The following is a 269,708-nucleotide window of genomic DNA, read 5'->3' as shown; positions in this document are numbered from 1 at the left end:
AAATATGTGGCCTTATTTATCACATAGAGATGTAGGAGGGCGGAGGATAGAAGAAGATTATTTCACATATCGCTTTTTTTCAAAGCTGGTTTTACAAAACTCAACAGAGTTTCTATAACACTTCCAAAATATCTGCTCGTCCACACTTACATTCTGCTCAGGGGTGTAGAGTTGCAGAAATAAATTATTCAGGGAATTTATTAGCGGTCTTATTTTGAACAACCGATCCCGGTTTGCATCGGTACTTGGGGGGGGGGGCCTGTGCGTTGTCATTGAAGTGGAGGAACCTCATTATTGTCTCATAACGAGACCTGGGCATTACTGCAGAATATACTGGGGTGGCTTGGGCGGGTCTTGTTGACCAGTAAGACCTAATGGAGGGCTTTTTGACAATACCCATATTTAGGGTGAGCCACAAATTTTTTTTTAATTCCTGCAAATTGGTGGGCGTCCAATCTCTGGCATGGGTGGATGAAGGTTTCTGCCTTATATATTGCGTGGCATATAAATTTGTTTCGTGGACAATCTGATTTAGGATGTCGTCCGTTATAAATAAATGGAAGTAATCCATTTGGACAAAATTTGTATTGTCCACGGTTATGCCAGGAGTGGCAGTAAATCCGTGGATTCTAGGCCCAAAAGATGGGGCAGGTGCCCATACAAGAGCCTGGACTGGAGGGACCAGGCTGTCCCGTGCTACAGCGCTACTTGGCCCTGCGCTTTCAAGTTCTGCAGTTTCAACTGCATCAGGGACAACGTCCCCTGAAGATGAACCTGAAGTGACGCTGTCATCGTCACTACCTAAAACAGGTTCCATCTCGGACGCCATCTCTGATGCGGTCTCCGACTCAGACCACAGCATGGCGTATGCCTCCTCGGCGCTAAACAACTTCCTCGCCATAACGTAACTAACACTAACACTAACTAAACAAATTTTATTTTTTTTATAAAACACACAAACTAAGGCCCCATGCACACGACCGTGCCCGCAATTGCTGTCCGCGATCGCGGGCACGGCCGGCCGCTGACTGACAGCCGCATTTTCGGGCCGTGCTCCCATACAAAGTATGGGAGCACGGCCCGCAAAATGCGAAAGAACGGACATGTTCCATAATTCCCGGAACATTTCCACGGCACTGACACCCTTCCGTAGTGCTACTGAAAGGTGTCAGCGTTCAATGAAAGTGAATGGCTCAGTTTTTGCGGACCGCAGTTGCGGTCCGCAAAAACGGAGGTTTTTTGCTGTCGTGTGCATGGGGCCTAACTGCTATATATATCTACACTACCGCTAACAAAAAAATAAACCGCTATTGCTATATATATTATATATATGTGGATATATATATAATTATATACTCCCTACCTGCCTATTCTAATAGAATAAAAGAAAGAAAGGTAGATAGATAGAAAAAAAGATAGATGGATAGATAGATTGTATAGATAGATAGAAATCTATCTATACAGAGAATGTTTTATAGTGTAACTGTTTTTTTTTTTTTTCACTGTAATCTTCTGGCAGCAATTCTCCCGAGTCTCTTTTTCTCCTCAAACTGAAACAATGTTTGAGGAGAAGAAAAGAGGCAGGAGATTTACTGCCAGAAAACTCAAAATAAAACAAATGTGGTCGCTGTGATTTTCACAGCGACCACATGTTCAGGGACCATCAGATTGGTCCCTGATACTCTGCCCAGTGCCCAGAGCTGTTGGTAACAGCGAGGGCACAGGGCTGTGTGCACGCGATCGCGGGCACAGGGCTGTGTGCACGCGATCGCGTGCACACTGTTTTATAAGCAGAAATGCATGTGATCGCTGTGATTGGTTGTCACAGCGACCACATGTTCAGGGACCATCAGATTGGTCCCTGATACTCTGCCCAGTGCCCAGAGCTGTTGGTAACAGCGAGGGCACAGGGCTGTGTGCACGCGATCGCGTGCACACTGTTTTCTATGCAGAAATGCATGTGATCGCTGTGATTGGTTGTCACAGCGATCACATGTTCAGGGGCCAAAAGATTGACCCCTGACATTCTGCCCAGTGCCCATGGCTGTTAGCAACAGCCAGGGCATAGAGCTGTGTGCACGCGATCGCGCGTGCACAGTCTCTGAAGTGCGGCCGTATATATACTATACGCCGGACTTTAGAGACCCTGACCGCTGGCCGTATATTTACGGCCAGCGGTCGGGAACCTGTTAAACTGACATATTAACGTTACTGAAGTGTTAAGACAGTGAATAGACATTCCTTCCAGCCAGGACAGGATGTCTATTCACAATCCCTGCACTTCGTTAATGTTTGTTTGGTACTTACAGCCAGCAGAGCAAAGCAAAAACTCTCTGTAACCTGTCATTTACAGCGAGATCTCGTGAGATTACGCTTGTTCTGCTGTAAATACCACAGCTTCGGGGTTAACGCCCATAGATAATCAGTCTGCACCTGCTTCTATGTCTGTGAGACTGACTCCATCTTCCACCACTCAGGGTTGCAGGCTTAGGAGTGGGAGAACCTATCACAGCCTGGCCAGATGGAGCTAGCTCCCGCCCTCTGTCTATTTATACCTGCCTTTCCTGTTCCTCCTTTGCTTGTGATTCTTCTCGTTTGGTTTCCTGGCCCTGCTGCAGCTTCTTGTACTATTGTCCTTGCTACATATTGACCCCGGCTTGCTGACTACTCTCCTGCTCTGCGTTTGGTACCTCGTACACTCCTGGTCTGACTCGGCTTGTTCACTACTCTCCTGCTCTGCGTTTGGCACCTCGTACTCTCCTGGTTTGACTCGGCTAGTTCACTTCTCTTGTTGCTCACGGTGTTGCCGTGGGCAACTGCCCCTTTCTCCCCCTAGCTCTGTGTACCCTTGTCTGTTTGTCTGTCGTGCACTTATTGAGCGTAGGGACCGTCGCCCAGTTGTACCCCATCGCCTAGGGCGGGTCGTTGCAAGTAGGCAGGGACTGAGTGGCAGGTAGATTAGGGCTCACTTGTCTGTCTCCCCACCCCCGTCATTACATAATCACAAGCCCATACCTAATCTACCCTGGTCCCTGACACTACTATGGACCCCCTTGAGACCCTGGCTCAGCAAATGCAGGGTCTCTCCCTACAGGTCCAGGCCCTGGCTCAGAGGGTCAACCAGCCTGATGCTACCATGGTAGTCCCCCTCACCTCACCTCTTGAACCCCACCTCAAGTTGCCCGACCGGTTCTCAGGGGACCGGAAGACTTTTCTCTCCTTTCGTGAGAGTTGTAGGCTCTATTTTTGTTTAAAGCCCCACTCCTCAGGTTCTGAGAGCCAGCGGGTGGGTATAATTATGTCCCGGCTCCAGGAAGGGCCCCAAGAATGGGCCTTCTCCTTGGCTCCTGACGCCCCTGAACTTTCCTCCGTTGATCTTTTCTTTTCTGCTCTCGGACTCATCTATGACGAGACTGACAAGACTGCTTTTGCCGAGAGTCAGCTGGTGACCTTACGTCAGGGTAAGAGACCTGTTGAGGAGTATTGCTCTGACTTTAGGAAGTGGTGCGTAGCTTCTCGGTGGAATGACCCTGCCTCAAGGTGCCAGTTTAGGTTGGGTCTGTCGAACGCCCTGAAAGATCTGCTAGTTAGTTATCCCTCTTCTGACTCCCTAGACCAGGTTATGGCTTTAGCGGTACGACTTGACCGACATCTCAGGAAACGACGACTTGAACGTCTTGATATTTTCTCCTCTGACTCCCCCATGATGCCTCCCGAGGTTCCGTTGCTTCATTCCTCCCCGGAAGACTCGGAGGTACCTATGCAACTCGGGGCCTCCGTGTTCCCTCAACAACGTAGAGATTTCCGCAGGAAGAATGGTCTCTGCTTCTACTGTGGGGATGACAAGCATCAAGTTAACAACTGTCCTAAGCGTAAGAATGCAGCCGGAGAACTTCCGCGCCTAAGTGATCATCGGGGAGGTCACTTGGGCGCACAGGTATTTCCCGTAAATATGAAACGTAATAAAATCTTGCTTCCCTTTCAGGTCTCTTTTGGTGGTAGGTCTGCTACCGGCAGTGCCTTCGTGGATTCAGGGTCTTCTGCTAATATCATGTCTGTGGAATTTGCTATGTCTCTAGCTATGCCTTTGATTGATTTGCCTAAACCTGACCCGGTAGTGGGTATCGACTCCACTCCTCTTGCTAATGGTTATTTTACACAGCATACCTCTGTTTTTGAACTCCTTGTTGGCTCCATGCATTTGGAGCAGTGCTCTGTACTGTTAATGCAGGGATTATCGTCCGATTTGGTTTTAGGCCTTCCCTGGTTGCAGTTGCATAATCCCACGTTTGACTGGAATTCTGGGGACCTTATCAAGTGGGGTAATGAATGCTTGACGTCATTTTTTTCTGTTAATTCTATTTCTCCCCCTGAGGAGGCGAACACGCTACCTGAGTTTTTTCAGGACTTCGCCGATGTTTTCTCTAAGGAGGCCTCCGAAGTGTTACCTCCTCATAGAGAATATGATTGCGCAATCAATTTGGTACCAGGAGCTAAGCTCCCTAAGGGTAGGATATTTAATCTCTCTTGTCCCATACGTGAAGCCATGAGAGAGTATATCCAGGAATGCCTGGCCAAGGGTTACATTCGCCCCTCTACTTCTCCGGTAGGTGCTGGCTTCTTCTTCGTAGGGAAGAAGGATGGTGGTCTTAGGCCATGCATTGACTACCGAAGCTTGAATAATGTCACTGTAAGGAACCAGCATCCCCTTCCTCTGATTCCTGATCTCTTTAATCAGGTTCAGGGGGCCCAATGGTTCTCTAAGTTTGATCTACGGGGGGCGTATAACCTTATCCGCAACAAAGAGGGGGATGAAAGGAAGACTGCGTTTAACACGCCCGAAGGTCATTTCGAATACCTCGTCATGCCCTTTGGGTTGTGTAATGCTCCCGCGGTCTTCCATAATTTCATAAATGAGATTTTAAGAGAATACCTGGGGGTATTTCTTGTAGTGTACCTTGATGACATACTGGTGTTTTCCAAGGACTGGTCCTCCCACATTGAGCATATCAGGAAGGTGCTCCAGGTCCTTCGAGAAATCAAACTGTTTGCGAAGACCGAAAAATGTGTGTTTGGGGTGCAGGAGATACCATTTTTGGGCCAAATCCTCACTCATCATGAATTCCGCATGGACCCTGCCAAGGTCCAGGCTGTGGCGGAATGGGTCCAACCTGCCTGCCTGAAGGCGTTACAGTGCTTCCTGGGGTTCGCTAATTATTACAGGAGGTTTATTGCTAACTTCTCGGTCATCGCTAAGCCTCTTACGGATCTCACTCGCAAAGGTGCTGATCTCCTCCACTGGCCTCCTGAGGCTGTCCAGGCTTTTGAGGTCCTTAAGAAGTGTTTTATCTCGGCCCCGGTGCTGGTTTAGCCCAACCAAATGGAGCCATTTATCGTGGAGGTTGACGCATCCGAGGTGGGAGTGGGGACAGTCTTGTCCCAGGGTACCAGGTCCCTCACCCATCTCCGTCCCTGTGCCTACTTCTCCAGGAAGTTTTCACCCACTGAGAGTAACTATGATATTGGCAACCGCGAACTCTTAGCCATTAAATGGGCATTTGAAGAGTGGCGCCACTTCCTGGAGGGGGCTAGGCACCAGGTAACGGTCCTTACCGACCACAAGAATCTGGTTTTCCTATAATCTGCCCGGAGGCTAAACCCGAGACAAGCTCGTTGGGCGTTATTTTTTACCAGATTCAACTTTGTGGTTACCTATAGGGCTGGGTCTAAAAATGTTAAGGCTGATGCACTGTCACGTAGCTTCATGGCCAGCCCTCCTTCGGAGGAAGATCCTGCTTGTATTTTGCCTCCAGGTATAATTATTTCCGCTATTGATTCTGATTTAGTCTCTGAAATTGCGGCTGATCAAGGTTCAGCTCCCGGGAGCCTTCCTGAGAACAAGCTGTTTGTTCCCCTGCAATTCCGGCTAAGGGTACTTAGGGAAAATCATGACTCTGCACTATCTGGCCAGGCATCCTGGGTACCAAGCACCTCATTGCCAGAAACTATTGGTGGCCTGGGTTGCCTAAAGACGTTAAGGCCTACGTCGCCGCTTGTGAAGTTTGTGCTATGTCCAAGACTCCCAGGTCCCGACCAGCGGGCTTACTATGTTCTTTGCCCATTCCCCAGAGACCTTGGACCCATATCTCCATGGATTTTATCACCGATTTGCCTCCATCTCAAGGCAAGTCGGTGGTGTGGGTTGTAGTAGACCGCTTCAGTAAGATGTGCCATTTTGTGCCCCTCAAGAAACTACCCAATGCTAAGACGTTAGCTACCTTGTTTGTCAAACACATCCTGCGTCTCCATGGGGTCCCTGTCAATATTGTTTCTGATAGAGGGGTAAAATTTGTTTCATTGTTTTGGAGAGCCTTCTGTAAAAAGTTGGAGATTGATCTGTCCTTCTCCTCTGCCTTCCATCCTGAAACTAATGGCCAAACTGAGAGGACTAATCAGTCTCTAGAACAATATTTAAGGTGTTTTATCTCTGACTGTCAATATGATTGGGTCTCATTCATTCCCCTCGCCGAATTTTCCCTTAATAACCGGGTCAGTAACTCGTCAGGGGTCTCCCCCTTTTTCTGTAATTTTGGGTTTAATCCACGGTTCTCTTCTGTTTCACCTGGTAGTTCCAACAATCCCGAGGTAGAGGTCGTTCATCGAGGACTGTGCACAGTCTGGGCTCAGGTTCAGAAGAACCTAGAGGCATCCCAGAGCATACAAAAAACTCAGGCAGATAGAAAACGTTCTGCTAACCCCTTGTTTATGGTCGGGGATCTGGTGTGGCTATCGTCTAAAAATTTGCGCCTTAAGGTCCCGTCCAAGAAGTTTGCTCCCCAGTTTATAGGGCCGTACAAGGTCATTGAAGTCCTCAATCCTGTCTCCTTCCGACTGGAGTTGCCCCCATCTTTTCGAGTACACGACGTGTTCAATGCCTCCCTCCTTAAACGCTGCTCCCCGTCCTTGGCTCCCTCGAGGAAACCTCCGGTCCCTGTTCTCACCCCTGAGGGGGCAGAATTCGAGGTGGCCAAGATTGTGGACAGCAGGATGGTCCAAGGCTCCCTCCAGTACCTGGTCCATTGGAGAGGATACGGGCCTGAGGAGAGGACTTGGGTACCCGCTCGGGATGTTCACGCTGGGATATTTGTCAGGAGGTTTCACCTTCGTTTCCCTAGTAAACCAGGTCCACTTAGAAAGGGTCCGGTGGCCCCTCATAAAAGGGGGGGGGTACTGTAAAGGATCTGCCAGGCACAGCTTCGGGGTTAACGCCCATAGATAATCAGTCTGCACCTGCTTCTATGTCTGTGAGACTGACTCCATCTTCCACCACTCAGGGTGGCAGGCTTAGGAGTGGGAGAACCTATCACAGCCTGGCCAGACGGAGCTAGCTCCCGCCCTCTGTCTATTTATACCTGCCTTTCCTGTTCCTCCTTTGCTTGTGATTCTTCTCGTTTGGTTTCCTGGCCCTGCTGCAGCTTCTTGTACTCTCCTGGTTTGACTCGGCTTGTTCACTTCTCTTGTTGCTCACGGTGTTGCCGTGGGCAACTGCCCCTTTCTCCCCCTAGCTCTGTGTACCCTTGTCTGTTTGTCTGTCGTGCACTTATTGAGCGTAGGGACCGTCGCCCTGTTGTACCCCGTCGCCTAGGGCGGGTCGTTGCAAGTAGGCAGGGACTGAGTGGCGGGTAGATTAGGGCTCACTTGTCTGTCTCCCCACCCCCGTCATTACAGAAGTGCAGGTATTGTGAATAGACATCCCGTCCTGGCTGGAAGGAATGTCTACTCACTGTCTAAACACTTCAGTAACGTAAATATGTCAGTATAAGACAGCACATCGTGAACAACGCAGTGTCACGGTGCGCTGACTAAATGAATGGGGAGAAGTGCATGACACTGATTGGTCACTGATTGGTCAGCGTCATACACTCCTCTGTACAACACCCACTTGGTCTAAAGTAAAAACACGCCCACTTGGGCATTAAGAAACTAATTAGCATAAAGCTAAAATCGCTCCGAACGTGGTAAAAATAGATCGTTTTTCTAAATAAAAAGCACTGCTGTCATCTACATTATAGATCATAGAACTTAAAATACTGTCTCTGTTAGATTGACATTCCATACAAGTAATAAGTATCTCAAAATTATTCATCAAAGACAAAATTTAAATAAAAGTCCAAGAACTCCACCTCCTCACATTACGACCATGAAGACCTAAAATCAGTAACGAAATAAGTTTCATGGTAGCATTAAAGAGTATTAACCCTTCTAATTACCTCCGGTAAGGAGGGGGAAATCAGAGACTTCCAAGCTTGTGCGATGGCCATTCTGGTGGCTATAAGAATATGGTGAATGATTAATCTATCCGACGGATCTATCTCTCCCAAGTCCATATCCAAAATTGCCAGAGCAGGTGATAACAGTACAGGAACCTGCATAAATTCCGATATAAGTGTAAATACTTGAGCCCATAAGCTAGAAACTGTTGGGCATGACCACCACATATGAAGAGGGGATCCTACTTGTCCACAACCTCTCCAACATAGTCTAGAAGAACCAGTAATGATATGGGCTAATCTGAAGGGTGTAAAATACCGACCGGGGATAATAAAGCCATACATATTTGGTATCGCTGCGACCGTAACGACCTGAACTATAAAATTATTATGTTATTTATTCCGCACAGTGAACGCCGTAAAAAAAAAAACTAAAAAATACTGACATAATTGCTATTTTTTGGTCACTTTGTCTTCCAAAAATTTTAATAAAAAGTGATCAAAAAGTCGCATGTACCTAAAAATGGTGCCTATAAAAACTATAACTCGTCTCGCTAAAAATAAGCCCTCATACAGCTCCGTCGACGAAAAATTAAAACCGTTATGGCTCTCACAACATGGCGACAGAAAAAATCCATTCTCTTTACAAAAGTTATTTTATTGTGCAAAAAGTTGTAAAACATAAAAAGTGCTATAAATTAGGTATCACCAGAATCGGACTGACCTGCAGAATAAAAGCTAACATGTAATTTATAATGCGTGGTGAACGCTGTATAAAAAAAAACTAAAAAAATATGCCAGAATTGCTGTTTTTTGGTCACCTTGTCTCCCAAAAAAAAAAGGATAACAGGTGATCAAAATGTCGCATGTACCCCAAAATGGTACCAATAAAAACTACAGCCCGTCCCGCAACAAACCAGCCGTCATACCACTACGTCTATGAAAAAATAAAATTAGTCAAGGCACCAATAAATCAGGAAAGAAAAATATGTAGTTGTGCCGGCTCGAGGGGAACATTTCTTCTGTTTCAAGTGGCGAATTATCAAGGCCCCTAAAATTAGGGAACCAGGAAGGGGAGGGCCCAAACATATCTGCTGGAAGCGACGTTGCCCGTATTATACCAGGACAACACTTTCCCAGCAAAATTCCCCAAACTTCAAAGGTGCCGAGTGTGGACCAAAAGGGGAATAAGTAAAGACCATTTATTAGTGCGACACCGGCCTGTGCAGAAAGGATTGTGTCACAGCATAACACACATCTATGGATTATTTTATTGTTTTTTTTTACCCCACTATACCACCTGACTATGCCCCTTATATACTCCGCCCGGCTTACATGTACCCCGACATTATAAACGGAAACACCAGTAAGACTCAATACAAGACTACTACAAGCAAAATCCACACTCCAAAAGCCAAATGGCGCTACCTCCCTTCTGAACCCTACAGTGTGCCCAAACAGCAGTTTACTTCCACATATATGGCATCGCCATACCCGGGAGAACCCTTTTAACAATTTTTGGGGTGTGTATCTCCAGTGGCACAAGCTGGGCGCCACATATTGGCATATCTATTGAAAAAACATTTTCACTCTGCAATATCGAGTGCACACCAATTTCTGCCAATCACCTGTGGGGTTAATATGCTCACTACAGCCCTAGGTGAATACCTTGAGGGGTGTAGTTTCCAAAATGGGGTCACTTCTGGGGGGTTTCCACTGTTTTGGTCCCACAGGGACTTTGCAAATGCGACATAGCGCCCAGAAACCAATCCAGCAAAATCTGTACTCCAAAAGCCAAATGGCACTCCTTCCCTTCTGAGCCCTACTCTGTGCCCAAACAGCAGTTTATGACCACATATGTGGTATTGCCGTACACATGAGAAGTTGCTTTACAAGTGTTTGGGTGCTTTTTTTCATTTATTTGTTGAGAATATGAAACATTTTCAGCTAAAACTACGTCTTATTGAAGAAAAAGGATTTTTTTTATTTTCACTGCCCAATTCTAATAAAATCTATGAAACACCTGTGGGGTCAAAATGCTCACTACACCCCTAGATGAATTCCTCAAGGGGTGTAGTTTCGTGAATCGAGTCACTTTTGGAGGGTTTCCACTGTACTGGTACCTTAGGAGCTTTGCAAAAGTGACATGGTTTCAAGAAAAGAATCCAGCAAAATCTGTGCTCCAAAAGCCAAATGGCGCTCCTTCTCTTCTGATCCTTGCCGTATGCCCAAACAGCCGTTTATGACCACAAATTGGGTATTGCCGTACTCCAGAGAAGTTGCTTTACAAATGTTGGGGTTCTTTTATTCCTTTATTTGTTGAGAAAATGAAAAATTTTGAGCTAAAGCTACGTCTTATTGGAAAAAAATGTTTTTTTTTTATCTTCACTGCCCAATTCTAATAAAATCTATGAAACCCCTGTGGGTTCAAAATGCTCACTACACCCCTAGATGGATTCTTCAAGGGGTGTAGTTTCCTAAATGGAGTCACTTTTTTGGTGTTTTCACTGTTTTGTCCCCTCAGGGGCTTTGCAAATGCGACGTGGTCTCCGCAAACCATTCCTGCTAAATTTGATCTCCAAAAGACAAATGGCACTCTTTCCCTTCTAAGCTCCGCCGTGTGTCCAAACAGACGTTTATGACCACATGCGGGGTATTGTTTTACTCGGGAGAAATTGCTTTACAAAAGTAGTGGTGCATTTTCTCCTTTTAGTCCTTGTGGAAATTAGAAAAAATTAGCTAAACCTACATTTTCTTTGAAAGAATGTAGATTTTCATTTTCACGGCCTACTTCCAATAATTTCTGCAATAAACCTGCGGTGTCAAAATGCTAACTATACCCCTAGATAATTTCCTCAAGGGGTGTAGTTTCCAAAATGGGGTCACTTTTGGGGGATTTCCACTGTTTTGGCGCCGCAAGAGCCTTTCAGACCCGACATGGAGCCTAAAATATTTTCTAATAAAAAGGAGGCCCCAAAATCCTCTAGGTGCTCCTTTGTTTCTGAGGCCGGTGCTTCAGTCAATAAGTGCACTAGGGCCACATGTGGGGTATTTCTAAAAACTGCAGAATCTGGGCAATAAATATTGAGTTGCATTTCTCTGGTAAAACCTTCTGTGTTACAAAAAAAATAGATGAAAAATGAATTTCTGCAAAAAAAAAAAGAAATTTGAACATTTCACATCTACTTTGCCTTAATTCCTGTGAAACATCTAAAGGGTTAATAAACTTTCTAAATGCTATTTTGAATACTTTGAGGAGTGAAGTTTTTAAAATGGGGTGACTTATCGAGGGTTTCTAATATATAAGGCCCTAAAATCCACTTCACAACTGAACTGGCCCCTGTAAAAATAGCCTTTTGACATTTTCTTGAAAATGTGAGAAATTGCTGCTAAAGTTCTAAGCCTTGTGAGGTCATAGAAAAATAAAAGGATGTTCAAAAAACGATGCCAATCTAAAGTAGACATATGGGTGATGTTAATTAGCAACAATTTTGTGTGGTATTACTATCTGTCTTACAAGCCGATACATATAAATTTAGAAAAATGCTAATTTTTGCAATTTTTCGCTGAATTTTGGTGTTTTTCACAATTAAATACTTAATGTATCGAGCAAATTTTGCCAGTAACATAAAGTCCAATGTGTCACGAGAAAACAATCTCAGAATCGCTTGGATAGGTAAAAGCATTCCGGAGTTATTACCACATAAAGTGACACATGTCAGATTTGAAAAAATAGGCTGTGTCCTTAAGGCCAAAACAGGCTCAGTCCTTAAGGGGTTAAACACAACTGAGTTCTTAAAGGGAATGTGTTGCCAGAAAAACATGTTTTTTTTAAAAAAAATTAAACATTTAGTGTGTGGGTGATTAAACATTGTTCAAATTTTTTTTATTTTTTTGCACGAGTCCAGGAAATATTATAAATTATTTCTAATTTATAATACTACCCATTTTTGGTCACTAGATGGAGCTGTTCCCAAAATTGCAGCATTGCAACATTGGGTTAAAAGCCCTCGCTCTAGTGAGCTCTCAGCATCCCCCCCTCCTTTATCCTGGCTAGTGCCGGGATAAACGAGGGGTTTGAACGATGTAACCTCCTACACTGTGTGTCGCCATTTTTTGAGCTAACCCACAGTGTAGTAGGTTTACATACAGTAGTAAACACACACAAACACGAACATACATTGAAATCTCTTACCTGCTCCTGCCGCCGCGGCTCCCTCCGGGCCCGTCCGCTCCGTTTGCTGCCGCTGGTGCAAGTGCACAAATCCGGAAGCCGCGACCGGAAGTAGTAATATTACTGTCCGGCCGCGACTTCCGGTCCACAGGAAAATGGCGCCGGACGGCGCCAATTTCGAATAGGACTGTGTGGGAGCGGCGCATGCGCAGTTCCCACACAGACGCCGTACACTGCAGTCAATGGGACGGGAGCCGTTCGCAGTCCCTATGGGACTGTGGCTGCCGTATTCCATGTCTGTATGTGTCGTTAATCGACACACACAGAAATGGAACAAAAAATGGCAGCCCCCATAGGGAAGAAAAAGTGTAAAAATAAGAAAAAGTAAAACACAAACACACAAATGAATATAAACGTTTTTAATAAAGCACTAACATCTTTAACATATAAAAAAATAATTTGTGATGACACTGTTCCTTTAATAGCAATTGACACCCCAACCTTCTTTTTATCAGTAGAAGCTGAAAAAACTTGAGGAAATTTAGAATGCCTAAGGAGAGAAGTATCTTTAGTACATAAATTAGATTCTTAGATACACAAAACATCACATCTTAATTTAACTGCTTCTTTCCAAAGTAGCGACCTTTTAAATGGGGAATTCAGCCCATGAACATTAAAGGAAAGACACTTGATTCTCATCAAGATTACCACATAGGAGTCATAAGATAATCAATCTTATTGTCAACACACGCCGATATATAAATAATGGAATGAGTAATGAAAAAAATAAAAAATAAAATAAAATCTTATACTTAGCTAGAAAGCAGTATAACCAATATCCCTCTTTCAGAGAAAAAGAAAAGGAGGCAAAAGTCAGTGAAATTTCGTTACCCTCTGTCAAAAGTGCCACAAAACTGACCAAAGTAGAGAGTCCCATAATTATCCGAAGCTTTGTTATCTAGAAAACAAATCAGAAATAACACAATGTCAATCTCCAACTCTGTGCTTAGAACGGGTTACTTTTAGAAAAACATTTTGGATGGGATTGCCTTTACTTTTAGATATTAGAGTATAAGCAGAACTTTAGGAGAAGAACCTCTCCAAGCCTCTGAATTCTTATCCAGCCAATAGCTATATCTCCATCTCCCTCATAAACATGCCCACTGAAACTGGCCGAGTGTCCATATTTATTTCAATTGGGAGATAAGCCGCTGCCAGACATCTCTGGCATTGAATTATCTGTGAGTTAACAAAGGATCTGGCATGTTGCAATCCAACATGCCCAATCCTTAATATTCCAGATAGCAGAAGTCAGGGGAGAGTCGGACTGCCCCTTTATACATTAGATTGTTGGCCAGCTCTGCCAACCTTTATCTATTATATATTGCCACCTGTACTAGGAGTAATGTGAAATGGAAATAAGAAATACTCCTTCTGGCTCACTCTCTTCTCTATTTTTGTTATTTTTATTCAACGCTGATGTAAAAGTGTTCATCTGATTTTATTATTGAGTAGCCTACCTCTGTTTACTTGTAGTTAATCCTTCCTATGGTTTTTAGCCTTAGTCAAAGAGGACCTGTCACTAGGTCATTAAATCAAAACTGCATACTGGACCCAAAACCTGATTCTAGTGCCTTTTTTTTTTTTTATTTCCTAGACAACCTGTTCCTGAGATATAGCCCCCCCCCCCCCCCCATATTTCGGTGCCCAATAAGCAAATTCACTGTAGTTAGCCAATAGTGTCTGATCTCCGGCGATTCTCCCGAGGGGGAGCCGGCTTCACAGCCTCTGACGCTGTGCAATCAGCGCTGTTTTAAAAAGCTGACACCCGCCTGCGATGGCTCTTTAGCTGCTCAGATGCGATCACGACATCTGAGCGTTTAGACAAATGAAGCTGGGTGCTGATTGGTTGCCGTGGCAGGCAAAGGCCTATTGAAGGTCTCCAGGTCTGCCTTCTGTGATCTATTAATAATCCTTGTCAGAGACAAGTATTAAAGGGGTATTCCGACAATCAGTCATTTTGCCACAAAGTCCAGTACCTTCATGACATGTTTAAACATAACGCCCCATTCTAAAATATTTTTACTCTGTCCTCCCTTCTTATGTATTTGGTTCACCTTTCTTTCGTGTGCGCAGCCTTCTTCATAGAGCAGAACGGGCAGTCCTGCTTCTAATACCACGTCACCGCAAGGAAACTACATTTCCCAGTAGCACGTTGCGTCTCCTCTATGCTTCAAGATCCTCCCTGCAAGCACCTTCTCTGTCCCATACATTTTATCTCCCCTATATTTCATCCTTCACTGCTCTAGTGGCCTCAAATATATATAAACTACTAAATATTCATGCCCTTTATTTATTACAAATGTTTTCATTGGTGGTTGCAGTATATCTTCGGTGTCCAGCTTGCTTGCCTCTAGTAAGACGGGGAAGAGAGACGTTGATCCCTTAAAAGGAATAGGTCAAGTTGCGCATGCTTGACCAGGACCATAGAGATACTGGACAACGTCTCCAGCAGAAACAGGAGGTAGACAAAGAGGTGCCATAGGGTCTTTAGGGCGGGGGATGATCAGTAATTGTGCATTTAAAAAAAAAAAAAGAACATATTTGCAAAGTTAAATATTTTCATGAACAAAACACACTGAGCCACTAATTACATCTTGGGAATACCCCTTTAATAGAAGAGCACAGATAAGACAATACAATGCAATAAGTATAAAGGGGGTTTTACACTGGCAGATTATCGTCCAGACGAGCGTTCATATAACGCTCGTTGCCGATAATTGCCATGTGTAAACAGCGGAACGATCAACAGGGAGACGCGCTGCCGACATGATAATGGATGGGGACGAGCGATTGGAGTTATTACCACTCGTCCCCATCCATAGATCCGTGTGACAGGAGCAAACGAGCGCACCGGCCTAGAGTCGGCTGGTGTAATAGGCCCTTTACACAAAAAAAAAAGGTAGTGGTATTAACTGAAAACCTAAATAACTTCAATGGACGTGGTGTCTATTTCTACACAGCCCGTCTATTGCTGACAGTCAGGTATTTAAGCTATGTAAATGAGCGCCGCATTCACATTATTCGTTTAACCCAAAGTGACCATCAATACAACTTTTTACGTCGGTCACTAAGGGGCCTTAGGCTAGGCTGACGCCTTTTCACGTTCGCCTAGCCTAAGTCCTGCACGGGTCCCCCGTGCAGGCTGGAGCCGGGGCTCTGCTGTCTGATGACAGCTGAGCTCCTGCTCCAACGCCCGCGATCGAAGTTTACTTAGATCGCGGCCGTTTAACCCGTTAAATGCCGCCGTCAATAGCGACCGCGGCATTTAACTTTGTTTACAAAGGGAGTGAGCTCCCTCTATCACCCATCGGCGGCCCGCAAATGCAATCGCGGGTCTCCGATGGGGTGTCATGGCAGCCGGGGGCTTGATAAAAGCCCCCAGGTCTGCCCTGGACATATGCCTGTTAGGACGCGCCGGAGGCACGTCCTAACAGATTGCCTGTCAGATTTACACTGACAGGCAATAATGCTCTGGTATACGAAGTATACCAGAGCATTATAGCAGCGATCGGAAAATCGCACAGTAAAGTCCCCTAGTGGGACTAATAAAATAAGTCATCAATGTGAAATAAAGATTATTAATAAAAAGTACAGTAAAAAAAATAAATAAAACCATTTTTTTCCATAAAAAGTGATTTTATTTAGTAAAAGTGTAAAAAATAAATAAAAGTACACATATATGGTATCGCCGCGACCGTAATGACTCCATTAATAAAGTTAACATGTAATTTAAACCGCAAGGTGAACACCGTAAAAAAAAAAAAAGCAAAAAGCGATGGCGAAATTGCAATTTTTTTCCATTGCCCCCCAGAAAAGTCAGAATAAAAATGAATCAATAAGTCCCATGCACCCCAAAACAGTACCAATCAAAACTACGTTTCGTCCCGCAAAAAACAAGTCGAAAAAATCACTACATTGATGGAAAAATAAAAAAATTACGGCTCTTGGAAAGCAACGATGCAAAAACAAATAATTTTAGTTCAAAAGTGTTTTTATTGTGCAAAAGTCGTAAAACATAAAAAAACCTCTACATATGTGGCATTGCCGTAATCGTACCGACCCAGAGAATAAAGGTAATATGTTATTTACGTCGAACAGTGAACGGCGTCAATTTAAAAATGCATAGAACAATGGTGGAATTTCAGTTTTTTTTTATAATCCCCCCAAAAAAAGTTAATAAAAGTTAATAAAAAAATTATATGTACCCAAAAATTGTGCTATTAAAAAGTACAACTAATCCCGCAAAAAAACAAGTCCTCATACAGCTATGTAGACGAAAAAATAAAAAAGTTATAGCTCTTTGAATGCGACTATAGCAAAACGAATAAAATAGCTTGGTCATTAAGGCCTAAAATGGGCTGGTCACTAAGGGGTTAACAGACAAAAACAGCAATCAGCATTTAAATAAAATTTGCTGCAAGGAAACGATAAACTAAGTTCATGTCCATGGGGCACAATAAAAATTTAGCGGCAGAACTCACATCATCTGCTGGTCGTATCGTTTAAAAAAAGTGAAATATTATCATTGTCGGCAGCACATCTCTGTGCATAAACATGGAGACGCGCTGCCGACATGATTATAACATATGGGGATGAGAGATCGGAGTAACGAATGCTTGTCCCCATCCATAGCTCCGTGTGACAGGAGCAAACGAGCGCCGATCAACGACATCTTGTTGATCAGCGCTCGCTTCACTGGCCTATTGTCGGCCGGTGTAAAAGGCCCCTTAGTCAATCCTAGTTACGCTCCTGGTCAGAGCCATATTTGACAATACAGCTAGGCTGCAATCACTGATCAAAGTCAGGCTCCAATGGAGTAAATCTAAACAGCAGCCAACCAGCAAACACTACGTAAAAAATTGAAATAAAAGGTTTCTTCCCATCACAGAAAGTGATGGAATATCAGTAGGACATGCAATCTCTTTCTGTTTGGTGAATGTCTGACTCCTGGGACCCCCTCCAATCCGCAGAATAAAGGTACCTTTATTGTTTTCCCCTTCCCAGCTGGTTGCTGGGAGCTCTGTTGTGCAGGCAGAATCGGTGGGGGTCCTTAAGTTGGCCAAAGACATGGGATAACTGACAGTTGACTCTAACATAAGAATGTTCATTTGTAAGGCGTATAAGTTCTATGTTGGGAGCAGGGATAAGCAGCCACCAGACAATTCTAGCACCACCTATCTAGAGAGAAACAATAGAATCGGACTGTTGAATTCAGCCTGCCAGTCACTATAGACATGGGACTGTGAGTTGATCCTCAGCAGAAATCTCATGTCTATGGTCAGCTTTACATTTCCCTACATGAACAGTTTTTTTATGCGTAATCGAGTAGCTATATAATTCTTTATGCAGCAATATAAATGGGTGCTGCACTATTTATTTTTTAAGATAAGGGTTCAGCAAAGCTATTGTTTACATGTTAAGAGATATCCTTATAATCTCACTTTTGCTTGCATGACTCCTAGACTTTCAATAGACATAACATCGATATCGCTATTGCCTACACAGCATAATTTATAATACAGGTTATCACGATTCCGATGTAGACATTTTCAGTGTAATCTGTATTCTTTAATATTATAATCATGTAATGAATGCTTTCATTAAAGCAAAAGAGGATTGAACATCTCTATCATTTTAAAATATAGGTTTACCCTAGTTACAGGGCCGCACCTACCATGAGATGAGTTGAGCCTCTGGCTCCAGGCGGCACACTGGAGAGTCTTAGAGGGGGCGGCATTACAGAGCTGCTGGCCCACGTTTCCACTACTTTTCAGCAGCTGCAAGATGTGCTGCCTCTTAAGAGAACATTTCTCCTGTGCCACCTTAAAGGGAATGTGTTGCCAGCAAAACATGTTTTTTTTTTTTAATTAAACATTTAGTGTGTAGGTGATTAAACATTGTTAAAATTTTTTTTATTTTTTTCACGAGTCAGGAAATATTATAAATTAGATTCTAATTTATAATATTTCCCATTGCTGGTCACTAGATGGAGCTATTCCCAAAATTGCAGCATTGCATGTGGTAAAGCAACCACATTGCTTTTTGCTGCAAAATTGGGAAAAAAGCACTCGCTCTAGTGAGCTCTGAGAATCCCCCCCTCCTTTATCCTGGCTAGTGCCGGGATAAACGAGGGGTTTGAACGGTCTAACCTCCTACACTGTGTGTCGCCATTTTTTGAGCTAACACACAGTGTAGTAGGTTTACATACAGTAGTAAACACACACAAACACGAACATACATAGAAATCTCTTACCTGCTCCTGCCGCCGCCGCTCCCTCCGGTCTATCCTCTCCGTCTGCTGCCACTGGTCCAAGTGCACAAGTCCGGAAGCCGCGACCGGAAGTAGTAATCTTACTGTCCGGCCGCGACTTCCGGTCCACAGGAAAATGGCGCCGCATGGCGCGCATTTCAAATTGGACTGTGTGGGAGCGGAGCATGCGCAGTTCCCACACAGACGGCGTACACAGAAGTGGATGGGACGGGACCCGTTCGCAGTCCCTATGGGACTGTGGCTGCCGTATTCCATGTCTGTATGTGTCGTTAATCGACACATACAGAAATGGAAAAAAAATGGCAGCCCCCATAGGGAAGAAAAAGTGTAAAAATAAGAAAAAGTAAAACACAAACACACAAATAAATATAAACGTTTTTAATAAAGCACTAACATCTTTAACATATTAAAAAAAAAATTGTGATGACACTGTTCCTTTAATAGCGCCCCTGACTTCCCCCCATGCTCTCCACTCTTCTGTCCCTATTGTAACATGATCCTGCTCAGTGTCGGGACGGAGAGGGTGGCGCGCAGCGTGTCTGCACTGCACTGCTGCCGGCATGTAGAGGCTGAGGGGAAATCCTGCCATGGACTCACCGATCCATATAGGCAGCAGCCTGCACAAAAGGTAAATGTAATGTGTATGTGTAGTGTGTACTGTATGTGTATATATATATATATATATATATATATATATATATATATGAGGATGTAATGTATGTACTGTATGTTTATATTTGTGTGTATGTATGTACAGTATGGCCTCACGCACACAACCGTTTTTTTCGCGGTCGTAATTTATCCGCATATTTGCGGATAAATTGCGGATCCATTCATTTCTATGGCCCTATGCACACGACCGTAGTTTACACGGATCCGTGTATTTGGTTTTAGCGATCAGGGGGTGCTAAGTGCTGAGACCCCCAATAATCAAAACTTCTGACATTTTACTATGGCATGTCAAAGGTTTTTTTTTAAGTTTAATTACTTTAAAGGAAAGTTATTGTTTCTTTAATTTGTTTTAATTATGAGCCTATTTTTTCTAACTATTTTAATATGTTCCCTAATGTAACTGTATTTATTCATATATTTGTACTAATAAAGATGGGGCAGTCATCTTTATTAGCACCTGTGTTTGTTTCTGCATGACACATACACAGGTGTTATATGGCGCACCCAGGGCATAGGGTTGGCTCCCATCCCTACTTTCCTATCTCCTGCTGGAGCCGTTCTAGCTTTGAACTGTGCATGCTCTGTGGCATGTACAGTTCACAGGGACCCACAGCCACCCTCGTTTCTAGGGGGAAGACGGGCGCCATTTTATCTAAGAGCGACAGCCACTGCAGTCATTGCAGGAGTTGTCTGTCAATTGAAATGAATTGCCAGGCCCTGCCTGCTGTGAATGCAGGACCGCTCGTCAATTCACTTGAATTGCCACCTCCTCCTGCCCCACACCCTTAAGGCCTTATTCACACAACAGTGAAAAATGGCCATGTGACAGCCCCCATAGAAGTCAATTAATCAGTTTTTAACGGCTGTCAATACATGTAACAACCGTTAAAAACTGATCTGTGACATGGGGATTTGCAAGGGAACTACTAGTACCCTTGCTGGCTATAATCTATGACATACTCATCGATGCAGACACTCACCGATGCAGCGATGTCTTCTTCTGGTGTGGTCTCACGGGTTCTGCAAAGGCGACGCGATGACGGGGGCTGTTTGGCATCATATACAGAGAGGCTGTGTGGCATCATATACAGGGAGGTGTGTGGCATCATATACAGGGAGGTGCGTGGCATCATATACAGGGAGGTGTGTGGCATCATATACAGGGAGGTGTGTGCCATCATATACAGGGAGGCTGTAAATAGTGTCTAGGTGAACATGTGACCTTCTTTTGGGTGTTTTCAGGGGGATTGGGACAAAAAAGCTTGACCAATAAAATTCATTCGTTTTTTTAACGGCCATGAAAAACGGATGCAAAACGGCCATTAAAAACGGACAGACGGACTGGAAATGGATGACAATTTGGAGACACTGCAAAACGGCCATGAAAAACTGACAGTTGACCAGTTTTTAATGGACATTTTTTTTCACTGTCGTGTGAATAAGGCCTTACCTAACACTTCAGTGTGACTGCTAGTAACCCCCAGTCACGTAGTTAATACAGGGACTCTTCTGTCACTTTAGGAGTCCATGCATTTTCTGGTGCACAGGACCTCCCATACGCGTCAGAATTATTAATAACGATTAATATTTCTGCCGGATCTCTAGGTCCCGGGTCCACAATACAGTTCATTAACCTCTAGTTTCTGTTGCAGCGCAGGGGAGAAGAAAGAAGACAGAAGACTGCAGTAGGTGAGTATAAGTATTTTTATTTTTCATACTGGTTATGTTTTGTTTTGCAGGTTCCGCTGGACCATTTGGACAATGTCGTAGATTCGTTGGATTACTTCGATGATCTACATTTTTTTAAATAAAATGATCAGAGGGTTAAGTGAGGGAGTTTTTATTTAAATTAAAAATAGTTTTTTATGTCTTTTTTTTTTTATACTTTATTACCGTCTTGGTAATAGCCGCTGTCTGACAGCATCCATTACTAAGGCTGGGGCTTACTGTTAGCCAGTAAAAAGGCTAGCACCAACCTCCCATTTTTACCCCAGCACCCACCGCTATCAGAGGTACCAGGAAGAGCCGGGTACGACCCAGGACCCGACCATCTGAAGGGATGATGGTGCCCGGCCGTCACTTCAGATGTTCAGGTATTGGATTGTACCCGGCTCTTCCCGGTACCCCTGGCGGCATTGGGTACCGGGGTAATAATGGGAGGTTGGTGCTAGCCTTTTTACTGGTTAACAGTAAGCTCCAGCCTTAGTAATGGATGCTGTCAATCAGATAGCGGCCATTACACTGGCGGTAATAATGTATTAAAAAAACAGATGGACATAGGAAACATTTTTTAATTGAAATAAAACCTCCCTCACACAACCCACTTTCACCATTTTATTTAAAAAAAGAAATAAAAAACATAGATCGTGAAAGTAGTCCAATAAATCTACGGCGTAGTCCAAACGGTCCATTGGAACCAACCGGAAAAAAAAAGTGTATGACAAATAAAAAAGTATACACTTTCCTTCTCCCCTGCAACGCACTAGAAACTAGAGGTCAAAGAAAAATAATTCCCCATCATGTAAGTCTGCTACCTGTCAACTGAAAAGTCATTCGCCAGAGAGAAAAATGTTTCCACATGGCGGAGTACCAGGTCCCAGACAAACTCAGAAGCCAATGGATCTAGTAATGCATAAATGATTGAAATTGACCTCAATAGCAAACAACCCAAAAAGTTAGGCCCCGCTTATCTTGCTCCTGGGATTGCACAGTCCTGGATACTGTACACTGCAAAATTTGAGCATACAGAATATGTGGACAGTATGCATTCCCACCAATATCTATGATGCATGGGTGAGTATATTTCCCCCTAAAATAGACTGCCCCAAAATTATTTTTGTTGGAATATTCTGCCCTAAAATGTCCTAATAGTGGTTTCAACAATACTTCTCGTTACATGTGAACCAGATATGCCAAACACTAATATTATTTATAAGAGTAATTATAATAATTAATGTGCTTCATAGGTACACCCTGGTTTACTGTATCTAAGGTCATCAGTCTTTTAATTACAGACATGTGACACAGAACTATCGTGCAAAATGTACAAAAGCACGTCTGCACAGGAAAAAACATGACTTGTACATATACCGGATGCAGGAATTGTGGATTAACCACGCAGTGTGCATCGTTTTTGTGAAGATTGGCATGCCTATAATCTAATCATGTAGAAGTTTTTCTCATCGATAACATCCACTCTTAAGCAATATAAATATGCGGATATTTTGCAAAGATAAGCAGAAAAACGATTGCCCCATACGGGAACATCCCAGCTGAAACTTTCTCATTTACCTCCAGCAGCAATTCCGTTATCAAGTCAAGATCTCAAGGACTGGAGCTATATGACCATGTTAATATGTCTCTTCACTCATTCATATACACTACCGTTCAAAAGTTTGGGGTCACCCAGACAATTTTGTGTTTTCCATGAAAACTCACATTTATATTTATCAAATGAGTTGCAAAATGACTAGAAAATATAGTTAAGACATTGACAAGGTTAGAAATAATGATTTTTATTTTAAATAATAATTCTCTCCTTCAAACTTTGCTTTCGTCAAAGAATGCTCCATTTGCAGCAATTACAGCATTGCAGACCTTTGGCATTCTAGCTATTAATTTGCTGAGGTAATCGGGAGAAATTTCACCCCATGCTTCCAGAAGGCCCTCCCACAAGTTGGATTGGCTTGATGGGCACTTCTTGCGTACCATACGGTAAAGCTGCTCCCACAACAGCACTATGGGGTTGAGATCTGGTGACTGCGCTGGCCACTCCATTACAGATAGAATACCAGCTGCCTGCTTCTTCCCTAAATAGTTCTTGCATAATTTGGAGGTGTGCTTTGGGTCATTGTCCTGTTGTAGGATGAAATTGGCTCCAATCAAGCGCTGTCCACAGGGTATGGCATGGCGTTGCAAAATGGAGTGATAGCCTTCCTTACTCAAAATCCCTTTTAGGCCTCATTTACACGAGCGTAATACACGCGCGTGCGACGCGCGTGCTTTTCACGCGTGTCGTACGCACCTATATTACTCTATGGGGCAGTGCAGACGATGCGTGAATTTTGCGCAGCGCGAGTGCGTTGCGTAAAACTCATGACAAGTTCTAAAATTGTGAGTTTTTCGCGCATCACGCACCCATTGAAGTCAATGGGTGCGTGAAAACCACGAAGGTCGCACGGAAGCACTTCCGTGCGAACTGCGTGATTCGTGCAAGAGCTGTCAAACTGAATGTAAACAGAAAAGCTCCATGTGCTTTTCTGTTTACAAACAACCGAATGGAGTGTCTTACACATGAGCGAACCGACCTTTACCGGGTTCGGCCGAACTCGTTTTGACCGAACCCGGCAGGAGACAGTCACTGTGCAGGGTGCTGAAAGAGTTAAACTGGTTCAGCACCCTGGACAGTGACTTCCGTATCCTATATACGTGAACGTGTAAAAAAAAAAAAAAGTTCTGACTTACCGATAACTCCCGGCTTCTTCCTCCAGTCTGACCTCCCGGGATGACAATTCAGTCCAAGTGACAGCTGCAGCCAATCACAAGCCAAGCACAGGCTGCAGCGGTCACATGGACTGCCGCGTCATCCAGAGAGGTGGGGCCAGATGTCAAGAGAGGCGCGTCACCAAGGACGCGTCACCAAGGACGCGTCACCAAGGCAACGGCCGGGAAGTTCTCGGTAAGTACGAACCTCTTTTTTTTTAAACAGGTTACTCGATATGGTGATCGGAATGCACTGTCGAGGGTGCTGAAAGAGTTACTGACGATCAGTTAACTCTTTCAGCACCATGGACAGTGACTGACGTCGACTAGCCTCATCTCTATGATGGCGGCTGCGCGAAAATCACGCAGCCGCGCATCATACACGGATGACACACGCAGCTGTCAAGTGCCTTTTGCGCACGCAAAACGCTGCGTTTTTTGCGCGCGCAAAACGCACACGCTCGTGTAAATGAGGCCTTACCTTGTACAAATCTCACACTTTACCAGCACCAAAGCAACCCCAGACCATCACATTACCTCCACCATGCTTGACAGATGGCGTCAGGCACTCTTCCAGCATCTTTTCAGTTGTTCTGCGTCTCACAAATGTTCTTCTGTGTGATCCAAACACCTCAAACTTCGATTCGTCTGTCCATAACACTTTTTTCCAATCTTCCTCTGTCCAATGTCTGTGTGCTTTTGCCCATATTAATCTTTTCGTTTTATTAGCCAGTCTCAGATATGGCTTTTTCTTTGCCACTCTGCCCTGAAGGCCAGCATCCCGGAGTCGCCTCTTTACTGTAAACGTTGACACTGGCGTTTTGCAGGTACTATTTAATGAAGCTACCAGTTGAGAACCTGTGAGGTGTCTATTTCTCAAACTAGAGACTCTAATGTACTTGTCTTGTTGCTCAGTTGTGCAGCGGGGCGTCCCACTTCTCTTTCTACTCTGGTTACAGCCTGTGTGTGCTGTCCTCTGAAGGGAGTAGTACACACCGTTGTAGGAAATCTTCAGTTTCTTGGCAATTTCTCACATGGAATAGCCTTCATTTCTAAGAACAAGAATAGACTGTCGAATTTCACATGAAAGCTCTCTTTTTCTAGCCATTTTGAGAGTTTAATCGAACCCACAAATGTAATGCTCCAGATTCTCAACTAGCTCAAAGGAAGGTCAGTTTTATAGCTCCTCTAAACAGCAAAACTGTTTACAGCGGTGCTAACATAATTGCACCAGGGTTTTCAAGTGTTTTCTAATCATCCATTAGCCTTCTAACACAGTTAACAAACACAATGTACCATTAGAACACTCGAGTGATGGTTGCTGGAAATGGGCCTCTATACACCTATGTAGATATTGCATTAAAAACCAGAAGTTTGCCGCTAGAATAGTCATTTAGCACATTAACAATGTCTAGAGTGTATTTCTGATTAATTTAATGTTATCTTCATTGAAAAAAACTGTGCTTTTCTTTCAAAAGTAAGGAAATTTCTAAGTGACCCTAAACTTTTGAACGGTAGTGTACATGCAAACAATCTACGTACCTGCTGAAAAACATTTTATGAAAAAATATACACAAGGAAATTCTAGCAATTTTGAAGTCTCAGTGTATCTCCTTAACCCCTTAAAGAGACCCTTTCACCACCCAAACATGTGCAGCTGAGTGCAGCATGTTATAGGAAAGGCTTCACAAACCCTGTCTCACGTTAAATTATTTTTCTAACTCCCTCCATTATTTACATTATATTTGGCACCCGATATGTAAATAAGCCCCTGAACAGTCAATGGGGCGTTTCTAACTAACTAAAAGGCAGGGGGGCGTGATGTCTCCGCTCTGACACTGTCCAATCAGCTGCGGACAGTGTCAGGGCGGCTAGCGCTGTGTTCTCCCGCGAGAACACACATAGACTTGGTGGTTGTGCTGCAGATGGCGTGGGCGCGCACGTGCACACGCACAGCCGTTCGCACACACATCGGATGTAAGTAGATCTCCTCGTCTCTGCTTCACCTCGTCTCTTCTCGTTCCGTGACGGCGGGAGTGGTGATGTGCGAGCAAACGGCCGTGTGCGCATGCGTGAAGGCGCGCGCACACTATCTGCAGCACAAACACCGAATCTGTGTGTTCTCGCGGGAGGGAACACAGCGCAAACCGCCCTGACACTGTCCGCAGCTGATTGGACAGTGTCAGAGCGAAGACATCATGCCCCCTGTCTTTTAGTTAGTTAGAAACGCCCCATTGACCGTTCAGGGGCTTATTTACATATCGGGCGCCAAATATAACGGCACCGATATGTAAATAATGGAGGGAGTTAGAAAAATATTTTTACGTGAGACAGGGTTTGTGAAGCCTTTCCTATAACATGCTGCACTCAGCTGCACATGTTTGGGGAGGTGAAAGGTTCTCTTTAATGACGCAGCATCGTTTGGGACTTAGGGCATTTATAATCTGGTGACAGAGCCTCTTTAAGTCCCAAACGATGCTGCGTCATTAAAGAAAACCTTTCACCTCCCCAAACATGCGCAGCTGAGTGCAGCATGTTCTAGGAAAGGCTTCACAAACCCTGTCTCATGTAAAAATATTTTTCTAACTCCCTCCATTATTTACATATCGGTGCCGTTATATTTGGCGCCCGATATGTAAATAAACCCCTGAACGGTCAATGGGGCGTTTCTAACTAACTAAAAGACAGGGGGCATGATGTCTTCGCTCTGACACTGTCCAATCAGCTGCGGACAGTGTCAGGGCGGTTTGCGCTGTGTTCCCTCCCGCGAGAACACACAGATTCGGTGTTTGTGCTGCAGATAGTGTGCACGCGCCTTCACGCATGCGCGCACGGCCGTTTGATCGCACATCACCACTCCCGCCGTCACGGAACGAGAAGAGACGAGGTGAAGCAGGGACGAGGAGATCTACTTACATCCGATGTGCGTGCGAACGGCTGTACGCGTGCACGTGCGCGCCCACGCCATCTGCAGCACAACCACCAAGTCTATGTGTGTTCTCGCGGGAGAACACAGCGCTAGCCGCCCTGACACTGTCCGCAGCTGATTGGACAGTGTCAGAGCGGAGACATCACGCCCCCCTGCCTTTTAGTTAGTTAGAAATGCCCCATTGACTGTTCAGGGGCTTATTTACATATCGGGCGCCAAATATAATGTAAATAATGGAGGGAGTTAGAAAAATAATTTTACGTGAGACAGGGTTTGTGAAGCCTTTCCTATAACATGCTGCACTCAGCTGCACATGTTTGGGGAGGTGAAAGGTTCTCTTTAAAGGGAATGTGTTGCCAGCAAAACATGTTTTTTTTTTTTTTAATTAAACATTTAGTGTGTAGGTGATTAAACATTGTTCAAATTTTTTTTATTTTTTTCACGAGTCAGGAAATATTATAAATTAGATTCTAATTTATAATATTTCCCATTGCTGGTCACTAGATGGAGCTATTCCCAAAATTGCAGCATTTCATGTGGTAAAGCAACCACATTGCTTTTTGCTGCAAAATTGGGAAAAAAGCACTCGCTCTAGTGAGCTCTGAGAATCCCCCCCTCCTTTATCCTGGCTAGTGCCGGGATAAACGAGGGGTTTGAACGGTCTAACCTCCTACACTGTGTGTCGCCATTTTTTGAGCTAACACACAGTGTAGTAGGTTTACATACAGTAGTAAACACACACAAACACGAACATACATAGAAATCTCTTAACTGCTCCTGCCGCCGCGGCTCCCTCCGGCCCGTCCGCTCCGTCTGCTGCCGCTGGTCCAAGTGCACAAGTCCGGAAGCCGCGACCGGAAGTAGTAATCTTACTGTCCGGCCGCGACTTCCGGTCCACAGGAAAATGGCGCCGGACGGCGCGCATTTCAAATTTGACTGTGTGGGAGCGGCGCATGCGCATTTCCCACGCAGACGGCGTACACAGAAGTGGATGGGACGAGACCCGTTCGCAGTCCCTATGGAACTGTGGCTGCCGTATTCCATGTCTGTATGTGTCGTTAATCGACACATACAGAAATGGAAAAAAAAATGGCAGCCCCCATAGGGAAGAAAAAGTGTAAAAATAAGAAAAAGTAAAACACAAACACACAAATAAATATAAACGTTTTTAATAAAGCACTAACATCTTTAACATATTAAAAAAAAAATTGTGATGACACTGTTCCTTTAATGACGCAGCATCGTTTGGGACTTAAAGAGGCTCTGTCACCAGATTATAAATGCCCTATCTCCTACATAATCTGATCGGCGCTGGAATGTAGATAATAGCAGTGGTTTTTATTTTTAAAAACGATCATTTTTGAGCAAGTTATGAGCAATTTTAGATTTAGTTTCTTAATGCCCAACTGGGTGTGTTTTTACTTTTGACCAAGTGGGTGTTGTAAAGAAGTGTATGAGGCTGACCAATCAGTGACCAATCAGTGTCCTACACTTCTCATTGTTCCAGCCCAGCATGATCCACAGCACAGTGTGATTGTGCAGTGAAAGAAGCTGGGCTGGAACAATGAGAAGTGTATGTCACTGATTGGTCACTGATTGGTCAGCCTCATACACTTCTTTACAACACCCACTTGGTCAAAAGTAAAAACACGCCCAGTTGGGCATTAAGAAACTAAATCTAAAATTGCTCATAACTTGCTCAAAAATTATTGTTTTTCAAAATAAAAACCACTGCGGTTATCTACATTCCAGCGCCGATCAGATTATGTAGGAGATAGGGCACTTATAATCTGGTGACAGAGCCTCTTTAAGGTTTAGAGCCCATTTTTCAAATCTGACATGTGTCCATTTATGTGGTAATAACTTTGGAATGCCTTTATTAATCCAAGCAATTCTGAGATTGTTTTCTCATGACACATTGGACTTTATGTTAGTAGTCAAATTTGGTCGATAGATTCAGTGTTTATTTGTGAAAAATAGCAAAGTTTAGAGAAAATTTAGAAAAACTTGAATTTTTCGGAATTTAAATGTATCAGCTTATAAGGCAGATGGTTATATCACACAAAATAGTTACTAATTATATTTTCCATACGTCTACGTTATGTTGGCATAGTTTTTATGAACATTCTTTTTTTTTCCCAGGACGTTACAAGGCTTAGAACATAAGCAGCAATTTCTCATATTTTCAAGAAAATTTCACGAAGTACAGTAAAAAATAGTGTAGTACCGTGTTAGCCAGAAACAATATGCAATGTTAAATACTTTTGTGTCAAAAGAGACAAAAGTATAGCATGTATGATATTATTGGCTAACCATAAAAATTATATATGCAAGCTTTCAGAGCACACAGGCTCCTTTGTCAGGCAGGTTTACAATTGAATGACTTAGAAAAAAGCAATACATTTAGAAGTTACACAAAGACAATTAGTACATGAGGTGATACATCATTAAGATAAGCCGGGCCCATGAAATTGATGTTATAGGGGGTGATGATTTAGGATGTAAGGGATCTAGAGTCAGTCTGATGGGGGATGTGATGTGTGTCAATGTAGTGGCTCATAAATCCAGGTGTTAGGACTTATTCACACGAACGTGTGCGTTTTGCACGCGCAAAAAACGCTGCGTTTTTTGCGCGTTGCAGTTCCGCGTGTCATCAGTGTTTGCTGCGTGATTTTCACGCATATGCCATGCTTATGACACGCGGTTTTGTTGTTTAGAAAAATAAATGAAGGAAGTGCTTTTATTTTTTCCTTCATTTCTTTATTTACAGTTGCGCGAATCACGCACAACACACGGAAGTGCTTCCGTGTGCCGTGCGCGATTTTCACGCACCCATAGTACATGTCGTGAGTTTTACACAGCGGACATACGCTACGTGAAAATTACAGACTGTTTGAACGACCCCATTCACTAACATAGGTCAGTGCGACGTGCATGATTTTCACGCGTCTATCACGGACGTTAAACACGTTCGTGTGAATAATGCCTTAGATTTAGGCCTTGTTTCAATGACTAATTTTATCATCAGCTTGAATTCCCAAATTTTTCTCTTTCTCTGTTGTTCTTAAAATGACCCTTCAGTATTAGGTCCTTTAAATCTGCCAAATTGTGGTCTGGTTCAGAGAAGTGTTTTCCCATGGGTGTATCCATCTGCTTTTTTTATTGTATGTCTGTGAAGATTCATCCTGGTTTGTAATTTTTGCTTTCTTTCTCCAATCTAGATACCTTTACTGATGCACCTTGTACACAGTATGGCTGGGTTCACACCTGCATGTTACGTCCGTAATGGACGGAACGTATTTCGGCCGCAAGTCCCGGACTGAACACACTGCAGGGAGCCGGGCTCCTAGCATCATAGTTATGTACGACGCTAGGAGTCCCTGCCTCGCTGCAGGACAACTGTCCCGTACTGTAATCATGTTTTCAGTACGGGACAGTAGTTCCACGGAGAGGCAGGGACTCCTAGCATTGTACATAACTATGATGCTAGACCGGCTCCCTGCAGTGTGTTCGGTCCGGGACTTGCGGCCAAAATACGTTACGTCCATTACGGACGTAACATGCTTGTGTGAACCCAGCCTATCATGTACAACACATTGGAAGATGTACAGGAGAATTTGAAAAGCCTTTTTTTTTTCTAGGTACCAGTTCAGTTCTGAAGAAACTCCCATAAATCACCCCATTTTAAAAACTTGACCCCTCAAAGTATTCAAAACAGCATTTAGAAAGTTTCTTAACCCTTTAGGCGTTTCACAGGAATTAAAGCAAAGTGGAGGTGAAATGTGCAAATTTAATTTTTCTTGCAGAAATTCACTTTAATCCATTTTTTTCTGTAACACCGGAGGATTTACCAGAAAAAAAAACAACTAAATTTGTATTGCCCAGATTCTGCAGTTTTTAGAAATGCCCCACATGTGGCCCTAATGCTAATGGACTGAAACACAGGCCTCAGAAGCAAAGGAGCACCTAGTGGATTTTGGGGCCTCTTTTTTTTTTATTAGAATAGATTTTAGGTACCATGCCAAGTTTGAAGAGGTCTTGTGGTGCCAAAACATAGAAAATAACCTCAAAAATAAAAAAAACATTTTGAAAACTAAACCACTCAAGGAAATCATTTATGGTTTTGTGACTATTTTGACCCCACAGTATTTTCACAGAACTTACTTAAATTGGGCTGTGAAATAAAGAAAATTTATTTTTTCCAATGTCATTTTGCTCAAAATTTCTTATTTTCACAAGGAATAAAATACCCCATTTTGTTGCCCAATTTCTCCTGAGTGCGGCAATACCACATTTGTGGTGATAAACTGCCGTTTGGGTCCAGGGGAGGGCTCAGAAGGGAAGGAGCACTATGTGCTCTGTCACGTTGGCTATGTGGACCTACTGGGCCGTACCGCCTTGGCGGTATGGCAGCTGGCCAACAGGACACAGGTCACAGTCTATAGTTTGTATAGTGCACCTGTGGTAGCTCAGACAGTAGAAAGACAGGCTTGGCTGGGACTAGGCAGCAGGCAGGCGCCATGTATGGACAACAGCAACACGTCACTTGACCAGGATAGCGCGGGACACAGGTTACAGGCAGCAGGAACGGGAAACACTGGGAGCTGGAAAACACTTAGGAGACCATTTGCATAGACAGACTAGGATAACGACAACAAGGCTCAGGCATTGCATGGAGGGGCACAGCCCTTCTTATAGTCCAGGGTGCTCTGGGAGCAATCAGCTCAATCTCCCACCTGTGTGCGACCTGGCTCCTTATCTGGACTGACCTCGCGAGGGCATCCTGGTGGTCACTGTGGAACAGGACAGCCGCATGTGCAGACATCTCTGGAGAGAGGGGTGTCGACCAGATAGAAGGAGTTCATAGTCAGTGACCACAGACGTTACATGTTCTTTGGAGTCCAGATTTTGCTGGATTGATTTTCGGGTGCCATGTCCCATTTGCAGAGTCCTAGAGGTATCAGAGCAATGGAAAACCTCCAGAAGTTACCCCATTTTGAAAACTACACCCCTCAAGGAATTAGTTTTGGGTGTTGTGACCATTTTGATCCCACAGTTTCTTTTACAGAACTTATTTGATTTGGGCTGTGAATTTTAAAAAATGCATTTTTTTCCAATAATATGTAATTTTTGCTTAAAATTTCTTATTTTCACAGAGAATAAAATACCCGATTTTGTTGCCCAATTTCTCCTGAGTACAGCAATACCCCATTTGTGGTGATGAACTGCCGTTTGGGCCAATGGAAGGACTCAGAAGGGAAGGAGCGCTATGTGTTCTTTGGAGTCCAGATTTTGCTGGATAATTGCCATATCACATTTGCTGAGCCCCAGAAGTATCAGTACAGTTGAAACCACCGAGAAGTGACCCCATTTTAAAAACTATACCCCTTAAGGCATTCATCTAAAGCTGTAGTGAGCATTTTGACCCGTTATTGTGTAAAACGTAATGCGCCTCGGATGGTGCAGAGTGAGATTTACAATTTTCAATACATATATGCCATTTCAGTGTCCGATATACTGTGCCCAGCATGTGTCACCGGAGACATACACCTCATAAATTGTAATGTGTGTTTTCCCGGGTACGGCAATATCCAACATGTGGCTGTTATCAGCTGCCTGGGCACACGGTAAGGCTCAGAAGGGAAAGATGAGGGGGATAAGCTGTGCTGAGTGCATCAGGATAAGTAAAACTGGGGTAAATTAAAAATCAAGGGATGTATGATAAATTGTAAAACACTCTGTCAGTCAGAGCCCTGGTTTATCAGGACACATGTCGCATTGGTATATTGTGTCCTTCCTTATCCCCCTCTTATAGCAGACTTTGCACCTCTTTTGATTCTTTACCTTCTTGCCAGTTTGGGGAACTTCTCCTGGAAAGTGTTGCCCTCGTACAATGCGTGGTGTGGCCTCGCTTCCAGAAGTACTGGGTGCCCCCCCCTTCCTGGTCCCTAAAGATTAGGTTCTTGATAACCACCTCTTGAAATTCCAGGAAAATTCCCCCTGGCATGCACATCTGTATGATTGGCACGGCCAGCTTTTTATACCACACCCTTGATTTCCACATGGCACTGTAGGGCTTCAGGACTTGATCTGACAAGTCCACCCCTCCCATGTACCTATTGTGGACCAGGATTTAGTTTGGCTTTGGGGTCTCTGTACTGGTACCTTGTACTGGACATGAGTACTGGTGTGGCCATGTATTGTTGTCAATACAAGGACATCTCTCTTGTCCTTGTACTTGACACAATATATTGCTGCTAGATTGTGCCCTGCTCTCACTCCTTCTGAGTGTTTGCCCAAGCAGTCTCTTAGGGAGGCCCCTCAGATTTTTTTCTAGCAGTGCCGCATGCCACATTACTTCTGGAAGCGAGGCACTTGAAGAGTGGGACGCTGGAATAAAAATTATCCAGGTACAGGTGATAACCCTGGTCCAGCAGTGGGGGCACCAAATCCCACACAATTTTTGCATTAGCTCCCAGTAACGGGGGGCATTCTGGGGGCTGAATACTGGTGTCCTACCCTTCATATACCCTAAATTTGTAAGTATACCCTGATGCACTCTTGCACAGCTTATACATCTTCACGCGATACCTTGCCCTCTAATTCACCAGGTACTGGCGGAATTGAAGCATCACTTTAAAATGTACTAGGGACTCATCAATAGAAACACACTTCTCTGGGGTGTATGCTTGGGCAAACCAGGCACTGAAATAGTCTAATAGGGGTCTGAGTTTATATAAACGGTCAAAACTGGGGTTATCTCGGGGTGGGCACTGCTCATTTTCAGCATAATGTAAGAAGCGAAGTATTGCCTCATAATGCATCCTGGACATAGCCATGCAGTACATTAGGGTGTAATAGAAGATGTCTGTGCTTCAGTAGGTCCCAATGGATGGCTTCTTCAGAAGCCCCATGTTCAAGAGCAGTCCCCAGAACATGCCCAACTCTGCTGCGTCTACAGGAGTCCACCTGTGGGATTGGGCATAAAATTATGTGGGCTTTTTGATCATATACTGTTGGGCATATAAATCTGGGACACAATAAGCTCTATAAACTCATCAGTGAAAAAGAACTTGAAAAAATCCATCTCACTGAGCCCTGCCGTGATTTTTTTTATTTTTTATCCCTGTGCTGCCCATGTACTTGTGGATTTGGGGTTCATAATTGTCTAGTATGGGGGTCAAATGGGGTCACTTCGCTCGGGGGTTTCAACTGCGGCAGGGTCACTTCTTTTGGGGGTTTCAACTGTTGTAGTGGTCCTGGGGCGTCTCCTAGGGGGTCCCTCCTCTTCATCACTGGATGAGGAGGTTGATAAATAAAACACCATCCGATGAGTCTGTGTTGGAGGCAAACCATGAATATGCCTCTTCGCAGTAAATTTCTGTTGGGACATGTTTGTTATTTGTGCTTAGACACTTGTAAATGTATTATTATTTATAAAGCAAAAAAAGTAAATAATGCTTCCCAAACTGGGAGCAATAGGCTGCTAACTAAACTTGATGTTTGTTTTTATGGAACCAGGGACTTCCCTGACACTAAACCTAACTAGGGCGAGGGTTATTAACACTAAACCTAACTAGATTTTATTTGAACTTCCCTGACACTAAACCTAACTATGGCGACGATTCCCTGACACTAAACCTAACTAGATTATTCCGAGCTTCCCTGATGCTAAACCTAACTACGATGATGGATCCCTGACATTAAACCTGACTACGGTGACGGATTCCTGACACTAAATTCCCTGATGCTATACCGAACTACGCTTTTTGACGGTTCCGACACTAACTAACCCTAAGGCTATGTTCACACTGAGTTTTTTGCCAAGTTTTTTTACGCGGAAACCGCGTCGCAAAACTTGTCAAAAACGGCCCGAAAATGCCTCCCATTGACTTCAACGGGAGGCGGAGGCGTCTTTTTCCCACGAGCGGTAAAACCATCTCGCGGGAGAAAGAAGGGACATGCCCTATCTTCGGGTGTTTACGCCTCTGACCTCCCATTGACATCAATGGGAGGCAGAGAAAGCGTATTTCGCGGCGCTTTATGCCCGCGGCGCTCAATGGCCGCGGGCGAAAAACTGCGCTAAAATCGGCGTGCGGGGAGAGGAAAATCTGCCTCAAACTTCCAAACATAATTTTGAGGCAGAATTTCCACCTGCAAAAAAACTCAGTGTGAACATAGCCTAATAGTAAATTAACTAGCTGAGATGCTGTAGATAACTATCTAAACAATTTTTTTTATTATTTTATATATTTTTATGTTTTTTTTTAATAGAACAAGTGGACTTCCCTGACACTAAACCTAACTAGGGCAAGGGTTCCTAATACTAAACCTAACTAGAATTTATGTGAACTTCCCTGATGCTAAACCTAACTACGGCAACGATTCCCTGACACTAAACATAACTAGATTATTCCGAGCTTCCCTGGTGCTAAACCAAACTACGGTGACGGGTGCCTGACACTAAATCTAACTAGATTTTATGTAAACTTCCCTGAAGCTAAACCTAACTACAGTGATGGATCCCTAACGCTAAACCTAACTACGGTGACGGATTCCTGATGCTAAATTCCCTGACACTATACCTAACTACACTTTTTGACGGTTCCCTGTCACTAAATAACCCTAATTAGCTAATAACTGTCTAAACCAACTTTTTTTTTATTTTTATACATTTTTATATATTTTTTTGTGTTTTATATTTTATGAAGAAAAAAAATTTACCTCAAGAAATGTGTCCCTGAAGACTAAGAAGTGGTGAGTGATAGGAGATCACTGACCAAAAATGTGGGGGTGACAAGGAGAACACAGAAAGGAGGAGGACAGGAGTGGGAAGTGGATGGGGGAGGTAGGAAGCAAAATTAGGCTCTAATATTATAATTTTTAGGATTTTTTCACAGCACACTCTCTCCACAACTTTCAAACACCAACAGAGAAGTTCAGGGCGGGTGCAGCAGGATCTCATGGGCAGGAAATTAGGTCAGCGGTCGCAACTATTGGTCAGTAGTCATTGACTAACCAATAGCGGTGTTCGCCGAGGCGGGACCATAGCGATTGGTCCCTGCACATTAAGCTGTGATAGCCTGCTGTCGGAAACAGCAGTTATCACAGCTCATGAACAGGCCGGGTGAAAATGGCGCTGTATTTTCCCCATGACGTACTATTACCTCATTGTGCGCAAACGACAAGCTCAGAATGACAGAATAGTACGTCAAGGAGCGGGAAGGGGTTAAAGGCTATGAAATATGCAAAAATAAGCACAATAACTTTTATAAGCATGTCTGACATATTCCCTGGCAAATGCAACACGTTTCCAACAGCCGGAAATAACTGTGTTACAATCACAAGTGCAGATGTTGATGGAACAAGTCATATCTGCCAAATTATTTCAGTTTTATTGGCCAGGTCAAGGGTTTACATGGGCCATTTGGTAATACAACAATAAAATATATCTAGATGTAGCAATCTTTAACTTTTAATGCATTAAATACACAGTGGCAAGAAACTTTAACTTGACTTTAATATTTTTTGTGGCGTCCCCCCGTTCCCCTCTGTTCACTTACCTCTGATCGGTGTCCTCCTATCCCACGCCGCTCCTTTACTTCTGCCTCAGCATGTGGCGGCCGCTCTAGCCGCCGACACACTGCACTTGGTCCTAGTGCACGCACTGATCCTTGCATTCTTAAAGGGCTAGCGTGCGTCAAAATGCTATTTTCCGCAGACTTCCAGGTATTCAAGCTCTTCCTGCTCTGGAACACATTGCCAGAGCAATTTGGTTCCCTTAAAGAGGCTCTGTCACCAGATTTTGCAACCCCTATCTGCTATTGCAGCAGATAGGCGCTGCAATGTAGATTACAGTAACGTTTTTATTTTAAAAAAACGAGCATTTTTGGCCAAGTTATGACCATTTTTGTAGTTATGCAAATGAGGCTTGCAAAAGTCCAAGTGGGTGTGTTTAAAAGTACAAGTCCAAGTGGGTGTGTATTATGTGCGTACATCGGGGCGTTTTTAATGCTTTTACTAGCTGGGCGCTCTGATGAGAAGTAACATCCTCTTCTCTTCAGAACGCCCAGCTTGTGACAGTGCAGATCTGTGACGTCACTCACAGGTCCTGCATCGTGACGGCCACATCGGCACCAGAGGCTACAGTTGATTCTGCAGCAGCATCAGCGTTTGCAGGTAAGTCGATCTTACCTGCAAACGCTGATGCTGCTGCAGAATCAACTGTAGCCTCTGCTGCCGATGTGGCCGTCACGATGCAGGACCTGTGAGTGACGTCACAGATCTGCACTGTCACAAGCTGGGCGTTCTGAAGAGAAGAGGATGTTACTTCTCTTCACAGCGCCCAGCTAGTAAAAGTATTAAAAACGCCCCGATGTACGCACCTATTACACGCCCACTTGGACTTGTACTTTTAAACACACCCACTTGGACTTTTGCAAGCCTCATTTGCATAATTACAAAAATGGTCATAACTTGGCCAAAAATGCTCGTTTTTTAAAAATAAAAACGTTACTGTAATCTACATTGCAGCGCCTATCTGCTGCAATAGCAGATAGGGGTTGCAAAATCTGGTGACAGAGCCTCTTTAAGTTCCTTTGTGTTCAATCCCTGCTGTTTAGAGCTTGAATTCATGTGTATCGACCTTGCCTGTTTTTGACCATCCATGCCTGCCACCTGCCCTGACCTTCTGCTACGTTTACTGTGGCGAATCTCTGCCGCGAGCCCTGACCTCCTGCTACGTTACTGTTAGAAAAGTTTTATTTTAAATTTATTGTTACTTCATGTAATAGATATTAAATGTGAATGCAGGTTTCTCAGAAAATACTTTAGTTGACAAAAAGTTAAATGACAGTCTCTCTTTTAGTGTATGAGGCGGTTGGACTTCTTAATAAAGAATGCAATCTCCAGGGAAAGTCCAACTGACCTAATCTCATTTTGAAGTCTAACATTTCATGTGACAGGAAAGCCACAAACGGTTTTTCAGTTGGTCTGTACTGCAATATGCATTGATATGTGTATATAAACCTGTGCTTATGGAATGAAGGCAGACAATCGTCTCCACACCGGGGTGAATAAAACTCTTATTGGGATGAAAACTTGAATCATTATTGCTAAGTATGGAAAATTCTTCAAACAGTTACCATGACGAATCTCTGCCGCTTCTAATGACCTATTGCTATGTTAATCGTAACGAACCTCCGCAGCCTGCGCAGACCTTTTACTTTCCTGACCACTCTGCATCTAAGTACGTCATCAAGCGAGAAGTCCACATCCCTGTACAGGGGTTAAAGGGTGAAGACTGGAGTTCCCTTAGACTCTGCTCCCCGGAGTATCCCCAAATCAAATTCGTTGGTGACAAGGAGGGTTCACACCGCCCCCTGCTGGCCCTGTAACAGCCCATTCCTTGGGTTTAGAGACAGTTTTCAATGGCTTAAAGAGGCTCTGTCACCACATTATAAGTGCCCTATCTTCTACATAATGTGATCGGCGCTGTAATGTAGATTACAGCAGTGTTTTTTATTTAGAAAAACGATCAATTTTGACCAAGTTATGACCTATTTTAGATTTATGCTAATGGATTTAATGCCCAACTGGGCGTTTTTTAGCCTTTGAGCAGGTGGGCGTTGTATAGAGGATTGTATGACGCTGACCAATCAGCGTCATACACTTCTCTCCATTCATGTACTCAGCAGATAGTGATCTTGCGAGATCACGATGTGCTGTCACTTACTCACACATTAACGTTACTGAAGTGTCTTGAGAGTGAATAGACATCGCTTCCAGCCAGGACGTGATGTCTATTCACAGTCCCGACACTCCAGTAACGTTTGTGCGGGACTTAATGGCAGCAAGCATGATCACGCTTGCTATCATTAAGTCCCACACAAACGTTACCGGAGTGTCGGATTGTTAATAGACATCGCATCCTGGCTGGAAGCGATGTGTCGGGATTGTGAATAGACATCGCGTCCTGGCGGGAAGCGAAGCCTATTCACTCTTAAGACATTTCAGTAACATTAATGTGTGAGTAAGTAACAGCACATCGTCCGAGTACATGAATGGAGAGAAGTGTATGACGCCGATTGGTCAGCGTCATACACTTCTCTTTACAACTCCCACTTGGTCAAAAGCTAAAAAACACCCAGTTGGGCATTAAGAAAGTCATTAGCATAAATCTAAAATAGGTCATAACTTGGTCAAAATTGATCATTTTTCAAAATAAAAAAACACTGCTGTAATCTACATTACAGTGCCAATCACATTATGTAGGAGATAGGGCACTTATAATGTGGTGACAGAGTCTCTTTAAGTGATCACGCTGAAGCAAGTTATTAGAGTCAAGATAAGGATTGCTGCATTATAGTTTAAAATGTAGGCTTTTGGACAGACTTAGGCTTTGTTCACATCGGCGTCAGGGCTTCATTCAGGCGTTCCGTCTGAGATTTCCGTCAGGGGAACCCATGAACGGAACCCTGACTGAAACAAACGGAAACCATAGGTTTCCGTTTGAATAACCATTGATTTCAATGGTGACAGATCCGGTGCAAATGGTTTCCGTTTGTCTCCGTTTTGCAAGGGTTTCCATCGTTTTGACGCTGGGTCATTTGCACTGGATCCGTCACCATTGAAATCAACGGCTCCTTTATTGACCAGCATTACAATAATGACAAATTTTGGAACGCGGTTCAGATCAGAGCAAGTTGTCTTGTCTAGGGCAGTTTTCTCTCTACTCACCTGCTAAATTTCAGGTAGACATAAGACTCTAGACTAACGGCTCATATACATGGCAAAAGGTGTATGTACTCCATGTGCCATCTCATGGTGCATCCATAAGGCAGTGTATTTCCATAAGGTAGATCATCTCCATAATACGGCACCTAATAGAACATCGCACGATTTTTCCTTATGAATCCGACAAATTGAAATCAGAGGCATATGAAAATATGAAATTAAGGGCCTATGGAAGTACAATATAGCCCCATAGACATGTATAGGTGCCGTAGCTTGTACAGGGCTATAATACGACCGTGTGCAATTGGCCTGTATAGTGTTAAAAATGTTTGTGTTGTATAAAACACCAGACAAATTAAAGATTTGCATCTTATCTATGGCCGGATTAAACATAAAAAAATGAAATTATTTAGCTTTTTAGGGAAAATTTTACTTATGCTTTATATGACGCCATATCTACAGAAGTGATCCCGTTCTGTACACTTCAAATCACTTCATTTGTGAGATTCCCCTTCACATTCCGCACACATAGCTGACATTTTATTATAATGGTTAATGCAGAAATATTTCCGTGAAGGTTCACAAGATGCTCTACTCCTCCTGCCCCTCGGCAGCTGGCACCTGGGGCCATTTCCTCATTATAGCTTCTAAACTCATTTTCCTTTTGTGCGGATCTCTTCGTCTGGGTTGAGTGCCTGTGTTTGTGTAATAGCAGAGTCCTGTTGCTGTGTGACCACCCCCCACCTCCTCCCATTACTCCAGCTAAGGTTCCCTCAGGATTACGTTCCGCTCTCTGTAGCCAGGTGAAACTTTTGTGTCACATGATCGATACTGCAACAGGTGCAGGTGGGAGGGATAGTGGGTAACACGGTGGTTAACCTCTTCCTCGTCTGATGGTCAGCATTGTCTACTAGGAAGTTGCATCTACAAAAAAAAAAATCACAAAATTGTAGCTGAAATTATGACTTCTTTTATCAATCTATTTCTTTTTAAAAAAAAAAAAAAGCACTGTGATGGCGCCGATATTACACAAACACATCTTTTCCCCTGGGAAGTACTTCCCCGCCATCCTTTCTGCCTCACATTTTCTGAACTGCAGTTCCTATACCAGCAGCCATTTAATAATGTAAGGACTAATGTGCTAGTTATTAGCAGGATTACAGTCACTGGTGTGTTATGTGATATTTGCTATTTTACAGGTTTAGCCCAAGCCAGTGCTTTGTTTAAATAGAAAGTGGAAATTCCTGTTTAGATTGACGCTTTTGAACTCTATTCACAATACAGTATAAGCCAAGTCCGACGCAGCAGGTTTCCCATTGTGCCCGGCTCCGTTCCCCTGCTATGCAGAGGTTCCTGTAGTTAGAACAATCTGTCAACAATGGTTATTTTTTCCAAGTCGGCAGTCCTAAGACAGTGGGCCCCACTAACCTTTAAAGCTCAGGAAAAGCAACTTTATCCAAGAATACGTTTAGTAACCGGCATATGCTCGGTTACAATATACAGGTACAGTCACAAAGGTTGTATCTATTGCAAACCTATAAAAAGAAAAGGGAAAATGGGAAAACATTTCAATGTATTCAATACTGTCTATTTCCAGACAACAGTCTCCCGCTTTCTCTGTTTTGCATTACAAGGTAACCGACCAAGGTTATCAATCAGTGAAATCAACCCTCTTTTTAGGAGATGCAAATACAGTTCTATGTGAGTTCTGCCGCTGCATTTTTATTGTGCCCCATGGGCATGAACTTAGTTTATTGTTTCCTTGCAACAAATTGTATTTAAATGCTGGTCGCTGTTTTTGGCTGTTAAACGAATAATGTGAATGCGGCGCTCATTTACATAGCTTAAATACCTGACTGTCAGCAATAGACGGAGCGTGTAGAAATAGACACCACATCCATTGAAGTTATACTGTGCATTTATGTTTTCAGTTAATACCACCACCTTTTTTTTCAGTGTAAAGAGCCTTTTATCCTGGCCGAAAATAGGCCGGTGCAGCGAGCACCGATTAACGAGACATCGTTGATCGGCGCTCGTTTGCTCCTGTCACACGGAACTATGGATGGGGACGAGCGGTCGTTACTCCGATCGCTCGTCTCCATCCATTATTATCATGTCGGCAGCGCGTCTCCCTGTTTACACAGGAGAAGTGCAGCCGACAACAATAATCTTTTAGTGTTTTAAAATGATACGACCAGCAGATGATTGATCGTTCGAGATGCTCATTCATCTGCTGATCGCTGCCCTGTTTACACAGAGCAATTATCGGCAATGAGCGTTATATGACCTTAAATTAAAACGAATCCACACCAGTTAAAAATGACATAATGACAAGTAATGAGTATGTGTAGTAGGTGGGATACACCCTGGAAATATGTCTGCCTAACAAGCATTGTGCAGCCCTTACGTCTCATGCACACGACCGTTGTGCCACTCGGAGGGTTTTTGACGGCATCCGAGTGGCACCCGATAGTCTTCACGGACCCATTCACTTTAGCGGGTGAATCGGGTCCGTGAAAAATGTTCAGAGTCTCCGATCCGAGGAAAGATAGGACATGTTTTATCTTTCCTCGGATCACTGACGGGACTCGGGTCGGCGCACACGTGAGGCATTACTTTCATGTGTAATAACTACAGCTATCTCGCAAGCCAGCAACTTATATGTTAAGGTCCTTTTATGTTAAGGCCATGTAAACGAGCACCGATCAATGTGACAGCTCATTGATCGGCGCTCGTTTGCTTCTTTCACAAGGAGCTATGTATGGGGACGAGCGATCGTTATGACAATCGCTCGTCCTCATACATTTCTATCATGTCGGCAGCACATCTCCTTGTTTACACAGGTAGATGTGCGGACGACAACGATAATATTTTCTGCATTTAAAATGAGCAATCAACCGATGAACAAGCGTTTACTCGTTCATCGGCTGATCGTAGCCCAGTTTACACCAGACACTTATCGGGAACAAGCTTTCTGGGAACGCTCGTTTGCCCGATAATTGTCCGGTGTAAAAGGGCCTTTACCCCTTCCCGCCTCAGTTATTTTTTACTTGTACAAAATAAAACAATATGTTAAAAAAAATTGTTTTGTGTCGCTATATACCTATAACTTTTTTATTTTTTCACAGATGAGGCTGTGTGATGTCTTGTTATTTGCGGGGCCAGCTCTAGTTTATATTGGTACCATTTTGAAACACATACAACTTTTTGATTACTTTTTATTCCATTTTTGGGGAGGTGAGGTTAACAAAAAACAGCAATTGTGGCCTTTTTTTTTATGGTGTTCACCCTGTGTATTAAATAATGTTATATCGCAATAGTTCTGTCTTTTATTGATGTGGTCATACCAATTATGTTTCTTTTTTACATTTAGGTGAAAAATGGGAAAGGGTTTTTTTTTATTTTTAACTTTTAATATTTTTTAACTAAAAACATTATTTTACATTTTTTTTAGTACCACTAGGGAACTTGAACGCTAGGTCGCTGGTGCAATACACTGCAATACCTATGTATTACAGTATAGTGTGCTTTTTTTCTGTCCTCCTATTAACCCTTTAGAGATAATTTTCGTTTTTTTATTTTATTTTTATTTTATTTTTTCCTGCCCACCTTCCGAAAGCCATAACTTTATTACTTTTCCAATGACATAGCTGTATGAGGGCTTATTTTTTTGCAGGACAAGTTGTAGTTTTTAATGGCATAATTTAATGTACCATATAATGTAACGGTAAACTGAAAACAATAATTATATGTTAGGTAAAATCTGAAAAAAATATTCTACTAATTGTTTTGGGTTTCGTTTTACGGTGTTAACCGTGCGGCAAAATATATTGTGGGATCGGTACTATTACAACGATACCAAATTTATAAAGTTTCTTTTATGTTTTACCACTTTTATAAAGTAAAAAATATTTGTTAAAAATTGATTGAGCTGTTTGAGGGCTTGTCTTTTGCAATGCAAGCTTTAGTTTCTATTGGTGCTATTTTGGCATACATGTGACTTATGATCACTTTTTATTCATTTTTTGGGGGGAAAAATAGGAAATGGGGGATTTCAACTTTATTTTATTTTTTTGTACATTGAAAAAAAGATTATTTAACAGTTTTTTTTATTAGTCCCTAGTGGACTTGAACTAGCGATCGTTGGATTGGTTTTACAATATACTGCAATACTTATGACGAACCGCAGGCTGCCATGACAACTATCTCCCCCGATCTTGTTCAGCCTGTGAACCTGCTCCATACTCCCCCTTGGCAGCTGTAATGTACAAATGTTTGCTTGGCTGTTTCCACTTTCACCATAGACATTGAATGGAGCGGCAGCACACATGCGTGACCGCCAGCCCATTCAAAATCCTCCTCACTGCCCCTCTGGCAAGGCTTGATAGATGGACAAACATGGTAGATCTGGAGGCCTGTATTAGGCTCGCAGGCTGCCAAGACAACCATTTCCACCCCACGAATGCATTGCCGGGAGGGGGTGATAGGGTGACAGAGGGGGTCGCCCCAACACCAAAAACTTCCTGAAAATAATGCAATACCAACAGCATGCTGCAAAAAACATCGCTGACTCAAAAACGCAAGTCAAAAGAAAACAAACGCCACAACAAAAGACAAACCTCAAAGTGCTAAGGCACTGCGGCAAGTTGTGTTATGGGGGTATTGTAGCTAATACTATTATGGGGGCACCATTTCTTTAATTGCTTAAATTATAATGGAGTCCAAGAAATCACAAATGTTTATTGATAGAAACAACCTTTATTTTCTTTGCCCTGGTAACCGGTATCACTGTACTGCACTGCATTCCTTGCTGTTTCGGAGAAACTGGAAAGTGAAGGGAGTAGAAAGCCAAATATCACATCATGTACTCATTAAACTGCCCCGTGTCCAGATACAGCGCTTTATCACTTCATGATGTAGGAGAGGCTGCATGAGTCACTCTGAATGAATGATCCCAGCTCCGTACCATGTTTATTATATCAACAAAGTAAAGCTTAAAATATAACTGACCCTACATGTACCAATGTCAGATTCTAGTAGACCAATTCACCTTTATAGGGATGCTATAAATGCAGGCAGCTCTCTAAGCAACTACCATATGGTTATTTCTTTATGGTATTCTGATAAATGTCTAGAGCCAGGAGATCACATGGCCTCCCAGGTAAGGCTAAGCTCACATGTCGTTTTTACTCTACGTCTGACGTGCACGTTTTGACATGAGAAAACCATATCAAAACGTGTACCACAACGTGCACATTGATTTCTATGGTCAGGACGGATCCCTAATGGTGTCGTTTGTGTATCCTTAGGTTTGTATTATTTATTTATTTCAGTTACTTATATAGCGCCAACATATTACGCAGCGCTGTACAGGAGGTCCTCTTTTACTGTCCCCATTGGGGCTCACAATCTAAACTCCCTATTGGTATGTTTTTGGGGTGTAGGAGGAAACCAGAGTACCCGGAGGAAACCCACGCAAACACAGGGAGAACATACAAACTCCATGCAGATGTTAAATCAATGGCGACGTATGGACGACGTATGCAATATTAACCCCTTCCCGACATTTGACGTATCCATCCGCCAAAGTCGGGTAGGGGAAGTATGGAACGGGCTCACGGAGCGAACCCGCTCCATACGATGCCGGTATGTTACAGCCGACACTTCAGAGTAACGAGCGGGATCGTGCTCGAGCGCGATCCTGCTCGTTTATCTCATTAAATGCCGTGGTTAATAGCGACCGCAGCATTTAAATCGTTAGAAAGGGGGGCGACCCCCTCTAACAGCTCATCGCGCCCCCCGCCATGCAATCGCGGGTGGCGTTGGTTGTTATGGCTTCCTGGGGGCCATCTATGGCTTCCCCAGGTCCGCCATGTTTGTGTTTCCATTAATAGAAGCCTGTCAGAATCACGATATACTGCAATACATTAGTATTGCAGTATATAGTTCAAATGATCTAACGATCGCTGGTTGAAGTCCTCTAGGGGGACTAATAAAAAAAAAGTAAAAATTAGTAAAATAAAGGGGGTTTTTTTATGTAATAAAAAAAATATTAAAATTATAAGTTAAAAAAAATACCCCTTTTCCCATTTCCCCCTAGAGCATAGTAAAGAAAACAAATAAACATAATTGGTATCGCCGCATCTGTAAAAGTCTGAACTATTACAATATATCATTAACCCGCACAGTGAACGGCGTACAAAAAAATTGTAAACGCCAGAATCGCTATTTTTTGGTCACCTCATCTCCCACAAAAATTAAATAAAAAGTGATCAAAACCGTTGCATGTACGCCAAAATGGTATTAAAAACTACAGCTTATCCCGCAAAAAATAAGCCCTCATAACACTTAATAGACGGAAAAATAAAAAAGTTATGGCTCTCGGAATTTGGCGACACAAAATAAATTTTATTTTTTACTCTTAGGTTTTTACTTAAAATAGTAAAATATAGAAAAAACTACATATATTTGGTATCGCCGTAATCGTATTGACCCAGAGAATAAAGTTAATATGTTGTTTTAATTGCACAGTGAATTCCGTAAAAACAAAGCGCAAAAAACAATGGAGGAATCAGTTTTTTTCACTTTCTACCCCACAAATAATTTTTTGCCCGTTTCCTAGTACAATATAGGGCACAATAAATGGTGCTATGAAAAACTACAACTCGTCCCGCAAAAATCAAGCCCTCATAGGACTATATCAACGGAAAAATAAAGACGTTATGGCTTTTGGAAGGTGGGGAGGAAAAAACGATAATGAAAATCTGAAAAATGGCTGCGGCGGGAAGGGGTTAAACCCTACGTTTGCATATGTTTTTTGTAACTTTATATGGGAAATCTTGACTTTACAAAGTTTGATTTAGCTAAAGAACAAAAAAAGTATACGTTTTTATTAGTAAGAACGGACACAAATGTATAAAAACGTATACTACAAAAAACGTAAGCATGTTACAAACGCATACGTCATTGTATACCACAAACGTGTGCACAAAACAAGATATGGACTGAGCCTGATATGTCGTTTAGGACAGACGATGTGATGGACTAAATATTATAGGGTATTTTATACACTGTAAGGCTGCATTCACACGACAGGGTCCGAGTGTCGGCTGGGAAAATCGGCTGTTTTTGGCCGATTTTCCCGGCCGGTTTGCATCCGTTCCGATTCTGTTCCAGGCCGTGTTGCCGTTTTTACCGGCCGATTTGGACCCGATTTGCATCCAGTTTTTTCCCTGACCGTTTTTTAATCGGATGGATTTTTTGCACTTTACTTATTTTTTTATTATTATGGTCTGTCCCTCAAAGGTCAAAAAAGACCTTTTTGGAACTTTTAATATTTTTTTTCTTTCTTTTACACCATGTTTTTCCACTGTAACTGGAGCTGCACAGCAGCCCCAGTTACAGGGGAAATCAGCCCTCTCATAGTGACGATTGTCACTAATAGGGCTGTGCTGGGTCTAGTCTAGTTAGACCCAGCAGCAGTCTGTCACTAACGGCACCCGGCCATCATGTGACGAGTCACATGATCACCGGGAGGAATAGAGACAGCGCCGCTGCTGCTGTCTCTATTCCTATACACAGCGTTCATTGAGTGCTGTGTAAAAAGAGATCGGAGAAGACAGAAGCAGCGAAAGCTGCTTCTATCCTCTCCTCAGGGTCCCTGGCAGCCGGAGACCCGACATTCAGCTGCCCGATCGCGTGGGCAGCAAGTTAAAACCCGAGCCATAAAAAGTCTATGGCTCGGGTTTTAAGGACCCTGACCGCTGGCCGTAAAAATACAGCCAGTGGTCGGGAACCGTAACAAGCAGGGGAAGGGAGCCAGCGTAGCGCTCCCTTCCACCTGCTGTACACCCCGGCCCTGCCACACAGTATCTCCAGCGTAGCCATTCGTCCGAATGGCATCAACTCCTCCTCCTCACATGCAGTCTGCGCTGTGAGGAGGAGAGAGTGCGGCGAGCGACGGTAGACCCGGCCATCACTCGGGACACATTCCGGTGATGGCCGTGTATGACCCGGCCCCATAGACTTCTATGGGAGCCGGGCGGCCGGGTACCCAGCCGAAAATAGGGCATGTCCCATTTTTTGACGGCCGGTTTTCCCGGCCCGTTAAAAAAATCGGTTGTGTGAATAGCCCCATTAGGGGTCTATTATTCCTAATGCAGCCGGGTGCCGGCCGATTTATTAACGGCCGGCACCCGGCCGGGAAACCCTGTCGTGTGAATCCCGCCTAATAGAATATACTCTGTATACTAACACACTAGATCAGGGGTCTGCAACGTTCAGCACTCCAGCTGTTGTGAAACTACAATTCCCAGCATGCCCTGAATTATAAAGTCTTTGGCTGGAATTATAAAGCCTTTGGCTGTCAGTGTACGCTGGGAGTTGTAGTTTCACAACAGCTGGAGTGCTGAATACAATAGATGTAGTCAGATTTGGGATATATGTATATTGCATACTTGTTGATAGAATTATCTTAGCTGTAATTCTATAAATATACAGCAGATCAACTTTTCCACAGGCATTTTACACGGTCAGTATTTTTGTCACAATTATTTGTGTCCCAAAATGGGGCGTGTCCCTGAACACATTTGTCCAATCAGTGAAGGGACACACCCTATTGACAAGAGGAATGGTGAATGGTGAATCCCAGTTGTTAATTTATTCATAGATTTCCAAGAGGAATAAGAAAGGGACGGCATAATGTAGAGCTCCAGAATTGGTATTTTATGGGAAACACAAGTATTTACTAAAACAGACACTTCTATTTTAATGGACATTTAAAGGTTTTTTTAATTTTATGTTGTGTGTTAAATAAACAACTAGATATAGTCTTGGACAAGACTTTGAAGATTCAAAGGGGTTGTCCGGGCACGGGGCGGTTTTCCATACTGATGGCCTATTCACAGGATAGGTCATCAGTATACAATCGGTGGTGGTCCGACACGCAGACCCCGCACCGATCCGCTATACATGCTGCCTCCGGAAGTTACGCAGTGTTCAGTGCCGGAAGCAGAAGACTCCGGTCACAGTATAGCGGCCGTGCTGCAGTTCTGCTCCTATTTAGGTGAATAGGAGATGAGCTGCAGGAACCCAGCACGGCCGCTATACAGTGACGGGAGCCATTTGCTTCCAGCACCGAGCACTGCATAAATTCAGGTGGATAGGTCATCAGTGTGAAAAACTGCCCCATGCCCAGACAACCCCAAATAGGAGAAATGTACGGTCATCCTCCTGCTGCACCCTGCTTCTGTCTGTAAAGAAGGTGATGCTGTGTGAGTGGTTTCTCGCCTAATTCCCCAAATTCTTGGCACACCGAGCATTCATGAATGCCATCTCAGCATTGCTCAATTGCTGAGAGTAGAGAGATGGGTAAAGACTCTTATCCCGCACCTCCTACCTGGCCAATTATAGGAGTAGATGAAAGTAGATGTGGTGGAGCACTTAGCACCATGCTCTAACATCTGCCAATGTATATAGCTTAAATGCTTTAAGGGGTTTTCCCTCCAGAAGTGATGGCATATTGCTAGAATATGCCGTTACTTCTAGATCGATGGGGCTTGAATGAAGATCTGCAGTTCCCTGCACAGCAGGTGGTTGGGACTCAACCTGTACAGAGAAACTGCAGAAGGGGCTTCTTTGCTCTTAGGAACAACTATATTCCTAGAGGTCAGATCCACACCGGTCATGAAGTGATAGAATATTTTACCTATAAGATGGCGGACTAAAGGAACTGTCATACATGTTTACAAAGTAATACATATACAGTCATCATTCCTTCATTTTTATCATACAAGGTGTAGAGAATATGAATTACAAGACAAAAAGTAATGTCGTGTGCTTATCAGAAGTAGCAGCGACATCTAGTGGACAGTTGTATATTTACTGATACATTGTCAGCTTTAGTGAATACTGAATGAACACGACACTGCAAAGCTCAGCATCTGAAGTGCAAGTCATTGTGGCCATTACACCAGATTTGCAGGTTTTTACACACTTTTGGGCAACAGTGTGAGATTTTAGGCCCTTTTACACTGGCCAATTATCGGGATAACGAGTGTTAACGGAACGCTGTTCTCGATCATAAACAGGGCAACCATCAGCCGTTGAATGAGCAAACACTTGTTCATCAGCTGATCGAGACGTTTATGCAGAATTAAAAATCATTGTTGTCGGCAGCATGTCTCCCTGTGTAAACGGGACGTGCTGCCAACATGATAGAAATGTATGGCGATGAAAAGGTTTTTTTTAGCCAGATACAAGCGTGGGCACAATAGAAAGGTGCTAACTGACAAAAATGCACCAGGGGGCACCGCATAAATGTTGCCACATACCCTTAAAAACTACAATGGATAAAGACAATGAACACGCACGGGTATGTATATGGAAAAAAGTCTATAGACACAAAGACTATATTATGCAGCGTATAAATTTATTAACAAAAAATACTCCACAAACACAATAAAAACATTTAAAAAAAGTAGATGGCTGCTATAAGGCTGGATTCACACGAGCGTGTTCGGTCCGTAATGGACGGAACGTATTTCGGCCGCAAGTCCCGGACCAAATACACTGCAGGGAGCCGGGCTCCTAACATCATACTTATGTACGACGCTAGGAGTCCCTGCCTCTCCGTGGAACTCCTGTCCCGTACTGAAAACATGATTACAGTACGGGACAGTTGTCCTGCAGCGAGGCAGGGACTGCTAGCGTCATACATAAGTATGATGCTAGGAGCCCGGCTCCTTGCACTGTGTTCGGTCCGGGACTTGCGGACGAAATACGTTCCATCCTTTACGGACCGAACATGTTCGTGTGAATCCAGCCTAACTGGTTCAACTGGGAGATACTGCCCTGATAAGCAGCCCAATACTAACTCCCCCAGAAAAGAACCTACCTCAAATAACCCTCACGTAATGATGACAAAGATATGGACACAGATAAAAAGAATATTGCATCAGACCATGTGAATAAATGAGTCCTGTGACTCTGTTACCACATTATAAGTGGCCTATCTCCTATATAAGGAGATGGGCGCTATAATGTAGGTGACGGTGATGCTTTTTATTTAGAAAAACAATCTATTTTTACCACTTTATGAACAATTTTTAGCTTTATGCTAATTAGTTTCTTAATGCCCAACTGGGCGTGTTTTTACTTTAGACCAAGTGGGCGTTGTACAGAGGAGTGTATGAGGCTGACCAATCAGCATCATGCACTCCTCTCCATTCATTTACACTGCACTAGCGATATAGCTATATCGTTATGTGCAGCCACATACACAAACACTAACATTACTACAGTGTACTGACAATGAATATACATTACCTCCTGCCAGGACGTGGTGTGTATTCACAATCCTGACACGTCTGTAGCGTCTCTGTGAGATTTACAGCAAGGCAAATGTAATCTTGTGAGATTACGATGTAAACGAGATTACGTTTGCCTTTCTGGAAATCTCACAGAAAAGATTCAGATGTGTCAGGATTCTGAATAGATATCACGTCCTGGCTGGAGGTCATGTGTATTCATTATCAGGACACTGCAGTAATGTTAGTGTTTGTGTATGAGGCTGCAGATAACGATATAGCTATATCGCTATCTGCAGTGCAAATGAATGGAGAGAAGTGCATGACGCTGATTGGTCACTGATTGGTCAGCGTCATACACTCCCCTGTACAACGCCCACTTGGTCTAAAGTAAAAACACGCCCAGTTGGGCATTAAGAAACTAATTAGCATAAAGCTAAAAATCGCTAATAAAGTGGTAAAAATAGATAGTTTTTCTAAATAAAAAGCACTGCTGTCACCTACATTACAGCGCTGATCTCCTTATGTAGGAGATAGGCCACTTATAATGTGGTGACAGAGCCTCTTTAAGCGCTGCCTCCGGCAGGGCTTAATAGATGCCTGTCAGAATCACGATATACATTAGTATTGCAGTATATCGTGCAAGTGATCTAACGATCGCTGGTTGAAGTCCCCTAGGGGGACTAATAAAAAAAACTTTAAATTATTTCAATAAAGTTTTTTTTTAATGTAAAAAAAATAAGTAAAGTTAAAAAAAAACCTTTTCCCATTTTCCCCCTAGAGCATAGTAAAGAAATAAATAAACATAATTGGTATCGCCGCATCTGTAAAAGTCTGAACTATTACAATATATCATTATTTAACCCGCACGGTGAACGCCGTAAAAAAAAAAAAATTCTAAACGCCAGAATCTCTATTTTTTGGTCACCTCATCTCCCACAAAAAATGAACTAAAAAGTGAACAAAACGTCGCATGTACACCAAAATGGTATTATTAAACACTACAACTTATCCCGCAAAAAATAAGCCCTCATACCACTTACGACGGAAAAATAAAAAAAGTTATGGCTCTCGGAATTTGGCAACACAAAATAAATTTTATTTTTTACACTTAGGGTATGTTCACACGATGAGAGGCATTTACGTGTGAAAAGACAGACTGTTTACAGCTGCCTCGTTTCACACGTAAATGCTCCTCCTCGTAATTTACGAGGCGTCTGTGACGCTCGTAAATCTTGAGCTGCTTCATTGAGTTCAATGAAGAACAGCTCAAATTACGTGGCAAAGAAGTGCCCTGCACTTCTTTGCCGAGGGAGTCATTCTACGTGTCGGCGTTTAACAGCTGTCAAACGACGACGCGTAAATTACAGGTCGTCTGCACAGTACGTCGGCAAACCCATTCAATTGAATGGGCAGATGTTTGCCGACGTATTGTAGCCCTATTTTCAGACGTAAAACGAGGCATAATACGCCTCGTTTACGTCTGAAAATAGGTCGTGTGAACCCAGCCTTAGGTTTTTACTTGTAAAATATAGAAAAAACTATATATATTTGGTCTCGGCGTAATCGTATTGACCCAGAGAATAAAGTTAACATGTTGTTTTAATTGCACAGTGAATTCCATAAAACCGAAGCGCAAAAAAACATGGAGGAAACGCTGTTTGTTTAATTTTCTACCCCACAAATAATTTTTTTCCTGTTTCCTAGTACATTATATGGCAAAATAAATGGTACTACAACTCGTCCCGCAAAAATAAAGCCCTCATAGGACTAGATCGACGGAAAAATAAAGAAGTTATGGCTTTTGGAAAGTGGGAAGGAAAAAACGAAAATGAAAATCTGAAAAAGGGCTGTGGAGGGAAGGGGTTAAGGATACATTTCATCCTCCTCTAGCACTCTGTCAATAACATCATCGGACTAAGCTATGGACACCACCTTCTGGAAAGCTGTTAGCATACGCCAATTTAGTCCCTTCATTAAGACAGTCCTTGACCAGCTCGCTCAACCTTTGATGTGTAAAGTTTATTTTATAAGGCGCCAGAAGTACTATATATATATATATATCTGCATATAAATACCCTCTGCAGACTTTGGCTCTGCCAGTAGTTAAAATGGTTCCATTATCTTGCGACCAGCACGATCATGTGACACTGCCGAAGCCCCGCCCTTTTACGTTGTGACCGCAGTAGAGGCTCCGAATCTGTCCTCAGCCCGGGCGTTGTAATCCGGCCGTATAGCCGCTTAAAATGCCGCTGCTGGCATCTCATGTGTACGCGAGGGGCAGTCGGACTTGTGGACTTTTAACAAGAATCGCATTCGGAGCTTCAACAAGAGCTTTACTAATAACACATCGCAAAAGCCATGGCGGGTGAGTACGTAATGACGACATTACGTGATGCAAACGTGTGTGTGCGTGCGTGCGTGGTCATATTCGGCGTAACTCCACGTCACTTGTATGGTTACTTTCAATGATGCGATTGACGTTCTTAGAAATAAAAAATAAAGAAATACAGTTGTTCCTTGCTTGGGCTGAGCATGGATTACCACTATGTGATTTAAGTTTAATTCAGTGAAACCATGCAAAGACTTTTTAGGGCAAAAAACCTATAAGATTTAAAAAATACTTTGTAAGGCCCTGTTCACATGTTGTGTTTGACCTACGTTTAGTGTGCACGTTGGAAAAGCTCCTAACATACATGCTAAACAAGTCCATATTACCCCGATGAAGGCCAAATAGTGTCCTTTTAGTCTTAGTATTTTGTTTGCAGTGTGGAAAAGCTTAGTAGACTGCGCTTTTCCGTTTTGCGGATTAAAAAAGTACACCGCACGGTATGTTTTCTTTAATATGGCTGCCTGTGGGTGAGGAATTGACGCATAACTTTTCACGACATAAACGTTAAATGAATGAAATTATAGTTTATGGATGACAAATGTCTAACGGTGGCACCCGTCACCTATAGCCTATAACGGTATCTGTTTAATGGATATGTCATGATAGTTCATGATTAAAAATAAGTTCATCACAAATGCTCCGATTGCCTTGTCTTCATGGACTGTATCCTAAAATAAAAGAAATAGCATACTCACTCCCTCCTTGTCTACCGTAGCAACGCATCCCTGCCAGCCTCCTGAGATTATGTCGTTTTGACAGGCTTCAGCAGTCACAAGGAACAAAACGATGTCATTTCCAGAGACCGGCAGGGACCCGTCACTATGGGGGACCAGAAGAGGGTGAGTATGGTATTTTTCTTTTTTTAATCGTCTCCCCTCCTTTTTTTCTCTTACCTGTTAAATGCCTGTTAGCACTCACGGGCGACCGCCATTTTGCCGATTCGTGCGTTGCGAACCCCAATTGGTTCGCTCATCTCTATTCATGATGTATACTTTTAATCTATCCCATAATAGTCTGTGGCAGACGGATGCTACTGTTCGGCATCCGCCACAGTCTACGTTAAACATAGGACAAAATATTAATTGACTGCGACCTAATACACTTACCATTAGGCCTGATCTACACGAGCGTGTGCGTTTTGCGCACGCAAAAAACGAGGCGTTTTGCGTGCGCAAAAGGCACTTAACAGCTCCGTGTGTCATCAGTGTATGATGCGCGGCTGCGTGATTTTCTCGCAGCCGCCATCATTATGACACTCCGTTTGGATGTTGGTAAACAGAAAAGCACGTGGTGCTTTTCTGTTTACATTCAGAGTTTGACAGCTGTTGCGCGAATCACGCAGTTCGCACGGAAGTGCTTCCGTGCGACATGCGTGGTTTTCACGCACCCATTGACTTCAATGGGTGCGTGATGTGCGAACAGCGCACAAAGAAAGGACATGTCGTGAGTTTTACGCAACGCACTCGCACTGCGCAAAATTCACGCACTGTCTGCACTGCCCCATAGCCTAATATAGGTGCGTACGACACGCGTGAAAAGCACACGCGTATATTACGCTCGTGTAAATAATGCCTTAAAATGCTGTCCCAGACAGGCCTGTGTATTCAATAGGCCTCAGTGGTATTGTCCTTAGTAAAGTAATGTCACATGGCTGCAGGACAATATGTCACTATGGACAAAATATTTTTGTCGTCTGTAGCAGTTGGACAATGCAGCCACGGACGTGTCCATACACATTCCAGATGGAGACTGGTGGCGAGTTATAAATAAATAATTTTAACAGGAAAATAAAAATAAGTTCTCATTCAGTTGCTATTTCTGACTGGTTTCTGACATTTGTGGGAAATGTCTATATCTCGGCAGCTAGCCTTTTTTCTTAGGCCCAGTTCAAAGACAAATATTAACCTTTCAATTATACTTCCTTATGTTGCGTTCATATCGCGTTTTTTGCCCAATTTGTTTTCACTACAACATAAAAATATAAAGTATGGACTGAGCCTTACAGGTTTTATTAGTTTTTTCGCTATTGACTTTAATGGGAAAAAATGCAGCCCTCAAACTCACATCTTGAAATCACAATCATGTTTTCCAGGTCTAGAAACATTTCTTAGAGCTTTTCATACTGACATGCGGCATTTCCTAGACCAAACGCAGTTCAGGGAGCTGGACTCCCATCATCATAGTTCTGTATGATGCTTCTTCTCCCTGCCTCCCCACGGAAATACTGTCCCATACTTTAATAATGTTTTCAATACGGGCAGGTAGTCCCACGGGGAGGCAGTGATTTACAGCATCATGGATGACTATGCTGCTAGGAGTACGGCTCCATAAACTGTGATCGGTCCGGGAAATGTGGCCGACATACGGTCCGAATCTCACGGACCGAACACGGCCATGTGAGTAAGGCCTATGACAGAGATGTGGTGTTTGTAATACTGCAGTGGTGTGAATTTTTGCTGCCCTCTATTAACCGGTCCATGTGAATGTACTCTTATGAGGAAAATAGTGGATTATAAAATGCTACAACAAGGTGGTTTTCCATAGAAGCAGTTCTAGGAACATTTTCTGTAAGGAAGGTAATGATGTGGTGAAAGCTTGGGCACAGATGCCTCACCTATGCTACCTTCTACCATCTGCAGGCAGACTGGTAATTGCCTTGTTACTCTTGATAACGTGCTGACATAAATTTTAGGCCCAAATAACCCATACTTTAAGGGACTTCCTATGGGCACTGGCTCCTACAGCATCACTGCATCGGTATATGATCGGTGGGGATCGGTCCTAATCTGAGTAAGCAAATTGAAAAGGTCCCTTTACAATGTCCCAAAAAGCTGTAAAATATCTGCCCCCTTCAGGAGGGAGGACTGCTCCTCGGATTTGGCGGAGATCTTCTGCATGTTAACCCCTTCCCGACATTTGACGTACATGTACGTCATGGAAAGTACTGACTTCCCGCATCTTGCCGTACATGTACGTCAAACGTTTGGCACCGGCTCAGAAGCTGAGCCGGTCCCATCATCACCGGATCTCAGCTGTATCTTACAGCTGACATCCGACTGTAACGGCGGGGACCGAAATTAGCTTCGATCCCCGCCATTAACCCCTTAAGTGCAGCGCTCAAACGCGATCGCTGCACTTAAGGTGTTTGCAGCTCATCGGAACCCCAGTAATGAAATTGCCGGGGTTCCGGTGGCTGCAATGGCAACCGGAGGCCTAATACTGGCCTCCCGGTCTGCCTAGCACCGAAGCCGGTCAAGATCCGCCCGGCGGCGGAGCCTGATCGGCTTCCGTAGCTGCCGGCAAGATGGCGCCGGGTCAGGAGCTGATCCGGCGTCATCAGCGGTGGAAGTCAGCTGTACTGTACAGCTGACATCCACCTGTAACGGCAGGAACCGGAGCTAGCTCCGATCCCTGCCATTAACCCCTTCGATGCAGCAATCGAAAGCGATTGCTGCATCGTAGCGGTTACAAGCAGATCGCCAGCCCTGACAGGCAATCGGGACTGGCGACTGCTGTTATGGCAACAGGAGACACAATGGTCTCCTGCTCTGCCATTACGGAAGCCGATTTAGGCCCCGCCGGGAGGCGAAGCCTAAACGGCTTGCTGTCAGTGAATGACTGACAGATCTAATACATTGCACTACATAGGTAGTGCAATGTATTAGAAAAAAAAAAATCTGACCGTTGGACCTTCAAGTCCCCTAGTGGGACTTGAGAAAAAGTGTAAAAAAAGTATAAAAAAGTGTAAAAAAAAGTGCAAAAAATAAAAGTTTGAAAACAATAAAAGTTTCAAGTAATCAAATAACACACAATCCCCCTTTTACTCTTATCAAGTCCTTTATTATTGAAAAATAATAATAAACCATATGTATTTGGTATCGCCACGACCGTAACGACCGGAGGTATCAAAATATTATATTATTTATTGCACGCGGTGAACAGCGTAAAAAAAACCCGTAAAAAACGTTACCAGAGTTTCTGTTTTTTAGTCACTTTGCCCTACAAATATTACAATAAAAAGTGATCAAAAAGTCGCACGTATCCAAAAATGGTACCTATAAAAACTATAGCTCGTCCCGCAAAAAACAAGCCCTCATACAACTCCGTCGACAAAAAAATTAAAACGTTATGGTTCTCACAACTTGGCGACAGAAAAAATACATTCTTTTTACAAAAGTAATTTTATTGTGCAAAAAGTTGTAAAACATAAAAAAGTTCTATAAATGAGGTATCGCCGGAATCGTACTGACCCGCAGAATAAAGGTAACATGTAGTTTATAATGCGTGGTGAACTCTGTATAAAAAAAAACCAAAAAAAGCTGTGCCAGAATTGCGTTTTTTGGTTTACCTGGCATCCCAAAAAATAGGATAAAAGGTGATCAAAAAGTCACATGTACCCCAAAATGGTACCAATAATAACTACAGCTCGTCCCGCAACAAACCAGCCCTCATACCGCTACGTCTATGAAAAATAAAATTAGTTATGGCTCCAATAAGTCAGGAAATAAAAAAATATGCAGTTGTGCCCGAGGAGAACATTTCTTCTGTTTCAAGAGGCGATTTATCAAGGACCTAAAATTAGGGAACCAGGAAGGGAGGGCCCAATCATATCCGATGGAAGCGACGGTGCCCGTATTATACCAGGATAATACTTTCCCAGCAAAATTCCCCAAACTACAAAGGCGCGGAGTGTGGACCAAAAGGGGGATAAGAAATGACACCATTTATCAGTGCGACACCGGCCTGTGCAGAAAGGATTGCTTCACAGCGTAACACACATCTATGGATTATTTTTATTTTTTTATACCACCTGACTATGCCCCTTATATACTCCGCCCCGCTTACATGTACCCCCACATTATAAAACACCAGCAATACTCAAACAAATATAGTACCAAGCAAAATCCGCTCTCCAAAAGCCAAATGGTGCTCCCTCGGCCCTGAACCCTACAGCGTGCCCAAACAGCAGTTTCCTTCAACATATATGGCACCGTCATACCCGTGAGAACCCTTTTAACAATTTTTGTGGTGTGTGTCTCCAGCGTCATAAGCTGGGCATGACATATTTGCCACTGAATGGCATATCTAGGGAAAAATATAAATTTTTAATTTGCACCATCCGCAGCGCATTCATTTATGGAAAAGACCTGTGGGGTGAAAATGCTCACTACACCCCTTAATAAATGCCTTGAGGGGTGCAGTTCCATAATGGGGTCACTTATCAGGGGTTTCTTTTTATTATTTCACATCTGAGCCTCTGCAGTTGTGAACCAATACTTTGTAAATCGCCAAATTAGGCCTCCACTCCGCATGGTACTCTTCACTTCTGAGCCCTGTCATATGTCCAGACAAAAGATTAGGGCCACATGTAGGGTGTTTCTAAAACCGGGAAACACCGCATAATAATTAGAGAGCTGTCTTGTTATGGTGGCACAAGCCGGGCACCACATATTGGCATATCTATGGAAAAAAATCCCATTTTCACTCTGCAACATTGAGCGCACACTAATTTCTACAAAACACCTGCAGGGTTAAAATGCTTACTACACCCCTTGGTAAATGCATTGAGGGGTGTAGTTTACAAAATGGGGTCACTTCTGGGGGGTTTCCACTGTTTTGGGCCCACAGGTGCCCAGAAACCAATCCAGCAACATCTGCACTCCAAATGGCGGTCCTTCCCTTCTGAGCCCTGCCGTTTGCCCAAACAGCAGTTTATGACCACATATGGGGTATTGCCGTACTCGGGAGAAATAGCTTTACAAATGTTGGGTTCTTTTTTTCCTTTATTTGTTGAGAAAATGAAAAAATTTGCGCTAAAGCTACGTCTTATTGAAGAAAAAGGACTGTTTTTATTTTCACTGCCTAATTCTAATAAATTCTATGAAACATCTGTGGGGTCAAAATGCTCACTACACCCCTAGATGCATTCTTCAAGAGGTGTAGTTTCCTAAATGGAGTCCCTTTTTGGGCGTTTTCATTGTTTTGTCCCCTCAGGGGCTTTGCAAATGTGACCTGGCCTCCGCAAATCATTCCTGCTAAATGTGATCTCAAAAAGTCAAATAGTGCTCTTTCCCTTCTAAGCCCTGCCGTGTGTCCAAACAGCCGTTTATTACCACATGTGGGGTATTGTTTTACTCGGGAGAAATTGCTTTACAAATTTTGTGGTGCTTTTTCTCCTTTAGTCCTTCTGGAAATGAGAAAAAATTAGCTAAACCTACATTTTCTTTGAAAAAATGTAGATTATTATTTTCAGGGCCTACTTCCAATAATTTCTGCAAAAAAACTGTGGTGTCAAATCGCTCACTATACCCCTAGATAATTTCCTCAATGGGTGTTGTTTCCAAAATGGGGTCACTTGTGGGGGGTTTCCACTGTTTTGTCCCCTCAGGGGCTTTGTAAATGTAACATGGCCTCCGCAAACCATTCCTGCTAAATTTGAGTTCCAAAAGCCAAATGGCGCTCTTTCCCTTCTCAGCCTCGCCGTGTGTCCAAACAGCCGTTTATTACCACATGTGGGGTACTGTTTTACTCGGGAGAAATTTCTTTACAAATTTTATGGTGATTTTTCTCCTTTAGTCCTTGTGGAAATGAAAAAAAATTAGCTAAACCTACATTTTATTTGAAAAAATGTAGATTTTCATTTTCACAGCCTACTTGCAAAAATTTCTGCAAAAAACCTGTGGGGTCAAAATGCTCACTATACCCCTAGATAATTTCCTCAAGGGGTATAGTTTCCAAAATGGGGTCACTTGTTTGGGGTTTTCACTGTTTTGTCCCCTCAGGGGCTTTGTAAATGTGACATGGCCTCCGCAAACCATTCCTGCTAAATGTGAACTCCAAAAGCCAAATGGCGCTCTTTCCCTTCTCAGCCACGCCGTGTCTCCAAACAACCGTTTACCACCACATGTGAGGTATTGTTTTACTCGGGAGAAATTGCTTTACAAATTTTGCGGTGCTTTTTCTCCTTTAGTCCTTGTGGAAATGAGAAAAAAAATCGCTAAACCTACATTTTCTTTGAAGAAATGTTGATTTTAATTTTCACGGCCTACTTCCAATAATTTCTGTAAAAAACCTGTGCGGTGAAAATGCTCACTACACCCCTAGATAATTTCCTTGAGGTGTCTAGTTTCCCAGATGGGGTCACTTTTGGGGGATTTTGACTGTTTTGGCACCGCAAGAGCCCTTCAAACCTGACATGGTGCCTAAAATATATTCTAACAAAAATAAGGCCCCAAAATCCACTAGGTGCTCCTTTGCTTCTGAGGCCGGTGTTTCAGTCCAGTAGCACGCTACGGCCACATGTGGGATATTTCCTAAAACTGCAAAAACTGGGCAACAAATATTGAGTTGCATTTCTCTGGTAAAACCTTCTGTGTTATAAAAAAAATTGTATTAAAAATGTATTTCTGCAGAAAAATATGAAATTTGTAAATTTCACCTCTACTTTGCTTTAATTCCTGTGAAATGTTTAAAGGGTTAAGACATTTTCTAAATGCTGTTTTGAATACTTTGAGGGGTGAAGTTTTTAAAATGGGGTGACTTTTTTGGGGTTTCTAATATATAAGGCCCTCAAAACCACTTCACAACTGAACTGGCCCCTGTAAAAATAGCCTTTTGAAATTTTCTTGAAAATGTGAGAAATTGCTGCTAAAGTTCTAAGCCTTGTGAGGTCATAGAAAAATAAAAGGATGTTCAAAAAACGATGCCAATCTAAAGTAGACATATGGGGGATGTTAATTAGCAACAATTTTGTGTATTATAACTGCCTGTCTTACAAGCAGATACATTTAAATTGAGAAAAATGCTAATTTTTGCAATTTTTCGCTAAATTTTGGTGTTTTTCACAATTAAATACTGAACATATCGAGCAAATTTTGCCAGTAACATAAAGTCCAATGTGTCACGAGAAAACAATCTCAGAATCGCTTGGATAGGTGAAAGCATTCCGGAGTTATTACCACATAAAGTGACACATGTCAGATTTGAAAAATGAGGCTCTGTCAGGAAGGTCAAAAGTGGCTAAAGAGGGAAGGGGTTAATGGATAGTATTCTTTGAAATTTCTTTATGGATCTTATGTAATATTTTAATTCTTTGCTATTTACAGAGTTGTCACATTGTCCTATGACTTGTATGATGGAAAGGCACCTGGACCACCCCTAGTCTTGCTTCATGGATTGTTTGGTAGCAAATCAAACTTTCAGTCTATTGCTCGAGCTTTGGTGCGCCGGATAGGTAGAAAGGTAAGTGCTTATCATGTTAGCATGACAGACTGTCAGTTGTTTTGATTCCTATATTTGATGTCTATGAGCCAGATAAAACTTGTGCAATGCAGTACAATGTTTCTGCATTGGTCACTCCAAGAATGGCATGCATTGTTGTCACTACTATTTGGCAAAAAGAGGACCCTGCTGCTACTTCTACTAGGGAGACAGAGGGGACCCTGCTGTCACTACTGTTGGTGGAAACGGGGGGACCCTGCAGCTAGTTCTACTGGGAAGTAAGAGGTGGGGAGACCTTGCTGGCACAACTACTAGGGAAAATGTGGACCCTTCTGCTGCTGCTACTACTACTATTGGGAAAAAGGAGACATGTACATCTAAATGCGGCAAAGGGGTTAAAGGACTCAATTCTGATTTAACCCCTTCCCGCACCTTGACGTATCTGCACGTCAAGGTGAACAGTAACTTCGCGCACCTTGACGTGCAGTTACGTCTGGACTTTGACAGTTAACTGCCGCGCAGCGCTACACCGCAGCAGCGATTAACTGTGCAGGGTGTCTGCCCTGCAGTCCCTGTTGCCGATCACCGTCCCATCGCTGCTGATTTTGGCAACTAACCCCTTAGATGCAGCGGTCGATTGGGATCGCCGCATTTAAGGAGTTTAGAGCAGATCGGCAGCCTCTACATGAAATTGCGGGGGTTGCCATGGCAATCAGAGGCCAGACAATGTCCTCCGGGCTGGTCCTCATAGGCTTCCTGTCAGAGTGACCGTCACGTCACAATGACAGTTAGAATACATTACACTACATAGGACGCGATCAGAGCTTCAAGTCCCTTAGTGAAACAAAAAAAAAAAGGCAATAGAAATGTTTTATAAAAGTTATAAGTTACAAAAACCAAAAATGCTTTTTTTTCCTATAATAAGTCTTTTATTATAGGAGAAAAATCAACACATTAAAAAAAGTACACATATTTGGTATCACCACGTTCGTAACGACCCAAACTATAAAACTATAATATTTTTCCTGCATGGTGAACACAACAACAAAAAAAAGTGAAAAACAATGCCAGAATCGCTATTTATTTTTGTCACCACCCCTCCCAAAATATAGAATAAAAAGTGATCAAAAAGTCGCATTTAGCCCAAGATAGTATCAATAAAAACTACAACCCGTCCCGCAAAATACAAGCCCTTACACAGCTTTTTTAACTGATAAATAAAAAAGTTATGGCTCTCAGAATATGGAGACACAAAAAATAAATAATTTTTTTTTAAAAGTGATTTTATTGCGCAAACGCTGCAAAACTTAAAAAAACTAAATCCATATGGTATCGCCGTAATCGCATCAACCCGCAGAATAAAGTAAAATGGTCATTTATAGCCCACAGTGAACGCTGTAAAAAAAAAAAACAATAAAAAACTTTGTCAGAATTGCTGGTTTTTGGTCACCTTGCTTTCCAAAAACTGGAATAAAAAGTAATCAAAAAATCGCATGTACCCCAAAGTGGCACCAATAAAAACTAGATTGTCCTGCAACAAATAAGCCCTCACACAGCTCCGGTGGAGAAAAAATGAAAAAGTTCTGACTCTTAAGAATATGGCGATGCAAAATATGCAGAGTGTTCCAAAAGCGGATAAGATTGGGCACCATTTATCAGTGCGACACTGGCTACACATCTGTGAAATATTATTTATTTACCTCATTATTATACCCTTTTAGTATGCCCTGATGTACCCCGCACAACTTACACATGCCCCCACATTATAAACTGAAATACCGGTAAAACCCCAAACAGAACTACTACCAAGCAAAATCTGCGCTCCTAAAGCCAAATGGCGCTCCCTCCCTTCTGAACCCTACAGTGTCCCAAAACAGCAGTTTACGTCCATAGATATGGCATCGCCATACTCGGGAGAACCCGCTTAATATTTTATGAGGTATTTGTCTTCAGTGGTACAAACTGGGCACAACATATTGTGCACAAAAATGGCATATCATTGTAAAATTGTAATTTTCACTCCGCACCATCCGCTGCGCATTAACCCATTCGCGCACCGCGACTTAATAGCATGTCGTGGTGTGAGGGGGTGATGCATGGAGTGGGCTCACGCGCTGAGCCTGTGCCATACGCTGCGGGTGTCAGCTGTGTTCTACAGCTGACACCCTGGACTAACTGACAGGAACAGCGATCGTGCCGTTACAGAAGCCTGTAAAAATGACAATTTACTGCAATACATTAGTATTACAGTGTATTGCACCAGCGATCTAATGATCGCTGGTTCAAGACCCGTAGGGGGACTCATAAAATGTGTAAAAAAAACAGTAAATTTACTTATTAGTGAAAAAAAATTCAATAAATATTTAAAGTCCTAAAAACAACCCTTTTCCCATTTTTTTCTCTAAAGTAATGTAAAAAATACACAAAATTGGTATCGCTGCGTATGTAAAAGTCCGAACTATTACAATATACCATTATTTAACTCACATGGTGAACACTGTAAAAAAGAAAGAATTTAAAACGCCAAAATCACTGTTTTTTTGGTCAGCTTAGCTCTAAAAAAATGTAATAAAAAGTGCTCAAAAAGTTGTATGTACCAAAAAAAATGGTACCAATAAAAACTACAGCTTGTCCCACAAAAAATAAGCCCTCACACCTCGATCGACCAAAAAATAAAAAAAGTTATGCCTCTCGGAATCTGGTGAAACAAAACAATTTTTGTATTAACAAATAGTTTTTACTTTGTAAAAGTAGTAAAATGTAAAAAAAAAAACAATATAAATTTGGTATCACCGTAAGGCGAAATTGACACGAACGTGTGCGTTTTGCGCGCGCAAAAAACGCAGCATTTTGCGTGCGTTGCATTTCCGTGTGTCATCAGTGAATGGTGTGTGGCTGCGTGATTTTCACGCATATGCCATCCTTATGACATGCGGTTTTGATGCTTAGAAACTGCAATGAATGTGGTGCTTTTTTTTTTTTTTCACTTCATTTCTTTAACCACTGTAGCGCGAATCACGCGCGGCACACGGAAGTGCATCCGTGTGCCTTGCGCGGTTTTCACGCACCCATTGACTTGAATGGGTGCGTGATGCGCGTAAAACGCCAAAGTATAGGACATGTCGTGAGTTTTATGCAGCGGACACAAGCTGCGTGAAAATCACAGAATGTCTGAACGGCCCCAATGACAAACATAGGTCCGTGCGACACGCGTGATTTTCACGTGCGTATCACGGACGTGAACTACGCTCGTGTAAATAAGGCCTAATAGTATTGAGTCGCAGAAAAAAAATTTAATTGTCATTTTTACTGCACTGTGAAAAAGCTGGAAATACAAAACCCAAAAAACAATGGAGGAATCGCAGTTTTTTCCCATTTTTGCCTGCAAAGAATTTTATTTTCAGTTTCCCAGTACATCAAATGGTGTCAATACAAACTACAACTCCTCCCGCAAGAAACAAGCTCTCACACCACTCTATTGACGGAAAAAATAAAAAAGTTATGGCTCTTGGAAAGCAGGGAGGGAAAAAAGTAAAAGCAAAAAATGGATCAGTCTGGAAAGGGTTAATTAATTTCTAGTAAAAAAACATTTATGATTACATGTGGGGTTAAGCTATACTCAGGAGAAATTGCTTTACAAATGTTGGGGTGCTTTTTCCTTCTTTATTCTTTGTCAAAATGAAAAAAAATTGATATTTTAGTGGAAATAATGTTGATATTCATTTTCATGGCCTAATTCTAATAAATTCTGAAAAAGACTTGTGGCGTATAAATGCTCAATATACCCCTAGATAGATTCCTTAAGTGGTGTAGTTTCCCAAATGGGGTTACTTTTGGGGGGTTTCCACTGTTTTGGTCCCTCAGGGACTCTGCAAATGCGACGTGACACCCGAAAACTATTCCAGCTAAATTTGAGCTCCAAAAGCCAATAGCTCTCCTTCCAGCCCTGCTGTGGGTCCAAACAGCAGTTATTACCAGATATGGAGTATTGCCGTAATTGGGAGAAATTGCTTTACAAATGTTGGGGTGCTTTTTCTCCTTTATTCCTTGTAAAAATTAAAAATTTCTATGTGTTTTCCAAAAAAAAGTTAATTTTTATCTTCACAGACTAATTCAAATACATTTAGCAAAAAAAAAAACTGTCTCTAGGTGCTCCTTTTGCGCCTCTGTATCAGTCCAGTAGCACACTATGGCCACATGTGGGATATTTCTAAAAACTGCAGAATCCGGGCAATAAATATTGAGTTGCGTTTCTTGGGTAAAACTTTCTGTGTTAGGCTGGATTCACACGAGCATGTTCGGTCTGTAAAGGACGGAACGTATTTCGGCCGCAAGTCCCGGACTGAACACAATGCAGGGAACCGGGCTCCTAGCATCATAGTTATGTACGACGCTAGGAGTCCCTGCCTCGCTGCGGGACAACTGTCCCGTACTGTAATCATGTTTTCAGTATGGGACAGTTGTCCCGCAGCGAGGCAGGGACACCTAGAATCGTACATAACTATGATGCTAGGAGCTCGGCTCCCTGCACTGTGTTCGGTCCGGGATTTGCGGCCGAAATACGTTCCGTCCTTTACGGACCGAACATGCTCGTGTGAACACAGCCTTACAGAAAAAACTGTATTACAAATACATTTTGGCAAAAAAAATAAAAAATTGTAAATTTTACCTCTACTTTGCTTTAATTCCTGAGAAACGCTTAAAGGGTTAAAATACTTTCTGAATGGTGTTTTGGATACTTTGAGGGGTGCAGTTTTCAAAATGGGGTTATTCATGGGGACTTCTAATATATAAGGCCCTCAAAGCCACTTACAGAACTGGTCCCTGAAAAAATAGCCTTTTGAAATGTTCTTGAAAATATGATAAATTGCTGCTAAAGATCTAAGACTTGTAAAATCCTGGAAAAATAAGTGTTCAAAAAACTATGCCAACATAAAGTAGGCATATGGGATATATATATAATAGTGACTATTTTGTTTGGTATTACTATCTGTCTTACAAGCAGATACATTTAAATTTAGAAAAATGCAATTTTTCTCTAAATATTGTTTTTTCACAAATAAATATTGAATTTATCGGGAAAAAAAAATTACTAACATAAAGTACAATATAGCACAATAAAACAATCTCGGAATCACTTGGATAGGTAAAAGCATTCCCAAGTTATTACCACATAAAGTGACACGTCAGGTTGGAAAAAATAGTCTTCGTCCTCTAGGCCAAAACAGGCTCAGCCCTAAAGGGGTTAAGAAATATATTAGAGAATTGAAAATATGCAATTCCATAGTATACGTGTTCGTTCACTGAAGATAAACATTTGAAGACTGCGAGGTCTTCATGCCAAACCAATAAAGATCATGCAGGAATATGAAAATAACCGTTCGATAAAAAGTCAAAATTTGAATAGGTATTCATAGGGTAAAAGATACATAAAAGACAAAAAGTCATGCACAGACCCACAAGTACATAAAACGTCCGGGCGAAGCACTATGGGTGCCAAACGTATGTATTTACTTTCACTTTTTGGTTCCCCCACTGTCTTTACTTCTTTGGTACTTTTCAGCCGTGACCTTCCTTCTTGTTGGTCCTGTTCAGGGCATGATGTCCTACTTTGGCTGTTACTCTTAATATATGTCTGCGGGGTTATCCTTTTGACTTTCCAGTTGATAAACCGGTGTATACACTACTTGTTGGCATTGCTTCATGCCTTGATCATATTACTATTTTTGCCTATACACTGTTTACACCCTACCAGGGTGATCCACCCTTTCGTTTATGTACTTCTGGGTCTGTGCATGTCTTTTTGTCTTTTGTTATTTATGTATCTTTTATCTATGAATACCTATTAAAATGTTAACTTTTTACCAAACGGTTATTTGTCATTTTCCTGCATGATCTTTATTGGTTTGGCTTTATGTATTCATGCAATTATGTATTTTTGTATTTGGGAATACTGATTAGTGTAGAAACGAGAGAGGGACGCGTCATCAGAATCTTTCAGTAGTGCAGCCTAAGACTTTGGGCCTTTTACGTATAGCGATATGTATCTCGGCATAGTAAAAAATTTAAAAAGTTTTTCTAATTTTTAGTGAGGGACTTTAAAGAGGCTCTGTCACCAGATTTTGCAACCCCTATCTCCTATTGCAGCAGAGCGGCGCTGCAATGTAGATTACAGTAACGTTTTTATTTTTTAAAAAACTAGCATTTTTGGCCAAGTTATGACCATTTTTATATTTATGCAAATGAGGCTTTCTAAAGTACAACTGGGCGTGTTTAAAGTTAAAGTACAACTGGGCGTGTATTGTGTTTGTTACATCTGGGCGTTTTTACTTCTTTTACTAGCTGGGCGTTGTGAATGGGAGTGTATGATGCTGACGAATCGGCATCATCCACTTCTCTTCGTTAACACCCAGCTTCTGGCAGTGCACAGACACACAGCGTGTTCTCAAGAGATCACGCTGTGACGTCACTCACTTCCTGCCCCAGGTCCTGCATCGTGTCAGACGAGCGAGGACACATCGGCACCAGAGGCTACAGTTGATTCTGCAGCAGCATCAGCGTTTGCAGGTAAGTAGCTACATCGACTTACCTGCAAACGCCGATGCTGCTGCAGAATCAAATGTAGCCTCTGGTGCCGATGTGTCCTCGCTCGTCCGATCTCTCGAGAACACGCTGTGTCTGTGCACTGCCAGAAGCTGGGTGGTAACGAAGAGAAGTGGATGATGCTGATTCGTCAGCATCATACACTCCCATTCACAACGCCCAGCTAGTAAAAGAAGTAAAAACGCCCCGATGTACGCACATAATACACGCCCAGTTGTACTTTAGAAAGCCTCATTTACATAAATATAAAAATGGTCATAACTTGGCCAAAAATGCTCGTTTTAAAAAAAAAAAAAAAACTTTACTCTTATCTACATTGCAGCGCCGATCTGCTGCAATAGGAGATAGGGCTTGCAAAATCTGGTGACAGAGCCTTTTTAATAAAGGACGTTTATATATTTTCTTTCATGAAAATTTGGTCTGATTGTTGAATTTGCATTGGCCACATGCACTAGTAATAAACCCAGTTAACTTCTAGTATAGGAATTTCTTGTGTTTTGCTAACTGGTTATTAATAAAATACAAATGACTGCTCATTATAATTTTTGATAGTACCAGATATAATATTTTGCACTATTATTTATTTTTGTTTTATTTAATTAGTTATAAATCGGAATATCTATTGCAGGTGTTGACATTAGATGCCCGCAACCATGGCAGCAGTCCGCATTGTGATATCATTACGTACCCTACGATGAGTGCCGATGTGCGACATCTCTTGGAACAGCTAAATATTTCTAGTTGTGTCTTAATTGGTCACAGCATGGGGGGCAAGATTGCCATGACCTTGGCACTGCAAGAAGTAAGCGGTACACATGTAAATTATGTCCAACAATGTTAAAACAATATACTGCAAAGCATAACAACACATACATGGAATAGTTTAATGTTTGATTGATAGGGGTCCCATCACTGGATGACAAGAATGAACTGCGGAGCATCAGAGCAACTTTAAGTTTTACCAAACACAGTGCGCTCATTTGTGCGCTATGTATATTATTGCATTTTAGCCTTATACAATATGATGCAATACCAGAAACCGTACACAGACGGGTATGTACAAATCCTACTTGCACACACTGGTCTTCTAGATCTAATATCCAGTACTGAGCTTTAACATACCACGTGTTGGGAAAGAAGATTGCATGTTGTTGCCATTTATCTGATACAAGGTGGATTATGCCACATGGAAACATTATGTCACTTTGGAGAAGAGGGACAATATACATAACATATGATGGAACTGAAAATCTGTCATAGGAAATCTATCTTGGTAATGGGGTGGTCTTCCCAAAGAGGTTCTCTTTTGTAGAGCTTTCACTGATTATGTGCGCCTTTTTAAAAAAAAAAAAAAATAATTTAATGTAATTTAACTTAGAAAATAGACCCCAACAAAATCTAGTTAATGCATTACTAGGCAGCTTTTGGTATCTAAATAAAGCGCCACGGGCCAGTGCAGGAATTTTTCTAGTTATCTATCCATTGCCTGCAAATGTGACTCGCCATCTCTGCTATAATATATATATATATATATATATATATATATATATATACACATTGACTCTCTTCTTTTGTATTTCTCAGCCTCAGATGGTAGAGCGTTTAGTATCTGTGGACATTAGTCCTTCACCAACAGTGCCCCAGATTGGTTTCCCTCAGTATATCAAAGTCATGCAGAATATACATTTGGAAGGGAAGATGCCAAGATCTAGAGCCAGAAGATTGGCAGAGGAGCAGCTCAGTGCAACAGTGAAGGTATGGATGGTTTTATGTATTCTTACCTTGATCCTTTTAGAAGGTAGTACAAACCAGAAGACAAACACACAGCCGGAGGGGAAGATTGTCTGATCATTCCATTAAAGAGGGTTGTCAAACATTCAAATATTACATTTCTCTGTTAGATAAATGAACCCTTTTTTACAGGTTTTTACAATTTACAGCGGTGCCAAATTTATATTGTTTTTGTTAAGTTTTACTACTTTTTCTCAATCCAAAAACATTTTTTTTTACAAAATATTTCTTTTTATGTCGCCTTATTCCAAGATCCATACAAAAATGTAAATTTTATGCTAATGTACTTTTATAAGGGCTTGTTCTTTGTGAGACAACTTGTAGTGTTCATTGGCGCCATTTTGGGGTACATACGACATTTTGATTACTTTTGATTCCTGCTTTTGTGAGGTGAGGTAAACAGAAACGCTATTCTGGCATGTTTTTTACGGTGTTTACTGTGTGGGATAATTAAGGTGTTCATTTTATAGAATGGGTCATTACGGATGTACAATACTAATTATGTGTCGTTTTTTTATATTTTCTTTGTAATAAAACATTTTGTAAAGGAAAAAGGGTTTTTATCGATTTTTTTATTTTTTTACTCTGGAATGTTGGTTTCACCATTTTAGGGCCTGTTCACATCAGCGTTGCATTCCGTTGAGGGGTTCCGTCTGAGGTTTCCATCGGGGGAACCCCTCAACGGAAAGGCAAATGGAAACCTTTAGCTTCCGTTTGCATCATCATTGATCTCAATGCTGACGGAAACATTGCTAATGGTTTCCGTTTGTCACTGATATGACTGGGTTCCGTTGTTTTGACGGAATCCATAGCGCAGTAGACCGCGGTATTGATTCCGTGAAAAACAACGGAACACTGTGTTCACATCTTCATTGTGGTGATGCAAACGGAAGCTAAGGTTTCCAGTTGCCTTTCCATTGAGGGGTTCCCCCGACTGAAACCTCTGACGGAAGCCCTCAACAGAAAGTCAACGCTAATGTGAACACAGCCTTACTGTCACATTTTCAGAATAGGCACTTCATAAATGTATCTTTGTAATATCCTCACTCAAGGAGTGAGGAAAACTATTTTAGACATGTTGGAGCAGGGGGTCAAATCCTTGAACTGACCGAGAGAGTGGAATAGAACAGGGGAGGCTCCAACTTTATTATGTTATATATTATATTAAGGACATGGAGTAGAAGATGAAAGATGACAGAGCACAGAGGAGAGCGAAGGAGAAGGAAGAGCAAGGTGAATTTGACTAAGCTGGTGCGTTTGTGCCTCCAGTCAGGAGCATCAGCCACATTTTTGCGGGTCATTTCTACGGCCCAGACACTTATCCATAAATATACGGGAAGGTGTCCGTGGACCATAGAAATTAATGGATCAGTATTTTTATCCGCAATTATGGATCCGTAATTGCGGATAAAAATAACGTCCTGTTCGTAGGGCCCGAGGCTGGGTTCATATTGCATGTTTTTGTTGTGTTTTCAAGTACCATTTTTTTAAATTCACACACATTTTTACATAGATATAAACTTGTGTCAATTTAATCCAAAACAAAATTACAGCTGAAACCATAAAAAAATTAATGCGTTGTTATAAACACGCATACTTTTTTTAGAGTTTATTTTGGCTACGTTTGAAAACAACAAAAACGCACAATATGAATCCAGCATCAAACAGGCCTGAGCTGTTCCCATTCAAAATAGTAATGACTTATCCAGATGAACGAGTACAGGTCGGGATGCTCAGTAGGGGTTAAAGTGTACCTCCAGTTTTAGGAAACTTCTGTTATGTTATAGAGACCACAAAAGTTCTCATTGGTGGGTTATGGGATCTGAGGCTCCCACCGATTTAATATTTTTTATTACTAAATGTTTCTTTGAGAGTTGCCCCTTGGGCATAATTTTGTGGTTATCGGATACCTATAGGGCTGCAAAGGTGCCATAAGACTGCACGTTCTACTTTTATCCATGGCCTAGACTGCAGGATAACAAAAAAACAATTGTAAATAGAATTGCTCTAATCTATTAACCTTTACTCATTTGCATTTTGGTGTGTTTTTATTTATAGGAAGCCTCCGTTCGCCAGTTTTTGCTAACCAACCTTGTGCAAGAGAATGGTCATTTTAAGTGGAGAGTGAATCTTGATGCTATTTCAAACCATCTCCAAGATATACTAGACTTCCCAGAGTTTCAGTGTTCTTACCCTGGACCGACACTTTTTCTGGGAGGAGCTAATTCTCCATACATAAGGTGAACTACTTCAGGATTTTTACACCATGCTGAATTTACAACATTTTTATAATAGAACATCAAGTGAAAGATTTTTTAATATTATAAATTATTATTCTTAGTATGAGAAGTGAAAAATATAACTAATTATTTAAGCTTATTGTTCAAGATGTAGTATATATCTTTTCACAGATATTTGCCCTTGTTTCTGGGTATATGGTTGAACAAAGCTGAATATAGAGTGTTTGGGCATCCGCTTGGCAAATGAGGTTTAATGTGCCCAGTTATGTATCTGGGCACAAATAATCTGCTTGCATCATATGTCCTCGGGGAAGTAAAACTTGGAGAATCCCTAATAATAGAGAAGGATCTGGGTGTACTTGTAGATCATAAACTAAATAACAGCATGCAATGTCAATCAGCTGCTTTTAAGGCCAGCAAGATACTGTCGTGTAAATAGAGGTATGGACTCGCGGGACAGGCACATAATAGTACCACTTTACAAAGCATTATGTTACATAGTTACATAAGTGGGTAAATGTATAAAGATGAGCTATGCAATTAATAAGGGGCATGGGGAATCTTAGTTATGAGCATGAGATTTCCAATTGGTGTACAACATGAGACCGCTGAGTTCAGTAAATGGTCATGTGTGTATCTGGGCATGTCGTTGCTGCATTAAGGTAAACAAAGAGTGGCGGGGCCTATCAGAGCAGCGGCGCTGGAGCGTTTATGAGTGGAGTATAGGTTCTTTTGTATTTTTATTCCATTTCCTCCATTCAGTCTATTTTATTTGGATCTTAGAAAACCTCTTTAAGAACCGTGAATATGTGTAAGGCCTTATTCACACGGACGTGTCCATTTTGCGCGCGCAAAAAACGCTGCCTTTTGCGCGCGCAAAAGGTCCGTGTGTCATCAGCATACGGTGCGTGGCTGCGTGATTTTCGCGCAGCCGGCATCATGATGACGTGGTGCTTTTCTGTTTTCATTCATTTCTTTTACTGCTGTTGCGTGAATCACGCGCGGCGTCCGGAAGTGCTTCCGTGTGCCGAGCGCGATTTGCACGCACCCATTGACTCCAATGGGTGTGTGCAGCGCGAAACACGGGCAAATATAGGACATGTTATGCGTTTCACGCAGCGCATATACGCTGCGTGAAATTCACTGACAGTCTGAAAGGCCCCATTCATTAACATAGGTCCTTGCGACGCACGTGATTTCCACGTGCGTAGCACGGACGTATTATACATTCGTGTGAATAAGGCCTAAGGGTATGTTCACATAGCTTATTTTTAGCGTTTTTTTAACCATAAACCCCCCTGAAAAATGGTGTTTCGTTCCCACGGGGCGTTTTTATACGCGTCCGTTTGTAAAAACGTCCCGTAAAAAAGAAGTGCATGTCACTTCTTGAGCCGTTTTTGGAGCTGTTTTTCATTGGGTCAATAGAAAAACAGCTCCAAAAACGTCTGTAAAAAGCACATCAAAAAATGCCTGATGCATAAAAAACGCCTGAAAATCAGAGGCTTTTTTACCTTGAAAACAACTCCGTATTTTACAGCCGTTTTTTGTTTGCCGTGTGAACATACCCTGATAGTCTAGCAGTTGACGGCTTCTGAAAAAGCTTATATGATTTCTTACAAGGCAACGTCAATATTTATATAAATGTATAGAATTCTTGTCTGTATGTTGATCCATAAACCAAAAACTAAAGCCATAGTCTAAGAAAATAGAGATATCCACAGATAACAGTACCTCGGACCCCCACCAATCCAAACTTCTGACATGTCACTATGACATGTCAGAAGTTTGTCGAACGTTTAGCTACACTTTAATCATAAAACCAAATTTTCCCCTCAGGGAAGGGAGGATATTTTCCCCTTTTATTATTAAACCATCTTTCCCTCTCCCCCCTCCTTCTCTTCTCTATTTTCTTCCCTTATACTGGAAAGATATTTTCCCAGTGTAACCATTTTTTCTCAATGTGTATCTGTTTATCTATCTATCTATCTATCTATCTATATATATATATATATATATATATATATATTATACATTCACTGTAGAGCTCTGTAACAATTAGTCCTCTTCTCTATCCGTCACCCTGGATCGATGTGAGGGGAGAGTAAAGAGGGCTATATACACACACGATTGTGAAAAAAATGGCAGTCTACAAAGAATCAACTCTCAAAGCCCCGGCCGACATGAGAGTGCAGTGCTGCTCACGCTGAAGCAGCACTTCACTCATTAAACCCATTCCAGGCTGTCGACGTCTATACACGTGCTAATTGCATGGGTCATCGGCAGTTAGAACGTATATAGCCGTATGGCAGTTGTGAACGGGTTAAGTATATTTTTGCAGCTTTGTAATATAAGGATAAATTGGGGACACCCATCCATCCCTTTTTAAATACATAGTTTAGAGGTTTTTTGAGACACTCTCTTGGGCGTTTATCTGCCCAAATAAATGCCCTATCAAGGACTGTAATTTTTGAGGACTTATACAACGCAATAGATATATTATTTTAGGCAAGAATAGCATTCTTGTAGTATTCTAGCGATCCATGACAGATCTAACTTTGTAATCCTGGAGTTTTCAGATTGCAAATCTTTTTGTAAGGTATTTACATTCTTCATTACCAAAGAATGCGTTGGGAATGCTAAATTTATTCCTAGGTATGTTAAACCATCCTCTGACCATACAAATTAGAATTAGCGTTTTAAATCTGCGCTCATTACTGATGGAATAAATAAAGGAGAATTATTGTTTTTAGTCATATTAAGTTTGTAAAAAGATATTTAGAGAAATTAGACATCATTTGCATAATAACGGAGTGATTTATCTGGTTATGTGTCTAATCCCAGATGATGCCCTCAATATCTGCACAGGATCGAATGGATTCCGCCAGAGTTTCCCTAGCTAATACAGAAATAACAGGAGATAATGGACTCCCCTGAACTTTAGCATTGAGTCGTGTACAGAGCCATAATTGCCTTTTTATAAACCCTAAAAAACAAACTTTGACAAAACCGCGTCCAGATACCCCCAGTGCACCCTATCGAAAGAAATGCCCTCGGGGTTCTCGACAACTCTACCGTCTGAGGGAGTTTTATCATTCCATGTGTTCCATCTTTGGTCTGTCTGCCGGCCACAAAACCCACCTGGTCAGGTGAGGGAATTACTTGATTTAATTGATGGGCCAACAACTTGGAGTAGATCTTCACATCGCAATTTAATAACGCAATTCCTCTAAAGTTTTCTGGCCCAGTCAATGCTTTACCTACTATTGGAATTGTGGAAATTATAGCATCTGAGTTAACCTGTGAAAGGCGACCCGTTTTCTGCCATTCAGAAAAAACTCTTAATAAATAGGGGCCCAAAATGTCAACATATTGTTTATAGATATCATTCGGTAGGCCATCCACTCCTGGGGCTTTATGTAATTTAGTCGTTTGAATCACCTTTTCTATTTCAGACAGAGTTAATGGAACATTAAGAAGTTGCAGCTCGTCCCTTGAGACCTTAGATAGGTTAAGAGTGGCCAAAAAAACTCTCTATGTCTTCCACCCCTGGGTGATACGTTTAGTGATAAGTATTCAGATTGTACAGCTTAGAGTAAAGGGGGTTTTACACTGGGCGATTATCGGGCACACGAGCGTTCATAGCATGCTCGTTGCCGATAATTGCCCAGTGTAAACAGGGCAGCGATCAGCAGATGAACAAGCAAACGCTTGTTCATCTGCTGATCGTATCGTTTTAAAAATGTAATATATTATCGTTGTAAACAGGGAGACTCGCTGCCGACATGATATTAATGTATGAGGATGAGCGATCGGAGTAACGACCGCTCATCCCCATCCATAGCTCTGTGTGACAGGAGCAAAAGGAGCGCCGATCAACGATGTCTCGTTAATCGGCGCTCGCTGCGTCAGCCGATTATCGGCAGGTGTAATAGGGGCTTAATAGCTTGCAATCGGCTCTGCAATCTTTTGTGGATTTCTTATCTGGTTCCATTCAATCTTAGATTTAACAACCATCTTCTTAACACGGGTGGCAAGCAAAGCACTAGCTTTGTCACCCATCGTATAAAATATAATCCTACAATTCCTCATGTTATTTTCATAAATATCTAGCAATACTATACAAGGTTTAGCTCTAAATTGCGTTATATATTTTGCCGCTTTTTGTGAAGGATCAGATTTATTCCTCATAACAAATTGCTTAATCTGACTGAGCAATGTAGTAATCTCCTTTTCTCTTAATCTTTTCCTTATTGCTGACTGTTTCATACACACTCCCCTTATATATGCCTTATGTGTCCCCCAAAGTATATCGTCCGAAACATCACCTGTATAATTAATCTGAAAAAACTCTTGCAGATCATCTGCTATGTCTTTCCCAGTGATTTCTGTTTTAAGAAGGGATGAATTAGAGCGCCACACAACTGGTGGATTATAACTAAAGGACTCTGGTCTGGCCATGAAATTGTACGAATACTAGTTTCTTTACATACAGATATACAGCAACTGTTCACCACATAGTCCTCTATTCTGGAATATGACTGATGCCAAGTAGAATAAAATGTATAATCCCTTTCATTTGCATGCTGATATCTCCAAATATCATGAAAGTTTTCCCCCATTACAACATGGTGTTAAAAGGTAGGCTTTCACTTTAAGACTGGGTTTCCCCGCACAGATTGTAGCCCCATACAGAGAAGTTTTGCTTGGATAGTAGTAGGAAAAATTGGTGTCGTCATAGTAAAATAAAGCCCTGCTGTTCCCCATAAGGAGGTTTTCCATTATTCATTCACGTGCAGTAGCAATAACAGTGATCATATTGGAAATGTTTTTATATATTATTGGTACGATCCAACCAAAATCCAGACTAAGTCCCCCTGCACATGTACCGTGATTATGAGCGCGGACGGCCGCGGACAGTTACCCGTAGTTGTGTGCTGTGCTCCCATTATAAAGTACAGGAGCACGGTCCATAAAATAAAAAAATAGGACATGTCCTATTTTTTGCGGATACTTTCTACGGCCCGGACACCTTCCCGTAAATATACGGGAAAGTGTCTGTGGGCAATAGAAATGCATGGGTCCGCACTTTTATCCGCAATTATGGATCTGTAATGGCGGATCAAAGTTCCGGTTGTGTGCATGGGGCTCTGGACGTGATCAGTTCAACAGAAAATGTCTTTATTAATCAACAGTTCAATGGCATAAAATGTTTTCTATAAATAATTTTTACATATAAAATGTCTTTATTACTTTTATTTTTAGTTCAGAGAACTATCCTGACATAGAACGCCTCTTCCCATGTGCAAATGTGGAGTACATTCAAGGCGCAGGACACTGGGTACATGCAGAGCAGACCAAGGATTTCCTCAATGCCATCTGCAACTTTGTAGAGACAACGTAACACAAGACAGAAATGTCCGTAGAGCCAGCCTGTAGAAGATCGTTCTACTTGTGGAATCTGCCTTCTAGAGTGCTGGAAAATATCGACTCAATAAATTATTATTATTATTGTTAAAATGTCAAATGTAAAAATTGTGTATGTTTGTAAATTAGAAAGTGGAACAGTTGTCAATGTTTGTTATTTTGTATTTTTTTTTACAGTGAAGATGTACTGCTTTTTTTTTTTTTTTTCTTTTGGCGGAGACTCGTTTTTGCCAAAGTTTACAACTTGAAACGCAACTATATTGCTTGTCACTTTTCAATTATTCTTAGCACCTGATGATGATGATGATGATGATGAAGAATAACCGTTTTGTTGACAGAACTTGCTGACAAAATGACAGCATGTCATCGGTTTCTGAGAAGCTAATTCACAGATGACAACCATTAAAGGGGTTGTCCAGGTTCGGGCTGATTTTTATACTAATGACCGATTCACAGGTTAGGTAATCAGTATATGATTAGAGGGGGTACGACACACAGACCCCTACTGATCAGCTGTTCTGGGTGCCGGAAGCTATGCAGTGGTCGGTGCTGGAAGCAGAAGGTTCCAACCACAGTATAGCGGCCGTGCTGGGTTACTGCAGTTCTGCTCCTAGTCACTTGAATATGAGCAGAGCTGCAGCACTGCCGCTATACAGTGGTCAGACCCTTCTGCTTCTGGCACTGACCTCTGCATAGCTTCCCGGCGCCCAGAGGCAACCTGAGCAGGATCTGGGTGTTGTACCCATTCTGTGAATGGGGGCTTCAGTGTAAAAACACAGCCCCGAACCAGGACAATCCCTTTTAAATTTCTTAATATTTGCATTTATTTATATGCCATTGATCTATACCATTTATAATGTACATTTTATACATTTCTTTTATTTTCTATTTTACTTTAGAAAAGTTCACATCCAATAAAAGTTGCCTATCATGACTATTTATATCTAAAGTTATTCTAATAAGGAGGCTATGTTTTTCTTTTTCGTCCATGCATTAGAACTGCAAAGAATCCACCTGAGACACCTGTCACCTCTTCTGTCCAGTATCGGATGCCCAAGGCAGTCCCCATATACTTTAGCTCATCCATGAATCTCACTGAAAATCCACAAAAATTAAAGAAGTCCTCAAGCGGAAACGCAACCCCTCCCACACACCCGTCTGTCCTGCTCTGCACTTCATTTATGTATATTGTACTCTCTGTCCTACAATCCAGCCTTCTGTCTGCTTCTGATCAGACACCATCTTGAATTTTAAATTTCATCCTGCGTTTTCTTCCTATGTGCTATGCTATCAATCCCATGATTCCTCAGTACAGCATCATATGAGCAGCAACAGTTATTGCCATTATTGCCTGCTGGGGAGGACAGTGTGATTATTCTTCCCCCAGTATTCTCCTTAAAAAGATAAGAGATTATAAGTGTAGTCAGAGATCCTGAACTGTGATCTTCTCAATTATAACTGTGTGGACCGGAGCGGATGATTGGAGTTTGTTGTTTTCATATCCTAGGCATTGTCACATACATTTTATTGGTGTAATTAAAAAAAAATAGATTAACCCCTTAATACCGAAGGTATTTTGCCCTTTTTTTTTTGCGGGACGACTTGTAGTTTTTATTGGTACCATTTTGGAGTAGATGCGACTGTTTGATCACTTTAACAAATTTTTTTGAAGGTAAAATGAACAGAAAACAGCAATTCCGGCGTTGTTTTCTATTTTATTTTTTACGGCATTCACCAAGCGGGTTAGATAATGTAATAATTTTATAATTGTGTTTGTTACAGATGCGGTGATACCAAATATGCCTAACTTTTTTACTTGGGACATTTTATTTATTTCAAACTTTATTTAACTTTTGTTTTTAGTCCCACTAGGGGACTTTATGTATGATCTTTTGATCACTTTTATAATACACTGCAATACTTCTGTATTGCCTTGTATTATTGCCGGTCAGTGTAAAACTGACAGGCACCTGTTAGGTCATGCCTCTGGCATGGCCTAACAGGCAATCACTAAAGGCAGACCTGTGAGCCTTTGTTAGGAGTAAATACATATAGCAGACCAGACCCCCTAAATACAGATCCCAGACCCCTTAAACTAATATAGACCCCAGACCAGACCCCCTAATTGCAGACCACAGGACCCTTAAACATATACAGACCCCTTAAACTAACACAGACCCCAGACCTCCTAAATATACAGACCCCAGAGCAGACCCCCTAAATACAGACGCCAGACCCCTTAATCTAATACAGACCCCCTAAATACAGACGCCAGACCCCTTAATCTAATATAGACCCCCTAAATACAGACCTCTTAAACTAATACAGAGACCAGACCCCCTAAATAGACTCCCAAAATACAGACCCTAGGACTCATCCAGCACAGGACTGGGAGGGGTGAAAGTTTCACCACCTGCTCACATTCATGTTCTGGATCCTGTCCCTCCTCAGTAGTCCAGAGTGGTAAGGGTATGTTCACACGGCAAAGCCAATTACGTCTGAAATTACGGAGCTGTTTTCAGGCGAAAACAGCTCCTGAATTTCAGACGTTTTGACAAGTGCAGGTGTTTTTCGCTGCGTCAATTACGGACGTAATTGGAGCTGTTTTTCAATGGAGTCAATGAAAAACGGCTCCAATTACGTCCCAAGAAGTGACATGCACTTTTTTGAGGCGGCCGTCTTTTTACGCGCCGTCTTTTGACAGCGGCGCGTAAAAAAAAGCCCGTCTGCACAGAACACCGTAAGACCCATTGAATTAAATGGGCAGATGTTTGCAGACCGTTTGGAGCCGTTTTTTCGGCCGTAATTCCAGGCGTAAAACGCCTGAATTACGTCCGTAAATAGGGCGTGTGAACATACCCTAAGAGGGTAGCAGGATTTAGCACGTTACACCTGAGTATGGTGATGTTAGATGGTGCTAATGTCAGGGTTCCTTTCCCTGTTATTTCACACCGAATAGCCACCTCTGTAAATTGGAAACTTAGGGCATGCATGGAAGAAATAGACCAGAGAGAGTTGTTGGTAATGATCCTCCCTGAGTGAAGTAGGAAGTACAACTAAACTTTTATTAGACAAAGAGGTTACAAAAATCTTCTCTGTAGGAAGATGGGACGTGCTTAAGCCCTATTGGTTCTATTCAGCTGTGAGTTCATCTGTACACTCCTCTTGCATTCCAGGGGCGGTGTCTTCCATAGGCGTGTTCCTGGTTCTTTGTGTAATATACTGATATTTAACTTTTGTAAGGTAATAATGTTTTTGCAAGCAATATACATACTGTCACGGCGCGGGGTGTGGACCCACTGGGCCGTACCGCGTAGCGGGGGTAGCAGCTGGCCAACAAGGTACAAAACAATGTCTATAGTTCTGAACGGGTACCTGAGGCAATGTAGACAGTGGCGGGGGCACGACTTGACTTTCACAGCAGGTGACGCCGCGGATGCAGCGGGAAGACACGACTTGACTTTTGCAGCAGGTGACGCCGCGGATTCAGCGGGAAGACACGACTTGACTTTCGCAGCAGGTGACGCCGCGGTTTTAGCAGGAAGACACGACTTGACTTTCACAGCAGGTAACAATAGCACGGGATACAGGGTACAGGCAGCAGGAATGGGTAACACTGGGAACTGGAAAACACTGGGAGACCTTTAGCAAGACAAACTAGGGTCAGGGGCGTAACTAGGGAAGACTGGGCCCCATTGCAAACTTTTGACTGGGCCCCCCCCCCCTCCCGGTAACTAACGGCGCCACAACTCCAGCCTTCCGGACAATGAACACTTATCAGTTCTACGGGCCCACTGCCTTCGGGGCCAGGTCGCAACTGTGACTACTGCGACCTCTATAGCTACACTGCGACACTGGGCTGCAATATACAGCTGACACCTGCTGAGTATGGGGGCGCTCAGCCCGTTCCATACTTCCCCATGATGGCTGCTACGTACATTTACGTGGCATGTCATTAGGGTGTTAAAGGGGTCCTCTGGACATTTCTTATTGATGGTCTATCTTTATGATAGGTTATCAATATTAGATCGGCGGGGGTCCAACTCCCAGAACACCCGCCGATCAGCTTTTTTGGAGGGGCCGTAGAACTCGTCGCCTTGGCCTCTTCAGTGTTTACCAGGCACAACGCCGTACACATCGGTAGCAGCTGCGCCTGGGATTGCAGCTCAGTCCCGTTCACTTGAATGCGATCCCAGGCACAGTCGCCCCGTGTGTGTGTGTATGGTGTTGTGCTTGTTAACTGGGAAAAGTCAGACGAACGCTATGGTCCCATCAATCACGGACCCCCACTGATCTGATATTGATGGTCTATCCTAAGGATGGGCCATCAATATAAAATGCCCAGAGGACCCCTTTCTTTAATGTAATGTAATGTGTGTGAAGTTTGAAGTTATATAACTTGGCAGAGGGCAGGGCCAGGCAGGCATCAGTATATGTGTTAGGATATGTTCACACGACAGCATCCGTAACGGCTGAAATTACGGGGATGTTTTCAGGAAGAAACATCCCCGTAATTTCAGCCGTAACGGCATGTGCAGGCGCTTGAACGCCGCGTCCATTACGGGCGTAATTGGCGCTGCTATTCATTGGAGTCAATGAATAACGGCTCCAATTACGCCCCAAGAAGTGACAGGTCACTTCTTTGACGCGGGCGTCTATTTACGCGCCGTCATTTGACAGCGGCGCGTAAATATACGCCTCGTGTGAACAGACAAACGTCTGCCCATTGCTTTCAATGGGCAGATGTTTGTCAACGCTATTGAGGCGCTTTTTTCGGACGTAATTCGGGGCAAAAAAGGCCGTATTACGTCCGTAATTAGTGTGTGTGCACATACCCTGAGGGGGAATTCACTGAGTTTTTCAGCATGCTTTTTGACGCGGAAAAACGTGTAAAAAAACAGACGGAAACGGATGTCTCTTTTCCAGCGAGCGAGCTAAAACCGCTCACGGGAACAAGCGACTTGCCCCTATCTCCGTGCGTTTACGTGCGTTTACGTCTCTGACCTCCCATTGACAATAAGAGGCAGAGAAATTTGCCTGCGGCGCTCAATGTCCGCCGCCAAAAAACGCAGCCAAAAATACGGCAAACGGCGTGCAGGCATGTGAAAATCTGACTCAAAATTACAGAAGGAATTTTTAGGCAGATTTTTCTGTCTGCAAAAAAATCTGTGTGAACAGGACCTTAAGGCTTCAGTATAGGTGTTAGGGGGAAAGTGCCACCCATTGAAAACCATGAAATTTTTCCTGCGAGCAGTAAAAAACACCTGCGGGTAAAAGAAGCGTTAGGCTATGTTCACACTGAGTTTTTTGCAGGAAGAATATCTGCCTCAAAATTCCGTTTGGAAGTTTGAGGCAGATTTTCCTCTGCCTGCACGCCGATTTTTGCCCGCGGCCATTGAGCGCCGCGGACATAAAACACCGCGAAATACGCTTTCTCTGCCTCCCATTGAAGTCAATGGGAGGTCAGAGGTGTTAACGGCCGAAGATAGGGCATGTCGCTTTTTCCCGCGAGGCAGTTTTACTGCTCGCGGGAAAAAGACGCCGACGCCTCCCATGCATTTTTTGCTGCGTTTTTCTGTCCACGGCCCGATGGCCGAAAAACGTCACAAAAAAACGCAACGAAAAACGTGGGAAGTGTTCAAAATATGCCTCAAAATTCCGGAAGGAATTATGAGGCAGATTTTTCTACCTAAAAACTTTTCCCTTCTCCCATGAACTTTTTTATTTTATGTACCTGTCCTCTGCAGTCTGCACGTCCTCCGTCCGTTCTCCGTCCGTCCTCTGATTGTCCTCCGCCCGTCCTATGGGATGCTAGTTCTCCGGCAGTCCTGAGTCCTCCGCCCATCATATGGGATTCAAGTACTCCGGCAATCCTGGCTCCTGACTGTACTGTCCTCCGCCCGATGTCTCGCGCCATTCGTTTAGCTCCGCCCCCTGTCCTCTCCCCTGCCTGAGCGCTCCTCCTACCACGTATCGCCGTCCTATTCCACTGTGTGTGGAGGAGGAGTCGGACTATCAGTGGAGTGCACAGTGAATATCACCGGGCCCCCGGCCCCCCCCCCCCGGATGCCTAGTGTAACGTTAGGGACGGGATGCTACTAGTAGGCATTAGGGGGCCCGTGCCTCCATGCCTGGCACATAATGTAATGTGCCTGACTGTCAAGGCGACACGGGCCCCCCCATGCCCCGGGCCCCGTAGCAGCTGCTACTGCTGCTACTGTGGTAGTTACGCCACTGACTAGGGTATACAACAACGCTCAGGAAAGGAACCAGTGGGCAAGGCCCCTTATTATAGTCCAGCAGCCATTTGGGCTGATAATTGTTGTAAGGCAGCTGGACGCGTACTGGCCCTTTAAGGCCGTGCACGAGCGGGCCCGCGTGTCCGGCGGGACACAGTCCGAGGACCCGGAAGAGAGTGCAGGTGTCTCCCTGGAGGGAGCACACGCCGAGAAGAGAGGCGTCTATGGCAGGGATCGTCAAGGCGTAATCTGTAAATCTTTTTATTCTTGTTCACCAGTCATTATTGTGTTATTCAGCATAGTTTTATTACACACAGCAGAAATATAATCCCCTAACATCGATATTATAGTGAAGTTAAAATGGAGTATAGAACAATCAAACAAAATGATGGAGTTAGTTAATTTATTTTACACCATGGATAATAAGTCACATATAGATGAAGATGAAAATGTCAAACCAATATATAGTTCCCAAGAAACATTCACTCATATAATTGGAGTAAGTCATGGGCCCTCAGCACAAATAGTGAAACACATAGGTAATAAGCCCCTTCTAGATAACAATGAGAACATCGGTCCAGTATAAGGTCCTCTAATACCATTCTTGTATATTCATACTAAATATAACAACTAGTATAAAGTGCATAAAAATATGAGAACTATCAAGCTCAGTGTTCTACTGCGTGAGTAACCCATAAATGTAAATAGTTTGGGTAAGGAGCCCATATATATATATATATATATATATATATATATATATATATATATATATATATATATATATATATATATATAGTACCCAAGGAACATTCATTCATATATAGTAGCCCTAAATCGGCAGTAACTGCATGATTGAAGTAAGTCATGCGCCCTCTTTGCAATACATAGGTAATAAGCCCCTTCTAGATAACAATGAGAACATCGGACCAGTATAAAGTGCTCTGATACCATTCACCCGATATATATATATATATATTCATATTCAATATGAGGACTAGTATAAGGCGCATAAATATACAAGATCAGTCAGGCTCAGGGTTCTGTAAGCCCAGAATTCATATAGTTTATATAAAGAGCCCATGTGCATATTCATGTACCATAGTATCCAATGAATTTCTATGATTTGGGCAAACATCTCGATATGCATAAAAATGTGGGATAATAACGGGCCCGAATTCTGTTACAGGTTATATTAGGACGGTGATGTTCTGAGAAATGCCACGCAAATGGCAAATATATGGATGAAGCATGCTAAAATTCCCTATAAATGCAGAGAACGCCGTCACAAGACAGTTAACATGTACTATAGTTTAGATAATAAATTTACATGGCCTAAGAGGGCTTAAAAAATAGCATTTATATCAGAATTATAGTTGGGTTCTATACAATAATAGTCCGTTTATCTTATCTCTCTTTATGGGATCTTGTTATTATTATTTTTTAACCCTTTATTTTTCTGCTTCATGGTCTTTTCTTTATGATTCTCTCTTTTGTCCAGTGTGAGGATGTAGGGTTTGGGGCAGGTAGATTAGATCCAGGAATTAGAAATGGAATTGTGTTGTCTAAATTGCGTTATCATAAATTTACTGGCAGGGGCAAATAAGGGCGTACACCACATTCCTGCTTTGGCAATTAATATAATGCCTCAATTGGATGGTTTCCCCACTCATGCCCCGGCGCGGTTGTTGGTCATTGATAATGGGTCTTGACAAGTTTGTCTTTAAGATTATGTGCTCTCTTAGCCATCATTTGGGGTCTTTGAGTCATGTACCCCGATCCTTTGAGCTCGGTCGGTAAAATGAGCCAATGGGTATTCAAAATCTGATATAGTTTAGTCCATTGGTTGTTGTATTTCGTTACAAATCTGACTTTGTTGTCGGTTATTCCTGTTGATGGACGTAACAGATTCTCACGCTCACAATCACGTGCTTGTTCAAAAGCCAATGAGATACATTTTTGGGGTGACCACGAGGTTTAAATCTAGATGTCAAATCACGTGAGGCTGTTTTGGAATCTTGCATGCAAGTACAATTGCTCCAAAGTCTTAGGAATTGACCTTGGAAACTTAAAAAGTGAAGTATCCTATTTGTCAGTGTGGTCTTGCTGTATAGATCTGTTGTAATTTGGGTACTATTCAGTTGTATTTTTAAATCCGGGAAATCGACACATTCATTGGAAAATTCAAGAATGCATTATGGGTGGTCGCTTCAGACAATTTTTTTGTTGAGGAAATATCCCACCGCATGCATTCCATCCTGATGTCTGAAGTTGGAGTATAGCGACTCGACATCACAGGTTACAATCAAGGAAAAACAAAAAGAGCTAAAGGATCTCTAGCAATAAAGGGCCTTTTACACCGGCCGACAATAGGCCGGTGCACCGAGCGCCGATCAACGATACATCGCTCGTCCACATACATTATTATCATGTCGGCAGCGTGTCTCCATGTTTACACAGGGAGATGTGCTGCCGACAACGATAATATTTTACTTTTTTAAAACTATACAATCAGCAGATGATCGTATCATCTGCTCGTTCATCTGCTGATCGCTGCTCTGTTTACACAGGGCAGTTATTGGCAAGGAGCGTTATATGAACGCTTGTCTGCCCGATAATCGCCCAGTGTAAAACCCCCTTAAGCCAGAGTACAGTACAAATAGTACAGTGCCACCAGGACACTTATATGCACAAAAAGAGGAAAACAGAAAAGCTATACTAGCTATGCTGACCATCTATAGTAGTCTGCATATGTTTCTTCATATGCCGTATTTATCCCTGGATGCTATTCTTTAATCAGTCTATCATGCACATACCTTATCGTTTCTCATTTTGTAATACCTTGCATTATATTATTGGCTGTGCTTGTAACATTTATGACATTGGTCACATGTATTTTCGACCTGGCCGGGTGTGGGCTCTCCGTTTTTCTGCTATATAGGATTACCTCTATTGTGGTTATTTTCTAATTAATTTTCTCGAATGAATAAAAATGTTATACTTTTATGTTCCATGAGTCGAGTGCCCTTTTGCAACCAGTCTTTTCAGTTTTCCTCTTTTTCTTACAATCAAGGTGTCTCAGGCAACAGGTGTTCAAATTCTTTCTCGGTAATAACAATTTCCTTGTTTGCTGCATCTAAAAGTTGATTCAATTTCCTCTTGAAGATTTTTGAGGCATCCTCACCTTTATATAGAAGGTCCAACAAGTCCCGAAAAGTCTCTGTCTTCTTGTGGCACGTCCTGGATAATTGTAGTTGATCATAAAGATGTCTGAAACAAAGATGTCTGCAAAACAAATATGCATCCTTAATAAATTCAAATTTGTCCAATGAACACACGGGGGAAAAGGTTAATCCTTTCTGTAGGACCAACCTGTCTGTGAGTGGATGTGAAGACAAATGAATTATTTGATTCCCCTAATTCTGGTACTGCCGCTTTTTGTGTAAGTAATGGCTCTGGGGGGCTTGATGCCTGGGTCCTCTTTTTCTTGGATTTGCAACGTCCCCTCGTAGTCTTGCATCGTTGTCGCTTATATTAGAGGATAAAAAATCCTTGCTTGTACAGTGATCATTTGTATTGGATGTCGCATTGTTACCCCTGGATATATCACCCCTAGTACCGGACATGTTTCCTGAGTGCTTCCATTTGGAGGCTTGTTGTCTGTCAAAATCCAATTTGTCTCACCTAAACAGTTTTTTCCCCCCAATAATCTCTTTTTCGTAGTGATCCAATATCTCTTTTAGTAGCAACATCAAAAGAATCCAATTTACTTTCCAGTAATGCCAATAATAATCCTAGAGAGAAATGTACAATACATTGTGTTAAAGCTCTAAGTTTATTAATGCTAATCTAATTCCCAGGTCAAAAAGAGGGACATTTAAGCAGCAAAGAGAGAAAGTAGGGACTGTCCCTCCCAAAGAACAATAGTGATCAAATCGTAGTGATGTAGCAGCACTGAGTCTATCAGATGTAGCAGAGTTTTCTGCTGCTGCTGCTGCTGCTTCTACAAAACTGCTGTATCACTACTACATCAGACAGGAGATGCACTCAGCTCTGCTGCATCTAATAAACTCAACACAACTACATATGACAAGACACAAACTTGGCACTACTACATCTGATATACTAAAAACTCTGCTACATCCAATAAACTTTACACTATATGATATGTAGTTTTGCATGGTCTGTCAGAGGTATACGTCAGGAGTATTGCCCGACGTATATATCTCCGTTGGAGACTACTGTATAGGCATGCACTCGCATCTGTCACTCATAGGCTCTCAGGAAGAACATATACTGCGTGATGTTATTTTTTTACTGCATGCCTATGCATGGAATAAAGAAAAACATTTTGGGGGAAAACTACTGTGATATTCCATACAGTATTAAAAAGGTATAACAACCTACTCTATTGGCCTTCGTCGGGTGAATGGAGCCCTATGAATGTGTTTGACATGTGCAACGGCAAACGGACACTGCAAAACGAGGTGTGAAAGTACCACGTAGACTTGTCATCAGTGCGTAAATTTTTTTAATTGGATTTCTTTAGAGACATTGTAAAGAAAATAGTATATTAGTGAATCAGCTCGATGTCCAGGGTACACGCAAGAAAGAGCAGACAATGACAGGGATAGCTACAGGGGCTCCGCAGACAATATCACACATGACCGGATTAAAAACAGCGGTTCAGTAGTCAGTATTACACATGATGGGATTAGATACCGCAGCTAAGCAGTCAGTATCACACATGATAAGCTTAAATTCAGCAGCTCAGGGGACATTATCACACATTACTGGATTAGATACAGTGGGTCAGAAGACAGTATCACATATAATAGGATTAGATATAGCAGCTCAACACATTATAGGATTAGACACAGGGCCTCAACAGACAGTATCACATGACAAGATTAGATACAGCATCTCAGTAGATAGTATCAAATAAAAGGCTTAGATACAGGGCTTCAGCAGACATTAATCACACATGATAAGTTTAAATGCAGGGCCTCAGCCGACATTATCTATTTACTTACCCTCCTCGCTCCTGAGTCGGTTCCTCTTCGAAAACTGCACTGGGGTTTGATGCTGTTTAGTGGCAGAACGTTATGTACACCGCACAACGTAATGGCCCTGAACGGCGTCAGTACCCAGCACTGTGCCCGGAGCTAAAGAGGACCCAACTCAGTAGCAAGGAGCATAAGTATATAGATAGCTACACTATTGGTTAAAAGAGAGGTAGAGCGCAAAGTGCACACACCCCCCCCCCCTCCCCAAGCTACACAGCGAAGCAGCCGGACAGTTAGGCATTTGAATTTCCCCTGCATCTCCCGCCTCTTTGCTGCTCAGATTTCTGCCCCAGGTGTATCAGTGACAGGAACAGCAGAATATACACTGTGGTGAGAATGAAAACACTGCGCTGTGATGATCTAGGCATATTTCCCTGGAATACAAGGGTCATCATTTCAGTGGAGCCTACCCTGTACATGCTATACATGCTCTGTGGTTATACACCCAGTCCTACCCATACTGCCAGATCAGCATGTAAGATTAGCATTTACAATGCATTCGGAAAGTCTTCATATCCTTTAAAAAAAGATTTACATTTTGTTATGTTGAGGCCTTGTGCTAAAATTAAAAAAAATTCAGGATTTTCCCCATCATTCTGCACTCAATACCACATAATGACAAAGTGAGAACAGAATGTTAGTAATCTTTACTAATTTATTGAAAAGGAAAAAGAAAATATTGCATTGACATAAGTATTCAGACTCTTTACTCAGTACTTAGGTAAAGCACCTTTGGCAGTGATAACAGCCACCAGTCTCCTTGGGTATAATGCCACAAAGGTTTGCATACCTGGATTTGGGGATTTTCTGCCATTCTTCTCTGCAGATCCTCTCAAGCTCTGTCAGGTTGGATGGGGACCGTCGGTGGACGGCCATTTTCAGGTCTCTCCAGAGATGTTCGATTGGGTTCAAGTCAGGGCTCTGGCTGGGTCACTCAAGGACATTTATAGAGTTGTCCCTAAGCCATTCCTGTGTTATCTTGGTTGTGTGCTTAGGGTCATTGTCTTATTGGAAGGTGAACCTTCGGCCCAGTCTGAGGTCCAGAGCAACCTGATCCAGAGTTTCATTAAGAATATCTCTGTACTTTGCTCCATTCATCTTTCCTTCAACCCTGACCAGTCTCCCTGTCCCAGCCGCTGAAAAACACCCCCACAGCATGATGCTGCCACCACCACGCTTCACTGTAGGGATGGTATTGGGCAGGTGATGAGCAGTGCCTGGTTTCCTCCAGACATAACGCTTAGAATTGAAGCCAAAAAGTTCATTCTTGGTTTCATCAGACCAATAATCTTGTTTCTCACAGTCTGAGAGTCCTTTAGGTGCTTCTTTGCAAATTCTAGGTGGGCTTTCATGTGTCTTTTACTGAGGAGAGGCTTCTTTCTGGCAACTCATAAAACCCAAATTGGCGGAGTGCAGCAGTGATGGTTGACCTTTTTGAAGTTTCTCAAATCTGCACACGCTAAGGTTTCAGTTTGCCTTTCCTTTGAGGGGTTAACCAGACGGAAACCTCAGACGGAACCCCTTAACGGAAGGGCAACGCTGATGTGAACACAGGCTTAATTAAATGTTTGACCAAATATATAGGCACATTTTTAATTTGATAATTTTGTCTTTTTTTATGTGTATGCAGTGGCGGATCTACTGCTATAGTAGTAAAATAGCAGCTCCTACTGGGCCCGCAGCATGAGGGGGCCCGTGCCGACTGTCCCAGCACATAAATGTTCCCAAAACATTTATGTGCTGGGCCGGGTGGCATAGGCCACCTCAAACCGCAGGCATTGCTAGCACGGGGCATCTGGGCCCAAGCCCCGGATGTTTTACCTGCTGCCACGGGTGACTGCCACGGACGACTGCCACATTCAATTGTATCTGCATTCTTAAAGGGGTTTTCCCATCAGGGACATTTATGACATATCCACAGGATATGTCATAGATGTCAGATAGATGCAGGTCCCATCTATCTCTAGAATGGGGCCCCTTCTAGCTTTCTGTGTTCCCGCTGACGCTTGTGATTTCTGACCATATAAAAAGAAAACAGCGTAGCACGTTGAGTTTCTGTAACTGCCATAGTAGTGAATGCCAGTTATGGAAACAGCGTAGCATGCGAGATGGATCCGGCATGTCAGGGACATGCAGAACCCGCTGACACTGAACCCGTCAGTCTCTCGGATCTGATGGATTCTGGTCTTCGCGCATGATACAGCTGCTCTGTATACAGAATACAAAGCAGCTGTATCTCAAAAAGTAAAAATAATAGTTAATAAAAACTAATTATAAAGCTGCACCAAACACACCTTTTTATTAAGTAAAAAATCCATTTCAAAAGGTGTACATAGCCTTTAATAAGAGTACACTCGGCAGCCTAGCTGTATTTTTACATTGCTCTCAGAACTGATAAATGTTAATTTTAGGGAGGGCAGGTCTTGTGAGTGTATTGGTTGTCGGGGAGGGGGGCCAAACCAATGTTTGCTATGGGGCCCAGTCTTTTTTAGTTATGTATGGAATATTTTATTGTTTCCAGCAGTTCTGCACTTCTCCCCTACATACAAAATCCTGTGAGAGTGAAACTGTAGTGAGAATGACGTGACACAGTCTCAGCACCGCCCCTGCAAAAAAGTCAGGAACTTTGAAAAGAATGTATTGTCTGCTTCCTGTAGAAGGAGCGGTGTGCAGTGAGGACGTGCTGCTGGTCATTTCTAGCCATGGCTGGTAATGTATTTTGTGAATCAGAATTATTAGATTTGCATTAAAATGAATTGTTTCAATGTACCTATATAGTTTCCATAGTTGTTTTAGCAGCAAGGAGATATTAACATACTTCCCCTTGGTTGGGACTGTGTTGCACCATGCAGAGACAGATTATTAGGAAGGTATGGCAATTGGTGGCACTATTGTTTGTGGAGCTGTGCCCAACTCGTCTCTGTTACTTTGCTGCCAGCCTTTGCATGGCGGGAACAGGGACACTGACTATTTAATTTCTAAGAGAAGGGGCCAAACAGAGCAGTGTACCGCTGTCACACATATACAGGACTAGGGACAGCAAATAAATCTTCCTGTTCTGTAAGTGGTTTGCCTTGGTCCTTGATCTGTTAGGAAACTATAAATTCCAGCATGCCCTGACAGCTGCAGGCCTTCAGGGCATGCTGGGAGTTGTAGTTTTCTCAAAATCTTGCATTCGATATTGGTATGTTTCTTTATTTATTTCATGAATAATAAAAGTGCTTTTCAATTACCTCCCACCCTACGGTGCCCGCTGATCTGAGTCTGCTGCATGTAAACATTGCAGTGCACCCAGGTCCGTACATGGCCCCCGTCCTCACTCTCTGTACAATGTATGGGGCATCCGTACATTGCACCGAAATGGTGTCCCCGCTGCAGCCGTGTCACATACTGAGACTTTGCTATTCTCATTTAAAGGAGGGTGCTGGGTGGGGACTTGGCAAAGTTAGGGACGTGAATAAAAAAAAAAATTTCATGGAGATATCTCGATTTCCATTACTTAAAAGTTGGGAGGTATCCAATAATGTTTAAAAGGTTTCAATTTGTACATATTCCACGGCAATTCACAAAGATCTTGAATACAGCACTTATATCCTTATATCCATGTTTACATGCAGCTGTTTCTGTAACTTTCCATAGAAAATAATAGAGAGAGCCACGCACATGCATGGCCACCTCTCCATATAGTCACCGTCTGGAATTGGCATCGGGTGACCACAATTCTTTATATAGGTGCGGGTCTATGGATATGTAGAATTCACTGGAATATTGAGAAATAAAAATAAAAAAATAACTTTTATTATTATATATTAAAACCTGTGTGGCTCTAAATAATTAAGAAATTTTAGTATAATTTATACCATGCTAATATGGACCTCATATATAAGATTTATTTGTGTCAGTCTGGGCTCCGTTCCAACGGAAAGCTCCGACGGAACGGAGCCCTGACGCAGATATGAACGAAGCCTAAGAAGAGAATCTTTGTTTTTGACCTTATAGCTAACAATACATCTAACTTCCTTATAGAGTTAGGTCCAGAATTATTTGGACAGTGACACAATCTGCATGATTTGGGCTCTGCATGCCACAACATTGGATTTGAAATGAAACAACTGAGATGCAATTGAAGTGTAGACTTTCAGGCTTAATTCAAGGGGTTCAACAAAAATATCCTGTGAAACGTTTAGGAATCGCAACCATTTTTCTACACAGCCTCCTCATTTCAGGGGCTCAAAAGTAATTGGACAAATTAACATTACCAGACATAAAATGTTTTTTTTTAATACTTTGTAGAGAATCCTTTGCAGGCAATGACTGCCTGAAGTCTGGAACCCAAGGACATCACCAAATGCTGGGTTTCCTTCTTTGTGATGCTTTGCCCGGCCTTTACTGCAGCTGTCTTCAGTTGTTGCTTGTTTGCGGGTCTTTCCTTAAGTTTTGTCTTAAGCAGGTGAAATGCATCTCGATCGGGCTGAGATCTGGTGATTGACTTGGCCATTGCAGAATATTCCACTTTTTTGCCTTAAAAAACTCCTGGGTTGCTTTCGCAGTATGTTTTGGGTCATTGTCCATCTGTACTGTGAAGCGACGTCCAATCAATCTTGCTGCATTTGGTTGAATTGGAGCAGAAAGTATAAACCTGACGACTTCAGAATTGATCCGGCTGCTTCTGTCTTCAGTCACATCATCAATAAACACTAGTGACCCAGTGCCTTTGGCAGCCATGCATGCCCATGCCATCACATTGCCTCCACCATGTTTTACAGAGGATGTGGTGTGCTTTGGATCATGAGCCGTTCCAAGCCTTCTCCATACTTTCTTCCTCCCATCATTCTGGTACAGGTTGGTCTTAGTTTCATGCTGTTCCAGAACTGGGCTGGCTTCTTTACATGTTGTTTGGCAAAGTGTAATCTGGCCTTTCTATTTTTGAGGCTGATTAATGGTTTGCACCTTGTGGTGAACCCTCTGTATTTGCTCTCATGGAGTCTACTCTTTATGGTAGACTTAGATACTGATGCACCTACTTCCAGGAGAGTGTTCTTCACTTGGGTAGAAGTTGTGAAGGGGTTTTTTTTCATCATGGAAAGGATTCTGCGATCATCCACCACTGTTGTTTTCCATGAACGTCCAGGCCTCTTGGAGTTCACGAGATCACCAGTGCGCTCTCTTTTTTCAAGAATGTACCAAACTGTTGATTTGGCCACTCCTAATATTTGTGCTCTCTCTGATGGATTTCCTCATTTTTTTTCAGCCTAACGATGGTCTGTTTCACTTGCATTGAGAGCTCCATTGATCTCATGTTGTGGGTTCACAGCAAGAGCTTCCAAATGCAAATGCCACACCTGGAATCAACTCCAGACTTTTTACCTGCTTAATTGATGATGGATTAACGAGGGAATAGCCCATGCAGCCCATTAAATAGCTTTTGAGTTATTTGTCCAATCGCCTTTGGTCCCTTGAAAAAGAGGCAGCTACATATTAAAGAGCTGTAATTCCTAAACCATTCTTCAAATTAGGATGTGAATACCCTCAAATTAAAGCCGAGAGTCTGCACTTTAAGCTCATATTGATTATATAACTGTATATTCAATTTGTTTTGGTAAACAGCTAAAATGCCCAAACTTGTGTCACTGTCCAAATAATTCTGGACCTAACTGTAATTGTTCTGTCTATCTGGAATATATGGTTCTAACAATTGTCAGCTGCAAAAAGCAACCGAAAACTCAGCTGAGGGAATTTATTAGGACTGGCGTTGTCTGCTGCGTTGCATATTTGCATATTTTTGGCTGTTTTTCTGGCCATTTTTCTGGCCGAAAAATCAGAAGCAGAACGCCTCCAAACATTTGCACATTGATTTCAATGGTAAAAACTGCGTTCTGTTCCGACGGGGCGTAAACCTTTATAAAAAAAAAACGCCTGCGAAAAAGAAGTGCATGTCACTTCTTGAGCCGTTTTTCATTGACTCTATAGAAAAACAGCTCCAAAAACGGCCGTAAAAAACGCAGAGAAAAAGACGAGTTTGCTTAAAAAACTTCTGAAAATCAGCTCCGTGTTTTCAGACGTATTTTGCTAAGCTTGTGAACATTGCCTTAGTGGTTGTCTTGAGTTAAAAAAGTTGCACTAAGTTTCAGGCTGCAATCTTCATTCCTTCATTCATTTTCAGACCCCTTGACATGCAGTCTGCAATCTGCTCGAGCTTCAGAGATTGCTCATGTGAGCGAGTCCCGCCCAGTAAGCGCAGCCAGCGATGTTAGGACAGGGCTCTACAGTGACATGTCACGTGGCATGTGTTGCACTGTGATCACATACAAGAGATGCAATATACAAGTCGCAGTTGTAGAAAGTTGAGGTCCTCCCTTGAATTTCTGCGAAAAACACAAAAGTAATGCAACAGTGTTGCGTTATTGCATATGCTGGACATCACATTGCAATATCACAATGCACTTCATCGCACACATGTGATTATCGTGCGCATGTAAATGCCATGGAGCCTAAAGGAGTTGTATATACTTTACAGCAGCAAAATAATAAGACATTTTTAATGAAGATTATTTAGAAAGCTGCTTAATTTTGCACTTAGGAAGCAATTAAACAATAATAAAAAAAAGTACTAAGTGTCCATAGCGAAGTTTGATTATGAGATAAATCAGGTTTATTTATCTATAACATATAATGGTGAATAATGGCGAATACAGATCCGCATGATTTCAGAAAATTTTGTCTCAATATCACAACTGGAAAATGAAGTTATGTTTTTCTCTAACGTTCTCTAGTTTTTTATTTTATTTTCAGATAAACTTAAGAAAGTCCGAACAAAGTTAGTGGAACGTTGCAACAAAGCACTTCTAGGATTGTTGCTAGATGATTTGCTTCAAAAACAAATACTCAACCAGGCGGAAGTGGAGTTTATCAAAGAAGAAAGCCCTTTGCGTGCAGATAAATGCAGAGAACTGGTTGATATGGTGATAAAAAAGGGAGACTACAGCTGCAATGTGCTACTGCAAAAAATCATAGAAAGGGACGAAGTGCTTAGTAAAGATCTGGGGATAACAGGTATACTTATACAATGTCATTATATTGTATTATTTTCTAGTGGTAACCAGCAAGTAAATGTGTAATACAGGAAAATGACAGCAGAATGATCCCATTACCTGATAATAACTCCATAAGATTCCTGTCTCATATAGCGGTGACGGGTGCTGCCAGACACCCACAAAAGCATCCTTTTTTAGGGAATACTAGACTCGCCATGCTTGAGCTAAGTAGATCATCCAAAGTTTTCCCCTCATGATAAATGGATCCATTGGTGTCCAGAAGCCTCTTATCCCCCCTCATCAATTGGAATTGATATGCACTTTTGGCTGATCCAAACATGGGTGTTCAGCTGTGACAGCATTCAATATCAGATTTCCCCGGTGAAGCATCTCTTACTGGTAGAGCAGCATGCTGCATCTTCGTGTATCAGTTGCACATGGGCAACCCTAAAAATGTTGTCCCATCATTGTTGGCACAATAGTACAGTCACCAGGACTACATTCAATGAAACTATCATTGTAAGGGTATGTTCACATGTCCTATTTTCGGCCGATTTTCGGAAGCAGAACGCCTCCAAACATCTGGTCATTGATTTCAATGGGGAAAAACAGCGTTCTGCTCCGATGGGCTGTTTTTTTACGCGGACGTTTTGGGACGTTTTTGGAGCCGTTTTTCATAGAAAACAGCTCCAAAAACGGCCGTAAAAAATGCAGCGAAAATCGTGAGTGGCTTAAAAAACGTCTTAAAATCAGGAGCTGTTTTCCTTTGAAAACAGCTCCGTATTTTCAGACGTTTTTGACTCAGCGTGTGAACATACCCTAATACTAGATCACTCCCAATTTGGCTACACATTTGTGAACAAGTCAGAGGAAGTAGACTAAATATAATTCTTCTTGAATTATCCATAGCCTGTTCAACTACAGTATATACTGTACATACTTAAAGAGGACCTGTCGCTAGGTCATATAAGTTGAACTGGTTTACTGACCTGAATAGCGCTGTCTCCATGATTCCAGTGCAGGGTTTTTTTTCCTGGACCCCCGTTCCAGAGATGTGGCCCACTGTTGTGTTGACTCCCTATATACAAATTTTCTGTAGCTAGCCGAGGTGGAGTTAGCTTCCCTACCCCTGATGCTGACCAATCAGCCGGAGGCAGCTTGTGGGTAAGAAGGGTGTAGGGAAAAAATATAAAATGGCGCTGGAATCAGGGAGACAGCGCTGTTCAGGTCAGATAACCTGTTAAACTTATATGACTTAGTGACAGGTCCTCTTTAAAGAGAACAGAAAGTATCACAGCACTGCACATATAGACGGAATGGGTGCAAGCCTCAACAGGACTTGATCCAAGGTCCCCTATTGTAAAATCCATAAGAGACAAGGCAGCGCATCCAAAATAAAGGGAACTTTATTCACCCATGAGACGTTTCAGCTCAACAGAGCCTTTCTCAATCATAGGGTACTCTTTAAAGGGGTTTTCCGAGATTTGCTGCAGAACATTTCCACAGAAAGCTGCAGGGAATACCACACTAAATTAAGCAGATTTTGGTGCCGATTTGCCTGTGGAAAAAAGTGAGTGTCTTGGGAAAAAAAAGAAAAAACATAAAAAAACACTATATCCACCTCGCCTGGAGCTCCCAGGGCAATGCTTCTCTGGTCCCCACTGGTCTCTATAGGCTTTTTTTTTACTGGTCTTACGGATTTTGCTGCTTATCCGCTGTTAGTCCGCAGCAATATCCGCAACAATAGTATTTGCTTGCAGATTTCTTCTGCCCCATTGAATTCATTGGGGAAAGTCTGCAACAAGCCCGTGCACTTTCCGCAGCAGAAATTGACATGATCTGTGCTGGTCAATTTCTGCGCGGAAAATCTATGCTGCGTATGGAGACGATTTGTTCAAATCTCATTCACTTTTCTGGTACCGTATTCTGCTGAAAATTCTCCATCCCAAATCCAGCTGGAAAATCGACAGCAAATACGCTACATGTGAACGCGAACCTAATAGAGAAAGGTTTTCACTTCCTGTCAGGTCACACAACAGGAAATGGAATGGAAGAACTTCCTGGATACACTACCCACTAATGTTGCTCTCAAGCTTTTTTTGATTTGGATGACCAAATAAACTAGCCCAAAATCACAGTAGCTTTCAATGAAAATAAGTTGTTCACATGCTCTGGGTGAAACTGGCTACATTTAGAAAACACAATGATCAATATAGAAGCCACATCCGGTCTTTCATACCATTACATAGCGCTCAAAAAAAATGGCATTTCCTATCCGCAAATAATGTAATCCAATTGTATTTATTATTGCAAATAATATATAGTACCCGAAGATTAATCAGAATTCTTTCTATGTTTCCAGCAGAGCTTCCATTACCAACGCAGGAACAAAACAATGCACAACCTATCCAACGAGGTAATGCTACTTTAACGTCATCAGTTTATATTGCATAGTGTGTGTGTATGTCCGCACAAGGTTGGCATTTGGCACTTGGGGTGTAGTTAAAAGGATCCAAAAAAATGCATAAATTGCAATTCCCATAAAACATTACATTCTGAGCATATTTCATTATAGAGCTTTTTTCCTAGGCCGCATTTAAAACAATTGTAAGAGTAAAATTCAATTCTATTGGATAAATTTTCCAAATTTTACACTATCACCACTAGAAAGGTATGCATTTAAAAGTCTTATCCCAACAATCTATTAAAGGGGTTTTCCGGTTTGATATAAATAATGCTTAAATCCCTGTATTATTTAAAAGTTCCACAACTTTCCTATATACCCCATGTTTCAATTCCTGAGCATTTTCAAGAAATGTGTTTGCTGTCAGAGAATGAGAACACTCTTGTTTACATTCAGAGGCAGCAAACCCGTACATACTTAAGGCCCTTTTACACGCACCATTTATCGGGCAAACGCTCATTCATAGAACGCTCGTTAACGATAATTGCCCTCTTTAAACAGGGCAGCGATCAGCAGATGAACGAGCAAACACTTGATCATCTGCTGATCGTATCATTTTAAAAATGAAAAATATTTCAGGGTTTGACTGCACTATTGATTCCGTCAAAACGACGGAACCTTGTCACAACGGTGACAGACAGAAACCATTAGCTAGGTTTCCGTCACCATTGAGTTCAATGGTGAGGGAAACGGAAGCTAAGGTTTCCGTTTGACTTTCCGCTGAGGGGTTAACCTGACGGAAACCTCTGACGGAACCCCTCAGCGGAAAGGAACGCTGATGTGTACAGGCCCTCAGAGGACCTTTACTCCTTTCCCAACTGACAAGTAGATACAATTGTATTCAGTCTAGACAATACTCTGTGAGCTAAAGAGGGCTGGACTCCAGACCTATTGCAGCAAATTACCAGAGAAATTTGTGCAGCTGCTCACAAAGCATTGCCTAGACTAGATACAGTTGTATCTACAGGGTGGGCCATTTATATGGATAGTCCTAAATAAAATGGGAATGGTTGGTGATATTAACTTCCTGTTTGTGGCACATTAGTATATGGGAGGGGGGAAACTTTTCAAGCTGGGTGTTGACCATGGCGGCCATTTTGAAGTCGCCCATTTTGTATCCAACTTTAGTTTTTTCAATGGGAAGAGGGTCATGTGACACATCAAACTTATCGAGAATTTCACAAGAAAAACAATGGTGTGCTTGGTTTTAATGTTACTTTATTCTTTCATTAGTTATTTACAAGTTTCTGACCACTTATAAAATGTGTTCAAAGTTCTGCCCATTGTGTTGGATTGTCAATGCAACCCTCTTCTCCCACTCTTCACACACTGATAGCAACACCGCAGAAGAAATGCCTCCCGATCTGACCCCCTTAGACTTTTATCTTTCGGGTCATCTGAAGGCAATTGTCTATGCTGAGAAGATACGAGATCTGCAGCAACTGAAACTACAGATACTGGAAGCCTGTGCTAGCATTTCTTCTGCGGTGTTGCTATCAGTGTGTGAAGAGTGGGAGAAGAAACTTGTAAATAACTCATGAAAGAATAAAGTAACGTTAAAACCAAGCACACCATTGTTTTTCTTGTGAAATTCCCGATAAGTTTGATGTGTCACATGACCCTCTTCCCATTGAAAAAACTAAAGTTGGATACAAAATGGCCGACTTAAAAATGGCCGCCATGGTCAACACCCAGCTTGAAAAGTTTCCCCCTCCCATATACTAATGTGCCACAAACAGGAAGTTAATATCACCAATCTCATTTTATTTAGGTGTATCCATATAAATGGCCCACCCTGTACTTCTCAGCTGAGATCAGGACTAGGTATGTACAGGTTTGCAGCCTCTGAATGTACTCAAGTGTTCTCATTCACTGACAGCAAACTAATATATTGAAAATGGTGTAGAAATGAAACCCAAAATATGTTACAAGTGTGTAGAACTTTCAATTAAACAGTGATTAAGCTTTATTTGCATAAAACTGGGCAAACCCCTTTAAGGGCTCTTTACTGAAGAACACCATGCACGCCCTAACTATATGGAGAATTGCAAAAACGAGTAAGGGTATGTGCAGACACAAAATAAAAAACGTCTCAAAATACGGAGCTTTTTTCAAGGGAAAACTGCTGCTGATTTTCAGAAGTCACGTTTTTCACTGTGCTTTTAACAGCCGTTTTTGGAGCTGGTTTTCTATAGAGGCTATGAAAAACGGCTCCAAAAACGGCTGAAGAAGTGACATGCACTTCTATTCCGCCTCCGTTTTTTTTCAAAATGGCAGCGTATAAAACGCCCCGTCGGAGCAGAACGCCGTATTTCCCATTGAAATCAATGAGCAGATGTTTCTAGGCGTTCTGCTTCCGATTTTACAGCCGTTTTTCGGGATGTTTACGGCCCGAAAAACGTCTGAAAACACAACGTTTGCACATACCTTAAGGCTCTGTTCACATCTGCGTTGGAGGCTCTGTTAGGGGCCTCTGTCGAAGATCCGGCAGAGATTACCGGAAACAATCAATGCAGCATATTGTTGACGGAAAGCAGACGGAACCCATTAAAGGCGTTTTTTGGCCGCCGGTGGTGTCTGTAGTGCAATGGAACCGTTGCTTACAGTATTTCCTTGTCCTGCTCCTCTGATGGAGCAGAACAATGGAATGGCCCGACGCAGATGTGAACAGGGCCTTAGTGATTAGTAATATATTAAAGTTGTTATTACCTTGATATTTATTATTAAGTCAACAACTTTCATGCGACAGCTTCAATAGCAACTTGCATACAAATCACTTGCAAGTTACTATTGCTGTCGTATAAAAGTTGTTGAGTTAATACAAGATTGCACTACAGTTTGACACTTTCTTGCTTTGCAAATTTCTCTGATCAAATTACTTCATGAAAAAAATAGTATTACAAATATTAGTGGTTTAGTTTTCTTTATATGACTTAAAGAGGACCTGTCAGTATTTCTGCCACTTGTATTCCCCATAATATAACAATTCTGGAACATCTTTTCTTAGAAATTTGCCTTATGCCGTTCCTCTGTTATTCCTCCTAGAAATGTATACATAAATTGGCTACTGGATGTTACCAGTTGGTCATGTGTCCTTATGCAGTCTGACACTGTCCAATCAGTGCTCACAGTCTCAGACTGTTTAGGAACACACCCCTTTGACAAGGGGAGTACATTTCCAGGTGGGATAATGGAAGAATTGAAAAGTGCAGAGTTCTACAAAAAAGGGTGCTCCAGCATAGTTATTTCATGGGGAATACACTAAAATAGACATGTCATGAGAGCGATCAGGTTCTCTTTCCTATATTCATATATTGAAATGTAGATTTATCGGTTTCCCTTTTAAATAATTTGTTAACCCTTTATGCTCAGTTGTGAGTAGTCTTTGCACTGTCAAATTAAAAAGATTCAAAGGTTCCATAACTAATAAAACATGAATCATGCTCTTATTTTCCAGCATCTGCAGAACTGTAACTGCTATAAGAAGAACAGTCCAGCCAACAAAATAATTGCTCTTCAGATTAATATGTGATATGAAGAATTGTGCCTGTAACAGGACCAACCTTAGTTTATATAGTGCCCTGTGCAGAGCCATAGTTTGTGCCCACCTATCTCACCACCAAAAGTGAAACAGAAATTTTTGAGCGGGCCTGAAGGTTAATAGGGTTATGGGAACATTACAAAGACAATATATCTTTTTTACTTTTCCAACCCTTTCCTAAAAGTGTCTCTAAGGCTGGGTTCACACGAGCATGTTACGTCCGTAATTGACGGACATATTTCGGCCGCAAGTCCCGGACCGAACACACTGCAGGGAGCCGGGCTCCTAACATCATAGTTATGTACGATGCTAGGAGTCCCTGCCTCGCTGCAGGACAACTGTCCCATACTGTAATCATGTTTTCAGTACGGGACAGTAGTTCCACGGAGAGGCAGGGACTCCTAGCGTCGTACATAACTATGATGCTAGGAGCCCGGCTCTCTGCAGTGTGTTCGGTCCGGGATTTGCGGCCGAAATACGTTCCGTCCATTACGGACGTAACATGGTCGTGTGAACCCAGCCTTATTATAAACACCCCACAACCACAGCTAAACTTCATGTACAAACAGGACTTTTCTTGATTTTCTTTGTATAATGATGTTCTTCTTTATAAGTAATAATTCTATATGATCCTTTTTAAAATTGTGTTAAATTTCTTCCAAGAAGAAACTGGTCATACCTGAACCTAGGAAAAAATGTATTATAAACTAGAATTATTGTGATGTGATTATGAATTATGCACTTCGGGTTCCATGTGTATTTTTGCTTCTTTTTTACCTTTTTCAATAAACATTACAGTTCGTCCCAGTCCGCGAGAGCGAGCTGTTAGTGGTGTTTTATTTGGCGCTAGCAGTCTGTCACTTTGCCAACACAATCCATATGTACCATACAAGATTAGTCATCATAGTGTAGAGTCCCCTCGTTCAAGAAATCCTCACCTATTTGCCAGAGCAAAGAGCAGCTTCCACTATAGCAGAAATAGCCTGGCAATGTATTACGTAGTCACCCATTCACTATATTTCCCCCCCCCCCCCGCAGTGGACACTGGTGTTGGTTTCTGCTTATCAGGAGTTTTAGAAGCTGGATCCACAGTGATCAGCTGATTTTAAGTTGTATTCACTTGTTGTAATATTATGACATATCACTAGCACATACCATATGGGACCCCTGCAAATCCAGAGATTTTCCGTCCGAGGTCCCACTAGCTTTTACCTGCACAATAGTCCAGCTGTTACGTTGGGTACGTGGACCCACTGGGCCGTACCGCCTTAACGGTATGGCAGCTGGCCAATAGGACACAGGTCACAGTCTATAGTTCGTATAGGTGTACCTGTGGTAGCTCAGACAGTAGCAAGACAGGCTCGGCTGGGACTAGGCAGCAGGCAGGCACCAGGCGTGGTGTAGCAGGACAGGCGTGGTACTCAGTGCAGCACGACTCCAACTCAGCACTTGGACCAGGATAGCACGGGATACAGGTAGCAGGAATGAGAAAAAACTGGGAACTGGAAAACACTTAGGAGACCATTTGCAAAGACAGACTAGGGTAACGACAACAAAGCTCAGGCAATTTAGTGAGGGGCAGAGCCCTTCTTATAGTCCAGGGTGATCTGGGAGCAATCAACTCAATCCCCCACATGTGTGCGCTCTGGCTCCTTAAGGCTGGACTGAGCTCGCGAGCTCATCCTAGTGGTGGCTGCGGAACAGGACGGCCTCATGTGCAGGCATCTCTGGAGAGAAGGGCGTCGACAGGATGGGAGAAGTTCGTGGTCAGCATCACAATCTCCGATGGCCACCACCATGCATTCTTCACAGTTAGGGTTTGTTCCCACGCAGTGTTTTCAGGCATTTTTCGGGGGCCGAAGCGCCTCGAAAAATGTCTGAAAAAACGGAAGCTGAACGCCTTCAAACATCTGCCCATTGATTTCAATGGGAAAAACTATGTTTTGTTCAGAAAAAAGGTGCGTAAAAAAACACCTCGTAAAAAAGAAGTGCGTGTCAATTCTTGAGCCGTTTTTAGAGCCATTTTTCATTGTCAGTAGAAAAACAGCTCCAAAAATGGCATAAAAAACACCTGATGCTTTAAAAACGGCTGAAAATCAAAGGCTGTTTTCCCTTGAAAACAACTCTGTTTTACAGTAGTTTTTACTTTAGCATGTGAACAGTGGCGGATTATCATTAGGGCGTTTCGGGCGGTCGCCCGGGGCCCAAGACTGCCAGGGGGCCCAAGGAGCCTATGACCGCCCGAACCCCCTCATGCCCAGTGGCGTCGCTAGCACCGGAGGGAGCCCCGGTGCCAGGACCGCACCTGTCAGGCGAGGGGAGCTTTGCTTCTACTTAGCAGCCGTGGTCTGTGCTGCTTTAGAAGCTCCCCCTCCAGCCCCCCTTCCCTGCTCTAAACATCTCTGCTGCTAGCTGTCGGGACATGGGGGAGGGGAGACTGTCGGCGGGCTCTGTGCTGTGAGCAGGAGAAGAGCTGCAGTGAAGACATAAAAGGTAAGTGCATGTGTGTTTAATATCCATATTCATGTGTGTTTAATGTCCATATTCATGTATGTTTAATGTCCATATTCATGTATGTTTAATGTCCATATTCATGTATGTTTAATGTCCATATTCATGTGTTTACAAGGTGTACTTTGTGTATAATGTGCATACTCGTGTATAATGTGCCTACTTAGTGTATAATGTGCATACTCGTGTGTACTTTGTGTACTATGCATACTTTGTGTATAATGTGCCTACTTTGTGTACTTTGTGCATAATGTGTGTACTTTGTGTACTGTGCGTACTTTGTGCATAATGTGCGTACTTTGTACTGTGCGTACTTTGTGCATAATGTGCGTACTTTGTGCGTACTTTGTGCATAATGTGCGTACTTTGTGCGTACTTTGTGCATAATGTGCGTACTTTGTGCATAATGTGCGTACTTTGTGCATAATGTGGTACTTTGTGTACTGTGCATACTTTGTGCATAATGTGCCTACTTTGTGCATAATGTGCGTACTTTGTGCATAATGTGCGTACTTTGTGCATAATGTGCCTACTTTGTGCATAATGTGCGTACTTTGTGCATAATGTGCGTACTTTGTGCATAATGTGGTACTTTGTGTACTGTGCATACTTTGTGCATAATGTGCATACTTTGTGCATAATGTGCGTACTTTGTGCATAATGTGCGTACTTTGTGCATAATGTGCCTACTTTGTGCATAATGTGCGTACTTTGTGTACTTTGTGCATAATGTGGGTACTTTGTGCATAATGTGCGTACTTTGTGTACTTTGTGCATAATGTGTGTACTTTGTGCATAATGTGCGTACTTTGTGCATAATGTGGTACTTTGTGTACTGTGCATACTTTGTGCATAATGTGCGTACTTTGTGTACTTTGTGCATAATGTGCGTACTTTGTGCATAATGTGCCTACTTTGTGCATAATGTGCGTACTTTGTGCATAATGTGCGTACTTTGTGCATAATGTGCATACTTTGTGTACTTTGTGCATAATGTGCGTACTTTGTGCATAATGTCCTTACTTTGTGCATAATGTGCGTACTTTGTGCATAATATGGTACTTTGTGTACTGTGCGTACTTTGTGCATAATGTGCCTACTTTGTGTACTTTGTGCATAATGTGGTACTTTGTGCATAATGTGCGTACTTTGTGCATAATGTGCCTACTTTGTGTACTTTGTGCATAATGTGCGTACTTTGTGCATAATGTGCATAATGTGCGTACTTTGTGCATAATGTGCGTACTTTGTGCATAATGTGCGTACTTTGTGCATAATTTGCGTACTTTGTGCATAATGTGGTACTTTGTGTACTGTGCGTACTTTGTGCATAATGTGCCTACTTTGTGTACTTTGTGCATAATGTGGTACTTTGTGTACTGTGCGTACTTTGTGCATAATGTGCGTACTTTGTGCATAATGTGCCTACTTTGTGTACTGTGTGTACTTTGTGCATAATGTGCGTACTTTGTGCATAATGTGCGTACTTTGTGCATAATGTGCGTACTGTGTGTACTTTGTGCATAATGTGCCTACTTTGTGTACTAGTGTTTAGGTAGTGTTAGCAATAGTTACGGCGCGGCAGGGTGGTGGTGGAGAAGGGGGGCCCAAGTTTGGGTAACAGCCCAGGGCCCATGGTCTTCTTAATCCGCCACTGCATGTGAACATACCATGAGGGTGCAAGATAGAGCCCCACCTCCAATTATAACTTGATAAAGATATGCTACTGATTATAATGTAATGTACCAGTTTAGCTGTGCCATTATCTGTATTAGAGAATTACTCATTCTAAGGCTAGATTCACACGAGCGTTGCGAAGACCCTTCACACGGTCCATTGAAACAACAGCCCTGTGAACGGCCCCATTGAATTACATAGGTCCGTGTGACGGCTGTTGTTTTAACGGCCGTCACACGGACGTATAAGGGCACGGCCAGACGTGGCAGAGTTTTTCCGCTGCAAATGTTGGTGCAGATTTAGGGCAATTATGCAATGAATCTGAACCAACATTTGCATATTTGACAGGTAATTCAGACATTGCAGAAAAGACAGCAGACTTGCCACAGATTCAGTTTTTACATTGCAAAGGCTGAAATTCGCAGTGAAATTCCGCTTCTTCTCCGCAACAGTCAGTGCATGCTGCGGACTGAAAATTCTGCACCGCAGCCTATGGTCCGCAGCGGAGTTTTCCGCAACGTCTGAACTAACTTGCCTAAAAATGTATTGAAACAACTGTAAAAAACGGCCGCTGGAGAATTCCACTGCAGACTGTCCGCAGCGGAATTCCACAGCAATTCCGCCACGTCTTGCCGTGCCCTAACACGTTCGTGTGAATAAGGCCTTAGGGTATTTGTGCCTGTGTTGTGCGATCCTGCAGCTCTCTGTAAAGCTTCTGCAAGGGAATGAGCTGCATATTCTGCCTCCGTCAAATCTTTAGCAAGCAGGAAACCGCACACTCAGTCTGTGCATTTTCAGGAGGGAAGAAAAGTTTTTTTTATTTGATAAATTTGCTTAAAGGCTATGTATACCTACGAAAATGTGTTTTTTGTTGTTGTTTTTTTATTATATAAAAATTTGTATCAGTGTGATTGGTGCATCTTTGTAAATTACATTCTATTACAAATTATTTTTCCTTTTTGAGACACAGCTGCTTTGTATCCTGTATACGCCTGTATCACCTGAGACATGAAGCCGTCAGATCAGCGGCACTGACAGGTTAAGTGTCAGCGGGTTCTGCGTGTCTCTGAAACGCAGGATCAAGCTGCTACTGATCACATACAAGTTCATAACTTAAATGTGATTGATTACAGGTGGATCCTGCATGTCAGAGACACGCAGGTCCCTCTGTCACTAAGGCCTGATTCACACGAATGTGTTAAACGTCCGTGGGACGGCCGTTGAAACAGCGGCTGTCCCACGGACCTATGTAATTGAATGTGGCCGTTCACACAGCCGTTATTTCAACGGACTGTGTGAAGGGTCCGTGCGAAAATAGGACATGACTTATCTTTTCACGCATCACGCATCCCTCCATACACTCTCAACTATGGTGGATGCGTGACATCGCGTCCCGGCAGCGCTGAGCACGGATGCACCTTGGACGTGAAAAACTGACGTTTTTCATGTCCGAGATGCGCAGCGCTTGTGTGAATCAGGCCTAAACCTGTCAGGCCGGCAGGACTGATGGATTCAGGTCTCAGCGCAACATACAGCTGCTCGGTATACAGGATACAAAAGCAGCTATATCTCAAAAAGTAAAAATTAATTATTAACAAAAATTATTTAGGAAGTTGCACCAAATCACACTAAAGGCCCCTGCACACGGCCGGAAGGGTAATCAGTCCGTGATTACGGGCACGGACAGTCAGCCAAATTTGCTGGCCGTGCTCCCAATATAAAGTATAGGAGCACGGTCCGTAAAATAAAAAAATAGGACTTGTCCTATTTTTTCCGGATGCTTTCTACGGCCCGGACACCTACCTATAAATATACGGGAAGGTGTCCTTGGGCAATAGAAATTAAATGATCCGTACTTTGATACACAATTACGGATCCGTGTGCATGGGGCCTGATACACATTTTTATTTAAAAAAACAAACAACGATGTCAAAGGTGTATATAGCCTTTAATTGATAGAAATTAATCTATCATTGTCTGTTTGTTTTATTTGTTAGAAATTAATGGAATCACTATGTGCTCAGAGGCAGAATTTCGAGAAATAACTACTACAGAAAAAGATGTGAGTATGAGTGACAGCAATTGATCAATCCTCAATACTGATTTGCTCTTTTTTTTTTAATTATATGTCCCTTATGATGGCAGATATTTGCCAAACAGTGACTTATGTTATGTTCAAGGACCACCTTAGCCAAATATTGTCAGCATGTAAATCAATACTGTTCAGTGTTAGGGTATGTTCACACAGGCATATTTTACGCCTCGTAATACTCCCCAAAATACGCCTAGAAACAGCTCCCATAAACCAGGCGTTTTTTAGGCAGAGTTGCCAAACGCTTACCAAGTGTTTCTTCAGTCAAGGAAGTAGTCAATATCTGTTTCAAAGACGCCTCAAGAAGGGACATGCACTTCTTTATTTTATACAAGGCGTTTCTTTAAACAGCGGCGTAAACTTATGCCTCATATACACTACCCAACTTTTAACCATTTAAAACAATGGAAAGCTGTTTATAGGCATTTTCAAGGCGTATTTTACAGAGTAATGTAACCGTTTTGCGCTCCGAAATACGCCTGAAGAACTCTGTGTTAGGGCGTATTCAGACGAACGTGATATACGTCTGTGCAACGCGCGTGATTTTCACGCACGTCGCACGGACCTCTATTAGTCTATGGGGCCGTGCAGACAGTTCCGTGATTTTTACACAGCGTGAGTCCGCTGCGTAAAACTCACGACATGTCCGTTCTTTGTGCGTATTTCGCGCAATACGCACCCATTGAAGTCAATGGGTCCGTGAAAATCACGCGCACCACACGGAAGCACTTGTGTGGGACGCGCATGATTCGCGCAACAGCAGTCAAAAGTATGAATGATAACAGAAAAGCACCACGTGCATTTCTGATTACAAACATCCAAATGGAGTGTCATAATGATGGCGGTTGCGCGAAAATCACGCGAAAATCATATGGTGATGATACACAGAGCTGTCAAGTGTCTTTTGCGCGCACAAAATGCAGCGTTTTTTGTGCTCGCAAAACGCACACGCTCGTGTGAATCCGGCCTTAATCTCACTTTCATTACATCTCTCGAACATTGTTTTGGTACAAAAATCTTATCAAGGAATATTAATAAAAATCAATGGACTTGTCCATGTCTATGAATCAGTCAATAAGGTCATGATGGCACAGACGCTAGTTGAGACCCTACAATACACTACCGTTCAAAAGTTTGGGGTCACCCAGACAATTTTGTGTTTTCCATGAAAACTCACACTTATATTTATCAAATGAGTTGCAAAATGACTAGAAAATATAGTCAAGACATTGACAAGGTTAGAAATAATGATTTTTATTTCACATAATAATTTTCTCCTTCAAACTTTGCTTTCGTCAAAGAATGCTCCATTTGCAGCAATTACAGCATTGCAGACCTTTGGCATTCTAGCTGTTAATTTGCTGAGGTAATCGGGAGAAATTTCACCCCATGCTTCCAGAAGCCCCTCCCACAAGTTGGATTGGCTTGATGGGCACTTCTTGCGTACCATACGGTCAAGCTGCTCCCACAAAAGCTCTATGGGGTTGAGATCTGGTGACTGCGCTGGCCACTCCATTACAGATAGAATACCAGCTGCCTGCTTCTTCCCTAAATAGTTCTTGTGTAATTTGGAGGTGTGCTTTGGGTCATTGTCCTGTTGTAGGATGAAATTGGCTCCAATCAAGCGCTGTCCACAGGGTATGGCATGGCGTTGCAAAATGGAGTGATAGCCTTCCTTATTCAAAATCCCTTTTACCTTGTATAAATCTCCCACTTTACCAGCACCAAAGCAACCCCAGACCATCACATTACCTCCACCATGCTTAACAGATGGCGTCAGGCACTCTTCCAGCATCTTTTCAGTTGTTCTGCGTCTCACAAATGTTCTTCTGTGTGATCCAAACACCTCAAACTTCGATGCGTCTGTCCATAACACTTTTTTCCAATCTTCCTCTGTCCAATGTCTGTGTGCTTTTGCCCATATTAATCTTTTCCTTTTATTAGCCAGTCTCAGATATGGCTTTTTCTTTGCCACTCTGCCCTGAAGGCCAGCATCTCGGAGTCGCCTCCTCACTGTAGACATTGACACTGGCGTTTTGCGGGTACTATTTAATGAAGCTGCCAGTAGAGGACCTGTGAGGCGTCTATTTCTCAAACTAGAGACTCTAATGTACTTGTCTTGTTGCTCAGTTGTGCAGCGGGGCCTTCCACTTCTCTTTCTACTCTGGTTAGAGCCTGTTTGTGCTGTCCTCTGAAGGGAGTAGTACACACCGTTGTAGGAAATCTTCAGTTTCTTGGCAATTTCTCGCGTGGAATAGCCTTAATTTCTAAGAACAAGAATAGACTGTCGAGTTTCACATGAAAGCTCTCTTTTTCTAGCCATTTTGAGAGTTTAATTGAACCCACAAATGTTATGCTCCAGATTCTCAACTAGCTCAAATGAAGGTCAGTTTTATAGCTCCTCTAAACAGCAAAACTGTTTATAGTGGTGCAAACATAATTGCACAAGGGTTTTCAAGTGTTTTCTAATCATCCATTAGCCTTCTAACACAGTTAGCAAACACAATGTACCATTAGAACACTGGAGTGATGGTTGCTGGAAATGGGCCTCTATACACCTATGTAGATATAGCATTAAAAACCAGACGTTTGCAACTAGAATAGTCATTTAGCACATTAACAATGTATAGAGTGTATTTCTGATTCATTTAATGTTATCTTCATTGAAAAAAACTGTGCTTTTCTTGCAAAAATAAGGAAATTTCTAAGTGACCATAAACTTTTGAACGGTAGTGTATATTATTTTCAGATTAATAGTACTCAGACTTTCGTACATATAAATCTAACAAGATGGCCTATTGTTTTTTCAAACAATTTAGCATTAACATACGTATTAAATGTCCTTTTGTTTCAGTACCCCTAGGGTGCGCACAAAACATAGAAAGATAGTGCTCAATAAAATTATTCTTTGCTAATTTATGTATATTTCTAAGATAACTTACACAACTAATTAGAATAAATGGGGTTTTCCCATCAGAGACATTTATGACATATCCACAGGATATGTTAGAGAAATCAAAAAATAGGCAGCAATCCGTAGATCAGGTGAAAATTTAGGGGTACTTTTCAGCTCCTTACACTGGAGCCTTTCTCAAGCAATGACATAGTAAACCAACAGGTTTTATATATTACAGTGCAAATCAATCAGTGCAAATCACGTCAATGAACAAATCAAAGTGAAAAAATTGCACATATATAATAAGTGTAAACAGTTCATAATACACCAAGCATAGTATAAGTGTTAGCTGATCCTGTGACATAGTGTCATAGTACAATCATAATCAAATGTATCAGTGTAACTGTAAAGATGTTTAAATATGTTATTAATTAATCAAAGGGTAGAGTGGACACATTTAAAACATAGACAATTACTTCCAGGGATTCAGTGTAAAGGCAGAGAACGGCACCCTCGCCGTAGAACTGCGCATGCGCGATGCGCACACACATAACACTATGTTTATCCGAGTACTGGAACGTGCGGCGCATGCGCCGTCTGTAAAATTTCAGTGATAGTGGCCAAAGGGGGAATAACATTAGATAGTGTAGTGCACATGTATGCACATGCGCGGAAAGTACACCCAACCGTCCTGGTAATATGAGGGTGTGGGCTCTATAGTAATAGGGAATATTAAGGCATTATCTCACAGGGAGTTAGTAGGCATATTGTCACAGAGTGTCAAGGTAGCGGGTAGATAGTGTAGTAGGAGTATAGTGACATCTGGCTACCAATCAGAGAGCCAGTGTCCCCCTCTCAGACCAGGAGACAAGCACCATTGCCCTGCGTCACAGATCAATGTGCTTTAATGTCACCACAGAACTAAGAAAATAAATCTGACCCAGAGAAGGACACAAATGAGACGCAAAAGGATGTCTCCTTCCCTCTCCCCTGGTGCGCTTCGTGCTGGAGTTGAAGTGCCTGGCGTTTCTGCCAAAAAAGAGGAAGAATAAGGAGCTTGATCCCCAGTTGTTGCTTTTAGGGTATGTTCACACGGCAACGCCAAATACGTCTGAAATTACGGAGCTGTTTTCAGGCGAAAACAGCTCCTGAATTTCAGACGTTTTTGCAAGTGCATGCGTTTTTCGCGGCGTCCATTAAGGACGTAATTGGAGCTGTTTTTCAATGGAGTCAATGAAAAACGGCTCTAATTACGTCCCAAGAAGTGACATGCACTTCTTTGAGGCGGGCGTCTTTTTACGTGCTGTCTTTTGGACAGCGACGCGTAAAAATACACCTCGCCTGAACAGAACATCGTAAAACCCATTGAAATCAATGGTCAGATGTTTGCAGACGTAATGGAGCCGTCTTTTCATGCATAATTCGAGGCGTAAAACGCCTGAATTACGTCCGTAAATATGCCGTGTGAACATACCCTTAGATGTAAATTAGACTTCTGTCATCATTCTGCCAGTTGTATAGTTGTCCTTTAGGGTATGTGCACACGATAACGTCAATTACGGCTGAAATTACGGAGCTGTTTTCAGGAGAAACCAGCTCCTGCATGTCAGACGTAATTGCTCGTACTCGCGTTTTGCGAGGCGTCAATTACGGACGTAATTTGGAGCTATTCTTCATTGGATTCAATTAAAAATGGCTCCAATTATGTCCCAAGAAGTGCCCTGCACTTCTTTGACGAGGCTGTTATTTTACGCGCCGTCTTTTGACAGTGACGCGTAAAATTACAGGTCGTCGGCATAGTACATCGGCAAACCCATTGAAATGAATGGGCAGATGTTTGCCGACGTATTGGAGCCGTGTTTTCAGGCGTAATTCGAGGCGTAAAACGCTTCCATTACGCCTGAAAATAGGTCGTGTGAACTCAGCCTTAGAGTAGTCATCAGCATCTCTGCTCCACTTTCTCCATTTGGTCGCCTCCTGATCACCTTTTAACCTCTGTGTCTGTGCTATCAAATTTTCACAGAATCTATCATATTCCTGACTGTTGATTGAAGATTTGAGTGCAGTGTCGGTATGTTGTACGTCATCCTGTATTTGTAGTTTCTCTTGTTGTAGGAACTCCATGCATACTTACTTATTGGATAACTGTTTAAAACGGGTGCAAAAAGATGCATTTTGTGATGGGAAAACCCCTTTAATATTATATCCATTATAGAGCAGCAGTTTGCACTCCAGAGCTGCTCTACTTACTGTGGGTACAGGAAGTTACACCCATTGTCAGCCATTTTGGAGGCTATAAGCAATGGTATTTGGTCACTCAGCATTCATACAAGTATATAAAAACACTTCATGTTCCCTTATTTCTCCTATCTCTCCTCTTTGCATGTATATCGGTCTGGTTGAATAAATACATAATAGCACATGAAGGAGATTGGCACAGATGCAGTGAAGTATGCCTACATGGCAGTCCAAATGCAATCTAAGTGGTTTGACAAAGGCAGAGGGCTCCCTCTGTCACCACATCCACGCTTCCACAATGCAATCATGGGGTGCGAGGCCTGATATACACGAGCGTATACACGAGCGTGTGCGTTTTGCGCACGCAAAAAACGTGGCGTGGCGTGCGCAAAAGGCACTTAAAAGCTGCGTGTGTCATCAGTGTATGATGCGCGGCTGCGAGATTTTCTCGCAGCCGCCATCATTAAGACACTCCGTTGGAATGTTTGGAAACAGAAAAGCACGTGGTGCTTTTCTGTTTACATTCAGAGTTTGACAGCTGTTGCGCGAACCACGCAGTTCGCACGGAAGTGCTTCCGTGCAACCTGCGTGGTTTTCACGCACCCATTGACTTCAATGGGTGCATGATGCGCAAAAAACGCTGAAATATAGAACATGTCGTGAGTTTTACGCAGCGCACTCACGCTGCGCAAAACCCATGGACTGTCTTCACTGCTCCATAGAGTAATATAGGCGCGTACGACACGCGTGAAAAGCACGCGCGTCGCACGTGCGTATATTACGCTCGTGTAAATGATGCCTAACACTGACAGGCATAATGCATCGCAATACAGGAGTATTGCAATGTATTATGGAAGCGAACGGAGAATCATAATGTCAAGTCCCCAAAAAATTGCAAAGTAAAAAAAATTATAAACCCAATAACAATTGTGTAAAAGAATGAATAAAAAAATTACATATTTTGTATTGCCACAATCATAACGACCTGTAGAATAACTTGAACATATTATTATACCGCATGGTGGACGATGTAAAAAAGAAATTAAACTCCAGATTTTTTCCACCCCACAAAAAATGGACTAAAAGTTAATAAAAACGGTCTATGTAGCCCAAAACTGTGGCAATAAAAACAGCAACTTGCTGTGCAAAAAATGAAGGAAAAGGTTATCAGCTTGTAACAATGCAAAAAACGACAAAAAGTTATTTTATTGTAGAAAAGTAGTAAAAACAGAAAAAAAAAACTGTACATAGTTTTTGAGGCAATTTTTTGATCAGTTGTGTTTTTTTCCAAACACAGCATGTTCTGGATATGGCATTTTTTCCGGCGTGTTTCCCTATAGGATTTCAAATACGCCAGAAAGAAGTGTGTACCAAAAGGCCTTAAAAAAAGGCATGTTAAGTTTTAAAGGCTATGTACACCTTTCAAAGGGATTTCTTTTTTAATAAAAAGGTCATTCAGTGTGTTTGGGGCAACTTTATAATTAGTTTATTTTTACTTTGTCAGATACAGCTGCTCTGTATTCTGTATACAGTGCGGCTCTATTGTTCGCTGAATCCTGTACCCATCAGGTCCGAGGTTCTTTGTCAGCGCGTCCTGCATGTTTCTGACCCGCAGGATCTACCTGTTATCTATCACATCGAAGTTCATAACGGATTCAGGCCTTAGTGAACCATACAACTGCTCTGTATACAGGATACAGAGCAGCTGTATCTCAAAAAGTAAAAATTATTTTTTAATAAAAACGAATTATAAAGTTGCACTAAACACACTTATTGACCTATTAATGTAAGGGGAAAAAAAGAGGGCTACTGTATTATTCAGCAACAAATGTTTTTTCTTACTCCTCTAGAGATATCCCATACGTGAAAAGTGTAAGCGCAAACGCTTGGCACTGATCATTTGTAATGTGAATTTTGAAAATCTGAAAGAGCGCAAAGGGGCAAACTTTGATTTGGAGGGAATGAGGATTCTATTAGAAGGACTTGACTATGAAGTACAATGGAAAATTAATCTGACAGCTAAGGTAAGGACTGTAATATATATATATACACATACAGGGTCGGACTGGACCACCAGAGAACCAGAGGATTCTCACCAGAGGTCCCAGGCTCTAACACAATAATGGGCCATAAATGTCTTGCAGAAGACAACCCCATTTGGGGCCAATCACTTGCCACTGGGTCTATTCATAAATTACCTATTAGACCTTATTGATGAAATATCCTGTGTGTACAATGATAACAACGAGGACTAAGATGAAATGAAAAGTGGACATGTACATGTTCTTTATAGATAGAGGGTGGGCCCTCAGAATCATCTCCTCTGATGGGCCCGAGAAACCCCAGTCTGACGCTGTACACATACATAGAAAATGTATACATATAACTCAATATTAACCCCTTAACGCCAAAGGACGGATATATTCGTCCTCAGCAGCTGCTAGTTCGCGCAGGAGGACGGATATATCCGTCCTGTGATGGCGCTGGTACTGCCAGTGTACCCACGCGATCAGCGGCAGGAGCACGGCTGTTATACGAAGCGCGCACCGATTCCGGCAGTTTAACCCATTAAATGCCGCTGTCAATAGTGACAGCGACATCTAATGTGTTTGACAGACGGAGGGAGCTCCCTCTGTCCCCCCATCGGCGCCCCCGCAAAGAAATCGCGGGTCGCCGTCGGATTTTCATGGCACCCGGGGGTCTAACAAAGACCCCCAGGTCTGCCTTCAGCAAATGCCTGTTAGGCGATGCCGGAGGCATGACCTAACAGATTGCCTGTCAGTATTACACTGACAGGCAATAATGCTTTGGTATACTAAGTATACCAAAGCATTATATATGCGATCAGCAGATCGCATAGTGAAGTCCCCTGGTAGGACAAAAAAAAAAAAAATGTAAATCAGTTAAATAAAGTTTGTTGAAAAAAAAAAAAAATGACAGTGAAAATCAAATAAAACTTTTTTTTGCCCAAAAAGTGGTTTTGTTTAGTAAAAGTGTCAAAACAAATCACACATACACATATATGGTATCCCCGCAATCGTAACAACTTGAACAATAAAATGAACACATTAATTAAACCGCCGGATGAACGGCGTCCAAAAAAAACGCAAAAACAACGGCAAAATTCTCTCTTTTCTCCCTTTCCCCCCATAAAAAATTAAATAAAAATTAATCTATAAGTCCTATGTACCCCAAAATAGTACTAATGAAAACTATACATTGTCCCGCAAAAATCAAGCCCACATACGGCCACATCGACGGAAAAATAAAAAAATTACGTCTCTTGGAATGCGGCGATGCAAAAACAAGTAATTTTTTTTTAAAAGGCTTTTTATATTGCAAACGTAGGAAAACATATAAAACCTTTACATGTTTGGTATCCCCGTAATTGTGGCGACCCATAGAATAAAGTTAACATGTTATTTACGCTGCATAGTAAATGGCGTAAATTTATAACGTGAAAATCAATGCTGGAATAGCTGCTTATTTTCAATTCTCTCCTAAAATAAAGTTAATAAAAGTTAATCAATATGTTATTAGCATCTAAAAATGGTACAATTACAAAATACAACTCGTTCCGCAAAAAACAAGCCCTTATACGGCTATGTCGACGGAATAAAAAAAAAGTTACGACTCTTGGAATGCGACCGTGAAAAAACAAAATATAATCCTAGGTCATTAACGTGCAAAATGGCCTGGTCATTAAGGGGTTAACCCCTTAATGACCGCCGATACGCCTCTTCACGGCGGTCATTAAGGGGCTTTATTCTAGGCCGTCGCTTTTTCACGGTGGCCTAATCAACGACCTGCATGGGTGTCCCGTGCAGGCTGGAGCCGGGGCTTGGCTGTCTGATGACAGCCGGGCTCCAGCTCCAACGGAAGCGATCGAAGTTTACTTAGATCGCGGCCATTTAACCTCTCAAATACCACAGTCATTAGCGACCGTTGCATTTGAGTTGTTTACAGAGGGAGGGAGCTCTAACAAGGCTCCCAGGTCAGCCCTGTCTATATAACTATTAGGCCTTATTCACACGAACGTGTGCGTTTTGCGTGCGCAAAAAACGATGCGTTTTTTTGCGCGTTGCAGTTGCGTGTGTCATCAGTATGTGCTGCGTGATTTTCACGCATATGCAATGCTTATGACACGTGGTTTTGAAGTTTAGAAAAATACGTTTACCAAAGCATTATATCTGCGATCTAAACATCGCATAGTGAATTCTCCTAGGGAGACTGAAAAAATACAGACCCTAAGGCTACATTTACACAACCGAGTGCAAACTCGGACGTAAAAAACTAACGTTTTTCACGTCCGAGCGGCACACCTGCAGGACCCGTTTTCACGGATCCCTCATAGACTTGAGTCCTATTGTGTCCTATTTTTCCACGGACCCTTCACATGGTCTGTTAAAACAATGGCCGTGTGAACGGCCCCATTGAAATACATGCATCCGTGTGACGGCCGTTGTTTTAACGGCCGTCACACGAACATATACTACGGTCGTTCTAATGTGCCCTAAGGAGTAATGCACACTAAAATGCTAATAGTAAGATGGCTCTAAATAATTGCCCAGATCAATTCTTACTTATACCAGGTCATACTGTCACCAACAGGTTTCTCCCACTGGGCAGACTACTGTGAATCCGCACCACCCAGTGAGAGAAAAGGTTCAAAAGGGTAGGGCAGCGGTTAGTGGCATTCATGAGTTGTGTTACACAGTGCAGGTTTGCTGCAGTATTTGCATGTATTTTTTAAGCCAAAACCAGAATTGGATCCAGGAGAGCAGACCTATATGGCCTTGGTTTATATGTTTATTCTGTTTAGGTTCTGTTCCTTTTTTTACTTAAAATATACATGCAAAATCTGCCGTAAATCTGCACTGTGTGAACAAGGCCTTAACGTGACTGGCTCATGAGCTCAATGTTTCCCTCAAACATTGAAGTTGCTTGTGAGTTGTGGAAATTCTTCTGTTTTACTGCGACATGTGGGCCGCCCGCATATTGCCGTGGAGTCCTAGCTTTAAAATCCATGCCATGTTTAAAAAAGGAAATAAAAAGGCAAAGGAAAGTTATTGGGGTTAGCAGTTGAATATTTATTTCTAGATAATGTACTAAAAGTGTAACATATTCTATACTTATCTTCATACGTAAAAAAAATAAATAAAATTGAAACCACTCATTCCTCTATTGAGATTGAATTTCACAACTGTTCACAAAATGCAAAAATAATCAGTTTTGTAATTTTTTGTCAAAATACAACATGCTTTTGTTTAGCGGCAATATTAAAGAGGCGCTGTATTTGCTTTTTAGGAAATGCAGACCACGATGATGAATTTTGCGAAACATGATCACAAGGATTCTGACAGCACCTTCCTGGTTTTCATGTCTCACGGAGAAAGAGATATCATTTGTGGGACTGATTTTAAAAAGGAAACTGTAGAAGGAAAGGAAACAGCAACTGGCGCCCTCCGTGTTGACTCCATCTTCAAAACATTCAATAACCAAAACTGCTCAGGACTGCGAGATAAACCAAAAATTATCATTATCCAGGCTTGTCGTGGAGGTAAGTTAATGGGGTTCTCCAGCGATATAACATATATATGTAACATGTTGTATTATGGCACAGCATATAAAGGAGTTGAAGGATAAATATAATACTCAAGGTCACTGTTGCCTTGTCCACAATGTTTACAGTTCTGTGCAGCTGAATATCATTGGGAAAGCAATATGATTGACAGCTCTCCTCTGTCTACAGGTCCTTTATGGCACAGATCATATTTCATGAAAAGACTCTGTTCACACTAGTGCTTCTCTGTCAGGTTTCCATTGCTTTTTGATGGTCAGAATAACAGAACATGTTATCTAGAAAAAAAAGCAAATCTGACGAATCCCTTTTGAGTGTTGCTCCATCAAGATCTGTTAAAAACAGATCATAACAGATCTGTCATACTTGTCATGGATCCTGTAAAACGAGAAGCCATGAGACCAGTGTGAACAGAACCTTACAGTGCACAGTCGTCCCCCATTCAGCAACAGGTAAGGAAGTGACAGGTGAAACTTCCCTTGTATAGTCAATAATTGGATTGTACATCTATTAACCCTTGTAACCCTATACAATCATAGTTGATTTGGATAATAAGGGGAAACATCAGTAGCAAACATCATATCCCCCACTGCTGTTCTCCCCACAACGACCGCAAAATGCAACGGTTTACAGTACCTTCATTCTGGTAACGAAGAGACAAGAGCATCTTTTCTATATTAATTCACAGAATATTCTGCTAACAATGCCAGGAAAGCAAAGGGCCGGCCAAGGCACCAAGTGCAGCGCTTGTGTTATATGAGAATTGCCACATCTCTCTTGAAGTCTTTTTCTTTAAAGAGGCTCTGTCACCAGATTTTGCAACCCCTATCTCGTATTGCAGCAGATCGGCGCTGCAATGGAGATAAGAGTAACGTTTTAGTTTTTTTTAAAACGAGCATTTTTGGCCAAGTTATGACCATTTTTATATTTATGTAAATGAGGCTTTCTAAAGTCCAAGTGGGCGTGTTTAAAGTTAAAGTACAACTGGGCGTGTATTATGTGCATACATCTGGGCGTTTTTACTTCTTTTACTAGCTGGGCGTTCTGATGAGAAGTATCATCCACTTCTCTTCAGAACGCCCAGCTTCTGGCAGTGCAGACACAGCCTGTTCTCGAGAGATCACACACGCTGTGACGTCACTCACTTCCTGCCCCAGGTCCTGCATCGTGTCGGACGAGCGAGGACACATCGGCACCAGAGGCTACAGTTGATTCTGCAGCAGCATCAGCGTTTGCAGGTAAGTCGATGTAGCTACTTACCTGCAAACGCCGATGCTGCTGCAGAATCAAATGTAGCCTCTGGTGCCGATGTGTCCTCGCTCGTCCGACACGATGCAGGACCTGGGGCAGGAAGTGAGTGACGTCACAGCGTGATCTCTCGAGAACTCGCTGTGTCTGCACTGCCAGAAGCTGGGCGTTGTGAAGAGAAGTGGATGATACTTCTATTCACAACGCCCAGCTAGTAAAATAAGTAAAAACGGCCAGATGTAACGAACACAATACACGCCCAGTTGTACTTTTACTTTAAACACGCCCAGTTGTACTTTTGCAAGCCTCATTTACATAAATATAAAAATGGTCATAACTTGGCCAAAAATGCTCATTTTTAAAAAAAAAAAACGTTACTCTTATCTCCATTGCAGCGCCGATCTGCTGCAATAGGAGATAGGGGTTGCAAAATCTGGTGACAGAGCCTCTTTAACAACTGACAGTTGAATTGTGAAAGTTTTATGGCAAGTTTTGGACTGTAATTAAGATCACATAATCCACATTTAAAGGGATTGTCCAAAACAAACTCCTGTCAATATGCCCTATCAGTGCACAGTGGACATCATAAAGGGAGGCCTCCTGATAGGGACCCCTCATGGCCAACCCTGGCCTGTCCATGCACTACATGGTCAGTCATTTATGGTTAGCCGCTGCAGGGAAAATGTGTAGCCAGCTTCTTTTTTTAAAAAGCAGAAGCATGTTACAAATATGGAACAAATACTTTTCGCAGTTAATAGTAAAATAAACCACAAATATTTAAACTATATCTTAGGGTATGTTCACACGCAGTGGTTTCAGACGTAATTCGGGCGTAATTCGGACGTAATTCGCCCCTAATACGCCTACAAACATCTGCCCATTGCTTTCAATGGGAATTCCGATGTTCTGTTCCCACGAGCCTTTATATTACGCGTCGCTGTCAAAATACGGCGCATAAAATGACGGCTCGTCAAAAGAAGTGCAGGACACTTCTTGGGACGTTTTTGGAGGCGTTTTTCATTGACTCCATTGAAAAACCAGCTCCAAAAACGGTCGTAAAAAAACAATGCAAAAAACACGAGTTAAAAAAAGTTTGAAAATCAGGAGCTGTTTTCGTATTTTTAGACGTTTTTGCTCACTGCGTGTGAACATACCCTTATTTTCAATTTTCAAAATGAATCATGTGGTCCCTAGTATTGCTGAGGACTATCTGAGGGAATGGAAGCTGCTACATATATTTCTAATTAGAAGTCCTGCCTTTCATTTCAGCGCTCCATTTATCATTCTGGAGGAGGATGAGATTTGGTTGACATGACAAGTTTAGGCTTCGTTCACATCTGCGTCAGGGTTCCGTTCTGACATTCCATCGGAGCTCACCGTCAGAACGGAACCCCGACTGAAACAAACGGAAACCATAGGTTTTGACGGAATGAATACCGTAGTCGACTGAGCTATTCATTCCATCAAAACGATTTAACCCTTGCACAACTGAGACAAACCGAAACCATGTGCACCGGATCCGTCAACATTGAAATCAATGGTGATGCAAACGGAAACCTATGGTTTCCGTTTGTTTCAGTCAGGGTTCCGTTCTGACGGGAAGCTCCAACGGAACGTCAGAACGGAAACCTGACGCAGATGTGAACGTGAGCATCAAATGTCGAAAGGTTTGTCCTAGTGCTAGATACTATATTTGTAAAGGTAAAAACCAATATTTGAGACTCAGAGATAAATATTTTTATGCAGATGACAGGAGTCAGGTATTAGTCAGTGACAGTGCTGAGGAGCTCCCTAACAGCGGACAAGAACATTTGGAAGATGATGCTGTGCACAAGATGCTGAAAGAGCTGGACTTTATCTGCTTCTATTCGACAACACCAGGTATACAGACAAACTGTGACCAAACTTTTATTAAAATACAGTTATTTACTACTGTTTGCCACCAAAGTTCCCAAATACATTTATCTTATATATGTTTCTGGAACCACGTAACTCATTGTAAAGCTTTATTCAGACGAACATGTTTCAAGTCGGCCGTGAAAACAGACGTTTTTCACGGCCATTTTGCACCCGTGCAGGACTCGTTTTCATGGATACCTCATAGACTTGATTCTATTGAGGGATCCATGAAAACTGACAAAGATAGGACATGTCCTATTTATTCACGGGCCATTTACACATTCTGTTAAAACTATGGCCGTGTGAATAGCCCCATAGAAATACATGCAGCCGTGTGACGTACGTTAAAAAAAAAACGTCCGACACGTGGACGATTTCAACGTTCGTCTAAATAAGGCTTAAGATAAACCTATTGTATCCCTATTTTACAACTAAATCTGCTCGGCACCCCACTCAGTAAACTAGGGTGCAGAGCAGTTTCTAGGGGCAATGATTTTGAACCCAACACAGTAACAAAGCTCATAGTTGGCAACATTTGAATTTTTTTTCCACGGACAATTAGTCTGTGGCTTCTTTGGTGGGTGTGTCTTATGTGGATGAGGCTTTATGGGTGTGGTTTATCTGGTGGGTGTGGCTAATGGGGCATGGATTTCTTCACAGAATTTCTGTATACAAATAAAAAAAACAAAAATTTCTACACTAGTTCAACTTCTATGGTGGCCAGTATATCTAGTTGGTGTACAAACCACATAAACCTACGAACTGCAATTTGGGTGTCGGCACACAGGTGCTGTACTAGTGATACTGTTCTAGATTTCTGACAAACGGCTGATAATGAGTGATGTTTTTTTTCTTTCTGTCTCCAGATACCGTTTCCTATAGAGATCCAGGAAGCGGCTCCTTGTTTATTCAGTGTTTGATTAATTGCATGAAAAAAGATGCTCACAATTTATCTCTAGAGGATATCTTCCGAAACGTAAGCATTCATAGAGAAATTGTAAGAACAATGGAGGAGATTAATCAATAATGCAGCATTAGTTGGGTAGAATGGTAGATATTGCGCCAAATTTATCAAAACGACAAACGTGACTTGCTAAATTTGGCACAAATCGCTAGGTATGTTGCACACCTTTTTCTTCCTTAGGCCGGGATCACACACATACAGTTTTATTGCCGTTTTTATCCAATATATCTTCTCTAAATACTATAATAAAAAACAATAATCAATATAGCCAAAAAATTGTTATACAAACCATTTTTAAAAAACACTCATAAAAACACATAGTACACACAAATGTACAAGAACAGGACAGTGTATTTTCATAAGGCAGGGCATAAATGGTGGTAATAGCAAACAAATCCAAGTCAATAAATATCATATGTTACCTATCGTATATACCTTCAGTATGAAAACAGATTACATTATTAAAACCAAGGTAACTAGATATCTGTATCTTTACCATACCATGCAGAAACAGAACCTCACCCACCATAAGCCATAATAATTGCCTGCACACCGTCCAAAAAACATGACAATAATTTGCTAAAACCGGACAACCCCTTTCATCGTGGGACAAACCCCCTAAGTTGGAGGGATTCAATATTTTATTGTAGGAAAGCTGGGGATTTTAAGCTCTGTAATAGAAAAACAGATCTCTGTCCCTTATAAAAGGTACATAAATAAATTAATCTGCACATAATTTTGGACCTATTAAAGACAAAAGAAAAAGTATACTTTGTAGTAAACGCCGTTCTGTTTTTGTTTTCTATTTCTTTCACATGTACTGGTCAATATTTTTTGTTGTTTTTTGGGTATAAACATGATTTCTGCCTCTTTTTCCCGTAAATTTCCCGGCTTTACTTTTTGTATTTTTGTTTACCAAATAGCATTTTCATCTTTTAAGCCCCATTCTGCAGTATGTGAGAGTTATTTTCTACTAAGGCTATGTTCATACCGCATTTGGTGTGTTCGTTCAGAAGATATGCTGGAAAATGTTTCCGGTGTATACATCGAACATTTCCATACCCTATGACAGACTAGTCCTATGGCAGAAGAGTGTCCTTTGACCGGTATGCTTGGCCATTTCTTTTTTTTTTTACCTGTATTAGAAAGTGTACTTTACTATGCTTTCAAATACAAGTGTATCCTGTAAAAACTATAATGCACAGTATACTTTTTTTTTTACAATGTTGGCCAATAGCAGACATATGGTATACAGTTGCATATGTCTGGGCTGTAAATTCAGGGTGTACATCAGGGTGTACATTGTGTACACCAGGTGTACATTCCAATGCAGTGTGAATAAAGCCTTATACTGTAAGGGTATGTTCAAACAGAAAAAAAAAATCTGCCTTCAAACTTCCTTCAGCATTTTCAAGGCGGTTTTTAAAATGCAGGTGGTTTTTGAGGGGTTTTTTTTGGTTGGGAACCTTATTTATCTGTAAAATCTGATTTTAATAGTGTCAAAACCTGTGTCGGGCTGTACGGCGCTGTTTTTTTTTTCATATTTCAATAGAGGTTCAAGAGCGGAACCTGCCTCAAGATAGAGCAGGACGCTTTTTTTTTTCAGTTTGGGGTGTTTTTGGACGCTAATTTTGACGTGGAAAGTGTGGCAAAATCAGCATTAAAAAACACCCCAATACCTTAATTCTCCTAAAGTTTAACTGTGTATTAACATGGCTGCTCATGAATATTCATAAGTGTTTCTGCCCTAGTCTAGTCCTCTGAGTATACTTAAAGGGTTATTCTCATCATAGACATTTAGGGCATATTCACAGGATTGCCATAAATGTCTGATAGGTGTAGATCCTACCTATGGTACCTGCACCTTTCTCCAGAACAGGGATCTTCAAAACCCTTCCCGCTGGTATACACAGACATTCATAAGAGACTCAGAGCGCTTCTTTTTTGCATGTCTCTGAGCCTTCTGTGCACAGGGAATCCCTGTGACATCATTAACAGTGTGACCTCACAGGGTTCCCTGGAAACTGCCTGAATGCAGAAGCTTTCCCAGTGTGACAAACAAATCCTGCTGATGGCACTGCAAGCAGGAGCTGGCAGGGGCATCAAAGGCAGGATGTAAATGAATGGGCTTCTGGCAATTTTTCATCAATTTACATGGGATGGGCAGGAATTATTCACAGGAAGCCCCATATTAAAGGGATTGTGTAGGATTTGAAAATGGTGATGAGCAGCAATATCAAACATACCCCATGGACAGACGAAGCGATGTTTCTGAAAAAAATATCTTTATCCTAATCCTGGACAAACCCTTTAACTACATATAGGGAACACATTAGTGTATTGCTTGATCTTTCATAATGTTTTTTATTTTCATAGGTCCAACTCTCATTCAAGAATAACTTACAGATGCCAACGCAGGACAGAAAAACTCTTCTGAAGACATTTTTCCTATTGCCTGGGTATTAACAACATTTGCGAATACCAATTTATGTATTTTGAATGGAAGAGATTTCTAACTCCATCCTTGTTATTGTTACCAATAATGTATTAGGAGCAGGGATCTCTCTTCTTTCGTCTAATTCTTTGTTCATTTGTTTTGATTACTTTTCATTTAACCCGTCAAAGTCCAAGCCATTTTTAGTTTTTCAAAAGTCATAACTTTTTTATTTTTACGTTAAGGCTTATTTTTTGTGGGAGGACTTGTAGTTTTTATTGGCACCATTTAAAGTACCATATAATGTACTGGGAAACGGAAAAACAATTGTTTGTGGGGTGGAATTGGGAAAAACTGTGATTCCTCCATGGTTTTTGGGGTTTCGTTTTTACAGCTTTCACCCTGCGATAAAAACATCCACTGAACTTTTTTCTGCTGGTCTATACGATTATGGTGATACCAAATTTATGTATTTTTCTAATATATTTTACTACTTTACGAATTTTTTTGTTAAAAGTGTTTTGTGTTGCCACATTCTGAAAGCTATAACTTTTTTATTTTTTCGTTGATTGAGCGGTGTGAGGTCTTATTTTTTGCAGGACGAGCTGTTGGTTTCATGGGTACCATTTTTTGGTATATACATCTTTTTGATCGCATTTTATTACAATTCTGTTAGCGCTAAGGTGACAAAAAAAAAAAAAACACACAGCGATTCTGGCTTTTTAATCTTTTTTTTTTTTTTTGACGCCCTTCATTGTGCGGGTTAAATAATGTTATATTGTAATATTTCTAACTTTTACAGACGCGGTGATACCAAATTTTGTTTATTTTTTACATTCCATTAGAAAAAAAATGTGAAAAGGTTTTATTTTTTTTTATTGTAATTACTGAAAATTTATTTGAACTGGCGATCGTCAGATTGCTGGTAAAATACACTAATGTATTGCAGTGTATTGTAATTTTTACAGGTTCCTGTTAAGCCCCCAGGCTGCCATGACAACCATCATCGCCTCGCGATCTCGTCTCAGGGGGGTGTTGATGTGCTCTCACAGGGAGCCGCCCGCCTCATTCTAATGGCTTAGATACCACGGTCGCTATTGACACCTATTTAGATGCCTTGTAAATGGGCCTTTACTTACTTATTACTTCCAAAATTGTAAAGTGCTTTGGTATATACTGGCGCTATGTAAATAACAATTATTAGTAGTAGTAATATTTGTCTAGTTTTGGGAAAGAGTTAAAATGAGTGTTACAACAGTGTAGCCAGTCGTGTCAGGGATAGGATTAATAGGGACTAACAAAGATATTTTTGGGTTGTACAGAAAGCTGAATTATTCCTACTTCAATACATACAATCCATAAAATTCAATTTTAAGTGTCATACAGTGAACACAGAAATAGTGGTATACCATGCCCCCGGGAATAGTGTCCATAGATAGTGAACCCAGGAATAGTGCCATACAGTGCTCTCGGCAAAAGTGCTAGCCACACAGGTCCCACGTTATTAATGAGAAAGGGTGCCAGATTTAGATAACCAGGTTGAACTGGCTGAATTCTACCTGTGGGTAGTCCAGTGGTTAGTACTGACATATGTATACATATTTTTATAATGTTATTTGACATATAATTATGAATTTTTTTCTACAATTTTGCATGTTTTAAAATCAATTAGATTACGATTATCACTGTATTATCACATCTCCACATCTTAAGTGTTTTAGATTTTTTAATTATTTGTATTTCTAATAAAGATGAGAATTATATACATTATTTTTGAGTGTTGTTCTTAGTGGCTTGCAGGTGTTATATACTGTATATGTATAGCTTTACATGGACACAATCACTACCCATGTATAAAGAATTGCCTTAAAGTGAATTACCTTTTAGATAACCCCTTCTTTAATACCCCTTTTTTAATCTCTCATGGGTGAACAACATTTTACAGTTTACATATAAAATTAATACACTGAGAAAAAAAGTTGAGTAACCTAACTTAATATTATGACTTACTTTGTACTTATCCTAAGTTACAGTCTGTACTATAGCCCAGAGGTTATTTTACAGTCTCCAAAAATGAAATCTTTCAGTATTCTTTGCTAACTAAATGTCTAGATTTCGGTCTATATGAGTGCCTCAGTAGATAGGTCCATGTCACTCTTTTGTCTGCTGTCCTTTTGGTGTGGCGAGTTTCAATCACGAGATCACGCTGTGCTTACACTTCTGGCCGCAGCTCCTTTAACATCGCCACAGTCCCTGGATGAGCGCTGAGGCGATGTGTTGAAGGAGCTGCGGCCAAAAGTGTAAGGACAGCATGATCTTGCGATTGAAGCGGAGATCACGCTGTGCAGGGGAGGAGCTGTATGACGCTGACTGGACAGCGTCATACAGACAACACAAACACTGCCCACAGAGAAAGAGCAGCATTACCGCCCATTTGGCTAGTATAGCCTCATTTGCATATTTAGAAAAAAGCTCATAACTTTTAAAATAATAAATGTTTGGGATACAATTTTCACTGTAATTATCAGCATGACAGCGCCTATCAGATTAGTTAGGAGAGTGGGCATTAAGGAGGTTGTCCACAACCGGACAATTGATGACCTATCCACCGGATAGCTGCCCTGGTGGCCTCCAGGCACCGGATGTCCATGCCGGAAGTAGTCGGCTCCGATTACGGAATAGCGGCCGAGCTGCAGTACTGCAGTTCTGATCCTATTCAAGTGAATAGGAGCAGAGCTGCAGTTCTGAAGCATGGCCGCTACGCAATGAACGGAGCCATCTGCTTCCGACTCCATACATTGTATACTGTGCAATGACATCCGATCTCGCAGGCCACTGGAGCAGCTGATCGGTGCGTGGTCCGGGTGTCTAGGTCGTCAATTGTCCGGTAGTGGACAACCCCTTTAATAAAGTAGTGACAGATCCTCTTTAATAGGGGGCCAAAGGAAGGGAGTCAAATTAGGGAATGTGATAGGACTGTCTAAAAAGATGTGTTTTCGGGACATGCTTAAAACTGTAAATGTTGGAAGTAATCTGATTATCAGTGGCACAATATCTACTACAGCTCCATGCGTCATAGTAATTTTAGCAATTCTGTATTTCTGGAATAGTGGAGAAACCGGAATCTCAGGATGACTAGTTATATATCTCCAGCCCAGATATGAAAATTGCTGGATTACATGAAATTGTGGCAGAACATAGTAAAATAATAATTGAATTTATTGGGTATATTCACACACGGCAGATGTGATGCAGAAAATCTGTTCCATTTACTTGAATGTGGTTGTTTCTGCATCATGTGTATAGATTCAGATGTATGGGATAGTTGCAGAAATGTTTGCAATCTACCATGTGTTAACATACCCAGTGCCGATTCTAGCTTTTCTGCTGCCTGAGGGGAAAATTAAAATGGCGCCCCCCAGATCTCGATTGACATCCCCCTGGCTGTTCTACATTACTAGCAGCCTCCTCCAACTCTTGCGGATGTGCCGTTGCCTTCTACTCCCCTGGCATGCATAGTGCAGCGATAAGTCGAGCAGAGTACACCTCGCTGTACGGTGCGTGCCAATATAATACAAGGCAATGGTGCATCCGAGAAAGTTGGAGGAGGCTGGTAGTGATATAGAACCAGCAGGAATATGTCAATCAAGCATGGAAAGGTGGGTTTGGAGGCAAGACTATGTGACTCCTCAGGATAGCGGCACCGCCCCATGTCCCTTTAAAGTGTAATTAGCATATAGCGTGCGCCGTTTTAAAAGTTGATTTTATAGATTTTGCTGCATCTGAAAAGAACATACAGGGGAATGTTTTGAAATATTGTCAGGTCATGCATTACCACATGGTGGCAATTCAAGGGGTTAAAACTACCTTGCAGGTTCCCATTAAATAGACCATGTATTGCAACAATTCTTTCCCTGAAATTTTGTTATTATAAATATATCCTATATAATTACAAAACCAGAACCAAGATCAGTACATGTATACAGCACCAGAACCAAGCTCATACATATATACAGTACCAGAACAAAGCTCAGTACATAAATACAGCACCTGAACCAAGCTCAGTACATGTATACGGCAAAAAGATCAAGCTCACTACATATATATGGCAAAAGGATCAAGCTCAATACATAAATACAGCACCTGCACAAATACAGCTCAATACAGAGATCATTTGCAAATTTAGTGCAACCCTTGCCGTATAGGTTTGTACGGCGTAAAACTACAGCTCCCAGCATGGCCGAACAGTGGTAAGAATATACTGGAAATGGCTGTCTCACAAAAAAAAACAATCATACCACCCATCATCTCGCTGCAGATCATACGTTGACTACAGTACTGATTAGAGGCATAATAAAAATTTACATTGAATGACTCACAGATAAGATCCTAGTCGTTCTTTTTCTCTTTTCTTCTCCATTCCGTCCAGACCTCTATGGTGACTTCTCCCGGCCACGGCCCATTGCTGCAGTTTGACACTCAGATGTTTTTAGCTTCTCACTTTTCAAACATTTCCGCACCGATAAATGAAGATAAAAATTCTCCTGGTACCACACACTTTGCCACCATTCAATGTGTCCCACACAAACACACAGTGCCCCCTTAGATAGCGCCCCCCATGGAGCATGCTGTAGATATTGCTGGTCATAGAACCCTCTGTAGATATTGCCCATCATAGAGCCCCCCGTAGATAGTGGCCCACATAGAGAGCCCCCTGTAGACAGTGCCCCACATAGAGCCCCCTGTAGACAGTACCCATATACATAGTGCCCCCTATAAAGCCTCCTGTAGATAGGCGGCGCAATAAATTCATTGTGCCGCATGCGTCATTGAAAGGCACTAAGTAGCAGGGCAAGGTTCTAATGTTCTTTGCCCTGCCAATGCTAGATATCCATGTATTTGTATCTGCGTCATATAGACGCAGATACAGTCATAGTGATGGATGGGGTGGAGGCGGTTGGTTTCAGTGGCGCCACCGCCCCTTCAGATAAGTAGCAGGCTCCTGCCTTAGGTGAGCCAGAGTGCCCCTATAAATGCAACAGGGGTTGTAGCTCGCCATACATTTTAGATAGCTGTAGACTGAATGTTAGTTCGGCCAACAGCTATTCCTCCCGACTCCCCCATACAACATGCCCGACCCTTCTCCCCCCTGACATCTACAACAAATGCAACATTGTTGGAAAAAACACAACAAAAGTGCAACAATTCCAAAGCATAAATTGACATGCTGCAGATTAAGAAACCTCTCCGCAGGTAAATTTATGCATGTTTTCTGAGCTGATTTTTTTCCGCAGCGTGTGGATGAGAACGGTTTGAATCTCATCCACTTTGCTGTTATTGCAAATGCTGCGGATTTTCCGTACAGAATTCTGTTGCAGAAATTCTGCATAGTTTAGACTACTTGGGAACGCAGCCTTACAAAGAAGTGTTTTTCATTATAAACTCCTTTAAATGGTTCTTGCATATGGTTCGTGATTTAAGAGGGGCTTTTTGTAAAGCAAGATGCAGAAGAGTCCTCAGAAATCTAATGAATTAGGCTAATTATAATTTTATATTTGTAAATGTATTCTTTTATTTTTTATGTCATATTACTGTTGTGATCCTGATGCATAAGAATGTCCTGATACATAGCAGTCGGCATACCGTAAGTTAATGGTAGGCGCGTGCTTGGCAGGGTTAAAGGTGTGGCTGACCACTGTGACCATATTTACTAATTCATCTTGCACATTGTACCATTGATTTCCTTTTACAGCGACCTTCTGCATCAGAGGATTTATAATGGAGGGCAATGCAGCAAGCATCACAAGCAGTACAGGATGTACCAGGATGAGAAGTAGAAGTTTCTATATCCTCCGGTCCTATGTTGTATCTGAAAGATCAGCGTATACCTTTCTGTGTTCACACATTTGGACAAATTCACTTGGATCATTTGGCAAACAACTTCTGCAATAAAAGACATGAAATGTATCAGTGAAATCCTGTTCAAGTGCTTTGCAGACCAGAACATGAGGATTGTGCTCCGGTCACATACAGTCCATTTGGAAGGACTATAGATGAGAGAATGTTCTGATTTGTCTCAAAGATATTGAGAATATTTAAAGGTAACTTGTCCCTAGACCCAGGCCCATGTAAACTGGGCATCTATACGATGAAACAAATAAGTTTAACGCACTTTCTTATCCTCCTGAGGTGTTACTGGGGACGAGGGTTCTAATAGGAATAAAGTATTACAGTATATTACATAAGATAGAATATGTCGTTATTTTTCCTCTCCTCCGGGACTGCTTATAGGACACTGCTGGATTCACTAGAACTGGGATATTTGTGACAAGACATATCACATGATCAGGGCCATCCTTAGTCTTTTTGGGGCTTAGGGCAAGGGTTAATGTTGGGGCCCCGTGCACTTCACAAAAATCTGTCTTACTCCGCCCCTTTCTGTGTCATGTGATCCGTGCAGGCGTAAGATGGTGCTGCTCTCTCCTGTGGACCCCAGCAGACATTAAGACACATGACAGGTTTAGATTGAGGGCCCCAGCCGACAGTATCACACACGATAGGCTTAGATACAGACCCCATCCGAAGGTATCACACATGAGAGGTATAATAGATACAGGGCCCTAGCAGACGGTATCACACATGATAGTCTTAGATACAGGGCCCCATCAGACAGTATTGTCAGGGTAAAACTTCCTTTTTTCCCTGTTATCTCACACCGAATAACCACCTCTGTAAATTGAAATCTGAGAGCATGCATACCACGAGACAAGTTGGTATAGATCCTACCTCCGTCGAGTAGGAAGTGAACTGAACTTTTTTATTGAACAAAAGAAAGAAACACAAGTTCCCTGCCTAGAGATGTGGGACGTGCTTAAGCCCCATTGGCTCCTCAGCTGTAAGTTCTTCTGTACACTCCTCTTGCATTCCAGGGGGGGTGTCTTCCATAGGCGTGTTTCTCATACAGACTCCATCTTGTTTCATTTACAAATCTTTGTGTAATATACAGATTTTTAGTTTATATAAAGTAATAATGTTTTTGCCAACAATATACATGGTAATGATCCCTGACAGTATCATACATGATAGGCTTAGATACAAACCCCCAACAGAGGGTATCACACATGATAGGTTTAGATACAGGGACCCAGAAGACAGAAGACAGTACTACACATGATAGGTTTAGATCCAGGGCCCCTAGCATACAGTATCACACACAATAGGCTTAGATACAGGGCCACAGGCCTAGATACACGACCCCCGGCTTAGATACAGGGCCTCCCAGCATACAGTATCCACCATATTATACTTACCCAGTCGAGTCCTCTTCACCTTCGGGCGCAGCACTGGCTCCTGAAGCGATTTGGCACCTCAACGTTATGTGTGAAGCGCATACAGCGCCCTGATGCTGACCGCCATTAGGAGCCAGCTCTGGAGGTGAAGAGGACAGGAGCAGGGAAGGTAAGTATATGGAGTCTCTGTCTGTTCACTGAGAAAATGTCCAAAATTTTACTCCAAGATTTGCTTCTTTTAACTATTTGGCGAAGCTTCACTTCCTCTCGCGACGCGTGGCGCGACTAAGTGACTATGCTTGCTTGTCTCTGAGGTTTCTGCAGAGGCTTTGTGGCTTGTGCGTCTTTGGAGGTTTTGTGTTTACCCCTCTTACAAACTCTGAACATTCTGCATCTCAATTGCCCATACTTACCAACATTTAAATCTCCCAAATTGGGATACTTTAAGCCCTGCCCCCGCTCCGACCAAAAATACCTCCAAAATGGTGGAAATGCCTTCTTTTGCTGCAAATTTCCATAAGCTCTGCCCCTTTAGAGATTGTCCAACCAAAATCGTGACTGCTGGCGATTGGCACTCATCAAAAAACTTAGACCGCACAGTATACATTGTTTTTTTGAATACAGTTGTGCTAAAAAGAGTAGTTGACTGTGCTTTTTAATACAATTTTGGAAACGGTATCTTAATATAAAATCTTTTAAATATACTCACAAGTTCCCGGCACCGCGGCCTACTGCATCCTCCACCGCTGATCCTTCAGGCAGTGATGTCACATCCATTGAGATGTCACATGACTATGGAAGCCAATCATGGCATGGCTCTGTGGACGCAACGCCACAGGCTGTGCCATGACTGCTGCCTATGGTCATGTAATTTAACATGACGTCTTCATGGATTTCCTAATATCCTGCACGGTAAAAGGGTTTTGAAGACATCTGTACAAATAGGTATAGATTGGGCCAGGGAAAGAAACAGGGAGTAGATGGCTCCTGTGCAAGAACACACTTGGTCTCCAAACTTGTGAGCCATGGAAAGGAGATGTGAGGCGATGTTATGTCCACCCCAGAATTGGGCAGTATTAGTGACCTGCACTCAGTAGTGCACTATCCATCAGAGGTGGGGCAGTACTCCAGGGGGAAGCAGTTTGTAGATTTAGCAAAAACTAGTGCAAGGGACAACTGGAGTCGTTTCCCATAGGAATCTGATTCCGTTTTTTATTTTTCAGCGGCCCTTTGAATAATGAAAGCAGCAACCTCATCGATTGCTATTGGCAACAGCTCCACTTTTCCTTTGCACCAGTTTTTATAAATCACCCCCAATCTGTGTACTTTCCCTTCTCCAATATGGGGGGGGGGGGCCCAATTCACTTTTTTTTCCAACTTGCTCTCATTGCAGTTTATACAGGACTAGTCACCATCAGCTGAATGGGCGTCATAAAATGTCACCAGAATGGTGTCACAACCAGATTGCCCCCCCCTGCCCTTAAAGCGGCTCTGTCACCACATTATAAGTGCCCTATCTCCTACATAAGGAGATCGGCGCTGTAATGTAGGTGACAGTAATGCTTTTTATTTAAAAAACGATCTATTTTCACAACGTTAGGAGCGATTTTGGTTTATGCTAATGAGCTTTCTTAATGCCCAAGTGGGCGTATTTTTACTTTCGACCAAGTGGGCGTTGTACAGAGGAGTGCATGACGCTGAATAATCAGCATCATGCACTCCTCTCCATTCATTTAGACAGCAGAATCGCGTTCTTACTAGAACATGATCTGCAGCCACATACACAGCGATTCTGCTTGATTAACGTTAATCCAGTATCCTGATAATAAATACACATGAAATCCAGCCTGGACGTCATGTGTATTCAGAATCCTGACACTTCTGAATCTTTTCTGTGAGATTCCAGCAACGGATACGAAATCTCGCGAGATCACGGAGGTAAACGAGATTTCGTTTCCGTTGCTGGAATCTCACAGAAAAGATTCAGAAGTGTCAGGATTCTGAATACACATGACGTCCAGGCTGGATGGTCATGTGTATTCATTATCAGGACACTGGATTAACGTTAATAAAGCAGAATCGCTGTGTATGTGGCTGCAGATCATGTTCTAGTAAGAACGCGATTCTGCTGTCTAAATGAATGGAGAGGAGTGCATGATGCTGATTATTCAGCGTCATGCACTCCTCTGTACAACGCCCACTTGGTCGAAAGTAAAAATACGCCCACTTGGGCATTAAGAAAGCTCATTAGCATAAACCAAAATCGCTCCTAACGTTGTGAAAATAGATCGTTTTTTTAAATAAAAAGCATTACTGTCACCTACATTACAGCGCCCATCTCCTTATGTAGGAGATAGGGCACTTATAATGTGGTGACAGAGCCTCTTTAAGCACACATAGGTTACTGAGGGGTATAATGGCTCGTTCACATCTGTGAACCGTGTTTCGTTGTTCTACTGTATTCCATCATAAGAGCATAACAACAAGAATACTAGAAGCCCGGGATCCATTGCATGATGGAAACCAACGACTTCAATGGGTACCGACATGCTGCGCTATTTTGTTCTGGCAAAATCAACGGAATCTGTGACGGAAGCCCCTAAGGCTTCGTTCACATTTGCGTCGGGACTCCGTTCATGGGTTCCGTCAGAGCTTCCCGTCAGGGGAACCCATGAACGGAACCCTGACTGAATCAAATGAAAACCATAGGTTTCCGTTTGCATCGATATTGATTTCAATGGTGACTGATCCGATGCAAATGGTTTCCATGTGTCACCGTTGTGTAAGGGTTCCGTCATTTTTACTCAATCAATGCCGCAGTCGACTGCGCTAATAATTATGTCAAAACAACGGAACCTTAACCCCTTCCCTCTTTAGCCACTTTTGACCTTCCTGACCGAGCCTCATTTTTCAAATCTGACATGTGTCACTTTATGTGGTAATAACTCCGGAATGCTTTCACCTATCCAAGCGATTCTGAGATTGTTTTCTCGTGACACATTGGACTTTATGTTACTGGCAAAATTTGCTCGATATGTTCAGTATTTAATTGTGAAAAACACCAAAATTTAGCGAAAAATTGCAAAAATTTGCATTTTTCTCAATTTAAATGTATCTGCTTGTAAGACAGGCAGTTATACCACCCAAAATTGTTGCTAATTAACATCACCCATATGTCTACTTTAGATTGGCATCGTTTTTTGAACATCCTTTTATTTTTCTATGACCTCACAAGGCTTAGAACTTTAGCAGCAATTTCTCACATTTTCAAGAAAATTTCAAAAGGCCATTTTTACAGGGGCCAGTTCAGTTGTGAAGTGGCTTTGAGGGCCTTATATATTAGAAACCCCCAAAAAGTCACCCCATTTTAAAAACTTCACCCCTCAAAGTATTCAAAACAGCATTTAGAAAATGTCTTAACCCTTTACACATGTCACAGGAATTAAAGCAATGTAGAGGTGAATTTTACAAATTTCATATTTTTTTGCAGAAATACATTTTTAGTACAATTTTTTTTATAACACAGAAGGTTTTACCAGAGAAATGCAACTCAATATTTGTTGCCCAGTTTCTGCAGTTTTAGGAAATATCCCACATGTGGCCGTAGCGTGCTACTGGACTGAAGCACCGGCCTCAGAAGCAAAGGAGCACCTGGTGGATTTTCGGGCCTTATTTTTGTTAGAATAAATTTTAGGCACCATGTCAGGTTTGAAGGGCTCTTGCGGTGCCAAAACAGTCAAAATCCCCCAAAAGTGACCCCATCTGGGAAACTACACACCTCAAGGAAATTATCTAGGGGTACAGTGAGCATTTTGACCGCACAGCTTTTTTACAGAAATTATTAGAAGTAGGCCGTGAAAATTAAAATCAACATTTCTTCAAAGAAAATGTAGGTTTAGCGATTTTTTTTCTCATTTTCACAAAGACTAAAGGAGAAAAAGCACCGTAAAATTTGGAAAGCAGTTTCTCCTGAGTAAAACAATACCCCACATGTGGTAATAACCGGTTGTTTGGAGACACGGCGAGGCTGAGAAGGGAAAGAGCGCTATTTGGCTTTTGGAGCTCAAGTTTAGCAGGAATGGTTTGTGGAGGCCATGTCACATTTACAAAGCCCCTGAGGGGACAAAACAGTGGAAACCCCCCACAGGTGACCCCATTTTGGAAACTACGCCCATTGAGGAAATTATCTAGGGGTATAGTGAGCGTTTTGACCCAACAGGTTTTTTGCATAAATTATTGGAAATAGGCCCTGAAAATGACAATCTAAATTTTTTCAAAGAAAATGTAGGTTTAGCTAATTATTTCTCATTTCCACAAGGACTGAAGGAGAAAAAGCACCATAAAATTTGTAAACCAATCTCTCCCGAGTAAAACAATGCCCCACATGTGGTAATAAACGGTTGTTTGGAGACACGGCAGGGCTGAGAAGGGAAAGAGCGCTATTTGGCTTTTGGAGCTCAAGTTTAGCAGGAATGGTTTGCGGAGGCCATGTCACATTTACGAAGTCCCTGAGGAGACAAAACAGTGGAAACCCCCCACAAGTGACCCCATTTTGGAGACTAAACCCATTGAGGAAATTATCTAGGGGTATAGTGAGCTCTTTGACCCCACAGGTTTTTTGCAGAAATTATTGGAAGTAGGCCCTGAAAATAAAAATCAACATTTTTTCAAAGAAAATGTAGGTTTAGCTTATTTTTACTCATTTCCACAAGGACTGAAGGAGAAAAAGCACCACAAAATTTGTAAAGCAATTTCTCCCGAGTAAAACAATGCCCCACATGTGGTAATAAACGGCTGTTTGGAGACACGGCTTGGCTTAGAAGGGAAAGAGCGCTATTTGGCTTTTAGAGATCACATTGAGCAGGAATGGTTTGCGGCGGCCATGTCACATTTGCAAAGCCCCTGAGGGGAAAAAACAATGAAAACGCCCAAAAAGTGACACCATTTAGGAAACTACACCTCTTGAGGAATTCATCTAGGGGCGTAGTGAGCATTTTGACCCCACAGATGTTTCATAGAATTTATTAGAATTGGGCAGTGAAAATAAAAACAATCCTTTTTCTTCAATAAGACGTAGCTTTAGCGCAAATTTTTTCATTTTCGCAACAAATAAAGGAAAAAAAGAACCTAACATTTGTAAAGCAATTTCTACCGAGTACGGCAATACCCCATATGTGGTCATAAACTGCTGTTTGGGCACACGGCAGGGCTCAGAAGTGAAGGACCGCCATTTGGAGTGCAGATGTTTCTGGATTGGTTTCTGGGCGCCTGTGGGCCCAAAACAGTGGAAACCCCCCAGAAGTGACCCCATTTTGGAAACTACACCCCTCAATGCATTTACCTACGGGTGTAGTGAGCATGTTAACCCTGCAGGTGTTTTGTAGAAATTAGTGTGAACTCGATGTTGCAGAGTGAAAATGGGATTTTTTCCACAGATATGTGGACAATATGTGGTGCCCAGCTTGTGCCACCATAACGAGACAGCTCTCTAATTATTATGCTGGGTTTCCTGGTTTTAGAAACACCCTACATGTGGCCCTAATCTCTTGCCTGGACAGTCGACCAGGCTCAGGAGTGAAAGGGTACCATGTAAAATTGAGGCCTAATTTGGCGATTTACAAAGTATTGGTTCACAACTGCAGAGGCTCAGATGTGAAATAATAAAAATAAACCCCTGGGAAGTGACCCCACTATGGAAACTGCACCCCTCAAGGCATTTATTAAGGGGTGTAGAGAGCATTTTCACCCCACAGGTCTTTTCCATTAATAAATGCGCTGTGGATGGTGCAAATTAAAAATTTATATTTTTCCCTAGATATGCCATTCAGTGGCAAATATGTCGTGCCCAGCTTATGCCACTGGAGACACACACCCCAAAAATTGCTAAAAGGGTTCTCCCGGGTATGACGATGCCATATATGTGGAAGGAAACTGCTGTTTGGGCACGCTGTAGGGTTCAGATGGGAGGAAATGCCATTTGGCTTTTGGAGCGTGGATTTTGCTTGGTAGTAGTTTTGTTTGGAGTCTTACTGGTGTTTCCGTTTATAATGTAGGGCATATGTAAGCCGGGCGGAGTATATAAGGGGCATAGTCAGGTGGTATAATAACGGGGTAAAAAAAACTAATAAAATGATCCATAGATGTGTGTTACGCTGTGAAGCAATCCTTTCCGAACAGGCCAGTGTCGCACTGATAAATGGTGTCATTTCTTATCCCCCTTTTGGTCCACACTCCGCGCTTTTGTAGTTTGGGGAATTTTGCTGGGAAAGCGTTGTCCTGGTATAATACGGGCACCGTCGCTTCCAGCGGATATGTTTGGGCCCTCCCCTTCCTGGTTCCCTAATTTTAGGTCCTTGAAAAATCGCCTCTTCAAACAGAAGAAATGTTCCCCTCGGGCACAACTGCATATTTTTTTATTTCCTGACTTATTGGAGCCATAACTAATTTTATTTTTCATAGACGTAGCGGTATGAGGGCTGGTTTGTTGCGGGACGAGCTGTAGTTATTATTGGTACCATTTTGGGGTACATGCGACTTTTTGATCACCTTTTATCCTATTTTTTGGGATGCCAGGTAAACAAAAAAACGCAATTCTGGCACAGCTTTTTTCGTTTTTTTTATACAGCGTTCACCATGCGTTATAAATTACATGTTAACTTTATTCTGTGGGTCAGTCCGATTCCGGCGATACCTAATTTATAGCACTTTTTTATGTTTTACAACTTTTTGCACAATAAAATTACTTTTGTAAAAAGAATGTATTTTTTCTGTCGCCAAGTTGTGAGAACCATAACTTTTTAATTTTTTTGTCGACGGAGGTGTATGAGGGCTTGTTTTTTGCGGGACGAGCTATAGTTTTTATAGGTACCATTTTTGGATACGTGCGACTTTTTGATCACTTTTTATTCTAATATTTGTAGGGCAAAGTGACCAAAAAACAGAAACTCTGGTAACGTTTTTTACGGTTTTTTTTACGCTGTTCACCGCGTGCAATAAATAATATAATATTTTGATACCTCCGGTCGTTACGGTCGTGGCGATACCAAATACATATGGTTTATTATTATTTTTCAATAATAAAGGACTTGATAAGAGTAAAAGGGGGATTGTGTTTTATTTGATTACTTGAAACTTTTATTGTTTTCAAACTTTTATTTTTTGCACTTTTTTTTACACTTTTTTTACACTTTTTCTCAAGTCCCACTAGGGGACTTGAAGTTCCAACGGTCAGATTTTTTTTTTTCTAATACATTGCACTACCTATGTAGTGCAATGTATTAGATCTGTCAGTCATTCACTGACAGCAAGCCGATTAGGCTTCGCCTCCCGGCGGGGCCTAAATCGGCTTCCGTAATGGCAGAGCAGGAGACCATTGTGTCTCCTGTTGCCATAACAGCAGTCGCCAGTCCCGATTGCCTGTCAGGGCTGGCGATCTGCTAGTAACCGCTTCGATGCAGCAATCGCTTTCGGTTCCTGCCGTTACAGGTGGATGTCAGCTGTACAGTACAGCTGACTTCCACCGCTGATGACGCCAGATCAGCTCCTGACCCGGCGCCATCTTGCCGGCAGCTACGGAAGCCGATCAGGCTCTGCCGCCGGGCGGATCTTGACCGGCTTCGGTGCTAGGCAGACCGGGAGGCCAGTATTAGGCCTCCGGTTGCCATTGCAGCCACCGGAACCCCGGCAATTTCATTACTGGGGTTCCGATGAGCTGCAAACACCTTAAGTGCAGCGATCGCGTTTGAGCGCTGCACTTAAGGGGTTAATGGCGGGGATCTAAGCTAATTTCGGTCCCCGCCGTTACAGCCGGATGTCAGCTGTAAGATACAGCTGAGATCCGGTGATGATGGCACCGGCTCAGCTTCTGAGCCGGTCCCAAACATTTGGCGTACATGTACGGCAAGATGCGGGAAGTCAGTACTTTCCATGACGTACATGTACGGCAAATGTCGGGAAGGGGTTAAACAACGGTGACAAACAGAAACCATTTGCACCGGATCTGTCACCATTGAAATCAATGGTTTCCGTTTGTATTCCGTTCATGGGATCCCCTGACGGAAAGGTCAGACGGAGCACGTGAACGAAGCCTCGACGCAGATGTAAACGAAGCCTAACGCAGATGTGAACAGCCCCATAACTTTTTTTTTTTTTTACAGATGACTACTAATGCTAATTTAATGAATTGATTTTAATCCAAAAATATACTGAATTGAAACTGTGCCTTACTTGTATTATTATATGAAGATTATTATAATTATTATTATTCATTGTACAACATAGCAGTAGTGAGGTTTGTAACAATAAAATAAATAAATAACACATTTGTATTTCTCATTTTTTCTTAAAAAACACAGAGGCATAAACCAAATATTGTACAGAAATCTTCATCGTTGACAGGTTTCTGTCTTCCATGAACCGCCCTGTTCGTAATTGTTCGACATTACAACAGCTCATGGACTACATCTCCCACAATCATCTCCCTCTACGGTACGCCGTGCCCTGCCAGCGGAGGATTGTGGGGCTTGTAGTTTATCATGGTAGCGAATGACCGCAAACATATACAGAGCTCTTCCATATTCGGGCGGTACGTAGTACGTGCAGAGTGCCGTGAAGAGGTCAGGTGGCGGGGTCTTGGGCACAAAGCTGACGGCATTAGAGAGCGACTCCATCAGGAAGTGATCAGTGAGAAGTATGCTGAGGACCAGGCTAGTAATAACCGCAGATAAATACCGCATAGAGCAGCCGGTGTAGTCCCATTCCGTGAGGTGAGCCATGTGTATGCTACCGTGTGTAGACTGCAGGGCGTGCTGAGGATGGGTGTACGGGTTCTCCCCCACAATACAGCACGCCTTTGGATGTTCCTCATTATTCTTCACACAGTCTGCTCCATCTGTTCTGCGCAATGAAACATTACTGACTACTCCTTCTGCACTTATATAACACATATTTATAAAATCTTTTTTTTTTTTTAGTGTACTTATTACTCTAGATTATCATTTGCATAAATCTGTAGTATATGGGAGTATGTAATCTACTTTATTATAGGCAAGTTGCATCTTCCTCACCTTCCAGCAGCCTTTAGTTTCCCTTTCCTCGTCTCCTGGCTCTCTGTAAATATTCTATAAGGCCTCGTTCACATCGTTGCAGATCCAGCCGAGAAAACCAGAAACAATAGTGCAGCATAGTCTATCCACGTGCTGACCCTCCATTCATGTTCATGGGCTTTTCAGAGAAAGCCGAGCCCTGTACAGTTTGTCAAAAATGTTTTTGGTTTTAGCGCTGCAGCTGGTATGTATCCAATACCCGTAGAAGCTGCATAACGCCACTGTAAGCGGAATCTGTCAGTGAGCTGGACTGACGGCTAGGCTGACAGCTGCTCCTGTGTGCCTCTAACACGCAATCTAAGGCCGTGTTCACACAGCGTATTTTCAGGGAGAAAATAGGCGGATTTGAAGAGAAATCAGGCTCTGAAAGCCAGTTGTTTTTTGTGGCAGAATTTCAAAGCAATTGTGAAGTGTATTTTTTTTTGTGCAAATCTTAATACCGATCAATCAACTCCAATTTGATTGGTATTATGGTTAGGTTATATGTCCGATGCACACAGGTGCTGCTGTCAGCAGAGCCGTCATTCCAGCTGACTGATGGATTGGGCTTACATCGGCGCTATGCGGAGTGGATGTATAGAGACTTCCGTTTGCATCACCATTGATATCAATGGTGACGGAAACATTGCTAATGGTTTCCGTTTGTCACCGTTCCGGCAGGTTTCCATTTTTTCGACGGAATCAATAGCGCAGTCGTTCCATCGTATGCATATTATAGAAGTATTGTGGTCACTTATGGATGCCCCATGCAACATCATCGTGGGTCTGTAGTATGGAAACCTCCATGTGCTGCGTGCTTGGCCTATAATACTCCTGTCATTGATCAACCAGCTGTATATTACAATGACTAACAGCCACTACTATCTATACTACAGCCCCCTTTCCTCCTCTTTGTCACAGCCCTCTTGTCACTGATCTACCTCTAGACGTTATTTGCCACCTTTTCTATATTACATTCCCTAAGTTATTTGCATACTCACGACTAACCATATCCGTATGAAATCGTTCCGTATCCTCCTCATAAGTGTCACTCTCTCTTTAGTGCAGCTCTCCGTTGCTTCCTCTCTATCTTTCAGCCACCAACCATGTATAGCCCCTTCCAATTTCTGCCCGCCTCTTTTTATATTACAGCCCTCTAATCCTTATTTGCCCCAATCCATATGTTTCAGCCCCCAAATTGCATGTTCACTTTAAAGGGAACCCATCAAGAGGATAAAGGCCCCCAAGCAGTCAGCGATCTGTTATCCAGGACAGTAACCCTTCACAATGATGCTTTTGTATAATCTGGCAGATTCAGCATAATGTAGAAAAATAATAAAAAGAAACGGTGCGCGCTGTATGCAAACTACATGGAAAGTCAATCAAGCCAGGAGGAGGGGGGACCAGCCAGCGTGATTCTGTGGTTGAGCGGCACCACCCCCATGACTCTTTATAGGTCATTTGCATATAACGTGCACCGATTTGAAACGTATTTTTCAACATTATGCTGGATATATAAAGGCACGTTTGTGAATTGATTATCATCCTGGATAACAGGTTGGGGGTGATGTCACTTCTTCAGCCGTTTTTCATAGACTCTATAGAAAAACAGCTCTAAAAACCCCGCGAAAAACGCGACTTTGATTAAAAAACTTCTGAAAATCAGGAGCTGTTTTCCCTTGAAAACAGCTCCGTATTTTGAGACTTTTTTTATTTTGTGTGTGCACATACCCTAACTGACAATATCCCAACATGATTGTTGGAGGGGGCTATGGCTGTGTGAGCTCCGTTCAAATCAATGTAGAAGACCAACATATCGCTTTATAGACGGAAATATTCAGGTCTTTTATTTTGAAAACCGCTTTCCTTCTGCCATATCGTGCATTTATTACCAGTTTATGCTAAAATGTAGTGCCTGTTGGGGCATGCATGTCCGTTTTTAAGAGCATAAAATGGGTGTAACTCGCTGCTTGGCTAAGATTTCGACATGTCTATGAAATGTGACTTTTTGAAAGGTGGGGAAAAAAAAATCTAATCTCTACTCCGCAAATATGTGTAGCTGTGTGAAAATGAATGGTAGTGATGTTTGTTATGAAATGGCACGTGTGTTATAGTTTTGTTCCAACTTTTTTTTTTTTTAATTCATTTTGTTTTTGTTTTAAAAAAGTTGTGTTTTACTTTTGTTAAAAAAAACAACTGTTTCACTTCTGAAGCTTCTATGTATTAGGGTATGTGCACACAACCTATTTTCAGACGTAATGGAGGCGTTTTACGCCTGAAAAGACGGCTCCAATACATCGGCAAACATCTGCCCATTACTTGCAATGGGTCTTACGATGTTCTGTGCAGGCGAGGTGTCATTTTACGTGTCGCTGTCAAAATATAAAATTATAAAAAAGCAGTAAATAGGCAGCACTCACAAAGGCTTATAGTGGAAAAAAGAGGGTGCTTTATTGACCCCAAAAGTGCAACGTTTCGGCTCACACAACCTGAGCCTTTCTCAATGCTGAGGTTGTGTGAGCCGAAACGTTGCACTTTTGGGGTCAATAAAGCACCCTCTTTTTTCACTATAAGCCTTTGTGAGTGCTGCCTATTTACTGCTTTTTGTCTAGCGGGACAGTGGTCAGTTCCCTAAGGCTAATATTTGTCGTTAAGAACAGTAGAAAAACTTACATCACATTGAAAACCACAAAAAATTGCAAGCGTGAAATGTAAACTGCACACTAGCCACTTATAACCGCTGACATATATAATAATTATAGTTTTGGAATGCTTATTGATAAAAATAATTAGGCCCTAATCAGACCTGAAGCGCACTATCCTAGAACAGATCGGATACCCCAATGCAGAACAATCTAGATGTAGACTACAACCGTATGAAACGGAACAACACATTTAAAAACAATGTCCCAAAAATATATACAGCCAACCGCAAACACCCCTATGCAAAATAAAGATTGTATGTCCCTACACGACGGCATATTAGTTTGTATCCGTCATCCATTGACTTCAATGTTAAAAAAACATTTGCCACTTTTCAGTAATTTTATGACGGAAACAATAACACAGCAGACTACGATATTTCTTCTGTCAAAAAAACGTAAATCTGACGGGAGCATAAGGCCCCATTCACATGGCGTTTGTGCTATCCGCCGGGTGTATACGTTTTTAAAAATAAATAAAACCGTGGAGCATTGAAAAGGTATGCAAACATGTACCATGTTCTTTTTACGTCTGTGTTTTTTATTGCGTGTAAGTATAGCATAAACTTATGTCGGTATACGTTTTGTCAGTTTACCTAAAAATAAAAATAAAGTATACTTTTTTTTTTTTTTAAAGTGAATACTGATAGAAAAAGAAAGAAAATGGATAGGTTTACTATAAACAAACGTATAGCATTACGTTTGCATACGTCGTCCTTTGAGATCAATGCTAAACAAACGTTCCGTCGTGTATACGTTTCTTTGAAGTACAGAATAGCGTAGCAGACTACACTTTTCAGTACTTTCAAAAAACAGTAACCCAACGTAAACCATGACAATCATAGATCAAACGGATGCTATTTTGGTCTACGTTTGACCCATTATAGTCTATGTATACGCTGAGCTGTACGTTTTCAATGCTTTTTTTTAGTGTTTTATACGCCCGGCAAATAGCACAAACGCGATGTGAATGGGGCCTAACTGAGCACAGCAGATGCGAAAATAAAACCCATTGAAATCAATGTTGTTGTTTTTTTACGCAAACCTGAACATTCGTTCGTGCGTTCCGCTGACGGATACGCTAGAACGGAAGCCATAACGCAGGTGTGAACGCAGCCTAAACCAGTTTTGGTCCCCAACTTATTACCAATTATTAACTATTTAAAACGGAAGCTCACAGTTTATTATCTAACACGTCACAGGTGTTTCAATATACAGTTTGGGGATTGTGACATTTCTGTAATGTAAAATCCCCTTTAAAAACTCCCCGACCTTATTTCTCTAAATAATCTTCTTGTTCCTCATGCCCTAATTGTGCCACTAGTTCCTTTATACACTGGCTGGCACTAGAGGAATATTGCTTCACTCTATAGAGGTGCGGTAAGTAGTAAATTATCATACGAGACCCATTCAGGTGAGAAGTGTAACTTCTACTATAAGCTCCACTCTTATAAGCTATCCACCATTGTGATCTGTGTGCCTGACCCCTTTGCTGTGCTTGTATACTTTACATCTACTTGTTTTAGGTGTGTCTTGTTTTATTATATCATTTTACATATTGGGGGTGGGGACTAGAAACTACTGGTGTGCCCACGTTCCCCCTGCATCATTGTAGTGGCTCTCCGCTCAGGCTAATAGAACAGGGGATCCCTCTATGATATCTATATAACCTAATAGTAAAGAACCGTTTTATATTACCACACTTATTTAATTTTTAAACTTGCATAGTAGACATTCTTATTTGTTCATGTCGTGTATTTGCTGAATGACGTGAACATATCATGTATTTGCTTAACTCTGCAGTCAGGTTACTGTAATCTGTCATTCTAGCATTGAATTACCTGGGAATGTTCTGGGCGTGCCATTGTCGATTTATACATGTTTATTGAAAATGTCTTCTTTTTCTTTTAGGTTTGTGTTCGATTGAAGGTGACCACATTATGGTGAGTGAAGCCTTTTCTCATATTTCAATCTCCCACTGTCGTCTGTGGTGATGTAGCAGATGAAGGGAGTTGATCTCTTCTTGAGCAACAGGCGCCTCCTCTTTGCCATAGTTGATTCAGCTTGTGTGGCTAAAAAGGGGGAGGGAGTGTAAAGAAATGTGCAAAAGAGTAAGGCCTCATGCACACGACTGTAGCCATGTGCGATTTTTCGGGTCGGACGGCTGCGAAGTGTCACCCGCAGGCCGCCCGCACATCACGGGCCGCGCACATTCATTTCTATGAGCCCGGACCACAAAACACGGCCGTAATAAGACATGTCCGTTCTTTTTGTGGTCCAGGCTCCTGGGCCATGCACGGGCCGTGGAAACCACGGTCGTGTGCATGGGCCCATTGAAATGAATGGGGCTGCAATTCTCCCACAGATTTGTGGGTGAATTGCGGCCGCAAAAATACGTTCGTGTGCATGAGGCTTTTAAAGTTTAAGAAAAACACTCTGGCATTACGTTTTAGCTTTTTATTAGTGATTGAAAATAATTGTGTACAATGCAACAAGTAACATATGAGGGTTTTTCTTTTTCGTTGTTTTTTTTCCTTTCATATTAATACAGAATCTGTATTACGGAGCTATTTTTCCTTCAAGGCATTGCTAAGCTTATTGGGACTACACGTGCCACCATATTGAATCTGTGCACATGTGTCACATGCGGGAGCCCTTATTCCCACAATGCAATGCCCACACAATCTCCATCATTCAGTTTACATACAGTTGAATGAATACAGGGTGCCAGAAATTGTAGTCTGCTGATTAAATGAGACCTATCTATATTAAAGCTGTTCTAAGGGACTCCAAGATGGCGGTTCACATAAACACGCTAGGGAAATGATTACATAACATGAGAAAGGATGCATAAACCAATCGCTGTACAAGGTAAGGAGACATAATAGAAGATAAGCAAGTGCTGTTCACCTTTGGAATAGAAAGGGCAAGCACCCACAGGAGACAAGTACAGTAAAATATTAATCTCGCTATAACCTTGATTCGTCAATCATTAACAAGCACCTCGCGATCCTCTTTCATCTGACACAATCACGCACAAACAATATTTATTTACAGCGGTGTAATGTTTATTCACCCAAGCAAGAGATTCTCCGTTTTGTCTTCGCAATAGATTATCTGTTATTACAGAGGACAGACTCTTTTTAAATAGATTTCGTTGCTTATTTTTTGCTCACTTTGACCCATCACATGTGCTTGACTTTGGCTTATGGTTTCTGTACCGTTGTGTTTGGGATTTTATATGGTTTGGTCTCTGCGGTCTTTTGATAGGACTGCAGGTTGTGTGCAGGGATATCTCCATCATCTATACACCGATATATAGATCATGTGTGTGTCTGAAAATATTTTATGGTCCCCTAGCAATAATCGTGTGTGGCATTACAGGACCTGATTTAAAGAAGACCTGTCACTAGGTCATATAAGCTGAACTGGTTATCTGACCTAATTATCAGTGTCTTCCTGATTCCAGCGCTGCTTTTCTTTTTTTCCTGAACCCCCCCCCCCCCCGTTCTAGAGATATGGCCCACTTGTGTTGGCTCCCTCTATGCTAATTTGCAGTACTTGGCCAACAGGACGTGAACTGCCCTTACATTGATTGGTTATGATCCGAGGCAGGGAAGCTAGCTCCTCCCTGTTGGCTAACTACAGCAAATTAGCATAAAGGGAGCCAACACAACAGTAAGCCATATCTCTGGAATGGGGGGAGTACAGGAAAAAAAGAAAAACCGTGCTGGAATCGGGGAGACAGCACTATTCAGGTCAGTTAACCCGTTCAAGTTATATGGCCTAGTGACAGGTTCTCTTTAAATCAGGTCCTGTAATGCCACACACAAATATTGCTAGAGGACCATAAAATATATATAATGTGTGTGTCTGAAAATATTCAGATAAGCATTAATTGTAATGCCACACACCATTATTGCTATGCATTGCAGGTCTAAGTGTTTTGTTATTTTAGAGTATGCAAAGTAAAAATATTTTGTTAATTATAGCCCGAATATATTTGGGGAGCGGCTTCGCAAACAGCACGGCTCTAAGGTTTATATATTTCTTTGCAATCTAGAATTATACTCTATAACCTCTAAATGGTATACATATACATCAACAGACTGTCTGCAAAATTCCCTAAGTCTAATTGCAATGGGGAACTCCGTTTTTATTTGTTTCCACCGGAGTTTCCTTTTCTCTTTTGTAGACAGTCATGTGTGTGGCTAGACTGTTCCCCAGTAAACTCACTATGTAGATTGCTGTGTATAGAACAGTAACATAATCTTGCTTTTCCCAGTACTGAATGTACAGTATGTAAACATGTATGTACATGAGAAGTCTGACATTCTATTAACCTTTGTATTGCTGCCTGCTCTGATATCGGAGATGACACGGGTCTGTTCATGTGAATGCCAGTGCAAACCCCAAAGATGACTGAATTTGTGTAGGCGAAAACAAATTCAACCTCTATCAATTGTTAGTTAACAGAAGGTCTGCTCGGGGCCAGGGTACCTACTGATAGAAGGCCGGGTAGCTCCAAATATTGCAGGAATGTAGTTCAGGTTAAAATCTGAGTCATTTTTCTGGGTGTGTATCAGCCTTGGTTGACCAGGCAGGTGTTTCTCTACATTGCTTACCTGTCCTAACCAAAATGTACTGTGTGTGAGCAACAAGATTTCATAAAGTGTAGCTCCATAATGTCAATATCCAATTATCTTACCTTCTTTGGTGCAAAAATTCTACGTGACTTTAATTTTATAATCTATTTTATAGGGGTCAGACGTTTTTTTTTTTTCCTGTTAAAGTTCCAAATCCCCTGCTTTCATTCATAGCCATAAAGATAAATTGCCCAGGGAAGATACTGAAGACTGATTTATAAACTGTATGCTGAAGGCTAAATGCACACGTTGCGGAATTTGGTGCAGAAAATCCACATCAAAACCGCAGGTATACACCGATAATTCCACAGGTAAAATCTGCACCTAATAATGCATTTTTTAAATGCATTTTTAGGTGTGGTATTCACATTTTGATGTACGTGTTTTGTTTTTTTTTTGGTTTTTTTAAGACTAGTGCGATACAATTTGTAAGGGGAAACGCAAGATAAATTGACATGCTGCAGATTTAAAATACGCACTGCAGGCCAATTTACAAGCAGAAAAAAACGCAACCTGTAGATGAGATTACTTGAAGTCTCATTTACTTTGCTGGTACTGTATTACGCTGCATGAAAATACGCACAGCAAATCCACACGAAATATGCATGGTGGGGAGAGACACTCTTGCAAGCTGGGCAGTGAAGTAGAAACTGGTCCTATTCTAATTAATTAGGACCTGTGCATGATAATCTCTGGTTGCCGCACGATTGCCACGGCGTGCCGGAGTGTACAACTGGAGTTACAATTTGGGCCCACTAATGGTGTCTGCCGACAGGCAGTCAGAATGAAGGGAAGCAACAATTTTTAAGCTCTGTAAGGCTAGGTTCCCACAGTGCAGATTTGCTGCAGATTTTGCCTGCATTTTGTAAGCCAAAACCAGAATTGGATCCAGGAGAGCTGACCTATAAGGCCTTTCTTTATAAAATTCTTCTGTTTAGATTCCGTTCCTGGTTTTGGCTTAAAAAAAGCCTCCAAAATCTGCACTGTGGGTGCCCAGCCTAAGGGTAGACAAACACACAGGGTAAACACTACAGATTTTCCGCAACAGATTTCATAGTGGAAAATCTGCAGCGTATTACAGTAGCAGCAGAGTGGATGCGATTTGAGCAAATCTCCTCCACACACTGCGGAAAAAACCCGCTCAGAAACCGGTTTCTAAATTAATGTGCGGTGCCATTTTTTAATCCGCAGCATAAATTGACACACTTCAGATTAAAAATCACTACTCTTCTGTTGCTGGTTTTCCCCGCTGAATTCAAGGGGAGGTAAAACCTGCAACTAATAGGCAACGTTGCATTTTTTTGCGGCGGAGAAGCTGTGGTTTAACGGTGAAAAACGCAAATCATAAAAAAACAATAAAATAATAAATAATAAAAAGGTTCATACTTACTCCCGGGTGTCATCATAGCGACGCTCATCCTATGTGACTGCTGCGTCATACCAGGAGGCCAGACTGCACTCAGAGTAGAGGGACATGTCGCTATGACGATGAGGTATTAACTTTTTTTTTTTAAGCAGTGTTTTTGCAGTGGAGAACCCGCCTGAAAAACTGCACAACAGTTTGGTGCAGTTTTTCGGGCAGGATTCCCTGCGGCTTTCAGGTTGAATACGCTGTGTACTTTTATTCAGTGTATCCACCCTGTGTGCACTTACCCTAATAGAATAAATAAAGCTTTGACCCCTATAAAGATAGAAAAAAATTTGATTCATTTCACAATATGCCTATTGGATTGAAAAAAACCCTAAAAAAAACAGATTGTGTGAAGGGTCCGTTGAAAAATAGAACATGTCCTATTTTGTTTCATTTTCACGGATCCCTCGATAGACTCAATATCCTCGATATATGGACAGGGATGTCAAGGAATTCCACAGAGTCCCGGAGCAGAGCCTATACTAGCCCTCTGCCCGTGACTCCGGCTCTGGGGAAGCCCCTGACATCACTGTCCATATATGGACAGTGATGTCAGGGGTTTCCAGAGTCCCGGAGCAGAGCCTATGCTAGCGCTCTGCTCGGGCTTCTTGACATCACTGCCCTCCTATCTCGTCGTCCACACCCCTCCTTCCCTTTCTGAGTTCCCTAACTGCCTGGCCGCCGCATCTCTCCTCGTACACACCCCCTCCTCTCATCGTCCACGCTGTGGTCAGGCAGTGAGGAAACTCAGAGAGAGAAGAGGGGACCCGAACGACGAGATAAGAGGAGGCGTGTACTATGAGAGACATGGCGTTCCATGTTGTTGCTCAGCTAGCACTTGCAGAGTCACGGCGCGTCATCAACTATGTTTACAGGAAGTGGGACCAGATGCGGAGCTCTGAAGAGCTCATGAAACATCCGCCCGGCCCACTGCCTGTAAACGTAGTTGATGACGCGCCGTGCCTCTGAAAGCTGGAAGTGCTGGCTGAGCAACGACCCGGAACGTCACAGGAAATGAAAAGTTTACTCTGAATGTGGTCATGTAGCCGCTATTTAGAAGTCAGTAGCCATTCCAAAAATAAAAATACATTATATTAGAAAGTTAATTGTACATGTCATCTTGGGATAAAATGTATTCCTGGACAACACATTTAACTGTACAGAAGTGGCTCTGTAGGAGGCTTACAACTGGGTGAGGAACAGACAAACTCTGCTACAGAGTTGTGGTTGTGGAAGACAGTGTCATGTCACAGGTCCACCATGGCAAGACGGAGCACAGCAACAAGACAAAGGTAGTTATACTGCATAAACAAGAACTCTCCCAGGCAAAGATTTCATAGCAGACTGGGGTTTCAAGGTGTGCTTGCTGTTCAAGCTCTTTTGAAGATTTACAAAGAACTGGTCAACGTTGAGGACCGTAGACTCAGTAATTGGTCAAGGAAGCTTGGTGCAGCAGATCAGACACATCATGCTTACTTGCCTTCAAAATCAGAAGATGTCCAGCAGTGCCATCAGCTTAGAACTGTCAGAAACCAGTAGGACTCTGGTACACCCATGTTTGAAGAAGTCTGGCTAGAAGTGCAATACCGTCGATGTGGAAACAAGGCCAAGGGACTCAACAATGCACGAAAACATAAGAACTAGGGTGCAGAAAGATGGCAGCAGGTGCTCTGGACCGATGAGTCAAAATTTTCAATATTTGGCTGTAACAAAAGGCAGTTTGTTTGCCGAAGGGCTAGAGAGCGGTACAATGAGTGTCTGTAGACAACAGTGAAGCATGGTGGAGGTTCCTTGCAAGTTTGGGGCTGCATTTCAGCAAATGGAGTTGGGAATTTGGTAAGAATTTATGGTGTTCTCAATGCTGAGAAATAAAGGCAGATCCTTGTCCATCATGCAATACCAACAGTGAGGCGCATGATTTGGCTCCAAATTTATTCTGCAGCAGGGCAATTACCCCAAACATATAGCCAATGTCATTAGGAAATATCTTCAGCGTTACGAAACCCTGGAAGTGATGACCTGGTCCCCACAGAGCCCTGATCTCAATAGAGTCTGTCTGGGATTACATGAAGAGAAGAAGGCTTTGAGGAAGCCCACATCCACAGAAGATCGGTGGATAGTTCTCCAAGATGTTTGGAACAACCTCCGTGCCGAATTCCTTCAAAAACTGTATGCAAGTGTACCTAGAAGAATTGAAGCTGTTTTGAAGGCAAAGGGTGGTCACACCAAATATTGATTTGATTTGCATTTCTCTTCACTCTTAACATTTCTATATTTGAAAGCATTCCTACTTTACAGCGGTTTTCCACAACTGCCTAAAACTTTTGCGCAGTACTGTATGTTCTCCAGAATATTGTGTTCTTTTTATTAGGGAACATATGCCAGTATGTGAAAATGTAAATGTTTGCAGCTAGATCTGCAGAATCAAAGATGACCCATTACTATAACATTATGTTCCAGACACCTAGAAATTATAACTCTCATGTCAAGTAAGGGACCAAAAGAAAAGCAATCTGTATGCAGTGACCATTTTATAAAAAGCAAATATCTTTAACCCCTTCCCGACATTTGACATATCCATACGCCAATGTCGGGTAGGGGAGGTATGGAACGGGCTAACGGCCGAAGGTTATTATGTGGTAATAACTTGGGAATGCTTTTACCTATCCAAGCGATTCTGACATTGTTTTCTCGTGACATATTGTACTTTATGATGGTGGAAAAATTTGGTCGATAAATTCAATATTTATTTGTGAAAAACACCAAAATTTAGAGTATTTTAAAAAAATCTGCATTTTTCTAAATTTTAAATGTATCTGCTTGTAAAACAGATAGTAATACCACACAAAATAGTCACTAGTTAACATTTCCCATATGTCTTTGTTTGCATAGTTTTTTGAACGTCCTTTTATTTTTCTAGGACGTTACAAGGCTTAAAACTTTAGCAGCAATTTCTCACATTTTCAAGAATTTCGTAATAAAACAAATTGTGTAACACAGAAGGTTTTACCAGAGAAATACAACTCAATATTTTATTGCCCAGGTCCTGTAGTTTTTAGGAATATCCCACATGTGGCCCTAGTGCCCTAATGGTCCGAAACACCGGCCTCAGAAGCAAAAGAGCACCTAGAGGATTTTGGGGCCTGCTTATTTTTAGATTATATTTTAGGCACGATGTCGGGTTTGAAGAGGTCTTGTGGTGCCAAAACAGTGGAAACCCCCCCAAAAGTGACCCCATTTTGCAAACTATACCCCTCAAGGAATTTATCTAGGGGTATAGTTATCACTTTGACCCCACAGGTATTTTGCTATATTTATTGGAATTAGTCTGTGAAAATGAAAATCTACTTTTTTTTCTGAAAAAAAAACATAGAAATTTGTAATATTTACAAGGAATAAAGAAGAAAATGCACCCCAACATTTGTAAACCAATTTCTCCCGATTACGGAAATACCCCTTATGTGGTAATAAACTGATGTTTGGACACACAGCAGGGCTCAGAAGGAAGGGAGTGCCGTTTGGATTTTGGAGCACAGATTTTTAGTGCCATGTCGCGATTGCAACGCCCTGGAGGGAACAAAACAGTGGAAACACCCCAAAAGTGACCCCATTTGGGAATCTACACCCCTCAAGGTATTTTTCTAGGGGTATAGTAAGCATTTATACAACACAGGTTTTTTGCAGAATTTAGTAGAATTAGGCCGTGAAAATGAATATAAACATTTTTGTCAACTAAAATGTTGAATTTTTTCATTTTCACAAGGGATAAAGGAGAAAAAGTCGCCCTAAATTTGTAACGCAATCTCTCCCGAGCATGACAATACCCCACATGTGGTAATAATTTATTTTTTTAATAGAAATTAATTAACCTTTGCAGGACTGAACCAATTTTGATTTTCCATTTTAGTTTTTCACTCCCCGCCTTCCAAACGCCATAACTTTTTTTTTTTCTTTCTTTTTCCATGAATTGAGCGGTGTGAGGGCTTATTTTTGGCAGGACGAGCTGTAGTATTTTATTTATTTTTTTTGGTACCATTTTTTGGTACATACAACTTTTTGATCACTTTTTTTTTTTTTTTTTTTTTTTTAAAACATATTTTTATTGATTTTCTGAAGATTTTTCACATAACATAATATGCAATAAACTGTTACAGGAATATAATCACCTATTGCTGATGGTATGAAAATCACATTCCCACAATGACACTAAGCTCATAGTTGTTTACATCATTATAGTATTATCATGATAGTTATTGAAGGTCATTACAAGAATTTCCATAACATTTGGTGTACAGCGTTAACAATGAATATCCCTGAGGAACAATGCATACAAAAACTTTTTTAATATAAGTATAAACCTGAATAACCTAAACTGGAGCCACATGACGCTACATTCCTAACCGAGTTGGCCTAAATATCATTTCAAAGTTACAGATATTATGTTCTACGCGCTCTCAACACTCCCAAGGTGCCCTTGAGATCCTCTATCAGGTACCAAGGTGATCCCGTGAATGGATCGATCATTTTGCATACCTCCTCCCCCGAGAAATGCTCTGTTATGAATAGTTTCCATTTCCCAAAAAATTTCCCCCCTTGTGCATCCTTGTGTTTTAGAACATCCATTCTATCTAAGTAGAATAGGTTTTTCATCCCCTGTACAACCTCACTTGATTGCGGGATATCTGGTACCAACCATTTCTGGAGTATGCATCGTTTCGCCACCATCAATGCCGCATGTGTAATGGGGGGCAAGTGGGTTACTTCTGTGTCGTCTGACCCTCCATCATGCTGGACATGTAAAAAAACTTCCATTGGCCCCAGGAGCCCCTTAAATCTGCTTATTTGTTGCATTAAAGATGCCATTTCTTTCCAGAATGGCTGTATTTTGGTGCATGCCCAAAACCCATGGTACATGTCTGTGCGAGGTGATCCACACCTCGGGCATGAAGTCTTTCTATCTGGTTTGGTTATGGAAGGGGGCAGGGTGAACGCATATATGTCATGATGGAGGATTTTTAAGTGGGTTTCTCTCCATTTCTCGTTTGTTATATGTTTTCTGAGATCTACCAACCCCATTTCCACATGTTTGGCAATATTAGGCAAGCCAAATAGCTTTTCCCATTTCATAAATGCCTGAGTTGGTGTCACCTTTAATAGTACTGGCTTTAGGGTGTTATACAGTTGCGATATGGACCTGTGGTGTGTGCCTAGGAACCATGAGTCAAACAGGTTGGGGTGGATCTCGTCGGATATATCCGCCAGTTTCGCTTTGCATGAAGATAATATTTGATAATATTGTAGATGTTGGGGATGTTCGAAATTGTACTTTGTCTGTATTTCCTGTAGGCTCAGCCATCTCCCTTCCTGTTCCTGGAACATGTCTCCCAGTGTCGCTATCCCTCTCTCTCTCCATCTCTGGAGTAGCTTACTATGCCTTCCCGCCAACAAATCTGGATGCTTCCATATAGGCATGTGTTTTGAAATGCGATATGGAAGACCATAATGCTTACGCAATACTTTCCATGTGATAATGGTGTCCCGTAGTAGGGCCGATCTCTTAATGTTAGTGGGAAGGGACGCAAAGGCTGTATGCACTAGAGCCATAAGATCCCATGGTTTTGCTAGCTGCCTTTCTAGGTTAATGTTGGAGTGGCATCCGGTACCCTGTTGCCAGTCCAGCAAGTGCCTGCTCAAGCATGCCAGGTTGTATCCCCGTATGTTAGGGAAGTTAATGCCCCCCTCCTCTTTTCGTAGCATAAGTTTTGCCAGTGCTATTCTCGGTTTTCTTCCCCCCCATATGAATTTAGTGAAGGACGAATTTAGTGTGTTGATATCCCCATGTTTGATAAGTAATGGAATGGTTTGTAAGGGGTATAGTAGTTTTGCAAATCCCGACATTTTGACCAAGGCACACCTTCCCAGGAGTGAAAGGGGCAGTCCGTGCCACCTCAGAAGATCCGCCTGTATATCCCATATCAAAGGGGGATAGTTTAGATCATATAGGGAGCTAGGTGCCCGCCCCACCTTGATGCCCAGATACGTGATCTGTGACCGCACTATCTCCACATCTAGAGCATCCAATAGTCGTCCATGTCTACCCTCCTTCGGTCCCAGATCTAGCAGTTGGCACTTTGAATAGTTAATTTTATATCCTGAATATTCCCCAAAGTCACGTAGCGTCTGAAATACCCGTGGAACGTCCCATGAGGGGTTTGCTAGGAATAAGAGTATATCATCTGCGAACAGTGTTTCCTTGACCTCCATCTCCCCCACCGAGATGCCTCTGAACACCTCTGAAGATTTCAGATGTCTTGCCAAAGGCTCCAATGCCAGATTAAACAGCAATGGAGACAGCGGGCAGCCTTGTCTTGTGCCTTTATATAAGTGGAACGGCTGAGATAAAAACCCTGTGGTGCAGATCCTAGCATTAGGGGACTTATAAGAGTGTCGCAGTAGGTTTCGAAAAGCCCCGGTAATCCCTACTCTGTCCAAAACCGCATCCAGCCACTTCCATCTAACGTTGTCGAATGCTTTTTCAGCATCTAGCAAAAGCAGTGCTGGGCGTTCCCCATGTCCTGGACTGTGCTGCACCCTGTCTAGCACCGCCAATACCGTTCTAATATTGGTGACCGCCGATCTCCCCTTAATGAACCCCACCTGCTCGGGAGCTATGAGGTATGGCATTATATCCGCAAGTCTATTTGCTATGATTTTAGAGAGAAGTTTCGCATCGACATTTATTAGGGATATAGGTCGGTAAGACCCTGGTAGCAGGGGATCTTTTCCTGGTTTCAACAGAAGTTTGATATAGGACGTGTTTGCCGATGGTGGCAAACCTTCACTACCCAGGGCATTATTAAAGAGCGAAACCAGGGTTTCGGTCACCTGTTCTCTCATGGCTTTGTAAAATTCTCCTGAGAAGCCATCTGGGCCTGGGGCTTTGGAGTTTTTCAGGTTTCTGATAGCCCTATCTACCTCCTCCCTAGTAACCTGCGCATTCAGTATTTGCAGTTGATCTTCCGAGATGGCAGGAAGGGTGGTACTGTCCAGGAGTGTAGCCTCTAACGGTGAGACAGATTCATCGGAGTACAGCTCCTCGTAGAATCTGGCCAGTATGGAATTTATATGTGAAGGATCGCCCGTGATTTGTCCCGTGTGGTCCCTAAGTTTGGCTATGTGTTGTGCCGGGCTTTGTCCCCTGGCTACATTTGCTAGCAATCTTCCCGCCTTATTTCCAAATCTGTGTATTGTTGCCTCAAACTCGTGATTGCGGGTCATTTCTTTCTGAGAGGTCCACTCATCAAAGTTGTGTTTGGCCTGTATCCAGGCTTGTCTATTGCCCTCCGTTGGTTGGGAGAGGTAAGTTGTGTATGCTGACCTTAGCGCACTGCTTGCTGCTTTAAGTTGTCTTGCTATTTCCCTTTTTTTGCTTACAGAGTAAGCGAGAATCCTACCCCTCAATACTGCCTTCGCTGTGTCCCAGAAGAGGGAGGGATTATCTTTGTGCCTGTCGTTCTCGGATGCGTATTCCAACCACCACCCCTGCAACTGCCTTTTGAATGTATCATCTAGCGCTAGATGAGCCGGAAAGCGCCAAATAAAATCTGTCCCTCTCGGGTAAACCTCTTGAAGGGATATCATTATAGGTGCATGATCCGAGATCACCAAGTCCCCTACAGTAGAAACTCCTATTCGTTGCCTCAAGGGTGCCGATACAAAAATGTAATCTATCCTTGACCATGACTGTTGAGAATGCGAATAGTGCGTGAATTCCCTTGCGTCCGGGTTGCCCTCCCGCCATGCGTCTATCAGATGAGTGCTCTCTAATAAAGGTCCCAAGACCCTATCGTGTTTTCTGGGGGTCCCTGCAGAGATGGATCCCAACTCTTGAATTTTGTGTGACCTATCCTCTCTGTGGTCTAGGACAGAATTGAAATCACCCCCTACCAATTTGTGTGGGATATCATCTGTTAGTAACGCCCTTTCCAAATCATTATAAAATTTAACGTTATCATCATTAGGTCCGTAAATGTTGTATATGCTTAGGACCCCACACGGAGTGTCAAGAACAACATGGAGCAAACGGCCTGCCGAGTCGGAATCTGTGTGTAGTACCTCGTGTACCATATTTCTATTGATCAAAATGAGTACACCTGCTTTACGGCCACAAGCTGAAGAGCCGTAAACTGCACCCACCCACATTTTTTTCATGCGGTGGAAGTCGCTCTCCTCCAAATGGGTCTCCTGTAGGAGAGCAATGTCAGTGTGTAATTTTTTTAGGTGACGAAGAACCATCATCCGTTTATTGGGGGAACGGAGCCCCTTAACATTCCATGAGGTCACTTGCATATTCTAAATTTTTCTATCAGTATCAAATTTGAGTTGTTTTGAATATCTATTTCCGGGCATGTGCGCCCCGGTCCTATGGTGGCTGCTCGGAGGTCTCCGCTCCACGTTGCTCCTAAACCTATAACATTCTCATGTGCAAACAGTAAAAAAACAGTAGTATAACCAGTATCAACATAATACCCGACCAGCGATATCCACACTCTCTCTTGTGTGTCTCGCGTCATATTGGTATGCCTGACTTCACTTTTTTCTGGGTGAAGGCCCTTCCCCCCCCCCCTCCTTATTTTTGTGATTTTAATGACCCTCGGGTGTTTCTGGACCATTCCCTTTGCCAGGGTGTCGTTAATGTACAATATCCTGCCATTTAGATATAATTATATAGCGTCTCTAGTATGCCTAGCCTTCGCGCCCCACAGTAAAACCACATTTGTATGTGACATGGGATATGCATACACACTCCATATTGCAAGTTATACTCATCAGTCCGGTAACGCCTCCATCATCCTATCAATGCGGGATCTTTGCAAGGTTTTTGTTGCTTGGGTGATGGAACCCGGGCAATTGAAGACCAAGAACTGTCCCGTGCTAATGCTGGGTCCGGCGAGGTCTTTTTCTTTGTCGTTGAACTCTGCCGGGTGTTCGCTATTGTTGCGTCGGAGTTCTCATGTCTCACCATCTTGTCCACGAAGAGCGTCGCCTCCTCCGGAGTGTGAAAAACCTTGACAGAACCATCTGGTCTTGTAATCCTCAATGTTGCCGGGTATTGCAGCTGGAATTTAACTTTGCTCTTGTATAAAGCAGTGCATACTCCTCCAAATGATCTTCGTCTCCGCGTGACATCTGCGGAGTAGTCGGCAAATAAAATTATTTTGGCTCCTCGAAGCTGCAATGGTGTATTTCGATTCCTGAAGGTGCGCAAGAGTTCCTCTTTGTCATTGTAGTCCAGGTATCGCATAATCACTTGACGTGGCCTGGTGTGCGGTTCTCCTGCGGTGGCCTTTACTGCGCCCGGTGGGCCGACCCGATGCGCCCTCTCCACTCTGCAAGACCTGTTCAGGCCCAGGGCTTCTGGAAGCTCCGTTTCGCATATCCCCTGTAGGTGTTGGGGTTTAATGTGCTCAGGTAGGCCGACAATTCTGAGGTTGTTCCTCCTGGAGCGATTCTCCAAGTCCTCCAGGCGATCTCTGAGCCTGGAGTTGTCTTGCAATAAGCCTTGAATGTGTGTGTGTGTGCCCCCGCTGATTCATCTTCCATAAGGCCGACTCGTTGCTCCAATTCGTCTAGCCGTGTACCATGTGACGTAACCTCATTTTGCAGTTTCTGCAATGTCGTTGTTACCGTGGCCACCAGCGAATCTTTGATGTCGGGGGCTAGATGTGTGGCAACTTCTATTGCCAGTCTCCTATAATCCAGTGGCAATTCTGCCACCTCCGGCTGTGATATTCTCTCTACATGAGGCTCTGGACTCTGTGGCCTGCTGCCCGGCGGGGAGGCATGCTGCAACGTCGCCATCTTGGATATCTCCTCTCCCAGCCTCGTGTGTCCGGACGGACGGGTGTTCTCGCGGCTGCCGCTCCTGAGGAGGTACCGCTCCATGCACTATCTGTGCCCTCTCACCGTGCCTCCAGCTAACTGCCAAGGTAGGTTTAGTTTGCGGGTGTGTGTGGCGGCGGAGGTTCGGGGGATCGGGTCTCAGGAGCTCACCTCACGCCGTCCTCACATCCCAGCGCCGGAACCGGAAGTCTTGAACACTTTTTATTACATTTTATTTAGAGCTTTGGTGACCAAAAAAACAGATTTTGGCGTTTTAAATTCTTTATTTCTTACGGCGTTCATAATGCGCTATAAATGACAATTTTACTTTATTCTGCGGGTCGGTACGATTACGGCGATACCATATGTATATAGTTTTTTTTAATGTTTTGCAGCGTTTGCACTATAAAATCACTTCTTTATAAAATAATGTATTTTCTGTGTCCCCATAGTCTGAGAGCCAGAAGTTTTTTATTTTTTTATTTTTTAGTCAAAAGAGCTGTGTAAGGGCTTGTTTTTGTGGGACGGGTTGTAGTTTTTATCGGTATTATTTTCGGGTAGATGCGACTTTTTGATCACTTTTTATTCTCTATTTTGGAAGGGGTGGTGTTAGGGATCTGCCAGGTACTACGTCTAGGTATACTCCTGGGATTAATCAATCCACACCTGAGGCCAGACCTGTTCGACTGACACCTTCTCCCACCAACCAGGGTGGCAGGCTCAGGAGTGGGAGAGCCTATCGCGGCCTGGTTAGTCGGAGTTAGCTCCGCCCCCTGTCCTTTATTACCTGCCTTGTTCTCTTCCTCAGTGCTTGTAATTCTTCTGGATTCCTGGCCTCACTGCTGCTTGCTCCAGCCTGCTTCTGCCGTGCTTCTGCCTTGCTGCAGTTCCGCTTAACCTGCTTTGCTTTGCCCCTGGCTTGCTTCCTTCTCCGTGCTTACTTTGGTATACTCCACTTCATCCTGGTCCTGACTACTCATTCACCGCTCCGTTTCCTCGCGGCGTTCCGTGGCTACTGCCCCTTCCCTTGCGTGTTCCCTGTTTGTTCTCCCGTGCACTTAGACAGCGTAGGGACCGCCGCCCAGTTGTACCCCGTCGCCTAGGGCGGGTCGTTGCAAGTAGGCAGGGACAGGGCGGTGGGTAGATTAGGGCTCACTTTCCCTTCACCTCCTTCCTGCCATTACATAATTACAAGCCCCTACCTAGTCTACCATTTCTCCTACGCTGACGCTATCATGGACTCCCTTGAGACCCTGACCCAGCAGATGCAGGGCCTCTCCCTACAGGTCCAGGCCCTGGCCCAGAGGGTCAACCAGGGTGACGCTGCCTTAGTGGTGCCCCTCACCTCACCTCTAGAACCCGACCTCAAGTTACCTGACCGGTTCTCAGGGGACCGTAAGACGTTTCTCTCCTTCCGGGAGAGTTGCAGACTGTATTTCCGCCTAAAACCCCACTCCTCAGGTTCCGAGAACCAGCGGGTGGGTATCATCATATCCCGACTCCAGGAAGGGCCCCAAGAGTGGGCCTTCTCCTTGGCTCCTGACGCCCCTGAACTTTCCTCTGTTGATCGTTTTTTCTCTGCCCTCGGACTCATTTACGACGAGACTGACAGGACTGCTTTAGCCGAGAGTCAGCTGGTGACCTTACGTCAGGGTGGGAGACCGGTTGAGGAATACTGTTCTGATTTTAGAAAGTGGTGCGTAGCTTCTCGGTGGAACGATCCGGCCCTAAGGTGCCAGTTTAGGTTAGGATTATCTGACTCCCTGAAGGATCTGCTGGTTAGCTACCCCTCTTCTGACTCCCTTGACCAGGTTATGGCCCTAGCAGTACGACTTGACCGACGTCTCAGGGAACGTCAGCTTGAACGTTTCAATGTTCTCCCCTCTGACTTTTCTGCGATCCCCCCCCGAGGTCCCATCTCCTCGCCCCTCCACGGAGGACTCGGAGGTACCTATGCAACTCGGGGCCTCCATGTCCCCTCGACAACGTAGGGAGTTTCGCAGAATGAATGGTCTCTGCTTCTACTGTGGGGACGACAAGCATCTACTGAACACCTGTCCCAGGCGCAAGAATAAGAAGCCGGAAAACTTCCGCGCCTAAGTGATCATCGGGGAGGTCACTTGGGCGCACAGGTATTTCCCGTTAATGTGAAACGCAATAAAATTTTGCTTCCCTTTCAGGTCTCGTTTGCTGGCCGGTTTGCCACGGGCAGTGCTTTCGTGGATTCTGGCTCATCTGCTAATATCATGTCTGTGGAATTTGCTATGTCTCTAAAGATGCCTTTTATTGATTTACCTTATCCTATCCCTGTAGTAGGTATCGACTCAACTCCCCTTGCTAATGGTTATTTTACTCAGCATACTCCTGTTTTTGAACTCCTGGTTGGCTCCATGCATTTGGAGCAGTGCTCTGTACTGGTGATGCAGGGATTATCGTCTGATCTGGTATTAGGTCTTCCCTGGTTGCAGTTGCATAATCCCACGTTTGATTGGAATACTGGGGATCTCCCCAAATGGGGTAGTGAATGTCTTATGTCATGTCTTTCTGTTAACTCTATTTCTCCCCGGGAGGAGGTAAACACGCTTCCTGAGTTTGTTCAGGACTTCGCCGATGTGTTTTCTAAGGAGGCCTCCGAGGTGTTGCCCCCGCATAGAGATTACGATTGCGCCATCGATTTGGTGCCTGGTGCCAAGCTTCCTAAGGGTAGGATATTTAATCTTTCATGTCCTGAACGTGAAGCTATGAGGGTGTATATCCAAGAATGCCTGGCCAAGGGTTTCATTCGCCCCTCGACTTCTCCTGTAGGTGCTGGCGGCTTCTTCGTGGGGAAGAAGGATGGTGGTCTTAGGCCGTGCATTGATTATCGTAACCTGAATAAGGTCACCGTAAGGAACCAGTACCCACTTCCTTTGATTCCGGATCTTTTTAATCAGGTTCAGGGAGCCCAATGGTTTTCTAAGTTCGATCTACGGGGGGCATATAACCTTATCCGCATCAAAGAGGGGGATGAGTGGAAAACTGCGTTCAACACACCCGAGGGTCATTTCGAATACCTGGTCATGCCCTTTGGGTTGTGTAATGCCCCTGCTGTCTTCCAGAATTTTATTAATAAAATCCTGAGAGATTACCTGGGTAATTTTCTTGTTGTGTACCTTGATGACATACTGGTGTTTTCCAAGGACTGGTCCTCCCACGTGGAGCATGTCAGGAAGGTGCTCCAGGTCCTTCGGGAGAATAATCTGTTTGCTAAGACTGAAAAATGTGTCTTTGGGGTACAGGAGATACCATTTTTAGGGCAAATCCTCACTCCTCATGAATTCCGCATGGACCCTGCCAAGGTTCAGGCTGTGGCGGAATGGGTCCAACCTGCCTCCCTTAAGGCGTTAGTGTTTTTTGGGGTTCACCAACTATTACAGGAGATTTATTGCCAACTTCTCGGTCGTCGCTAAGCCTCTTACGGACCTTACTCGCAAGGGTGCTGATGTCCTCCATTGGCCCCCTGAGGCCGTCCAGGCCTTTGAGACCCTCAAGAAGTGCTTTATCTCGGCCCCCGTGCTGATTCAGCCCAACCAAGAGGAGCCATTTATTGTGGAGGTTGACGCATCCGAGGTGGGAGTGGGGGCAGTCTTGTCCCAGGGTACCAGCTCCCTCACCCATCTCCGCCCCTGTGCTTACTTCTCTAGGAAGTTTTCGCCCACTCAGAGTAACTATGATATTGGCAACCGCGAACTTCTAGCCATTAAATGGGCTTTTGAGGAGTGGCGGCACTTCCTGGAGGGGGCCAGACACCAGGTAACGGTCCTTACGGATCACAAGAATCTGGTTTTCCTAGAATCGGCCCGGAGGCTTCATCCTAGACAAGCTCGGTGGGCACTATTCTTTACCAGATTTAATTTCTTGGTTACCTATAGGGCTGGGTCCAAGAATATTAAGGCTGATGCTCTGTCACGTAGTTTCATGGCCAATCCTCCTTCTGAGAAGGATCCTGCTTGTATTTTACCCCCTGGTATAATCGTTTCTGCCACGGATTCTGATTTAGCTTCTGATATCGCGGCTGATCAGGGTGCAGCTCCCGGGAACGTCCCTGGGGACAAACTGTTTGTTCCCCTGCAATACCGGCTAAGGGTACTCAGGGAAAACCATGACTCCGCTCTATCTGGTCATCCTGGCATCTTGGGCACCAAACACCTCATTACCAGAAACTATTGGTGGCCTGGGTTGCCTAAAGACGTTAGGGCTTACGTCGCCGCTTGTGAGGTTTGCGCTAGGTCCAAAACCCCTAGGTCCCGACCTGCGGGCCTACTACGTTCCTTGCCCATTCCCCAGAGACCTTGGACCCATATCTCCATGGATTTTATCACCGATTTGCCTCCATCTCAGGGCAAGTCGGTGGTGTGGGTGGTAGTAGACCGCTTCAGCAAGATGTGCCACTTTGTGCCCCTTAAGAAGCTACCTAACGCCAAGACGTTAGCTTCTTTGTTTGTGAAACACATCCTGCGTCTCCATGGGGCCCCAGTCAATATCGTTTCTGACAGAGGGGTACAATTTGTTTCCTTATTTTGGAGAGCTTTTTGTAAAAAGTTGGAGATTGATCTGTCCTTCTCCTCCGCCTTCCATCCCGAAACTAATGGCCAAACGGAAAGGACTAACCAATCCCTGGAACAATATTTAAGGTGTTTCATCTCTGACTGTCAATTCGATTGGGTCTCATTCCTTCCCCTTGCTGAATTTTCCCTGAATAACCGGGTCAGTAACTCGTCAGGGGTCTTCCCGTTTTTCTGTAATTTCGGGTTTAACCCAAGGTTCTCCTCCGTTTCCCCTGGTTGTTCCAATAATCCTGAGGTAGAGGATGTTCATCGGGAACTGTGCACTGTCTGGGCCCAGGTTCAGAAGAACCTAGAGGCGTCCCAGAGCGCACAAAAGATTCAGGCGGATAGTAGACGTTCTGCTAACCCCCGGTTTGTCGTCGGGGATTTGGTCTGGTTGTCGTCCAGGAACTTGCGCCTTAAGGTCCCGTCCAGGAACTTTGCTCCCCGATATATTGGACCTTATAAGATCATTGAAGTCCTCAACCCTGTATCCTTCCGTCTGGAGCTGCCCCCATCCTTTCGCATACATGACGTCTTCCATGCCTCCCTCCTTAAACGCTGCTCCCCGTCCTGGTCCCCCTCGAGGAAACCTGTTCCCGTTCTCACCCCTGAGGGGGTGGAATTCGATGTGGCCAAGATTATGGACAGTAGGATGGTCCAGGGCTCCCTCCAGTACCTGGTCCATTGGAGAGGATATGGGCCGGAGGAGAGGACTTGAGTGCCTGCCCGTGATGTTCACGCTGGGGTATTGATCAGGAGGTTCCACCTTCTCTTCCCTACTAAACCGGGTCCTCTTAGTAAGGGTCCGGTGGCCCCTCATAAAAGGGGGAGTACTGTTAGGGATCTGCCAGGTACTACGTCTAGGTATACTCCTGGGATTAATCAATCCACACCTGAGGCCAGACCTGTTCGACTGACACCATCTCCCACCAACCAGGGTGGCAGGCTCAGGAGTGGGAGAGCCTATCGCGGCCTGGTCAGTCGGAGTTAGCTCCGCCCCCTGTCCTTTATTACCTGCCTTGTTCTCTTCCTCAGTGCTTGTAATTCTTCTGTATTCCTGGCCTCACTGCTGCTTGCTCCAGCCTGCTTCTGCCGTGCTTCTGCCTTGCTGCAGTTCCGCTTAACCTGCTTTGCTTTGCCCCTGGCTTGCTTCCTTCTCCGTGCTCACTTTGGTATACTCCACTTCATCCTGGTCCTGACTACTCATTCACCGCTCCGTTTCCTCGCGGCGTTCCGTGGCTACTGCCCCTTCCCTTGCGTGTTCCCTGTTTGTTCTCCCGTGCACTTAGACAGCGTAGGGACCGCCGCCCAGTTGTACCCCGTCGCCTAGGGCGGGTCGTTGCAAGTAGGCAGGGACAGGGCGGTGGGTAGATTAGGGCTCACTTTCCCTTCACCTCCTTCCTGCCATTACAGGTGGTGACCAAAAAATAGTGATTCTGGCATTGTTTTTAGTTTGTTTTTTTGCGGCGTTCACCGTGCGGTTAAAATAACATAATAGTTTTATAGATTGGGTCGTTACGAACGCGGTGATACCAAATATGTGTACTGTTTTTTTAACGTTTTCATTTTTTTCCATTAATAAGAGACTTATTATAGGAAAAAAAAATCTTATTTTTACACTTTTGTAAAGCATATTTATTAACTTTTTTTTTTTTACTTTTTTCTTTACTTTTTACATTTTCTGTTTTTACCTTCAGCTCTGATCGCTGCTAGGATACATTACACTACCTAGGTAGTGTAACGTATTCCAACTGTTAGTGTGACATCACAGTAACTCTGACAGTTAGCCTCTGCTGGTCCTCGTAGGCTTCCATACATGGCAGACCTTGAGGCCGTTGTCTGGCCCCCGGGTGCCATCACAAGCATCAGCAGCCCCCACAATTGCATGGGGGCTGCTGATGTGCTACAAACCCCCTACATGCGGAGATCGCAATCGAGCTCCGCATTTAACGTGTTAATTGCCGAAATCGGCGGCAATGAGCCGCTGATCGGCAACAGTGGAGTGTCAGCTGTCAGGGACACCCGACGGTGTGCATCGTGAACGGCAGTGACTTCCTGTCACTCTAACAGGAAGTCTATTAGGAGGCTGGTCCTGATAGGCTTCCGTACATGGCAGACAGGGAGGCCATTTCTTGGCCACCGGTCGCCATGCTAGCCATCTGCAAACCTCAGTGAGGATTGCCGATGTGCTAGAAATCCCTAAAATGTGGCGATTGCAATCGATCACCGCAATTAAGAGGTTAATTGCGGAAATGCGCTGAAATAAGCCGCTGATCGGCATACAGTAGAGTGTCAGCTGTCAGGGACAGCTGGCCTCCCGGTGCACACTATCGCCGACAGTGTGCATCGGGAACTGCGCAGTAACACTACGCCCCCGTGCGCTGACACTGGCCACCCGGACGTACAGTTGCGTCGTGTTGCGCCTAGGGGTTAAATGCCCTCTGTTGCAGCATCAACCAGGAAGTAAATATTTTTTTTTTTTTCATCCTGCTCCCCGAATTCAAACAAATGCTGCTCCCCAAGTATTGCATCCATTGAAGACCTTGCCCCAGTGTTCAGTTGGTTTACCACTTGTGCCGAAGTGGATACTGTCAACACTTGACAGCTTATGTCCAAGTGGATACTGTTGTCTACTGTAACCCAATTCAATAGCGCTCAATGGGAATAAGCGGAAAAAAAACCACCATATTTTGCAAACCTGGGGCTTATTCAGACAAGTGGAATACTCGTCCAATTGCTGTCCGTTGAAATAACTGACAGCACTCGGACCCATTTATTTCAATGGGGTTATTCAGACATGTGAGTTTTCACGCAGAGTGTCCATTGCGTGAAACTCACTGCATGTCCTATATTGGTGCGTTTTTTTGTGCGCCTTGTCGCCAATTGAAGTCTATGGATGCGTGAAAACCACGGACAGCAGACGTACGACATCCGGGTGCTGTCAACGTTTCACGCATCTGTTGGTAAGGAAATGGCTTTTTTTTTTTTAAAGTGCTTTCACGGATGTCAAACGCATGCCACACACGAAGCACACTGATGCCATATGCAACATACACTGATAGCACACGGACGTGAAATTAACGAAATACGTTGCATTTTTTAACGTACATAAATCTGACATGCTCGTGTAAATGTAGCCTTACAGTGAAACCTCTCTAGCTTTGATCTAGACCGGGTTTATCTGTGATGGATTTTTAGTTCCCTTAGGCCACATTCACACGAATGTGTTTTTGCGGCCGCAATTCCCCCAAAAATCCACGGGAGAATTGCGGCCCCTTTCATTTCTATGGGGCCATGCACACGACCGTAGTTTTTGCGGTCTTTGCACGGCCCGGGAACCCACACCGCAGAAAGAATGGGCATGTCCTATTACGGCCGTCTTCTGCGGTCCGGGCTCATTGAAAACAATGACGGCGGCCATGTGCATGTCCTACGATTTGCGGGCGGCCCGCGGCTGACAGTTTGCAGCCGGCCGACCCGAAAATCACGGCCGTGCACACGCCTACGGTCGTGTGCATGAGGCCTAATACTGTATTTTATATTATAAAGAAAAAGTACCCGGTGCTGCCCGGGTATAACGTATCGGTCTGTGTGTTCAGTGGATTTGTCCAAGTGTGCCCAGGAGTCTAATTCATACCCTCATGTTTTCTTGGTTTCTAGGGAAATCGCTAGTAGCCCTATATACCCTGGCAGTTACACACTGTTTATTCCAATTTTAACTTCCTAAATACTTAAAGAGGCTCTGTCACCAGATTTTGCAACCCCTATCTGCTATTGCAGCAGATAGGCGCTGCAATGTAGATTACAGTAACGTTTTTATTTTTAAAAAACGAGCATTTTTGGCCAAGTTATGACCATTTTCGTATTTATGCAAATGAGGCTTGCAAAAGTACAACTGGGCGTGTTGAAAAGTAAAAGTACAACTGGGCGTGTATTATGTGCGTACATCGGGGCGTGTTTACTACTTTTACTAGCTGGGCGTTGTGTATAGAAGTATCATCCACTTCTCTTCACAACGCCCAGCTTCTGGCAGTGCAGATCTGTGACGTCACTCACAGGTCCTGCATCGTGTCGGCACCAGAGGCTACAGATGATTCTGCAGCAGCATCGGCGTTTGCAGGTAAGTCGATGTAGCTACTTACCTGCAAATGCTGATGCTGCTGCAGAATCAACTGTAGCCTCTGGTGCCGACACGATGCAGGACCTGTGAGTGACGTCACAGTGCTGCACTGCCAGAAGCTGGGCGTTGTGAAGAGAAGTGGATGACACTTCTATACACAACGCCCAGCTAGTAATAGTAGTAAACACGCCCCGATGTACGCACATAATACACGCCCAGTTGTACTTTTACTTTTCAACACGCCCAGTTGTACTTTTGCAAGCCTCATTTGCATAAATACGAAAATGGTCATAACTTGGCCAAAAATGCTCGTTTTTTAAAAATAAAAACGTTACTGTAATCTACATTGCAGCGCCTATCTGCTGCAATAGCAGATAGGGGCTGCAAAATCTGGTGACAGAGCCTCTTTAACGTCTAAACTGGTAGGAAATGGAGTCCTAAGACGGTGACACAGCCTGTTGATTTGTTAATAACATTGTCAGTTTTATTACCAGTTGGCCATAAACTATGGTTAGATCATAATTGAAAACCGAATCATGCATTCATTAGCACGCTGGACATGATGTGCTCTATCAGCTTGCTTTCTGGCCTGGGTTTAAGCAGGAGTCTCTGTGCTTCTGAGAGCCGCCTGTCTGATCTGTTGCTGAGAGCCCGAGTTTGCTGAGGAGTTTCATCAGCTCGAGCAGCAGTATGACGCATTTGATCAGCTTTCAGTTGGGCAAGAGAAGTCTCTGCAGCTAGTAATGCAGCTTTCCTCCTGGCCATCGGTAATCTGGTTGCTATGGGTAACTGCTCTCCCGTACCTTCCCATCTAGGATTATCTTGTAAAGTGCACTACCTGCTACTGCCAAATAAAAACATCTTTACTATAAAAGAGAATGTGTGTATTCGCTTTTATAGTATTGGATCGTGATCATGTGATAATGGCCGATAACCGAGCAAGGTCGGGACATTTACGAAAACCTTCCTGAACACCCGATTTACCTATGTGCCAAATTTGGGGTCAAATGGTTCAGGCGTTTGTCATCCTCTATAGGCATCCAAACAGACAATCACTTTAATAATATAGAATAGCAGAGTTACCTGGCTTCGCGGGTGTGTGTGTGTGTGTGTGTGTGTGTGTGTGTGTGTGTGTGTGTGTGTGTGTGTGTGTGTGTGTGTGTGTGTGTGTGTGTGTGTGTTTTTAAAAAAAAACTTCATTTCTTACTGATATGATGCCAACATATCCAATAAAGTCCAAGTGCAGGGATCCTTTTGGGAGGCAGGACTAGTCTGAAAGGGTTTAAATTTGAGTTCTCAAATCCAGTATGGGTACATTTCATTTACAGCGAGCAACACGTTGAGTAAAGAAAAATGGCTTGGTTGTTATGGAAAACCTGGTCTAAAACTGTGTATGTGGGTAAGGCTAAAAATAAAGGACCTGCGAGCTTCTATTGGCTAATACCGGTCATCTGATGTGATATAAGGGTATGTGCACACGGTAGCAGGCTTTTACGTCTGAAAAGACAGACTGTTTTCAGGAGAAAACAGCTGCCTCGTTTCAGACGTAAATGCTGCTCCTCGCATTTTGCGAGGCTTCTCTGACAGCCGTAAATTTTGAGCTGTGCTTCATTGAGTTCAATGAAGAACGGCTCAAATTACGTCTGAAAGAAGTGTCCTGCACTTCTTTTGACGAGGCTGTATTTTTACGCGTCGTCGTTTGACAGCTGTCAAACGACGACGCGTAAATGACAGGTCTGCACGGTACGTCGGCAAACCCATTCAAATTTGAATGGGCAGATGTTTGCCGACGTATTGTAGCCCTAATACGCCTCGTTTACGCCTGAAAATAGGTCTTGTGAACCCAGCCTAAAGGTCCTTGATGTGGATGCCAGTGGTGTCCTATTTGCTTTTGTGTAGGTCCTAGAGAGCTCAAACCTGGCCTAAACCTTTGGAAGCACGTGATTAACTTATGTGCCAAATTTGGTGCAGATTGGTCCAGTAGTTTGGCCGTGCATAAAGAACATGCAACATACAACAGAAATTAATTATTATTATATAATTATTCAATATTTTTTATCCTTCCATATTTTGGGCAGAAGTTGGCCTAAAATTTCACTTTGAGAGCAACATGGATAAGCTTGTGGCATTAATTTACTTTCCTGATGGTAGAATGTGAAGCTGTGTGTGTGTGTGTGTGTGTGTGTGTGTGTATAGGAGAGAGAGGTGTCATTTCTGACAGTCTTTTTTTTTTTTTGCATTTCATTAACACCTTCAGTAGGCGCATCGCAACGACCACAGTAGAGATGTATAGCTATATAAACACTGTAAAATGTCACGGGGGAGATGTGAAATGGCTATGTGATTTATGTTCATTGTGACTCATTGGTTTCATGTACCCTGTCGCTTGTGAAATGTTGTGTCCCCCCCTCCCCATCTTCAGTCTGTTATTAAAGGGGTTTTCCAGTCCCTAAAAATTGATGGCCTATACTCCGGATAGGCCATCAATAGCTGATCGCTTGGGGTGTGACTCCTGGGACCCACGCCGATCCACTGTTTTCAGGTGGTACAGCGCTCGTATGAAGCCTTCATGCAGCCTTCTCCCATTGAAGTGAATGGGTGAGAAGGCTGCAAAACTGTATAAATAAATAAAGGGGAAGCCGTGCTCGTACGAGAGCTGTACCGCCCTCAAAACAGCTGATCAGCGGGGGTCCCGGTAGTGAGACCCCGAGCGATCAGCTATTGATGGCCTATCGTGAGGATTGGCCATCAATTTTTAGGGACTGACTGGAAAACTCCTTTAACCCCTTCCCGCACCTTGACGTAACTACACGTCGATGTGTTCAGTAAGTTCGCTCACCTCGACGTGCAGTTACGTCAGTGCTTTGACAGTTAACCGCTGCGTGGCGCTACACCGCAGCAGCGGTTAACTGTGCAGGGTGTCTGCCCTGCATTCCCCGTTGCCGATCAGCGGCCCATCGCCGCTGATTTCGGCAGTTAACCCCTTAATTGCGGCGTTCGGTTTTGATCGCCAAAATTAAGTTGTTTAGCGCCGATCGGCAGCCCCCACGTGAAATCACGGGGGCTGGAGATGGTACCCATGGCAACCGGACGCCAGACAATGGCTTCTGGGCTGCCATGTACAGAAGCCTATGAGGACCACCCTAGTGGGACAAGTATAAAAAGTAAAAAAAAGGAATAAAAATGTTTTCAAAAAAAGTGTAAAAATAAAAGTTATAAGTGACATAAACAAGAACTGCTTTTTTTTCCTATAGCAAGTCTTTTATTATAGGAAAAAATGAACACGTAAAAAAAAAAGTGCACATATTTGGTATTAACCCGTTCGTAACAACCCCAACTATAAAACTGTAATATTATTTTTCCTGCACGGTGAACACCGCAAAAAAATAAACGAAAAACGATGCCAGAATCACTATTTTTTTGGTCACCATCCCTCGAAAAATATACAATAAAAAGTGATCAAAAAGTCGCATGCACGCCAAAATAGTACCGATACAAACGACAACCCGTCCCGCAAAAAAACAAGCCCTTACACAGCTTTTTTGACTGAAAAATAAAAAAGTTACGGCTCTCAGAATATGGTGACACAGAAAATAATTTATTTTCTAAATAAGTTATTTTATTGCACAAACGCTGCAAAACATAAAAAAAACCTATACATATATAATGGTATCACCGTAATCGTACCGACCCGCAGAATAAAATATAATGGTCATTTATAGCCCAGGATGAACGCCGTAAAAAATAAAAATCATTGTCAGAATTGATGGTTTTTGGTCACCTTGCTTGCCGAAAAATGGAATACAAAGTGATCAACAAAATCGCATGTACCCCAAAATGATACCAATGAAAATTACAGATTGTCCCGCAACAAATAAGCCCTCGCGCAGCTCCGGTGGTGAAAAAATAAAAAAAGTTCCGGCTCCCAGAATATGGCGATGCAAAATGTGCAGAGCGTTCTAAAAGCGGATAGGATCGGGCGCCATTTATAAGTGCGATACTGGCCACATATCTGCAGATTATAGAAAAAAGCAGAGGATTGGAGCAGCACTGTGAACAAATGCCTGACTAGGCTGGTGCAAAGCTTCAAAAATAAAGGAGTGACCTCTCCTTATGTGTTAGATATCCAAAAAAGAGAACGTGAAGCAGCACTCAAAGTTAATTTATTCATCCAACATGGAACCACAACGTTTCACCTCCTCCATGAAGGCATTTTCACTACTTGAAAATGACTTCATAGAGGAGGTGAAACGTTGTGGTTCCATGTTGGATGAATAAATTCACTTTATTTGAGTGCTGCTTCACGTTCTCTTTTTTGGATATCTGCAGATTATTATGGCGCCCCCTCCCTTCTGAGTCCTACAGCGTGCCCAAACAGCAGTTTACGTCCACAGATATGGCATCGCCATACCCGGGAGAACCAGGTTAATATTTTATGAGGTATTTGTGGCACAAACTGGGCACAACATATAGTGCACTAAAATGGCACATCAGTGGAAAATTTTAATTTTCACTCTGCACCATCCGCTGCGCATTAAAGCCTTCGCGCACCATGACTTAATAGCATGTCGTGGTGTGGGGGGTGATATATAGAGCGTCTCACGCACTGATCCCGCGCCATAAACTGCGGGTGTCCGCTGTGTATTACAGCTGATACCCGGGACTAACGGACAGAAACAGCATTCGCGCTGTTAGAGGAGCCTGTAAAAATCACAATATACTGCAATACATTAGTATTGCAGTGTATTCTACCAGTGATCTAACGATCGCTGGTTCAAGTCTCCTATGGGGATTAATAAAATTTGTGAAAGCAAAAGTTATTATTAGTGGAAAAAATGAAATAAATATTTAAAGTCCAAAAATAAATCCTTTTTCACATTTTTTCTCTAAAGTAATGTAAAAAAAATACACATAATTGGTATTGCTGCGTCCGTAAAAGTCCAAGCTATTACAATATACCATTATTGAACTCGCACGGTGAACGCCGTGAAAGAGAATTTTAAACGCCAAAATCGCAGTTTTTTGGCCACCTTGGCTTTACCGAAAAATGTAATAAAAAGTGCTCAAAAAGTCTTATGTACGAAGAAATGGTACCAATAAAAACTACAGCTCGTCCCGCAAAAAATAAGCCCTCACACCACTCTATTGACAGAAAAATAAAAAAGTTGTGGCTCTCGGAAAGCAGGGAGGAAAAAAGAAAAAGCAAAACATGGATCAGTTCGGAAAGGGTTAATTACTTTCTAATGATAAAACATTTATGACCACATGTGGGATATTGCCGTACTCGGGAGAAATTGCTTTACAGATGTTCGAGTGCTTTTTCTCCTTTATCCTTTTGTGAAATTGAAAAAACTCAACATTTTAGTGGAAATAATGTTGATGTTAATTTTCACGGCCTAATTCTAATAAATTCTGCAAAAGATGTGTGGGGTCCAAATGCTCACTATACCCCTAGATAGATTCCTTATGTGGTGTAGTTTCCCAAATGGGGTTACTTTTGGGGGGCTTCCACTGTTTCGGTCTCTCAGTGACTTTGCAAATTCGACATGACACGCAAAAAGTATTCCAGCTAAATTTGAGTTCCAAAAGCCAAATAGCGCTCTTTCCCTTCTAAGCCCCAGTTTATTACCACATATGGGGTATTTATGTAATCGGGAGAAATTGTTTTACAAATATTGGGGTGCTTTTTCTCCTTTATTCCTTGTAAAAATTAAAAATGTCTAAGTTCTTACAGAAAAAAGGTAGATTTTTACCTTTACAGACTAATTCCAATGAATTCAGCAAAACAACTGTGGGGTCAAAATGCTAACTTTACCCCTAGAAAAATTCCTTGAGGGGTGTAGTTTCCAAAATGGGGTCACTTTTGGGGGGTTTCCATGGTTTTCCTCCCTCCAGCGCATTGCAAACACGACACAGCACTAAAAACTATTCCAGAAAAATCAGAAATCAAAATGGTGCTCCTTCTCTTCTGAGGCCTGCTGTGGGTCCAAACAGCAGTTTATTACCACATATGGGGTACTGCCATAATCGGAAGAAATTGCTTTTCACAAAAAAAGTAGTATGTGAAGGTGAAGATGAAAATCGAATTCAAATAAATTTAGCAAAAAAACTGTGGGTTCAAAATGCTAACTATACCCATAGATAAATTCCTTGAGGGGTGTAGTTTCCAAAATGGGGTCACTTTTGAGGGGTCTTAACTGTTTTGGTACCACAAGACCTATTCAAACCTAACATGGTGCCTAAAATATATTCTAAAAAAAGGAGGCCCCAAAAACCACTAGGTACTCCTTCTGAGGCCTGTGTTTCAGTCCATTGCTGCACTAGGACCACATGTGGGATATTTCTAAAACATTTTTTCTGTACCACAGAAGGTATTACAAATGAATTTTCCAAAAAAAAATGAAATTTGTAAATTTCACCCCTACTTTGCTTTTAATTCCTGTGAAACGTCTAAAGGGTTAAAACACTTTCTGAATGCTGTTTTGAATACTTTGAGGGGTGCAGTTTTCAAAATGGGGTGATTCATGGGGATTTTCTAATATATAAGGCCCTCAAAGCCACCTCAGAACTGAACTGATCCCTGAAAAAATAGACTTTTGACATTTTCTTGAAAATATGAGAAATTGCTGTTAAAGTTCTAAGCCTTGTAACGTCCTAGAAAAATGAAATAATGTTCAAAAAACGATGCAAACATGAAGTAGACCTATAGGAAATATAAACTAGTAAGTATTTTGTGTGGTATTAATATCTGTTTTACAAGTAGATACATTTAAATTTAGAAAAATGCAAATTTTTTCTAATTTTCTCTAAATCTTGGTGTTTTTTACAAATATTGAATTTATCGACCAAATTTTTTTCCCTAACATAAAGTACAATATGTCATGAGAAAACAATCTCAGAATCACTTGGATAGATAAAAGCATTCTGGAGTTATTACCACATAAACTGACACATGTCAGATTTGAAAAATCGACTTTGTCCTGAAGGCCAAAACAGGCTCAGTCCTGAAGGGGTTAAGTAGTAAGTTCTTTTGTTTGGACCTGGTAGACCAAAAGTGCCATGTTAGACATTTGAGCCTCTCTTATTGGAGAGTATTGTGCCTCCTAAGGGTATGTTCATACACAAACTCAAAAACGTCTGAAAATACAGTGCGATTTTCAGATGTTATTTTTAAGCCACTCGTGATTTTTGCAGCGTTTTTTTACGGCCGTTTTTGGAGCTGTTTTCAATAGTCTATGAAAAACGGCTCCAAAAAACGTCTTTTTCGCGGCCGTTTTTTTTTACAAAAAACGGCCCGTCGGAACAGAACGCCGTTTTTCCCATTGCAATCAATGGGCAGATGTTTGGAGGCGTTTTGCTTTTGCTTTTTCGGCCGAAAATAGCCTGTGTGAACATACCCTTAGGCTGAATTCACACAACAGGGTTTCTTGGCCGGGTGCCGGCCGTTCATAAATCGGCCGGCACCCGGCTGCATTAGGAACAATCCCGGCCGGGGATTGGGGATTCCGCTACAGGAGAAGTGCGTGACTGCACTGTCCATATATGGACACAGCGAAGTCACTCACTTCTGCAGCGGAATCCCCGACTCTATGGCCGGGGATTCCGCTACAGGAGAAGTGAGTGACTACACTGTCCATATATGGACACAGTGACGTCACTAACTTCTGAAGCGGAATTCCCGAGCTGTGGCAGGGAATTCCTCTCCAGGAGAAGTCCGTGACTACACTGTCCATATATGGACACAGCGATGTCACTCACTTCTGCAGCGGAATCCCCGACTCTATGGCCGGGGATTCCGCTACAGGAGAAGTGAGTGACTACACTGTCCATATATGGACACAGTGACGTCACTCACTTCTGAAGCGGAATTCCCGACCTGTGGCAGGGAATTCCTCTCCAGGAGAAGTCAGTGACTACACTGTCCATATATGGACATTGAAGTCAGTGACTTCTCCTGGAAGGGGGGGGGGGATGGGTGCAATCTACAGGGGGCTGTGTGGCATCACCTACAGGGGGCTGTGTGGCATCACCTACAGGGGGCTGTGTGGCATCACCTACAGGGGGCTGTGTGGCATCACCTACAGGGGGCTGTGTGGCATCACCTACAGGGGGCTGTGTGGCATCACCTACAGGGGGCTGTGTGGCATCACCTACAGGGGGCTGTGTGGCATCACCTACAGGGGGCTGTGTGGCATCACCTACAGGGGGCTGTGTGGCATCACCTACAGGGGGCTGTGTGGCATCACCTACAGGGGGCTGTGTGGCATCACCTACAGGGGGCTGTGTGGCATCGCCTACAGGGGGCTGTGTGGCATCGCCTACAGGGGGCTGTGTGGCATCGCCTGCAGGGGGCTGTGTGGCATCACCTACAGGGGGCAGGGTGGCATCGCCTGCAGGGGGCTGGGTGGCATCGCCTGCAGGGGACTGTGTGGCATCGCCTGCAGGGGGCTGTGTGGCATCGCCTGCAGGGGGCTGTGTGGCATCGCCTGCAGGGGGCTGTGTGGCATCGCCTGCAGGGGGCTGTGTGGCATCGCCTGCAGGGGGCTGTGTGGCATCTCCTGCAGGTGGCTGTGTGGCATCTCCTGCAGGTGGCTGTGTGGCATCTCCTGCAGGTGGCTGTGTGGCATCTCCTGCAGGTGGCTGTGTGGCATCGCCTGCAGGTGGCTGTGTGGCATCGCCTGCAGGGGGCTTGGTGGCATCGCCTGCAGGGGGCTGGGTGGCATCGCCTGCAGGGGGCTGGGTGGCATCGCCTGCAGGGGGCTGGGTGGCATCGCCTGCAGGGGGCAGGGTGGCATCGCCTGCAGGGGGCTTGGTGGCATCAAATTTAAATGAAATTCATTTGATTTTAAAACGGACAGGGAAAAAAACGGATGCAAATCGGGTCCAAATCGGCTGGTAAAAACGGCAACACGGCCCAAAACGGAATCGTAACGGATGCAAATTGGCCGGGAAAATCGGCCAAAAACGGCCGATTTTCCCGCTCGGACCCGGTCGTGTGAATGAGGCCTTACAGTAATGTAGTCACATACTATTTGATTCGTATATTAAAACTTTGTGTTTTAAATAAGACAGAATAACTATTGAATCTGTTGCACAGAAGTAAAAAAAAAAACTATTATTCGTCAATATTTACTAGTCAAATACAAGCGCTGATTTTAACCCCTTCCTGACCATTTTTACGGTCGTTTTTTTCCTCCCGACTTTCCAAAAGCCATAACTTTTTTATTTTTTTCATTAATCTAGCCGTATGAGGGCTTGTTTTTTGCAGAACGAGTTATAGACTTCCATGGTACTATTTATTGTACTATAAAATGTAGTGGGAAACCGGAAAAACCTATGTGTTGGGTGGAATGGGATTAAAGAAACAGCGATTCCTCTATTTTTTTTGGGGGGGGGGGGGGTTTAGGTTTTCCAGCATTCACCTCACCGTGCAGTAAAAACGGCATGTTAACTTTATTCTGCAGGTCAATACGATTACGGCGGTACTAAATTTTATATGCTTTTTTTTTTTTTTTTAATGTTTTACTACTTTTACAAGTAAGAAACTGGTTGTTTAAAATAAAATTAGTGCTTTGTCGCCATAATTAAATTTTTTTTTCCATCGATTGGGTGGTACGGGGGCTTATTTTTTGCAGGGCGAGTTGTCGTTTTGGTGCCATTTTGGGTTCCATACTCCGCCACCCGACCTCCGCCGTATAGAAATGGCGCATGCCCGGAAGGGATTAAAGAGAACCTGTACCCCATCGGGACATGTTTGTTTTAGTAAATACTTATAGTTCTCATGAAATAACTCTGGGGCATCTTTTCTTCTAATCTTTTATTCTGCATTGTGCCGTTCCTCCTTTATTCCTTGTAGAAGTTTATGAATAAATTGGGTGTTACCACTTGGGAGCGTGTCCCTACATATACTGACACTGTCCAATCCGTGCTGACAGTCAGTCAATTGGGGATGTCCCTACATTCACTGAGAATGGTAATGCCCAGTTGTCAATTTATTCACAAATTTCCTGGAGGAATTACAGAGAAACGCCACAACGCAGCGTTCTAAGAAAAGATGCTCCAGAGTTTTTATTACATATGTAATAAAAGTAGTTACTAAAACAGACATTTTAGGAGAGGTAATAGGTCCTCTTTAAAAAAAAATCAAGTGTTGTTTTTTTCGATCGATCATTTTGTGGACTTAAAGCAAATTGGCCATTAACTTGTTAAATAAAAATATAAAAAATAAATTTGATATTCTAAATGTGTCTTTGCTACAAGCGATCATCCTGTTTTATACCGCTGCTATCAAGTACAATATTTCTTATAAACTGCTATGGCATCACTTCTTATTGCTTTGACCTTCTAAACCTACATTGTGAGACAGCAGATAACACTGTACACTAATGCTGGACTCCATTTACTATTGAGCTCTAGGTTTGGGTTTAATGATGATGCGTTTTATCTGGATTCCCGAGTCGCACATTCCACATTTGCTACATTTTAACAGATTTAGTTGCTGTCCCTGTTCAGGCCTGGTTACCCGGCAGATGGGAGGGGGTGTGTGTGTGCCTGACTCCATGCCAGAGGAGGTGGCATCATCCGGCAGTACAGACAGCTGAAGCACCTGCTCCTCCCTCCACCTCCTCCCTTTTTTTATGTGCGATGGAGAGGCTGCAGTGAGCTGGCTCTGGGTGCAGAAGCTGAAGAGGAGACGCGATGGTTACACCGGCCCAGCCCTTGTGTGCGAGCTGCGGCCGGACCGTGCAGCCACTGTCAGCATGACTGAGCCCTCTCTGCGTCCCCACTGTTCGGTGCTCAGCTGCTTTGTGAGTCTCCTAAGCTTCAGGAGGTGGGAGGGTGGGCTTCTTCTACATGGTAGAGATCTCAGGGTTGGATATCTGCTGGGGGAGGGGGTTGATAGGGTGCTGCTGGAGACCTGTGCACCCTCAGAGCAGGATCTGAAACCGGGTACCAAAGTGCAGACCTAACCTATAATTTTTGAATTCTACGCCATACAAGGGTCCTTAGACTTGGCATGTTATATCGACCAGGCCACCGCTGTATTCTGCCGTGAATAGTTGTGGAAAATCTTTGTTAACCACTCCCTTTCAGGGGATACCCTGCTTTTAGATGTGCCATTGTGTTTGTGTGCCTGCTATTGTACCCACTGGTGATACCCGTTATGCCAGTGAGGGGTGTGTGCAAATATCAATGACCATAGTCATAGGATGCAATAATACTGGACCCCGTGTGAGTGTTTGAAGGTTTATGGACAAGGGAGGTTTTAATTCCGGAAAATCTTTCAGCCGGTTCTCGCATATCCATTCCCAGGGATATTGTGTTCTTCTTTTTCATGATTGACTTAGCTGAAAGTACGTTTTATTTTAATGGTGCAGAGGTTACCTGTCTAGGCCCAGTGATCTCAAACCATCTGTCTGCCAAGTACATCGTCACTTGTCATTTGGCAGGTTGTGCGATTTGGATGTGGTCCGGATGGAAATGATTGCGCTGCAAACCCCTCACATATGCTGGTAGAATAAGTGGGTATTTGATGTTTCATGGTACATGGATAAATCTGCTCTTCTTCTTTTTCTATTGAAGTGAGGAGGTTAGTTTTTACAGAACTTTTAATTATGCTTTCTTTCCGTAAAGCTTATAGATCCAGGTATGTAGACAAGCCTAATTCTGGAATCTGTTATATAGCCACGTAAATACATTCTAGAAGAAAAAAAAAGAGTGCTACAGGTATGGTTTAAGAATAGAGGACATCTATTTGGCGTAACACTTGGGGGGGGGGGGGGAGTATACAGTATAAACTATATAAAACTTGTTTTCACTCCACTTTCATTTATTAATAAAATAATAAAATAAAAAAAATAGCATCTATTTTTAAGGTTATTCGTCTTTACAGGTTATAATAGTTCCAAAGCAAATGAACCTTTACAATCTCGTCCCATTCCCCTCCCCTTTTGCTTCTTCATTTTTATGTTTGACAGCATAGGGTAGGAGGATGGAAGAAGGACTTGTGGGAGTTTAGATCAGTGGCAGTACATGCGGTCAGGAACACCTGCACAGATTCATTGCTAAAGACCAAAGGCTGGGTTTATGAAACCAAAAATGTCCAACTTGGGCTTCGTTCGCATCTGCGTCAGGGCTCCGTTCCGTTACAGCGTTTCGTCGAAATGGAGCCCTGACTGACACAAACGGAAACCAAAGATTTCTGTTTCAATCACCATTGATTTCAATGGTGACGGATCCGGTGCCAATGGTTTCAGTTTGTCTCCATTGTGCAAGGGTTCCGTCGTTTTGACGGGATGAATAGCGTAGTCCACTACGGTCTAAACAACGGAAGTCTTGCGCAACGGAGACAAACTGAAACGGATCCGTCACCATTGAAATTAATGTTGATGGAAACGGAAACCTTTGTATCAGTCAGGGCTCCGCTACCACGGAAAGCTCCATCGGAACGGAGCCCTGACGCGGATGTCAACGAAGCCTTAAAGTGGGTCTTGATAATCCCTTCCTCCAACCGCTGATTGACACTTTTTTACCTACGTACAGTAAGGCCCCATGCACACGTACGTATTTTTGCAGGTGAATTGCGGTCCCGTTAATTTCAATGAGCCTATGCACACAACCGTGGTTTCCACGGTCCGTGCGTTGCCTGGGAGCCTGGACTGCAAAAAGATAGGACATGTCTTATTAGGGCCGTATTATGCGGTCCTTCTCGTTGAAATGAATGCACAGTCCAGTATATATATATCAGATTTCTTTAAAGCTGCTTCCGACAGCAGTATAAAATCAGACCACAAACGGAAACATAAATGTCCTTTCAGGCAGAAAGTAAAAAATAAAATACATGTTAAAGTGTAGCTCCAGTTGTACTCTCCTGCCTGAACTTACATTGGGCACAGAGCAAAAACCCTGCATGCTGGATGGTACAGTTGTCGTGGCAACTGCACAATGCTCCGAGAGTATCGTCTACAGGTCCAATTCTAATTAATTAGGACCTGTGTGCGTGATACTCTCCGGGCATCATACGATTGCCATTATTGACCGTTATACCACCCTGCGTGCAGGAGAGTACAACTGGAGCTATACATCAATCTCACTAGTCTGCAGGATTCGTATACACCAGTGGATTTCGTTCTAGAAATTCTCCAGCCAAAAGAAAAGGCCGTGGGGCAGTTTTATTAATATTTTCAAAAATAAAGAGGAGACAGGCAGAAGATGTGCAAAATTTCTCAGTGACGCTGTGTGATAGATTTGGACCATGGTGACATACATGTTAGGCCACTGTTTGTTCGGCTAACTTTAGACCAGTATTTTGCTCTAAATTTGTTGCATTTCTGGACTCCACTTAGCCACTCTTCCATAAGGCACTAAAAGGGTCTTAAACACGAAGCAAATCTATGCGTGCCAGTTTTTATGTGCAATTTGCAGCGCAATTCTGGGGCATTTGCCATAGTAAATCTAGCCAAAGTTTTTCTTTTCATTTTATAGTTGTCCCATACAGCCACCCTGTGCTCGGGTAGCTCCCTTTTTTACTTAAGCACCATGGCTTCACGTTGTTTAGGAAGGAGTATGGAAGTGACCTTCCCACCCAGGCTCCCAGGTCATTCCCAAGGCTGGGGCTGGACATAGACTTTTTTGTTTTGTAGTGAGTGATAAATCGCTGTCCATAGGATTGAATTGAGCAGCTACAAAATCGCTCCAGTCAAGTGTGTAGCTCTGTAATTACAGCATGCAGCGATTAAAAATAAATCGCTAGCAAATCTGACTGGAGTGATGTTTGAAGAGACTTTCAAGCTACTCAATGCATTCCTATGGACAACGATTTATCACTAAAACAAAACAAGTCTAGATCGAGCCCGAGCCTAATTCCTTGACCCAAATTCCAGTTATTTAAACCAAACACTCGGTAATCTATTGTTACTGGTCCATGCTATTTCCAGGCTCCACATCACATAAACAAGCAACCTGTATGATACCTGCACATAATCAATGACTTTTTCCTACTAGATTACTACAGAATCTGGGGACTTTTTTTCCCCTTTTTGATATTATGCACAGTACTATTAATCGAGAAGAATAAGCGATGGAAGAAAATGGCCCTAGAACCCTTTTAGTCCTGAGGATGCAGATATAGTTGTAACCGGGAAAAGAAGACACCGAAATGTACAAAATGCCGTCTGTTAATTGCGCCGAATTTTTTTTTTTTTTTTTTATTGCCCAGCCCTACTCTACGTCATCCTGATAAGAATACAGCGTGCGCTCCTTTCAGCTTCCATTCTGAAAGGAGCACTGCACCCGATTGTTGCCCTGGTAAGGATCCACTGTTGTAGTTGTAAAGGGTTGGAGATGTTCATTCATATTAACCTTATTATCAGATGATTACAGACTATTATGATATTATAATAATGTGCAATCTGGTCTCCAAATTACATGTTCCCTATTATTTCAGTAAGGACACGAGCAGCTTTGCTTCCAGGGGAATCTAGTTTTTTATATGCCCGATCTTTTATTCACTGCTGTACAGGGACAGGGCCCTTTTACACGGGCCAATGATTGGGTGAACAAACCTTAAAAAGAATGTCCAGGCACAGACCGTTTTTCATACTGATGACCTATCGACAGGTCCAAATACATTCCGAACGTGGCTCCTTTTTTAAATAAAGCATACAAACACCGATTGACATGCTGTTATGGCTTGTTGCCGGTGTAAAACCAGGTTTACGCTGCCGCCCCGAAACACATTAGACTGTCGGCCTATCCCGACATAATTGTTGTTTATGGCCAACTTTAGTGGTTCTCATTGCTGGCTTCCTCCAAATTCTTCCACACGACGAACTTGTATGGGGTGTTGTTATGGTTCCATTGCACCTTTTGTAAGCTTTCACCCGGTCTAGTAGAGGGAATAATTAAAGTAGTTTATACAGTAAAAGAAAAACATTGTATGTTTTTAGTCCTTTTTGTTTCAAATCTGTACCCTTTTTTTTTAATTTTTTTTATTTAATAGAGTACAAAGCATTCAGTAGAGGCATACAAAGTTTTAAAAGGAATAGTTAATAAAAATAGCAATAGACAATAACTGCGAAAACGCATTAAAGGTAGTTATTTGGGCCTCTTCACATCACGTATTGAACCTTCGTTTAGCGTGTACGTCGAGAAAGCTCCCTCTGTAAGACGTGTCCATAGAGCTCTATTAGGGCACGGCCAGACGTGGCGGATTTCCTCCGCAGCTGTCCGCATCAATGCCGCACCTAATCCGGGTTGCGGATTACGGCTGCGGATCTGCCCAAAATGTGCAGTAAATTGATGCGGACTAGCTGCTGCGGACTGCGGAAAAAGTGCTTCCCTTCTCTCTATCAGTGCAGGATAGAGAGAAGGGACAGCACTTTCCCTAGTGAAAGTAAACGCATTTCATACTTACCGGCCGTTGTCTTGGTGACGCGTCCCTCTTTCGGCATCCAGCCCTACCTCCCTGGATGACGCGGCAGTCCATGTGACCGCTGCAGCCTGTAATTGGCTGCAGCCATCACTTAGACTGAAACGTCATCCTGGGAAGCCGGACTGGAGACAGAAGCAGGGAGTTCTCGGTAAGTATGAACTTCTATATTTTTACAGGTTGCTGTATATTGGGATCGGTAGTCACTGTCCAGGGTGCAGAAACAGTTACTGCCGATCGCTTAACTCTTTCAGCACCCTGGACAGTGACTATTTACTGACGTCTCCTAGCAACGCTCCCGTAATTCCGGGAGCCCCATTGACTTCCTCAGTCTGGCTGTAGACCTAGAAATACATAGGTCCAGCCAGAATGAAGAAATGTCATGCTAAAAAAGCAAGACGCATCTGCAGCACACATAACATGTGCATGACAGCTGCAGACTTCATTGTGGAATTTAGAATCTCCATTGAAGTCAATGGAGAAATTCCGCCATGAGTCCGCAACCAGTCCGCCACTGCTCCGCAACAGACAGAGCATGCTGCGGACACCAAATTCCGCTCCGCAGCCTATGCTCCGCAGCGGAATTTTACTCAACGTCTAAACGAACACTTCTAAATTAAAGTGGAAATCAATGGAGAAACGGCTCCGCTGCGGATTAACGCTGCGGAGTGTCCGCAGCGGAATTCAAGTGAAATTCCGCCACGTGTGAACCCAGCCTTAACCCAACGGAGGCAAAAAGTGTCCTTTTGGCCTCAGTTGGGCTGGTATGCATCGGTATACCTTTTTGTTTGGAGGATGGAATAACGTAATTTACTATACTATTCCATCCTGAGGAATCCCACAAAATAAAGTGTGTGTGTGTGTGTGTGTGTGTGTGTATATATATGTGTATATGTATATATATATATATAATATATATAAATATTTTTTTTTAACATGGGAGCTTATGTGTGATGGATACCACTGTATGGCACCCATCACCGATATACGTTAAACATATACCTTGGGAAGCTTCCCTAAGGTCTGAGTCCGCAGGCAGAGAATCAGGTAGCGCTTGTCCCAGGAATCCCCTGATGTCACTGTCCATGTATGGACAGTGATATCAGGAGCTTTTAACTACGGTGTCCCTGGCCAGAGCATCGTAAGCGCTCTGGCAGGGGACTCCGGGACTGAAGAAGCCCCTGTTGGTTCTGTCCATATATGGACTGTGACTTCAGGGGCTCCCTCCATTAGTGGAATCCCCAATCTGGCCAAGGATTCCGACACCTTAAAGGGGTTGTCCACTTTCTGAAAATTGATGCCCTATCCACCGGACAGGTCATCAGTGTATGATCTATTCATGTCTGACATCCAGACCCTGCACCGATCCGCTACTCTGGCTGCCTCTGTGCATCGGATGTTTGGAACGGGATGCAGTAGTTGGAGCCGCAAGCAGATGGCTCAAACCACTGCATAGCGTCCGTTCGGCAGAACTGCAGCTCTGCTCCTATTCACTTGAATAGGAGCAGAGCTGCGGTATTGCAGCTCGGCCGTTATTCTTTGACCGGAGCCATCTGTGCCTGGAGACAGCCGAGTGGTGGATCGGTGTGGGGTTCGGGTGTCGGACACACACCGAACATATACAGATAACCTATCCAGTGGATAGGTCATCAGTTGTCAGAGTGGAAAACCCCTTTAAAGCTCCTAACGTCACTGTCCATATATGTGACTCTGGCTGGGGACTCCGTAGTTGAAAACCCTGACATCACTGTCCATACATGTGCTCGTCCATACATGCAGAGTGACGTCGACGTATCCCTATACAATGGGATACGTTGCTACCTTCGATTTGGAAGGGAGCTACGTGGTTTGTTTAAATTAAGGACAGGGTCCTTTGCGAAAAACTTTCTTTTTATTTATGATGTCCAATAGAAACACTGCTGATACTGGGATTGGTAGGGCAAAGATGGCAGGGGAGAGTGTGCAACCATGCCACGTGCCTCTGTGTATATATTGATTGGGGTTGGATTTATAGTAGGAAGTTTCAAATAAGCTGTTGGATTGCTATAAGGCCTGATTTACACGAGCGTGTTAAACGTCCATGGGAAGGCCGTTGAAACAGCGTCCGTCCCATCGACCTATGTAATTCAATGTGCCCGTTCACACAGCCGTTGTTTCAACGGACCGTGTGAAGGGTCCTTGGGAAAATAGGACATGTCCTATCTTTTCACGCATCCCTCCATAGACTCTCAACTATGGGGGATGCATGACATCGCGTCGCGCAGCGCTGGGCACGGATGCACCTCGGACGTGAAAAATGGCAGTTTTTCAAGTGCGAGATGCGCAGCACTCGTGTGAATCAGGCCTAAAGGGCATGACTAGTTTGGAGAAAAAAAAACTTTGATACCTATGATCCCCAGGACTCTAAAGAATTTGCCAGGAGAGGTTATCAAAGGACTTTTCAATGTGTAATGCTGGGGCTAGACAAAGACTTATTTTTGTAGTGGGTGATCAATGCATTCCTATGAACAGCAATTTAATAGCTTAAATCTTTTCAAAATCACTTCAGTAAATGGTTTTGTGTTTTGGTTTTTTTTCTGCCACATGCTGGGATTTTAGAGCTACTCACTTCTCATGATCAACTTTGAGTCTAGGTCTATCCCCGGCCTAAAATGGAAATAGAAGTGTTAGTAGTGTTTGCCCATTTAACCAGTTCAGTATTTACATTGGTCGGTTTTAGTCCTTCAAGCCTGCGCCATAGTATATTAATGGCACCGGCTTAAACTGGGGACGCTAGAGAGCAGTTAAAAGCAGTTTTCACACAGCGGCAGCTATTGGACCTGGTGACCATGTGACTCAGTTACAGTGAAAGTACAAAGTGCGGAAAAATATACAGAAATGAGTCGGGAAGTGGGAAGACTTGAAGAGCATAATTACAGAGAGCTTTTAGATGTAGTATAAGTATGGATTGACATTTTTTTTATATATCGCTTCCTTCACACTCTGGGTCACATCAAACATTCTCCCAAATATGGGTAAGTGCATCAGTTAGGCTTGATTAGGTCTTACATTACACATTTAATGCACTAGTCACTTTAAACAAAAATAAGCCTTTACATTGAGCTTCCTACACTTTGTTTTTGTGCTATTCTTAATTAAAGAGACTCTGTCACCACATTATAAGTGCCCTGTCTCCTATATAAGGAGATCGGCGCCGTAATGTAGGTGACAGTAATGCTTTTTATTTAAAAAAACGATCTATTTTCACAACGTTAGGAGCGATTTTGGTTTATTCTAATGAGCTTTCTTAATGCCCAAGTGGGCGTACTTTTACTTTCGACCAAGTCAGCGTTGTACAGAGGAGTGCATGACGCTGACCAATCAGTGACCAATCGGCATCATGCACTCCTCTCCATTCATTTACACTGCACTAGCGATATAGTTATATCACTATGTGCAGCTACATACACAAACCCTAACATTACTACAGTGTCCTGATAATGAATACACATGACCATCCAGCCTGGACGTCATGTGTACTCAGAATCCTGACACTTCTGACTCTCTTTTTTTTCTTTTTGTGAGATTCCGGCAAGTGAAAACAAATCTCGCGAGATTACGGAGCTAAACGAGATTTTTTTTAAATAAAAAGCATTACTATCACCTACATTATAGCACCGATCTCCTTATATAGGAGATAGGGCACTTATAATGTGGTGACGAAGCCTCTTTAAAGCCTATTTATACAAATGTATCCTGTATTGGAATCTACATTAATCTAGATATTTATACTATATATCATTTGTATGTACTCAATTTGATTGATGTATCTATTGGTGATCCAGATATGGACTTGTTTTAGATTCTCTATTATTGTATTTTTCTGATGTTATTAATAAAGATTGTCTATTTTTCAATTTGATAATTATGGACTCTTGTGTTCTCTAGTTTATAATATGAATTGTTTATAAGCACTGTGAAAAAAAGAGACCTCAAATGTGTTGTTTTTTTTTTTATCGGTTAACCCCTTAATGACCGGGCATGTTTGTACCTTAATGACCAAGCCAGATTTGTCAAATCTGGTATGTCTGACTTTATCAGAGAATAACTCTGTGAAAGTTTTGAATATCCAAGTAATTCTGACATTGTTTTTTCGTCACATGTTGTACTTTATTTTAGTTGTAAAAGTAGACTGATACGATTTGCGGAAATTAATAAAAAAATAGAAAAATTGAAGAAATTTTGTAAAAATTACCATTTTCCCCTATTTTTAACTGCAATATGTCACATATGTACACACATACTGTACAATTTTTTTAATTAAATATATATTTCTATCTCTTTACTCCATTTTGGCAGCACTTTTGAAAAAATAAAATAAATTTTCAGCAATTTAGAGGACTTACAAATTGAATAATAATTTTATAAATTTTGAAGTACATTTTGTTTTCCGGCACCAAGCCAGGTTTTCAGAGGCTCATAGGTCTCAGAGTGATGGAAACCCCCACAAATGACCCCATTTAGAAAACTAGACCCCTTAAGGTATTTACCTAAGGGTATAGTAAGTATTTTGACCCCACAGTTTTTTGCTAAATTTAATACATAGCAGGTGAAAAAAAAAATAAATTCACTTTTTTCATAAAAGTATCAGTTTGAAGACCAATTTCTTTGTAAAGCGACCATGAGAATGAAGAAACACACCACAAAATCTATCACCCTGTTTCTCCTGTTTTCAAAAATACCAACATTGTGGCCCTAATGCGCTGCCTGGACACACGGCAGGACCCAAAATGAAGGGAGCACCCGGAGGCTTTCAGGACTCATATTTTGCTTGAAAATGTTTTAGGCCCCACTGTACATTTGGAGAGGCTTTGAGCTGCCAAAACGATAGAAACTCCCCATAAACGACCCCATTTAGAAAACTAGACCCCATAAGGTATTTATTTAGGGGTATAGTAATTATTTTGACCACACAGTTCTTTGCTAAATTTAATGCATAGCAGGTGAAAAAAATAATAATTTCACTTTTTTCCTAAAAGTATTTGTTTGAAGACCGATTTCTTTGTAAAGTGACCATGAAAATGAAGAAACACACCCCAAAATCTATCACCCTCTTTCTCCTGTTTTCAAAAATACCCACATTGTGGCCCTAATGCGTTGTTTGGACACACGGCAGGGCCCCAAAGGAAGGGAACACCCGGAGGCTTTCAGGACTCATATTTTGCTTGAAAATGTTTTAGGCCCCAATGTACATTTGGAGAAGCTTTGAGCTGCCAGAACGATAGAAACTCCCCATAAACGACCCCATTTCGAAAACTAGACCCCTTAAGGTATTTATCTAGGGGTATAGTTAGCATTTTGACCACACAGGTTTTTCGCTAAATATATTGAAATTAGTCTGTAAGAATTAAAATGTACTTTTTTTCTGAAACAACATAGAAATTTTTATTATTTACAAGGAATAACGAAGAAAATGCACCCCAACATTTGTAAAGCAATGTCTCCCGATTACGACAATACCCCATATGTGGTAATAAACTGCTGTTTGGACCCACAGCAGGGCTCAGAGTGGAAGGAGCGCCATTTGGATTTATGATTTTGCTGGAATGGTTTTCGGTGCCATGTCGCATTTGCAATGCACTGGAGGGACCAAAACAGTGGAAACCAACCAAAAGTGACCCCATTTTGGAAAAACCTTCAAGGAATTTTTCTAGGGGTATAGTGAGCATTTACACCCCACGGGTCTTTTGCAGAGTTTATTAGAATTAGGGCGCGAAAATTAATATCAAAATTTTTTCCACTAAAATGTTGCATTTTCTCATTTTCACAAGGGATAAAGGAGGAAAAAAACAACCATTTTTTTATAAAGCAATTTCTCCCGAGTACGGAAATACCCCACATGTGGTCATACGTTTTTTCATTAGAAATGAATTAACCCTTTCAGGACTGATCCATTTTTTGCTTTCATATTTTAGATTTTCACTCCCCGCTTTCCAAGAGCCATAACTTTTTTATTTTTCCATCAATAGAGTGGTGTGAGGGCTTATTTGTTGCGGGACAATCTGTAGTTTTCATTGGTACCATTTTGGGGTACATGCGATTTTTTTTTGATCACTTTTTATTCAATTTTTTTGCAATCCTGAGCAAAAAACAGGAATTCTGACACCGTTTTTTTAGGTTTTTTTTTTGCGGCGCTCACCGTACGCAATAAATGACATTTTTACTTTATTCTTCGGGTTGGTACGATTACGGCGATACCAGATGTATATAGGTTTGGTCCTTTTTTTTAGCGTTTGCGCAATAAAATGACTTATTTATAAAAAAAAAAAATTCTGTGTCACCATATTCTGAGAGCCATAATTTTTTAATTTTTTAGTCAAAAAAGCTGTGTAAGGGCTTGTTTTTTGCGGGACGGATAGAAGTTTTTATTGGTACTATTTTCGGGTACATGCGACTTTTTGATCACTTTTTATTCTTTATTTAGGGAGCGGTGGTGACCCAAAAAATTGCGATTCTGTCGTAGTTTTTTATTGATTTTTTTTGGGGTGTTCATCGTGCGGGAAAAATAACATTATAGTTTTATAGTTGGGTTCGTTACGAACGCGGTGATACCAGATATGTGTACTTTTTTAACGTGTTCATTTTTTTTCTATAATAAAAGTCTTATTATAGGAAAAAAAGCATTTAGTGTTTATAGAACTTATAACTTTTATTTTTACACTTTTTTTTAAAACATTTTTATTCCTTGTTTTTACTTTTTTAACTTGTCCCACTAGGGGACACTTAGTCTTGCAGCTTTGATCGCTGCTAGAGTACATTACACTACACACGTAGTGTAATGTACTCTAACTGTCATTGTGACGTGACTGTCACACTGACAGGAAGCAGAGGAGGAACGGCCGGAGGCTGTTCCTCCGAGGCTTCCGTGCATGGCAACCCGGAGGTCATTATCTGACCTCCGATTGCCGTGACAAGCATCGGTAGCCCCCACGATCACTTCGTGGGGGCTGCTGATGTGCTTCAAACCACTTAAATGCGGCGACGGCAATCCGTCGCCGCACTTAAGGGGTTAACTGCCGAAAGCAGCGGCGATGGTCCGCTGTCCGGCAAGACTGATGTCTCAGCTGTCGGGGACAGCTGTCAGCGCGGGTCTGTCACTCTGTGTTTACACAGAGTGACAGTTTGAAATGCGGACGAAAATGTACGTCATGGTGCGGGAACTAGCAGGCGACCATGACGTACATTTTCGTCCTTGGTCGTTAAGGGGTTAAAGGTTTTTTATTTTGTTGCTTTTGAGCTATAATTTGACGGTCCCAATTCAATGGACATTAAAATTAAGTTTTTACAATGACTCATTAATATTTCCCATGGTATTTTAAATTTTTTATTTTTTTTTAAAGGGTGAAGAGCCCCCCAGCCTGGAATATATCCAAGCAAAGGATCTGTTCCCACCCAGGGAACTGGTGAAAGAGGAGGATAAGTTACAGGTAAGATCTTTACCAATTACCTCGTCCATTGTACATGACCAACACATGTAAGGGCTACTATTACTACAATCCGGCAAAAGATACAAGGTTTGAGCACTATTAATCTGTATTGTCATATATGTTAATCACAATGTATTATGCATACGATTTTATCACTTTATACCCATATTTCATCGCATGTCCTCTGGTGGTGCAGACTGGGGATCAGTCTGATGGAATTTTCCTTGGGTTTCTAAATTATTATTATTATTTTTTTACACGTGTGCCCTGTATTTACAGTAAGGTAGTGGAGTGGTTTGATCATTTATTAAAGTTTTAATAATTTACCCAAGATACCATTTTCTGAAAGCAGAGCAAGTCCTCTCCTGCACAGCACGTTAGTGTTAAAGGGATACTGTATTTAGAAATCAAGAACCAACAGCAGAAATGTAACCGGGAAAACTGGGTTTATTTCCTCCTGGTTCTCTACATCTTCAGTTGAAGGGTGAACTAGCCAGATTTCCATTTCAGACCGAATAGTGGGAGAAGGGTTATGCCAAGGCAAGATGCTTCCCAGCTAGAGATGAAGCTGTGTTTATCTATGGCTTTACCTGTCTTCATGTATATTGATTCACATGCGGTAGTATTGGAGAGGAGTAAAGATAGGTGAGAAAAATAAATGCCATCTTGTACATCTAATAGAATTTTCTCTCTAATCTTTCCCACTTTTGAATTGTGATATGAGACTTCTGAAGAAACTAGAAAGAGCAAGAACATGCAAAACACAGCGAAGGCTGCTGCTTCCATTTTCCAAAGACCCTCTGAAAATTGAAAGTTGAAATCTGGTTGCTATGGGCAACTACTCCCTTTTGCCTTGCACTCATTTGGGTTAATCCCCCCGCCCCCCATGTGTACCTTGGTTTCAGAGACACTTTATTACACTCCAGAAATGAATTGTTTATACTATTAATTGTACAAGTTGCTATAAGGCAAACTACAGTGGCGCCAACAACGTAAGACCGACCTGCTGCAGATACTAGGAGGTATCCTTTTCTCTAACAATAGAAAAAGGTATTTTTCTAGCTAGGGCTAATAGAAAAAGGAGTGGGTATATCTGACAGTGAGAGCAATATAATTGTCCCATTCTTTAAAGGGTTGTTTTGGGTTTAGAAAAACGAATGCTTTCTATCCGACTCGATTTGTGAATAGGCTGTGTGTTATATTGGATGCATCATTCAAGTGAATGGGTCTGCGCTGCAATACCAGACACAGTCCATGGACAACAGTGGCGAGGTTTCAAGCAGAAAGCAGCCTCGTGTGTTCTACTCGCGCAGCTCTTTATCATGCAAAATAGATGCCCAGATTGAGAGGAAAGCTGTGCTTGTCAAATCCTAGGTTTTCAATAAACACGTGTTACTCCACACTAAAAATGTATTATGCTATACCGCCAAATATCCATCCCAAGTGCTGTGGCAATTCGTCACATCTCTTGAAGTAAATAAACTGGTGTACTACAAATGCCACAACTCTTATCTAGCAGATCTGTGTATTCCCTATTCAGTAGTCTGCTTTATGAGAAGAATGGCTTATATTAATGTTCTAGGTCGTGTGACATTGCAGCAGTTCTGTATTTTTGTGCTCTTATTGCTTTAATTACAAACGTTCTCCTTTTGCGCTCCTCTCTTACTTATTTAGGCTTTCTGTGTATTGATAGTCTTTTATCATAGTAGTAGACATCCAGATACACAAGGGCCAAGCAAGAGTGTATTTCTATTCTTGGCCAGTTTTATATTGTTAATTATTCATGAAGTGTGTTCTGCTGTGGCCATACAAATAGGGAGTAATTGCCAACATAAAGATTCTAGCTCGTGTGCTTTCTGTGGTACTAAAAAGGGACACCCGAAATAAACGTCCAAAATTTAAGCTCGATTTTGTTCAGTTTTCAAAGGAGTTCACTAATGCCACATAGCGGAGACCCCCAGTGATTAGCAGTAATCCGCTGCCCATATGCCAAATATAGTTATCAGCAGAACGATCTTTTGGCCATCAGCTATCCCCCCGACTCCCACATAAAAATGCACCCACAGCCTGACAAATTTACTATATTTTACGCCAGAACATAGGCCACCTACATAATGCTCATCATATTCGCATATTTATAAAATGGAAGTTGCACAGTAGGACAGTATTGGTAACAAATGTATTGTCTGTGAGATCTCCGCAGAAGACCACCTCTTTGAGAGGACAAGCCGCCGCCCGTTTAGCGTTTTACATTCTAGTCTGTCAGTGGCCGTCTTTAAAAAGATCAATTCTGCCTTTTTTTTTTTTTTTGCTAGGACCTATTTGTGATTGGTTTACCACGTAAGCTGACCATACACATACGTTTTAGGATCGACCAGAATGCAGCCAAGCAGTCGTACGTCGGATCAATCATACGAACCGTCAACATGCCAGACTAAACTGGCAGATCGCAGACCTAGTTAAAGGGAGAGGGCAGCATAAAGTTGCGAACAGGTTCTGCCGATTTAAACAGAAGTGTAAAACAGAGTGGGCTTGCGCACAGTGATGGCTAAAAACGTCTAGTTTCAGCCGACAACAGCCGGAAAAAATCCAACATGGCAGATCACTTTTGGCGGACAGCAGTCTGTTTTTGGCCATTGCAAACTATCGTTTCAATTTTGAACGATCGTCTGAAATGGTGACTTTAATCTTTTGTGTATGGCCAGCTTTACTTGACCCACCCCCCCCCCCCCCCCCCTGCTGTGCCCATGAGATGCAGCACAGGATGGCAAGGCCTAACAGAGGAGAGGAGGGAGCTGCCAGCTTTTAATCTCTCCTTTTGCTTCCTCCTTACCAGTGCTGATATATCCACTGATTGACTGCAGCGCCTTTACTGGAGGAGGGGAGGGGAGCTGCCAAGCTCTGACGTCTTTCTGCATATGAGCAATTGCATTTTGATCATGTTGTGAGATCGTAGCCTTACAGACGAAGCACATGATTTGAATGTGCTTCAACTATAATAACCGCATGCCGAAAACCGCGGCAATTTGTGGTAAAACATTCATTTTTTTACTGTGCGGATTTCACAGCAATTAAGAAGCACAGGAAAAACACTACAAAACTCCAGGCTTCGGGGAAACAAAATGAAATGCAGTGGGAAAAATGTCTTTTTTTTTTTTTTTTGCACCCAGGTACCTTTCCAAGTGCTGCCAGGCGAGAGCGTGGAGTATTTAGGAAGCGCCAATGATGCTGTCATAGCAATTTCCAACTACAGGTTGCACATCAAGTTCATAGACTCTGTCATCAATGTAAGTCATTGTTAAGGTGGGCAGGGGCTGTAATAGTCTATGGGTAAAGTGGAATTTTAGTTGAAACTTAGTTACAAAATCTTATTAAAGAAGCACAATAGCATCTGTGTTGTAGACCCTCATTCTGCATTTGTAAGGACTTTTATGTAAAAGTTTGCATGGCCACTCGCTTAATGAAGAACTCAATGGACGCTCAGTGGCTTTGTTTGGGGGTCCAGATCTTTATACTTGTACATTGCCTCATTATGGCACACCTGAAAAAAATGCAGTCACAGCACAATATTTAAATTGTTGATGCTTTTGCAGGTGCCTTTAAGGATGATTGAGACTGTGGAGAGTCGTGATATGTTCCAAATGCAGATTATATGCAAGGACTCCAAAGTGGTCAGGTAAATCTATTCATGTATTGTGTATTTGCTACAATTTCTTTACTTCACTACATGACGTTTAGTGCAGATCTGCCCTGTGGTTTCAGTTTTATAGCAAAAAGTGCTGGATCTGTCTACGATGGATACCATTGGCGCATGTCAAGTCAATCCGTTAAAATAGTGTGTGCATGCACCCCAAATTGTAAATTGTATCATAATTTGAAGGGGCATTTGCACCACTGCTCACTTGACTGTTTCCGTACCTCTCATAGAGCTGTATGGCCTGGCCGTGCACATTCTTGGCTACCTCCTTCTTACAACTCATCCCACCATGCCCGTGCCAGTTCTACAAAGTTGCACAACTCTTATAATAAATATATATATATATATATATATATATATATATATATATAATTATTTTTTTTTTTTCTTCTAATATACCCATATCATTTTTAAGTTATTGATTTGTTTTTAGGTGTCACTTTTCCACTTTCAAGCAATGCCAGGAGTGGCTGAAGAGACTAATCCGAGCCTCGGCACGTCCAACCAAACAAGAAGATCTGTTTGCATTTGCTTACCATGCTTGGTGTCAGGGTATCAGCTCTGATGAGGAAGAGCACCATGTTCACCTCTGTCGCCCAGGTAAACTGTTTATCTATTATTGCTACAGAGTACAAGCTAAAGAAACTTTTGAAGTGTGCACCCCTGGAAAAATGCTTGAGGATAAAAGTGCCCCATCTAAATGCACGGATCCTCTTACCCTAAAATCATTTAAAGGGTTGGCCAACTAAAAACATTTATCCCCTTTCTGATAGGTGATTAAATGTATGATCGCAGGCGGTCTGATCGCTGGGACACCCACCAATCACCACAAATAAGGGTCCAGTGTCCCCAGTTTAAATGGAGCGGTGGTCATGCATGCACACTCTGCTTTGCTGTACTCTGCTATTTACTATTTACGTCAGTCCTATAGACGATGAATGGAGCTGTAATGAACACACATGACCACCGCTCCATTCAAATGGGGGACACGTGCCTCATTCTTGTGATTGGTCCCAACGATCAAACCCCCAGCACTCATACATTTATCACCTATAAACAGGATAGATGATAAAGGTTTTTCGTGGGACAACCCCTTTAAGGCTAGAGCTCAGGTCAACACAGGTTGACATTCATATCGGAGCTGAAGAGGTCATGTCAAATCTTTTAGCCTGCCCCACTAGATCCTGTAAACTCAAGGAACTTTTCTGGGTGCCAGCAGCAAATATACATCTTATGTATATAGGATAATAGGGAATTGAAAATCTGTCACAGATGAATCTGGTCTCCAATGGGGGTGCTCTTATGGCAGAAAGATTATGAAATCTATACAGTGGAATCTCGGTGTTACTCATTTACGTTGTTCTGATTGGCTGTGTTTCAGGTGACCATGTAAAGGATCGCTTCCAGATGGAGTTTTTGCGGATGGGTTTTGATATGCAGAATGCATGGCGAGTGTCTGATATCAACAACAACTACAAGTAAGGACTTAAATGCATACAGCTCAATGTTTTCCCGTGCCAATTTTTTTTTGGCTTGCTGCAATTTTCGCACCACTGAGGGGAAGGAATGTCCTGCAGGCTTACATTCACACTTGAGGGCCAGTTTTTGGCGCTAATTTTGATGCGTAAACCGCGTCGAAATTGTCGCCAAAATCCCCCCCCCCCCCCCATTTCAATGGGAGGCAGAGGTGTTTTTTTCCCAGGCGGCTTTTGAACGCTAGCGGGGAAAAAAAGCAGCATGTCCTTTCTTGCCACAGCTTCTACCACGCAGGAAAAACCCGAAAGCTCCGGTTTTTTAGTGTTTTTTGCAGCTTTTTTGGCCCGCGGTCCTTGCATTATCTTTGATGGCCATGGGCGAAAAATGCAGCCAGAAAAGTGGAAAAATAAGTTCAGGCAGTTGAAAATCTGCCTCAAAATTCCTGAAGGAATTCTAAGGCTATGTTCACACTGAGTTTTTTGACGCGGAAACCGCGTCGCAAAACTCGTCAAAAACGGCCCGAAAATGCCTCCCATTGATTTCAATGGGAGGCGTCGGCGTCTTTTTTCCCGCGAGCAGTAAAACTGCCTCGCAGGAAAAAGAAGCGACATGCCCTATCTTCAGGCGTTTGCGCCTCTGACCTCCCAATGACTTCAATGGGAGGCAGAGAAAGCGTATTTCGCTGTGTTTTATGCCCGCGGCGCTCTATGGCCGCGGGCGAAAAACTCCACGAAAATCGGCGTGCAGGGAGAGGAAAATCTGCCTCATACTTCCAAACGGAATTTTGAGGCAGATATTCCTCCTGCAAAATACTCCGTGTGAACAGAGCCTAAAGCAGATTTTATCTGTCTGCAAAAATTTAGTTTGCTGCTTGACGTTCTTTTATAAATTGCAGTATAGAAATCTGAAATAGGTTATTGCTATATATTTAACTATTTGTTAGATACTAGTTTTAGAAGTTTCCCTCGTTTTCTGGAGACAGAAGTTGTGTCTTTTTTGTTTTGTTTAACAGATTTAGATTGATTTTTAGATTGGTAGCTTTTTTTATTACTTATTTTTTAGTATACCATCACTCTGATTTATTCTGATCCAACAGTGATTAATCTGTTTTGACCACTCTTTAGACTGTGCCCAAGTTACCCACAGAAGCTCCTGGTCCCTGTCTGGATCACCGACAAGGAGCTTGAGAATGTTTCTTCTTTCAGATCGTGGAAACGGATTCCTGTTGTGGTGTACAGGTAGAATTAGAAGTTTTTAACTTTCTTCAGTATGCCTTCTTTCCTTTACTGTTTTCTTTCCTCTATTGAGCTCCATCAAGCAAACTTCATTGCAATTCTGATATATTTGAATATGTTGAAATTAAAAGTCTGTATGTCTCTGTGTGTCTCTCTCGGTCTCTGTGTGTCTCTCTCTCTCGGTCTCTGTGTCTCTCGGTCTCTGTGTGTCTCTCTCTCTCTCGGTCTCTGTGTGTCTCTATCTCTCGGTCTCTGTGTGTGTCTCTCTCTCTCTCGGTCTCTGTGTCTCTCTCTCGGTCTCTGTGTCTTTCTCTCGGTCTCTGTGAGTCTCTCTCTCTCGGTCTCTGTGTGTCTCTCTCTCTCGGTCTCTGTGTGTCTCTCTCTCTCTCGGTCTCGGTGTGTCTCTCTCGGTCTCGGTGTGTCTCTCTCTCTCTCGGTCTCTGTGTCTCTCGGTCTCTGTGTGTCTCTCTCTCTCTCGGTCTCTGTGTGTCTCTATCTCTCGGTCTCTGTGTGTCTCTCTCGGTCTCTGTGTGTCTCTCTCTCTCTCGGTCTCTGTGTGTCTCTCTCTCTCTCGGTCTCTGTGTGTCTCTCTCGGTCTCGGTGTGTCTCTCTCTCTCTCGGTCTCTGTGTCTCTCGGTCTCTGTGTGTCTCTCTCTCTCTCGGTCTCTGTGTGTCTCTATCTCTCGGTCTCTGTGTGTGTCTCTCTCTCTCTCGGTCTCTGTGTCTCTCTCTCGGTCTCTGTGAGTCTCTCTCTCTCGGTCTCTGTGTGTCTCTCTCTCTCTCGGTCTCGGTGTGTCTCTCTCGGTCTCTGTGTGTCTCTCTCTCTCTCGGTCTCTGTGTGTCTCTCTCTCTCTCGGTCTCTGTGTGTCTCTCTCGGTCTCGGTGTGTCTCTCTCTCTCTCGGTCTCGGTGTGTCTCTCTCTCTCTCGGTCTCGGTGTGTCTCTCTCTCTCTCGGTCTCGGTGTGTCTCTCTCGGTCTCGGTGTGTCTCTCTCGGTCTCGGTGTGTCTCTCTCGGTCTCTGTGTGTCTCTCTCTCTCTCTCTCTCGGTCTCGGTGTGTCTCTCTCTGTCTCGGTGTCCTTCAGTTCTCCACATGGATTGGCACCCTTGGAACAAATCCAATAAACACACAAACAGACAGGCTCACACGTTATACCCGGGCAGCGCCGGGAACTATAATATATACACCATGTAGAAAACTAGCTAGGCCGAGCATTGCCGGAAGTGGAGCTGCTACTTGCTTTTTACCGCTATTCAGGGGAAATGGCTGACCATTGCTTCCTACAGCAAAATCAGGTTTTGGCCAGTTACCGTGGTAGCCGGACCTGCAGCTGATTGCCGTGGGAGCTCCCATATTAGAGGGGTTGTCTGTGATGAGGCAACCCCTTTACCAAAGGGAAACTCCAGTTATATAAAAAGTACTCAAGCTGTCATGAGCCTGGGATCAAGTGATAATGGTCTTGGTAATTTATATACTTCCACTTCCAAATATATAGAGGATAGTATATAACAATGTCCTGCAAGTAAAGGGAAATGCTTTATTATGAAAGTGTTTGCTCATCACCAGAACTGGGCCTCATACTTTACCATACTGTGTTGTAGACATACAAGAACGGGCGCAGTGATAGCGCGCTGCAGTCAACCAGAGATCAGCTGGTGGGGCTGGCGCAATGCCGATGATGAGTATTTAGTTACTTCCATTGGAAAGGCCTGTGCACTGAATCCAGGTGGACATGCTGCTACTATCAACTTCGGCAACAAAAGTAGCAATGATGGAAATGAAAATGGAGACGCAGACTTTGGTAAGACACAGCTTATAATTTTGAAGGAAATGATGTATGTAATAATATCCACAGTGACCTATGACCCTTTTTAGTGTTTTTGCTATTAATGTAAGATTGACTGTTTTTAATGCCGCTTGCAGACTCTTCTCTAACTGCCTGTCCTGGTATTGAGGGGAGCGGGGTTCCTCAGAAACTCCTAATCCTGGATGCTAGATCTTACACTGCTGCTGTTGCAAACCGAGCTAAAGGTGGAGGCTGCGAATGTGAAGGTAACAGATTTAATTTAGATAATTTGATTTCTGTATGGAATCTGTGATGGATTGGTATAGAATAATTTAATGGGATTGACCCTTGGGACCCCCACACATTATGAAAACTGGGCTGCCAAGTCCCTAATTCCCTGTAGGGAGTAAATGACTGTGCATGCACGGCCACCTATTATAGTGAAATGGGGGGACGGAAATTGGAGTGTGAGCCATATTATCAACATGCCATTAAGGTATTCAGTGGGAAAACATCTTTAATTCTTTACTGCAGTGATTATCTTAAAAATGTTGACCTACACAAATAAAACAAATTCTAAAATAAAAAAATCATAAACCACCATACCCATATAGTTTATGAAAGTTGACACCTTGCACATTGCAAAAATGCCACCCAGCATTTTACAATCATGGGCGTCTTCATTCAATTTTGCTTCAAATTGTAACGTTTTGTAAAAAAAAAATGCATAGTTATGTTAGTGGCTAAAAGTCTAAACCCAAGCAGAGCCTGAGATGCACAACGACTCGTGAAAGTTCAAAATGTGCAGAGTTCATACATGCCGCTTCTGTCTATGTCTACATGCACATATCTTCACATCACCAAAACTGAATAGATAATATAATCTGTGACCAGATACCAGGAATCATCCTTGTCACTGGAGGCTGCACGGAGGCAAAGATGTCCGTAAAGGCCCTATTACACCGGCCGGTGCAGCGAGCGCCGATCAACGAGACATCGTTGATCGGCGCTCGTTTGCTCCTGTCACATGGAGCTATGGATGGGGACGAGCGGTCGTTACACCGATCGCTCGTCCCCATACATTATTATCATGTCGGCAGCGCATCTCCCTGTTTACACAAGAGATGTGCAGCCGACAACGATAATATTTAATTTTTTTTAAAACGTTTGCTTTTTCATCTGCTGAACGTTCCACTGTTTACACTGGGCAATTCTCCACAACGAGCTTTCCCAGATCTGCCAGATAATCGTCAAGTGTAAAACCCCCTTAACAGACTGTGATCTTTCTTCCTGCTGTGACTTGCCGATTTCCCCTCCTACGCTCCAAGGCTTCCTTCACACACTTTTTGTGCGGCCTTTTTTTGGGGCAAAAAAAAAACACTTTTAAAAAGATTAAAGTTTTATAGATTATTAATGTTTCATTAAAAAAAAACCTGCAAAAAAAAAAAGTTACTACTTACCCAGAACCCCCTGCTTGCCTGCTTCTTCCTCAAGTCCGGCCTCCTGAGATGACGTTTCAGACCATGTGACCAATGCAGCCAATCACAGGCTGCAGCGGTCACATGGACTGCCGCGTCATCCAGGGAGGTCGGACTGGATGTCAGAATAGGGACGTGTCACCAAGACAACGGCCGGGGTACATAGGAACTTATTTTTCTTTCTATCGCCGCGTTCCAGCACTGATCAGCAGACTCTTCTCTCTATTAGTTATGACAGAGCGAAGGGGCTGCCGATTAGTGCAGTGCAATATCTGTCTCTATGTGTACCTCTGCCCGCCCGGCCGTTGCTAGGCAACGGCTCCGTCACACACTGACGGCACACGGATGCGTTCCGTGTGCCTTCAGTTTTTTTGACTGACCCATTGACTTGTATGGGCCACACGGTCACGGAATCTCGGACAAAGGTAGGACATGCTCTACTTTTGTCGGAACGGAACAACGGGACCGTCATAAAAACTGAAGTGTGCATGGCCCCATTGAAATGAATGGGTAATGGTGCTAGCCGTCAAAAAAACGGCTAGCACCCTGAAGGAAAAAACGGAAGTGGACATGAGGCCTTAGCGTATGTTCACACGGCTTATTTTCAGCTGTTTTTCGGGCTGTAAAAGATTATGACCTTGTTTTTTTTAAGCACTAGTTGTAGGTAAAGCTAATACAAGAACAGTCAATCCATAAAAGATAAAATGGTTTATCTTAACAATTACATTACACAAATGTCGACAAGATTCCAAATAATAAAAGCGCACAATGTATTGGTAGGTTCACACGGCCCATTTTCAGCCGTTTTTCAAGCCGTAAATTCCCCGAACGGCTAAAAATACGGAGGCTGAACGCCTCCAAACATCTGCCCATTGATTTCAATGGGAAAAACTGTGTTTTATTCCCACGGGGCGTTTTTTTATGCAGCCGTTTGTAAAAACGGCGCGTAATAAAAGTCCCGTAAAAAAGTGCATGTCACTACTTGAGCCGTTTTTAATTTTCTCAATCGAAAAAACGCCAAAAATGTCCGTAAAAAACGCTTGATGTATAAAAAAAACGGCTGAAAATCTGAGGCTGTTTTCGTTTGAAAACCGCTTTGTATTTTACGGCCGTTTTTCGTTTGCTGTGTGAACATACCCTTACAGAAACACAAAACCGGGAAGTAAAATGTTTTATCCTGCTCCCTGACTTCAAACGAGTTCTGCGCCCTAAATATTGCACATAGACCACTTTTTTTTTTTTTCATTGATCCAAAACATATAATACAAATTTAAATGAAGTTTTTTGCAAAATATTTGTTGTTTTTTTTTCGCAAGACTACCATGTTTGTGCACACTGCTGCTATGCAGACTTATGTGCTGGTTTCAAATGTATTCTGCAATCCCTTCTATTTTTCCATATGCAGCTTGAACACACAATTCAATATATATGTTATATGTTCCATTAAATATAACAACGTATTTACAGTAATATACTTTCCAACTGCATACAAAGGAATAGAGGAAGTAGCATTCAAATAAGAACTCTGCCTCACAGCTATGTATGGGGGAGGGGGGATTGCAACTTATGTACATATAGATGACGTCAATGTTTGATCTTCTCTACATTGTTACCTTGTTTGACAGTTTGAAGGGATTTATTGTATCATTCTTGCTTTTTATATAGAGTACTATCCAAATTGTGAGGTGGCATTTATGGGAATGGCGAATATTCACTCCATTCGGAATAGCTTTCAGTACCTACGAGCTGTGTGCAACCAAGTGCCTGATCCAGGAAAGTAAGTTTTGTACTGGAACAGTGGTTGGTATATATTTCAGGAGTACTACTTAGCTTCTTTAGGTCTATGTACCTTTGTTGAACACAATGGAAATTACTACAATAGACAAAGTACTTTAAGGCTGGATTCACATGGGACAGAAATGCTTCAGATTTTCCGCAGCATTTTTTTGGTTTCTGCAGCAAAATCCCTTATACATTGGAAAGGGTGAGAATACGCAGCATTCGCTGATTTCTGTCCGGAAACTGTTCAGCTGCATGTGCATAAAATGTCTGCACCGTTTATGTCCCATGTGTATCTGGCCTTAGTGTTAAGAATTTTTTTTTTTTTTTTTTTTTACCTCACCCGTTCCTGGCCAGGAGTCTACTATTTAATATTAAGATAGATGGCATTTAATTAACTATAATAAAACAATGCAGAGAACCTAATATGAAAAATGTCAAGAGGTTGCAATCGGACAGTAAAAATGAGCCAGGACCTTTTCATATCCTGATCCTTGGCCTCACCATTATTTCAGTTCCATCAACTAATGCCATCATCATGATCTTTCTCTCTCAAGATGCCACTTACCTGTCTGGTGGTGAAACCCTTTGTGTGTTTTGTAGCTGGCTATCAGCATTGGAAAGTACTAAGTGGCTGCAGCACCTTTCTGTCATGTTGAAAGCTGCCACTGTTGTGGCCAACGCAGTGGATCGAGAAGAACGTCCGGTGCTGGTTCACTGCTCAGATGGCTGGGACAGAACCCCACAGATTGTATCCCTTGCTAAGCTTCTCTTGGATCCATATTACCGAACGTTGGAGGTGAGCCGTTATGTCAACAGGAATGCTGTTTATTAGTCTCTCATTTGGAAGGTTATTTAGAGCCATTTCTTTTTCAGGGATTCCAGGTCTTGGTTGAGACAGACTGGTTAGATTATGGCCATAAGTTTGGAGATCGCTGTGGTCATCAGGAAAATGCTGAGGATCAAAACGAGCAATGTCCTGTCTTCTTACAGTGGCTAGACTGTGTGCAACAGCTTCTCCACCAGTTTCCTTGTCACTTTGAATTCAATCATGCCTTCTTGGTAAAGCATAAGTTACTCTGCAGGAATAAAAAATGTTTGATCTTCTGATTAAAAAGCTCCCCTTTTTTTTAAATATTTGTAAAGATCTAATTTATAGAAGTTGTACAAAAAAAATGGTATGAAGTATGTTCTTGTGAAAATAACATTCTACAATAAAGCCATGTTTATCTGCACCCAGGTGAAGTTAGTGCAGCACACTTACTCGTGCCTCTACGGAACGTTCCTCTCCAACAACCCATATGAACGAGAGACACGGAACATCTACAAAAGAACTTGCTCAGTTTGGTCCCTATTGAGAACTGGTAACAAGAACTTTCACAATCTCCTCTACATGCCTGGTGGTGAGATGGTAAGACTAATGTAGTAATACCGCTCTATCTCTGCTGAAATAATTGATATTCACATATCTGTAGCTTTTTGGGAAAAACAACTCACCTAAAATCGGATAATTCAGCCGTGAAGGAATATTGTACTGTTTGGCCAGGTGCGCAACCATGAATTTTCCAACCAAAAAGTGGCTCTACAGAAAAATTTAAAATAACGTTTTGACTCCTGGAACTGCTAAAAAACGTTCTGATATAAGGACCCTTAAACAGTACCATAAATTTCAGATTCCTCAACCGCTTTAAAGAGGCTCTGTCACCAGATTTTGCAGCCCCTATCTGCTATTGCAGCAGATAGGCGCTGCAATGTAGATTACAGTATCGTTTTTATTTTTAAAAAACGAGCATTTTTGGCCAAGTTATGACCATTTTTGTAGTTATGCAAATGAGGCTTGCAAAAGTCCAAGTGGGTGTGTTTAAAAGTAAAAGTCCAAGTGGGCGTGTATTATGTGCGTACATCAGGGCGTTTTTAATACTTTTACTAGCTGGGCGCTCTGACGAGAAGTATCATCCACTTCTCTTCACAACGCCCAGCTTCTGGCAGTGCAGATCTGTGACGTCACTCACAGGTCCTGCATCGTGTCGGACACATCGGCACCAGAGGCTTCAGTTGATTCTGCAGCAGCATCGGCATTAGCAGGTAAGTCGATGTAGCTACTTACCTGCAAACGCCGATGCTGCTGCAGTATCATCTGTAGCCTCTGGTGCCGATGTGTCCCCGCTCGTCTGACACGATGCAGGACCTGTGAGTGACGACACAGCGTGATCTCTCGAGAACACGGCTGTGTCTGCACTGCCAGAAGCTGGGGGTTCTGAAGAGAAGTGGATGATACTTCTCATCAGAACGGCCAGCTAGTAAAAGTATTAAAAACGCCCCGATGTACACACATAATACACGCCCACTTGGACTTTTACTTTTAAACACACCCACTTGGACTTTTGCAAGCCTCATTTGCATAACTACAAAAATGGTCATAACTTGGCCAAAAATGCTCGTTTTTTAAAAATAAAAACGTTACTGTAATCTACATTGCAGCGCCGATCTGCTGCAATAGCAGATAGGGGCTGCAAAATCTGGTGACAGAGCCTCTTTAAGTATGACTTGGTGGGAAAGTATAGCTCAATCTACACCTTTTATGCATGGTGCCATAAATCTGTTCACCCAAACTAACCTGGTAAACACCTCAGATCATAATGTAATACAGAGATGTTTTTACCTTCGCATTCGTTGTTCAGTTGACTTTAATGGTGGCATTTACCAACAGGAATCTCCCGTTAAAATTAAAATGCTTGCGTGAACTGAGCGTTACTACTTCTCCAGCACTGTCAACTACTTGGTACTTTGGCCTTGAAGGGTGTTTTGATGATGCAACATAGATTTTGTGGGTTTTTTTTTTCTGTAGGTTCTACACCCAGTTTGTCATGTTCGGGCACTTCAGCTATGGACTGCTGTATACATTCCTGCATCTTCACCTTGTATGCCTGTTGATGAAGGAATGGAACTCTACCATTCCCCAGCTTCCCAAGGTCAAGACTTTAGTTGTCGATCACTTGACAGGTATGAACAGAAATCCAAATCAAGTGACTTCTTTTACTGCCTGCCACTGTACTATTTTACATAAAACAAATGTTTTTGAGATAATTGTGTGTGTGTGTGTGTGTGTGTGTGTGTGTGTGAAGACTGTTATGCTACCATATAACAGTCAATATGTACGCTTTGCCATGTATTTATTCCTTTCCTGCTGCCCCCTTTTCTTGCTAAACCGACAATAGGAGAGTTCAGATGGAAGGGAGGAAAACATGAGTGCAGGGTCAGATTAGTTTTTAGTCTATAACCATGAAGACAGATGTCTGTTTAGGAGTCGTGTACACCTAATGTTAGAATTTTTTTAATATGTATTCTTTATTTAGAATTTTTGATACTAGGAGTCATTGCCTAGGATTACAGTACAGGACCGTTTTCCCGCGGAGAGACAGTGACGATTAGCATCATAGATAACTGATGCTAGGAGCCCGGCTTCTTAAACGTTGTTCGGTCCGGGAAATGCAGGCGACATATGATCCGTATATCACGGACCAAACACAGCCATGTGAATAAGGCCTAATAGTAATTAACCCCATCATTTACCTCACAGATTAACCCAATGTTGCCCATTATAATCATTATAGTAAGTGATCCCATCAAGTACCTCATTCAAAGTCTTAATGGGCAACATTGGGTTAATGTGTGAGGTACATGATGGGGTTAATTACTATTAATGTGAGGCACATGGAGGTTCAAAATTGAGAACACCACGTGCCTCACAACAGAAAACGGAAGGACATTTTTGTATGTTTTTTATTGTTGGCAAAGTATCGTTTTGGTATCGAGTATCGCAATACCACTCTAAGTATCAGTATCGAAGTCTACATTTTGGTAACGTGACAACCCTAGTCAGAACCTATAAGCTTTAGATTGTTTGCTGATCCTATCAAAATTAATGGGATCAACCTGATAGAACGGCAGATTTTTGGAGGATGTTGGGCTCTGTCCGGATATCAGTTCTTTTGGGACCGATGGGTCCGCCTGCTCTTTCGTCTGTATTTTGGGAGATAGGTTTGGGTCAGCCGAATGCTTTACAGTTGGCAGATTATACAGCTACCACCACTGCTTTTAGGGCCATTTCCCCGTCCCCTCCAGTTGACCCGTCTTGACTAGAAAACTACATCTTATTACCGGTCACCCCTGATAAGATTCTGTCTAAACTTTATAAAGGAGATGTCATCACAAAAACACCATTATATGGGGAAATGGGAGAAGGAACTAGGGAGGTCTTTTTCAAAATCTGACTTGGACTTTGTACTGAAGTCTGCCCATGGTTTTTCCAAATGTGTGCGTATACAGGAAAATTCCTATAAGCTGGTCACACGTTGGTACCGAACTCCAGAATTCCTTTCCTCTATAGGTCTGGTTGCGGACAGTTCTTGCTGGAGATGCCGAGAAGGAGTGGCCTCATATTTTCATATCTGGTGGTCTTGCCCCAAAATACTTTGTGTTTGGAGGGGGGTTGAAAGGTATATCAATACTATTTGTTCTACAAATATACAGCTGACTGCTGAATTGATACTGATTTGGCTGCCTCAACCGGGTTTCACTCCTTCTTTAACCAGTTCAGGACTGGGCTATTTTGCGCCTTCAGGACCAGACACCATTTAGCCCTTTTTAGCCCGTGTTAGTTAAATGGCTATAACTTTTTTATTTGTTGGGCTAGCGACGTGATTTTTGCGACGTTTTTCCCGTAGACCATGCAGGTTTCTTTTTTTTATCGTTTTTCTACACACCTTTTTTGCCATTTTAGAATTTTTATTCATAAAGTTTGAAAATAATAGTAAAAAAAAATAAGCTTTTTTAAGTTTCAGCAATTTTTTTTGGTAATAACATCGTTTTACCCTAAAATAGACATTTTATTTGTGATCGTCATTGTCTACCGTAAATCGTAATATATTACATGTCTATATTAGGGTAATTGGGTCAGCGCTAGCGTTACAAAAATGATTGGCGGGGGGGGGAAACGGTTTTTTTGGGGGGTGGTGTATTTATTATTAATTTTTTTTTGCACTTTACTTTACTATTTTTTTTATTACTATGGTCTGTGCCTCAAAGGTCAAAAAAGACCTTTGGGGAACTTTATATATATTTTTTCTTTCTTTTACACCATCTTTTCCACTGTAACTGGAGCTGCACAGCAGCCCCAGTTACAGGGGAAATCAGCCCTCTCATAGTGACGATTGTCACTAATAGGGCTGTGCTGGGTCTAGTAAGACCCAGCAACAGTCTGTCAGTAACGGCACCCGGCCATCATGTGACCAGTCACATGAACATCGGGAGGAATAGAGAATGCCGCTGCTGCCTCTATTCATATACACAGCGCTCATTGAGCGCTGTGTACAAGTCATCAGAGAAGACAGAAGCAGCGAAAGCTGCTTCTATCCTCTCCTCAGGGTCCCCGGCAGTCACTGACAGCCAAAGACCCGACATTCAGCTGCCCGATCGCGCGGGCAGCAAGTTAAAACCCGAGCCGTAAAAAGTCTAAGGCTCGGGTTTTAAGGACCCTGACCGCTGGCCGTAAAAACACAGCCAGCGGTCGGGAACCAGTTAAACAGTCTTCCGACTGATGATCTCTGCAGCTAAACTGCTCATTCCCACCATCTGGAGACAAACTGATCCACCCACGGGGGAACTTTGGTTAGATAAGTTGCAACACATTTGCAGGCTTGAGGAATTCGCAGCTTGGGTGAACCATTCTAGAGATATATATTTGAGGGTGTGGGATTCATGGCTAGCTCATGGAGATGGTACAATCAGTATATCGTGATATGGCATTATAATATGTCTCATTACTGTTACTATGGTTTATGTACCCTTGTCATGTTCCGTATAATCTACGCTATTTCTGGGTTGGCATTTTGCTTCCCCTTCCCGGGATGTGATTAATTATTTAAACAAGTATGTGAACCCTCACGTTTTATTCTATGAATATCATGAAGTGATGTTTTACCATGATGTATACGCATATATGTGAAATGGTACCGGAAGAAGTCCTTTTTTGTTGTCTTATTATGATTACCTTACGTAATGTTTCTTATTTGTCATACCTTACAGCTCAAGATGTAGCTAATGTATTATTTTAGTTTGGGTACCGCCTGTTTTTGATAGGTAGTTATAACCTATGCATCGCCGACTGTGCGTGATTTTAATGTGATATTATCTGTATGTACTCATACAATGTGTACTGCATGCTCTTCTTTAATTCTAATATGCATTACGGTCTTTTATTGCATCTGTGTACTGTTTTCTTGTGTTAATAAAAAGATTTTGCAAAAAAAATTAAAATTAATGGAATCGACTAAGAAAACAGTCCATCTTTTATGTAAAGGTCCGGCCTGTTTTCGGCATTCAGGACTAAGCTACAGTTTATTTTATTTGTCGTTTATCCCTGCATTCCAAGAGCCATTTTCCACTGATGTAGCTGTATGATGGCTTTTTAGTTTTTTTGGGGGGGGTTTTTGCGCAGTGAGGTGTAGGTTTTATTGCCACCATTTGGGGTGCATATAATTTGAGTGTTTGTTTTTCTTTATCCATTATCTTTTATAGTTTACCATTCTTAGACTTTTTATGAAAAAAAAATATTTATTTAAAAAAAAAATTATATAGAATTTTAATATTTGTTTTTGTTCCAATTCGTTATTGCTTGCCATGATCTGATAGGTAGATACCTATGGCAAGCACCTTATATCTCACAGGTGCCAACGGGTTCAACATCTAACAACCCATCGAAGGGGTAAATCGGCCTGCATCAGTTGTTCTTCTGATTATGGTCGTTACAGTGGGAGTCAGGCTGTCAATCACAGCCAGGCTCCCCTTGTTGATCGCATGGGTACAGCTCCTGGCATGTGTTTTAATGGAGCCTTTAGGCAAGGCAATCCATGACTTACATTTACATCATGGCGGACTAAGGGGTTTGATGTTACAAAATGTTCAGTTTTTAAATTAACACCAAACTTTTTTTTTTTTTTTTTAAACTATATGCTACAGGTTACCCAAAACACGCTCCATGGACAATCTTATCACTGCTTGTGACAGTGGTGGAATACTGACCCGCACTTCTAGTGACCCGAACATAAATAATCATCAAGTTAGCTTGGAATCGCGAGGCAGCAATGATGGTAGCGATTCTGAAAGTCCTGGTCCCCTGCAGCAAGCCACAGATATCAAAACCAACGCAGAAAAGGCAAATGATGAACTCCATAATGTCAGTGAAGCTGATAAAGGAAATACGCAATTATTATTATGCGCTGTAGCCCATAATAATAATGAAGTGATGCAACATGGTAACTCATCAGATACCAAAGGAGAATCTCCAGACTTAAATTGTGACAAAGTTAAACCTGGTCTAGAAAATAACACCGATATACAAGAGCAGACTGTTATGACGATATCCATCACTGATAAGGATCAGCAGGATCGTCCTACCTTGACCAAACCTCCTTGTCCAAACTTGGAGGGTGATATACCTGTCAATACCCCATGTAGAGATTTGACCAAATCTGGTAAGGTAACCATGGAAGCATGTAGGACTGATAGGAAAGCAGCTTCCCAAATCCAAAGAAATGATATTTCTTTTCTAGCATCTAACTGGGAGAGCTTGCACGGAATGATGAAATCTGTTCCTGTAGGTGAAATTGGACTCCGTCGTCATTTCCCATATGAGTACTCTACAAGAAGCCTTCACAGCAAGCATGGAAGACATACAGCAGGTTTATGTGTATCTAGAGATGCCGCAAAGATGCCCTACAACTTCCCTGCCTCAATGCACTGTTCTGGCCCCTCAATGAAATGCTATAGAGGGTTGATAGCTTCTCATAACAGGTCTCTTTACTCTGGTCGATTCTTTCCTTTGGTTTGTCCTTCTCCTGCACCTCTTGTATATCAAGATGACGATGGTTTACCTATTCCTAATGATGTTGTGCAACAACGTTTGAGACAAATGGAAGCTAGTTATAAACAAGAGGTTGACCTGTTGCGAAGGCAGGTGTGGGAGTTGCAGCTACAACTGGAAATTCGACAGTATTGTGCCCCACCTCCAGAACCTGAGGCGGATTATGAAGATGACTTTGTGAGTACTTGAAATGAAGAAACACTACTCATTCTTTGATGTTCACTTATGTCTTCATTTATGCAGTATTTTGCTTTTAGTGGCACGTACTACATTTTTAAATAATGGAAGGATTACAATCTTTCCTATCTCTTCCAGTGCATGTGTGTGGTCAATCCCTATTATGTATGCTGAAAAAAGAGCGGGAATCTTTCAAGGACTTTTCATGACTGCCTGTTGTGTGTAAATAATCTTTATCTGCAGTTCATATAAATATCTTGTTTCCTTTTCTACATGCGCCTGAACAAGGACCTGTATTTTTTGATAATGCATGTGTTATACAAGGGGTTGTGTCATATTTGGAAAAACATTACTCTTTCTTGCAAAAACAGCACCACTCCGGTCCATTAATTTCAATGGAGTTGAGCTGCAATAGCAGACTTGAACTGGCACTGTTTTAAGGAGAAAGCTTCCATGTTTTTTTAATCACCGGCAACCCCTATAAACGTTTTCTGTCACTGACTTTCTAAAAGTAATTTTATATTTCTTCTCCTATGTATATATGTTCTAAATAGACCTGTGTAAAAGAATCAGATGGCAGTGATCTGGATGACCTGTATTCTGACAAAAGTGAAGACCGGCTTTCAGAGACTAGTTGGGAACCAGTGGATAAGAAGGATACTGAGGTAACTGTTTATGGTTGGTCACTGTACACCTTTTTAGAATCACTTTAATATGAAAACTAATGAGGCATAGTAATATAGTCCATTCCGAAAATGTAAAAAAATTTCCATCCCCTCTAATTTTAATTTTACATTTTTATCATTGGGGACACAGCCACTTGGAGGCTGACACTAGGTAGGAAAGGTTTAGGCTCCGCCCAGGCAGGCCATATCCTTCCAACAGACACTGGCTAAATCCGTTTTAGCCTAGTGTCTTTAGGAGGCAGACATGATTTTTCTCAGGTCTGCTGCTGTTGTTTTTTTTTTTTTTTCTTTATTATTTTTAGCTTTATAAATAAATTTTTCTGTCCTTAGCTGCAGGTGTCTTCTTTAGCCTGGGTGCTGGGACACCAGACAGCTCTCTGCACTGTATTTCCCTCACCGCCGGTCACTGAATTTATTGTCTGCAGGTGGCGTGCCAAAAAACCCCGCTATATGTGCGAGGTTGCTGAGAGGTGACCCTGCACACCCAAAGAATTTGGCGGGTATGTATGAATCCTTGTTACGAGGACTGTGTGCTCCCCTTTCAGGACTAAAAACCCCCTCCCTATCCTTACTTAAATTCATCACCTATGTGCATTATTTATTAGGAGGGGACCACCTAACTGGAGAATGCTGACAGTGTTTTGTTTCCTTGTTCGGGGAATAGTCTCTCATCTCTCTGGAGCAATATTCCTGCCCCCTCTGCAGTGTGGAACGAGCGCCGCGCTACTAGTTTCGGAAGCCTCACAGGCCAGACTTTCAAATCTAGCCCCCAGCGAGCTTCGGCCGATAACAGTCAGACCGAAGAAGAGGCATAACTATCAGTCTATCGGACGATTAGTTTTGCTGGATAGGCCACCTGGAAGAAGGGCTCTAAAGGTGGGTCACTTGATAAGAGGAGCCGCTTCTAAAGGCGGGCTTTTCTAGGGACGGTCCGTCCCTCTTTCTGTGACTTCTGCGTCCCTCAGCTTGCGAATGTTGGCATAATTTCACGAATGCTTGTGCCTGTTCTATATCGCCCACTCCCTGGAGCCATTTTCAGCCTCTGCCCGGCAGTTCTCCGTTCCAGGGATTTGGTAGGTTCTTTTTTTTTTTTTTTTTTAAGGGTTCGCATATTTATTTATTTTTTTGTTAGTTGCAGCTTTCCCAGAGGTAATTTTTTTTCTTTAGTTGTCTGTTCCCCTCTCCCTTGTGACATGTCTTCATCTTAGGAGGATTCCATCAAGCAGCCGGCACAGGTGGGCATGGCTACATGTGGCAGATGTAATAAAAGATTTACATTCGGCCAGCCTACCCCATTCTACCCACAACCACTGTCAAAGTGCACCAATGGAAAAATCCTGACCAGCAATTGGCTGTTCCAAAACATATGAAACACATTTCGTTTACAGAAAGATCTCCCTCTGTCGAACCATCTATGTCGCGGATATCAAAGAGCACCACCATTCCATTGTTCGATGCGGCATCACTTAGTGATCCCCTTGACAAAACGTTGGGTTCACAGCCCACGTTTGCCATTGTGGCAGCAGGTTCTGCCTTTCGTTCAGTCTTTTGCCTCTGCCTGGGTGAGCAAGGCCTGCTAGGTTTGGGCGAAGCAACTGTACCGTGGTATTCTGGAAGGAGCCGATCTTGCTTCCCATGTTTCCAAATTTTTGTTTGAGGCCTCCATTGAGTCAGCCCGTTTTTAATTCCTGTGCATTGGATAATTTAATAACTATCTGCTCTATTTGGCTTAAATCTTGGGTCCTTGTTGGCTTTTGTTGGAGGCAAGCTTTTCACACAGTACAAACAAGAGGACTAGCCACCTCAGCAACTCCAGATGCCCGTCTTTTGAGCCTAAACCTGTTTGGCAACTGCATCCCAGGGCACCAAAGCCCTCCTCTTCCAAGACATCTTCAGCCTGAAGCTGCCTCCCCACTCGTGTAGTTTGTTAGAGTGGGGGGGGGACGGGGACTTTCCTTTCAGGAGACATGGTTGGCTGATGTGGATAATGCCTGGGTTCGTGAGGTGGTGTCGACAGGGTACAAGATAGAATTCTCGACCCTTCTGCCAGCCGACAAGATCAAAACCATATGAGCCGTGGTGACTCCTTCACCGAGACACTCCCTCTTCCATCTATTTGTGCATGTGGGTTCTCAGCAGGGTGGTGTGAACATTCAAGGTAGTTTCATATGCACAGTTCCACTCAAGGCCTCTACAAGGGGGTATTCCTCTCGTGCTGGAAGACGTTCCAGGATTCACTGGACATCTTAATTCTCCTGCCCTCTCAGAATTATCAGGATGTTGGTAGACCTGGCCAGGCATTCCAGTGGGATGGATTTTTCTTCTCTAAGTGACATTTCATTTCGAACGATGCCAGCCTATGCAGGTGGAGAACAGTTCCTGGCCTCTACACAGTCCTGGGCTCTTGGCCACCAGAGGAGACGACCTTACAGATCAACTTTCTGAAATTGAGGGCAATCTTTCCCACTGGACTCTTCTTCAAGGTCGCCTGGTCAGAGCCCAAACTGAAATTTCCATAGCAGTCGTTTATCTGTATCACCAAGGCGGCACAAGGAGCCTTGTGGCACTGTGGAAGTTTTCTCATATCCTCCTCTGGGCAGAGAAGCATTTGCCAGCTGTGGGCATAGTCTATGTATTGGGACTGGACAATTGGGCCGCAGACTTTTGCAAAAGACTGGCTCCGGGAGAATGGTCTCTTCACCCAGACATCTTTTATCAAATTTGCCAGAATTGGGGCACCCCAGATGTAGATCTTTCGGGTTTTGTCCCAATAAAAAGGTTCCAGCCTATTTAGCCAGAGCATGAAATTCCATGGTCGATGAACTGGTCACCCCTTGGGAGGATTTTGCTCTTCTGTATTTCTTCCCTCCTGCTCCTACCCAGAGTACTCAAGAGAATCAAGAGTTAAGGCCTTCCCGTGATCCTGGTGGCACAAGACTGACTTTGTTGGCTCTGGTACACAGACCTGATCAACCTATTCACGGTTGCACCTTGACGTCTTCCACTATAACCCGACCTCCGTTCCCAAGGTCCGCTATTCCACAGTGTGGCTGTTGAAGCTGAGGTTTTGAGAGTCCCGAAACCTCAATCAGCCAAAGTGTACCAACGTACATGGAAGGCTTATTTTCGCTAGTATGAACAGCGCAGTTTTCATCCCGTGGTATGTATTACACTAAGAATCCTTTGCTTCCTGCCAGCCAATCTTCAACAGGGATTTGGCTTATTTAATATCTCTGCTCTGTCTTATCCTTTTTCAGCGAACATTGGCTTTTCGCTCTCGGGTAAATACTTTTTTGCAGGCGGTGGCTTATACGGTTCCTGCCTTCAGACTAAAAAAAACACTAAACCTTGAAATCGTAGCTTGATCTTGGGGACTTTTTTTTTCAAGTTGCTCCTTTTGAACCCTTGAGGGAAATTTTGCAGTTTAAAGTTTCCCCGAAAGTTGCTTTCCTGGTGGCCAATACATCCATCAGATGGGTATCAGAGCTAACGGATTTGTCCAGACAAAAGGTGGTGTTCCGCCCCATTCTGTCTCTTCCCCCAAAAGTGGTCTCTCATTATTGATTTGAAAAGCAGAGTCCTTCCTTTCTTTTGTCTTGATGTGGTGAGCAGTCCACATCAATCTGACCGGCAGAGTAGTTTTGGTGCTCAGATTCTGTTTTTAACTGTCCATTCTGCAAGAGCCTCCTGGACAGTAAGGCATCAAGGTTCAGTCACTCAGGTCTGCAGGGGCTAATACCTGTGCTTCGGTGCACCCCTTCACAAAATGTTACCAGATCCATTGGCTGCCTACTGATGCCAGTCTTGGTGATCTGGCTGTTTGGTTGGGTTTTTCGTGTGTGGGTGTGTCTGATTCTGTCAAACGGATTTAGCCAGTGACTGTGGGGAGGGTATGGCCTGCCTTGGCAAATCCAAGACTTTTTTCCTACATAGTGTTAGTCTAATCACCTAGTGGGAAAGGGCCTATACCCATTGCGCTGTGTCCCCCAAAAATCGAAATTTCGGGCGTTTTAGGACATTTTGTAGGACTAAAAACTGCAGATAGGTTCCATTTTAATTTCCTGCTGATCTGTCCTGTTTGGTTGGTAAACCGCTGTAGGGGGTGGTACTGTGCAGTAAGATATGGATCAGTAAGCCACGTTGCTAACAGAGCAGAGTGGGGAGGCTCCTTCTGCAGGCAATTGTTTTACAGCCATATGCAGGATTGTGAGGAGGGGAAATGCCTGATTTCCTGAAATGCACATACGCATAAGAATTATATCTATTTTTCATTATTAATTGCAATATGTGAGTGTAAGAGCAAAGTAAAGCAGGAAATTAAGGGAGGAATTGCTGTGTTTTGGTTTTGGTTTTTTTAATGCAGTTTTGTATGTTTAGTGTTCCTTTTAAGAGGATCTATCAGTTCTGCTAATTTAATCTGCTCGTATTTAATGACATTTTTTTAAATGAATTCCCTATATATATTAGCAGAGCAGCGGATTTCGCTCAGTATTACAGGACACCGTTTCTACTTTCATTTCAGCATTGTGAAGTCCAAATTTGATGAGTTTTCTCTTGTATGGAAGATAACTGTGAGGGGGGAGCTGATTCTTACATTTACAGCATTTTAATGGAAGAGTGGGGCCTTGTGCCTTGATCTGATCCATAGAAATACAATGGAAGAATTGATTTCCCCTGTTATTCTCATAAATTCACCGGGAAAAAATCTCAAACTTGACAAATTAATGAATCATAACATCTGAAAAAGCAGCAAAAAAAATGGCCGATTTTTTTAAATTATTTTTTCTCCTAATTTCTGCTAATAAATATAGGGAATTCATTTAAAAAAATGTCATTAAATACGAGCAGTTTAAAAAAAAGTTTTTTGTTTTTTTTATACTCCAAAATGGTTCTTTCAAACCCTGACTCGTCCCGCAAAAGAGCCCACCTACGGTTAGATTGACGGAAAAATTAGAAAGTTCTGGCTGTCAAGGAAATGTATTAGTCCTTTATACTTTCTCTCTTTTATTATCCATACCTGGTTTGGGCTTCAAAAACCGCATAAAAGAACATGAACAAAACCTGGTTAAAACCTGCACGTGTACTATGATCCTTAGGCTATGTTCACACGGAGTATTTTGGGGGAGGAATATCTGCCTCAAAATTCCGTTTGAGCCATTGAGCGCCGCGGGCATAAAACAGCGCGAAATACGCTTTCTCTGCCTCCCATTGAAGTCAATGGGAGGTCAGAGGCGGAAGCGCCCGAAGATAGGGCATGTCGCTTCTTTTTAAAACTGCCTCGCGGGAAAAAGACGCCGACGCCTCCCATTGAAATCAATGGGAGGCGTTCTCGGGCCGTTTTTGCCGAGTTTTGCGACGCGGTTTCCGCGTCAAAATACCCCGTGTGAACATAGCCTTAGTTTCCTAACAAGCGTCCTGATTTGGGTAAAAATATCAGAACAGCTGTCAGATTTTGCGGTCTGTGGACTTCCTATGATGTGTGTTTAAATATTCCACGACACTCCAAATTTGACTGCAATGCTAAATCCAAAGTTTTATTGAAGCCAAATTATCTATCCAAGTAAACTTAATCTATGTGCTACATTGTGGAATTCTCTCATCCCTTTTACATTTATCTGGATAATTTGCTTTCAACAAAAACTTTAAATGATTGCAATATTTAGAGAGCTGTTGAATTTTTGGGTAGATTGTAAAGCTTGTATGGAGTGTATAACATTTCAGTTTTTGGTTTTCCCAAATAAAAGGTTACAAGATGGGTCCCTGACCACATGGCTTCACATTGTTTTAACTGTGACTGTGAATTCTGGTTGGCCAAACGGAGGCATCACTGCAGGTAAATAACCATGTCTGCTTGCAGCTCCAACTTAAAAGAATAGTTTGTTTCTGAATCTACTCTCTCAAAGGATTAAATTAAAAAGTATATGTGCATAAAGCCCTCCATCTCAATATGGAGAACACTGATATTTATTTTTTTTTGCAAGTATTTGTTCCATAATTTTATCAAGGAACTAATCATTGTGAGGGATGGCTATAGTAATGTCCCGGTGCAAGAACCCGAGCTATGATTGATCGCATATTACAGCAGTGATTGCTGAACGTTAGGGTGACATGGCTGTGCTGCTGCAGTGTCAATAAAAGTATGACTTGGTGTTGCCCCCTATAGGCCCCATTATCTCTTTAAAACATCAGGCAGGTCATCCATCATAAGTGGGGTGTATTTGTGTGTAAAGACCAAAAATCTCATGAAATTGCACACATAGCGAATTGGTTACGGATTTGTGGGAGGAAAATCTGCAGCAGAAGATTAAAAAAAATCTCACCTACACACTGCTGAGAATTTTCCGCACAGAAATCAGAGTATGCGCAATGTAGAAAAAGTGAGATCCGCAGCAAAATCGACATGTAACACATGCAGATTTTGCTGCGGAAAATCCGCAATAAGTCTGCTGCATGTGTAACTACCCCTAAAGTCATGACCTTTAACATACGTAACGGAATGTAGAATATTTGAGGGCTAGCGTCTGATCATTAAAGCCCTTAGTCTTTCAAGTGTTCCCAGTTAAAAGCGAAGTGCAACGAAAGCTGCAGAAGAAAGATAGTTCAAAATTCTTTCATTGAAACCAATTCCAAAAAAAAGTGATTTATATATTCTTTTCCCACATAATACATGCAGTGGAATATAATAATAAAAGTAAAATAAAAAGCTGCAATGGTGTACATTAGCCTTTAAGTCTGTAAAAGAGAAATAATGTGTGGGCTACAAGATTTAAAAAAAAAATATTTCTAAAAACTTTCCTGTGATTATATGGGAAATGCACGTTTTCTTCCTGTATAAACATTCAGTTGATAGTTCTGTTCATTAAAACCCATGTGTTGTAGCTGCCATAAAGCGCGCCTCCTGCTTTACTAATAGTCAAGTTCTAGTACAATCTGCTCCCTTAGGGTATGCCCACACAAGATTGATACGCTGCAGATTGCCCATTGTGGAAAATACCCAGCGAATCCACAACTGCAATAAAAAACGGCAGCAAATCGTGCTGGGGATTTATTTTTCTCTGTGGAATTCACTTAAGATTTTCCACTGTGGATTTTAGTAAAATGTGCACCTGCGGAAGTTCAGCGGATTTGATGTGGTTCCGCAACGGAAACCCAGTGTAGTTTACAACAATTCATTGATTGTGGATTTTGAGTTGTCCATGAAAATCTATAGGGAAAATATGCAGCAACTCCACAACAATTCGGCATCATAAATTTAACATTCTGTGGATTTCAATTTGACACAGCGAGATAATTTCCACACATATTGTCTGCTGATTTATTTCTGTTTCAGCAGCCAGTGGGTGCAATTTGTTCAAATTTCATCCAGTTTGCTGCTACTGTAAACCGTGCGTTACTGGCGAGATGCATACAGAACATTATGTATAGTGTTGCTATCTTCCCTTTTTTATTTTTTAATGGATGGTTGCATAAATAAACTTAAATGTGAAAAATATTTTAAGGTCCTGTTCTATTTTCGCTGAACTATGTGTGCGAGTAACTCTTTAATGTTTTTCTAGGAACTGTGGAAACGTTTTTTGTGCTGACTGCTGTCACTTGAAGCTTCCAATTCCTGACCAACAGCTCTACGACCCAGTTTTGGTTTGCAATACATGTTATGACAACATCCAAGTCAGTCGAGCTAGGGAGCTTATGTCCCAGCAGCTAAAGAAACCACTAGCTGCTGCATCAAGCTGAGTGCTGACTAATAGATGTCTGGCTTTAAGCTCCTTCTTTAGTTCCTTGCAGCCAAAATGAAAATGGAAAAGAACGGCGTGACTACTAATACGTAAGCATGTCGGTGTTTGCCTCCTTCATTGTAAGCAACACACCCGGCTGACCTTAGCGTTACATTTCTGCGCCAGGACAGAGTTGTTCCCCACGTAAAGTGTAGAATTTGTGATGGACTTTTAGGGTTCTCTGTATCAATTAGAAGATTTTGGTATTCGATTTTCTCTTGGCGTGGTTAGGGTCAAATTCCTTTTGTTGAGGGTTTCTTTTAGGGATGTGGACAGAAAAGCTGGTCAAGAGAAGAAAGGCGACAAGAATTCAAGCTGCATTTTCCTTGTGGTGTTTTCCTTTTTTTTGTTCCTTTTTAATATATATATAATATATATTATATGTGTGAATGGTCCTGTATTGTGGTCTGATAGGGATGTCCCCCGCTGCCTTTGATCTGGAGTAAACTGAAAATGAGGTTAAAATGTTCTTGGATTGGGCCCTTTTCACCATAATATGCAGGGTTTTACATGTAAATACTAGGGTCAGAGTGTTACAAAACTGTGAATTTTAACCCTTTTCTTGGTGGAGGAGTTTGCTGCAAATGGTTGTTGGCCTCTTGCTGCTAAGGGTTGAATTGGAGTTCCTCTATTTGTATGTCTTCAACTTTAGGGCGATTATACCCTATACTTCTACACTGATATTTTTATCTGTATCTATAGACCTTTACTTTCCTTGGTTTGTCTTTCTTATGTTTGTTTTTTGGTAATTCTACCTTTTGTTCAAATCCTTAAAACTTGATTCCTGTGTGGTTAAAGCGTCCTCTTTAAGTCTTGGAAGTTCTCTGGTATCTGTTTGAGGGGCTTCATGTTAAATGCTGCTATTTGAATTTTTGTGCACTTAACCAATGTTACCCAGACAAGGGATGAAACGTTAATACCAAAAGGTTTTGTGATGCCAGAATTTTTTTTTTTTTTTTTTCTAATGCTCTGTAAAGTGCCACTTTGTTGTATAAATCAGCCATGATGTGTCATATCAGAATTAACCCTTGGTTCCTGCTAGCGTTTTTGTTTTTTTTGTAAAAAAACAACAATACTTATGAGTTTCACGCTTGGTTTAGGAGATAAATTATTCTCCACTTTAAAAAAAAAAGTCCGACAAAGATGTAGCAGCAAGACTGCTGGCAGTGGATTCCTTTTTTTTTTACATGATAGTCTAGATCTATACCCACTATGCCGTCTTTTGGTGACATCAATTGTGAAGTCGTTCCAAAAGCAACTTGTACAATGTTTTCTATGCAGCGCCTATTTTACCGATCTGTTTAACAACCTTGGTACACTATGGTTCCGTGCAGTAGAAAACTTGTTAGACAATATTGTCTCACCCGACTTGCATGGCTATTACCTGGGAGGAGAAAGATGAATGTTGCAACGATCACCCACTGGAAGATATGCCATTTTTAACCAGGTTTAATCCCTATAGGTATGGTTATGTAAGTTAAACATTCTTATTTCATATAGGGAATCTGGTATATCGTGTAGTTTTATCATACATGCAGTACACCATAAGCATGTGGCACAGCTTCCAGCTTTGCCCTCATGAAGTGCATTTATGTATGGTGTAAAAAATTCGGGACCGTTCCTCAAAGACAAACTCAAGTGAAGTCACAAGCTTGGTACCGCGTATCAATATTACTGACGAAAACAACAGTCTATAGTTTATGGGCTCTGTTTATTAGGGACTCCTGCCATGAACAATCCGGATTGTTACCTAGGCTTTGTTGCCTTGATCTTGATTCTTACTCTCTGGTGAGCAAACCAGATGGGAGATCTAAGAAGATCTTGATGTACCGCTAATAATTCTACTTATATATTTTAGAACGTGGATTAATTTAACCAGCCAGTCACAAAATGCAATAATTTGCAAACTGAATAATACGAGAAGTGAAGGAAAGTTTTCCGTTATTGCTGCCTCATTTCAGTAGCATGTGTGATGTTCCCTTCCCAGGAGAATATTTTATTGTGATGTGGAAATGTTCATGGGGGAAAATATTCCATAACCGTGTACTGTGGAAAGAATGCATTATGTTTGTCTACCTTGTCCCTCAAAGCAGAGCATTTGAGAAGGGAATTACTTCAACTGGAAAGCACCAGAATAAAAACAATTTAATCTGATGGGTCAAGCAAAAAGAAATAAATGTTAATACTGAATACATCTCTGTAAGATATTATGTGTTCAACCTGATATGTGCTGTGACAATTAAGACACTTCAAATAAAATAATTATTATACCGGTGACCGTCTGCATTCAGATATTGTGTGATTATTATGCATCAGCATTTCACCGACAAGACATGGTGAATGTAGTTCTGAAATAATCCTGGTGTTGGAGAGAGGTTGACTTGTAGAATTCAATTATTCCAGTCTGGTTGTTCAGGCATAAAATTCTGGACAAGACCTGAGAGCTGACAAAGGTCCTCGAGTTGGGTGGGTCCCTAACAAATATTCTATATCATCGGTGAATATACCTGTGTGGTATATTCACACGGTGCAGTCAAATCACCGTTTATTGCTGCAACTACCGCAAAATGTGGAAAATTCTGCAAAGAAAAGCTCATAAACCGCGATTTGACCACATCATGTGAATATACCCTTGCTGCTCTGAATGAGCAGGTGAGAAGAGTAAGCTCTTTAAAGGGTCTTTAGTTAATGGCAACCAACTTCTTGTATTGTAACGGTACTTTTACACCGGCCGAGTTTGGCCGGTGCAACGAGCATCGATCAACGAGACAGCTCGTTGATCGGCGCACGTTTGCTCCTTTTCACAAGGAGCTAGTTTGGGTTACTCAGATCGCTCGTTCCTATACATTTGTATCATGCCGGTGGCTTGTTTGCCCGATAGTTGGCCAGTGTAAAAGGGCTTTAAGAAATACAAGCTGCAGAAGACAAAAAGTGCAAAGTTTTTAATGAAAACCAACTGTAAATATGTATCCTTTATTAAAATATATACAAGTAATAAAATAATTCTTCAACGGTGTCAGAGTCTTTAAGTTGGAGAATTTCATGAAATAGATGAGTACTGCTGCATATTTAGTATAAAAGCCTCAACTCCTTGCACCAAAGGCCCACTGTGCTCATGACCATTTGCTGCCAACCCCTCACACTATATATGTTTTACACATTCTTATTAGTTTGCGTAGGGAAATATTTAAGATTCAGCTACAAACCAAGGTTGTAGTTGTAGAGGTAGCAGTCATACAAAGCACTGGCCAAATTCCTCTCTACCACTTAAGGGTATGTTCACACGGCGGGGGTCCGTAACGGCTGAAATTACGGGGATGTTTCAGCCTGAAAACATCCCCGTAATTTCAGCCGTACCGGCATGTGCAGGCGCTTGAACGCCGCGTCAATTACGGCCGTAATTAGCGCTGCTATTCATTGGAGTCAATGAATAGCGGCTCCAATTACGGCCAAAGAAGTGACAGGTCACTTCTTCTACGCGGGCGTCTATTTACGCGCCGTCATTTGACAGCGGCGCGTAAATATACGCCTCGTGTGAACAGACAAACGTCTGCCCATTGCTTTCAATGGGCAGATGTTTGTCAGCGCTATTGAGGCGCTATTTTCGGGCGTAATTCGGGGCAAAAACGCCCGATTTACGTCCGTAAATAGGCCGTGTGAACATACCATAAGAATTAAAAATAGTTCATGGTAGGTGGGAGACCTGTTACAGGTTTTATTTGTCTGCTACAAGCAATATCTATTAGGAATGACCTTATTGAAAATCTGTATATAACTTCGGATACCAGACAAGTCCTGCAAAGTTTTCATATAAATATATATATATATCTGCTACACTGTTCCAGAGTCTGTGTCCATCTGACCACTAACTGCATATTAAATGGGTCTACTTACAATGTTTTACAGGGCGCCAGCATCTGTGCAGTGTCATTGCACAACACGTACAGATGCTGTACGGAAAATACAGCGCATAGCGGTAGGCTACCTTCCCTACTTTTCTATCTCCTATGGTGGTGCTATATCTGCTGTGAAATGTGCATACTCTATGGTATGCGCTGTTGATAGCGTAACTGGAGGGGGAGCTTATAGGTCAGGTGGAGCACCTTGTCCGTGGCAACAAGCACCTGTAGTTTACAGCGGCTGTTTTACAGATTACGTGACTTGCCAGTCTTTAATATTAGCTCCTTCTGCTGGGAAATAATAACCTGGCCTGTGCATAAATAATTGTTTCAAAATATGCCACACGTCCCTGGAAATGTAACTTTATAGTTGAACCTCCTTTTTAATATTTGCCCTGATGTACTCTGCACAGATTTATATGTCCAGAGTTTGAGGGTATGTTCACACGCACTGTTTTCAGACGTAATTCGAGCGTTTTACGCCTGAAAAAACTGCTCCATTACGCCTACAAACATCTGCCCATTGCTTGCAATGGCTTTTACGGTGTTCTGTTCCCACGAGGTGTAATTTTACGCGCCGCTGTCAAAATACGGCGTGCAAAAAGACACCCGTGAAAAAGTGCATGTCACTTCTTGGGCTGTTTTTGGAGCAGTTTTTCATTGACTCCATTGAAAAACCGCTCCAATAACGTCCGTAAAATACGCCGCGAAAAACGTGAATTTCTTCAAAAACATCTGAAAATCAGGAGCTGCTTCTTCCTTGAACAATTTTCAGCTCCTCATTTGTACGCCTCAATATTTAGCACCCCATTTTTATGCCACATTTTTTTAGTACCTCCTATGTATGCCACAGGCCAGGTTATGTAGGGCATTCGGGTGGGTACATTGTGTCCTTCCCTTTGTAAATTCAAATTTTTTTTTTTGTACCCTAATGTACTCCCACGTAGAGCTGGGTGATTATGATCAAAATCACAATTAATTGAACATGTAACCTCGATTATGATTAATAAACTATTATTTAGGCCACACCCATTTTTGCATGCCATGCCCCCTATTTGCATGCTACGCCATTGAATTAATATTTATCCCCTAAGCTTGCTGTATACTATTGTATATAATATACCACCTGACACTGCCCCCACACAGTAAATGCCCTCCACACAGTATAATGCTCCATTACTGCCCCGACCGTATAATTCCCCCCCCCCATAGCTGCCTCTGCACAGTATAATGCCCCCATAACTGACTTTCACGCAGTATAATGCCCCATAGCTGCCCTCCACACAGTATAATGGGCCCCCCAATATCTGCCCCCACACAGCCCCAATAGTGCCTGCTAAAAATAATATACATAGGTGGTTTTATTTTTCCCTTAATTTCTTGAACTGTTGCGCGAATCACGCGCAGCACACGGAAGTGTGTCCGTGTGCTGCGCGTGATTTTCACGCACCCATTGACTTCAATGGGTGCATGAGGCACAAAAAAAGCTAACGTATAGGACATGCTGTGAGTTTCACGCAGCGGACATACGCTGCTTGAAAAACACAGAATGTCTGAATGGCCCCATTGACTTACATAGGTCCGTGCAATGCGTATGATTTTCACGCGCTTATCACGGATGTGAAACACGTTAGTGTAAATAAGGCCTTACGATGAGTGGAGGAAATTCCTCTGCTCCTAGGGTCTGTGCGGCACAACACAGACAGTCGCGACTACGTCACTGCCATGCGTCCGGCGATACATAGTGAATGGTAGAGCAGGGGACCTTGATTCAACCTTATCTGCGTCCTGAAGATGCAGATACAGTTTAAACCGGGAAAAAATTATTGATTAAATCGAAATTCGCAATGAACGGATGAGTTTCATTTGTCAGTTTTTTGCCACACACTTCTCTCTGCAGATAATACCACACACTGCCCCCTGTCCTGTAGATAATGCCACACACTGGCCTCTAGATAATTTCACACAGCCCTCCTGTAGGTAGTGCCACACTCACAGCCCCCTTGTAGATGGCACCCCCCCCCTCCTGTAGATAGCGCCACTGTAGGGGACCGATCCAGGAGAAGTCACTGTCCGTATATGGACAGTGAAGTCAGGGACTTCTCCTGGAGCGGAATCCCCGGCCACAGCTTCGGCAACGCTGTGCCCAGGTATTAGGGATTCTGCTCCTACAGGGAGCAAAAAAATCTTGATTAACTTAAAATAGACATGTAATATATCAATTTACGGTAGACAATGACAATCACAAATAAAAGGTCTGTTTTAGGGTAAAACTATATTCGTACCAGAAAAAAATAGCTAAAAAGTAAAAAAGCTTATTTTTTTACTATAATTTTCAAACTTTAAGCCTAGAAATTCTAAAATGGCAAAAAGGATGTGCATAATAATAGATAAAAAAAAAAGTTATAGACGTTTAACTGATGCATGCTAGAAATGGCTAAACGGTGTCTGGTCCTGAAGGCTCAACGTAGGCCGCTCCTGAATTGGTTAAACCATTTTTCCCCTATCCATATGGGACTATTGACCAGCAGATAAAGGCATTGTGGGAGAATTAACATTTTCGTCAAGGCAAACCTATCTGACATGGACGTGGAGTATTACCCATACTATGAAATTAGAAATCAGTGGGAGTAGGTTCAGATCAATAAACATTGTAATGTCACTGGATTAACTCCCAAATATTTTAATACTTCCCCACTATCCAACGACTTTTACTTATGGTTCCTCCCTGCCTCTTTCAGAGGCATAAGTATTGTCTTCTGCCATTTCATATAAAGCTCTGACCACTTCCCAAACTTGAATCTGATTTATAACCCCTTCTATAACCTCCCCGGTGTCATTCAAATACAGAAGAATATCATCAGCATAAAGGGAAATTTTGTCCCCTGTCCCCCGCATCTAAACCTCTAGCCATAGCCTTCCTGTCTTATTTTTGCTGCTAACGGCTCATCGAAGAGGGCAAAGATGCGCGGAGAGATGGGACAACCCTGCCTAGTTTTGTGTCCTTACGAAAATACCTTCCGTCAGCCCACCATTGACCAACACCCTTGAATAAATCTACATGCAAATCCAAAATTCTCGAACAGCCTCCGTAAGAACGGCCACTCCACCCTGTCAAATGCTTTAACTGCTTCCAATGCCCGTTTATAATGCCCTCTCATCTTCCCAGTTGCATATACCTTAACAATCGCTGGATGTTTGTCTCTGCAGACTCACCGGGCATAAACCTATACTGGTCACTCGTAACCAGGAAATTTCAGCTTGGGATCTTACCATCCGCGTTTAACAATGAGATCGGACAATAAGATCCCAGCTCCAGACCATCCTTGCCCTCAAGAATGGGTGTTATTACTGCCTCCGCCATAGAGGCAGGTATGGCATTCGTCACTGTGGCTTTGTTAAAAATATTTACTAATTGGGTTACCACCACATCCCCATATTTTGGGAAACCCCATTTTACTTCCATAATCTCATCTATTGAATCATCCACTTCAAGGAGATTATTATTCTGTTGGGTAACTGAAGAAGAGTAATGCCTTCAAGATATGTTTTTACTTGATCTTCCCCAGCCTGAGCTTCAGATTTGCAGTTTTTGAAAGTACCTCTCAACTTCTTTTTCTGCCTCCTCACATTCTGTGGTAGTTAAACGCATACAGTAGACCCCTTGGCTTTTAATGTGTCCCACACAACTGTCTTAGGGGCAGTCACAAATTTTTATCACAAATCTATCTCAGAGATCTGGTCAAACACCACTAGAGTGTGCTAGAATTTCACTTATTTTAGCATGTTTCATCTGTTCAGATTAACGTCTGACAAAACAATATTCTTCATTTCAGGTATGAAATGCAACTCATAAATGCTGCAGGGCAGGAAATAAAATTTGAAAGAACAGTAAGAAAAGAGTTGTAGAGCTGCTGTATTCTGTCAAGCTGATCAAAATTCCATTTGGACTCTTTGAAGGCTTCATATACACGGCAGAACTCGAAGGCCATATAGCTCTATTACAGAGCCATACAGTCTTTGCCTGCTACCGTACAGGCTCCATCAGGTGCAGTATGTACAGAGCAAATCTCTAGAAGCATTACTTCTAGGGAAGAGTGCAGCGGAACATGGAATCCGACAGAAAAACTTCAATATGCTTCTATGAAATCGGAAGCATACAGCTTTACTTTAGAGGTATATGGGAGAGCAATAATGGCTCAGGCAAATCAGGGGGCAGTTAATAACAAAAGGTATCCCCTGCTTATTTTCACATGTCAGGTTTGCTGCGATTTGCGCAGAAGTGCATTTCTGACTCCGTTCTATGTAAATCACAACAAAATCACTATGATTTAGTAGCGATTTTTCACAAGTCATGGTAAAACCACAAATAAAAGATGGTGCAGGTCATGGTCATGTGACCAAAGTCCTGCACCCAGGCACCACAGAGGAAGAGGATTTTGAGTAGCGTGTGTGTGTGTGTGTGTGTGTTTTTTTCGTTCTGATCTGGGGTCTAACTTTATGGGGTTTATATTTTGGAGTTTTTTAGGGGCCCCATCAGTGGCGGATTAAATAGACCATAGGCCCTGGGCTGTTACCCAAACTTGGGCCCCCCTTCTCCACAGGCACCCTGCAGCGCCGTAATTATTGTTAACACTACATTTTGTGCAAACATTAACAAATGGGTGTTACGATTCACCTTGTCAAAGGGCTGTGTCCCTACATACTGACAGTATCACACTGTGCAGGACGCATCCCCCTGACAAGGGTAATGGTAACGTATTTGTCTATCAGTCCTGGACTGCACAAATACTTTTTGTGAAATACAAGCATTTCCTATCAGTCAGTCACTCACAGGTGATGATGTCTCAGATTCTAGTAGGTTTTTTTTTCCTCTTTTCTTCTCCATCCGGTCCAGACTTCCTGACAACTTCTCCCGGCTATGACCCATTTCTGAAGAATTTGCCACTCCGATGTCTTCGGCTCTTTACTTTTCCAACATTTCCACATCTATAAACTAAGATAAAATTATCATGGGGCCACACACTGTGCCCCTAAATATAATAGCACTAAACAATGCGCTGCTTAATAAAATAGGACCAAACACTGTACGCCTGAATATAATTGTGTCACACACTAAGTAAAGCACCACATACACAGTGCCCCCTGGAGATAGCGCCACACACAGTCCCCTGTAGATAACGCCACATACAGCCCTTGTAAATACCGCCACACACAGCCCCTGTAGATAGCACCACACACACTCCCCCTGTATATAGTGCCACACCCCCCATGTAGATAGCCCCACATACCCCCCTTTAGATAGCGCCAAACACATTCCCCTGTAGAGTGCCACACCCCCACATGTAGATGGTGCCACCCATCCAACCCCTGTAGATGGCACAGACCCCTATAGATAGCGCCACACAGACCCCCTGTAGATAGCATCACACTCATCCCCCTGTAGACAGCGCCACACAGAGCCCCCCTATAGTGTCACACAGCGCTCCCCCCCCTTGTATGTAGTGCCACACAGCGCTCCACCCTGGTATATAGTGTCACACAGTGCTCCCCCCCCTTGTATATAGTACTATACAGCGTTCCCCCCCTTGTGAATAGTGTCTCACAGCGCTTCCTCCTTGTATATAGTTTCACACAGCGCTCCCTCCCCTTGTATATAGTGCCACACAGCGCCTCCCCCCTTGTATATAGTGCTACGCAGCCCTCCCCCTTGTATATAGTGCTACACAGCCCTCCCCCTTGTATATATTGCTACACAGCGATTCCCCCCATGGATATAGTGCTGCACAAGGATCCCCCCCCCTTGTATATAGTGCTACACAGTGATCCTCCCCTCATTGTATATAGTACCACACAGTGCTCCCCCTCTTGTATATAGTGCTACACAGCGCTCCCCCTTTGTATATAGTGCTACACAGCGCTTCTCCCCTTGTATATAGTGCTACGCAGCCCTCCCCCTCTTGTATATAGTGCTACACAGCGCAGCCCTCCCCTCTTGTATATAGTGCTACACAGCGCTACCCGCCCCACTTGTATATAGTGCTACACAGCGCTCCCGCCTTCTATATAGTACTATGCAGCCCTCCCCATTGTATATAGTGCTACACACTGCTCCCTCCTTGTATATAGTGTTACACAGCGCTCCCCCTTCTTGTATATAGTGCTACATAACACTTCCTCCCTTGTATATAGTGCTACACAGCACTTCCCCCCTTGTATATAGTGCTATGCAGCCCTCCCCCTTGTATATAGTGCTACACAGCGCTCCCCCTTTGTATATAGTGCTACACAGCGCTCCCCCTTGTATATAGTGCTACACAGCGCTCCCCCCTTGTATATAGTGCTACACAGCACTTCCCCCTATTGTATATAGTGCTATGCAGCCCTCTCCCCCTTGTATATAGTGCGACTGTCACGTTTGGTACGTGGGCCCACTGGGCCGTACCGCCTTGACGGTATGGCAGCTGGCCAACAGGACGCAGGTCACAGTCTATACTTCGTATAGTGTACCTGGGGCATCTCGGACAGTAGTGAGACAGGCTCGGCTGGGACTAGAGAGCAGGCAGATGTCAGGCGTGGTGTAGCAGGACAGGCGTGGTACACAGCACAGCACGACTTCAGCTCAGCACGGTCCTTAACCAGGATAGCACAGGATACAGGTACAGGAACGGGAACACTGGGAACTGGGAAACACTAGGAGACCATTTGCTTAGACAAACTGGGTACGACAACAATGCTCAGGCATAGGAGGAAGGGGCTGAGCCCTTCTTATAGTCCAGGGTACTCATGGGCTAATTTTGACACTAATTTCAGGAGCGCGCACCCTACGGGACCCGGCCGAGGTAAGCGGAAGTGAGCGCTGGCGTCTCCGGAGGAGCATACTGGTGCTAGCAGACCCATGGCTGCGGCCGTCAGGAGACGAGTGAGCCTGACGGCCCGCGGCCATGGACATGACAGCTACACAGCGCTCCCTTGTATATAGTGCTACACAGCGCTTCCCCCCGCTTGTATATAGTGCTCCCCCTTCTTGTATATAGTGCTACATAGCACTTCCCCCCCCCCTTGTATATAGTGCTACGCAGCCCTCCCCCTTGTTTATAGTGCTACACAGCGCTCCCCCTTTGTATATAGTGCTAGGCAGCCCTCCCCTACTTGTATATAGTGCTATACAGCGCTTTCCCCCTTTGTATATAATGCTACACAGCGATCCCCCCTTTGTATATAGTGATACACAGTGCTTCCCCCTCTTCTTGTATATAGTGCCACACAGCGCTCCCCCCCCCCCGCAAAAAAAGATAAATATATAGTTGACTTACCTTGCCCTGTTCCCGCGATGGACGGAGCGCTACACATCCTCCAGGCAGGACGCATGCACAGACCAGCGTGATGCAGTGATGTGATCACGCCAGCATGCGCAGCGAGTCTTCCCAGCACCTTATAGGCTACAGGCCTAACGTGGCCTGCAGCCTATATTCTTCATTTGTATTTGCATCCTGCGGATGCAAATACAATTGCATGTGGCGGTCTCTAGCATTGGGGCCCCCTCCGATGATAGCGACACCACCGGGCATGAGGGGGCTTGTGCGGTCATCTGTGATTCGGGGGCCATGGGCCCACTGGGAGCCTTGGGCCCCAGGCGGCCGCCCGAACCACTCCAATGATGATACAACACTGGGCACCATAAGTAGCACTATTATTTGAGGCAGCACAACACAATAATAGGGGTAGTAGCAGGCACAAAACTGGGGCAGCAGCAATGGCAGATTCAGTAATAGGCAGCAGCAGACTAGCTTTACCTTTTCATATTACATTTATACCCTACGTTTAGCATGTATGTCGGGAAAGTTCCCAGCATGCACACTAAACGTGTCCACAGGACTCCATTAACCTGACGGAAGCCAAAAGCATACTTTTTTTTTCTTAAGTTATGGAAAAGCATAGTAGACTTTGCCTGTCACAGATACCTAATAGTGGCATACATCACCCATATACTATAATGGTATCCGTTTAACGGATACGTCATGAACTCTCATGACCACATTTCATGACATCCATTTTACATATAAAATTATAGTCTATGGTGATGGATGCCAATGTCAGGGCATCTATCACAGCCTTCGTTTAATGTATAAGTCAGGAGATTTTCGTGGCGTAAATATTTCTTAGAAAGGATGAAGATGTGCAGAAAAAGTGGGGGGCAAGCTCGTCACCAGGAGAAGTCTTCATAGCTGTCTGGGCCAGATGGAGAAGAAAATCGAATGACTTCAATCAGAGAAGTCACCTGTAAGTCACTGAATGTAAATGTTATTCTGCCTCTGATTCTGTCTGATCCGTACTGGATTCACTATAAGGTCTGCAGCAAGATGATGGATGGTACTATTTGTGGAATCAACTCCCAGCATAACTTTACCATTGCACAGGCCATACGGACAGCCGTAGTTTCACATGATACAAACTATGAGTGTTACACAGCAGGGATTACACTGACTTCATAATTCATCTCTCTACTGAGCTTAGTTCTGGTTCTGTATATATGTAATGAGCTTGGTTCTGGTGTTGTAATTATGAACTGAGCTTTATTCTGGTGCTGTATATATGTACTGAACTTGGTTCTGGTGCTATATGTATGTCCTCAACTTGGTTCTAGTGTTATATAGTGATGACAACTGGGTTTTGTCGGCTTTCCGTCGGGGTGTCCGTTGTTTTACCAGAAACCAGAAATTGTTTCTGGTAATTTTTAACGGAGCCTCCAATGCAGATGAGAACTACAACAAAGCTCATTACATAAATACTGTATCTGAACTAAGTGCAGTAAAGAAATACATTATGTAATGGGGATTTTTTTTCTGGTACAGTATTTACAGTTGCAAGAAAAAGTAAGGCTTCGTTCACATCTGCTCCAGGGTCATGTTCCAACGTTCTGTCTGAGCATTCCGTAGGAACGGGACCCTGACTGACATAAACAGAAACCACATGACAGGGTCCGAGTGTCGGCCGATAAAAACGGCCGTTTTGGTCAGTTTTTCTCGGCCTTTTTGCATCCGTTCCGTTTCTTTTCCGGGCCATGTTTTAGTTTTTAACGGCCGATTTTGACCCGTTTTGCATCCGTTTTTTCCCTGTCCGCTTTAAAAATGGATGAATTTCTCTTGTACATTTTCTGCCACACACTTCCCTCTGTAGATAATGCCACACACTGCCCTCTGTAGATACTGCCACAGCCCCCTTTGTAGATAATGCCACACACTGCCCGCTGTAGATACTGCCACACACTGCCCTCTGTAGATACTGCCACAGCCCCCTGTAGGTAATGCCACACAGCCCCCTTGTAGGTAACGCCACACAGCCCCCCTTGTGAGTAGCGCCACACAGCCCCCCTTGTGAGTAGCGCCACACAGCCCCCCTTGTAGGTAATGCCACACAGCCCGCCTGTAGGAAGTGCTACACAGCACCCTTGTACATAGCCACCTCCCATAAATGGCACCCCCCATCTTCCTGTAGGGGACTGCTCCAGGAGAAGATCCTGACTTCAATGTCCATATATATATTCCACTTCAGAAGTCCCTGACGTCACTGTCCATATGTGGGCAGTGAAGTCAGGGACTTCTCCTGGAGCAGAATCCCCGGCCACAGCTTCGGCCGAAGCTGTGGCCGGGGATTAGGGATTCAGCTCCTACTGGGAGCAACATAATACCCTCCTCCTCCTCACATGCACTTCCCACTGTGAGGAGGAGAAGAGAGCGAGAATGCACGGCCGTCACTCGGATCATCAGGAGAACAGCCCAAATCAGGACGTGATTCATATTTTGACAGCCCGGTTTACAGGGCCTTCAAAAAATCGGCCATGTGAATAGCCCTGTTTGGGGTCTATTGTTCCTACTGTGGCCGTGTGACGGGCGTTCAAAGAACGGCCGTCACACGTCCGAGAATCCCTGTTGTGTGAATAGGGCCTAACACCATACATAACACACAGTGATAACTCTGAGTACAGATAATGTAGTAGATGCACACACAGAAATATATACACATACAGATTCATATATAGGCACTTAGACACACAAATACACACATATAAATACAGACACATAATCCCACACATACTCACATATTGGAACTTATATACATACAAACACAGAGACACACAGACAAATAGAGGCACAAACAGCAGACAGGCTGAGCACTAACATCTCCTTCTTTACAGGCTTCTTGCAGGTTGGGCTGTGGGCGGAGCTAACTGTGCCTCAGACACCACGTCCTTGCCAAATATATATATGATATACATACATATATATATACACTACCGTTCAAAAGTTTAGGGTCACTTAGAAATGTCCTTATTTTTTCAAGAAAAGCAGTTTTTTTTCAATGAAGATAACATTAAATTAATCAGAAATACACTCTATATATTGTTAATGTGCTAAATGACTATTCTAGCTGCAAACGTCTGGTTTTTAATGCAATAACTACATAGGTGTATAGAGGCCCATTTCCAGCAACCATCACTCCAGTGTTCTAATGGTACATTGTGTTTGCTAACTGTGTTAGAAGGCTAATGGATGATTAGAAAACCCTTGAAAACCCTTGTGCAATTATGTTAGCACCGCTGTAAACAGTTTTGCTGTTTAGAGGAGCTATAAAACTGACCTTCCTTTGAGCTAGTTGAGAATCTGGAGCATTACATTTGTGGGTTCGATTAAACTCTCAAAATGGCTAGAAAAAGAGAGCTTTCATATGAAACTCGACAGTCTATTCTTGTTCTTAGAAATGAAGGCTATTCCATGCGAGAAATTAGCAAGAAACTGAAGATTTCCCACAACGGTGTGTACTACTTCCTTCAGAGGACAGCACAAACAGGCTCTAATCAGAGTAGAAAGAGAAGGGGGAGGCCCCGCTGCACAACTGAGCAACAAGACAAGTACATTAGAGTCTCTAGTTTGAGAAATAGACGCCTCACAGGTCCTCAACTGGCAGCTTCATTAAATAGTACCCGCAAAACGCCAGTGTCAACGTCTACAGTGAAGAGGCGACTCCGGGATGCTGGCCTTCAGGACAGAGTGGCAAAGATAAAGCCATATCTGAGACTGGCTAATAAAAGGAAAAGATTAATATGGGCAAAAGCACACAGACATTGGACAGAAGAAGATTGGAAAAAAGTGTTATGGACAGACGAATCGAAGTTTGAGGTGTTTGGATCACACAGAAGAACATTTGTGAGACGCAGAACAACTGAAAAGATGCTGGAAGAGTGATGACGCCATCTGTCAAGCATGGTGGAGGTAATGTGATAATCTGGGGTTGCTTTGGTGCTGGTAAAGTGGGAGATTTGTACAAGGTAAAAGGGATTTTGAATAAGGAAGGCTATCACTCCATTTTGCAACGCCATGCCATACCCTGTGGACAGTACTTGATTGGAGCCAATTTCATCCTACAACAGGACAATGACCCAAAGCACACCTATAAATTATGCAAGAACTATTTAGGGAAGAAGCAGGCAGCTGGTATTCTATCTGTATTGGAGTGGCCAGTGCAGTCACCAGATCTCAACCCCATAGAGCTGTTGTGGGAGCAGCTTGACCATATGGTATGCAAGAAGTGCCCATCAAGCCAATCCAACTTGTGGGAGGGGCTTCTGGAAGCATGGGGTGAAATTTCTCCCAATTACCTCAGCAAATTAACAGCTAGAATGCCAAAGGTCTGCAATGCTGTAATTTCTGCAAATGGAGCATTCTTTGACGAAAGCAAAGTTGGAAGGAGAAAATTATTATTTGAAGTAAAAATCATTACTTCTAACCTTGTCAATGTCTTGACTATATTTTCTAGTCATTTTGCAACTGATTTGATAAATATAATTGAGTTTTCATGGAAAACACAAAATTGTCTGGGTGACCCCAAACTTTTGAACGGTATTGTGTGTATATATATATATAGATATAAATATAGATATATATATATATACATAGACATATGTATATAGATAGATAGATAGATAGATAGATAGACATATCTATAAATGTATATGTATATATATATATATCTATTTATATATATATATATATATATATATATATATATATATATATATATATATATCCGGTGTACTGCTCTTGGCACACATGATAATCAGCTGTTATCTCCAGGGGGGACCACTCAAAACTGCCCTAACTCAAAAATATAGCATTACATGTTCCCATTTATATAAGAGGATCCTGCGTGTAATGCCTAGAAGCACTGGGTCCTTCTTGTAGCAGCTGTGCTTTATGACTACTGGAGGGACACCCCTCTACTATCTCTACATACCCTAATAGCACATGTGGATGGGTAGTGTTATTATACATTAGAGGTCTTGTATGGATAGTGTTTAGTTTTAATGTGATTCTCCTGAAATATGAGACATGTTTTTAAGATGTCACTGGTTGCTTCATAGATTTATTGCAACTTTAACCCCTTCCCGCTCCTTGACGTACTATTACGTCATGGCAGCTGTATCGTTAGCGCTCCATGCCGTAATAGTACGTCTCGGGAGTAACGGCCGTTTCGGCCGTCCTCCCGACACATACAGGAGCTGTGACGCTGCTGTCTTGTTCAGCAGCTGTCACAGCTCCTACAGCGGGGACCGATCGCTGTGTCCCCGCTGATTAACCCCTTAAAAGCCGCGTTCTATAGAGATCGCGGCTTTTTATGGGTTAAGCTGCCATCGCCGGCCTGCTACGCGATAGCGGCCGGCGATGGTGACTATGGCAACCGGACACCAAACAATGGCGTCCGGCTATGCCATAGACGGAAGCCTAGTGGGTCCTGACAACGTCAGGACCCACTATGCTTGCTGTCAGTGAGTAGCTGACAGTTCTAATACACTGCACTACGCATGTAGTGCAGTGTATTAGAATAGCGATCAGGGCCTCCTGCCCTCATGTCCCCTAGTGGGACAAAAGTAATAAAGTGAAAAAAAAGTTAAAAAAAGATGTGTAAAAATAAGAAAATAAAAGTTTTAAAAGTAATAAAAGTAAAAATCCCCCCTTTTCCCTTATCAGTCCTTTATTATTAATAAAAATATATAAACAAACAAATAAACTATACATAATTGGTATCGCCGCGTCCGTAACGGCCTGAACTACAAAATTATTTCATTATTTATCCCGCACGGTGAACGCCGTAAAATAAAATAATAATAAACCGTACCACAATCACAATTGTTTGGTCACTTCACCTCCCAAAAAATGGAATAAAAAGAGATCAAAAAGTCGCATGTACCTAAAAATGGTACTGATCGAAACTACAGTTCGTTACGCAAAAAATAAGTCCTCGCACGGCTTTATTGATTGAAAAATGAAAACTTTATGGCTCTTAGAATAAGGTAACACAAAAAGTGAATGATTGTTTACAAAACGTATTTTATTGTGCAAACGCCATAAGACATAAAATAAAACCATAAACATCTGGTATCGCCGTAATCGTATCGCCCCGCAGAATAAAGTGAATATTTTATTTATAGCGCACGGTGAACGCTGTAAAAAAAAACGAAAAAAAAAACAATCGTACAATTGCTGTTTTTTAGTCACCACGCCACCTAAAAATAGAATAAAAACTGATCAAAAAGCCGCATGCACCCCAAGAAAACTACAATGGATTCCTCAAGGGGTCTAGTTTCCAAATTGGGGTCACTTTTGGGGGGTTCCCAATGTTTTGGCACCACAAGACCTCTTCAAACCGGACATAGTGCCTAATAAAAAAGAGGCTTCAAAATCCACTAGGTGCTCCTTTGCTTCGGAGGCCGGTGCTTCAGTGCATTACCGCCCGAGGGCCACATGTGGGATATTTCTCAAAACTGCAGAATCTGGGCAATACGTATTAATTTGCGTTTCTCTGATAAATCCTTTTGTGTTATAAAAAAAATGGTATAAAGAGGATTTTCTGACAAAAAAAATATTTAAATTTCACCTCTACTTTGCTCTAAATTTTTGTGAAACACCTAAAGGGTTCATAAACTTTCTAAATGCTGTTGTGAATACTTTGAGGGGTCTAGTTTCTAAAATGGGGTATTTCATAGGGATTTCTAATATATGGGCAACTCTAAGCAACTTCAGAACTGAACTGGAACCTAAAAAAATAAATAAATGAGGCAATACTTTGCTTCTTACATTACACTGATAATGAGCTGTGTCCACCCCGAGATGACCCCAGTTTTGACCGTTTGTATAAACGGAGACCCCTATTAGACCGTTCCAGTGCCCGGTTTTCCCCAGCATACACCCCGAGAAGTGTATTTCTATTGATGAGTCCCTGGTACATTTTAAAGGGAGGGTTCAATTCCGCCAGTACCTGCCGTGTAAGAGGGCAAGGTATGGCGTGAAGATGTATAAGCTGTGAGAGTGCATCCGGGTATACCTACAGGTTTAGGATATATGAAGGAAAGGCCACCCCCAAACCAGACTGCATCCTGGACTACAATAGGTACATGGGAGGGATGGACTTGTAAGATCAAGCCCTGAAGCCCTACAGCGCCATGCGGTGAGGTATAAGAAGCAGGCCGGGCACATCATACAGATGGCTTTGTACAATGCGTACGTGCTACGTCGATGTGCAGGCCAGACGGGAACTTTCCTGGAATTTCAAGAGGTGATTATCAAGAACCTAATCTTTAGGGACCAAGAAGGGGGGGCACCCAGTACTTCTGGAAGCGGGGCCACACGCATCGTACCAGGGCGGCAACACTTTCCAGGGGAAGTTCCTCAAACTGGCAAGAAGGGAAAAAGTCAAAAGAGGTGCAAAGTCTGCTATAAGAGGGCGATAATGCATGACGCAATATATCAATGTGACACGTGTCCCGAATAACCAGAGCTCTGTATGAAAGGGTTTTAAAATTTATCATCCATCCCTTGGTTTATAATTTACCCCAATTTTACTTACCCTGATGCACTCCACACAGCTTATCCCCCCACGTCTTTCCCCTCTGGGCCCTGCTGTGTGTCCAGGCAGCTGATAACAGCCACATGTAGGGTATTGCCATACCCGGGAGAACCCACATTACAGTTTATGGGGTGTAGGTCTCAGGTCAAAATGCTCACTACACCTCTATATGAATGCCTTAAGGGTGTAGTTTTTAAAACGGGGTGACTTCTTGCGGGTTTCAACTGTACTGGTACCTCAGGGGCTTCTGCATACATGACTTCGCACTCGAAAATCCCCAGTAGGCCAAATGGTGGTCCTTTCCTTCTGAGCCCTCCCATGGGCCCAAACGGCAGTTTATCACAACAAATGGGGTATTGCTGCACTCAGAACAAATTGCGCAACAGAATGGGGTATTTTGTTTCTTGTGAAAATAAGAAATTTTCTGCCAAAACTACATATTATTTGAAAAAAAATAATTTTGTTTTCATTCCCAGCCCAATTCAAATAAGTTCTGTGAAAAAACTATGGGGTCAAAATGGTCACAACACCCATAAATGAATTCCTTGAGGGGTGTAGTTTCCAAAATGGGGTCATTTGTGGTTGGTTTCTATTGCTTTGATACCTCTGGGGCTCTGCAAATGCGACATGGCACCCGAAAACCAATCCAGCAAAATCTGTACTCCAAAGAACACACAGCGCTCCTTTCCTTCTGAGCCCTCCCATGGGCCCAAACGGCAGTTTATCACCACAAATGGGGTATTGCCGCACTCAGGATAAATTGGGCAACAAAATGGAGTATTTTATTTCTTGTGAAAATAAGAATTTTTGAGCTAAAATGACATATTATTGGAAAAAATATATATTTTTTGAATTCCCAGCCCAATTCAAATAAGTTCTGTGAAGAAACTATGGAGTCTAAATGGTCACATTACCCATAAATGAATTCCTTGAGGGGTGTAGTTTCCAAAATGGGGTCACTTCTGGTGGGTTTCCATTGCTTTGATAACTCTGGGGCTCTGCAAATGCGACATGGCACCCGAAAACCAAACCAGCAAAATCTGTACTCCAAAGAACACACAGCGCTCCTTCCCTTCTGAGGCCTCCCATGGGCCCAAACGGCAGTTTATTGCCACAAATGGGGTATTGATGCACTCAGGACAAATTGGGCAACAAAATTGAGTATTTTGTTCCCTGTGAAAATAAGAAATTTTGGTAAAAAATTACATCTTATTGGAAAAAATGTCATTTTTTTTAATGTCACAGCCCAATTGAAATAGGTGCTGTGAAAAAACTGTGTGGTCAAAATGCTAACAACAACCATAAATGAATTCCTTGAGGGGTGTAGTTTCCAAAATGGGGTCACTTTTGGTGGGTTTCCATTGCTTTGATACCGCTGAGGCTCTGCAAATGCGACATGGCACCCGAAAACCAATCCAACAAAATCTGGACTCCAACAAACATATAGCGCTCCTTTCCTTCTGAGCCCTCCCATGGGCCCAAACGGCAGTTTATCACCACAAATGGGGTATTGCCACACTAAGGACAAATTGGGCAACAAAATGGGGTATTTTGTTCCCTGTGAAAATAAGAAATTTTGATCACAAATGACATTTTATTGGAAAAAATGACATTTTTTTCATTTCAGAGCCCAATTCAAATACGTGCTGTGAAAAAACTGTGCGGTCAAAATGGTAACAACAACCCTAAATGAATTCCTTGAGGGGTGTAGTTTCCAAAATGGGGTCACTATTGGGGGATTCCTACTGTTTTGGCACCTCAACACCTCTTCAAACCTGGCATGCTGCCTAAAATATATTCTAATAAAAAAAGAGGCCTCAAAATGCACTAGGTGCTTCTTTGCTTCTAGGGTTTGTGTTTTAGTCCACGAGCGCAGTAGGGCCACATGTGGGACATTTCTAAAAACTGCAGAATCTGGACAATACATATTTAGTAGTGTTTCTCTGGTAAAACCTTCTGTGTTACAGAAAAAAAAATGAATAAAATTGAAATTCAGCAAGAAAAATGAAATTTGCAAATTTCACCTCCACTTTGCTTTAATTCCTGTGAAATGCCTGAAGGGTTAAAAAACTTTATAACTGCTGTTTTGAATACTTTGAGGGGTCTAGTTTTTAAAATGGGGTGTTTTATCAGGGTTTCTAATACATAGGCCCCACAAAGCCACTTCAGAACTCAAGAGATACCTTAAAAAAAAGGCTTTTGAAATTTTCTTAAAAATATGAGAAATTGCTGTTTATGTTCTAAGCCTTGTAACGTCCAAGAAAAATAAAAGAATGTTCAAAAAACGATGCCAATCTAAAGTAGACATATGGGAAATGTGAACTAGTAACTATTTTGGGTGGTATAACCGTCTGTTTTACAAGCAGATCCATTTAAATTCTGAAAAATGCAATTTTTTCAAAATTTTCTCTACATTTTGCAATTTTTCACCAATAAACACTGAATATATCGACCACATTTTACCACGAACATGAAGCCCAATGTGTCACGAGAAAACAATCTCAGAATCGCTTGGGTAGGTTTAAGCATTCCGACGTTATTACCACATAAAGTGAAATATGTCAGATTTGAAAAATGGGCTCTGAGCCTTAAGGCCCAAACTAGGCTGCGTCCTTAAGGGGTTAACTGGAGAGAAGATTGTTTGACAGGTTTATCCTACACTAAAATGTATTTCTCTGGAAAATGCCACTAACCTACGTATTGCTGTGGGGTTTCCTGGGAATCACCACAAACTCATTCAAAAGGTTCTCCAGGATTGTACAAATAAAGTGCAGGTTATGCTCACATTTATTTATGCCCTGTAGTAATTCATCCCCCAGAACAAACCCCTGGAAGTGTGGAAACATGTTGTAGCGTCCATGGCCAGAGGTGGATTATAATGAGGGCAATCTGGGCAAGTGCTCGGGGCCCGAGGCTGGAAGGGGGTCAGTTTGCTCCGGTTCTCCCGTACCGGCTGTTAAATTTACAGCAATTTCAGAGAACCGGCGTGAAGCGGGACCTCTCACCGAATTGTATCCGCATCCTTAGGTTGCGGATACAATTGCTTACTGTAGTGCTGGCAAGACAGGGAACTTTACGTTCCCTTCCTCCCATTCCGCCCTTTACTAATGACATAGTCGGCGCGATGATGTCATCACGCTGACTGCGCCATTACGCTGGATGACACCGTATAGTCTCTGACCACTTCTGCATCGGGGACAGGTGAGAATGTTTTTTTCTTTCCTTGCAGCATTGAGGGCAAAATCTACAGGGGGCATTATCTACAGAGGGCATTGTAACTGGCGCTATCTACAGGGGACATTATCTACAGAGGGAATTGTAACTGGCACTATCTACAGGGGACATTATCTACAGAGGGCATTGTAACTGCCACTTATCTACATGGGGCATTGTGACTGGAACTATCCACAGGGGTCATTATCTATAGATGGCATTGTAACTGGCGCTATCTACAGGGGACATTATCTACAGAGATAACAAGGCAGAAAAAAATTGCAGTCTAGTAACGGGCATCGGCGCCAGGCTCAGGAGTATAAGGAACAGAGACAGGTGAGTATGATCAAGGAGATCTTTAATTCAGAGGACGACGCGTTTCTGGACCGGACTGGTCCCTTCGTCAGGTCAGTTGCCGTCGTCCTCTGAATTAAAAGGCTCCTTGATCATACTCACCTGACTCCGTTCCTTATCCTCCTGAGCCTGGCGCCGATGCCCTTTACTAGACTGCAATTTTTTTCTGACTTGTTATCTTATACATACCTTGTCCCAGGTACTAAGGATTTAGCACAGAGGGACCGCAGTGGGTGGCAGCCGGCAACCTACACCTTTCCACTTCACATATAGTCTCGGAGGAGCACCGCCTATCCCTCACCTTTTTTGCTGTACAACTCATTATCTACAGAGGGCATTGTAACTGGCGCTATCTATAGGGGACATTATCTACAGAGGGCATTGTAACTGGCGCTAGCTACAGGGGTCATTATCTACAGGGGGCATTGTGACTGGCACTATCCACAGGGGTCATTATCTACATAGGGCATTGTAACTGGCGCTATCTACAGGGGACATTATGTACATAGGGCATTGTAACTAGCGCTATCTACGGGGGAAATTATCTACAGAGGGCATTGTATCTGGCACTATCTACAGGGGGCAATGTTAGTGTGTGGTATTTGACTTTAGAGTGTTTGACACAATTTAATTAATGGGAACAGTGTATAATACTATTATATACAGGGGCACAGTGTATAGTACTATTATATTCAGGGGCACAGTGTATGGTAGTATATTCAGGAGCACAGTGTGTAGTACTATTACATTCAGGAGCACAGTGTATATTACTATTATATTCAGGAGTACAGTGTATAGTACTATTATATTCAGGAATACAGTGTATAGTACTATTATATTCAGGACCAACAACGCAAAAGAAAGAGTTTGTAGCCAAACGTATATATAAATAATAAATATTTTATTGACATATATTAACAAACATTTAAAAAGGAATTAATGAAAGGACAAGACCCTAGTAAAAAGGTTAGGAACGATTACTAATATTTCCAGTAGAAAATGAGTAATAGCAATGCTGTCCACTAATCTGATCCCATAATAACTTTCAATACAAAAATTCCCCTTTTAAAGTATGAACAGGTCAACTTGATAGAGAAACTACCAAATATAAGTATAACATTGAAGTAATCCGGAGAAAATTCAAAATAAAGTGCTAGTGCAATTAGTTAACAGAGACAGATGACAGAAGCTTACCCATAGTGAAGATAGTAAAGATCAGTGTTCGATCCAACACATTAGCCCCTTTAGAAAATTGGTCCTAAAGAAATTACATAGCAATACATCCCCAGAATTTACCAGTCATCTAGAGAGAGAAGCATTATTAGCTCTTGAAGATCTCTTGCGCAAACAAAACATGGAATTGCCAGGTACGTTCCCATCTACCGTTGTGTCAGATCAACTAGGTTTCCTCCCTTGTCGTTATGCCCACAGATTGAAATTTTCATGAAAATGGTTGTTGAGGACTTCAGGAGATTGTCCACATTTAGGACAAATGATAACATAACTAAAGATCAAAGAAGTGCTCTGAAAGAACTCCAAACATGGAATGATGTTGTTTTCAAAGCGGCTGACAAGGGGGGAAACGTAGTGATCTGGCCCACGGTCAAATACGAAAAAGAGATCTTCAGGCAATTGCGTGATAGACAAACGTATTCGAAATTGTCCTCTAGCCCTTTGTGCCATTTTGCCCAGGAGCTACGGACAATTTTGGACTTACCTCTTGAGCGAGGAATCATTCCGAAAAAAATCTATGATGGTATGATGATTAGCGATCCTAAAATCCCTACTTTATATCTCTTGCCAAAAATCCACAAAGATCCCATTGACCCCCTGGGACGTCCAATCGTGTCCGGGATTGACGGACTATGTGATCCGATCTGTAAATTTGTTGATTATTACCTAAAAACTTTGGTAAATGATTTACCCTCTTTTGTAAGGGACACGATGGACGTCCTGTGCAGGATCAATGGGATCCAATTTGAATCGGACATGTACTTGGTTACAGCCGATGTAGAATCACTCTACACAAACATTAGACATCATGATGGAATGGAGGCGGTCCGCTTTTTCCTGGGGACTTGTAACCGGGATGGCCCCTTATGTGATCTGATTTTGGATCTGTTAACATTTATACTTACTCACAATTTCTTTGTATTTAAAGACTGTTATTATTTACAGAAATAAGGCACGGCCATGGGCGCGGCATGTGCGCCGTCCTATGCAAATCTGTTTCTCGGTTTTTGGGAGAGGCAGATTTTCCATGGGGATGGCGCATGTGCCGCGGACCATGTGCATTTATGGTTACGTTATATAGATGATATTTTCTTTATTTGGCAAGGATCGGAGTCTGGGCTGACGAATTTCATGCAGCAACTTAATGTAAACCCTTTCAACATCAAATTGACATCATATAAATATCATCAACAGAATGTTGAATTTTTGGATATACAGATATTTGCGGACAATTCTGGTTTCTTACAAACTGATGTTTTTCGTAAACCTACAGCAGTTAACTCTTTGCTGCATGCTTCGTCAGCCCACACTCCATCCACCATTAGGGCCATCCCGGTTGGACAATTCCTCAGGATCAGGCGGATCTGTTCCTCGAATACACTATTTGAACAGCAATCTGAGGACCTAAGATCTAGATTTAAAGACAGAGGAAACAGTAACAGAATGATTAAATCAGGGTATCGGAGAGCTAGAGCCACCCCACGTGAAGTGCTCTTGAGGTCTAAACCACAACGATCAAGCAATTCAGAGATACGTTTTATATCTACCTTTAACGGACAGTGGAACCAAATGAGAGCCATTTTAGAGAAACATTGGCCGATTCTGAGGTCTGAGCCACAATTAGCTCAGAACCTATCAGAAAGACCTTTGATGACGGCGAGAAGAGCCATGAACCTGAAAGATTTTTTGGTGAAAAGCCACTACATACCCCGCAATGCCTGCCCATTTGGTTCCCGATAACCTAGAAAGGGCTGTTATCCCTGTGGTGACTGTAAAGCCTGCACTAATATATGCCGGGCGACCAATTTTTCGTCAGCCGACGGTTTAAGACAATTTGAAATTAGGGAGTACATTTCGTGTAGTACCACACATGTGGTATATTATGCCACATTTGGTTGTTAGAAGATATATATAGGGCTCACGTCTAGGGAATCAAGAATGCGCACGAGAGAACATGTACGAGACATCATCAAAGCAAATGAAGTAGAGGATTTGTCAAGTTTAAAAACACTACCCAGACATTTTAAAAAGTACCATGACTGCAACCCAAAAACATTACTGGTACGTGGTATTGATAAAATACATTGTGGCATCAGAGGGGGCAATGTGAAGAGACTCTTAGCACAGAGGGAATGTAAATGGATTGTGATGATTGGATCCATGAGACCCCACGGCCTGAATGAAAATTTGAGCTTTGTTCCATTTTTATAATCTCTATCCTGCATTACTTTTTAATTTTGTTTTATCTTTTACTTGTTTTATATTTAGGTTTCTGTATAGTGTTCCTATATGTTTTCTGCCCGACTGTGGATTGAGGGAATCTTCTATCCTTTTCCTCTCAGATTTAACAAGACAATCATCTCATTGAATATTTTTGGATCTTCAAATATGATCGTTATTTACATAATGTCTACGACATTTGTATCTTCAGTTACTTTTGTAAATGCCTATATGTTGCGTAGATGATCTTCTATATTTATATGCATATTCTTCAGTATTATTCTTTGAACACTGGGATTTTAAATATATTTGATACTAGTCGTAATTAGTTTATAAGAAATATATATGCTATCTTGAGATAAATGTGTACGCACTTGTATTAAATATTGATGTATGGTCTTAGTAGCTTTAGATTGAACCATTGATGTATTTAAGATCCCTCTCATAGATACGGGTAACCTAGTTACCCTCGATGTATCTGTTTATAAATTGAGGTATAGAGGTGTATGCAACTGGATATATACATGTATATTTACATCTACAGTGAAGGAAATAAGTATTTGATCCCTTGCTGATTTTGTAAGTTTGCCCACTGTCAAAGACATGAACAGTCTAGAATTTTCAGGCTAGGTTAATTTTACCAGTGAGAGATAGATTATATATATAAAAAAAAAAAAGAAAATCACATTGTCAAAATGATATATATTTATTTGCATTGTGCACAGAGAAATAAGTATTTGATCCCCTACCAACCATTAAGAGTTCAGCCTCCTCCAGACCAGTTACACGCTCCAAATCAACTTGGTGCCTGCATTAAAGACAGCTGTCTTAAATGGTCACCTGTTTAAAAGACTCCTGTCCACAGACTCAATTAATCAGTCTGACTCTAACCTCTACAACATGGGCAAGATCAAAGAGCTTTCTAAGGATGTCAGGGACAAGATCATAGACCTGCACAAGGCTGGAATGGGCTACAAAACCATAAGTAAGACGCTGGGTGAGAAGGAGACAAATGTTGGTGCAATAGTAAGAAAATGGAAGACCTACAAAATGACTGTCAATCGACATCGATCTGGGGCTCCATGCAAAATCTCACCTCGTGGGGTATCCTTGATCCTGAGGAAGGTGAGAGCTCAGCCGAAAACTACACGGGGGGAACTTGTTAATGATCTCAAGGCAGCTGGGACCACAGTCACCGAAAAAACCATTGGTAACACATTACGCCGTAATGAATTAAAATCCTGCAGTGCATGCAAGGTCCAGGTCCGTCTGAAGTTTGCAAATGAACATCTGGATGATTCTGAGAGTGATTGGGAGAAGGTGCTGTGGTCAGATGAGACTAAAATTGAGCTCTTTGGCATTAACTCAACTCGCCGTGTTTGGAGGAAGAGAAATGCTGCCTATGACACAAAGAACACCGTCCCCACTGTCAAGCATGGAGGTGGAAACATTATGTTTTGGGGGTGTTTCTCTGCTAAGGGCACAGGACTACTTCACCGCATCAATGGGAGAATGGATGGAGCCATGTACCGTCAAATCCTGAGTGACAACCTCCTTCCCTCCACCAGGACATTAAAAATGGCTCGTGGCTGGGTCTTCCAGCACGACAATGACCCGAAACATACAGCCAAGGCAACAAAGGAGTGGCTCAAAAAGAAGCACATTAAGGTCCATGGAGTGGCCTAGCCAGTCTCCAGACCTTAATCCCATCGAAAACTTATGGAGGGAGCTGAAGATCCGAGTTGCCAAGCGACCGCCTCGAAATCTTAATGATTTACAGATGATCTGCAAAGAGGAGTGGGCCAAAATTCCATCTAACATGTGTGCAAACCTCATCATCAACTACAAAAAACGTCTGACTGCTGTGCTTGCCAACAAGGGTTTTGCCACAAAGTATTAAGTCTTGTTTGCCAAAGGGATCAAATACTTATTTCTCTGTGCACAATACAAATAAATATATATAATTTTGACAATGTGATTTATTTATTTTTTATATAATCTATCTCTCACTGGTAAAATTAACCTAGCCTAAAAATTCTAGACTGTTCATGTCTTTGACAGTGGGCAAACTTACAAAATCAGCAAGGGATCAAATACTTATTTCCTTCACTGTATGTATATTCTTACCAGCTTTCGATTGTATTATGTATTATTCTTTATTGTACTGTAACACTATGTATTATTTTCTGTATGTCTTGAATATATATATATTTCTTTTATATCTGTTTTTGTTTTGGTCAGATATAACATAACTTGCACTACTGTCACTTTGGACATCAATAGCGTTCGCTATTGTCTTTTCACTTTTCTCCGTTTTTATAATTTTCTATTTTTCTTTCTCTTTTTTCTCATCACTCTCTTTTTTGTATAGATTCTTTATTAATGTTTTCCATTCAAATTCTCACATTTTTTCTTCTTCACATCCATTTATTCATGGTAGTATATACTTTGGGAGATTAGGTATTTTTCTCCCTTCTCATATTCACATTTTCAGCACTGTATTTACATACACGCTTAGATCCTTCTTTTTGTATCCTTGTTACGTTAGTGGGGCACTGCTTCGGTATACATATACAATTAACTACATTGAAACACACACGATCCTACTCACATATTCAAAGTCCTCTTATGCGATGAGTGCGCATGCCTGTGTCAGCTGCTGGTGTGATGCTGTCTCCGCTCCATCTCCTTTGGTGCACTGCGCATGTCTGGAACACCCGTTACGCGTCGGGAATCCGGATGTGCGCTCCAGCGCCTGGAGGCGGAATTGGGGCAGTCCTCGCTTCCGGTAGCGTCACGGCGCATGCGCCGAAAATCATTGCCACTTATCCGTAGATGCATCACAATATAAAAGGGCAGCTAGACACGGTACAGACATATGCACATCTCCCCCTGAGGAAGCAATTTAACAGCGAAACGCGCGTTGGGGCTAATGTGTTGGAGCGAACAGTGATCTTTACTATCTTCACTATGGGTAAGCTGCTGTCATCTGTCTCTGTTAACTAATTGCACTAGCACTTTATTTTGCATTTTCTCCTGATTACTTCAATGTTATACTTATATTTGGTAGTTTCTCTATCAAGTTGACCTGTTCATACTTTAAAAGGGGAATTTTTGTATTGAAAGTTATTATGGGATCAGATTAGTGGACAGCATTGCTATTACTCATTTTCTACTGGAAATATTAGTAATCGTTCCTAATCTTTTTACTAGGGTCTTGTCCTTTCATTAATTCCTTTTTAATTGTTTGTTAATATACACTACCGTTCAAAAGTTTGGGGTCACCCAGACAATTTTGTGTTTTCCATGAAAACTCACACTTATATTTATCAAATGAGTTGCAAAATGACTAGAAAATATAGTCAAGACATTGACAAGGTTAGAAATAATGATTTTTATTTGAAATAATAATTTTCTCCTTCAAACTTTGCTTTCATCAAAGAATGCCCCATTTGCAGCAATTACAGCATTGCAGACCTTTGGCATTCTAGCTGTTAATTTGCTGAGGTAATTGGGAGAAATTTCACCCCATGCTTCCAGAAGCCCCTCCCACAAGTTGGATTGGCTTGATGGGCACTTCTTGCGTACCATACGGTCAAGCTGCTCCCACAACAGCTCTATGGGGTTGAGATCTGGTGACTGCGCTGGCCACTCCATTACAGATAGAATACCAGCTGCCGGCTTCTTCCCTAAATAGTTCTTGCAGAATTTGGAGGTGTGCTTTGGGTCATTGTCCTGTTGTAGGATGAAATTGGCTCCAATCAAGCGATGTCCATAGGGTGTGGCATGGCGTTGCAAAATGGAGTGATAGCCTTCCTTATTCAAAATCCCTTTTACCTTGTACAAATCTCCCACTTTACCAGCACCAAAGCAACCCTAGACCATCACATTACCACCACCATGCTTGACAGATGGCGTCAGGCACTCTTCCAGCATCTTTTCAGTTGTTCTGCGTCTCACAAATGTTCTTCTGTGTGATCCAAACACCTCAAACTTCGATTCGTCTGTCCATAACACTTTTTCCCAATCTTCCTCTGTCCAATGTCTGTGTGCTTTTGCCCATATTAATCTTTTCCTTTTATTAGCCAGTCTCAGATATGGCTTTTTCTTTGCCACTCTGCCCTGAAGGCCAGCATCCCGGAGTCGCCTCTTCACTGTAGACGTTGACACTGGCGTTTTGCGGGTACTATTTAATGAAGCTGCCAGTTGAGGACCTGTGAGGCATCTATTTCTCAAACTAGAGACTCTAACGTACTTGTCTTGTTGCTCAGTTATGCAGCGGGGCCTCCGACTTCTCTTTCTACTCTGGTTAGAGCCTGTTTGTGCTGTCCTATGAAGGGAGTAGTACACACCGTTGTAGGAAATCTTCAGTTTCTTGGCAATTTCTCGCATGAAATAGCCTTAATTTCAAAGAAAAAGAATAGACTGTCGAGTTTCACATGAAAGCTCTCTTTTTCTAGCCATTTGGAGAGTTTAATCGGACCCACAAATGTAATGCTCCAGATTCTCAACTAGCTCAAAGGAAGGTCAGTTTTATAGCTCCTCTAAACAGCAAAACTGTTTACAGCGGTGCTAACATAATTGCACAAGGGTTTTCAAGTGTTTTCTAATCATCCATTAGCCTTCTAACACAGTTAGAAAACACAATGTACCATTAGAACACTGGAGTGATGGTTGCTGGAAATGGGCCTCTATACACCTATGTAGATATTGCATTAAAAACCAGACGTTTGCAGCTAGAATAGTAATTTACCACATTAACACTGTATAGAGTGTATTTCTGATTAATTTAATGTTATCTTCATTGAAAAAAACTGTGCTTTTCTTGCAAAAATAAGGAAATTTCTAAGTGACCCTAAACTTTTGAACGGTAGTGTATGTCAATAAAATATTTATTATTTATATATACGTTTGGCTATAAACTCTTTCTTTTGCGTTGTTGGTATATATTTTGGAGTTGCCTATTCGACAATTTATGGGGGGACCTTTCTCTTTTTTTGAAACGTACCTAGCCCACAGTACTAATGCTACTGGAGCATATTTATTGATTATAAATTTAAAATTGTTCATAATTTGCTCAAAAATGATCGTTTAATAAAAACCATTCCCGTTATCTTTATTACAGCGCAGATCAGATTAGGGAGGAGATAGGGCATTTATAATCTGGTGACAGAGCCTCTTTAAGACTAAATACGTGTGCTCTAATTTCCTGCATATGATAAGAACTGGTAGCCTGCTCCATAACGGTTTTTGTCTTCTAAAGATTCTAAGTATTGAATATGATCTTCTCAGCATTTCTTTTATTTTTATTATCTAGAATATTTTAAAGCAAAATAAAAATGCTTTTGATAAACATTTCTGTAAAAAAAAACAAACACATGTATAGTACATTTTGGGTCATATACCCAAAGTTTAAGTACTTATATGAGTCATGTAATCTTGACTACAGTTTGCAATCAGTATACATTCAGTCTAATGTAAGATCAAATAACCCAGCCACTTTGATTAATCATATTGCCCTATCACCAACATGGCACAATTACTAAACAGTAACAGAGAGATATTTATACTTTAGATTTTATTCCATTCAGGCCAAATTGCTTAATAGCCTAATTAAAACGTATTCTTTATCATAAAATAAAAGCATCACATGGCCATTTTAACCCCTTAAAGGGAATGTGTTGCCAGAAAAACATGTTTTTTTAAAAAAAATTAAACATTTAGTGTGTGGGTGATTAAACATTGTTCAAATTTTTTTTATTTTTTTCACGAGTCAGGAAATATTATAAATTTATTCTAATTTATAATACTACCCATTTTTGGTCACTAGATGGAGCTATCCCCAAAATTGCAGCTTTGCAAAATTGGGTAAAAAGCCCTCGCTCTAGTGAGCTCTCAGCATCCCCCCCTCCTTTATCCTGGCTAGTGCCGGGATAAACGAGGGGTTTGAACGGTGTAACCTCCTACACTGCGTGTCGCCATTTTTTGAGCTAACACACAGCGTAGTAGGTTTACATACAGTAGTAAACACACACAAACACGAACATACATTGAAATCTCTTACCTGCTCCTGCCGCCGCGGCTCCCTCCGGCCCGTCCGCTCCGTTTGCTGCCGCTGGTCCAAGTGCACAAATCCGGAAGCCGCGACCGGAAGTAGTAATATTACTGTCCGGCCGCGACTTCCGGTCCACAGGAAAATGGCGCCGGACGGTGCCAATTTCGAATTGGACTGTGTGGGAGCGGCGCATGCGCAGTTCCCACACAGACGCCGTACACTGAAGTCAATGGGACGGGAGCCGTTCGCAGTCCCTATGGGACTGTGGCTGCCGTATTCCATGTCTGTATGTGTCGTTAATCGACACACACAGAAATCGAACAAAAAATGGCAGCCCCCATAGGGAAGAAAAAGTGTAAAAATAAGAAAAAGTAAAACACAAACACACAAATGAATATAAACGTTTTTAATAAAGCACTAACATCTTTAACATATAAAAAAATAATTTGTGATGACACTGTTCCTTTAAGGACACGGCCTTGAGGACAGAGCAATTTTTTTACATTTCCCCTCTTTGCATCCCGACGCTCATAACTCATTTATTTTTTGTACGACGTAGTTGTATGAGACTTTGTTTTTTGCGGGACAAGTTGTACTTTATGTAGGTACCATTTTTTGGTACAAATACATTATCGTTTAATTTCTATAAATTTTTATTTTGGCGAAAATGCAGAAAAAAGCAGTTTTAATATTTATTTTTTTACACCATACATCGATCATCATAAATAATGTTATACATTTGTTATACAGGTTGTTACGGTCGTGGCGATACCAAATATGTCTATATTATTTAATGTTTTGGGACTTATATTTTAAAAAGTTTATTTATTATAAAAAATGTGTGTTTCTGTGTATTTTTTGTACTTTTTATTTATTTATTTATTTATCATTATTTTTTTTTTACATTCATTTAACTTTTTTTTTAATCCCATATAGGCATTTATCATTTTGATTTTTATTTTGTAACTGTAATGTACTGGCATAGATCTATATGCCAGTACATTAGCCTGTGTACTGATTGTAACAGGAAATATGTTCAGACAGCCCTGGGGTCCTTCAATGGACCCTGGGCTGTCTGGCCATACAAGTTGTGGGCTTTGATCGCGTCAGTTATTTTCTGTGACGCGATCAATGTGCAGTCCCCCCTCTTTGAACGCCGCGATCAGCTATCATCGCGGCGTTCAAAGGGTTAACGGCGGAGAGAAGATGTTTCTCTCCTCTCCGCTGTCAGAGCGGGGCCGTGGCTGTGTATTACAGCCATTGCCCCGCTCTCGATCGCGCGCACAGACGCGTGCAGAGACGGATGTCACACAGGACGCGTATGCTCGTCCTAATGCGCGAAGTCTTCGCCGCTCAGGACGAGCATACTCGTCCTGTGTCGGCAACCAGTTAAGCTGCTTATTCTCCTTAGAAAACTAATAATAGGTTGCTGAAAATCTAAAATAATTTAAATAGAAGTATAGTAAATCAAGTTCAAATAAATTAAAAATATAAACAATAATGCTCGCGTTTCACAGATACTGTATCAGATCCAGGGCTAGTCCTACTTCAACGTAAAGATAGATACAGTGGTGTAACTACCTTCAGACGCAGATGCTATTGAACACTATGACAGAGCAGGGAGGTATCTCCCTGCTCTGCCATGGGCTACTGTAACAGTGGCATAGCTCTAGGAGTCGCAACGGTCGCAATTGCGACCGAGCCCTCGTAGCCACATAGCGCTGACCGTGCTGGTCCCGCTTCCTGAATACTGGATCAAGGAGCTGACGGCTCCGTGCTCCAGCATTCACTCTGCGGTGAGCGGAAAAGGCTGTAATACTGTGAACCTCTGCTACAAGTGGGTCGACAATTCACAAAACAAGCAGTGACCAGAATGATGGGGAACTAGCGCTCGTACGAGTGCTGCGGCCCCTTCAAAACAGCTAATTGGCGGGGGTCCCGGCAGTTGGACCCTGGCCAAACAGCTATTAATGGCCTATCCTGAGCCATCAATTTTTAGAGACTGGAAAACCCCTTTAACACATCTTGATTTTACTGCAGTGACGCTAATGGGAAAACACACATACTATCTTTATGGTACTATTCCAACTACCTACTGATAAAGAGAGCCTTACCCCAGAGGCGTAGCTAGGTTCTCCTGCACCCGGGGCAAAGATTCAGATTGGCGCCCGCCCCCCCAACTTATTTCCCGACATCTCCTTCCCCCTCGCCATGTTTTCTTTCCCTACCAATCAATGAGGTGTAATTTTTTTTCACAATTTTTTTAATGTAACGCGAGTATAAAAGCATTTCTACATTTTACAAGCGATGTAGATCTATAATGTAATTAACATAAAAATAAATTAAAAGAAAATAAATTAAAGAGGCCACACACAGCCCCCTAGTAGATAGCGGCACACTCCCACCCCTTGTACTTAGCGCCACACTGTGAACAGACCGGTGAGTGGTAGCCTACCGCTACCACTCTCCGCTCTGCCTGGTGTGACTTACCGGAGAAGCCGAGGAGGTCATGCGGCGCAGGCAGCGGCGGAGTTCCTTCTGACTAGGGTCGGTGCAGCCAGGGCCGGCCTTCGCTTGGATGGAGCCCTGTGCGGGACTCTCTATTGCCGCCCCCTACACAAACCAAAAATTAACCACATATAGGGACACGCTGGAACATATATACTGTACATACATAAAGATAGATATTTAGACATACAGGCAAATATACATACACACATCTGGAATATATACATACAGGTAAATATATAGACGTACAGACACATATACACACACACACACACACCGGCAGAGAAATACACAGACCGGAACATATACAAATACATAAAAGGCACAAATATACAAGCACAAAGACACATTCACAAACAGACCCATATATACGCACACAGGCACATATGTACACAGCACAGATAATGTAGTAGATGTTGCCTGCAGTCCTATGTAACACCACAGATAACACAGTGATAACTCTCTGAGTACAGATAATGTAGTAGTGTTACCTGCAGTCCTATGTAACACCCCAGATAACACACAGTCATAACTCTCTGATTACAGATAATGTAGTAGTGTTACCTGCAGTCCTATGTAACACCACAGATAACAGTGATAACTCTCGACTACAGATAATGTAGTAGATGTTGCCTGCAGTCCTATGTAACACCACAGATAACACAGTGATAACTCTCTGATTACACATAATGTAGTAGTGTTAACTGCAGTCCTATGTAACACCACAGATAACACAGTGATAACTCTCTGAGTACAGATAATGTAGTAGATGTTACCTGTAGTCCTATGTAACACCACAGATAACACAGTGATAACTCTCTGATTACAGATAATATAGTAGTGTTACCTGCAGTCCTATGTAACACCACAGATAACAGTGATAACTCTCGACTACAGATAATGTAGTAGATGTTACCTGCAGTCCTATGTAACACCACAGATAACACAGTGATAACTCTCTGAGTACTGATAATGTAGTTGTGTCCCCTGCAGTCCTATGTAACACCACAGATAACAGATTGTGCTAAATTACAATCTCAGCTCTGCTACACAGTACAGATAATGTAGTAGATATAACACTACAGATAGCACCAGGGGCGTAACTAGGAAAGACTGGGCCCAATAGCAAACTTTTGACTGGGGCCCCCCCCCTCCCCTGGGTGTCACACACAGCCCCCCCCCCTGTAGGGAACGCCATACAGCCCCTTCTCCCAAAAAAATCCGACCTACAGTGTGTCCTACAAAAGACATGTATCCCCTCTCCATAGGACTGGGGATACATATGTGATCACTGGCAGCGATAGGGAGAACGGGGGACTGAAAGTCCCCCCCCCCCCCCAATGTTCTCCATGACTAACCTCGGACTTCCGGTGTCTGCGCAGCTCAATTAAAATGAAAGGAGCGCTGGTCACGCATGCGCACAAGCGCGACTGGCGCTCCATTCATTTCTACGGAGCTGCCGACACAGACCCCGGAAGTCCGAGGTTTGTGATGGAGAACATTGGGGTGGGGGGACTTTCAGTCCCCCGTTCTCCCTATCGCTGCCAGCGATCACACATGTATCCCCAGTCCTGTGGAGAGGGGATACATGTCTTTTGTTTAATGGCAGAGCGGGGAGATACCTCCCTGCTCTGCCATAGTGTTCAGTGGCGTCCCGCTGTAGCAGCCATAGCGGCTGCTAGCGGAGCCTCCGGCCATGGGGGGGGGGGCCGTGCCGGCGGGCGACACGGGCCCCCTCATGCCGCGGGCACCGTAGCAGCCGCTACTGCTGCTACGGCGGTAGTTACGCCACTGGATAGCACACTGATAACTCTCTGAGTACTGATAATGTAGTTGTGTCCCCTGCAGTCCTATGTAAAATCACAGATAACACATTGTGCTAAATTACAATCTCAGCTCTGCTACACAGTACAGATAATGTAGTAGATATAAGAGACAAACACATGCAGAGACACAGACAGACAGAGACACACACAGACAGACAGAGACACACACAGACAGAGACACACACAGACAGAGACACACACAGACAGAGACACACACAGACAGAGACACACACAGACAGACAGACAGACAGACAGACATACACACACTCACTCACCATGTCTCCATGCTAACAGGTGAGGACGGGCTGTGGGCGGAGCTTCCTCTCTGCTTCTGGCAGAGCACAGATCACAGAGTGGAGGCAGATGCTGGAAGGCTGCAGCACGGGAGTGGACCTGTCCCCTGACCTGAGTTCATCTGACCTCATGTCACTGACGTGAGGTCAGGTGACTGGACTGGTCCACTCCATGGCTGTCACAGACCCCAGTCAGAACGCCCTATATTTCCTGGCTCTTCCTAAGCTGCTGCAGGTGTCCTACATACGGGGCGCCTGTCAGCAGCGATCAGCTGCTCTTCGGCGCCCCCCCTTCCCTTGCGCCCGGGGCAAATGCCCCGCCTGCCCCCCCCCTAGCTACGCCCCTGCCTTACCCCACCTTCCCTATCTTCTTTGAAAAAGACCCCCAATGCTGATAAAATTAGAAATACTATTTAAACATCATTCCTTGCTTTCACAAACTGTCCTGTATTTCGCTTTCTGCTTTGAGAGCCTTTTGAAAGGTGGTATTCTGGAGTAGACGTATCCAGGGGCGTAACTAGGAAAGACTGGGCCCCATAGCAAACTTTTGACTGGGGCCCCCCCTCCCCTGGGTGTCACACAACCCCCCCCCTTGTAGATAGTGCCTTTTTACAGCCCCCCCTGTAGATAACGCCATACAGCCCCCCCTCTGTAGATAGCGCCATACAGTCCCCCTGTAGAGTACACCATACAGTCCCCCTGTAGAGTACACCATACAGCCCCCCTTTAGATAACGCCATACAGCCCCACTATAGATAACGCCATACAGCCCCCCTGCAGAGAACGCCATACAGCCACCCCCCCTGTAGATAACGCCATACAGCCCCACTGTAGATAACGCCATACAGCCCCCCTGTAGATAACGCCATACAGCCGCACTGTAGATAACGCCATACAGCCCCCCTGTAGATAACGCCATACAGCCCCCCCTGTAGGGAACGCCATACAGCCTCCCCCCTGTAGAGAACGCCATACAGCTCCCCCCCTGTAGGGAACGCCATACAGCCACCCCCCCTGTAGGGAACGCCATACAGCCACCCCCCCTGTAGGGAACGCCATACAGCCACCCCCTCCCCGTAGGGAACGCCATACAGCCACCCCCCCTGTAGAGAACGCCATACAGCTCCCCCCTGTAGGGAACGCCATACAGCTCCCCCCCTGTAGGGAACGCCATACAGCCACCCCCCCCCTGTAGGGAACGCCATACAGCCACCCCCTCCCTGTAGGGAACGCCATACAGCGTCTCCCCTCCCAAAAAAATGCGACCTACAGTGTGTCCTACAAAATACATGTATCCCCTATCCACAGGATCTCCACAGGATAGGGGATACATGTGTGATCGCTGGCATTGATAGGGAGAACGAGGGACTGAAAGTCCCCTGAACTTCTCCATGACTAACCTCTGACTTCCGGCATCTGCGCAGCTCAATAAAAATGAAAGGAGCGCTGGTTACGCATGCGCAGAAGCACGACCGGCGCTCCATTCATTTCTATGGAGCTGTCGACACAGACCCCGGAAGTCTGAGGTTTGTGATGGAGAACTTCAGGGGAGTTTCAGTCCCCCGTTCTTCCTATCCCTGCCAGTGATCACACATGTATCCCCTGTCCTGTGGAGATCCTGTGGAGAGGGGATACATGTCCTGTGGAGATCCTGTGGAGAGGGGATAGTGTCCTGTGGAGAGGGGGATACATGTCCTGTGGAGATCCTGTGGAGAGGGGATAGTGTCCTGTGGAGAGGGGATACATGTCCTGTGGAGAGGGGATAGTGTCCTGTGGAGAGGGGATAGTGTCCTGTGGAGATCCTGTGGAGAGGGGATAGTGTCCTGTGGAGATCCTGTGGAGAGGGGATAGTGTCCTGTGGAGATCCTGTGGAGAGGGGATAGTGTCCTGTGAAGGTCCTGTGGAGAGGGGGATACATGTCCTGTGGAGAGGGGATACATGTCCTGTGGAGAGGGGATACATGTCCTGTGGAGATCCTATGGAGAGGGGATACATGTCCTATGGAGAGGGGATACGTGTCCTGTGGAGAGGGGATACATGTCCTGTGGAGATCCTGTGGAGAGGGGATACGTGTCCTGTGGAGAGGGGATACATGTCCTGTGGAGAGGGGATACGTGTCCTGTGGAGAGGGGATACATGTCCTGTGGAGATCCTGTGGAGAGGGGATACATGTCCTGTGGAGAGGGGATACATGTCCTATGGAGAGGGGATACATGTCCTGTGGAGAGGGGATACATGTCCTGTGGAGAGGGGGGGGGGATACATGTCCTGTGGAGAGGGGATACATGTCCTGTGGAGAGGGGGGGGGGATACATGTCCTGTGGAGAGGGGATACATGTCCTGTGGAGAGGGGATACATGTCCTGTGGAGAGGGGATACATGTCCTGTGGAGAGGGGGGGGGATACATGTCCTGTGGAGAGGGGGGGGGGATACACGTCTTTTGCTCTATTTTGCGCCTTCAGGACCAGACACCGTTTAGCCATTTTTAGCACGTGTTAGTTAAATGGCTATAACTTTTTTATTTGTTGTGCTAACGACGTGATTTTTGCGACGTTTTTTCCGTAGACAATGCAGGTTTCATTTTTTTTATCGTTTTTATACACACCTTTTTTGCTATTTTAGAATTTTTATTCATAAAGTTTGAAAATAATAGTAAAAAAAGAAGCTTTTTTACATTTCAGCTATTTTTTTTTGGTAATAACATATTTTTACCCTAAAATAGACCTTTTATTTGTGATCGTCATTGTCTACTGTAAATTTTTATATATTACATGTCTATATTAGGGTAATTGAGTCAGCGCTAGCGTTACAACAATGATTGGCGGGGGGAACGTTTTTTTTTTGGGGTGGGTATTTTATGTCTATTTATTATTTCAATTTTTTTTGCACTTTACTTTATTATTTTTTTATTACTGTGGTCTGTCCCCCAAAGGTCAAAGAAGACCTTTGGGGAACTTTATATATTTTTTTTCTTTCTTTTACACCATGTTTTTCCACTGTAACTGGAGATGCACAGCAGCCCCAGTTACAGGGGAAATCAGCCCTCTCATAGTGACGATTGTCACTAATAGGGCTGTGCTGGGTCTTGTTAGACCCAGCAACAGTCTGCCACTAACGGCACCCGGCGATCATGTGACCAGTCACATGATCACCGGGAGGAATAGAGACAGCGCCGCTGCTGCTGTCTGTATTCCTGTACACAGCGCGCATTGAACGCTGTGTACAAGTGATCAGAGAAGACAGAAGCAGCGAAAGCTGCTTCTATCCTCTCCTCAGGGTCCCCGGCAGACACTGACAGCCGGAGACCCGACATTCAGCTGCCCGATCGCGCGGGCAGCAAGTTAAAACCCGAGCCGTAAAAAGTCTATGGCTCGGGTTTTAAGGACCCGTCCCTGACCGCTGGCCGTAAAAATACAGCCAGCGGTCGGGAACCAGTTAATGGCAGAGCGGGGAGATACCTCCCTGCTCTGCCGTAGTGTTCAGTGGCGTCTCGCTGTAGCAGCCATAGCGGCTGCTAGCGGAGCCTCCGGCCTTGGTGGGGGCCCGTGCCGGCGGGCGACACGGGCCCCCTCATGCCGCGGGCCCCGTAGCAGCCGCTACTGCTGCTACGGCGGTAGTTACGCCACTGGACGTATCATACCTGTATCTTTCATTATAGATAGGCTTTCACATTGAGGACACCCTGAATATTTGGACAGATGAGAAGTCTAAGAAAGAAATACAATTCGACATCGTTTTAACTGAGAAAAAATAGTTGCAAATAATAATAATAATGAACCTTTATCTCTGCATGATATATATATATGTCTGTCTGTATTTTTGTTAAAGCGACTCACTCTTTTGGTCTCCGTTGGAATAGTGGGACCCTATGGATACATTTGACATATGCGCTGGGACCTCTTCCAGCACAAATCGCAAATGTGCACGGGTAACGGAGTGTGAAAGGAGCCTCTTTACTGAACAGTGTCTGATGTAAAGAGGATACTTCCCAGAATGCAAATCAACAGATCATATATTTCAGCTCTGATGCCTGTCGAATTGTGAATGCAGCTCTGGAATATAATATAGCATGTAACTTAGCCTCCATTCAAAAAAAAAAGCAATGTATGTAATATTTTTACCCATACCGATATAAGAAGACTAGTAGAACCTCCTGCTCCTTTAGTTCTTAACTCAAATACTCAAATTTTAATAATAAGTTTTCTGACGTATGCGTCGGAGAGGTCGCGGTTTTTTGCGGTGTATCACGCAATGAAAAATTATTATAATAATCAAATTAGAACAATTACAATATTCCAAATACACACTATATTAAAGTGGACACTAAATAAAGAAATTCCCTGTCCAGAATGTTTAACTGGATTACCACACTATGTATATAATTACATAAGTACACATGCCTACCTACCCACAGTCACAAACTCACAAACGCAACCATTATGTATCGACCTATATGCACACATTCAATATCCTAAGCGTGCTCAGCCCTTTTAGTTAGGCTGTGCACTGTGAGAAGTTCTGAGGAGTGTGCGGCGTGCGCAGTAAGCTGTGACAAATCTCCCGGCTAATGAACAGATACGCTGCCGGAACCAAGCTCAATACAAATATACAGCACTAGAACTAAGCTCAGTACATAAATACAGCACCAGAACAAAGCTCAATACATATATACAACACCAGAACAAAGCTCAGTACAAATATACAACTCCAGAACCAAGCTCAATACATATATACTGCACCAAAACCAAGCTCAATACATATATACAACACCAGAACCAAGCTCAGTACAAATATACAACTCCAGAACCAAGCTAAATACATATATACTGCACCAAAACCAAGCGCAAAACAGATATACAGCACCAAAGAGAAGCTCAGTACATATATACAGCACCAGAACAAAGTTCAATACATAAATACAACACCAGAACCAAGCTCAGTACATAAATACAACAACAGAACAAAGCTCAGTACATAAATACAGCACCAGAACTAAGCTCACTACATATATACACTACCAGAACCAAGTTCAGTACACATATACAGTGTCAGAACCAAGCTCAATACATACATACGGTACCAGAACCAAGCTCAGTACATAAATACAGCACCAGAACCAAGCTCAGTACATAAATACAGCATCAGAACCAAGCTCAATACATATATACAACACCAGAACCAAGCGCAGTACAAATATACAACACAAGAACCAAGCTCAATACATACACAGTCGAGTCACATTATTATGGCCACCAGCTAATATCCAGAGTAACTGCCGTGTGCAGCACGGACAGCAGCTAGATGGTAGGTTGTCTCAGGTATCCGGAGCCATGCTGACTGCAGTGCATCCCACATTTACTGGAGGGTGCGTGGAGAGGATCCATAGAGCGAACAAGTCGATCGAGGTGGTCCCACAGATGCTCAAGTGGGTTCAAGTCTGGTGAATTAGGGGGCCAGGGAATTACTTAGAAGTGTTGGTTGTGCTCTTCCAACCACTGTCGGACATTTCTAGCTGTGTGGCATGTCGCATTTGCTTGCTGGAAGATTCTGTCTGCCCCAGGAAAGACAAACAGCATGTAAGGGTGGACGTGATCTACAACGATGGATTCATACCAAAATCGGTTCAGAGTGCCAGAGAATGCCATGAAAAAATTCCCCAGACCATAACGCTGCCGCCACCAGCTTGTGTTCTTCCAGCAATGGTTCCAGTGTGTTTGTTCTCTGATGTTTCTCGTCTGACACTCCAACGTCCATTTATTCAATGAAGCAGAAACCCTAACTAATCGGAGAAGGCAACCCAATCATCGGTGGTCCAATTCTGATTCTGCTGTGCAAATTGAAGCCTTTTTTTCTGATGCATCTTTGTTAGCATAGGAGCAGTGACCATCCATCTGCCTCGTATCATCAATTGGCGGTAGGAGATTCGCTGACCTGTTGTTTTAGACACACGTCTGGTAGCCCACTGGTTCATTTTCACAATGAGCTGCTCCACTGTAGCATGTCGTTCGGCCCGCGCGCACCTTCGTAGCCAACGATCACCTCTAACATCAATGGCATGTGGTGCTCCACAGTTTCCACGTCGGTTATTTCCAATGGTGCCATTTGCCACTCCCAATACACTTTCACCAGAGCAGCACGCAAACAGTTCACAAACTGTGCCGTTTTGGTAAATACTGCCACCCTTGGGCCGAAAAGCCAAAAATCATCCCTTTTTGCAACTCGGATAAAGCACCCCTATTACCCATGGCAACAACGAGTGATATGTGTTCAGACAGCCCATCGCACACCTCATATACCCACCAAGCCAGCCCATGACACAACACTTCCTTTATGTGCTACGCTCTGCCGACGTCGAAAATAGGAGGTGGTCATCATAATGTGACTTGACTGTGTATATACAGTAGATATAAAAAGTCTGCACAGCCCTGTTAAAATGCATGTTAAAATCATTATAAGATGAATAATTTCAGAACTTTTTCCACCTTTTATGTCACCTATAATCTCTGTAATTCCATTGAAAAACAAACTGAAATTATTTAGTGTGGAAACATAAAAATAAAGAACAAAAATAATCTGGTTGCATAAATATGCACACCCTTAAAGGGAATGTGTTGCCAGAAAAACATGTTTTTTTTAAAAAAATTAAACATTTAGTGTGTGGGTGGTTAAACATTGTTCAAATTTTTTTTATTTTTTTGCACGAGTCCAGGAAATATTATAAATTATTTCTAATTTATAATACTACCCATTTTTGGTCACTAGATGGAGCTGTTCCCAAAATTGCAGTATTGCAACATTGGGTTAACAGCCCTCGCTCTAGTGAGCTCTCAGCATCCCCCCCTCCTTTATCCTGGCTAGTGCCGGGATAAACGAGGGGTTTGAACGGTGTAACCTCCTACACTGCGTGTCGCCATTTTTTGAGCTAACCCACAGTGTAGTAGGTTTACATACAGTAGTAAACACACACAAACACAAACATACATTGAAATCTCTTACCTGCTCGTGCCGCCGCGGCTCCCTCCGGCCCGTCCGCTCCGTTTGCTGCCGCTGGTGCAAGTGCAGAAATCCGGAAGCCGCGACCGGAAGTAGTAATATTACTGTCCGGCCGCGACTTCCGGTCCACAGGAAAATGGCGCCGGACGGCGCCAATTTCGAATAGTACTGTGTGGGAGCGGCGCATGCGCAGTTCCCACACAGACGCCGTACACTGCAGTCAATGGGACGGGAGCCGTTCGCAGTCCCTATGGGACTGTGGCTGCCGTATTCCATGTCTGTATGTGTCGTTAATCGACACACACAGAAATGGAACAAAAAATGGCAGCCCCCATAGGGAAGAAAAAGTGTAAAAATAAGAAAAAGTAAAACACAAACACACAAATAAATATAAAAGTTTTTAATAAAGCACTAACATCTTTAACATATAAAAAAATAATTTCTGATGACACTGTTCCTTTAAATACTTTGTTGCATTACCCTTTGACTTTGGGATACAATTCAGTCTTTTGGGTAGAAGTCTATCAGCATGCACACCTTGACTTGGCAATTGTTGCCTGTTGCCCACTTTTCCTTGCAAAAGCGCTCCAAATCTGTCAAAATTGCGAGGGCATCTCCTGTGTACAGCCCTCTTCAGGTCACCCCACAGAGTTTCAATGGGATTTAGGTCTGGGCTCTGGCCGGGCCATTCCAAAACTATGATCTTCTTCTGGTGAAGCCATTATTTTGTTGATTTGGAGGTATGCTTTGAGTTGTTGTCGTGGTGAAAGGTGAAATTCCTCTTCATCTTCAGCTTTTTAGCAGAGGCCTGCAGGTTTTGTGCCAATATTGACTGATACTTAGAACTGTTCATAATTCCCTCCACCTTGACTAAAGCCCCAGTTCCAGCTGCAGGAAAAACAGCCCCAAAGCATAGTGCTGCCTCCACCATGCTTCACTGTGGGTATGGTGTTCTTTTGGTGATGTGCAGTGTTGGCTTTGTGCCAAACATACAGTTTGGAATTATAGCCAAAAAGTTGAACCTTGGTCTCATCAGACCATAACACGTTTTCCCGCATGCTTTTGGCAGACTTGATGTAGGTCTTTGCAAAACATAGCCAGGATGTTTTTCTTTGTTAGAAAAGGCTTCCATCTTGCCACCCTACGCCACAGCCCAGACATATGAAGAATATGGGAGATTGTTGTCACATGCAGTACACAACCAGTACCTGCCAGAAAGTCCTGCAGCTCCTTTAATGTTGCTGTAGGCCTCTTGGTAGGCTCCCGGACCAATTTTCATCTTGTCCTTTCATCAAGTTTTGAGGCACGTCCAGTTCTTGGTAATGTCACTATTGTGCCAAATATAATCCACTTCTTGATGACAGTCTTCACTGTGTTCCATGGTATATCTAATGCTTTGGAAATTCTTTGGTACCCTTCTCCTGACCGATGCCTCAACAATCAGATCCCTTTGATGTGTTGTAAGCTCTTTACGGAGCATGGCTTTTGCTGTCACATGCAACAAAGAAAATGTCAGGAAAATCCTAATAGAACAGCTGAACTTTATATGGGGGTAGTCAGAATCACTTTAAATAACGGCAGCTGTGTACAGACTACTATTTAACATGAGTTTAAATGTGATTGGCTAATTCTGAACACAAGTACATCCGCAATTATAAAAGGGTGTTCACACTTATGCAACCACACTATTGTAGTTTTTTTTTTTTTTTTTTTATACACGTAAATTATTTGTTTGTTTTTAATGGAATTGTACAGATTATGGACCACATTAAAGGTCGAAAAAGTTCTGAAATGATTAATCTTGTACTGATTTTTTAACACGCAAACACCTTGCATTTTAGCAGGGGTGTGTTAACTTTTTATATCCACTGTATGTGTATATATATATATATATATATATATATATATATATATATATATATATTACTTACTCAGGGGCATAACTGGGGAAAACTGGGCCCCATAGCAAACTTTTGACTGGGCCCCACCCATGGTAGACAGCGCCAAACAGCCCCCCCTGTAGATTGTGCCATACAGCCCCCCTGTAGATTGTGCCATACAGCCCCCCTGTAGATTGTGCCATACAGTCCCCCTGTAGATTGGGCCATACAGCCCCCCTGTAGATTGTGCCATACAGCCCCCTGTAGATAGTGCCATACAGCCCCCTGTAGATAGTGCCATACAGCCCCTACTTGTAGATAGCACCCCCACCTCTCCCTTGAAGATAATGCCCCCGCAAACAAATAAAACAAAAAAAATTATACCCACCATTCCCGTGACTAACGGAGCTTCTCCAAAGCATCCTCAACGCCGATGGGATCCATGTGTAGGCAGCGTCTGTAGCCAGGGTCGGATTGGGAGCTTAAACTGGCCCTGGAAAAAAATCTAAAGTGGCCTTGATATTGCAGGTAGGTCAAAATTGGTGGCAGGCGGGGCCAACACAAGTAGACAGGCAAAAAAAATCATTAGCCATAGTCACATTAGTGGTAGTTCAAGCCAATGCAAAAATACAAAGTCAGAGCAATTACAGAGGGGGGGGGGGGGGGGGGGGGCTAACACCCAATTAAGCGAGGCATTGCACCTCAGCAGTCACGTGTCGTACTTTAGGCTGGGTTCACACACTGCGGTTGTCGTTTTTGCAAAATCACAAAAAAAACGGTAGCATTTAGAAACTATATTGCGCTAATCGCAGCAAAAAAAAGGACCAAAGCTCGGATATGCTGCGTTAAAAACTGCTCAGTGTATCTGACCTGGGACCCGCAACATGTTTCGTCTGAAAAAACCGCACCGCACCATTTTTTCTAACTGAAATTTGCTGCAGAATGCAGCGCTGAGGTAAAAATAAAAACTTCCATACTTACTCCTCCCCCTTTTCTACGTGTACTCCAGCCTCCCAAGATGACGTCGCAGCCTACGTGCCGCTGAAGCCTGTTATTGGCTGCAGCGGTCACATGGGATGAAACATCATCCCAGGAGGCCGGACTGCAGGAAGAAGGAGAAAGTTCTGGGTAAATATGATTTCTTTTTCCTGAGTTGCGATTTCTGCGGCGGAATCGCACATGGCTTTCTGTTGCGGGTTTTGCATCCCAATTGAATTCAAAAGGGAAAAGCCACAACAGAAAATCAAAGAAAACACAGCCTAAATTGACATGCTGCGGATTTAAATTCCGCACCGCAGGTCAATTTATTAACCCGTTAGTGACCGGCCCATAGTCTTTTTACGTCGGTCACTAACGGGCCTTATTCCGATGCCATAGACTTTTTACGTTGCGGCATCGGAATAAGTAAACAGAGCAGGGAGCTGTCAAATCTCCCTGCTCTCAGCTGCCAGAGGCAGCTGAGGGCTGGGAGCGTCCCTGCTCTGCCGGGTGAGATCGATATCAGTATCGATCTCACCCGTTTTAACCCCTCAGATGCGGTGCTCAATAGCGAGCACCGCACCTAAGTGGTTTTGGAGAGAGGGAGGGAGCTCCCTCTCATCCCACCGACACCCGGCGATACGATCGCCGAGTGTTTGTGTCTCCAATGGCAGCCGGGGGCCTAATAAAGGCCCCCAGGTCTGCCAGTAATGAATGCCTGCTAGATCATGCCGCAGGCATGACCTAGCAGATGCCTGTCCGTTTTAAACGAACAGGCAGTAATACACTGCAATACAAAAGTATTGCAGTGTATTATAAATGCGATCGGACCATCGCATAGTGAAGTCCCCTAGTGGGACTAGTAAAAAAGTGAAAAAAAAAGTTTAATAAAGTTAATAAAAAAAAAATGTGAAAAAAAAAATGAAAAACCCACTTTTTCCCCTTACAAACTGCTTTAGTATTAAAAAAACAAAATAAAGTTAAAAAGTTACACATATTTGGTATCGCCGCGTCTGTAACGACCCCGACTACAAATCGATTACATTACTTAACCCGCACGGTGAACGTCGTAAAAAATTAAATAAAAAACTACGGAAAAATTGCTGTTTTTCTGTGAATCCTGACTTTAAAAAAATTTGATTCAAAAGAGATCAAAAAGTCGCATCTACTCCAAAATGGTACCAATAAAAACTACAAGTCTTCCTGTAAAAATAAAGCCCTCATACAACTGCATCGGCGAAAAAATAAAAACGTTACGGCTCTTCAAATATGGAGACACAAAAACAAATAATTTTGAAAAAAAAGCGTTTTTACTGTGTAAAAGTAGTAAAACATACAAAAACTATACAAATTTGGTATCGTTGCAATCGTAACAACCCGCTGAATAAACTTATTGTGTTATTTATACTACACGGTAAACGGCGTAGATTTAGGATGCAAAAAAGAGTGGCGAAATTTCAGATTTTTTTCTATTCCCCCCCCAAAAAAAAGTTAATAAAAGTTAATCAATAAATAATATGTCCCCCAATATGGTGCTATTAAAAAATACAACTTGTCCCGCAAAAAACAAGACCTTATACAGCTATGTCGACGCAAAAATAAAAACGTTATAGCTCTTGGAATGCGACGATTCAAAAACGTAAAAAATAGCTTGGTCATTAAGGTCTAAAATAGGCTGGTCATTAAGGGGTTAATGTCTACGCTGTGTTTTTTTTCTGCAGTGTGGTCATGAGATTTTCTAAATATAATTCACTTTGCTGCTACTGTAAATGCTGCGGGATTTCCACACAGATTTCCGTTGTGGAAATTCCGAGGCTGAGGCTGAAACTGGGCTTTCCCAGCGCAGTCAAGACACATTTTTTACCGCGACGTTAAACCCAAAGTTATAGAACAGGGCACAGGAGTGGCACATATTCATGAGGCTGGGTTCACATGCCATGGTCAAAATTAATTTCTTACAGCACCATTTTGCCAAAATTTTTCAGAAAATCGCAACAAAAAATGGTGTGATTTTGCCTAGATTTTTGGAAAATCGCGGGATAATGGTGCGGTTAAACACATTTTTTGATCGCTGCATATGAAACCAGCCTTTTGAATGTGCCAATTTTTTTTCACATGTTCATCCCACCCACCCAGACATTTCCCCCAACATTACTCTTAGGCCGGATACACAGAAGCGTGTGCGTTTTGCGCGTGTAAAAAAAACACGGCATTTTGCACGCGCAAAATGTATATAACCGCTCCGTGTGTCAGCAGCGTATGATGCGTGGCTGCGTGATTTTCGCGCAGCCGCCATCATTATGACACTCTGTTTGTATGTTTATATTCATAGTTTTTTCTGCTGTTGCGCGAATCACGCGCATCACACGGAAGTGCTTCCGTGTGCTGCGCGTGATTTTAAACGCACCCATTGACTTCAATGGGTGCGTGATGCGCGAAAAATGCACAAATATAGGACATGTCGTGAGTTTTACGCAGCGGGCAAACGCTGCGTGAAACTCACGGACTGTCTGAATGGTCCCATTGATGAACATAGGTCCGTGCGAGGCACGTGAAAATCACGCGCGTTGCACGGACGTATATCACGTTCATCTGAATAAGCCCTAACTTTTACTAGTACATTGCAGCCTAAGCAGGGCCACCTTCACGTCATGGCTCCGCCCACTATCACTCCATTGGATCTCCAATAGCTGCAAGAGGACCTGCTGATTGGACTAATGGGCTAATGGACTTATGGGCTAATGGACTAAAAACTCTCATCCAATTAGCATTTCCAAGTGGCACAGAGTGTGCTGTGTGCAGGGGAGCTGGAGGTATTGGAGAGGCCCTCTGACTGACCAGCCCACCGGCAATCTTCCCGGTAGTTTACATTGCCAATCCGCCCCTACCTGTAACCCAGTAAATGGCAGAGCAGGGAGATATCTCCCTGCTCTGCCATAGTGTTCAATGGTATCTGCGTCCTAAGGACGCAGATACTATTGAGTGCGGCGTCATTATCACTGTAGCAGCCATAGCGGTTGCTAGCGGAACCACAAGGCATGGGGGACCCCTCATGCCGCGGGCCCCCTGGCATCCGCTATGGCTGCTACAGCAGTAGTTACGCAGCTGTACTTACTTAAGACAACATAGTTATAAGGCAATATTCTATGTATGATAATATACCTCCAATGATAAAGTCATACAGTTAAAGGGGTTTTCCTATAATCAATATTTTACATCTATCCCCATATGAAAGGAGCAGTACTGCGCATGCTCGGCTGCACATTAC

At 42.7% G+C, this 269,708-nt stretch overlaps 3 protein-coding genes and 1 long non-coding RNA gene across 8 annotated transcripts; 3 read left to right on the top strand and 1 right to left on the bottom strand.

Moving 5' to 3' along the window:
• Positions 1-39,993: 39,993 nt before the first annotated feature.
• On the bottom strand, positions 39,994-53,265 carry LOC142743377 (uncharacterized). The gene is made up of 3 exons (XR_012881552.1): positions 52,981-53,265; positions 41,025-41,131; positions 39,994-40,520 (listed from the first exon to the last, which is right to left on the bottom strand). It is a non-coding gene; the product is annotated as an uncharacterized LOC142743377 (long non-coding RNA).
• Positions 53,043-79,135, top strand: ABHD11 (abhydrolase domain containing 11). 2 transcript variants are annotated; one of them, XM_075854099.1, is made up of 6 exons: positions 53,043-53,270; positions 61,400-61,535; positions 68,746-68,919; positions 69,702-69,872; positions 71,967-72,148; positions 77,411-79,135. In XM_075854099.1, exons 1-6 carry the CDS (start codon positions 53,149-53,151, stop codon positions 77,547-77,549), a joined length of 924 nt encoding a protein of 307 aa, XP_075710214.1. In that variant the 5' UTR covers positions 53,043-53,148; the 3' UTR covers positions 77,550-79,135. The 2 variants fall into 2 exon arrangements, with proteins under 2 accessions (XP_075710214.1, XP_075710215.1); XM_075854100.1 differs by lacking the exon at positions 53,043-53,270 and adding an exon at positions 54,072-54,133.
• Positions 79,136-91,495: 12,360 nt separating this feature from the next.
• LOC142741417 (caspase-1-B-like) lies at positions 91,496-131,595 on the top strand. 3 transcript variants are annotated; one of them, XM_075850795.1, is made up of 10 exons: positions 91,496-91,583; positions 95,667-95,927; positions 98,274-98,324; positions 108,099-108,163; positions 115,178-115,351; positions 118,635-118,887; positions 121,903-122,037; positions 122,922-123,031; positions 125,396-125,478; positions 131,206-131,595. In XM_075850795.1, exons 1-10 carry the CDS (start codon positions 91,577-91,579, stop codon positions 131,288-131,290), a joined length of 1,224 nt encoding a protein of 407 aa, XP_075706910.1. In that variant the 5' UTR covers positions 91,496-91,576; the 3' UTR covers positions 131,291-131,595. The 3 variants fall into 3 exon arrangements, with proteins under 3 accessions (XP_075706910.1, XP_075706909.1, XP_075706911.1); XM_075850794.1 differs by having other exon boundaries at positions 98,271-98,324; XM_075850796.1 differs by lacking the exon at positions 131,206-131,595 and having other exon boundaries at positions 98,271-98,324; positions 125,396-127,173.
• Positions 131,596-141,323: 9,728 nt separating this feature from the next.
• On the top strand, positions 141,324-222,360 carry MTMR4 (myotubularin related protein 4). 2 transcript variants are annotated; one of them, XM_075854098.1, is made up of 19 exons: positions 141,324-141,507; positions 146,439-146,470; positions 191,985-192,071; positions 195,242-195,358; positions 195,665-195,747; positions 196,202-196,368; positions 197,150-197,246; positions 198,369-198,482; positions 200,080-200,279; positions 200,402-200,530; positions 203,408-203,519; positions 204,125-204,320; positions 204,398-204,583; positions 204,762-204,932; positions 206,370-206,524; positions 210,542-211,622; positions 212,177-212,287; positions 218,053-218,141; positions 219,865-222,360. In XM_075854098.1, exons 2-19 carry the CDS (start codon positions 146,468-146,470, stop codon positions 220,040-220,042), a joined length of 3,276 nt encoding a protein of 1,091 aa, XP_075710213.1. In that variant the 5' UTR covers positions 141,324-141,507; positions 146,439-146,467; the 3' UTR covers positions 220,043-222,360. The 2 variants fall into 2 exon arrangements, with proteins under 2 accessions (XP_075710213.1, XP_075710212.1); XM_075854097.1 differs by lacking the exons at positions 141,324-141,507; positions 146,439-146,470 and adding an exon at positions 179,796-179,983.
• The last annotated feature ends 47,348 nt before the right edge of the window (positions 222,361-269,708 follow it).

Source organism: Rhinoderma darwinii, chromosome 2 (genome assembly GCF_050947455.1).
Source record: "Rhinoderma darwinii isolate aRhiDar2 chromosome 2, aRhiDar2.hap1, whole genome shotgun sequence".
Taxonomy (NCBI): domain Eukaryota; kingdom Metazoa; phylum Chordata; class Amphibia; order Anura; family Rhinodermatidae; genus Rhinoderma; species Rhinoderma darwinii.
The sequence above is the reverse complement of the archived record's forward strand: the minus strand, read 5'-3'. Positions and strand labels throughout refer to the sequence as shown.

Coding starts and splice junctions, on each gene's coding strand:
- ABHD11 (XM_075854099.1), top strand. CDS start 53,149: ATGCCGCTGCTGGCATCTCATGTGTACGCGAGGGGCAGTCGGACTTGT. Junction 61,536..68,745: donor TGCGCCGGATAGGTAGAAAG/GTAAGTGCTTAT, acceptor TATCTATTGCAG/GTGTTGACATTAGATGCCCG. Junction 68,920..69,701: donor TGACCTTGGCACTGCAAGAA/GTAAGCGGTACA, acceptor TGTATTTCTCAG/CCTCAGATGGTAGAGCGTTT.
- LOC142741417 (XM_075850794.1), top strand. Junction 108,164..115,177: donor TAACTACTACAGAAAAAGAT/GTGAGTATGAGT, acceptor TTACTCCTCTAG/AGATATCCCATACGTGAAAA. Junction 118,888..121,902: donor TATCCAGGCTTGTCGTGGAG/GTAAGTTAATGG, acceptor ATTTTTATGCAG/ATGACAGGAGTCAGGTATTA.
- MTMR4 (XM_075854097.1), top strand. CDS start 179,813: ATGTGCGATGGAGAGGCTGCAGTGAGCTGGCTCTGGGTGCAGAAGCTG. Junction 195,748..196,201: donor AAGGACTCCAAAGTGGTCAG/GTAAATCTATTC, acceptor ATTTGTTTTTAG/GTGTCACTTTTCCACTTTCA. Junction 204,584..204,761: donor AATTCAATCATGCCTTCTTG/GTAAAGCATAAG, acceptor ATCTGCACCCAG/GTGAAGTTAGTGCAGCACAC.